The sequence below is a fragment of the Falco cherrug genome, chromosome 15 (assembly GCF_023634085.1).
Source record: "Falco cherrug isolate bFalChe1 chromosome 15, bFalChe1.pri, whole genome shotgun sequence".
NCBI lineage: Eukaryota > Metazoa > Chordata > Aves > Falconiformes > Falconidae > Falco > Falco cherrug.
Genome location: NC_073711.1, coordinates 2,099,704 through 2,352,793, shown reverse-complemented (window position 1 = coordinate 2,352,793; position 253,090 = coordinate 2,099,704). Strand labels below are relative to the sequence as shown.

At 45.1% G+C, this 253,090-nt stretch overlaps 4 protein-coding genes and 2 long non-coding RNA genes across 14 annotated transcripts; 2 read left to right on the top strand and 4 right to left on the bottom strand.

The window, feature by feature from the left end:
* Positions 1 to 23,316: 23,316 nt before the first annotated feature.
* On the bottom strand, positions 23,317 to 33,509 carry AMER1 (APC membrane recruitment protein 1). The gene is made up of 2 exons (XM_055727582.1): positions 33,411 to 33,509; positions 23,317 to 31,639 (listed from the first exon to the last, which is right to left on the bottom strand). Exon 2 carries the CDS (start codon positions 31,543 to 31,545, stop codon positions 28,219 to 28,221), a length of 3,327 nt encoding a protein of 1,108 aa, XP_055583557.1. The 5' UTR covers positions 31,546 to 31,639; positions 33,411 to 33,509; the 3' UTR covers positions 23,317 to 28,218.
* A 3,835-nt stretch (positions 33,510 to 37,344) lies between these two features.
* On the bottom strand, positions 37,345 to 39,584 carry ASB12 (ankyrin repeat and SOCS box containing 12). Its single transcript, XM_005441938.3, has 2 exons — positions 38,749 to 39,584; positions 37,345 to 37,569 (listed from the first exon to the last, which is right to left on the bottom strand). Exons 1-2 carry the CDS (start codon positions 39,557 to 39,559, stop codon positions 37,436 to 37,438), a joined length of 945 nt encoding a protein of 314 aa, XP_005441995.3. The 5' UTR covers positions 39,560 to 39,584; the 3' UTR covers positions 37,345 to 37,435.
* An 8,045-nt stretch (positions 39,585 to 47,629) lies between these two features.
* MTMR8 (myotubularin related protein 8) lies at positions 47,630 to 73,305 on the bottom strand. Of its 2 annotated transcripts, XM_055727328.1 has the most exons (14): positions 73,200 to 73,305; positions 71,656 to 71,778; positions 71,076 to 71,238; positions 68,871 to 69,028; positions 67,204 to 67,332; positions 66,111 to 66,245; positions 64,005 to 64,137; positions 62,181 to 62,290; positions 60,949 to 61,074; positions 59,350 to 59,399; positions 57,044 to 57,244; positions 56,494 to 56,622; positions 55,429 to 55,555; positions 47,630 to 53,363 (listed from the first exon to the last, which is right to left on the bottom strand). In XM_055727328.1, exons 1-14 carry the CDS (start codon positions 73,221 to 73,223, stop codon positions 53,079 to 53,081), a joined length of 1,893 nt encoding a protein of 630 aa, XP_055583303.1. In that variant the 5' UTR covers positions 73,224 to 73,305; the 3' UTR covers positions 47,630 to 53,078. The 2 variants fall into 2 exon arrangements, with proteins under 2 accessions (XP_055583303.1, XP_027665074.2); XM_027809273.2 differs by lacking the exons at positions 71,656 to 71,778; positions 73,200 to 73,305 and adding an exon at positions 69,446 to 69,691 and having other exon boundaries at positions 71,076 to 71,215.
* A 1,278-nt stretch (positions 73,306 to 74,583) lies between these two features.
* LOC114016611 (uncharacterized) lies at positions 74,584 to 131,193 on the bottom strand. 2 transcript variants are annotated; one of them, XR_003561155.2, is made up of 3 exons: positions 130,086 to 131,193; positions 126,661 to 126,738; positions 74,584 to 74,715 (listed from the first exon to the last, which is right to left on the bottom strand). It is a non-coding gene; the product is annotated as an uncharacterized LOC114016611 (long non-coding RNA). The 2 variants fall into 2 exon arrangements; XR_008735222.1 differs by lacking the exon at positions 74,584 to 74,715 and adding an exon at positions 97,728 to 98,034.
* A 2,712-nt stretch (positions 131,194 to 133,905) lies between these two features.
* C15H8orf48 (chromosome 15 C8orf48 homolog) lies at positions 133,906 to 248,214 on the top strand. 7 transcript variants are annotated; one of them, XM_055727118.1, is made up of 24 exons: positions 133,906 to 134,155; positions 136,368 to 136,490; positions 141,462 to 141,694; positions 144,156 to 144,308; positions 145,438 to 145,532; positions 157,123 to 157,197; positions 178,368 to 179,461; positions 180,320 to 180,429; positions 187,429 to 187,530; positions 191,735 to 191,884; positions 200,738 to 200,825; positions 201,039 to 201,179; positions 202,019 to 202,183; positions 209,823 to 209,911; positions 214,884 to 214,992; positions 218,918 to 220,137; positions 220,454 to 224,111; positions 226,377 to 226,473; positions 227,161 to 227,264; positions 227,605 to 230,632; positions 243,211 to 243,297; positions 245,963 to 246,103; positions 246,530 to 246,670; positions 247,183 to 248,214. In XM_055727118.1, the coding sequence occupies exons 1-7, from the start codon at positions 133,906 to 133,908 to the stop codon at positions 178,393 to 178,395; spliced, it is 957 nt and encodes a 318-aa protein (XP_055583093.1). In that variant the 3' UTR covers positions 178,396 to 179,461; positions 180,320 to 180,429; positions 187,429 to 187,530; positions 191,735 to 191,884; positions 200,738 to 200,825; positions 201,039 to 201,179; positions 202,019 to 202,183; positions 209,823 to 209,911; positions 214,884 to 214,992; positions 218,918 to 220,137; positions 220,454 to 224,111; positions 226,377 to 226,473; positions 227,161 to 227,264; positions 227,605 to 230,632; positions 243,211 to 243,297; positions 245,963 to 246,103; positions 246,530 to 246,670; positions 247,183 to 248,214. The 7 variants fall into 7 exon arrangements, with proteins under 7 accessions (XP_055583093.1, XP_055583098.1, XP_055583095.1 ...); XM_055727123.1 differs by lacking the exons at positions 157,123 to 157,197; positions 178,368 to 179,461 and adding an exon at positions 186,160 to 186,265; XM_055727120.1 differs by lacking the exons at positions 157,123 to 157,197; positions 178,368 to 179,461; positions 180,320 to 180,429.
* A 3,202-nt stretch (positions 248,215 to 251,416) lies between these two features.
* Positions 251,417 to 252,180, top strand: LOC129737399 (uncharacterized). Its single transcript, XR_008735181.1, has 2 exons — positions 251,417 to 251,641; positions 251,787 to 252,180. It is a non-coding gene; the product is annotated as an uncharacterized LOC129737399 (long non-coding RNA).
* Positions 252,181 to 253,090: the final 910 nt, after the last annotated feature.

Here is a 253,090-nt window from a genome sequence, read left to right as displayed (position 1 = left end):
AGTTCATTAAGCTACAGGGAAAGACAAGGAACAGTGGGCTCTCAGCCACCTGGGAAGATGCTGCAGTGAGTGTGGTAGCAAACATCTTGCAACAGTTGTCCCAGTACCCTTCAGCCCTGATCTGCAAAGTTGCACCAATGCTGCAACAAGGAGAAACAGCCTCGTGCAAAGCCATCACGCAGGCCATCCATCGCTGCATCACCTCCACCCCCCTGCCCTCAGCGTCGCCAGTGCTGATCCTGCCCACCCCAGAATCGGCCAGGCCTGGGGAGCGCAGGGTCCTTCCGTGCTGCGGTTCCCATTAGGAGCTTTAAGCCCACGTGGAAGCGCACAGGGTGCCCAGAGCCACAGCAGCCCGCGGTGCTTGGCTGCATTGCCAGCCGCGCAGCACCCACTTCCCAAGCACCGCCGCATCGGGCAAGGACCACAACACCTTTCTGCTCTGAGAAGGAGCCAGGCCGTCCCCGTCCCCGATGTTTAACAGAGCAAATGTCATCGCAGCACAGTGCTGTTTGAGGCTGTTTTCGTCTTGCTGGCAACCGATGCATCTCCCAAGGGAAAGCTCAGCCCTGCTGGTGCCACGCACAGGGGTCACATCCAGTGCCCTCCCCATTCCATAAACACCCAGCACAAAGGGGAGCCCCCGTGGGGAGCCCCAGCGCACACAGCACTGCCCGTCCTGGGGGGGTCAGGCACATGGGACCAGGGTGCGGGCTGGGGGGGCAAGGGCTCCTCTCAGGATTGCATTTCCTATTTGCACTCAGAATATTAAGACATAACATCTAACATCTCCTGTTCTCCTGCTTGTGGGAAGCAGCTAAAAGCTCACTTTTCCAAAAAAGAAAGGTGAAAGTCTGAGGAAGTCGTACAGCTTCATAAGCTGGGCTCAAGAGACCTTCAGATACATTAAAAAAAATAAATCACAATAACCACAAAATCCAGCAGCAGTAACACTGATGCCCTGTATGTGCATCTCCCAGGGACAAGGGTAACACCTCACAACCCTCAGACCTTTCCCCCCACCAAACCCCAGTTTTTCAAATGTACCAGGCCCTGGATCTCAACAAGCAGCCACCAGACAGCTTTTTCTTTATTCTGCTAAAGCAGCACCTGCCAACAGCCACCTTAGCTACCTGAGGAACAATGTACGAAGTAATTAGTTTCCCATCCCTCCCAACAATATTATTTCTGTTTCCTTCAGCTGAAGCTGATTATGGGCCAAAACTCCCTGACCACTGGAGCAGGCCCCGAGTTTGTGGCTGATCAGAAACATTTCACGCACTTACCTGCTGTACAGCAGGTGCTTCAGACCTCCTTGGCTACTTCTGCAGCAATGACCATGCTGCAAGAAAACCAGCAAACCATGAACTATGAAGTGACCGGTAGAGAACATGGGGCCATTTCTACTTTCTGGGATTATTATTTTTTCCCTATGGACTAGAGCAAAACCTAGACCAGGGCCACCCATCACCAGCTGACTGGCAGCGGTGACCAAGAGAGCACGGTTCTGTCTGTCTTCAGAACAGTATGTACTCTGACCCACTGACTTTTGAAACTGGGTTATGGTGTTTGACTGTCAGTGGTGTCATCACAGAGCCCTGAGCAGCAATGGTCCCAGGAGGTTGGTCACACACCCACAAAAGAAACGTATAGCTGTACAGACACAGCAGCTCTTTCACCACTCATGCTTCCAGAGATGTCCTCAGCATCCCCCTACCATGCCTGGGGGTGAGGAGGCCAAGCCACGCTGCCTCTCCAGCCCCCCAGGACCAGCACCCTAGCAGCTTTAGGCTCCCCTTTACAAAGCCCCTCCAAAAAAAAAACAACCCTTACCCATCACAGGAGCGCCACCGCTACTCATCCCCAACTCAGAGCTACCACTCCTCACCTTCCATCTGGGCATCATTAATATCCCTTCCGCTAATGAGGCACAGGAGCAACCCAGCAGAGATCTTTTCCAGCTCAGACACAGGAGACCCTCATCGCCCCTGTTAACGAAGGGGAACAGCACCAATTCCCACACCTGAGTGAGGTTTGCAGGATCGGACCTTACGAGCCCATGCTCTGTCTGTGCACTGTCACGGTGCTCCTTCTTTTCTTGCATGAACCACAGCCACTGAGCTCCGGGCAGCCCTTGGCCACGCTTCCCACTGGCTCCTGCTCCCGGGCTTTGCTCAGCGGCAGAAGGAGCAGAACCATAACTGGGTTCGTTTGAGTAGAAAACTAAAACCTGCAGGAAACACTGAGGATACAAAAATCGGAAGAAAGACCTTAAACCCTGCTTACACTGAGGAAATTCCCAGGTATTTACTTCCAGTGTTCTGCAGAGAACTCAAGGACCGAAACTGCAGGCAGGCTTGCAGTGAGCCGATGATCCTTGTCTCAGAGAGGAGCTGATGGAGCCCAGGTGAGAAATAAATTACAAAAGCAAATGGACTTCCCTTTGAATATTAACTTAGGCCCATCAACAGGGTTACAAACTTAAGGGACCATAAATACTGACAAAGGTGAAGGCAAGCTCAGAAAGTGCTGAGCTCGCTTATTGGTTTATTTTTCTCAGTCTAGCAAAAGTTGGCAGCTTAAGGCAGCTCAAGGCAGTTCAGCTGGGGCAATAGGCGATGTGGCAGCCTCCCTGGTTACCATCCCTTCCATCCCTGCTCACTTCTACCCTAGCAGAGCCTGCTTCAAACCCCATCAGGGATGTAACTGCCCTGGAGCTGCCTAAACACCACTCCTTCCATATCCCTGAAGTGAGAAAGAAAAACACAAACAAACAAACCCAAAAGCAATAAGGAATTAACAGCTTCTTGGAAATCCAAATAAAGTTTCTGTAGTGACACAGGCCTTAGAAATTGCGCTTCTATAATTGAGACAGCCCAAGTGCTTCCTGCTGGGATGTCTACCAGGAGCTCAGCCCCAGAGCAATGCAAAACTTGCAGCTGCCTTGCAAAGGAAACCTCAGGTGCCTGCAGGGGCTCAGGGTTACAGCTGGGTCTTACAGGCTGGGCTGGGTTGGGAGTGAGTTCCAAAGCCCCTGGTTGGAAAGAAATGGATCGTATCAGCAGACTCATCTAGTAGATGCCCAGTAGTGGGATGCTCAGTCACGGTGGTGTTATTCCATCCCATAACCTAAAATCCTTTCTGGGCTCTGTAGCCAACCCACTATCGGTCTCATCCCTCTTCATATGTAATGTGTGCACTGAAATCAATGAAAACACAAAATGATAGACCCTCACTTTTTAATTCAGACACCTTGGCCAGGCTCCTTCCCCCATCCCAGAAGGGTTGATTAAGTGCTTCCATATTACTAATTTGTTCCTTATTTTTTACCTTTATAAAGATTCAGCAGCATCTGGTTAGTTGTCTCCCTTCATTTTCTATTACATTTAGTTCAAATAGTTCCAGCTGAGACAGGACTGAGCCTGGGCCCATCATCCTTCCACCAAAGCTGGGCATCAGATTTAGGCTGCTCACAGGCAGGGGATGGGTTGCACCCATCTTACCTGACTAGCACCTGTTACCACGTACTCGCCCAGGACGGGGAATCCCAGGCACTGCCCAGCTACCCAGAACACCCCCGCCCCCCCGCCATGGCACACAGGGCTGCTCGGATGCCCCAGCTTCCCCTCCGCCCTCTTTTCCCGAATCCCCTGTGCTGCAGCTGGAAATACCCACCTGTCTGTTTGGGGGGACAAATACCCAGCCACCCCGCACCTGGGAGTCAAACCCAACACAGAGCCTTGGAAAACCAGGCAATTCCCCCACCCCGTGGTTCTGGGGCTCCCTCTGGCCTCCAGGTTACTCGCGTGATCTCGGTTTGCGGTCTCAAAGGAGACAGGCACTAGGTGGCTAAGTCCAACACTCAATTTTATAGCCTACCATTAATTAAGTGACCCATAGGCCAGTAGAGATGGCCCTGATAAGCTTTGGGGCATGGACGGGGACACAGCCGCCACCAGCATGATGCTGAGTTAAGGGCAGTGGGCTGGAAGACACAGCCCGGTGCCCACCAGCAGCATTTGTTCTACCTTTTACATAAAGCACAGCCCTGCAGCTTTGGCCATGCCAGTGCCGTGCAGCAGCAGTGGGTGACCCTGCTGCCTCCCTGAGAGTTCCCACCCCATCGCTGGAGGGTCTGGTTTTCTTTCAAGATAAGGCAGTCCACCTACAGCAGGAGACCAGAGATACTTTTTTCCCCCCATTTAAAGCTGAATGGATGAAGGATGGGGCAAAGAAATGTTCTGTTCTCAAGCACATCACCAAACCACAGTCATTAACTCCTGATTCGCACTATAACAAGGGTTCATTCATGCTCCTTTGTCCCCCTTTGACCAACCCAGGCAACTGGGTTGATTCACGGGTGACTCCTGTTCTTGCCCTGGGCCTTGCTTATTCCTCATCTGCAAGTGTAATTTTTTAAGGAGGGGAAAGAGAGCCTAGGAGTGTGTTCCTGGACCAGCACAGGAGCCGCAGAGCGTCGCCCTCACCCCAAGAGACCGGAGGTGGGAAATTGCAGTGGGAAACAAATTGAGGATGGGAAACCTGGAGGAAAGGACGAAATCCCCAAGGTGACAGCTGAGCCCAGGGCACATTGCTGGAGTGGCTCCACTTCCCCGGGAGTTCAGATGGTTTTTGCAAATTCTTCCCTGCCGCAATCCCCGGCTGATTCTCTGTAACTCAGCAGACGGTTTGCAAGACTTCTTTCTTGCTGTCTCCACTCCACTGGCTGGTCCTTTGTCGGGAAGTTCTTGCTGTCTTGCAACACCGCTGATGTGCTGCTCCATTTGTAGAAGTTGGTACAGACGGCACTTGCTCACGCATCTGCCGTGCGGGTCTCCTCGCACCCCCGTTGCTGCCCCCACTGCCCCCACCAGAGCACAGTGTAGGCTTCAGCTCCGTACCTACAGCTCTGCCCTGCAGCAGGCTCAGCTCCACCCAGGAACGTGTGAAGGAAGATCTTGTCTTAACAAGAAACTGGCAGAGGAGCAAACAACAAACACCACCACGAGTTAGCACGTATCCCAGCTGCCGCTGCTTGGCACCCCAAAGCTGCCCCGCAGAGACGGCGCCGTTTCTCTTGCCCCTTGCCAGGGCGGGTGGGCACGTCCCACCGCGGCCGCAGTGGGCACCCCTGGCAGGGACCGCCGCCTCAGTGGGCACCCCTGGCAGGGCTTGGGATCGGCAGAAGCTGCTCTTTGCTGAGCTGAAGCCTGGTGCTTGGGGTCAGAGCCGAGGCTCCTGCCCCAGCTCCCAGGAAAGCATCCCCACCGGCAGCCTCTCCCTGGCTAGCGGTGTTCAGGGGCCACCGGGAGAAGGGCAGGATTGCTCAGTAATAATGCAGAGGAGGTGGGAAAGGGAGGCGGGGGGCTTTCTGCAGCAGCACCCCAGGCTCCCGCAGGGCTGAAGGCAGCGGAGCAGGGCAGAGCCACGTGCTGCCTGCCCACAGTGGCAGGAAGGGACTTGCCGGCATCGCCGCGCCACGGGAAGCGTGGCCAGGCTGAGTCACGCCGTGTCGCCCCAGCCCCGCAGAGCCCATCCTCTGCGCACGAGCTGCTTTTCCAGTCCCCAGCTACCGCAGAGCTCTTGCAAGCTGACTGCAAGGACTGCAGGGACCAACACTGCCCCAAAATCCACAAGTAAAGGTGCCCTTTCTCCCCTTCACCCCCAAGGAACAGCTCCTAACCCCTCTCTAAGCAGCTCAGCCGAGCCTCAGCAGCCATTTGCTCTCTTGCAACCCCCAGAATTGCTGTTCTTCAACACTTTTGTCCCCGCTGGGCTCCCCCAGAGCTACCCCCAGCCCCTGAGCCCCAGCTGCAGCCTGGGCTGGGTGAGAAGGGCAGGGAGCAACAGGCAGGCTCCCAAGCACCAAGTCGGAAAACAAGGAAACATTTCCATGTATTAACTTCATTTCCTTCATTTCCTCCAGCCCAGCAGCCCCACTGATGGGTTATTAATAGCACGCTGCAGACAAGCGCTGTGGCTGGCCCGGGCTGCAGCTTCCCAGCTCCGATGGCCGCCGCTCCCAGCACCCCTCCGTGCCCAGGAGGGGATGATGCCGGGGGGATCCACTCGCTAAACAGGCAGAAAACCCCTGTCCCTTGCAGCTGCACTGTGAATACCTCACAAGAAAATAACATTGAGTAAAGATCTGGGAAACACCCATGTTTTTGCTGCTTCCCCAACTTGGGACACTGGAAACCACATTTTTCACATCAAGCCTCTTGCAGTCTCATTATTTTCTATCTGTGGAGAAGGAAACTGTGGTCTGTGATTCCAAAGCAAATGCAGCTGGGATCCAGTGCAGCAGGAGCAGAGGGGATCCAGTGCAGCAGGAGCAGAGGGGAAGGTATGCAGAGGCAAGGCTGCTGCCCAAGCCAGGAGCGTGTCCTGGCAGCACCCATAAAAGCAAAAAAATCCCGATAGCTCCATCGCCCACAGCAGACACGAGCATTTGCAGGTTTCTTAGAGCATGTTCTTTTAACTCGAGGCAGCCTTTTGATGGAGCAGTGGATGAACCAGAGCAAAGCTGGATGCTCGTGAGGCAGGCAGGGAGGTTTTGGGTCCTATCTGATGGGTGCTTTGCCCCGACAGCACCTTTGGGATTGATCCACTTTGATGTGCTGCCCACGATGCCTCAGCAAGGGGAGGGGGGACGCCTCAGTGACACGGCTGGAACCGAAAGCTCCATTTCCCCACCAGCTCCCAGCTGAAACGCCTTGCTGTCCGTCCTTTGCGGTTCCCATGTGGTGGCCTGCGAGGAAACAGTTCTTCAGCACATCCTCCATGGAGGACATTGTCCAGTGTCCCCGGGGAGAGGAGTGATGCTCTCGCCCCAGCCCAGCTCCCTGCATCACAGGGGTGCCAAGCCATTAACCCAGTTACAGCAGCTCTGCTTGAACCAGTCCAAACTTGCACACTGGAGATGGGCACGATCTCCAAAGGCAGGAGCCAGGAGCAGCCCTGGGGAGATTTCTGCAGCGTGAGTCATGCACGCCCAGCCCCGGAGCTGCTCAGGGACCCGGGCAAAGCCCCCCGCCGCCCAGAGGGGCTGGAGCCCAGCAGTGCTGCCAGCCAGCCCTTGCCTCCTGCTCGGCAGTGGTCACGCTGGTGGGCTCGGGCCAAGGGCATGGCCAAACTTCAGCAAAGCTGTTGAAGAAGTGGAAAACAGAGGAGTGCTGGCAGAGACCCTTTTCATCTGCATATCCTCCAGAAATAACCCCCAAGGACCCATCTCACTGGCAGGCTGTGCAGCATTGCTGCTTCAGCAGGGAAAAGTGAACCAGCACAAGTGGAGAAGAATGGAGGGCCCCAGCACCCAGGCAAAATACTGCAGTTGATTTTAAGCCTGGAAGAAATAATTTTCTTTTTCCAGCCTGCCCAGAGTCCCCTGGGCCATGGAGTTTCACCTGCTGATGGCTGCTGACCTGGAAATGCTGCTGGAGGGAAAACCCACACTGGAGAAAACATTCTCATTTGAAATGAAAGCCTTCAGAGCAATGGAGAGTTTACAATCTGCCTTGCAAAGCTTCCCCAGATGCCAAATACCCTCTGAAAATCCTGGACCTCGTGTTTTGTGGGAAGTTACACTGACCCACAGCTTCCAGCCCTGTCTCTCTGCAGACCATGCTTTTGAACATGGGAGAATCCTGAACTCAACTGTTCTGACCCCAGCACCGACTCCACCACCTCATCCACATCATGCGTGGTGGTGGCCTCCTCTGACACTGCATCCCCACTCATTTCTGCAAACCAGCGTTTAAGGGTTGAAAATAACCATGGTCTCAGACAGACCTTGGAAAGGTTTTCTGGAGACCCGCCAGCTCCTCCTGGGATGCAGAGACGGAGCCGATCTTCCTCAAGGAAGGCTTGTTAGGGAAGCAAACCGCTGAGCTGCCACCTGGGACCATCTGGGGTTGCTGGAGGAGGTGGGCAGGAGCAACTTCACCCAGTACCACCAGCTGAACGCCAATGCAGCATCATGGCAGGATGGTCTTTGCCATCCCATCCCTCCAGCTCCTCTCCCAAACCCCACAGAAACATCAGCTTTGTGATTCACTGGTTTGGCGTAGTGTAATTTCTAACAGTAAATAGGGAGGAGGAATGTGTGGGACAGATCAATACAGGGTTAAAATGACAGGCAGTGTAGAAGTATAGGGGCCTGCTGCCAGCATAGCTCAGTGGGTGAAAAAAAAAGTATTATTTTGGCTTACGTTCTGTTATTTATATATATTTGCCCAGTTAACCACATCTATAAATAAACTGCCAACCTGCATACCCTGAGGTGTGTTTTGAGCCAACTGAAAGCCCTTGTTCCTGACTGTCCGTAACGGAGCTTTCGATATCAAAGCTGTTCAGTCTTTTCAGACACCTTGCCCTGGTGCTCAGCCAGCCGTGCCTTACCCCAGCAGCCTTTCAAAGCCACCGCGGCTGTCCCTTGCTGTTCAGACCAACATTTGCTTCACCTTGGCTTCAGGCACCTGAGTAAAACCACCACCAATAATGTTAAAGCATATGTGCCTGAGCACGTTTTGCACCAGCAAAAGGGGAAAAAAATGTCTTTTTATCCTTGGCATCAGAGGCGCAGGCAGGATTGAGCCCAGTGGAACATTTGTACCCCTTGCAAGCAGCTCCCGTGGGCACTGTGCTCCTGGCTGGCATAGCACAGGCAGGGAGATGACATTATGACATTATGCATCATCAGTGGCACCGCTGCCCTCCTCATCACCCATTGGGACAAGATTTCAGAAGAGAAGGACTAGAGAAAGTCAAGGTGTGGAGATTCAGCTGGAGATCCAGCCTTTGCATGAGAGAAAGGCACGTGGAGTCAGCAGCTCTGCTGGCAGAGGCTGAGATGTGCCTTGGTCGGAGGCAAGCTTGAAGGCAAGTACTTATGCAGGGAGAGTAGCCAGCGAAGGATCCTGCGGGAAAAGTACTCCAGGGCTGTTAGCCCTTGTCCTGGAGAACCAGGACTTGAATGCATGGTCGCAGGAGGGTCAGTAAAATGGCGTTACAGCTCCCGGGGTGGGCTGGGGGCAAGAGCGCTGCCCCCCTCCCCGGTCAGCCAGGGACCATCACAGCCCAGAACCAGCCGGCTCTTCACTCTGAAAAGCTGCATACATAACCGGGCAAGTCATACGCAGCGATATCAGTCTCACTTCAAACAAGCGTTAATTCCAGGGCCAAAAGCTGATGATTTATGTGTCAGGCTGTGTTAATTTACCTGTCGCACTGCAGAAGCACTCAGCCAGCCCCATCTCCTACTGGCTCAACTGCAAATCCATGGCTCCTGATAAAATCGCTATTATTTGCTTTTGAAAAAAAATTTAAACAATCTTTTCCCACACCTGATTGCACCAGCAGTCAGGTCACTTTTTTCTGTCTTTCTGGGGGCGGTGGGGTGATGCCCAGAGCAGCTGTTGCAGCCCGGCATCCCTGTCCATCCTCACGGCACCAGCAAAGTCAGCTCAGCCCTGTGTGAGACGGCTCCGCCGACAGCTGTGGCACGGCCACAAGCAGCTTCCAGGGTTTGAACTGGAAAAAAATCCCTGCCCATTCCTCTGCGGGGAAAAAGCAACTGCTTTGCACAAGCCCCTCTGGCATGGGCTGCCAGGTGTGCGATGCTGTGCTTGTGGTGCAGATGCCAAGGTCACTTTACCAGGTTTAAAGCTGGTCTCTAAAAATGCCTGTTCATGGCCAGCTTTGCCTCCATTACATGGTGCCTTGGGCACTGCATCTCTCCTCCTCTGAGGAGCTGAGCGTCTCCTGGATCGAGATGCCATCATCTCTCCTAGAGACTAGAAAACTGTAGGACTGGTTTTGTTCTGTTTAATGGAAAAAAAGGTGAACATCCCCCAGGCAAGCCTGAGATAACAAACCTGCCAGATCCTCTCATTCTGGGGGTCTTGTTGCACCCCCCTTTCCTCCTTGGCACAGGTCTCTCATTGACCTCAAAACTCCCAAAACAAGGATGCTGTGCTGTAACCACTAATGTTCCAGGGGGGTCAATGTTACAAGAGGAAACAAGAAGAGGAAAAAAGGCCCCAGATAAGGGCTGATGGTTGTCGTGTCGCAATAAAACACTGAGTGCGGGGTGCTCAAACCCGCCCTGCTCCCTAATGCTGTGTTACTCACCACTCCTCACCAAAGGGCGATCACCTGCAGACCAGCAGCTTGCTCCAGTGTTAAGAAGCACCTGAGCTCATGCTGCTTTGGGTCAACATTGGGGGATTTTCTAAAGAGGGCACAGCAAAACGGAACAATTATGTCCCCGAAGGGGACTCCGAGCTGTGAGGGGTGGGAGCCTGGAGGAGCTGAGCCGAGCCGTGCCATCCTGCCCAAGGTGGTGGAGCAAGCAGCCACCAAGCAAAGCCAACATGCCACCAGGCCAGGAGAGACATTTCAGGTGTCAAACAGGAGCAGCAAGACCTGATTTTGCTCCAGGCACTGGAACCTCTATGCTTCCCTGCAGCAGCAGCCGGTCATGCTAATGAACAAGGCACACGCCAGGGAGTTTTCATTTTTTAGGCTGCTTCATGGGCTCTTTTGGAAGAAACAATAGCAGAAAACAGCACTCCTCCCTCCCTGGGTCTGGCAGAGTTCCAGATTTCACTTTTTTTCCCCCCACTAGTTTCACACCAAGAGGCACTTTATTATTGCAAACAAGTGATTTATCCAGAAAGAAATAGGAGCCCATAGAAGCTAACAGCACATCCTTGGCACGATGGTAATAGGCACATGAAATTGAACTTCCCCACATTGCAAAAAAAAAAGCACAGGGAAAAACGTAGCAGAGCTGTGGCAGGGAGGCGGGAGATCAGATCAAACAGATCAGATCAAACAGAGCAAACCTCGCGATCAAAGCCAACACGGCTGCGCGTCACCGTGCAACAGCCGCGACCCGGGGCGGAGAAGGAAGGTCCTCAGACATGCTGGAAACGCATGCGGGCAACGACACGCTCCCGCCTTCTCACACCAGGCCTCATGCGAGAAAGCGCAGTTTGTGCCCTCTGCACCAACAGGCCGGCAGGATTCACCCCGGGAGGAAGGCAAGGTGCAGCACGGGGAGCTGGGAAGGCACCGACCCCGGCTGGCGGGAGGAGAGGGTGTTGCAAAGCCCCGTGGTGCTGGGTGGGCATTCCCCAGGAAAAAGCATCAGGGTGGAGCCAAGCACGTGAACACTGAATGAAGGAGAAATCGCCCAGGGAACAGAAGCGAGCAGGCAAAGGGAAGCAGCAAATCCCCAACTCATGCATCACTGGAAGGGGATTGACCAAGGAGCAAGCAGAACAGCGGCGTCCCCAGCTGGAGCCTGCCCAGGCTGTGTGACATGGGAGACAGCACGCAGCTCGAGGGGGGCAAGGTGGAGCAGAGCTCACCACCTCCCCCCAGCAGCAGGGAAACCTTCTCTGCAGGTCCGGCCTCGCTCCCCCATCTGTGCCCACCCTTTGGAGATGCTAAGTAATGCCCTGGAAACCTTCCCGCACACTTCCGAAGCGTGGGGAAGAGAAGGGAGTCTTCCTCAGCCAGCTCTTGGCACGAGAACAAACATAGCCAGCCTCGTGTGGCTTTATGAAGGGTTGGTTTATTTATATGTTGGCGGGTCTCTGGCACCCTGCCCTTTTGACATCCCCGCTCCAAACACGGCAGCTCTTGCCTGGCCCCGGAGCACCCTTTAGGGGTCTCTAGGGACATTTGAGGTCAGCAGCGATGACACCAACTGCACTGGCCAAGGGCCAGGAGCGATAACCCAGCTGGCAGGGCAGGCTGGCCCCGTGGTACCTCAGCAAGGCGAGCAGGATGAGGCCAAGGCCAACCAAGGCACATCCATGGTGACGCAGCAGCTCCACGGTCAGGCTGGGAAGTCAACTCATGCACCAGGGTCTGGATCAATGGGATCCGTGGGGTGGGATGGGACTAAGCTAGAGCCCTGCAAGACAGCCCAAGGAGGACCAGGGAGCCAGGGCTGAGCTTAAATGGGCTCCTGGGCCCACAGCTCTGAGTGGGGGTCCCAGGTGAGGCTGCTCAGAGCCATTAAGGACTATTAGTGCCCTCCGGGCTCTGGCAGCCTGGCTCTAAAGCTGTCCTGCTGGAAGGCAAGAAGAGATGCCATGGCCAGAAAAGATGAGTTGATGCAACGGGAACTGGGGCTCAGAGAGAGCCCAGCCATAATGTTGGGACCCTCGTGGCTCTCAGCAGCCCCCAAGGGGATGGTGCTAGGGGAGCATGAGCCATCAGCACCTTTGCGCTGCCCTGTTGAGCTACATCTGTGTGCAGCATCCATGGAGCAACAAGCAAATGCCAGGCACAACGAGAGACAAAAGATCTGACCCAAAAGTTCCCATTGTGTCCCATGAGTGCAAATCATGGAGGAATCCTCCTCGCTGGTCCCTGGGCTGGGAGAAGCTGAGCTGCTGGGACTGGAGTATTTCAGTCCCCAGCTACACAGTTTTCAGCCAGCTCAGTTCAGTGAAACAAACAGAAAAAACACATATAAAGAACACACACAAAACCACCGCAAAATTCATAAACGACATCTGTGAGGTCTGGGCTGTGTCAGGTGGGCTGGGGCTCAGTGGCTTTCCTTTAGCTCAAGCCATGTCACCATGCTGAGCATGCAGTGAAATCCCTCTATTTATCTTACAGGATTTCTTCCCTCAAGTCCTGTTTTTCAGAGTCAGCCTTAATCACTTTTTAATCATATCTGAAGCTTCTTTGCCTTCGGCATTCCTTAATCTTGGAGATGCTTCCCATAAAACAGCTGTGCCTGTCATCCCTCCCAGAGCTCCCACATGGAGGCTACAGGTCTCATCCAAACGAACGTGTCCTTCACGTTAGCAGCTTCTCCAGCACTGGAAAGCAAGAGGGAAAGTCCATTGCTGCCCAGCCCTGGTACCATTACACACCAGAGCAGCCAGCTGAGGTGTCTTGCCTGGTGTGAAACATGGCTTGGCTTCCCTCCCACAGTGGTTGCAGTCCATGCAGTTTCTTGAGGAACTCAGACCCACGTTTATTGGACAGGGGTTCATTCGCAAACTTGTGCTTTAAACCCTCCCTCATTAACCATGGGCAATGCACGGGCATCTAATCATTATTCTTCAGTTATTCTTCCATCTATGAGAGCTGCCTTTGGCTAATAAAACCATAATAACCACATCAAGTAGCTGTGTCACACCAATTTCATGGTTCCTTGGATTTTGCTGTCGCACCCCTGCAGCAAGCTGAGCAGCTTTGTGCTGTTGTCCTGCCACGGAACCCCCCATGGGCGCAGGGTGACATTTAGCTGTCACAATCACATCTGTGCCCATTTATCTACCTGGGACCCGAGGACAGGAGCAGCCCCAACCCTGGCTGGCAGCGAAGGGGGGGGGGCAGCCAGGGCTGGACCCAGCGGCACCAGCCCTGCCCTTTGCAATCGCTGGCCATCGCTGTGAGGGAAAAGTGATGCATCTAGATGCACATCTCATTGGTTTTATAGAAGGTCTAACCTAGCTCTAGAGAGGCAACCAGTATCCCAGCTTGGAGAGGAAACCCTTAAAAAGCTCAAAAGAGTCTTAAAGTCAATGGGAGCCGGCAGCTCAGGTCATCTTTTGTCCTCTGAAAGTCTTTCCCTGTGGTTTTCGGAGGCAGATGGCAAAAATGAACTCCTGTTCACTTCACCTTCCCGTGTGCTCATGGCAAGGTCTGACTGCTGATGCCTGAGGTGCAGGAGCTCCTCATGACGTGTGCTAAGGGTGCCTACACGTTCACTCTGGGCATCCTTAGCTTGTTGGCATCGGTAGATGACCTTACACTTGTGTCCTTTGCTGAAGTGTTTCCACCAGCTGGAGAACTCGGCCGGCAGGGATCCCCCAGCCGTGCCAGCCAGCCTGTCCCAGCGTGACGCTGCGCAGTGCAGCACTGCCTGCGTTACTTGGCCCTGACGTGTGGCCACTCCTCAGCCCCATTCCTTTTGGCTGGGATTTACTGGGACAGTCCGTTTGCACCGAAGAACAGGAAGCAAGTGAGTGCCGTGAAGCCCACGAGCGACCCCTCGCTCCTGACACTTTCCAGAAAGCTGATGAGCAGAGCGATAACCGGTGGCAGCAGATGTGGCTGCTTACAAACCCTTGGGAGGGAGAAGTGAGCTTGGTCAGGGTGTGTAAGGGGGTGCAGAGCAGCGAGGTGTCCCCCCAAGAGGCATGTGCCTTGTCTAACTGACCCCCAAAACCCATGGGGGGCAAAGCTCTGCTGCCCTCAGCGGGGGCTTCCCTGCCTGTGACCTGGCAGTTTCCATCATGGTTTTGATGCTAGTGACAGGCAGATCCATGGCTTCCCAACCACAGCTCCTCTTCCCAGCCAGGCTTGGGTCAACCTGCCGCTGCCTTGGGCTCATCGGGACCTTCATGGGTGGCTTCGTCTGCCTCCCTCTCCTTTGAGCCGGGCTGGAGAGCAGAGCCACACTTTGGGCTCTTTACTCATAAGGGGGCAAGTCAGGGGCAGTTTGGTCTCCTCCATCTCCCTGAGGTGCCACCCAGGAGGGGCAGGGTGCCACCGCAGAGGATGGAGACATCCCTGCCTCGGCTGAGCCCGCCCCGCTGCAGACACGCTGCCTCCCAGCCCTCCCTGCTGTGGAAAATCTCTTTTTTTTTTTTTTTTTTTTTTTTTTTTGTCAACATGGAAACAGGAGGAAATACACGAAAACCTGGTGCCTGGGAGACGGCAACCTCTGTCCTCCTTCCGCTCCGCTTGCCAGCAGCATCTCCCCCAGCTCCCGCGGGAGAGGTGTCCCAGCAGCCAGCCGCACGGCATCTCGCTCCCCGGGCTGTCCAGGCGCAACGAGGGGAACCAAACATGCCTGGGTGAAAGCTGGTTTATTTCCACACACCCTCCCAGTTACAAGCTGCTGGGACTGGCAGGAGAGAAGTGGGGTTCAGCGAGGCCACAGCCGCACCCCCCGGCTGTTGCAGGGCTTGGGCTCACCAACCCCACAGCCACAGCCACCTCCTGGGATGCAGAAAGGATGTGGGGACGGAGGAAACGCGGCCGCTCAGCCGGGCAGCTCCTGGCAAGCAGAACAAGGTGTGACAGGGGTTTGTAACGTAACACAGCCCTTCAGGCCTCACCTTGCGGTCTCCAGGTCTCCTCATTCACCCCCACCCTCCGGCAGCGCGGCCGGGGGGCAGCTGGCAGGGCGGGGGGCTGTGGGCACCCGGAGCAGGGGGTCGGAGCAGAAGGGATGGCATCCGGCATCCCGCATCCCGCATCCCGCGTCCTGTTGCCCCAGGCTCCCACGGGCAGTGCGACAGGCCCCGCCAAGTGCAGCACATCGCAGGTGCTCTGCTTCTCACCTCTGCAAAAAGCAAAAGAGGAAAAAAAATTGTAAAACACCAACTGTTACACAGGACAGGTGATAGCTAAAATAAGTATAGCGTGTGCGTCTTACTGACGTGAAGCTGGCTTTTAAAAATGGGACACGTTTTCAGGCTCTCCAACCAAAGGGGATGACCAAAAGCCACCACCTGCCCAGTCCCTGAGCCAGAGCCCACTGGTCTCACTGGTGGCAGTGGGCTGAGCGGTCCCTGATGCCCTCTGGTGCCCGAGCACGCTGCTTCAGTGGCTCTGCGCACCAGGGTCCCTGTTGGCCACAAAGCCACAAAGACTTGGCCCCCCGGCCCCCCTCACGGTGTGCAGGAGCTGGGGGCGGTGCGACCCTGCAACCTCACTGCAGCTCCCAGCGCCTGCAGCCACCTCACCCGCCAATGTCTTGCAAATTCAGGTGGTGCTGAAGCCACCAAACCCCTCTGGGGTCCCTGGTCCACTCCCCAGCCCTCCTTCAAAGCTTCAGAGCAGCCAAGAAGCTCCCAAGGCCCTTGAGGGTTTTTTCTCCTCTTTTTTTTTTTTTTGTGTGTGGCTTTGATGAGGGACAGTGAAAACGCTGACCTGCGTGGCTTTCCACCATGAGCGTGCAGCACCGGCGCGTTCATCCCACGTGTGCGGCGCACACATCACGAGCAGTGACATGATCTAAACCTGACATCTCAACACCCCAAATCCCCCTGTCCAGTCTTGTCCAGTCACTCCGTGGAAAAAAATGGGAGGAACAAAAAAAAAAGGGGAAAAATGGAGAACCCCCTAAAGAAGCCCAGGTGGGGCGAAGTAGATGGAGGCAGAGGTGGGGACCCAGCTGGCGGTGCAGCAAAGCCGGCAGGTCTGTGTCCGGCCAGCGCCGTGGAGCCTGGCTGTAGGATTTTATGGGGTACGGGGTACCTCGCCAGGTGGGATTCGGACGGGGAGCTGGGGACGCTGAAGGCTCGGGGGGCCCGGGGAGCCCAGAGCCGCAGACGCGTGAAGCCCCGGCTCGTCTGCGCCTTCGCCCCCGCCGTGTGCCCAGGGAGCGCTCCAGGGTCCCGGGCTGCCCTGAGCCTTTCGGGAGGGTTTTGGGGGAGCCCCGGCCCAGCCCGGCTCCAGCCCAGCAGCTGCAATAGCGGGGCTCTCCCTTAGAGGTCAGCCCAGCACCAAAACTGCTCCAAAACTCCCCACCGACCGACGGGACTCCCGCACCGAGCGGGAAACGGGTTTTAACGGCTGCTCGGGGCGGGCAGGGCAGGGGTCCGACACCTGCAGCCCCTCGCCTTGCTGCTCCCAAAGAGGATTCCCAAAAGTTAAGCTCTTCCACCCACTCTCCCGCTCCTTCCCACGCGCTGGCGTCTCCAAACCCCGTGTCTATCCCAGGTCAGGGATGTCCCCCCACTAGGGCAAAGCCTGGCCAGCTCCAGTGGATGGCTTTTGGGGAGCAGGAGGACTGGAGGCTGGTCTTGCTGCTGCTGCTGCTGCTGCAATATTTTCCATGCCCAAAGCAGCTGGGACAGCTGCTCAGCAGCCTTTCCTTTTGGTTTAATTCCCTCTTCCCTTCTCCTCCTTTCTAACAACTCAACAAAAAATACCTGTCCCCCCAAAAAAAAATCCTTCACTGACAGTTCAATGCGTCAGAAATAAAATCGCTTTTTTTCTTTCTCCTCACCCCACCCCCACCCCCAAATCCCTCCAGCATAAAACAGATTTCAGCATCCTACTAAAAATACAGAGATTATAAATAAACCTCTGGCATGGAGCCACCGCTAGCAAGTTGCACCCAGGGCCAGCGGCCACCCTGGAAATGGCAGCAGGACCTCAGGGCTGAGCCATGGGGGGACCCAGGGCCCCGCGGTGACACCAGACATCCCCAAACCCGGCTGCTGCGGTGATGCCAGGGCATCGCTCTGTGCCCAGGACGGGGACCCCGGGACTGTCCCCATCTGTGCCAGCCCGGCCATGGGCACAGGGGTGAAATGAATCAGTTGTCCCAGGGGTGGTAGCAAACCACTTGCAGGACCTCAGATGGAGCAGAAGATGGAGACAGGTGCTGCCACCGAGCTGCAGGTGACACAAAGGCCACCCCACCGCTCCCGCTCCGACCAGAGGGATGCAGCGCAACCCTGTATGACTCGGGGGCTGCTGCAAAGAACTGCTTCAAGGTTTCTGGGGACACCCACAGCCCCTTGCCGGGGAAGGAGGTGGCAGCCCTGCACCATGGTCCTTCTGCCCATGGCCAACCAGTGCCACGTCCCCCCTTTTCCTTACTTACAGGAGCTCAAGTAAAGCCTGAAAATACAAAATGAGGGTAATCCAGAAGAGGCACCAATAGAAAGTAAATAAAACCAACCCCACTTTTTCCCTCATTTAAAAAAAAAAACAAACAACATGCACAGGACACCAGTGTGTTTGGTGGCCTATTTTTGGATCCCTTACTTAGCATCTCCTGTCTCCAGCATGGGCTGAATGTGACACAGAGAAGGGAAGGGGATTTAAAAAGAAAGCAAGCACACTGCTGCTGCCCACTGCTCAGCCCAGGAGGGAGCTAAGGACCAGGATTATCCTGGGATGGGTTTATCCTGGTGGGATGCTGGAGGAGCAGGCGGCAGGAAGTGGATGCTCATCCTGGCAGAGACTCGCACAGGAGAGGAACCGTGGATGTTGCTGAAGCTCGGCCTTACTTACCATCCCTGGAGGGAGCTGAGAGCCGGCCAGAGACTCGAGACTTTGGGGTCAGCAGCTCTGCCCGATCCTTTGCAAACAGGGGCAGCTTCAGGAAGAAAAGCCGGGTCAGCGGGAGCGATGCGCAGAGCAGCTCTGCACCGCACCGAGTGATGCTCAGGGGTGGATCTAGCCCTCTGCTATAAGACAGCAATTAACCAGCAGCCACTAGTTCCCTGCAACAAGCCTGAGCTGTCCCAAAGTGCCCACCCTGCTTCCCTTCAGCTGTGCCTGTTTCTGAGGCAGTATGTTATTTTCAATTATTTTTGCCCACCTCTGCAGACTCCGGGGGGGGGGCACAAAGGTTTTGCCTGCCTGAAATATTTCCTCCCATGATACTAATCACATTAAGTAGGTCCTGCCAAAGCCGAGGCTCCCTCCTCTGCCTGACCCCATCAGCTTTGCCTTTGAAAAGGGATTTACTTCAGCCAGTGCTTGTCTGTGCTTTCACACCCCTGAGAGCAGAGAGTTCTGCTTAAAGCAAGGATTTAGAGAGATAAAGATGAAATTAAATACACAGCAAGGCTTGCCAGACTGGGTTGCGCAGTAGAAGCAGAGTCAAGAGTGCTTCACAGCCACAAACCCCAGACAACTGCCTTGATTAATGGGCTGGCTGCTAATTATCACACCCAGCTTAAGAAACAGGCCAGGCTGTGCTTTGCCTGGCAGCCTGGTCCTAGTTGGGATATATCAGCAGGATCCAGGGATGCCAGACCCCGGGGAGATCCTCGGTGCTGTCATGTCCCCCCAGGTCCTCCCAGCACCCACGTTACTGCTGAGCTGCATCCACAAGCTCGAAGCCCTGGAGCCCCACAGCTGCCCCACCTATCCCACCCCCTCCCCTGCCAAGGCAAAGTTCACAGTCTTGTTCATTGGTTTCAATTAGTCTCCTCAGCTGAGACTACATCAGAGCCACATCCAGCCCCAGAATGACCCCTTTTGCCCCAGCTCCACATATTCCTTCATGGAGCGATGTCGTTGTGTCAGAGCCTTTTGAATTACTTTGGAGAAAAAAGAAAGAAAAAAAAAAAAAGAAACAAACTTCAAAGTGTGAAACACATTTGCATGATGACAAACAACTGACTTCCAGTGTGTTTTTCCAGTAGGGCCTTGTCTGTAGTGAACGAGCAGATTTGTATTTACTAGTAGGCAATTAAAGCTGAAGGTTTGAAGCAACCCCGGGTGTGGGTGTGATGGGCCATCCCAAGCACCGATCACATCATCCTCATCAGCAATGCTCCACTACCACAGTCAAACACTTCTCCTGCCACATGTGCAGCGGGAAAGAGGCAGGAGAAGGAGAAAATAGCGCAGGGAGAAGGTGAAATCCGTCTCCTGCAGCATCCCTCTGCCAATCTGCCCCTGTGGCTTCTAACATCCCGCTGGTACCCAGCCACCTGCATCCATCGCTCTGCCAGCGAGCTGGTACTCGCTGCAGGTGAAGCCAAGGGGAATACGCTCCAGGCACCACTGACAGGATGGTATGAAACACCCGCAGCCGTGAGCACTGCCAGCGGTCCCCCAGCTAATGCCGGTGCCTGCTGGGCACCCCAGCCAGCGCAGCAGGCTTTGCCATTGCCCGCCAGAGAAAATGCCGTTGCAGCTTTAGCAGTCTTAGACCTCAAAAACGGGATCTGGAAAGGCAACCCGAGTGCTTGGGGGAATGTATTTTAAGCCGAAAAGCGTGTAGGATGCGGGAAGAATGCTTGGAATAACAGCCTGGAGGGCTGCGAAGGGGTGGGACAGGATCACAAGTCCAGAGGGAGGGTATGAAGACTGCGATGAGATTTGAGCTCGTGACCTCCAGGAACCCTCCAGCAGCGCACAGCCCTCGCCCCTGCCCGTCCTTTTAACAGGTTTTTTTCCCTTTCTGGATGAGGTTTCCGTCCTCGGCAGGGGAGAGACCTTGGCAGCGCTGACCCAGCTCCACGTTTCATTTTTCCCAGCTGATTACCTTCCAGACCTCTGCCTGTGTTTAAAATGAAGGAAAATAATTACAGCTCATCCATCAGTGGCATTTGGCACCTGCCCTCTGCCCTTTCCCTGCCTGGGTACTTCTTTTTCCTCCCTAAATTCAATTAGGGATGATCAGGAGCTTCTCCCCCTGAAGAAGCGCTGGGCCAGTGGCCTCGTCCCTCTCTGCTTGTTGTCAGAGGTGGCCTCAGCTGCTGCCTTTGTCCCTTGCCATCACCACAATGGGGAGGTCACACGAGCGCATGGTCCCGTGGGATGGCTGTCAGGGACAGAGCAGGGAGGGAGCTGCCCAACCCCCTGGCTCAAACCCCCCTTTGCCTTCTCCCCGAGCTCTTGCTTTGCGCAAAACCTACCAGAGCTGTGACTAACATCAGCCTGGTGACACAGTCAAACCTCCTCCCTGGAGCAAGGCAACCCAAAGGCCCTTGTTTAAACCCAGAGGGAAAGTCACTGCCTCAACCCAGTGCACCGTGGCTTCGGGCGCTGCTGGAGGCTGCACCCAGCTCCATCCAGCCCTTCCCTGCTCCCCAGTATTCCCAGCTGAAATGCAGCAGCAAATAATCCAGGGGTGCAGGCTGTGGTCCCCCTCTGCCCGCTGATCTCTGTGGCAGCCCCCAGCATCTCCTCCAACTGCAGCAGCAAACAGCCCTCGAGCGCATATTTCCCTCTCTCCACCAGGCTTGGAGAAAAGAAGCTTCAAGACAAAACGTATTAATTCGGCTGAAACACCCTTGGCTGCGGCCTGGGTGCAGCACAGGGGCACTCACAGACCAGGGGGGACCCAGCCGTGGGGTGGCCCCGAACCATCTCTGCTGTGCCCAAAGGGAGAGGACATTTGCACTCACCTCTTGAGAAAGCTCTTCAGATACCTGCGCTCCAGCTACCTCCTCGCAAGCCTCTCCACCACCTTTTCTTTATTACAATAAAAAGTGGGGGTTATCACCTGCCATCATACCACTGGTTCCCAGCTGCATCCTTGGAGGCATGGAGCGTCAATGGGTGACCCGTGCAAAGTTGTGCAAGGTCTGCTGGTGAAGTGCTTTGAAGCTTTCCATCGGCTACAAGCATCTGCAGCCAGGCGAGACAGCTGATGGTGGCCCTGCTGAGCCTGGCACGGGGCGGTTTCCCTGACAGCTGATGCTCAGCCGCGTCCGGTGGTCCAGGAGCAAAATCAGCAGCCACCATACTGCCTGTTTGTACCTAAAAGTGAAACACTGAGGAATTAGGGCATGGAACAGGGAAGTCCTCTGAGGCGCAACATTGGGGAAGGCGTGGGCAGCAGAGGGGGAGCTTTGAGTGGAGCGCTCTAAGTCAGAGTTTTCAAGGAGGACGCTCCCAGCTAAGGATGCTTGGAGCAGCAACAGTGCAGCACAAGGAGCAGAAGAGGCGATACACAGCCCTGGCTGCTCGCAGACCCCGAGCCCCGTGGCAGAGGATGGCCCTTCCCTCCAGCGTGGTGGCTGGCCAGGAATCTCCAAGGGATGGAGTCAGGAGGGACAGAGCCCTCCCCAGGGCCCCCGCCTTGCAGCCAGGGCTCCTCTGTGGCCACTCCGGACTCAATGTAGCAGCTCATCAGGCACTACAGATAATTACAGCTTTTTATAAACTCATTTTTTTACCCGAGGAAGGGAGGGGGAGCAGGACTCTTCTCCTGGGCCTTTCCGTGCACTTTGAAGCCTTGGGAGGTACCCGAGGAGCACGTAAAGGAGCACCCAAGCTACTGCTGGGATCGAGAGGGAGCTCTGGTGGTGCTCAGGGCAGGCTGGGTGGGAACGATGGTCCTGGAACCTGCAGCACCAACCCTTTGGAGATACCCACCATCACCGCCACGGCAGCGCTGCAGCAGGACCCCATGGCAAACGCATGGCCAGTGGGGAAGGTGCCATCGCAAACACAAACGTCTGGCCGGGGCAAGAGCCCCTCTCCCCCAGCTGCCTCATTTAAGCTGCTCTGAAGGCAGCTGAGCCTCAAGCCAGCGTCTCGCACCACTGCCAGCCCCTCACCTGGCCTCTGGTCTGCACCTCGTCCTTCGCTGATTTTCAGAGAAGCCAGTTTGCGGTGCGCTGTGTCTGCCGTGAGCCCTCCGCCGCCCCGTTACCAGCGGGAGAGGTCCCGGACCCCCGCACAAAATGGGGTGACACGGGGTGACAGCCCCATCGCTCTCGGGTCATCATTCCTACCCGCTCAGAGCTATCACTGCGCTCGGGGAGTTTTAACACATCTTATTTCTGTTTTCCTTCTGAAATCCAGCAAGGAAACCACCCAGGCCAGACACTGAAGAGCAGGAGAAGCGGAGTAACACAGGAGCGTGAATTTCTTTCAAGCAGCTGCTGGAGTGCAGGGAAGAGCAGGTGCCTCGGCCACCTCCACGTCCTGCCCCATCCCTCACTGCCACGCGCTTCCTCGCCCCCGCTGCACACCCCCGAGCACCTCACCACCCAAAGCGATGCTGGAGAGGCTGTTAATTAAAACCGATCGGAGGGATCAGCTATTTATCAGTTATCAGCCAGGGCAGGCGCAGCTCCCAGCAGCGCCCGTGAGCATATGCCTCCCCCCAAGGCTGTGCCCAAAGCCTGGGGGCAGCGGGTCACAGGGCTGCAGCAGAGACAGCTCGGAGCAACTTAAAGACCAGGAAACTAGTGCTACTAAATAATAATGCTGACAAATTCCCTTAGAAATGCTTATTGCACAATAAAAAAACCCAAATTAAAACCATCCCTTCTGTTCCATACCAAGGGACCTACCTGTGAGGCCAGCTGGGTAGCATGGGGCAGGGCAGGGGGAGGCGAAGCTGCCGCTGGTTTTCCTGCTCCCATGGATGCCACTGGAATTTCTCCATCACAATAAATTTTGCTGGAAAGGAAGGAGCCCGTGTGCCAGCTCACCTGCAGCCACTGGCACCTTGCGAGGATGGACCCCACCAGTGACATTTCTCTAACCTGGAGCCAGGTGATCTCTGCTCCCTGTCACCCACGTCAGCCCTGGCTGCCACTGACTCCAGCAACAGCAGAGGATGAGGAACGATGATGGGAAATTTGACACTGGGGGCTGGTGCCTTAAATGATGGGTATTTTGCAGGGTTCATTTAATGGCACAGCGCTTGGCCGAGGAGCGTGTTACGGACCAGCGCTGTGCTGTGCTCTGTACAGCATCTCTTCTATTGCCTTCTCCCACTGAAAAAGCCGCTTCACTTGCAAATAATCAAGAGACAGGAGAGGAGGGAAAAGGAAAAGATTAAATCAAGCATAAAATAAGCAATGGAAAAAAACAAACCACAAGTGAAATCCAATGTTCTCTAAAAATCTGGTTTATTCCTTAGAGTTCAGTGAAAGGAACATTCATTTTAAAACACAATCAATACATTAAAAAGTTTAAAGGACTAATAGCAATGAGACCAGAAAGAAAACAAAAAAAAACCAACCCCAAAATTCAGATAAGTCAGTCACCTGGGAGGAGCCGCTTCTGCTCCCAGGGCGCCTGCAGACCAGCTCTGCAGCCACCCGCAGCACGAGGCAGCGGGGACGCACGGGCTGACCTGGGACAAGGGCTAATTTTTTTTTTCTTTAGAACCAAGAGGGTTTTTTTTAATTTACCACTTCACCCAAGCGTAGCTTCTAGGATGATTCAATACCAGCAAGAAGAGCAGGCAGCCCCAGCTGGAGAGGAGGGAGCTGCAAAATTAAGAGGTGGAGGGAATGTGAAATGCAGCGCGGGTCCGAGCACCCCAGGAATGTTTGCTGAGCCACCTGCCCCTCCAGTCCCCATGCTGGGAACGAGGCCAAACCCATCTGAGAAAAAAATTTAAAAATTGCCATTAGGTGAAAAGCTATTTAATTAAAAGACATAAAAATCTATGCACAGCCAAATGGCTCAGCAGCAATTGCCATCTCTGCTGGCACTGGCGGGTGGAGAGAGAAGGTGAAAAAGTTGGCTTTTGGCTGTAATCTTTTAGCTTTTCAGCATTTAATTTTCTTCTTGCATGTCACTGTTTGACATTGTTCTTGTCTGCCCAATTAATCACCCTGCCCTTCTGCAGAGAAGTTATTTCAGCCCTTACACCCCGCGCAGGGTTGCAAACTCTGCAGGGACACAACTCCTACAGAGTCACACAAACAAAGCAGCATATTCATTCAACTCAATAAAAAACAAAAGCAAGAAGAGCCACATTAACTAGTGTTGGGTCTTAGCTTACCAGAAGCTCTCCTTGCATTTTTGATCCCAAAATTCAAGGCAGTATTATTCCAGGAAGATGCTTGACCGATGCTGGCAATGCAGGCGGCACAGGGCTGGAGCTCCCCCGGCTCCAGCCTGGCGTGGCAGGAGAGGAGGAGAAGGTGGAACACCCCGTTAATCCCGTATGGACCCCAGGATTATTTAAAGAGCAATCCTCACACACGGAGAAGGCGATGCTGCCTGTGCCAGGGCAAAAACTGAGCTCCCAATCTGGCCAGGGAGCACCAAGGGGAGAGGAAACCTGTCACCAGATTCAAGAGCATCACCATGCACCAACCAACAGCATCTCCTGTCTGGGGATTAAAGAAAAGCCCCAGTTTTGGATAAAATAATTTAAGCAACCAGAAGGAAAAGCCGCAACTGAAATTTGCGGGTTTCTGGTTTAAAGATGGTCAGCAATACCTTCAGGGGGGGGAAAAAAATAAATCACAAAGTCCACAAATTCAGATTAGAAACAATGCTTAAAAAAAGAAAGAACAGTTGACTAGTGTGACAAAGCAGGATTAACACAAAGACATCTCAGCAGTGTGTGAAAGCGAGAGTGTGTGTATTGGTAACGGACCGGCTGCTGGGTTTGGGAGCTGGCCCTGGACACGCAGCAGAACAGCACGTTACAGGAGGATATGAGGAGCGAGGTGGTTTCCTTGCATTGCACGGGCAGTGGCAGCAGCAGCAGCAAGAATTGCCTTTTCTCCATCGGAACGGTAAACCACACCACTTTGAAAGACAACGCACACGAGTAAAATAAGAGTCCATAAAATTTCCCCATGAATATAAAATGCAAAACTATACAAAAATAGATAAAATCGACCATTTTCTTATGTGTATAAAAACAAACAAACAAACAAAAACCAACCCCAAAGTCCCCAAAATGCAATACAGAATTACTTGGTAGACTGACCCGAACGGCAGTGGTTTCCTCGCAAGTTAACAGCCGTAATTCATCACTTTCAAGGCAAGACCTTCCCTGGAAGGGACATACTCGGGCAAGTTCCTCAAGGGAAGGTTTTCCTTAATATCTTGGCAAGACAATCTGCTATTCCTGACTTCTATGACTTATTTCTGGTTTGGAAGCCCTTTTTTATAAAAAGCCTCAATTAGCACTCTCAAATTTGAGTTCCTTGGGTAAGGCAGTATTTGACTAACAGCTTGATCCAGATCAAGGCCAGAAGATCTGGTCCTATTTATCCCGGGACAGACAGGTACTTTAGGAAGAGCAGTACGTCAGGCAGTGAAATCCAATCTGCCTGTGGCAGCAACAATTGACGGGCTGAGTTAGCATACTGAAAAATCTTATTTCTTTGGGTTAATGGAGCAGAATACGCCAATAATCCAGCAAATTAGCTCCAAAAATGCTTTTAGAAAACTCATTTTAAATCAATAGATATTTGCTTCAATTAGTTCACATCGAGTTAAGAGGAGAAACCTTTGGTATAAAGTCAGATTATCAAGTCCTGGCTGTATTGCTTTCACTCATTTGAGTCTAGAACTAAGCCCTTCCCCTACGTACCTACAACCGAAAGAATTATTCCTAGAGACATGCATCTGCAACTGAACATTCATTTTAGCACCGAGACACTTTCATACCTCACCAAGACTTTGGCCAAGGCTGCACCATGCCTAAACAAAACGCTACGCAAAACCCCCTTAACCCTCAAGATGCCTTTGGTGACACGCTAAAATAAAATAGTAATTAAAAAAACAGCAAGGGGCTGCTGCTCAGGCCAAGCAATTACTGTGCGTGCCTGTCCGCGTGACGCCGCCAGCAGTATTTGCTCGTGGTTTTCATTCCGTGAGTGGCGGTGAGATGTGCAGTGCCAAGACCAGCCCTGTCCTTACTGCGAGCAAGAGGGGAGCCTGTTCCAATTAGACAATATTCATTAGCAGATGGTCACGTGCTGTGCTAACGAGACTGCACTCACAACCCTGAGGTGAGGGGACCTGCCACCGGCCGGCCGACCGCGTTCTCCTCTCCAGGTGAGGGATGCGGAGCGGGAGCGGCATCAAGACCCGGGTTTGTTCCACGAAAACCCCACAGAGAGACAGGAGAAAAGAAACGTGGCACAGCAGGTTCCTGCGGCAGCGCCCTGCAGCAGGACTGGTAGGAAAATACTGAAAACTTAAGGTTTAAGCCCATGGATACACAGATGGGTCTACTCCAGCCTCAGCAGGCTGGTCAGGAAAGATGACACATACGTGAGTCAAACCACAGGCAAGCAAAGCTTTGCCCTTCCCCGCTCCTTCACAGATATACAAGGACAGAGCAGTAAGGAATTTCACTGCAAAAAGAAATACCGGGACCTCATTTTGCTTGGGAGGCGGAAATAAAAAGACCCCAACCCATCTCCTTGTGCCTGTAAACACAGCGATGCCAGGGAGCTGCTGACATTTCCAACCAGAGCCATGTCCGTACGGGGCTGCGGGCAGAGAGAGCAGCAGGGGGTTACCGGCCGCGGGCAGGAGCCTGCGGGAAAAGTGAGTTGGGGTGGCTCTGCCCAGCCCTTCACCCTGCACTTTGCTCCGGAGAGGGGAGGGAACTCTGGTGACATTTCCAGTTCATGAATATTTTTTTTTTTAATGCTACAAACTCTGTTGCAAAGAAAAGCAGAAAACAGGCAACTGGGGCTGGGAACAAAAATAATCATCGGTAACTGAATTAAAATAAGAATACAGAGCCTGGACAGAAGGAGGGAGAAGCTTTGTAGGCCATGGACAGGGAGGTTTGGTTTAGGGACAAGCATGTCTGAGGTCACAGAGGACACGAGGACCAACAGCCTGGAGGAGATGTTTCCAAAAGCTTGCTCGTACAACCTCCTCAAAGTTTGCCCCCACAGCTCACAACCCTCCTCCACACTCCTTCAAAGAGGAAAAAGAAACACAAAACCTGCAGCAACCTCCAGCTTTTTTGTTCCCTCCAGTTAGGAGGAAGAAGTTGTGAAGCCCAATTTAGGCTGCGTTACATCCTGTATCCCATTGAACAGAATACTTTCCTCCTATGAATTTATGCAAAGAAAACAACTGTAAAATATTTCTTTAAAAAAAACAAACAACCCACTAAACTTCCTTTTGAAGAAAGCAACAGCATCTGCAACTTCACAGCTACAGGCACAACGCCAATTTAGCTTATTTCAAAGACCTTGTCCCTGTGGTCGTGGGCCGGGAGAGGCAAGGAGCGTGGGACAAAACACGGGAAAGGCTTTAACGGAGAATTACGCACTGTGAAGACAGACCATGACAAAGAAGGGACGGACACTTTGTTCTTAAAAGGGACACCATTGACAGCACATCTCTCCAAGCACAGTATCTTTGAGCAAATTAAAACTAGACCTGGAAAACATTACCAGCACACACACAAAAGCTCCTGCTTTCCTTTGGGGCAAGGGGAAATAAAAATAAAAATAAAAACATTACTGCAAAGCCCTCTTTCAGCTGACTCGCCTCCCATCCTCGCTCTGGAAATAACTGGTATCCTTCCTCTCAGCCTCCCCAAATCGAGACTGAGATGGAAGACATTCAAAGAGAGTCTGAACCAAAACATTTCACCAAGAAGAGGAAGAAGAAACCCAATTTCTCTCAAAAGTTTCCCCAAGACTTGCTCTATCAGCTCCAATCCTGCAGAAAACCCCCAAACCCGCCGTGCTAGCGATGGGTCCATTCCCAGCTCTTATTTTAGCAGCAACGTGAGTGCACGCTGGTGGCTGCTACTGCATTTGGCGTTCAGGAGCGTGGCGGCTCGCACCGGAAAACAAGAAAGTGCCTCAGTGTTAACGTACGAATCCCGGAGGCGGCTCCGAACCCCACCAGAGCATCACAGCAGCAAGACCACGTACCACGGCTGTGGGAGAGGAGTGCATCTGATCAGCCCAGGTCTAAATTATAAAGTCACTCTCACAAATAGCTCGCTAACATTTTCCTCCCTCCCTGCCCTTCACAACCCTTTTCACACCCTCCCCAGCGCAGCTATTCGGCTTCAGCAACATTCACGGCAGCGCTCCGGCAGCCGGCTGGCAGTGTGTGGCTGGGGGCAGCTCTGCCTTTCAGGGGCTCTCCGCAGTGCTCGGGGCTGCTTACGGCATCGGTGGCACTGCTGGGATGCTGAGGCATGCCCTGGGCGATGCCAACGGGTTTGCACTTGACGCGTTTCTCTGGGGAGCAAGAGAAACTAAAGCCTGGGGGCAGCTCAGGCTCTGTCTCCCCCAGGGGTAACAGGCAGGCCAGCTTTTTGGTGGTGACTTCTCCACGGTACCTGTAGGAACCAGCCACCTCCTGGGACCACCTGGTGTCGGTCTGCAGAGGTAAATTGGAAGGCCTGAGCGGGAGCCTGTTCAGCTCTGGCTCTTGAGGCCACCTGTCCATTGTCTCTCCAGTGATGCTCTGGGAAAGAGGCAGGAAAGGGGACACGGTGCCTGACTGCTCCGATGGCTCCCAGTTACTCTCCATGGCAGCGGCTGGAGTGAAACCCCAGTGCTTCATCCCCCCGGCAGCTGCGTCAGTGTCATGTTGGAGGTGCTGCAAGCCTGGCCAGCTCAAGCCACCATCAGCAGCTGCCAGCTCACCCTCCTCCTTGCTCCTGCTCCTCCTCGCTCCACCCGAGTCCTTTTTGCCACCCTCCCGCTTTGACCAGAGCCGGCTCAGCTGGGGGCCGCTCTTGGCAACCTGTGAGTCAGCAAGCTCAAACTCCAGGCTCTCCGTGTCAAGCGACCGGCTCCTCCGGTCGACAGAGAGCGGTGCTGGCATGGAGGGGCTCAGCCCGTGGAGGCGCAGGTGGCGGGGCAGGCTGGCGACACCCCAGTTGCAGCTCTGGAAGGAGCCCAGGGTGTACCCTGGGGACATTCTCTCGTCACATTCAGCCAACGACTCTTTCTGTCCATAGCCATCATCAAAGGCCTCGGCAATGTCCTCACCAGCGTTCATCTCGGGGTGCTGTTCACACTCCCCTTCTCCTTCCTGCTCCACATCGACAACGTCGAAGGTGACCATGGTGGGGAGAGCAGGGAGGTTCTGGGTGAAGGAAGAGCCGGAGGCAGAGCTCCCCAGACTTTCAGAGAGGCTGGAGAAGAGGGTCCCACTGCTGGCAAACTCCACTAGCGCTTGTGAGAAGCTCACAGTGTGCTCAGGCTCGTGTTCGCTGCCCACCTGGGGCTTGTCAGAGGTGGTCTCTGCTCCAGGGCCATGCTCCTGCTCTGGGAGTCTGTAGCTGGGGAACGTCCCTGCTTTGGCTGGGGCCACGCCACCGTGGATGGAGCCCCCAAACAACCCACATTCGGGGTCCGAATCAAACCCCAGGTTGTTCTTCGTGAGCTGAATAAGGCAACTTCCTTGGGCTTTTTGGCTGTTGTAACAGTTTTCTGGACACAGAGTCCCTGGAAAATCCCTCCACTCTGGATTTTCAGCTCTAGCCACCAAAACCCCACCATTCACACCCTTGTTTGGGGCGTGCGAGGCCACCTGCTCACTACCAAGGCCACTCTGATTGTTGCCAACTGAGCTGGCTGCTCTAGTTTTACATTCAACGCATTGCTTCTCCCGGGGACACTTCTCCTTGCTGGTAATATCAAGTCGTTTCAAGACAGGCTCCCCCTGCAGCTCCCAGTACAGCAGCTCCTTCTGAATGGCTGCTAGTCGCTCTTCTTCCGTTTCCATCACCCCTCTTTTCTGATCCATCATCTGGACCAGGCTCTTCTCAGCAGGGAGGCAGAAGTCCAAGAAGTAGCTGAAGATCCCCGGGCGTGAGACTTTGCTCTCGAACAGAGATTCCTCCCCGTGAGAGGGACTCATTAGTGTGTCAAACTCATAAAGTGCATCACCGCTGTAACTATCTCTGGGAAGACGGTCCTTCTTCATCTCACTAAGCCCATCTCCAGCTTCATCCTCTGGCCCCGGGGTGGTGGAGTCGTAATAACCCTCGTCACTATTAGGGGCAGACTCTTGCTGATCACTCTGCGGCGTCAGAAGGTCAACACCATCCATCGCATCCCCCACGTAGGGGTGGGCTTCCGCCTCGTGCGAGGCATGTGTCTCCAAACTGCTGCTCGACACCTGAGCTCCGTAGCTCCTGTCCCCTGCCACGTTGCTGTTCCACATCTGGTGGAGGTACTCCTCCGACTCCTCAGGTATAGCCATCTCCTCCCCACCACCCTGGTAGGTGACCAGGCAGGAGCTCCGTTTAACGGCATCTCTGCTGCGCTCCACAGAGATGGTGCTCTCAGCAATGTCAGGCTCAGCAATGTCATCACCACACCCCGTCAGGGAATCAAAGCTCTTCAGGGATGTGACGTCTCCCAAGATGAGATTTAGCAGGTCCCCAGAGTGTAGGCAGGGAGGGTCGTTGTCCATGAAGTCTGGATGAAAAGCCAGCAGCAGATTGCTGTGGTCAAACTCTGCACAGGCAACAGTGTCAGCCTCTGATTTCATACCCAGAACATCCCTCTTCCCCGACATCACCACCATGTCGCCCTCAGAGCTGCCTTCATCAGCTGCGAGACAGCTAGGCTCGGCAGCCTCACCACAGTTGGCAGCTGTGCCCACCAAGCGGTCATCCTCCGAGCTGCCCAAGCAGCCCGCGGCAAGAGGGACAGGTCCTAGTCCCCCTTCCTCCGCAGCCCCTTGGCTCTCCACTCCCACATCAGGAGCTTTGCTGGCTTCCTCTGTGTCCCTGGTCCACTCGGAGAGCTCCGCTTTCTCGCACTCAGCAACCTTGCTCTTCCGGTGACGCCGGATGCTGTTAAAAAACCCTTTCAGGCCTTTTTTGGGTCTGGGAAAGGAGGACTTATCTCCGTTGGGCTTTTTCTCACATCCCTCAATACTCCCAGGTGGAGAGCTGTCCTGCTGGCCAAAATCAAACTTGGTGCTGGCGTCTATGGCCAAGTGAGCACTTTGGGAACTTGGCAAAGGGCAAGGATGCAAGTCCCTGCTGCCCTCCAAAGGGCTCTCCAGCTGCGCCCCACTGCCCTTGTCATACGCAGCACCACTGAGCCCGTCGTGGGTCTTACACTTACTGAGGCCCTTTTTAGAGGCTACCTTCCCCTGGCCTTTGTTTCTGCCTCCAAAGAAACTGGGCAACGTACAGATGCTCCTCTTCCCTCCAAACAGTTTGAAAGCCGTTTTCTTCAGCTTGCCAGGGGGTGGCTGAGGCTGCTGCAGCTCCCCAGCTGCGACGGAGGCATTGCCCTGCTCAGGCAGCCCGTCCCCGTTCTCCGCCTGCTGCTGGTTGCTTCCCTCCCGCTGCCCGCAGACCACCGACTGTGATCTGGTCCAGGCAGGCTCCTCCGTGCAGCCCGTTTCCATGGCCACTGGTCACTTCAGGTGCATCCAGCTGGAAACAATGATTTTGGTAGCAAAGTTCTCTTCTGGGCGCAGAGATTGAAGCATCGCAGCTGATCTAAAGCAAAGAGAAAGGGGAGAGAAGTGAGGAGACAGCAGCAGACGGTGCAAAGCCAGAGGCAGAGGTGTCACGAGACGAAGAGCTTCGTCACCAGCTGGAACTGGAGCTGCAAGAGTCTCCAGCAGCTGCTCAGCTCCCTCCACTCAAAGCTGGGCACAAAAACATCACAATGTTGAAATTTGAAAGTTTGCAAGTACAGGAAAACCAGGTGTCTCCATTCAGCTGCCATCTCTGTTCTCCTGCCCAAACCCTGAGCCACCCTTCACTCCATCTCCTTCAGCTGCCCAGCCTTTTTTGCCACTGGGCCAGTCAGGTTCGGTCACCAGCCGTTTTTGAGCAGGGAGACACAGGCTGCTCCAGCGAGCAGGGACCGACACCTGCCAAACCCCACTTCCAGCTCTCCCAGACCTCAGGCCAAGATACAGGGAGCATTGTCACACAGAGCTGGACCAGGACGTGGCCCATACCCTGAGCATGTGTCCAGGAAGAAAGCTGTTTACTAGATTATTTATTTTTTTTAGAAGATTTCAATTGTTTTTGGAAATTACCTGTCCAGCGAGAAAGAATTGCATTAAAAATACCCACTATGAACCACCTTGAGCAGATTATCTCAAAAGCAGAAAGGTAGGTTTTAAATTTGATCTGGATTGATGTCAGCAACAGCAGAACTAAAATAATAATGTTTCTTTCACAGAGATGAGGTTGAGGAAAGCAAATGCAATAAAAATCATAATGCACTGCCAAGCCATAATGCCCAGGGCTTAGCTCTTGCTACGGCGAGGCTTTCCATAGCATTTAGCCAGGGATCCTAAATAAAAATACACCCAAACGATGGCCTCTGGCTCCTGCAGGCCGACAGCAAACCTAACATTTAAGATTTTATTTCTTTTTCTCCCCTCAAACCTGGGGAACATGGCAGCGCTGCTTTGCCTTTATAATTAACGGTAACCCCCAGCGTCCACCCGCCCCACTCAGGTCAGCAGCTGGCTGGCAGCCCCCGCCCTCGGCCACCAACATCCCCCTCAGAACACCCAGCCCCCCCCTCCCCGGGCACCCTGCCCCCCCCCCCCCCCCCGCCGGACTCCTCCCGGCCTGGCCGAGGCCCGCAGCCCCCCGCGGTGCTGGCTAGGTGACACGCGTGTCCCTGCGCGCAGGGCGCCCTGGAGGGGGAGGGGGCCGAACCGAGACAGAAGCGAGATTTAAAAAATTCAATTTGAAAATTATTTGGCCACGGCTCCGCTGGCACCAGCGGCCGCCGCCACGGCCAGGCAGTACCTATCTATGGGCGTGCGAAACGTAAAGGCACCGGGTGCGAACACCCTCAAAACGGATTTCGAAAAATAGGAGGGGGGGGGTAAAAACAAAAAGCCAGCACAGAGCGAGGAAAGCTGGCGGGTCCCCTCGCCCAGCGGGGCTGGGCCTGCCGGGGCAGCGGGGACGGGCGAGGGGCGAGAAGGGCTGCGGCCCGGCCCGGCCCGGCCCCTCCGTCCACCCCCGGCCCGGCCTGGCGGCAGCGCGGCCCGAGCCCCCGGCCCTGCCCCGGCTCCCCGGCCCCGCCCGGCCCCGGCGCTGCCGCTCAGCTCGCCGGGCCCGCGGGAGGCGGGAAGGCGCGGCCGCCCCGGGCGGCGGGGAGGGGAAGCCGGGCCGGCAGGGAGGCCCCGGCCCGCAGGAGGAGCCGCGGGGAAGCGCCCGGCGGGCACAGGGGTGGCCCGCGCCCACCCGCGGGGAAGCGGCGGCCCGGCTCGGCCGGGCCCCCCCCTGCACTTACCGGGCGCCCGGGGGCGGAGCGGGGCGGCGGGGCCAGCCCGGGCCGCCGGCGAGTGGCCCCGGGTCAGCGGGTCCGGCCGGCGCGGCCGCGAGGGGCGGGGCCTGCGTGACGCAGGGGGCGGGGCCGCGGGGCTGGAGGGGGTGGGGCCGCGGGGCGGGGCCGCCGGCGCGGGGCCACGGGTGACAGCGGGACACGCGGGTGGCAGCGCGTGCGGTGTGGGGGGGCGGGGCCGTGGCGCGGGGCCGCCTCGCCGCGGGTGGCCGTGACGGTGGGTGACGCGGGGGGCGGGGGGCGCTGCCGTGACGCGGGCGCCCCCGCGTGACAGCGCGTGTGTGCCGGGCGGGGAGCCGGGACAGGGCCCCGCGCGCGCCGCGGGGGTGGCACCGTCGCGGTGTGTTACCCTCACACGCACCCACCCACCGCCGCATCCCGCGCTCCTGCCACCCTGGCACTCCCAGTACTTTCCCCCCCCCGCCGCTGACACCCCACCACCCCCCAGGCTCACCCCCACCCACTGCTGCACCCCCAGCTCACACCCCCCCCAGCTCGCACCCCCCCCAGCTCACACCCCCCCCAGCTCACACCCCCCCCAGCTCACACACACCCCCCAGCTCACACACACCCCCCAGCTCACACCCCCCCCAGCTCACACACCCCCCAGCTCACACCCCCCCCAGCTCACACCCCCCCCAGCTCACACCCCCCCCAGCTCACACACACCCCCCAGCTCACACACACCCCCCAGCTCACACACCCCCCAGCTCACACACCCCCCAGCTCACACACCCCCCAGCTCACACCCCCAGCTCACACACCCCCCAGCTCACACCCCCAGCTCACACACACCCCCCAGCTCACACCCCCAGCTCACACACCCCCCAGCTCACACCCCCCAGCTCACACCCCCCCCAGCTCACACCCCCCAGCTCACACACACCCCCCAGCTCACACCCCCCAGCTCACACCCCCCCCAGCTCACACCCCCCAGCTCACACACACCCCCCAGCTCACACCCCCCAGCTCACACCCCCCCCAGCTCACACCCCCAACTCACACACCCCCCAGCTCACACCCCCCAGCTCACACACACCCCAGCTCACACCCCCCCAGCTCACACACACCCCAGCTCACACACACCCCCCAGCTCACACCCCCCCAGCTCACACACACCCCCCAGCTCACACCCCCAGCTCACACCCCCCCCAGCTCACACACACCCCCCAGCTCACACCCCCCAGCTCACACACCCCCCAGCTCACACCCCCCCAGCTCACACACCCCCCAGCTCACACACACCCCAGCTCACACACACCCCAGCTCACACACACCCCCCAGCTCACACCCCCAGCTCACACACCCCCCAGCTCACACCCCCCAGCTCACACCCCCCCAGCTCACACACACCCCAGCTCACACCCCCCCAGCTCACACCCCCCCCAGCTCACACCCCCCCCAGCTCACACCCCCCCAGCTCACACCCCCCAGCTCACACACCCCCAGCTCACACACCCCCCAGCTCACACCCCCCAGCTCACACCCCCCCAGCTCACACCCCCCCCAGCTCACACACACCCCCCAGCTCACACCCCCCCAGCTCACACACCCCCCAGCTCACACCCCCCAGCTCACACCCCCCCAGCTCACACCCCCCCAGCTCACACACACCCGCCAGCTCACACCCCCCAGCTCACACACACCCGCCAGCTCACACCCCCCAGCTCACACACCCCCCAGCTCACACCCCCCCAGCTCACACCCCCCAGCTCACACACCCCCCAGCTCACACCCCCCCCAGCTCACACACACCCCCCAGCTCACACCCCCAGCTCACACCCCCCCCAGCTCACACACACCCCCCAGCTCACACCCCCCAGCTCACACCCCCCCCCAGCTCACACCCCCCAGCTCACACACCCCCAGCTCACACCCCCAGCTCACACACCCCCCAGCTCACACACCCCCCCCAGCTCACCCCCCCCAGCTCACACCCCCCCCAGCTCACCCCCCCCAGCTCGCACCCCCCCCAGCTCACACACCCCCCAGCTCACACACCCCCCAGCTCACACACACCCCCCAGCTCACACCCCCCAGCTCACACACCCCCCAGCTCACACCCCCCCAGCTCACACCCCCCCCAGCTCACCCCCCCCATGCATGGCTGACACCCACCCACCACCACCACCCCCCTCACACCCACCCTAGCACAGCCCCAGCGCCCACCCACCCACTGCACTCCCAGTTCCCCCCCCCCCCAGCTGACACCCACCCATCCCCAGCTCACCCCCACGCACTCACCCCCGGCTCACCCCCACCCACTGCTACGCCCACAGCTCACACCCACCCACCCACTCACGGCTGACACCCACCCACCACCGCACCCCCAGTTCCTGCCACCCACTGCACACCCAGTGTCCCCCCCAGCTCACCCCCACCCACTGCCGCACCCCCAGCTCACACCCACCCACCCACCCCCAGCTTGCACCCACCCACTGATGCCCACCCTCCGGCTGACACCCACCCACGCACCCCCAGCTCCCACCCCCGACCCTGGAGGCCCCCCATCCCCATGCACCAGGCCGGGGGCTGCGGGTGCAGCAGGGACCCCAGCAGCAGCCCCCACCCCCTGGGAGCAGGGCGTGTGCGGCCCCCTGGAACGGAGCTTCCCCCATGCTGGAACCTTCCAGCTCCTGCTGGGGTCACCCACGCTCCCGCTGGTCCCTCAGGCCACTACCAGCCCCCCGGAGCAGTGGCCACTGCAGGGGCAGGGGGAGGGAAGACCCCCCAGCTCCCCACGGTCCATGCCCGGCGCTTTGCCCGGCCCGTTCGATGCCCTAACGCCCCCCCCGGGAGATGCCCCACCGCCTAATTAATAGACACTGATGAACAGGTTCCATAACGAGCCCGTAAATAACACGATGCACGCCTGTGCGTCGTGGGGTGCGACCTTGGAGCCCCCCTGCCCCCACGTGGCTTGCGGTGCCGCTGGGGCTGGGGGGCTGCATCCTGCCGCATCCCCACAGCAGTGCGGAGCCTGCAGCTCACACCGTGGCAGCTGCCAGCGCTGGGGGGGGGCGACCCCCAGCATCCGAGCCTCTGGGGTGGGTTGTCCCTGTCACCGTCCCCATCCCTGTCCCTGTCCCCGGGGTGCCCAGCACCAGGCCCAGCCCCCAACCCCACCGCCACCCCCCGGCCATGGCACTTCCCTGCAGCCCCTCAGCGGGCCAGTGCTGCCGGACCCCGAGGGCGTTCCACCAAACAGGCCACCAGAGTTTAATAAGAATATAGCAATGACACTTTTAATTAAAAAAATCCACCACAACCAAACAAAACCCAGGCAGAAAAGACCCTCGGCCATCACACAAAGCACTTTTGGGGCGAGGGGGCAGAGCTGGGGCAGGGGGTCAGGGTCGGGGACCCCCGGTGCTGCCCCGGGAACGCTGGCTTCGCGCCCTGGATGGTGACGCTGTGGTGGTGGCACACGGCCAGGTCCAGGCTCCTGCCACCAGCGCTGGGCTACCGGCCTGAGGGGGTCTGGTGGGAGCCCTCAGGGGAAGGGGGCTCAGCGCAGCCCAGGCCGCACTGGGGGGGCAGCAGCTGGCACGAGGCCTGGTGGCCCCCCTGCTCCTTCCCACCCCACCCCCCAGGCGGGCAGGGGGTAAAGCAGCCTCTGCTCCTCACCCTCTGCACCTTTTCCCAGCCCCTTCCCCAACAGCATCAACCCGCAGTGAAAATCCCTCGGCAAAGGGGGGTTCCAGCCAAAACCACCCATAGCAGACCCTGCCCCACCACCGGGCCACCAGGCAGGAGCTGAGGGGTCTCTCCTGTTTCCCCCTCCCCACACTTCCACACTGGCACTGCTGTTTTGGAGACACCGAGCGAGCGAGGAATACTTTCCGACCGCAAACTCATGGCAGTTCCACAACGCACGGGCGTCGGAGCAGCTTTGTGGGTGCTTGGCCCCGTGGGGGCAGGTGTCCCTCGGGGCCAGGCGTCCCTCGGGGGGCAGGTCCCTTGGGGGCCACGTGTCACGGCTGGTAGCGGAGGTAGTTGGCCAGCACCGTGGGGATGTCCAGCTCGCTGAGCGCATGCAGGCGGCCAGCCCGCTGCAGGAGGCGTCTCGTCACCAGCCTGGACTGAGACATCAAGGACTTGGGATGAGCTGCGTCAGGAGAAGGAGGAAAAACGCGGTGGTTACCCTCAAGGCAGGCAGCGCCGCTCCCCCTCCAGCCCGGGCATGGACAGACCAAAGCCAATGCCGTGCTGGGGCTGTTTCTGCTGCGTGCTCAGCCACGAGCTTTGCAGCATGCGTATCATGGGAGCTGGGTGTATGGAGGTGAAATCTTCCACCACCATGGAGAAAGAAGCTTTTCGGACATAGGGAGTACAGAAGAGCCGCAGCTGCGCAGCAGGAAGGAGAGGAATGGCAATGAGCAGCTTTTAACCCAACAGATCAAGTGAACAAACTTTTTTCTGCTCTATTAAGTAGAAAAAACAGGCTGCCGGAACCCCTGTGTGCTCCAAACCAGCACCGGCCGCAGTGAGAACCTGCATCAAAAGCAGCTTCTCTAGCAAACGTCTAGAAATACTCATGAAAAGTAGATGCCGCGGTGAGTGAGAGAGGGCCGATACCCACATCAGCGTATGTGGTGGCTGCACCGAGTCACAGCCCAAACCCCGAACAAGATCACCTGCCTCCAGCTGCAGCCGGCAGAGGAAACTGGGGGGTATTTGGTGGGTGTACCCTGAAAACGAGCCCTCCCATGACACCCTCCCCAAGATCCCAGCAAATTGTTTTAGGAGTTTCCTGCGGTGCCCACCAGATTTAACCACCAGTGGGGGACCTGTTCTCCACAAGCCTGCGATGTCCTCTGCTCTGTGTGGTGTCGGAGGTGGGTTTTCTGGCCTGGATGCAGCAATCACAGGAGGAGGGAAGACCCCCCAGCTCCCCACGGTCCATGCCCAGCGCTTTGCCTGGCCCATTCGAAGCCCTAATGCCCCTCCGGGGAGATGCCCCACCGCCTAATTAATAGACATTGATGAATAGATTCCATAAGGAGCCCATAAATAACGTGACATAAATAACGTAAGGGTGCAGAGTGAAGCAGTGCAGGGACGCAGCTCTAAGGGTGCAGAGTGAAGCAGTGCACTCAACTCCATAGTTTAAGGCTGGAGAGACCCACGCAGTCAGGTGATGCTGCAAAGGGAGCTGAGGCTCGCAGGAAAGCCAGAGTAAGGCTGTTGGGAAGCAGAGGGAAAGGGAAGAGGGATCTGAAACAGCTCACACCCAAACGAGCATAATCAGGATCGTTCCAGCCCCAGGGCCACGCGCACAGATTACCTCTTGCCTGCAGCAGCAGCTCCAGCCCCTTGCTGCGGGGTGCCGTCTCCTCTGCCCTGACGTTGGGCAAGTAGACGTTGGCTCCAAAGTCAATGAGCAGCTCGATGAACTCACTCCCGCAGCCGTGCCTCAGGCAGGTTTCCAGCAGAGTCTTGGGCTCCTTGATCTGGGCAATCACGCTCTCCTCAGTGCAGTTATAGTTGGGATCGGCACCGTAAAGCAACAGCATCTTAAAGCACTCAAGATGCCTGTACACGGCGGCAAGGTAGAGGGGACCGGAGCAAGTCACCGAGTTGGCAGCCCACACGGGCACCCTCGCGTGAACGTTGGCTTCTGCGCCATGGTCCAGGAGCTGCTGCAGGATGTCCACATTGCCGTCCCTCGCGGCAATGAGCAGCGGCGAGCAGTTGTTGTAGATGCTGCCGATGGGGCTGGCCCCTGCATCCAGGAGGACCTTCACGCATTCCCGGTGGCCGTTGCTGACTGCCATGAAGAGCGGGGTTTGAGCCTTGACGTCCAGGCTGTCCACCTCCGCCCCATGGGCCAAGAGGACCTTAATGCTCCTGACGCGGCCCCAGGTGGCAGCCAGGCGCAGCGGGGTGCTGGGCACCCCCCAGCCGCTCCGGCGGTTGATGACCCTCTTGTACCTGTCCTGGGACAAGAGCTTGTCTAGGGTTTGGTAATTGTCCTCGGACACTGCTCGGTTCAGCTCCTCGCTTTCTCCATTGTCATCTTCATCTTCTCTGGGCTGGAGCATGGAGAACATTTTAGTGATATCCATTAAGCTCATGTTTTCTGGCCTGTCTCCCATGTACCACTGTCATCATAAAAGGTAAAATGATCTACGGGACAACAAAAACAGCACCACCTTGGGTTAGAACCAGCCCCCCAGCACCGACACCATCTTTTTATATATTTTTTTATATATATATACACAACTTAAGGAAGATTCTCAAAAAGAAAAAAAAGAAAAAAGACAAATAACATTGGATTATGCTGCTGCTGACAGACCTCACCCAGCCACCCACAGGGAACCCACCTGTGAAGGGCTCAGCCGGGGCAGAGGCCATTGCTGTGGCAGGTACGTGGGCCACCTCCATTTAAACACTGCGTTCTAGAACACGTCGAGGTAACTGAATCTGGTGTTGGAGTTCGAATGCTGCACGAGGACCTCACCGGCTTTTACTCTCTGGTTTTAAATTATTTGATGCTGTACTGCCAGCCCCTGAGGCGGTGAGGGGGATGGGAGCGCTCATGGGGCACCTCGAGCTCAGGAAGGCTCCTGTAAGGATCCCGCCGGTGGGTGAAGCCATCTGTTTTGCCAAAACCCTCAGAAATCACCTCATCCAGCTGGCGTCCGTGGGAGCAGCGGAGTGAAGAGCACATTGGAAAACAGCAGGAATCAGCTCTGCTTCCCGTCGGCCGAGGCCTTGCTGGAAGCCTCGCTGGCACCTGCACTTCCCCGTAGTTTGGGACCCACGGAAAACTCAGAGTTTTGATTTAGAAGCCAGCAGCGCTGCAAAGTGTTTACACCCTGCCACTCTTTAAAGGGATTGGATTTCAAAATAGGAGACAAAGTGAGCATGAAGATGGACAGTTTGATTAAGGACTTTCAGCATTGCCCTTCCTGAAACGCCGCTGGCCCTGGCGTTCAGCAACCCCTCTCCCTGCCCATGCGAGCCCAGGGAGCACGGCAGCCAAGGCTGGAGCTTCTATAGCGGGGGGTACAGGGTGGTGGGAGGAAGGCGAGGGGATGCCGAGAGGATCAAAGCGGAGCCAGGACTGAGCCACAACATGTTTCCCAGGTGCTGGGTGCAGGATCTGGCCTCACTGCACCGTGCAGCAGCAAGGAAGAGGAATGCGATGCCCCGGCCGGCACCTGAGCAGCTGGGAAACGCCCGCCAGGAAGAGCAGAGGAATTTCTCGTCGTATCGCTGCCCTGTACATCTCGGATTTCCTCGGGGAGAGGTGGCAGTGGCAGAGCTGGGTCTCCCAGGTGGCTCATCTGATTGAGGATGATCCCAAGGGCCGAGGGAGCCTTGGAAGAGGCAAGGAGCTGCACTGAGTAATTAGCCTCCTTCTGCAAATGAGCCTGACAGTAACGAGGCAGTCACGGGAGGCTCGTCCCACATCTGCTGGCGGTGGCAAGGTGTGCGAGCCAGAGGAATCCCCCAGGCAAGGCCACCTTCGCGTCTTGGTTAAATAGAGCAAGTCTGATGGCAGCAGCAGCGGCACAGCTCTGCTGCCTTCCACCTCTTCCACCAACCCAGGCAACTTGTACAGAAACGAGTGAAATTATAACGCTACTGCTAGTCGTTAGACACGCTGATAATGGGTTCCAGAGCTTGGAAACCCACCACCACATGGCTAATGGGGTGGGGAGGGTTATTGCCGATTCAATTAAAAAAGAAGGGTCACTTGTTTTCCCAAGGGAAACAGTCTAGAAAAGTAAAACACTAGCTGGAACATTTCCTGAAGACACAAGGAAGCGTCTCCACAGGGGTGTTGCTGGGACAGTGTAAGCACTCACATGGAGAACTCACAGAGGTTCCTCAACCAGAAGAACCCAAACCAGAGCTGTCACCTCCTGAGCTGGCGGAAGCTGTCCACACATCCGCAGACCCCCAGAAAAAAAGGTTTTGGCTGGAGCTAAAGGTGACAGAGCATTCGCTCAGGCTTTTACAGCTGGTTACCAAGTTACCTTCAATTGCCCGATGCTGCCTTACCTTTGGGAGTCAGGTGATGCTCACAGCCAGGGCGGGCGAGGCAGAGGTGGTCCCATGGCAAGTTGTCCCTCGGTTTAAAAAAAGAAAAGAGAGAGAGAGAAGGAGAGAGGTTCTTGCTGTGTCGGGGATGGATGTCCGATCTGTGTGACCAGAACGACACAGGCTGTGAAGCTCACAGCTGAAATGCCACCGAGAGGAGATGGGCCAGGGCGCTGGGGCTAATTTTAGCCCCTCAGGGGTTTTATCTTACCACTTCCATTCTTGGAAAGTTCCCTCTGGGTAAATATAGAGAGGGCAGCGAGGTGGGGGGAGGCTGGGACAGGTGCTGGAGGCTGCTCGACCCATCCAAGCAGACACAAAGCATTTGCTTCACCGTTTCCTTGCAGAAATCGCACGACACCGGGCAGTTCGGAGCCCCCTGCCAGGGCAGAGCGCATTCCCCGCCACAGCACCAGCCTCTGCCTTATCCGGGTTGCTGCCAATCACCCCAATGGGATCCCTCTTAACCCCTCTCCCAACCGCCTTTTCCAATTTCAGAGCAACACGAGTGACCATTTGTAACATCCAGGATCGTTTATGAACACAGGAAGGGCAAAGGGCGCCGAGGAGGGTCCAGGTTTCTCGTCTGAGCTGCTCCGTAGGCTTCCCTCCCTGCTCACCTGCTACAACTGACGGCTGCTTCGGCTTCAAAACATGAAGCAGCACGTAGCAAGGCAGGAAAACTTTACAGGGGCAAAGAAAACAAGCGGAGAGCAGCGTTTGGGCTGTCTTATCACAAGCTGTCAGCTGCTAAGTGCAAGCGTATTTTATCCAGTTCCCTTTAAACCTTTTCCAAACCTTTCAGCGGTGGAGCAGGAGCGGTCTGACAGTTTGACACTGACAGGCATTATCAGTGGTACTAGATAATGAGAGGGGAACCAAATTATCCGGCAGAAAAATCTCCACTGCTACAAGAAGTAAGATCAGGGGGCTCTGCAAAACACTGATCTGTCCCCACCATCACCACCACACTCACAGCTTGTAGTCACGCTGTGGAAAGCATGGTGAGCAGGAAAATGCTTGATATTGATAAGCATATTGATATGACTTTTGGCTTCCTTTTGGCTCATAGTTTCACTCTCTCGAATTTCACTCAAAAATAGATTGTTACTTCACAAGGGTCGGTTTCCCAAAGTCAACACTATGAATAGAATTATTGAGTAGGAGAAATGGAAGAAACATGGGAGCAAAAGCCTGAGTTCAGGGTTTAAGCATCAAGAAGCTGCAACCGCAGCAGGGACGCTTCAGTCAGAAGAGCCAAGCCTCCTGGAAACCCCTTCAACAAAATGTAGAAATAATAGTAGCAATTAAAAAGACAGCGTGTTATAAAGGGAAAAAAGGGGATACAGACAACAAAATGAATACATGTTAGAAAATACGAAATGTAGGAAACTGTGAGGGAACTTAGAGATGAAAGGAAAATCCTTGAATGGAAAATGTGATGATAAACTGCATATTCTTTTGTTGTTGCAGCTGCTGTTTAGTTGTTAACCAAGAAATCTTAGAAACAAGACCGGGTAAGGAACAGAGATTATATCGAATACTAATGAAGCAACAGCTACAAAGTCCTCACTGTAAATCTGCCCTGAGCTGGAGGAACGCAAACTGACGCTGTGCTCCCATAACAGCCAAAGACAACCGTTGCATGGCATCCATCCTGCACGAACATCGAAATCAGCATTTTCAGATAAACCCTGACTGGGAGCCCAGGGAGAGGTGGCTGATAAATCTGACCCGTCTCGGATAAGCTTCCCAACGCTTCCAGCACCGGGGAAGGCTGAGGGGTCAGGAGGAGCCTTCACCTGCTGCCTGAGGCTGCCCTGAGCTGTGGGCTGCCCGGCACGTGCTTCAGGCAAAGCAGCTCCTTTATCAGCTCTCTATTAATTGGGGAAGAATTAAAGGGCAGAAGCATATTTAATGCCAGTCAAGGTTTTCTGGGAAGGCAAATCCTGTCCAACAAAGTTGTTTCCATTAAAAAGATTATAGCTATTAACACAGCTGAGAAGAGGTAATGAGCTTTCTGATTTAACGCTGCTAAGCATTCTGATTTAAAACTTTAGTGCTAAACAGTACCAAATAAATCATGTTGCAGGGATTAAGGATTTACTAACAGCCTTCAAGGTTGGAAACGCAGTTACGGCGCGGCGCTGCTCCTGACTCCTGCCTTGGAACTGTGGGTCACTGCCAAAGCGCGGCAAAGCCTTCCAGCTCGGCAGCTTCCTCATGCCCATCGGGACACCTGCTTGCAGCTTGCCGGCTCCTACACCTGCCCGTTCTGCTGGCCACCCACCGGCCACCCAGCCTGGGGACAGCTCCGGCAGCAGCATTGTTCAGGCATAAACCACGAGAGGACACTGACCCCGCAGACCCTGCGCGCACTGTGCACCCGCACAGCAACAGCTCCCAGGGCCCCTTCTTAGCCACTTCGCAATTCCATGGGCGCCTGAACACACAAAATACATAGATATGAAGGAGGAATCCAGCAACTGTTTCTTCTCCATGAGCTGTAATTCCTCGAGGAATTTCGGCAGCATCAGAGCCTCAGAAGCTGGGCAGCATTGCAAGGCGGCTCCTGCTGCCACTGCCTTCCAGGAGCCCCTGTCCTTTTAGGTCCAAGGATGCGCTGGAGCCAGCAGCTGCGAACCAATGTGAGAAGATGATCATTAAGGACCTGAGATACGACCCCAGACTCAGCACGTGCCCCTGCTCTTCATCACATGAGTTATCTGCGTGCCACTGATCATTCACGTAAATTTGCCTGTTTGCCCTGGTGTGCTTTTCTAAACGTGCTCCAGAGCTGGCAACACTTAGATTATTTTTGGAAGAACTAGGGGGTCTTCTCTGCTTTTATTCTACAATGCTAAAACACGCTGGCTCTCGTTCCAAAGCATTGGGCGTGGGGAATAAGGCTCTAACAGTCAGCTCTGAGCCATGCCACCCACAAAAGCATCTTTGCCCTGAGATCATAAACCATCTATTCGATACGTAAAGGGTTTTTTTATTATTATTCAAAATATCAGGCAATAAGAGCAGACATGGGAGAACTCTCTGCTCTTAAAGGATTCTCCAGCAGCAGTAGGACTGCAACCACCACCTTTTGGAACCAGAATTTCTGATCGTGTGAGTTGCCAGTTACCCCAAACACCTTCTCATGCCACAGACGCTGGATCACTGCAGAACAAAAATCGTTGCTTTCAAAGCATTACTGGTCACTTGAAAAATAAACCAACCAAAAAAAACAGGCAAAGGGAAGTACCGAGTTCTGAACGGCTGTATGAAGGGGCGTAGGAATAGGATAAAACACAAGAATTGGGCCAGGTTCCCTTGAAACAGCAAGCGGTCTCCTCGTATCTCTGTCCTTTCCCTGGTGTCCCCTTTGCCAGGTGGGATTTGTCAAAGTCTCTGTGACGTTGAAGTCCCTTTAAGCGCCTCACCAGGCAGGGGCCACCCTTCACTGCTGTACAAAACCTGGAGCACCTGCAGAACACTCAAATTCCAGGGTCCCGGCCACCCCAGCCCTCGGCCGCAGCTCTGCGTGGCTCCGGCGCTCAGCCTGCAGAGCATCGGCCAGGAGCAGCGCCCGCAGCTTCTGCAGGTCCCTGCACCGGGGGATGCAAGAGGGCTTGTGCGTATGTGTTTTATTGATTCTCACTCACGCAGGACTTCCTTGCTTCTCTCCCGCAGGTGAGCAGGCTCCAAGACCTGTTCTTTGTTAAGACAGAGAGGGAAAAACACAGATTCAGTAAGCAGCATTCACTTGTCCCAGAAGTACTGCAATGGAGCTGTGGGAAACTGCTCCGGGCGGACCTGCGGAGGGGGTTATTGCTCGAGGCTGCTGGGGTTTGCGTTGCTCCCCATCCCCTCTGCTCCCCGCAAGGAAAACACGGATCACAGGAGAGCACTTGAATCTACAAGCTGATCGCACACAGGAGAAATTACTATTAACACACCTTCTGCTTACCGTTACAGAAACGTTATTCAGGACAAAACGTCACCTTAATTTTTAAACTTTATTTTATCGAACGTTGGAGGATTGGCAGCAGCCCCACACACCCACTGGTGGGTGCAGCCCCATGCCAAGGACCGACTGCATGTTCCCGCTCAGCAGCACATGGCTACGGTAAAGGGTCAGCCCCATTCCCACACCACACCAGCTGCCACAAGTCCTTGCCCGTGTAAACAGATCAAAAAAATGCTCTTTCTGCTGCTGCTCTGGGTTGGCTTTTTTTTTTTTTTCCTTTTAAAAAGTCATCAATCCAAAAAATCTGCAGTCTACTTTCGGTACCAGAGGAGTTATATCCATTTTACATATACGGATGAAGCCTTAACACCAATATATCTCTAGCAAATCATCACTCCCATCGTTAACTGCTGGGTAACTAAACCAAATTAAACTTGAGTACAAAGTTACACTGTGCCAAAAAAAAAAAAAAAAAAAAAAAGAAGACAGACAATCTAGTATTTTTGCTCTGCTGCACAGAATGCACTGATGCAGAATGAAAATGAATCACCATTTCAAGGTATCCTTGGCCCAGATGAACCCCAAAGCTCAACAAGCAAGCAGAGGAACTTAACTGCTTTTTCCACCTGGGCTTACAACAGCAGACTTGACCTTAAAACAGTGATTTTTCAGTACATCCAATTAACTTTACTGATCAGTATTTTTACTCGGCATAAGGGATTTCCTGAGAGCTGTTAAAAACCTAACTCTTCAGCAAAGCTCCTATGAGACTCTAATTGGACCCTGCCCACTCAAAGCTAAAGTTAGCGGCAAGAGGGAAGTTTTAAATCTTCCTCAGCAAAGGTGCTGTCAAACAGACAACAAGTTTTCCCCAAACACAGATTACAGCTTTATTAATTCTAGTCAGCATTAACACTAATAATCTAATTAAACGCAAGGCAAGTTCTAATTTAGGTAAATGAAGGATTTCACTGGCAACATGAAGAACATTTAAAAATAGCAAGAAGGAAAATAAAGACTTGGAAACATCTCAGATGTGGGTTTTTTTTTTTGCTGTAACACATAGAGAAGAAATGCCCATTTGTAAGATGCACAGTGCAGTGGAAAATACCCATCAGTGCTGGGGAACGGGCACTGCGGCCTCAGGTCAGTCCCTGCCAACTGACCTCCGCGTGTTCTTCTGCGAGTCACAGCCCTGCCGCTCGGTGCCCCCATCTCCCACAAAGCATTAAAAACCTCCAAACACTTATTTTAAAACTGATCACTAAAATCTGCTACATTACTCTGCCAGGCAGAGGTTTAGACCTTCTACAAGAATTTACCATTCCAAATGGTGCCCTGAAGCATTTTGTAAAGCCTTGATAAACGTCAAATTAACTCGTATCACCTCATTTCTGCTTTGCAGATTTGTATGTAGTTGTTGTAGGGTTTGACTGATACTGCACAGCTAAGTTAATAAAGCACCGATTCCAATCTTGGTTATGAACAGGAGGCAAGTGGTGCACCTGGGATCTCCCTCTTCCTTGAGCATTCTCCCACCTCACTCCAGTTTGCCTGCACTTGACTCACCACTGAAGTTATGATTAAAAAGAAACGGATAAAGGAGTATTTTCAAATGATACCAGCAGCAGACTGATGGCAGATTCTTCACTCAAAGCCACCAGAAAAAAAACCTCTCTGCAGCTGGTACCATGCAACACCCACAAAGCTCGGGCTCAATTCCCTACAGCCAGGAGAAAGGTCTCGCTGCCTCCTGGAAAGCTCCTGCAGTCAGCCTGGAGCCACCTTAGACTGATCCAGCGAGGGACAGCCAGCCTGCCAGGAGGAAGAAAACAACGAAAAGGTATTTGGTTTTAATATATAAAGAAAAATATAATTAAGAAGAAATCAGAGTAATAAAGTGTACAGAAGATACTATGATTTAATACAGCTTCATTTGCATTACTACATTTGGGTGTTTTTTTAAAAGACACTAAGCAGTGCCACACTCCGCAGTACCTCCAAGAGCTGTGAGGTCACTCAGCTCCTATTCTGTACAAGGTGAAGCAGCATCACCCACTTTAAGATAAACTCACTCAAGTCTTTAATTGACTTCACATTTCAAAGTATGTGGCATTCTGCTCTGAGTTTCATTAACCAATAAACAGAACAGTCATTTACTTTAAAAAGGCAAGGTATTTATTTTTGTAGGGAATAAAAATAAACTGTAATACAAGTGAAACTTCATGGAACAAATACATTTAGAGAGGAAAAAAAGACACAGTGCTCCTCTAAACATGGTACAATTATTATTTTTTTTTTAAGCAGTGCATTAACTAAATGACTTACATTATAGAGCCATTGCAGCACATTCAAGAATATGGGTTTTCATCATCCACAATTTTATACAACTGTCCCTCAAACAGTTACACTGACAAAAATATCGACTTACAGAAACAGCAAAAACATTTACAATTTTCAGCCGAGTACTACACAATTTTAGGTACGTTCCTACAAAGATCAGTTTGTGGATGATACACGTGTGTGCTCAGTTACACCTGAATAGATCCAGTGCTACAGGTTATTCCAGTAGTATGCTGCTACATTAAATACAGACGCATATACATAGATAAATGATATGAGGAGATACACATGTCAACCATTTCAACCTACCCACTTTCTGCATTGCTTTTTGTAGTTCAGAGGTGCCAAAAGGACGCAGCGCTGTACATTAAAAATACTTACTTGTAAGTACACCCAACAAATGACACTGGCTGCAATTGGCACTGACCTGGCTGCTCCTAGTGCTAAAGATGCTTATGAAAACATGGGACTTCTAACAACACCTGGTCCGAGACATTCCTCATTAATTAAGCGCTGTGTATTAACGAAAACAGAACTAGTACATTCAGAACAGATTTGTCCCCCCGCTCTGCCCTGAGGCACGGGAAGTGCCTGTATGTGCAAGAGGGACAGCATGTAAACAAGGAGTAATGGCGTTAGGTCCATACAAAAAATGATCCCGGCACTCAAGGCAGAGCGGTGGGAAGGGGAGAAGAGCAGAACAGCAGACACAGTTTGAATCCTGGTCACTCACAAATACTCACTGCCATAGCGCCAAGCAGTGATCCCTCGGGGGGAGTGACCGTCGGGCACTGAACTACCCAACGGCCAGCTTTGCCAGAAAGGGAGCTGAAGCAGCGGCTGGCACAAGAGCTCTTTTAAATGCTTTCCCTGCAGGTGCTACCGCTTTGCCAGATGCAAGGGCACTTTCCAAGCTCACCATCTCCAAACCCAATGGAAACCACAGACACGGGGCACTTCAGCATGAACACTGCCACCTGCAACCCAGCAAGGTCTACCTCAAGGCAGAGATCCTGCCAGGTCCTGCGCTCCGTCTGCTCCCAGCAAGTCTCTCGCACCAGGACCGAGCTTACTGAAGCAAACTGAAGCTCACAGCGACCTACAGGCCAGTCTGCTCCTCCACCCCAGCCAGGGCAGCTCTATGTACCAGCGAGCACCCACACAGCACGGGGATTTTCCTTCCAAGTACTTCAATGAAAGGCATTCGCTACGAGCAGGAAGAGGCAGCTAGAAGTATATTATGCCTATAGGCTCTAACAAACTGCCTTTTCTCTCCCATGAAAAGAGGGCCAGCTGGGAACTACATCTACTGGCAAACCAATTATTCCCTTTTTTTTTCTATACAGCAAGCAGCACCCATTGGATTTTCTCCACCACAGGTTACAATTGCAAAACAATACACAATTTAAGAATCCAGCATTGTGAAATTCACATTAAAACATTTCAACCAGCAAATAAAGCTACTGTACAAGTCCCTCTTCTACTTCAAAGTAGTAGCTTCAACACAGAGTTTTAATTATAGGCACTTGCCCATTGAAATGCTATACCTGTTTGTAGCAAGAGAAACACTGTGTACAGGCATGAAACCATGACACCACGGAGATCCTGGTAAAGCAAGAAGTGCTCCAGAAAAAGAAGAGTTTTATACAGAGACCATCCATAGCAAGCAGGATCCCCTCCTCCTTCCCATTTCTCCCAGTCAGAGGAATCCCAATGGAAAGCAGCAAGTTACATTGTTCACTTAACAGCTCTAAATACAAACAACAGTATTCATGACTTCATAACGCATGGATGCACTGCTAGGAATAAGTTAGTTACAGTGAGTCTTCACCCACATAGTGCTTATGTAATAAGATTCCTACGTAACAGATTTTAGATCTCCTTTAACACTTTTAGGGAACATCTGATCAAGTTGCTCACCACTGTCAGCAGGGCACTCCGTGAGAAGCGAGCACAGGCTTTCTGCAATGCCCTGGGACGCCAGGCCCAGCTGACCAGAGAGACCTGAGGACACGCTGCAGTGCTCTGAACAGCTTTTCATTTTTGGTCTTGAAACACCCAAGAGTGAAAAGCTTCTAACTAATCAGTTTTCAAATAAATAATCTCATGGGAAGCCAGGAAACCCTGGGATCTTTTTCCAGCTCCATAAATTTACAGCACCAGCATGAATTATTTTAAATGTTGTAGACTTTGACAATGTCTGTACACATTAAACCCAAAAGGTTTAAAAAGACAGACCATTACCTTTTTTTTTTTGCTAGCTTTTGCATTTCAAAGTACAGTCATCCACTGTTTTGTTACTGAAGTCAAAAGCAGCAAGATTACTAAAAGCTTACTAATACTTTCAGTGTATGAAGTAATCTTTTCATGATTATATGCACCTGCAGTAGCATTGTACTCAAGATGGGTTTGTGGAGATGTCAGCATCACATTTTAAGATTAAGCAAAGACTATTATACCTTGAAAAAAGTAATCTGTGGTAATTCAAAAGACAAGGCAATGTGTAAACATTTATAGAAACCTTCTGCAAAATGTTTTTATGCAATGATTAACCATTAGCAGGTCTAAAACCTTCAGTAGTCAGTCAAAATTCTCTACAATTCTGCATCTTTAATTTTCATTAGAGAACACTTTAAAAGAAGTTATGACATCTAGAATAACTGCTCCTAAAAACAGCCTGTCTTGGTCTCCTTAACCATATGAGAGTCCTCTGTTTAAGAAGCTGTGCATACTATCTGCTACACTCTTCTACCACCTAGAAAGCAAAGACAGGGTTTCCTATCAGCCCGTAGGAAACAGGCTCCACACTGCAAAGTGCACACGTGAAACGAGCTTTTACACTATAAAGAGGCAAAGGGAAATATCTCCCCAGCACCCTCCAGTGGAAACCTACAGCAGATTCCAAAACCTGGGTACCTAGAGCAGCTGGATTAAGACTTGGGGTGCAGTCTCTTCACTTGAGGAGCACATGGATATGGCAAACTTAAAAGACTGGCAGACTATCTAATTTACATGTTAGAAGCTTAGCAGATCTTTTTTTAGGAGTAAAGAGACTCAACAGCAGATAGTCACCTTAAAATTAAGAAAAATTGGATTCAGAAATCTGTATCCTTCAATATAAAATATACAGCTGTTGCATGATGCAGTATTGTTGATACATACCCACACAACAAATTTCAAACATCACCTGCTTAAGCATATCTGGTTTAGTATTTTATGCGCTTAGTTTTTAAATCAATTGCACGCTGCAGTTCTCTAACTCCTGCGTTAAAAAAACCCCAACTGTATTACTTGCTTTAAGATTGAAAACCCTGCAACATTTTAAAAAGTTTTTTTGCCATGCTAGGCATTGAAGAAACTCTGTGTTCTCAGGTATTGCCCTTTTTCCTTGGGTCTTCTGATGTGCTTAATAAAATACATATTTTCTCACCCACAATGAGACACTTGGGAGGTTTTGGTGTTGTGGGTTTGGGTTTTTTCCTTTTCTACTTTATCTTGAACACTGAAACTAACCTAGTCATTTCATCATAGGCTATAAGCATATGAACAACAGCTACTGCATTCTACAATGCTATAATGGAATGGTTCTAATTTTCACTGTAGATTGGGAGGGCTAACTTAGAAAATATTTTCAGCTTGTTTCAAAATGTTATAGACGAGAAAAACTGACTTTAAGACTTAATGGCAGCATCCAATTTAAGCAACAGGATCGAAAAGGAAGCAGAAAAGCATCTTGACTTAAGCTGCACAAAGGGACTCTCCGTGCAATTAAGCACACGTACAGAAGCTTGTCCAGAACAAGTACTGTGGGACAGCTTTCCTGGGCCATCCATTTCCGTGGGGAGACAAGCCCTTATTTCTTCACAAGACTCTGCATAAATGGAACATATATCTTTGTTTTAAACCTGCAACTAGTATCTTCAGCTGAAATTACTATAGTTTGAAGAAACCAAGTAGTATTAACAACCACTGGAGTGAGTCCAAGCTGCAGCCACTGCCACGAGACAAGATGTCCACTTCTTGTTGCAGCAAAAGATCACATCCTAATTTATATTTCATCACCAGCTTCACAAAATTACAAAGTTCACTGCCACGAGAGGTATTGTTCATCTCACCATGCCTTGACAGTACAGGCAAAACATCTCTAAGGTTCATGTAATTTTAACATCCAAGATAACACTCACCACATAATGTGAAGTAATCATTTTAGGCTCCATTTCAATAATCAAACACACCTGATCTGTAATTACTGCCTCATCGAAGGATGTGAGAAAAGCATATTGATTCCAGCTCAGAACAAAGAGTTACTCTGCTGCTTCAATTTAACCAAGATCATAAAACAGGACAGAAAATTTCCACATAGTATTTTTCTTATCTTTTCTCATGTCTAATACTCCCTCTGTCAAAAAGTCAGGTGTTACAGACTAGCTTTGTGGCTTGCCGCACTCTCACAACCAGTAAATGAGGTCCATAAAAGCTTATTCTTTGAAAGATCTGCTTAGAAAGAAGCTGCTACACTCAGGGGATCGGCAAAGATCCTAGAGAAGCTGGGAGCAGATAAAAAACCTTGTTTAAAAATACTGACTACAAAGAAGATCAAATACTACTCTACACTACAATAATAGAAATAGTACATTGCATGGCTGGACGTTAAAACGGTTTCCATAAAAAGGCACAGGGGGATTTGTTTTTGTTTAACAATTATGCATAGGAAACAAAAAATTAATCAGTTTTGCCACAAGGTGAGGGTCCATGCAGAGATTCATTCACAGCTAAGAAAAGGGGGTTTTTATCTTTTTAAGATGAACTGGAATTTGTTATCATTTTAAGATGGCCTTGTACCACCACCAAGAACAAATGGATTGCATCTTTCCTACTCCAGTTTATAACTGTTATAAGTGTTTATAACACTGCACAACTCCTAAGCCCCACGTTAATTAGCCAAGATTTCTTTCAGCTTGAAATACCAGCACTGGCACGCAGTCATAAACCTTAGACAAACATCATTTTCCATTGAAAAATAAAGGTTTACACTAACTCCAGGCAGCCTTCTGGGCAGCTCGGTACACATCTTCCATCATTCGAGCTGCAAAAAAATGCAAACCAAACAAGTCTTCCCTACAGCGAGCACAGGTCCCTGCAAACATACGTACTCACGCTTAGCTGTAAATGGTTGGGTGGTCTACACCCCCCAGGGGCACAGCTCCCCTATGCCTCACCACCACAAACACCTGGTTCCAGAACACAGTTCTCAAAGCTGATCAGTGGTGCCAAGGCTTTCCGTCCTTAGCTACAGAGTCTAACACGTTAGTGGTGTCACTGAGATTGCGGAGGTCCTGGTCATGAGACAGGTTCTCTTTGTGCTTTTGGTCCACACCCGGTGTAACATCTGTCTCCCTTGCTGAGCTGCCGTTGCTCAACACAGGAGGTGGTTCCCCTTCGTAATCCTGAGGAGTGTTGAGCATCGGTGTTTTTGAAGCAGCACGTCCCACTTTAGATAAGGAGCAAGCTTCACTGGGCAAAGGACCATCAAGGAAAGGAAGTTTCTACACAAAGATAATAAAACAATTAATGAAAGCTATTAATCCCAGATGTCAGATGTCCATAAAACAACTGTCAACATAACAGTCCTGTGCCAGTGGCTCTCTTTCAGCTCTGTAGTCCACCATTAAAAGTACATAAGCATAGATCCTTACATGTTTATATTAAACATCGCTATGTAAACAACAAAACTAAAGTTTTCAGCATTCACATGAACCTAGCAAAGGATACTGACAGGTCTTCTCACTGGTATATTTTTGTGCATATATATATGCACTGTCCCACTACTGCATTTTTAGGTTTTTTTAGTTTGTTTGTGGGGTTTTTAATACACACAGAAAGAACATTGCAAGTAAAGCCTTGAGCATAAAGAAAAGCCACACTTCTTTCAGGCAGCTGTACGGGACCATGGTGGGCTGACCCTGGCTGGATGCCTGGTACCCACCAAGCTGCTCTGTCACCCCTCCTCAGCTGGGCAGGGGAGAGACAATATAACAAAAGGCTCCTGGGTTGAGATAAGGTCAGGGAGATCACCCAGCAACTACCGTCATGGGCAAAACAGACTCGACTTGGGGAAATCAAATTATTACCAGTCAAATCAGAGTACGATAATGAATTCCTCATGCCCCATGTCAGGTGCCAAAAAGGAGTGTGGTGGGTTGACCTTGGCTGGATGCCATGTGTTCACCAAGTCACTATCATTCCTCTCCTCAGCAAGATGTTGTGGGGAGAGAATAAGATGGGGAAAAAGCCCCTCGTGATCAAGATAAAGGAAGTTTGATAATGCACAAGCAAAAGCCATGGGCAAAGGAAAACTAAAGATTTATTCTCTACTTGCCATCAGCAGGTGATGTCCAGCCACTTCCCCAGGAAGAAGGGCTTCAATATGCACAGCGGTTGCTCCAGAAAACAAATGTCAATATCAAATGCCTCCCCGCCCTCCTCCTTTCTCTTAGCTTGTATTGCTGAGCAGACGTCATGCGGTATGGAATATCCCTTTGGTTAGTCTGGGTCAGCTGTCCTGGCTACGTCCCCTGCCAAAACTTTGCCCCCCCACAGCATACTGGCCTCTGGGTATGAGGGGGGAATGCTGGAGGACAGTGCTGTGCCAGCACTGCTCAGCAGCAGCCAAAACACTGGTGTGTTACCAACACCTCTGCAGCTACCAACACACAGCACAGCACGAGGAGGGCTGCTCTGGGGAAAATTAACTCCATCCCAGCCAGACCCAATACATACAGAAACACAAAACTACAGCACTTCAAAGCTAACAAACTATCTACTTTTTTTTTTTTTTTTCCCTGTCTTGCACTGCTGAAATAGATACCTACATCTTAATATAGCTATAGTTACCTGGGGAATCTGATCAGAACTGACCAAACCATGATGAATAAAGTAAACAGCCACATGCTTCATCATCATCAAAATTTGTTATTCAGGACGCAAGATCTCTGCCCCCCAGTACCACAGAATACAAAAGTGCAAGACTCCCTGTCTTGTTTTAGCACAGTACTTCAAACCTCAGGTAGCCACCTTCAGAGAATAATTCAGCCTGCGTGATCCAGCTACATTTTAGCCATTACGTGGAAAGCCACCTGAAGCAACTCAGTTAACTGTTTTAATCCCTGGTTGATCATCAGTTTTTCCAACAGGTCTAGTGCACGAGAAGGCGGGGAAGAAAAATGTGTGGGGGACAAGCAGAAAACAGTAATATTTTTGGACATTTGTAGTATTTATGGTGGGGGGTAGCAGGCTCATTCTTTTCTTCTCTCCCTACCCCCTGAAGTTTGCTGTGAGTGGAGTTGAAATCCAGATGTTAACATCTGCTTTGTTTAGAGAACTGGAACACCATGAGCCTGCAACAGAACTTGATTGAGCACAGCTTTTACCTAGCAGATTAAGAATTTTGGGTAAATCAAATCTGTTTATTACAGCAATGTCATTTAACCCCTCATTTTGTCCAGCTCTGCCCAGCTTGCTGAAACAATTCTTCAGTGCCAATGTTCAATTCCAGTTATATCTGCCAAAAGCATCATGTGATTTTAAGTATTATTAAGATTCAGGACTCACATTTTCCAATTCAGATGCATTGTCCTCCAGTTTCATCTTCTGGCTCATGGAGCTTAGCAGATGATCCAATACACACTGTTTTGGATGCATTCCTTTGTCAAAGCGATTATACATCCCACACCAAAACCTCAAGGGCAAGAAAAGAGAATTAGGCGGTTAATTGTATACTACAGGGCAACAAACTAGATGCTATTTAAGGAAAAAAAAAAATCAACAAGTTCAGATTAGCAATTTATTTTAAAAAACTGCCAGCCTTGGACTATAAAAATCAGTATAAACAGGCAAATTTTCATAAAGTTCAAAAAAACTTCAGAAGATCCAAATAATTCTGCCCTACAATCCACGTGCACTGGTAGTAGGTATTAGTGTAAGACAAAACTACAATTTTTTTCTGTAGCAGACCCACTGGGGGTTTGGGCAGTTCACCTGCAAGTCCTCATTTTGCCTACCTCCCTACTTTTAATAAAACTTTTTGCCCTCCAGTAACCACAGGCAGCACTTTAAAACACATTTGCGTCCCCCTCTCTCTCAGCAGGGAGGAGTGAGCCAGAAACAAAGCAAAACTAACCGCTTCAGCTGTAACACCCCGGGGCAAGCAAATAGACATGGCAACAAGAATCCCTTCTTGTGAAAACCACCCTGACTGCAGAAGCCTGGGTGTGACCAGGCACTGAACTTCCTGTTTGAAAGACTCCCTTAACAGATATTAAAAAGAAAGAAAGGAGAAGCTTTAACAACTGCCTACCCTATTACATAGATTTGACAGAGCAAGCAGTCAGGGTGTGTGCAGGAGGTCTATCTACACATCTGAAGTTCTTTTCCTTACCTTTCTCCACCCTTTCTCAACACCAAAGAAAAAAAAAATTATTTTGAATTACAGTACCCACACTCATTTAACGATTACCTGTGCGCTGCTACTATGTTTATGAATGAGGAATGAAGGGGAAAAGTAAAACAAACCATTGCTATTCCATGAAAATTTATTTTATGAATCCTGAATCACCGATCTATGTTACAATGAAAGCACTGCCCCCTCTTCTTCCCCTTCTTAAATAAGCAACTTACTGGAAACTAAAAGGTAGTGTATTTGGTTGAAGCTCTTTGTAAGCTGTAAATCCTCTGTACAAAGGATTTCTCAATTCCTGCTTCTTCTGTAAGAGGAAAGGCCACAGAGAATGGGTCTTCTCAAAGATTCTGTCAATTAAAAATAACATCTAATCACTAAAATAAAGAAGTTAAGTGGACTAACAACATTAGCTGTTTTGAGTAGAATTAGGTTAAGGGAGCTAAGAATTATTTTTACACAGTATCTGATTAATTCCATAAACACAAGATACATTACTGAGGAACATGTAATAATTGAAAATCGCCACTATCCAGTCTAAAAGGAGTATCTGCAAGTTATTACTGTAGTCCAAATTAAAACATCTGTCTTCTGGAATAGAACTACATCTCTAATTTTTTTTCCACACTGTAGAACATAAGCATCTATGAAGACAATGTTACCCTTAACCAATCTACAATTACATTAAAAACGCACAACAAACACAACCTGCCCTCCTTCTGACATTCAAAGTGATTTCCAGACTGTTGGCTCTAGAAACTTCCTACTCACTTCAGATCCTCACGTTCCTTATGACAGGTCCCAAGGAAGTTGCCAAACTGGCAGGAGTAGACGTGGTCATGGATTTCAAGAAGGAAACGCTCATTAAATTCAAATGTGCATGGGAACTGCTGCATGAGCTGCCAGACACATTCAATGAACTGAGTGAAGACAGGAGATACCTCCTTGGGGTCACCATCCAAATGGCCACACCTAGAGACATGCAAACAAAACAGGGTTAAATCCTCTGTCACCCAGAAAAAAAAAAAAAAAAAAAATCTCTTCACCATTAAACAACTGCAAGGTGTTCTTCACTCCTAAAGTAAGAAATTGTCCTGCAGAGTAAGGAAAAACCCTACGTGATTTACCATACAGCAAGTGTACATTAAGATGTGCCACCCTCAGCATGACTTGTTCTCCAAGGGTACCTGGCAGGAGTGACAAGACTTGTGCATGTCCCTTTCTCTGAAGTAAAATTAGCAGTGGAAGAGCCTACATAACTGATTTGCAAGCATCAGAATAATTTATCTGTGAAACAAGAATCCTTGAGCCTACACTACGATGTTAGCACAAGGGATAAAAGACAGTATTCTTCAAAGAAACACCTATCGCTCAAATACAGGAAACTAATGCTGGCCCTTAATTGGGGGAAAAAAGTTGACATTGGTGGGATTCTGTTTGTCTGCCAAGAAGAGTAAGAAATGGGGGCAGGGGGAAGTGTCCTCTATGATCTTCTATGGATATGGGAGTATTATATTGGGCAGGCATAGCCAGAATGGGCAGCAACAGTCAGGACAATCTGAGTTTGCTCCACATAGATATTAAAAATGAAATCCTGGTCAGTAATTACTTGGAAAGAAACCAAGGAAAAACTCAAACAAAGAAACAAAGAAAACCCCAAAACAACCACCAAAAAATATTTTTACAGCTTTAGATGAAGTTCAGAAAAATCCTACTAGTTCTGCAAAAATCGAGACAGGGATCTATTGGTGTTCATTACAACCCACCACAAAAGAAAAAAACACCACAAAAGGAATGATGGCATTTTTGGAAAGAAGTCAACACTTTGTTGTACTGTAATCACTGTCCTTCTTTAACAGAGAATACATGGGGCAGAATCGTCCTTTTCTAGGAAGGGATATAACCTGGAAGTCCACAGAAAGACATCCCCAAACTTCAGTGGAAGAATGAAGTAGGATTTCTTATGACAGAGATCTAGTCGATCAAATCCCAGTTCCTGATTCTGTGATTCAACCACAACACCCCGAGAAGCAGCATGAAGAAGGATTAATTTTCCTAAGAACTGTAAGGCACCAGCCACCACTACGACAGGAATGATTCTGTCTAGAGGGACAGACATTCATATTCACATTCAATGCTGAAATTCGTGTCTCAAGTACTTTTTGTATCCAATGCCAAGTTCTCATACTTGAAACAATCCTTCATACTAGAAGAATAGGAGGGGTTTTTTTGGTTTTTTTAATATTTTTTATTCTTAAAGCAAGAGAGGTGAAGACTCCCTTAAAGGAGCAGAAACAATGACCACAGAACATTTATTTGGCCGATAATGACCAAGGAGCCATTTATCTTTGACTGCTTCTTCTTCTATACCAGTATAAGAGCGTGCACGTTGCTTATTTTCCCCCAGACCTGTTTTAAGGAAACCAATTTATTTTATTATCAAAACCAGGAATCTGTTTCACAACAAGAAAAAAACTTCAATTTTTAACAACCTAATACCGCTGAATAGACTGTTCCCTTCCCTCCTCATATTCTTTTGGATCACCTCAGTTTCTAATTTCTGTATGGTAAATATAACAAGTAGTAAATTCAAGGTAATACCCCTACTAGATGCAGGCTACCAATTACAGGACTGACAGCATTTTTAATCTGCCTAGAGAACGCAGGTCAAATTGTTTTTAGCATGACACTGGGCTCAAGTTTATGCTTTGAACTTGGTAAAAGTGCTTAAAAACTTTACCCAAGACTCTCTTCCAGGAGATGACTGCAGAAGAATTAATGTCTTGCCAGAACATGAGCACCTCTCATGTAATATGAATGTGATTTTGCAGGCAGGAAAACACTCAGAATTCAAAAAATTTGCTCAAGACTGTATGATTTTGTAAAGTAATAAAAAAACACTGATGAATTAACAACCCTACCAGATACTAGCTTTTATTGTCACCAACTCCTGTATTTTCTAAATCTTCTCTCCTCTGTCCTGTATTTTCATTTAAATTTTTCATGGAAGTATATGAACCTGAAAACAGTGTATTAGTTTCACAGTCACTACACCCAAGATAACACGCTCTTCTTACCTGTGGGAGAACTTGTGGCCCATTGCAATCCACTCCTTTTCAATCAGAACCTGCAGTTTCAAAACAGATTTAAAAATGTGCATTACTTTGTTTAGAAAAAGCAAAATGAAGCCTTTTATGTTAAAGTCTAAAAAGCTTTCCACCAATGCTACCTGTTGACCCTACTGTTCCGAGTATATCCATAGAAGTCAACAAAAATAGTAATAATGATTTATAGATTAGTTATCTGCAGTTACCAGTAAAATGACACTGTGGGAATCAGAAGTTATTTCAAGCAAGACAAGTACTGTTTTGAGGGAGTCCTTATGTTGTTAAAAACATAAAATACAAACAAAGAGAGCTAGAAGAATGAACAGCTTAATATTACACTATGTACTATTTAATTCAGGAAAGAGTATCTTGATACTCAATATATCAGCAGCTGGAAATCAGCAAATGCTTAACACACAAATAGGAACATAAGAAGTACAGCTGTGCACTGAGGAGCTCAGGATGAAATCAGAAAAACTCCATGGCTGTTTCTCATTTAAATAGAATGCGTATGCTAGACGTAAGAAAATTACAAGAAAGCTGTATTTTCCTTAAACACATGTCTCACAGGGAACCAGATGACTTTGCTTGTCAAAATTTCTCCATTCTTTACACTTCTGTTGCATTCATTTAGGAATAACCACTGTCAAAGTATTTATGCATATAAACCATTTGCTCAGGGACAGATAAGCATTTGTCTGTTTTAGTTACTGCTCCTGTTCCCTCCTAATCAAAATCATGTTTCTTAGTTCATACAGAATTGTCCAGAGCACAGCCAAAGCCCAGACAGATGTTTCACACTAATGTAATTTTAACTGTTAGAAGATTACAGGATAATGTAGAAGCAAAAATAATAATAGCATGGAACACAAGGAAACAGTCCTAGCTAGCAGTGCAACACACTGGAGGTGGCAAAATTTGCATTGCTCTGATTTCAGGGTTTCTTTTAAGGAACTCTTCTGAGAAAGGGCAGCAGTCTGACTTCCACGTATTTAACAGAAGTTGATGAATGGAAAGGTAACATCACAGACTGCACTGTACTTACGCAGTGATGGCTTCAAACAAGAAAAAGCCTGAAGTAGAAGCAAACAGCCAAATTCATGGTAAAGGATTTAAAAAAAGGTTTTAAATGATGCACAGATTTTATGTGACATACAGGTTATATGCTGCCCTGCGCACAAGAATAAGTTCACCCGATTTTAAATCCTAGCAGATACGAGAGCATTCACTACGACAGTCTTAAATGACAAGCTGCTTCACCACTTTTTTGTGGATTGCTGCCAGTTTTGCATCCTTTGCTCACTCATCTCTTGCTGAAATGTCTCATTAGTGGCTCTCACGTGGACATTCAAGACAACAAAGATTTGGGAATTGTAAATCAACCACTGCTGTTTTGTGCCCATGCTGTTCAGAGCAATTAAAGCTTGTTTATAGAATCAAAGCTGTTTTTATATAGGTCACCTACTGTTTGTTCCAGGAAACGGCCTAAAACATTTAATTAGGGCCTGTTTACATTTCAAATCCAGGCAACACATTTTATTTTTGAAATTCCAACATTCATGTTCTTACCATGAAGCCTTTAAAAGTCCTATAAAATGGATCTAACAGGAGGCTAGCCAGGGAGCAGACCTGAGCTGTGCGATCCCACCCATCAGAGCAGTGGACTAGCACACTAGCTTTTTCATCTTTCACAGCCTGTGAAGGAGAGAACAGACAGAACAGTTTAGCAGCTTTCCAGGCTGGGTACTGTAATTAAACACTATCACTTCATCTGCATCTACCTGACTGGCCTAAAACCAAAGAGGAAAACTTGTCATTTCTCATCTGGACCACAGAAATGCACCATTTCTGAGCACAGAGCCATCAACCCCTACGAAACCCCAACTAGAATAAAATGTAGCATGCCTTGTCAGCAACACAGACTGCTGAGAAACAAAGACCTCTGATGTTCAACCTTCTGAAAGGCCAAGAATTCTCAGTTCCCTCCTCAGAGGAAAAATTTGGTGGATGAGTAAGGAATAACAACTGGACACACAAGGACTAGGAACTTCTCAAGAAATATTAGAAGAGCTCATGCCAACCTACTCCCATATGGATCACCTTCTTCCCCATGTACCAGTGGCAGAAAAGAAACACATAACAGCTTCATGCTTGCTACACGGGAAAATTTTAAGAGAAAAGGCAACATTTACAGAAAGTCACTACCCCTGCCACATGTTGCCTGCATGCCCTTTACTATTACTGAAGAGCCATGGGCCTTTGACTTTGCTCCTTTTGCATGACCTGCACAGCCACAAGCTTCACAGATGAGGACTGCATTGAATAATCAAAATTAGGAGTCCCTGCATTACACTGAACCAGGAGAAAATAAACTGGTCTAAACAATCCCTCCTTTAAAGCAAAGCAGTATAGTAAGTTACAAGCACGAGGTTACAAGCTGTTTGCACTACTAAATATGTTATATAGAGACATTTATAAATGTCATTTATTCACATTCTTGTGATTTCATTTGTTTCAAGTGAGTTCTAATAAAGCCTAGCAAACTGCTTGCTACAATCCAGTGCACAGGGCAATGTCCCAACCCCTATGGCATATCATTCAGCCACAGGATGTGGCTAGGAGAGAGCCAGCTGGGCAACCCACTTGATGTTCTCCAACCGCAGGCTGGTTTTTGAGAGCTGAGGCCAACCTGAACGGCAACGTTTTCCCACCTTTTCACCAGAGACAACTTCACAGCCTTGGAGCAGTCCCTAACAGACAAGTATTTTTTAATTCACCTGCAGGTTGGAGTACAGTTTTACCTTGGCAAGAAAGACACCTGCATCCATCACAGCCTTAATGTGCCGTAACCAACCTGAGTTCTCCAGCCCAGTGAGGAAATCGCTCATTGAGGGGGACTTCATTTCACACACTAAGAACACAAACAAAGGAATTAGCTGTCACTCTGTTAACGACATGTCTTTCTTTTTCCTACCTCCTCATTATCTCTTCACAGCACCAGAGCAGCTAGATGCTAAAAGCTAACATTTCCCCACTTTTACAGTGTCAGCAGCAATATCCCGTCTAAAGGACGCAGAAACTACCGGTTGCATACTTAAATACCCAAAACAGCAATTTTCAGCTATGAGAGAACCCAAGGATCTGAAAATATTCTCTTTTTTAAAATGGTAACTCATTATTGTTTTTAGCAAAGAAAGTGTTTAGTGATCTGTTACTTCGCTATAAAGCAACATCACACACACATCTAAACCACTAACATGCAGTCACTATCAAAAAGATATGAAGAAAGGCGAGTTCTAAATTAGAGAGAGAAACAACACGCCTAACCTTGAAGGCAACTCAGATGCTATATTGAAATCCAGCACAGAAAACACTTATAGCAATATAGTTCAATAGTCCATAAGCACCAGTGAGTGAGATCTTATCACTGTTGAAGAAGAATATGGGAGTAAGCAAGTATATATTGTGTCTCTTCCTCCACCACAAAATAAACCTGCCAGGTACAGGCAATTGAGGACTTATACTTGTGATGAGGCCAATCTCTTTGTCGTGGGAATAGCCTCATTTTTCTCCAAGGTCACCATGGATCCTGCAGTGCTACCTGGCTAGGCAATTGGTAGCATCAATTATCCAACTGTTTTGAAGCAAGATGACCATTATGCTGGTTTCTAAAATATTAAACTCTTATTTTGAATGACAGCACTCATATTACATTTTAATAAATAAAGCACAGGGACCAAGCAGAATAATTTGCATCATCTACTCTGCCCCGTTCCACATTCTTTGTCAGCACAATGATGGTAATAGTGCTGGAGACCAGCTGGCAAAGTATACTGGTCTGATCCAAGCTATGCCACCACCTTTAAAGGACCTTCTCCAAAATTACATCAGTGAAAATACAGGCCTGATTCACCTCTTGATCTCCAGTAGCTCAGGGAAGTATTTCCTCTGTGCTGCTTTGCATTTTCCCCTAAGATCACAATCTCACAGAGTAGCTTATTTACCTGAGCTACTCTGCATTTTAATATATTATATATTAAAACATTAATATAACACATTTTAATTTATTAAAAGCAAAATCAGTTGAAGAAATCAGAAATAAATGAGAATTTTGTATGTATGAGATTAAAGATCATACCAAAATTTTATTTCAAATCAGAAATACTGTTTAACATGGAAATACTCCAAACTAAACACAGCAAACCCCACAAAAGTATTTCCCCAACAACTGACGTTAGTTTTCTTTCAATAGGTCACAAAGGAACCACAAGATGATCTCAGGGGTAAAATACAGTATTTCCCTAGCCTCTTTCTTTTAATTTGGGGCATTTAAGAAATTCACATTTTATGTGACTAGCACAATTAAGGAATGTTGTTAGTATTAGTTGCTATTTTTGAACCAAGCACAATAATAAAACATCTAGCAGGAAAGCCTTTTAATAGCATTACTACTTTCAGCCACTTCAATACAGAAAACAAAGTAAGATATTGACTTTGTTTATCTGCTTCACAACACACAAGTCCACATGCACTTGTCCACACAGGATCTGTATATTCAGCAAAAGCTTCTGTCCAAAAGTAACCAAGGGTAGTGAAGACTGGCCACTTGCATGGACCGTACCTACCTTCCAAGAGCTTCTGCAAGCTGTTACGCATCACATGGATGTTTTCTATGCCAATAAATTTAAAGCGAATGTTATCATAGTTATCTTCATTCTCATAACCCTTCCCAGCAGCTCGGTTGGCCATGGCATTTAACTGTCAAATTCAAGGGAACAGAATAGGATAGAAAGGAAAGAGAGAAAATGACAACAAATAATACAAGAGATAAATGAGTCTGTTTTGTAAGTCCTTTTTTTTTTTTTTTTTTAGAATCTCCCAGAAAATATACTGAACAAAGCTGTTATTCAGACATACTTCCCCACCTCCCAGACATTACTTCCAGCTGTTCCAGTGTCTCCAGTCTATTAGTCATATGCAGAGACTCATTAAGACCCTGGATAGAATTTCTTAGGGTAGGTAGTATCAAAACCATGCCAAATTTCAGAATACCGCTGTCATCAAAACAGGTAAAGAGACATTGAGTCTGCCTTAACTGTGAAGCTACATAAAAAAATTCAGGCAGAAGCATACAAAAGTAAAACTAGGAAAGCCATTTTTACGAGTAACATACATACATGGTGGTATAGAAATAGTAAGAGAATTCCAAAGCTTTTCACAGACATACATGCACAGATGAAATAAAGCCACCTGAGGGAAACATAGAAATATTAAAGTTGAGCAGAAAGAATACAGCAACCAACCGGAACTGCAGAAAAGAAGTAGAAAAGAAGCCAGCTGCTCTACAATTATCCAAAACAGTTCAAAAGCTACCAGGAAATCTTTAGCAGTGACAAATAAAACCAAAAAACAAAAAACAAAAGTAACAAAAAAAGAGCGTCTCAACCCCCCATATATTAATTTGGGAAGAGAAGTAATTTGCCTCCATAGAGAAGACAGAAGAAAGAGTCAGATACAGTATATACATCTTTAGAACAATTAAATAACCCTAGTGCTTCACTTCTACCATTCAGAGTAAGACATTGTGTTAGAAGGAGAAATGTGACCAATAATAAATTCTCCTTCTTTCACCAAATACTTTAGAACAAAACTGCCATCAATGATGGATTTCAGTGGAACATCTATGATACTGGAAGCTGTCTGTAGCAAAAGAACAAGCAGTGATTGCTATAAACATACATATTATTACAGAATAGGTTTATCTGTAGGAAATGCCATACTACAAAAAGCCCAAAATGCACCTTGGAACAACAGGTGAAACATTCCATTTTCCTAAAAAGACTTTTTTTCCCTTCGTACCCCTGCCACAGTTTAACTAAATGTATAGCTTCTATAAAATAACTGCAATATTTGAACAGTGAAGCAGGTTCTCAGAAAGCTCAATTTTAAAATAAACAGAGCACTTTTAAACCTTCCTATTTAAATAATTGTGTACTAGGAAAATCTCTGTGTTCAAATTTGCTTATACCAACACTCCTAATCAATATGCTTACAAGACAGTAATTTGAATTGGCTTCTAAATTCAGATCCTCAAGCTGACAGAGATTTCATTTTGCAAATGTTTCTTCAATATCCTTACCTAAACACCTCAGCAACGAAGTTCTAGCCCCAAATAGTAGCTATAGACCAGAAGAGCTGAATTGTATTAAACTCCAAGCTGCACATCACGAGAACGTTAGTGCTGTTTTTACAAAGGCAAAAAAGTTGAGGAATTGCTTTTCTCAGTTGTTACCAGATTCCGTGCAGCCCCACCTCTTCCCAGGTCTGCTGATAAAAGCATTTCAGCCTCAGGGAACTGAATCCTAAGGCTCCTTTCCAACTAAAGGCATTAACGACCTAGCTCTCTGCAGGAAAATGCTTCACTGTCCCAGCCAGCTGCAAGACTGCCAGTTGCTTCAGGTTGTCCTTAACACAAACCTCAACCCAGAATACTCCAGGAGAGTGAGCATTCTTAACAGCACTTAACATTGCAGTTATATTATGCACAAGCATTTTGTCACATTAAGACACCAAACTAGGAGCCTGATACTGAATTCCTGATTCAGGACTGACACAATTTAAGCTAATGCAGTGTAAGAAAGCATTAGCAGAGTCGTGGAAGAATGAACTGGGAACAGCATTACCAATTCAGATGCAAGCTTTAAAAGTAGCGACAAACCCCATGAAGATACCTTTGGCCTTGTGTCTACAACATACATGAAGGGGCTCCCAGGGTTGGCTTCTCTGATCGCCTGCAGCATTTGTTCATCCTCCAGACAGCGTGCGCTGAACCCTGAGAGAGGCTGGCTACAGCGACATATGGCAGCCTGCAACACACAACAGCTCACTGTTTCCTGCTTTCAGATTGTCTCTATTGCATTGCCCCAAGGAGCACTGGTTTGTTGGTTTTAAGGGCCCTATTCTGTTTCACTGAAAAACTGCTACTTAAATGGACACACAGAAATACTAGTGGAGTGTTTCTCAAAGCTAGAAGTTTGGGAATTGTAAGAGAGTAGTGAGGCTAAGGAGCCCTGTTGCAAACTTCATTGCTATGTTCTCAAACCCACTATGCTCTGCCTGATGATCAGTATCCCAAATGATAACATTTCTCATGTTTTCTACTTGGTTTCTATTGTCCAAACCATTCTCTTCCACAACTTTGCTTATCAGTTTTTACTGTTCCACACTCAGAACTTCACCAAGTATGCTTTAGGGAAATTTCAATAGCTGCCAGCACAACTCCATGCAGTTGCCCAGGTCAAGACACGCTTCCTCAGGAAAACAACAATTTGACTGTGACAGCATTTTCCTAACATCTGCATCTAAGACACTGCTGAGACAGCAAAGTTAAACATTTACATTCTGGTCTTCAGTGGAAAAAAAAAAACCCTGAAACCTTCAATTATTCTGAGCCAGCAGGGATTCATTTCAGGGTGGTTCCTCCCCTTCAATACTAAGAAAATCTAGCTAACACGTACCCTGTTAAAACTTTATTCAATATAGCTAAACAGTAGATTGCAAAAGCCTACATAACAAGGCATTGCTGAAAGCTGATTAAAAAAAATTCAGACAGGAAGCTTAGAAAGTTTGTGCTTTTTGCACAGGTCTGGATGCATCCCAAGTGTTTAACTAGATTATTCTGTGGCTGTTAAGAGAAGCAGAGTTCTCAAACAAGAAGTTAATATGCTCTAATAATTATCTCATTCTTTCCTTTCACTAAAAGGGTACTGGACAAGAAGGGAAACCTTTAACGCCCACAAAACCAGCAGACAATGAACAACTAACATTGTTTTCTTTATATAAGTAAGAAAGCACCGGAATCCGCCCTCTGCTTCTGAACCTTGAACTTCCGATCACCACAGCCTTATTAGCAGCTCGAGGCACCACTATTTCTGGAGGATGTGTGTTGCAAACCTAAGTGAGAAGAAAGAAAGAAAGAAAATCCACATATTACTATTTAACAATGCCAAATTCATGAAAAATTTCTCTATATATGCTGGATTGTATGCTAAAAACAACAGAAACAGATTGTTTGCCATAGTGTATCTAACATAGTCCACATCTTAAGTTTCAAGCCATGAAGGTGCATTCAGAAAAAAACAACACAGGAATAGGTGCAAAATAAAACAATGTGGAGAACGAAATAAATCAATTTTGCAATTGAACCTCAAAAAAATGGACTGCTCAAAACACAATATATATTAAAAGTTATTTAAATCCATAAATCTTCTGAAAACTTCCAATTTGTCACAAAAAAAATAAACTAAGAACTACTATATTTTAAAAGTTCCCTCTAAATTTTACTCAACTTGAAATGAGCTTAACAGCAATCAGCTAGCATCCTCAGAGACAAGCTTTACCCTTTCTCCTCAGACCAGTCTTTTCAGCTTGTACTTCACAGATAAGCTATTCTACAAGTCTGGCTTTACTTTAGGCTTGACTATTCTGAAACATCTGGAAACCATGAGAAAATTATAAAGCACTGGCACTTGCAAGTTACACACTAGCAAGTAAAGCTTCAAAGCTATTAATGGTTTTAGGTGCCACATTCAGATGCCCTCATCAGCTAATGGAAAAAGCGCCTCTCGCATCATATCTGAATTCAGGCATCCAAAGGTACAGTCATTTAATATTACCAGTCATCTCTGACAGCACAGGCTTGTATTTCTTCAACCCAAAGTGTAACAGTAAAGAAAGCTACTGGGGAAAGGAAGTGGAGAGCCAAGAGAAGGGATTGAAGACTTAATATGTTGGTATGTTCCTCAGAGTAGTTTGCCTTTTAGACAGAGACGTCTGACTGTACACAACATCAGAAGAAATAAAAAGGGAAATAATATGAAGCAGGAGTTTTGAGTACGCCTGCTGAAAAAATGCTTTCATTTAATGTTGTTTAGATCCAGCCTGGCCTTACAGGGGAGAAAGAGGAGAAAACAACAGCAGCAGCCAGTTAGGACTAAAACGACCAAAAACCCGTATTTAGCAGAAGATTCAATCAAGCAAGAAAAAAAAAAGTTTGTTTTCCCTTAGTATTTTTTCCTTCCTTACCTAGCCACTTTCCACTCTGACACATTCCCCACTAAGCCAAACTGCTGCCATTTATTTCTCCTCTACCCATCTGTCACCAGCCTGGTGGGACAGGGTTTGGAAATACCAAGAGCAGCTAAGGGTACTTCAAGTTTCTTATAACAGATGGTTTGACATTTCTCCAGAAAAACAAGGATCTGGTACTTTGCCAGGGGGATCAAAACAAACCAAGGTGACTCTGCAGCTCTGTTCTCTTCTTCCACAGCATCACGATCTGCAACTTCACATCAAGATGCTGCTGCTTCGATTAAAACCAACTGAGCTCATTCCTTCCCAGAGGCATTACCTCTGCAGCTGTAGGACTGCTGTATGCCATTAATAACAAAGAAGAGATACTGCATTAAATGGCTACTTTGGGCAAGAATTACCTCATAGTCTTTATTAACATCCGTTATTTCCCAATAGTCATTTGGAATTCCCATACGCTGGTAATCGACTTTTAAATCAATCAGCTTCCACCCAATCTCCCGGTTCTCTTTAGACATTTTAGGATTATAAGAGAAAGCATAAAGTTCTTCGGATTTCACTGGGAAGACAGAAAAAAATAACTAGTGAGAGGGAGATACAAAGACATGGAGAAGTCAACACTCCTTCTGGAAACAAAACCTGAGTACTTCACAGGAGAGTATAGATATTTAAAATTTCTCAATCTCTCATTAACAGATTTTCATTTGGGGTGATAGCAAGTGCCAACAATTCATATTGAAAACCCCAGGAATTTCCAATATTCAGTTCCCACGTGCAGGGGGATACACTCAAACATTTTGTTAGAATTAATGAAAACTTCAAAGTAGTAAGTTTTCCTGAATAAATTATTTCTTACTGAATTCACTACAATAGGCATGTTAGATGAGATTTATATCTTAAGAACTAATCCATAAATGAAAACATATATTAGAAGATATATTTTCTGTGAAGAGTTCATAAAACAGCTCTTGCACACCTGTAAGTTCATCGTTCAACAGTGAGTTCTGAGCCGCATGGAAAACTTGATAGATGTCTTGAATATTACTGTCAGCCCAACAAAAGCTTCAGGCTGTGTCTGACAAATGGTAATTTCTTCCTCCCTCCATCTCTACCATCCCAATTTCCTTCCCTCTCTTCATAAAATGCAAATCCAACCAATAACTCATTCAGCTGATTCCCAAGGCAGCAAGCGCTCCAGAGACAGAGTGAAACCTGTCAGAGTCTGATAAAGTAGCCAGGTTACCAGACAGGTAACCCATAGCTGTCAATCATACATGCGCAAATAATAAATAATCATATGCTCTGCCAAAAAAACATGAAGGAAGCATACATACAGAAATTTCAAAACAACAAAAGAGAACTGTTAAAATCCATAAATAGAACAAAAGAAAGAGCTACAGCATATTACCAAATAACCACAAGACAAAAGAAACTGATGTAATCCCCTGCAGTGACAGCTCCCACGCTTTGAGACTCTACATAAGTCTCTAATTTTCAAAACTGAAAGAACAGTGACAGATTTTAAACATAACACCAGCAACTTGCCAGATACAGCATTAGAATTAGAACTTCAGGACTAAGAAAACTCCAAAGCTTGGAGCACAAGGGAGATGCTGGGAATAGACAGAAGCCCCTACTATCAATCAGAAAAACTCTGAACTCAGAAAGAAAAAAAAAAAAACATTTCTACTACAGTATTTCTATTCAAGTTCTATGTGATGGCCAGCATGAAGCAGACTGGTGCTATCAATTCCCTTCCCTTAGACTAGTGACATAATTACAATGTGCTATTACAAATGGCATCCTTGTAACAACGCTGAACTCCAAATACTGGTTCACTGAAGAAGCACCCCAAAAACAGAAGCTACCATAGACAGAAGCCAGGTAGGAAACTCGGTGGAATGCTGTCTTGCCAGAATAACAAGGGGCCTGAAGATTCATCCATGATGGACTAAAAAGCTGAAGCCAAAATAGACCACAAGCTTTTGAGGATGTTTTGCTCAGCCTCTTTAGGAGTGACTCCAAGTCAGGGCAGCCAGGGTGAAGCACAGGCTTTCACAACTGAAAAACAACAAACACTGAGGAGTAGCCTAAACATGCTATTGGGAAACAAATGAAAGATGCCAATGTTTAAAGTTTTATTTGTGGCATTCCAGAATTCTGTGAACATCTGGATAAACCAGAAAGGGCAGAACTACACATGGCCAACAACTAAGTCACAGAAATGACTGACAATGGGCAGATGTGGGATATGACACTCAGCACGAGTGCTACAAGAAAAGGAACCTGAGATGCCACATACAGCCTCAGCTGGGCAAATGAACTTTGCGCAGGTCTTCAGAAATTCCTCATGCAAGACCACCTCATCACCACTACCGCAAAAGATTTTGTTTAATTTGGAAGTACGTGCCCTGGTCTACTTATGGAGCCCACCCACACAGACTTTCTCTGGTGGTGGAAACTGATTTTGATTTCACATCCTCCCCCTCCTGTACTGACAGGGTGGAACCAACAGTCTGGCGGGCAAAGCTCTCTCTATTGCTCAGATGAGCCTTCCAGCTTAAAGCATTTCAACAATTTGCAAAACAGACTCCCGTCCTAAATACCTGGTTGTGAAAGTTTAAGCAATGAGGTATACACTTCGTGACAGTCACGTTCCTGCCCAATAACAAAGTGAGCCACATGGAAGGTCTTGCAGTGGATAAGGAGTGGATATCCAGCTGTGGTCAGGGGCAATTTTTCTACAGTTGCAATATGGTGATGCAGAATCTGAAAAACAGGAAATAAAGAACATTTTTCAGAATATCAACTGATAAGGCTGTGAGCAGTACAAGCAGATACTAAGTTTTTGCAGTACTATCAGCTCTTTACGCTTACTGTGTCTAGCTAGCAACAGCAAATAAGTTTATTCACGGTATTTATCAAATAAGACTGTGCACCCAAATGCTAGGTAACTAAGAGCAAGACAAAGTTCCTGGAACGAACACCAATTCAGTAAGTGAACTCTGTGAAGTCACATTACCATTGTGTTCATTTCCTTCCAAAACACCCGTTTCTGTTGAGCATTTGGTATCAAAATGCTATGAAAGACTACTAAAACTCTGGAATTCACAAACCCGCTCATTTTGGACACAAGATATAATTTTTATACTTGTGTTTAAACAGACTCCAGGTACCACGACATACCCATATTTCTTTCCTGACTTCAGCAGAAGCATCTACATAGATAAGGTGGGTAGCTGTCAGGTATAACGTCCCATTTGCTGCCTTTCTATTTGTATAGCGATCTAGTAGTTTCACATTTTCAACCTGCAACATAAAAAGAGTATAAAAATTAAATTTAACTTTGATAGAGGCAATATCTAAGCACCTGTTGAACTGCAATGATTTAACTTCTAATACAAGACTCGGGAAATAAGACAAAAAAATATAAGAATTAGTCTCCCCTGCAGCACTAACTCAGCTTTACACTATAAATCGAAATTATTTCTCCAGTAATTCAAGTCAAAAGGTTAAGCAAACTGCCAACGTTTAGCACCAGTGTAACAGGATTACTGGATTTGTAGCCAAGATGATCAGAGTTTGTACTGTGCAAGGCTGCAGAAATAATAACACAAAAAAATGTGAAAGAAAAGACCGTTCATATTCAGCATAATTAAAGTACTGCTCTGAAAGCCATCTCCTCCAGCCTGACTTCCAACTACTCAGCCACTATAAAAAAAGTAGTAGTAGTTGTTAGTTTTTGTAACACACTTCCCAGGCATGTAAGCGCATTTCATAGACCACACTAAGCTAATGAGCAAAACCAGTTTTAAAAAACAACAGCAGAGACATAATAAAATATTAAACTATTTAAATTGTTTGATTGATTTTCATCTGGCCTATTTGTTTCTTAATGAATGCAGATGGAACTTTTTCTTTCATCATTAAGCAAAAATAATGGGAATAACTGGAAGGGCAATGAAAACAAACAGTTTAACGGTATATGATAGATTAGTTCAGGGTGTTGACTATGTAAGCTTCCTCACAGGGTCATTGGTCTGAGATAAATCATGGAAAATGACAGGCAGGTTCACCAGCGCACCGTACGCGATGTGGGGACAGAGCACCCCCAAACCAACATCCTAGAGAATAAAACAAAACAAAATACAGCAACCTTCACGGTACTTAAAAAAATAATAATAATAAAAAAATATTCAAACTCTAGACAAACAGCTGCCTGAAGTAAACACAGTATTTTTTAGCTGTCATGAGCACAGCATTCCCAGAGCTCCCGTTTCACCTCACCCAACTGAAAAAGCACGCCGGGATTCACTTCGTCGGGCCGAGGGGGTCTCCGCACTTTGACACCCACGAAGTTTGCAGGACCCGCACCAGGGGCCCGCCTGACGAGCCCCCTGGCCAGCAGCCTCCGAGCCGCCACGGCGGCCGGTGGGAAGCGCCGCCGCACGGCGGCTCTGCGGGTCGGCCGGGCCCGCGGGAGCGGTGCGAGGACACGTACGCCTCGGGGGAAAGCACAGAGTGCTCCTTTCCTGACATTAACCACGACTTCGCACAAACAAAGCCCTTGGGAAGGCCCGGCCCTGACAGAAGCCGCGGCCGGGGCCCGCCGCCCCCGAGGGGCTTCGCCTCAGGTGCCTCGCGGGAAGGCCCCGGCCCGGCCGCCGCCACGCGCCGCAGGGGGCTGCCCACAGGCCGGCGGCCAGCTCCCGGGCGGCACAGCCTCTTACCTTCGGGGTGGTGATGTGCTCCATGGCGGCACCGCCCGCCTCCCCCGGCCTCACCTCAGCACGCCCGCGCGGGCCGGCCCCCGCGCCGCCATTTGCACGGGGCTGCGCCCGGGCCCGCCGCAAATCTCGCGAGAGGCCGGCGGGGCGGCACCGCCGCCATCTTGGGTGAGGGCAGGGCGCTGCCGGGGCAGCCGCGCGGGGTCTCGGCGCGCTCGGGCTTGCCGCGCTCGGGCTTGCCGGCGCGCCCCCAGCCCCGCTCTGCCCTGTTCCCCGGCGGCGGGTACGCGGAGCTCTCGGGGATCTCTCTGGAAAAAACCCACCTTTTTCCCCTCAGTGTGTGCGGCCATCAGCGCTGCCCTTGATGGGCAGCAGGCTAATCGCATTCCCCACTCACGAAAGGGGGTTGGGGATTTTGACCACGTTAATAGCTCGTACAGTCGCGCGACAGAACTAGATTACTAGTAATAGTTTTTCCGTATATTTTGATTTCAAAGCATAATGCCGTCCCTCGTGGACACCCGAGCTTGATCCCGAAGAGCTGCTGTCATTACTATTCACCTGCTGCCGCCTCTGCAATGCCTGTCGCGGGCCCTGCCCAGGCCCAGGCTCGGCGCCAGCCAGGCCCTGCGTGTGCTGAGGAACTCGCCTCAGGAGGGTGACCTTGTATCAAGCCCCAGAATGTACGGGTTTTAACTGTTACATGATGGACGACGATAGTGTAACGTGTCCGTCAAGTGTTTGTTACAGATGCCAGCGAGAAAAGGCACTCCAACACCTTATGGAGCCTATTAAAATAATGTTAGTTAGAGGCAAGGTGAGCAGGAAAAAGGGGACGGCAGGGATGCTCTTACAGTCCCTCAGCGGGTGGGAAGCCCAAGGTGTAGGGGGCCGGACAGCCCCCCCACAGACGCTGTGGAAATCCTGTCCGCCAGCACTGCGGTCCTTACACCTGTTGTAGGATGCTCCTGGACATAAGCGACTCCATGATTTTACTGCTTATATAAACCCACGCTGCTTCACTGCAAGGTGAAATGAGACACGCAGGTGGTGTAATTGCCGAAGCGGCACCTGCACACAGGCAGCTCCACCGCAATTATTGGGGGCAGCACTCATTAGGGATTTGCATTTGCGCTGCACATCAGTTCAAAGTCATTTTCTTGTCCCAGTAGCGTCTCCTGGGGTTTGCAGAGGGATGATGATAATTTAGAATGTTAATAATAAACTGGGTGGGGATCACTGAAGGAGACTACAGTGCTACGCAACATGCCTGTATAATAGCACCACTTCTTCCTCCTCTTCCCAAAGCTATGTTCACACACAGAAGGCAAGAAATAAAAACCGAGGGAAGAAATAAGCACGTTGACATGAGTGGACAACATGGAGTAATAGATATATTTCTCAGCCAGATGCCATCATCTTCCCAGCTTACTCCCAAAGTAATTATTACGCCACAGAGATCAGTTTCAAGCAGGAATCTCAAGGAATAAAGGGTGCCGACTTCTTCCAGTGAGCTTTCCTGTAGAGCAAAGCACAGAGCAGAACTGAGTTTCTGAGGCTGGCAAATGGTCACAGTGGAGAAACATTGATTCAGCTTAATCTGTGAGAAATTTGAAAGCAAACGCAATTCTAGCCCACCTTTATTGTAGGTACGTTATAATGGGGGGAGATGCTGTCCAACACTGAACTTGCTCCCTCTCATCTTCTACCAGAAATGTGCACTGACTGAATCTGAGGAGGTGAAGCAAAGGCAGGTGTCAAAAGAGAGCAACTAACAGAGAACTAGGCCACAGAGTTGAGCTTAGCAAATAAATTTTGAGTGTACTTGGGGAGCAGGGTGAAATCATAAAAAAGGATCTTAAAACCACACGGATCAATGATGAATAGGATTTAAAGACAGGCTATGTTGCCTGTCCACCAGCTTCTTTTGTTCTGTCTTGCTCTGCTTTCTTGTTTTCAAAGATGATATTTAGAAAAGTCAGTTTGATCAGACACTTTGCTAAGACAAGGTTGAGCTGTGTTTCATACAATTAATCAGCTGGAACCAGCTGGAATGCTTCAAAAAAATCAAACTCCACTGCGTTAGCTTTAAAAAAAATCCAAACTCCACTGCGCGAGCTCCATCAGAGCATTCCCTCCAGAATAAGAACTAGCATGGCTGCTGTGGTAAACTGTAGGCAGAGCAGTGAAAGAAACAGCTGGATTTTCCAGGTACCAGCAAAGTACTTTTAAAATATGAGGTGGACTCATCAGTAACCCCTGCGTCTTACAAGAGTTGCTGTGTTCGATTGGAACAAGGAGGACGTGTCACTACAATGCAGCATGTTCCCTTGAAGGGCTGCAGCATCTCAACTGAGCAAAATGAATTCCTGAAGGCCTCTCCTTTACAAAGTTTGTTGTAAGTATATCCATACAACTCACAGCAGCACCATTTGCTGCTGAAGTACCTCAGAATGTGTACTGAGCCAGGCAGAGCCCCACCAAGCATTAGTAGTACCCTGCTTCTGGCACTGGTGTGCTCTGCAGACACATCCGAAGAGATCAGCCCTGCACCCGTTAGAAGAGTGGCTTCAGTGAATATTTTTCTTGGACAGAGTCTTTTGACTGTCCTTCACTGGATCACAAGGGGCACCCAGTGTGTTAAAACCCCATCTGATGGATAAAGAAAACTGACACAGAGCAGTAAGTGGCTTGTACAAGGCCGCCAAGACAATGTCACAGCCTTGATTGAACTTCTAAGTACAGCTCACAGCATCTTCAGACTACAGATTTTTTTTTCTGTCATTTTAAATCACATTTGTTATAGAAATCCCCTTGTACTGCCAGAACTTGTAATTCTTTTGATCTTGCTCTGAGTTCCTTACATTGACATTGATTCTCCCATTCATATTAAGGCCACCATCGGACTTGATTTCAGTGGTGCTACCCTTAGACATCAAATCAGTCTGGTTACTGATAGGCTTTCTACTGATAGAGGAGTGGCTCTCTAAAATTATTTTGCAATCTGGAGACGAGTTTGAAGATCTGCAGTTTGCAGGGAAAGGTAAGCTAAAATGTAGGTATGGTGTGTCCCACACCAAGCAATTCCTGTACTCTCATTTTTATTAGTCACTCATTTAAGGAAGTGTCATTTTCATTAGACACTAATTAGTCACACCATTTTGGAAGTGTTTAACAGGCAGCTGAAGTCTACCACAATCATTTCCTATCAACAAAACAGTGAAATCTTGCATAATGCTGATGAAAATTACATTTTGTCTGAGAAACATTTGAGAAAAAAGCCATTTATTGTGCCATTTTTCCTGAGGGAAGGATGGGAAGGGGCATTACTAGATAACCACAGCGCTAAGCTCCTGGAGTAGGAGTGCCAAGGGAGGTTGAAAAGGAAGCCTCGTTTACAAGTGTTATAAAAGAGAATAGTGCCAAAAATACATGGAGATGGTGGGTTTAGATACAATTCAATAACCAGTTCCACTCACTATGCACGCAGTCATGCCCAGACGCTGGATTCTGTCACTTTGTAAGCAGAGAGCTTAATGTATGTACATGGCCAAGTCCATTGCTGATGCACTGGTACTAAGGTCAGTTGAATGACACCAGGCATGAATTTGGCCTTCAGAGTTTGTTTTTCTCACTTTAATGATACTCAGGAAATAGCTGTCTCAAGAAATAGCCTTAGGGAGCACAGATTTTTGCCTATATTTTCGAATTTTGACTGTCACAAATAGATTTTGAAGTATCTTCCCGGAGAAAAAAAATTTAAAAGTAGCTTAATTCAGGCAATATGAGGCTGCCGTGAAGCCTGAAAGTAGAACTAGGTATGGACTCCTGCAGATTTGACTTTAACCCTTGGAACTGTCCTTATTCTAAAGGGCCCTTCGGTGGAAATTTTTTAAAGTGAGTTTAGACATCATGCGGTGGTGTCTGGGTCCTTACGTGATGAGTTCCAGCGTCATTATAATTACAGCCTCTGCTAAGAGACTCAGTAGTATGCAACTAATGAGTTTCCCCTGAAGGTTTGGAAGATACCTCACAGAAAAAATCTATACCATTTCTTACACCTTCTGCTGACATCCCCTAGACAGGGATGATCTTAGTGCCATGCGTCTGGGTCAAGTCCAGTGGTTCTTAACACCCGGTTGCCGATGCCGTACTGCAGTTATGCTTTACACATCACAGAACATCAACAGATACACTTCACAAAACACAATTAGTTCATCCCTTGTACTACTGAAGGAGTTGCAGGACTAGCACAACATGTGCTGCCTCTGAGGTGATACTACTAAAGTAATTAAAAAATCCAGTCTAGCCCCTTCAAAAGGTTTTACACCGCAGAAAAGGTTGTGACTACAAGCAGGCACCAAGCAATCTGCATGCAGAGACCATCCCTCTCCTCTGCTAAATTCAGCACAATCAAGGGGAGCAACTCAGGTGTCCCTGGTATTTTTAGACTCCCCGGCTGTGTTGCTTTGCTTCAGACTAATAATCTGCTAGCCACACTGTGATGGGGCTGTGGGACAGCACCTCCAATCTGCTTAGAGTCAGAAGGGGTTTAGTGAGTTAAAGCATCACTTGCAGAGATGGAAAATCACTAGAGATGTAAGGTGAGGAAATGTTCAGTAGAGTGTTTTGGTTTGTTTTCCTTTGCAGTTGCTGTGGCTAGATGTTTTTAATGGAAAGCAAATAAAATGTCATCATAACAACTGATGAAATCACCTGACACTTATGTTCATTTCCAGCAGAGTTTAGGAAGCTAACTGATGAACACAGTTTCATCCGGTTTGTTGCTCTTGGAACCAAACTGAATACTTGCATAACAAATAGTTAATACAGTGAAGTTTCTTCTCTTTTCTAGTGGATCGCTAGGAGCAGGTTGTGATGTTTCTCAGATGCATTTTTTTTTTTTAAATTATTCTACAAGATTCTTCTTGTGTATTGCCTTGCAATTTGAGCTGCACTTGTTTTTTAATGGTCTTCCAATTAAGAGACATTTTTTCTGCCCTCTGAATAGAAACATTCTCCCTGAACATCATAAGGCATACACAAATAAAATTTACTTGCTGCCTGAACTTAGAGAAAACATCTATAAATCTGACTTTTACAAAAAGCCAGGTTACTGAGAACTCACTTGCGTGAACATTCATGGAATGGGACCGTGAGAGAAGGCTGAGCAAGGCCAAAGCAGATGTGTTTACAGTTTAAAACAAATCTCTGTAGATAATGTTTTGCAGTATGTGTCTATCTCTGTGAAGAATAAAGCCCCTCAGCCTTCAAACATCACAGATCCTGGGCTTCCCTAAGGACACAGTGCTACCCTCCCTTGCCCTGCGGGGAAGTGGGAAAGTTGTTTCCTGGAACTTCTTTTTTTAACAGCTTCCATTGCACACTAGGCTCCCAGTTGGATTAAAGCTCTGCAAGAATGAATCAGTGACTGAGATGGGAATTAGCTGTCTTCCCCTTGGCATCGCACTAGGTTATCCAAGGGCTGAATTTGGCTGTCTTGCTACATCTGGAAACAGTTAGGGACACCGAGACCACTTATACAATAAAAAAAAGAGATCCTCTTGAATTAGATCCAAAGCAGAGCAGGTACTTTGTCTCTAGTGTAAGACATGATCTAACAAAATCCAAGCGATATGTATGGCAGAGACACTGACTAGAATATTCTTTGCAATACTGACATGTTGCAGGGTCTTAAACTCTTTGTTCCAGCATACAAAGCTCTGACCCAGTCAAGCCTGTTAGCAGTGGCAAATTTATTCCTAACTATTTTTCTTTGATGAAATTGAGTTGTTCTTTTTTTGAGACAGGACTCAACCCATAGTGACAAAGGGTGGATTATCTGCCTCTCAGCAAGCTACTGAAACCTATCAGAGTGAATTTGGATGTGGGTTAGGAAAGCTATTGAAAACTTGCCAAGAACTGTATAATGCAGGGAAGGAGAGCAGGGATGGTACTTAAATGTAGGATGATATTAGGATGTTACAGCGTATGGAGAACTGAGATGGTGTTGGGCGAATGACAGAAAGGGATATAATTCAGGACTGGAGCCAAGCTCAAGCTTTACTTGGCTGCAGACAGAATCTCCTCTGGGGTTTTCGCCTGCCATACTTAGAAAATTGGGGGGTTTTGCCATTTGTAATGAAGCTCAAATTTTAGTATCTATGCATGCACTATGTATGCAGTATCTTTTTAGTGAGAAAATTAGCTAGATCTCTTCCTGAGGCCCAGTTTTTATTCAAGGGTAAAAAGAGGGGGTTTTGGAGACAGCTTTTGTTAGAGATCAAATGAAGGAGGGATGTCCCTAGGGCTTGCAGTAGAAAAAATACTTTAGGATTCTTCTTTGCTGTGTCTCCAAGAGCCTTCTCCTGTATGTTGTGCATATCTGTGGATTTGACTCTCTTGTTTAATTACAGTTCTAATCAACTTACTCACGCTTCATTTCTCACTGTAAATAAAAGGAATTTTAGGCTGCACTTTGCTCTTTTCTTCCAAATGGCTGCATAAATTTGCCCTTTTAAAAAAAGTGACTGATTATTTTATTGTGAAATCATGTGCTTATCTAGTCAACATTACTGAGTTGAGTCATCCCATTGTCAGGGAAAGCACCCTAGGGAACAAAGATGAACAATTGCAGGTTATTTGTCAGCAGCAATGTGTGGAGTGCTTAAACTCAATGAGTGATAGCAAATGACAGCAAGATGACTTTGTACTTACACATTTGAAATATAAGAGTCCAGTGAAATCTTTGGTGGTTTTATGTATAGGGACAATGGCAAACTTCAAGGGAAAGCAAACTGAATGTATGTTTCTCCTTCTGTCTCTAAGGACTGCCAGCTCATACCTTCTTCCATTGGGACTTCCTGATCTTTCTGAAGCCCATGAGCCTGTTCCAGTGTACACTCGTTCTAAGCTGCAATGTGCTTTGCTAGGTTACCTTTCCAAGAAATATCAGCCCAGAACATCCATGCTATCTCTGTTCACTGCTAGTACAGTCAAAATAGCTTCCAGAAGTAAGCTGGGAAAAATATTGAAGAAGGATGAAGGGAGGGAAAGGGAGACCTTAGGGAGGGAAATAATGACCTTAGCAACAGCAGTTTCCCCCGGGCATGACAATGGCTCCAATCCTCTCTCCGCTCTCTGCTGCCCTTTGCCTAGATCTGCCTGAGAATCTGCAGATACCAGTACCAGCCCATGTAGGGCAGTCCAGCACTGGAAGAATCCTCACATCCATCCATACTGGTTACCATCACTCTGGTTTCATGTGGCCTGGCCAGTCTTGCTCCAATAGTCCCAGCCTCATGTGAAAGGATCGGCTGGTTTTATTCTTGTGCACCCCACACCCATAGGAACCCTAAAGGCCAAGCACATTACTCTGTAATGTGCTGTGCTCAGGGCTGTCTTGTTGTTAAAGGAAGTGTCACAAGATTGCTTTAACTGAGGAACAATGGAAGAAGCGGTGAAGGATGGTGTAACCCATTCATCTTTTGATCAGCCTGTTGGACAATACTGTCCAATGATGAAGTCCTGCCTAGTGCCAACTGAACACCTCTTAAAGCTGGTATGTGGGTAGATTAATCATGAATGTTTCTCTACACTGAACTGGAAACATAATATGTGGTTGTCTTATAAAGTACTTCAAGGACAATCTAGAAGCAAACTTGACAGAGGGCCATTTGTCCAGCAACTCTTTTTGCTCTTAGCTACCAAGTAGTGACAAAGTCCATAGTGTGAAGAAGCACAGGCCTCTTTCCTGCCCTTGGACAAAAAACCCATGCAAGGTGAAGAAAACAGCAGCCACCTGGCTGGCACTTGTAGTGTCACCGATAACTGTAAAACAGAAAGTGTTTATGAGATACAGGTCTGTCCTATCATTTGCAAACCTGTCATGTTTACTCATCCATTGCTGGTCTGGCACTACTGTCCTCAATACAAGACAATAAATTGGTTTGAAAAGCCCGTTGCATCACCTACTCACAAGCAGAACCTTGTTGCCCCTGAATAATGGCATTCCAGTTCATAAGAACTGGTTTATACTTCTATGTCAGAAAAGAAACACTTACTAACAACTCCCATTTCTCACTTTTCCCACACTTTTTCTTAAGTATGAAATCTCAGGAGGGAAACACAATAAACACCCAGATAGTTCGGCTTAGGGAACTTTGGCACGTACATCCCACTATTTACCATGCTGTTACTCAGCCAATCTTTCTGGAACAGGCAGGAGTGCTCGTAACTGCCTATGGTAAAAGCTTCAGAAGAATTAGGTGGGTGCTCACATCAGTGATTGCTATGTTAGCAGTGGGATGAATGTGTAAGATACCAGCAGGCAAACAGAAAAAAATATGGAGAAAGACTCACGAAAGACAGTCCTTGGGTTTTGGGTTTTTTTAATCTTAATAAGATACATAACAGAAAATCTAGCACTGACACTTAAGTGCAGAATTATTCTTCTTTACACTTATCTGTGTCACTACTACTTTGTCATGCTAATGACACCATATGCCTTCTAGAAGAAGATGGAGGCTATAACATAGTCTATATCAACAAAATATGGCTGACTCAGAATTTAATTAGCATTGCCAGACCAGCAGCATGTATCTGACCCAACACTGCAAAGCAAATTCTTTCCAGTTTGTTTTTAGTATAAATCTTTCCTCTTTTCTCTCTTCTGCTAGCCCAAGCTAGATACTTCAAAGGCCACAGCAATTCAATTGCTCATCAGCAGAGCGAGCCTAAGTCTAGAGGTTGTATTTCATTTTCCTGGACCATCCTAGCTCAGTCAATTCTCTACAAGGTTTAAATGAAAAACAAAAAGATGCAGCAAAGCACAGAAAAATGACCTTTCAGTCCATGGATGAAGATTTTAACTAAGAACAAAACAAAGTTGAGGAAAAATCCAATAAAGTTTCTTCCCATATGGATGAAAAGCAGTTCTTTATTTTGTTCAGATTTCAGGGTCTGTATAATAAAGCTAGTCTGTAACATTTGTTTCACTTAACATTTCGAAAGCAAAGAGCTTCGCCTAAGCCAGTCCATGGATAAATTATTCCTAGCGTGCTACAGGGTACACTGTGCACCGTGAACTATGCCACACGCATCTTTAGTGAATGTAGCTTAGGAGCCTCAGAGGAAGGCAGTATGATCATTTTGAAACAAAACTGTACTGAGTGAAGTAAAAAAATATCATAAATCTTAAATCCTCTTACTAGGATGTTCAAAGTCATATGACACTGATGTTCCTTCTTTCTTCATCAACCTTCCTTTCACAAGATCATGCATGTACAAAACAGAGCACTTAACAGTTTGCACCTCAGCTGTGGATTTCTCATTTTCTATTTTTTGTTCACGAAACACCTAATTACCTCCCTCATAAATGCTTCAATGCTTAGTACATCTCAGATGCTAGAATCTACCCGGTTATGGCTTTGGGAACTATTTGGCAATTACCTGTCCCTAAGAAATCCCTTTGCAAGGAGAACTTAACGTTTCTCATTCCAGCAAAAAATTCAGTGCAGTGAGAATGCTTTGGTAACATTTATAATTTGCTACCGATGTGTTTTGTAAAATCAAACAAAATACTTTCCTGAACAAAAGTTTTAGACTGCCCAGGCTATTTGTATACAAGATTGCAAATAAGATCCAAATTATCTTCCTTTCTACAATTTCTCCAGGAGTGCTTGTGCAATCTGACGGAAACATCCCAGCATGGGAATAAATAAATCTGTGTAAGAACTTACAGTGAGCTCTCATTAAACTGTAGATAATTGCCCAGCTGACATCTTATTCAATTTTATTATTTGTTTTCTAAATGGAAGCCTAAAGTTTTTCTTTTGCCTACACAAATGCTGACCTAGTACAATTTTAAGAAAATAAATTATCTATGTATTTCAGATATCATTCTTCATTGAGAGTCCATGAATTAAACAGTCTTGATATAATTTAGACTTTTACTACTATTTCTCCTGTTGAGACTCTCGATCTGGGAAATTTTGAAGTCCTTTCTCCTTTCTTAGGTTTTTTTTAATTCACAGAAAGATTTCTGTAGTGGGCTGTATTGCTTTTCTTCTAGGCAGCTTTCTGAGCTATTTGTAACTCCTTAAGGAAATAAAAGTTTAGTGACCAAAGTAACCTGAGTTACCTTAGTTTATCCTATTTAACCTGTTAGTTATGCTCACATCTCCAGTTTGCCCATAATTAAGGTATTGCTTAACACTATGCAGGCAGACTTCTGTCTCCAGGTGACAGCCACAGACATCCACTCACATCCACGTGCTGGAAGCACTGCCCTGCCTTGATGGCACACATCCACTGTCCTCTGCTCCTTCTCACGTGTGTTTTAGGACACATGGATTCCCTGATAAGAAGCTTGGGGCTGAGCTGGACCCCACAGTGTGTCTGCAGCCACTCACCACAGATACAGCTTTCAGAAGTAGAGGTGCCACTGGGAGCACAGAAAAGAGCACGCTGGGCTTGGATGAACCTTAATTCCATTCACCAAGCTGGTGACACAGGCTCTGACTGATGGCAATTAACCTGTCTGTGGCATCTCCCAGAGGTGAAAACTTCACGACTTCCAGGATCTCTGCAGGCTCAAGCAGACCATCTTATATTATTTCCATCCTGATCACATTTTCAAGATCTTCAGCTTGACTTTTATGGTAGCAAACAAAAATGAAATTTCAGATGTTAATGTTCCTCACGTGCCTCCAGGATCTGGAGCACTAGGTGTGTAGTCTTTGTAAATTCAGGTGACCTTGGTGGCACTTAGTGCATGGTCTGGGTGCTGCCCCACAGCCAGAAAAAGGTGATCGTGTCATCCCAGTGGCCACAGCCACCTCCACCCACTTCTGCTTCCCTCCCCAGTTTGGGCAGGTGTGACACAGCCCCCTTGTTGCCACTCCTCGCTATGTTCCTCCCACGCAGAGGGACATCATGTCAGCATCTGATCTGAATTCTGTTCTGTGTTTCCTGTTAATTTACTATGAGTGTAAGGCTTTCAGTCTCTGTGTCAGTTATTCTGCTTATAAAATAGAAGAATAGAAAGAAAAAAAGGTTGGAAGGCACCTTTGGAGGTCATCTAGTCCAACCTCATGCTCAAGGGAAGACTAACTTCAATTAAGGTAAGTATATAATTACCTACATTAGAAAGTCTGCAGAGATGGAAAAGGAAGAAAAACTTACATAAGATTAGCCTTGCTGTTGAACCTCAGAATCCTAAAGTTGATACTCCCTTTAGTAATTCTATTATTTCCATTAGTGTGAATAATTTCTTACTCTCCTATTATATCTTTATTTTCTCATATGCACATTTGTGGATTTTATCTGTTGATTGCTTTTGGCTATAAGATCTCAAACCAAAGCAATTTAAAGACAGGGAAAAGAACATCAGTTCTTAAAAAAAGGGTACAGCAATACATCAATGTGTTACAGTGACAGTTTAATATGCATGATCAGTATGAAGCTGAGCTGCCATCCCTTCTATAAGGCCATTAGCTATGCTTCCACAGAGAGTATCACTTGGTTTACCAATAACTAAGATTATATTGCAATTTGGAAGTCAATAAACATAGCTGTTGTCTTGGCTGCTGATGTTCTGACAGCCAGCCATTTTTCTCAGTCACTGTGCACATCAAACTTCATCTATCATACTTAGGATTACTAGCAGAGCATTAGGCAACATGCCATAGGAAACAATCATGTGCTGGAAGATGTTCTACCAGATCTCTTTTGTTTAGTTAGTTGGATTTTATTATGGTTTTCTTTTCTTGAACCAGCTCTTTTCTGCTGTATCCAAGGAGGCATGAGCGTAGAGGGTTGGCTTCCTGAGCCTGGCTAGCCACATCTCCAGAAGTTGCTGGAGTTATTTCAGTTACCTGCAAGGGGTGCCAGCCCCCAGTGAAGTGCCAGCCACACACCAACAGCTGGAGGTAGAATCACAGCCCCTCTGTCAGCTCTAAAATGGATGGGATTTCTTTCTGCTTCTTGCTCCTCTGACTTCAGGGTCATATGGAGAGAATAAAGTGAATTATTGAGGTCCACCCTGAGTTTCTGTTGTGAGACAGATTATTAATTGTATGTTTCAATTAGTAAAAATAAAAGCCTCAAGTCTGGGGTTTTTTGAGCATGGGTTGGTTTACATGGCACCAGGCCTGGTCAGATGGGGTACACCTGTCTTGATGGGAAAAGAGGATCTTTGTCAGGAGTTAGCAGGGTTCATTGAAAGAGCTTTACACTAGATTTGAAGGGGGAAAGGGATAAAACCAGGCTCGCTAGAGATAAGCCTGAGGGCAGCACACCAGTGTTTGAAGGATGATGTGTTAGCAGGGTCCTTCGTTCTGCTGTCTCAGTTGAGGTAGGAGATGGAGATCCATGTGGTGGCAAACACACAAGGGTTACTGATGTGTTAGAAACCATGGAAGCACCTGAGAATGGTCATGTAGGAATTTGAGCTTCTCACCCAAAAAAGGTGATGGGCTCAACAGCCCAAATGAAGTGCATTTACACCAGTGCACGCAGCATGGGCAACAAACAGGAGGAGCTGGAAGCCTGGAAGCCACTGTGTAGCAGGAAAACTATGACATAGTTGCCATCATGGAAACATGGAGGGATGACTCGCATGACTGGAATGCTGCAATAGATGGCTATAAACTCTTCAGAAGGAAGGAGAGGTGGTGGGTAGCCCTGGATGTTAGGGAGTGTTTTGATTGTCCAGAGCTTAATGATGGTGATGATAGGGTAGAGTATTTAAGGGTAAGTATCATGGGGAGGGCCAGCAAGGCAGATATCATGGTAGGTGTCTGCTATAGACTGCCCAACCAGAATGAAGAGGCAGACAAAATATTCTGTAAGGAGCCAGGAGAAGTCCACAATCACTAGCTCTTGTTCTCATGAGGGACTTCAATGTACCAGATGTCCACTGGAAATACAACACAGCAGAGAGGAAACAGTCCAGGAGGTTCCTGGAGTGTGTGGAAGATCACCTCCTGATGCAGCTGATGAGCCATCCAACCAGGGGAGATGCCCCACTGGACCTCTTGTTTGTGAACAGAGAGGGACTGGTGGGTGACGCAATTGGAGGCTGTCTTGGTCACAGTGATCAAGGACAGAGCTTTTGATTCTTGGAGAAGTAAGGAGGGGGTCAGCAGAACTGACTTGGACTTCGGGAGGGCTGACTTTGGCGTCTTTAAAAGCCCAGCTGACAAAGTCCCTTGGGAGATAATTCCAAAGGGCCAAGGGGCCCAGGACGGCTGGACATTCTTCAAGAAGGAAATTTTAAAGGTGCAGGAGCAGGTGGTCCCCATGTGCTGAAAGATGAGCTGGCGGGGGAGAAGACTGGCCTGGCTGAACAGAGAGCTTTGGCTGGAACTCAGGAAAAAACAAGCACAGTTTATGACCTTTGGAAGAAGGGGCAGGCCACTCAGGACTACAAGGATGTTGTGAGGTTATGCAGGGAGAAAATTAGAAGGGCCAAAGCCCAACTACAACGTAATCTGGCTACTGCTGTAAAAGACAATAAAAAGTGTTTCTACAAATATATTAGCAACAAAAGGAGGGCTAAGGAGAATCTGTCCTTTATTGGATGCAGGGGGAAACATAGTGACAAAGGATGAGAAGAAGGCTGAGGTAGTTAATGCCTTCTGTGCCTCAGTCTTTAATAGTAAGGTTGGTTGTTCTCTAGGTACCCAGCCCCTGCGCTGGAAGACAGGGATGGGGAGCAGAATGAAGCTGCCATAATACGAGGGGAAATGGTCAGCGACACTGTGTTCAGTTTTGTGCCCCTTACTACATGAAAGACATTGAGGTGCTGGAGCATGGCCAGAGACAGGCAGTGAAGCTGGGGCAGGGGCTGGAGCACAAGTCTTATGAGAAGCGGCTGAGGGAACTAGGGTTGTTCAGCCTGGAGAAAAGGAGGCTGACCTCTACAACTACCTGAAAGAAGGTTGAAGCGAGGTGGGGGTCGGTCTCTTCTCCCAAGGAGCAAGCAATAGGACAAGAGCAAATGGCCTCAAGTTGCAGCAGGGGATGTTTAGACTGGGTATTAGGAAAAATCTCTTCACCAACAGGGTTGTCAGCACTGGGACAGGCTGCCCAGGGAAGTGGTGGAGTCACCATCCCTGGAAGGATATAAAAGCCATGTAGATGTGGTGCTTAGGGACATGGTTTAGTGGTGGCCTTGGCAGTGCTGGGTCAACTGTTGGACCTGATCTTAAAGGTCTTTTCCAACCTAAATGATTCTATGATTCTAAGTTCGGTTTAACTGCCCGAATCAAAAGAGAAACTGGCAAACTGGGGATTTTTTATATGTGCTGTTTGTGTCAGAAATTCCATCATTGTTTTTTAGTAACGCATTCAGAACATGCTCTGTGTCAGAGGCAGAGCACAAGCTGGCCACACACAGTTCTGCAAACTCAACTCTGACTTGCAACAGCCCTTATTTCAGTCTCAAGGCTCAATAGTGCACCACAGTTCTTACCTAACGTGCCATCAGCCCTTACTGGCAATATCCTCTTCTGGGGAGTGTGTCAAACACAACAAATCGTTCCATTTGGTGACACTTCTGCATTTGGGAAAATGTCACCCAGCTGAGATTAAAAAATTAATTCATATATAACATATGCCTTACTTGAGCAGATGAAGATTGGTTCTTTAGTCTTACAATTCTACTTGTCTCTGCCATGCCTTCCTGTTCCTGTCCCACCAGATTGTCTATGCAGCAGGTTATTTCTGCCTAACGTTACAGCAGATCTCATGAATTGTTACAATACCGAAGTGGAACTCTACTGTGAAAAGTGACTCTGTAAAATAAACAGACAAATAAAATCACATCCTAGAGTTCTATCTTCATTAAGTGTCAGTAAGTCCATATCACACTTGCCTAGGTAACAAGTCAAGGGATGGACTCACCCCATGGCTATTTCTGCACACTAAGCCCAGACATTAACGATTAATGAAGATATGCAAACCAAACAGTGCCCCTAATTTCAAATATGCGACCTTGTTGCTTTGAGTGGGACTCCAGGAACACGATCAGTGGCTTGATCTGAAAACAAGGGAACTGCACTGCTGGTTTTGCAATTGAAATTCATGTAACACATAGCGTTGATATCACACAAGACAAAACAGGCTCCAGCTTGGAGCTGCCTAGTTTTGCTCTTTGTAGGTGGCTAATGGGAGAAAAAGGTAGTAAAATCTGCCATTGCTGCCAATGGGAATGCCAGGTGACAAATAGGAAAAGAAAGGGCTCTTTTTATCTTCTTTTTCAAAGAAATAAAAGATTTTAAGCCAAATCTTCAGCTGATGATGAATCAAGTGGAACAGAAGACATTTTTCACTGCGGGGGTGGCAAGGCGCTGGCACAGGCAGCTGTGGGTGCCCCATCCCTGGCAGTGTCCAAGGCCAGGCTGGACGGGGCTGGGAGCAGCCTGGGCTGGGGGGAGGTGTCCCTGGCCATGGCAGGGGGCTGGAACTAGATGGGCTTCAAGATCCCTTCCAACCCAAACCAGTCTGTGACTGTATGACACTATTTCAGGTGAGGAACTGGCCCTTCAAATTTTCTCTTGGTTAGAATAGGGAATATTGAAAAAGGTCTTAGAAGACAATGCTAATGTTGGTTAAGAATACAAAGAGATGCTTTAGCATCACCAACATTGCAAGCAAGCTGTGCATTCTGAAAATACCCGGAGGGTGGACCACTTCCCTTCTCCCCATGTCACAGGATAGGTGCAGCCAATGACTGAAACAGAAAATGGGGCTGGATCTAGCTGTTTCTCTCAAATATCTCTGTGCCAGTGCTGGGGCTTTGTGGCCAGCTCTGTTGGACTGTGCCAACATGTGTTATCTCTCCTTCCAAGGAGGGAGCTAAAAGTAAGAGAAAATTTTATCAGCTATGTGTATTCGACTCTTTCATTAGGATACCTGGTAGTACAGAGGTCTCTGCCGTCTTGCAAGGGGCTGCCGAGGCTGGTGGTTTCTCAGCCACTGGCATGCTCTGGTGGAAGAGAACACAGGGAGGATTTTATTGCTGAGACACAAGATCAGAGTTGTATTCTTTGCAAGAAGAGACATATCTTTTCAAGCTTCTGCCATGTTGTTGCTGGTCTGTCCCCTGCAGTGCCAAGCCACTGCTTGGACCTGTCCTGTTTACCTTGTTGTGCTGGGTTGTGTCTTAGGAGAGATATGGATGTTTACTAGTTCTATAAACCAAACGAGGTCTAGTATCTCCTTAGAGTATGCAAAAGCCTTATTGGTTACGGTGGCAATTGATGCACACTCATTTAGAGTGAAAACAGATAACCTGCTTAAGAGAGGTCTTCTACAAGGCTTGATGTTCAAGAAAGCTGCACTGATCTCTAGCTTTGGCTGCTGGCTCCTGGAGAAGGAGATTTCCGTCGTGAAGGACTGCTCGCCATGCTCCTTCCTCCCAGCAGCAATTCATTCATCATCATCCCTAAGACTGAGAAGAGAGCTCTGCAGCGATCTTTGTGCAGGTCTCCATGTTTCCCATATTTCTCTGCTGCGTGGCGAAACCCCACCAAAGGTATTGTTTAAGAAGCATGTTGTGGGCAATCAGGAGGTGGGAGCAGGGACAGGGCATGGAAGTGGCCCCGGCCAAGTGCTGACATTACTGCACAAGCATCACGCGAGGCTCGATGATAAGGAGTTTTCAGAGCTGGGGGGGCAACTGGAAGATCATGGTAGAAGGCACTGAAGAGATACTCAGTCAAGCACGTCACCATCCCAAGCCAAAGTAACAGGTAAGGTAAGCTCTGGCTTGGTGAGCCCCACACTTGGGAGCACACACTGGTGCCTGGCACATTACAAACCTTTGATGGCATGGCTGCTATAACCAAGGCTGTGACTGCGGGGTGGTATGGGATTGGAACAGTTATGCCAGCAAAACTACGATGTGAGTGGACATACCCTGGTATTGAGTAGTTCCGTTAGGGCAGAAGGATCAGCAATGAGATGTCCTAGTGAAAGTGCAGTTTTGTAACCCACAGCCCATTCCTAGTGCATCCTAAGGGTAACCCCTGATGTAAATATATGAGCCATTGTAGATCTGGCCTAACGCCTGAGTTAACCCTTCAGGGTAGATGTCTCTCAGATGGCTGGAAAATGAAGGGCAACAGATCAGAACACGGGCTAAACTTCAAAGTCACACTTTAAATTGCCACCCTTTTTTTGCTCTAATTATTTTGTGTTACATCTGAGATCAGCTGGGAAGAAGAGAAAGACTTTGAGCAGGAGACTAAAGTAACACATGACAGAACTGTCCAATGTTTTAGTGTCTGGGGGATTTAGTCCCTTATCTCTGATGCCAGCTGGGGAGAATGAAAGACTTTTCTTGGTGTTAGATAAAAATTAAAACATCACTTATAAGAAGTAATGGTCAAGCTGAAAGAGGTTCAGAGGTTCACCTTGAGGTCTGGCTTTGATTTAAGTATCCAGAAATACCAATGCCTCTTCAAATGATCTGAACCTCTTGGTAATGAACAGGGCAAGGAGGGCACCCTATTTCTTCAGCATTTTCTGCTGTTCCCTGGGCATAGGAGGATAGCAAAATCCAGCCCCACTTCAATTCCTTTTCTACTCAGGAATAATTCAGAGCTGCTCTTATTTTAATGGCCATAGCGCAGAAATGAAAAATAGTAAAAATACTAAGTGAACTGAACTTTTCTAAATTTCTAGAAAGGCTTGGGTTCTGTGAGGGCAACAGACTGGTTTACTGTTTATCTTCTTTAATTTGCCTAAATTCCAAGTGATCAGTTTTACTATACATGCCAGTGCTTGCAGTTCAGTGTGCTTCCCAGCTGCCTTCCCTCCCCTGTCTATATGCGCCGTGCAGAACTTACTGGTTTGCGTTCACACTGGTGTTGTCAGGACATTTTAGACCTCCAAGGCCAAATTCAGCTCATGTGTAACTTGGAGGGAAATGGAGAGAATGGCATCAGAAAAAGATGATCCCTGCTGTATCACATGCTTTTGTACCCTGTTGAGTTCTGCTTTTATTACAGTCTGCATGGTGGAGCTATAATTTGAAGCAACAAACAATGTTCAGCTTCACAGGGTGTGCTCACACATTATTCTGCAAGAAATCTGGACATACAGCCTCAAGTAGTGGGGTCTGCAACCCACGGCCACAGGCAGTATCTCCAGGGTCTTGCCTTGTTCCTCAAGGCAGTTTCATGGTTTCCAATCTGAGACATCCCCACCGGTTATTGCAGACTTCCCCTGTGCTGCGGTGTGATGAATTATGCCAGTGCAATCATCAAAAAAAAGGATTAAAATGAGGGATTGTGACAAGTGGTCCCCAAACCCCAAGCCAGCAAAGATAAAGCCAATTCCACAGTGCATGTATGAGTGGCACACAGTCTGTCAGCAAATTCAAAGCAGCAGTAAGTGACTGATGGCATATAAGGTTTCTCTCAAGTGTCAGAGCAATTGCAGAACAGCCAAGCAGATCACAACTTGTGTCTGCAGAATGTAAGGAAGTGTCAAGAGAGACAATCACAAGAGACATCAAAGTAATTTCAAGAAAGAAACAAGCAGTAACCAGAAAGCACTATGAAAACTTGTAACAAGAAATAAAAGAATTAGTATTGCAATGGACATCTAAATTGCTGCTTAATTTAATCTCCAATACAGTCTAAGTACAGCACCAAGACTGACCCATTGTAGGTCAGTCATCGCATGCCTTAACTGTCTTCTGAAAACCCTTACGTGACATGGTGTTGTTGAAAGGATTGCCTCTTTGCCGGTTTGCATATTTTCTATGTGTCTGTCTTGTTTTCTGTGGGAGTGACTGAAATCTGGAATTTAACAGCTGTTGGATCCCAAACCTCCATTTATTACATCGCCTTGCTCCTACAGAAATTTAAAAAGGAAAGCAATTTAGAAAGGTGTCTACCTTATCCCATCTTCTTAATACAACTGCGAAGGATGTGTTCCTGCATTAAATTATCTAGTAATTTTCTTGTCTTTATTTTCAGTGTTTCAAGTGTTCTTAGGAGAAGTACTACCAGACTTCCAACATATTGTTATGGTTATCACCGTGATAAATATAACTCTATTCTGTCTGCTCACCCCTCTCTTTGAGTCTTCCCTGCTGACTCCTATTCTCTTTCCTGTCAAGCATGTTTCTTTTCTTTATTTTCAGCATCCTCACAGGCTTTTCCTTAACCAGTTTTCAAAATCTTTTTGACTAGTCTTCACCTTTTCTACCATCTCCCAATTGCTATGAAAATGTTCATTCCAATTCCCTGCTAGCCCATAGAAAGCCTCCAGCTTGTAAAACATCAGTGAAATGGGTTTTTTGCACTTTCCATTGTCCTGTTTGAGGGAGAAGGTCCTTGTAACTAAATACTCACAAAGCCAGCTCCTCCTCAAAGGCATGCTATTGTTGTATGTCTCCTCAGTCAGAATGCCTCACATGAAGACTATTAGCAACTTAGGGCAGAAACTACTTCCGTATTATTTTATGCAGCACCTTGCACAGTTTCCTTGACTGATAATCAGGTAATACACACACAAATACAAATGGAATTGCTATTCCACAGCATAACAGACACCCTGTCAGGACTTATTCCTGACCACGCTCTGATGAACCCAAATGCCTGCAAAGACCTTGAGTTAAGCTTATGAAGCATGATTCAAGCTGTCATGATACTTCTCAGTGACTTGACTTCAGTTCAGATAGAAACACTAAGCCTCTGATAGCAGTCTTTTATACTTTGCTAGAAAATGCTTACTGCAGAAAAGTTCAACAGAAAATAATAAGAGCCCAAGGGGTCAGATACTCATCCAATTCAGAGCTGGAGCTTTTAAAAGCAGGTTTTCCTGAGAGATTTCCAGCATTTCAGGTTTCTAATCCTTTAAACTCTGAAGCAGCTGCATCTCCAAAAAGAAAGAAAAACTTAGAACTAACTAAATTTAAAAGAATATCCAGACTTGTTTGAACTCTAAACACATTGTGATTTAAGTTGGCAATGAAAGTTTGGCTCAACTCTTAGCTGTGTTTGATTCTCAGGTTCCATCTGCAACAGCAGCATTGTTCAGCACCGCCTGCGCCTGATCTTTACAGACAGAGCTCACCTGGGTCTTCACAAAGCTGGGAGCTCTGGCAGCCCTGCTGACTCCCAGGGAAGCTACAGGACTCGTTCCCTCTTGAAAATCAGGCCTATTGTATATGAACAATCAAGAGCATTCAGGCTGAACAACCATTCAAAAAGAACACCTCAGTAAATCACCAGCTCAGTAAGTTCTGCCATTCTCTTTTCTAGTAACCCCCTGCAATAGGTGGATTGTCTTTTCAGGGTAGAAGGGCCATTGGACTGTCCAGCCTTTTGCTGACATCCAGAGGGGGCTCATTCCAGAGGGAAGAGCCCAGCAGGAAACACATGAACACCTAATTGCCTCCTCTAAAAGACTTGTGGTAGAAAAGCCCAGACATACGGCTGGCTCTTCAGGAAGGACAAAACAGACCTGCAGCTTGGAGAAAAAGGACAGTCACCAGGAGGGAAGGGGCTGTCAAAGTCTAACTGAAGGCAAATTCAAGAGCTGGATTTTTACTGAAGTCTGTTGGAAATTACTGGTTCAGTTAAAAAATAATGGCCCCCAAAAGGGCTAATGGTGTTAAACACACTAATGTGAGCCACCTCTGCTCTGTTCTCTTTGCTAAGGAGGATGAACAGTACTAACTGGTTTTAATATTTCTTGAGTTTGTTTTTAAAGATGTGGCACTAGAAAATGACAATGTAAAATATGAGCTCCACTCAGATTTTTGTGACTAGGCAAGTCATTACACATGGATCATGTGGGACTGTGAGTATTAAGTACACAGAACTATTGTAACTGTAGATGTACATCAAAGACAAAGGTGTCTTCTTTTTCATGCGCCTCTCAAAACAGAATGCTAACATGCTTGTTGTCTTTTTTTCTTTCTTTCTTTTTTGCTTGCGGAAGCTTTGCAAACATTTCTGAAATTAAAACTTTGTTAAATTTGCAGCTCATTTCAAAAAGAAAAAAGCTAGCCCGCCTAAAAAGAGTAAGAAGAAAGAAAAAAAAAATAGTAGTGAACTGGAGAGCTCCCCAGTCCTGAGGAGAGCTGGGCTACTCCAGCCAGCACCTTCCACGCCTAATGCTGCACAGTGCCTGCTCTGGGATCATTCTTGTCCGTACCTGTGTTGATAAAGTAAAGCCACACATCAGCAGGACACTGCTCACATAAGCTCACATAAGCACACAGCGCTAAAAGCAGCCAACAGGCTTCTAACAGGCAGTAAGTGTTTCTATGTAAAACGTGGAGATTGTGTCCCTTTTTAAACTAATAAGTTTACAGGTCTGCTAGGTTTCTTCTGCAGAGGCAGTGTAGGTTTTTACAGATAATAATGTTGATTCTCTAGTCTGTTTTCACCTAAAACCTGGCCAAAGCATGTGACGAACAGAGGAAGTCATGCAAGCCTACATTAGAGAGAGCTATTTTCTCAATAACAGGAGGACACCTTGGTACCACATGACAAAAGAAAACCTGACACCAGGTTTAAATCTGAAAATATTTGATACTGCAGCTTTCTCTTTTCATTGTATTAAACACTCAAGTAATTATTAGCTTCTCCTGTAGCTTCCTCATTACAACAGCAGTGTGGATTTTGCTGAGTAAGTATTGACAGTGTGGCTCCTGGCTCAGGGATGGCTCCCCCTCACTAACCAACCTCCAGTAATGATGTGCAGAGAAAGATGTGTGCTCACCCATCACCTTGGCACAAGGGCCTCCTGGCTCTATGCTGAATTACTCTTTTATTCTCCGGCATTCTTCACTTCCTTAATTATAACATAATAAAGGAGTACTAGCATAACTCCTAATAAAGGGACTCTTGTTAAAGAACAAATCTTGAGTTTGCAAGCAGTCGCTATAGGGAGCTACCTGTCTGGTTACAGAGAGCCAGAACTAGGAGACTGCTCTATGGGACTCCCCCTCGCTAGCACCAGCCCATCTGCCAGGAGTAGCTCCATGCAGCGCTGTTACACTGACGTGAGTAGAGAATCAGACCCTCAGCAGCTCAGTGAGAACAGACCTGCTCAGTGGTGTGAGGCAGCATTGGTTTTCAGTTCTGTGAGGCTCACGGTTTGGTCACTGAAATCCCCCAGCACAACTGGCTTAGCAAGTCTGTGTCTCCAGCCGGTGGGCTCCCTGAACCCCATCCTGGCTGCCTTGGGCAGCTGCTCCCTGCCTCCTACCTCTAAATCACGATCATCAATCTTTCCTGAGTCTCAGCTCCTACCATGATTCTTGTGCCTTGTCAGTCCCAGCCTCCCCCTTCCCCTAAACTCATTCCCTGGGGAACTACATCTGCGTGGACGGCACAGGGTGAGGCAGGCAGAAGTACAGAGTCCCTAAGCAGCTTTACAGCAGCCATCTCAGGTAGCAGTTGCTTTCTAGCATATGCTGAATTCCATGATGCTCCAGCCAGTTTTCTCTTCCTGACACCAAAGCAGCCCGCCGGCTCTCCGGAGCGGCACTCTCCTTCCTACGTGCCTTGCCTCAGTCTTCCTCACCAGGCCCCCCATCCACACCATGATCCAGTCTCGCAGGTCTGGTTCCCTGCCTACTCTCTCCCCCCAGCTGGCTCCTTGTTTCTTTGCTGACACAGGTCTGATTCTCTCTTTCTTCACCTTTCAGCCTCTCTCAGTGCGACATTCACACTCAGCTAGCTCCTTCCCCCTCCTGTTCTCTTTCAATGTGCATAAAGGCAGCGGGGAGATGGGGAGAAGGAGGCTGCTGTGTGTTCAGTGGTGTGGTTAAGCTTAAGCCTGCATTCTCCAGGGCTCCCTGCCCAGCACCACGGATCCACCCCCACCCTGGCATGCTGAAACATTCAGAGGAATAATGAGCTGCAGAGGGCCCCCCAGGCCTCATGGCTAACAGCTGGGGGCGGGTGGCATGGCTGGCACACATTGGGCATGGCAAAAATAAAGTATATGGAGTGCCTGGCTATCTATCATCGAATATTTGTGTGACTCCTCATAGCTAGCATAGAGCCACACTCATGAAATGCAAAGAACTAAGTTACTGTAGGGCATTCTCAGTGTGCCTCCTGTATTTCTCAGTATTTCACTTAGGGCCAGTCCTGGCCAGTGCCAGCACCCTGCACGGTGCTGACTGACCTGATGTCAGGGGAAACAGCACACACAGCATCAGGAGAGAACTGATCAGCACCTTACAGGGTCTGACCACTGGGCTGCAGGCTCCTGTTAGCAGAAAGCGATTAGTTCTTCCCTTGTTTTTTTGTTCTGTATTGGATGTTCACTTGTCATTAAGAAATGACAAGATTATAGCTGAAATCTGGTGGCAGAGTTCAATCTTCAACATTACAGAAGACTGCAAAATACTGGTGCTGAACAATGGTACTGCAGGGAAGGCAAAGCAGCTGCAAATCAGGAAGTTTCCAGTTTGTGCTTTCTGCTTAGAATAACAGGAATTCGTCATCATCTTGCTGTCTGTCTACATAAAATTCACGAGGGGGAACCTGCATTTCCCTAAATAGGAGAAACAAACCTCACACGGAAAGAGAGACTGCTCTCTAAGGGCTATTACCATGGTAACTTGTAAATTCAAAGCTCAAGCTGTTTTGGCTGCAGGGATACTCAGAAAAGGTAACAAGATTGTTTGTTGTTGTTAATAATGGGAAACTGTCATTACTGTCCTCTCATGCAAAACAGGCTGGATTGCTTTTGTTTAAAACTTCCCCAAAGCTCACAAAGAACAGGAATGAAAAATTTCACCCTGGCAGGTGAAAGACTAAGAAAGCGGAGAGTGACTGAACATAAGGAATCAGAATAAAAACTTACTCATGGTTTACCCCTGTAGTTCACAACCAGCATCCCAATGTATCGATGCAGCCCTTTTTATCTCGTCACAATTCAAAGTGGGTCACAAGTTATGTAAGCACATACAATTTTTATACACAATCACATTCATCTGCTTCTGCAGCAGTTAAGTGGACTTCACAGCACAGAACAGTCTATGACAAAATGATGAGAGATTCTGAATCAGGAAACAAATGCCCCCAGAACACACACAAATGCATGTGCAGACCCTGAATAGGAACTCTGCATTTAGTGTCCAAGAATTTATCTTTGCTAAGTGAGGCAGTGTGATCCTCTGCAGGAAAAAATAATACATGACCACGTTGTTGAAGCCAGTGTATATGCAGAGAGAGGAAATGATGTAAGGGCAGCCATCGTTCAAAGTGTTAATGCAATGAACAACCTCAGGAATTTCTTAGCATTTGAATACCTGACGTAGCAGGTGTCTTTATACTCTTTTAACATGGAAGATGGAAGGAAATAATTGCATCCTGTTATCTTTACTGTGGTACATTTTATTATGATGAACTCTGCAAAGCACTAAGCACATGCTTAAAGCCTGTCTGAGGCTGCTTTTTCCCCAGAACAACAAATAATAAAAGTTAGTATTTAGTCTGGCCTAATAGTGCCCAGGTTAATGTGTGAATAAAATAGAATTTACCTTAAGGCAAATATAGCTTTGGGCTTAAAGTATCGCTTGAGTGCTTGGAGAGTCTATTTGAAGATTGAACGTCACTCACCTCTGGATGTTTTTTAAAAGGTGTTGGGGTTGCTCAGTATTTTCTAGATCATGCCCATAGATTTATAGGATTAGGTCCTACGCAGTCAGCCAACCTTAACACCTGTAGAGCTAAAATGCAACAGGGCAAAATGCACACCTCAGTGTGCTGAGAAGCATTTGGAAAGGCCTGTAGTTTTAAACTGAGAGATCATTTAACATTTCCGAATCCAAGGATCGCTTTAACTACATCTAAAAAAAAAAAAAAAAAATTAAAAAATGATGCACAGAATGTGACTGACTGGCAATGGTAATGACTGCTGATGTCTTTGGCAGATTGAAATATAAGTCAACTGAACCTATGAAATAGTTAATGAAGCATAAATGTGCAAGCTGCTATCTAATATTGAAACAAAAAAAATCATCAGAAAGGAGATAATTCTGTGCAAATGTTTCTAAAAGTTTGCATCATTGGACAGCCTCCCTCTGCAATCAATGGCAACACTCCTAAAAATTCTGTGGCAACCCACTTTTGTGTACATTCAAGAACATGTGTTGGGAGTCTTCAAGCAAGCTGCAAATAGTGGTGCACATTACCAGAATAGTGGTTCAAAAGATGTTGCGCTAACTCCCTGCTTTTCACAGTGTTCAATTAGCAACAATTTTCTTCCTCCCTGCAGTTACGCACAAGCTAGCCATGCTTCAGGCACAGATCCTGTTCATGTGGAGGTAGTTTGACTTGTAAGAGGACTAAGAAACACCACAAATGGTCTCGTTTTGGTTATAGTTCAAAGACGAGCCACTCCTATGCTGCTACAGGGTCTTTGTAACACTAGGATTTTCCTGTGTAGCTGAAACTTCTAGAGATCTTAAAATAGATATCTTGTCCCATGAAACATGCTTTTTAATTCATGGATTGCACTGTGTGTAGGGAAAGCAGAAGTCCAAAAATTTATCGCCCTTTAAAATTTTCAGTCTTTAGGTTTTCAACCATGGAGACAAATTAGACCAACTTAGGGCTTTCAAAATCAATTTAACCTACGTTTTTCAGATTAAAATCTTCTTCTTTGTATTTATCTAATTGATTATCCATGTTAAACAAGGTAAAAATCACTTTGATACCAGTTTGTACCAATTACACTTCAGAACCCTCTGCAAGCTGGTTATCCCTGTATTTTCTTTCTGCTCCTGAAATTTTCTCTCTCACTTGTCATCCTCCATGTGTTGTGCCAGCTCAGTCCTCAGCCTCCCCTCTCTGACATTTCAGCTACAGACAAGCCCCTGAATGAATGAAGCTTTGGTGCCAGGACAGCCCTGGGCTTTCTGTACCCTGCACCCTTAGCCTTGCTGAGGGTCCCATGGGAGCAGAAACCCCCAACCACAGGGAGATGTGCCACCTCCAGCAGAAACCAGTGCTGCTCCCCGCAGGAATGAAGGAGAGAGATGAGGAAGGTGGAGCTGGAGTAGCTGCAAATGGTTTTCTATTAGTGGCTCCTTCTTTGTTGCTGTGAAGAGAGGGGATTAGAGGCAGGTCACAGGGCAAGAGATAAAACCTCCTGGGACAGGAGCTGAGGCAGTGCCTGGGTGGGCAGCTGGTGGGCTGGGAGTGCTGCAGCTGCCTGGGGTGCTGCGTGCCGTGCCTTGCCTTCGGCACAAACGGGCAGTGTGACCCAGTGGCTCTGGGTGAGAGACCCTGCAGGACCCGCCATGGCGAGGGGGGTTCCCTGCGCCCTGCTGCTGCTGCTGCAAATGCTTAAAAACCCAGAATGAGGGGCAGCAAAGTGGACTTGCACCTGGCCAGACTTGGCTACTGGAACCTGATCTTCCTTCTCGCCTCTCCAGTTCCAGTTTTGCCACCAGAAGCTCACTGAATAGTGGTCCTCAGATGAGCAACATCTGTGTGACTTTAGCTTCATCCCTTCCTATTATTGGGGTGGCTGAAGATGCTTGGTTCTTACGTCCTGCACCTACTGGTGGACAGCTCTTGCACCCTTCACGAGCTAACCACAGAATACCAACTAGTCATACCGTAGTAATGGCTCCAGCATCTTTCCTTAAAAGAACAATTTATGGACCGAGTGCTAACACATCCCCCCTTGGGGTAACGCAGGGTGACCAAATGATGTACGCAGGAGTTCATGTCTGAGAAGATGATACATCAGCCTACAGCCTGAACTGGGCGCTACTTCACTATTGTAAGGAGTTCTTTGAGACTGAAATGAGGACTTTCAAATGTTTGATACTATTAGGCAGTGCATGAATTTTGGCTTTTTACAGCTCTGAAGTTGATGTTTTAGAACTTCTTTTAGATTCTTGGTTTTTTAACTTGTATTATTTTAATGGTATTGAAAAAGACAAGAGTCTGAGGCCTGTATGCCTGTTCAAGGAATGATGGAAACTGTAGAAATGAGTTCCACTCTTCCCTGGTCCTTCCCAACTGCCATATCATGCTGTAGGGGACGTCAGAGGATTTGGCTTCAATTGCTGTAGCTGTGTCCCTTCTCGGCAACTTAGGACAGGGAGGTGCCTTAAGTGGAGTTACCACTCGTGGATGCTTGCCAGCCTGTAAAGCACAGGAAGACTGTACTTCTACACACTGCTGCCAGTGAACTGATGCACGATGGTAAAACACTGCCTGTGACCCACCTGCCCCTGATGAATTCTCAGTTAAGTGGTGCTGCTAAAGGAGCAACTTCTAGACCTAATTTCAGTAAAATGTACACATAGCACAGATACGGGGAAGATAATAAAACAATATATGTGTTGCTTCCTCTCTTCCAGTGGCTTAATGGTCTTTTTTTCTTTCTTTACATAACCGGACACTTCAAATGGATGAAGTATTACGGGGTGTAAGGTAAGAACAAAGTAAGACTCCAATCAGTTTTCTGAGAATATGCTGCAAAAGCTTGCCTGCTTTGGCTCCTTGTTAAGATACATACTGCCTGACTGCAGTCATCCCCTTCACAGCAGGACACTGATAGGAAGAAGTTGTCAAAATATACTACTCTCTGCTGGAGTGTTTTAACACCTCCTCACAGCACAGAAACCTGAGTGATTGTACTGTGAAGGCATGTTAAAAGGACTCCACAGGTGTTACCAGTAGGAGCAGCGGCCAAGGCCTAAAAATGTTGTGTACATAAGAAGTAAAGGCTAAAGCCTTTCCTGTGTTAGTACTGCCTTTCAAACAGAAAACCGGTATGACAAAAGATGCGTGGAGACTTCTCTTGTAAGTCAATGGGACTGATATACTTTGTAAACAAATGTATGACCTCACATTACTTTGTGAATATTTTACTTCAGAATGTTACATCTTAATTCTGGTGCGCAGGATGTCCTTCAGTAATTCTTATGCTAAGCACACATATATCCGAGTGCCCTGGTTTGTAGGGGTGAGGTGATATATTTGAATATCTTCCTGACTCTTTCATGGGTGTGAATCAGAAATTTCACAGAACCTAGCTGAGCCACAGCTATGACCTACGTTTGCTTGGCCAGTTCCTCTTAAAATTGGAATAAGAATATAAGCATGAAACTGGAATACCCTAAAAATAAAAGCTTCCCCAAAATACTGAGACTCACGTTGTATGCGCTGAGAAATAGTAATTTAAGGCTTCCTGAAATATGCTAGCTTGAACTTAAAAGTGTTGTCCTTGTTACAGTGAAAGCTCACTGACATTTATTGATAACTATGCCAACACACGGCATGGCAGCTGGAATGCTGGTTTTTAAAGTTAGGTTTTAAACTTGTATTGCTGAAAGCACTTAGAAAATGGCCTTCTTTTTGGAAAGTAACTGTTGCAGTTGTCTTAGGAAAAATCTGTAGCTGACTGGAGTAATTTATCTGGTTAAATGTCCAATTTTGATGGTACATCATGACAAAACCTCATGTCAGTTCAGAGACAAATGAACAAAATCCTTCCTGATGCTCTTTGTTCTGGGAAGTAGAAGAGCAGCTTACATCACATTTTTGCTGTCAGGAAGACACATTTTATGCTTAGTAGACTCAGGCATTAGAAATGGAGAACAGGTGGTTTTATCAGCTAGTCTTTCCTTTACTAAAACGTGATTATTCCCTACTGTAGATTTTCTGAACTAGAAAGTAAAGAAATATGTGACCTGACAGTCAGTACACCTAATCCTCAATCTGTTGTGTATATAGACCTCCTGTCAACTTCAACAGAAATTGAAAGCTCTCCGGGAGGCAGCTTCAGGTTAAGGTTTTAAATTAAATAAGAAACCAGAGAAATAGCCTTCCTGATACCATAAAACAGAAGAAGGTCAAGAGGTTCACATGTAACCCTACAGAATTAAAAGGAAAAAAGTTGATCAGAAGTGAAGAACAGAAAAGCTAAATGGTTTTGTGAATGCTGCCTTAACTGCTCTCTGGTGAGGATTAGCAGGCTGTCTGGAGTCTGCATACCTTCCTCCCCCCGATTTAAAGAGTCAGTCACCAATATTTGAGTGAGCGGAGGTTATCTTTATTCGGCAGCGCTGGGTGCATGGGGGATCCCTCCACCAAACTCAAGCACGCCGAGGGAACCTTTCAGCCCCCTCTTTATACAAGTCACTCATGCCTATTCATTAACTTTCTGGGAACTCATCAACATATCTCACACCTGGACAATTAGCACATTCCACTCAAGGACCTAGTATATCTTCAAGTTAACAATATTAACATATCGTGTGCCTGGACAATTAGCACACTCCCTATGTCACCCATTTAAGGATTTAGTACATCCTCGAGTCAACAATAAGGGTCTCCTCAGATAAACGTGAGCACACTGTTCTTTAAATAAATCATATACGGCCCGTTATTCACCCCCACCTTCCTCTGTGTATTCCACAACTGAAAAACTGATACCAAAAAAAGAGGCACAGGGGCTTAACCGAGCAGATGCTCACTGGCAAAGCTAGTACTGGGAACAACAGGATTTTCTGGATCCCCATCACAGTATTTTCTGTATAGTTTAAAACTAATGTTTGTGGCAACAAAGCCAGGTCAAATATTTCAAGGGTTCAATATTTATTTTCAAAACTGCAAGAGAAAACAAGAACTAATCAATCTGTTGCACTCCATGAGCAGGAGAGACGTTTTTTAAAGAACCACTTGCTTAACATCTTCCATCAAGCACCATTGTGAACTTGGATTACCTTGGTCTCCATTAGCAGCTGCATTAAAAGCAGGTCAGCACAAAATCAAGTGGGGACTAATGAAAAATGCACAGAGTATTTTTTATGTAAATTCTATCCCTTTACTAATTCGAGGGGCCTTGCTACTGAGTTTAGCACATCTTTAGGTAGATGGGATATGTTCATGCTAAATCCCTTTTTTCTCCCCTAAACTGCTTTTCCTGGTTCAAGCTAAAGCAGAGACTAATAGTCTACTTACCACCTATTGTACTAAGTGCTTTGCTTTGTTTGCCTAATGATGACCCCATCCCACCCCCCTCAACCCCAAATTAAGAAATTGTTTAGTCTTTGCTGCTTAATCCTCAGCAATGACACAACTGATCTGAATTGTTCTTGGTGTATTCTTTCTGGATTTAGGAAGAAAGAACATAAAAGCTAAGCATTGAAAAGGTGAAGATGACAGCTTTCGCCCTCAAAAGCTTGTTGTGAGGCTGCAGAATAGTGTCCATGTGGTTTCTTACAGGCTGTCTGCACGTAGAATTGCCTGGGTTTGAACAGTGGTTTTAATTTCCTTTATCTTCAGTCTGTTCCTAATTGATCTGAGATAACCCAAAATGTATTTTTGTCCAGAGGTTTTGGACAGATTTAACCAAACTAGTTTAAGGCATGGCAGGTTTCTATGTTGCATACAACTGCCTCCATCATATTTCTGTTTTACTCCTTTTTTTGCACTGAATCAATATACAGCGCTGATCGATCCACTCTGTGCTACTAGAAAATGAAAACAAAGCAGCTTAAAGAGCTTTTACTTCTCATGCTATAAAGCCACGATTTTTGAAGTACTGCATAAAAAGCAACCTCCTTTATGAACAAGTAATTATTTCCAGTTTTCCCTTGGGGAATACTAAGGTACAGAGAAGTTGTTCAAGGTCTTTCACCTCCTTCACTCTTTACCTCTTCCAAGGCCACACAGTGTATTGGCAGAACCGTGAAGAGATTCCAGCAATCCCGGCTCCATGACTTGCATGACTCCACTATTGGTATTAACAGTATAATGAACTTCTTTGGCTAAGAATAATTATTGGTATTTGCCTTGCATTAAGTGACAGATTTGGTTTTATTCAGTGTGATAAACGCAGTCATGATTCACGTCAAAAATAGAATGTACTGTGATAAGTGTAATGGTTGTACCCTATGTAAATCTGGGACCTGTATCGCAGTTGTGGTGAGTGGGTGCCTGTGGTTCTCCTTTGAGACAATGTGATGGCTTCCCCTTCCCCTGAGGCAATCGCTGCTTGGAAAAGCCCGCTGAAGCTGAAGGAGATAAGGAAAGCAAAACCAGGCAGGGAAGGCCCGCGGAAGGAGACAAAGGCCTTGAGATTTGAAAAAAGCGCGCCAAAGGAGAGCCAACAGGAGAACCCTAACGACCCAATGGGGAAAGAGCAGGATGGACATCCAGCGAGAGGAGATTGGTCAAGATCCGGGGATAAAAGATGCTGCTTTTAGGACTCAGGTGTGCATGTGGTGGAACTAATTGAGTTCTCCGCGCACCCAGCGCTGTTTTTGCTTATCGTTTCTCAACCTGAATTGATAGAACCCAAAATAAAATTGTTTTAATTGGTATCATTTATAACATTCAGCATAGCTGCAGTTTTTAAAATGTAAAACCAGAGTTGACTGTTATGGATGCTGTATGTTTTTTTTTGTGTTTACACCAAGGGTTTCACAAAGATCTGCAACAATTCATTCCAGTCAAGCCAATTCAGCTGTGGACTGAAACAAGACACACACACACACCTGCCAGCCTTCAAGCTGAGTGACACTGATTTCAGTACCAGGTATTCTGGCAAACGGATTACAAATTATCAGAATGCAAATGCCCGTCAAACTTAGAGATTTCTGTGGGATCTCCGTGCAAGGAGAAGCATTCCTCAGATGGATGTTAGTAATACTATTTCCTTGGGTTCTTCCTACAAGAAAATGGAGGTAGTTACAATGTAAGTTCAAAGTTGTAGTGGAAAATGGCATATATTTCTATAGCTTTGCAACTGTTTTGATTGTCTTTACACCACCAATTTATGTTGTATTAGATCTTAGTACAGTAGAAAGGACAGTGCCAAACAAAGCCCCACATACTGGGAAATGCCTGTCGGAATCCCAGTGTCTTGATCCCAGTGCATGAGGGTGAAGGAGGCTCACGGGGCACAATGAAGCTGGAGTTGGGGCATGATGGAACAGACAGTCCTGACCGGGTGCACGCGTCTGCACAGCCACTACCGCAGCACTACCATGAGAGTGAACGTGCTGCTGCACCGAACCAACCTCGGGCGCGTGGAGGAGGGGAGAAGGCTGCAATCAAAGTTTCCAGTAAATATATGCCTGCCTAGGAAAAAAATAGCTCCTGCGTGCTCCCCCTTCCCTCTAGGGCCTCTGAAAGACGCAATACGTATCTATAAATGAGCACTCTTGCCAGTACACTTTCTGTTTGTTTTTTAAATTAAATAAGCTCTCTTGAGCAGGAGCACTGTGGGAGGTTTCTACGTGCATGAAGTGCTGCCAGCTTGCTTCTTTCCCTTTGCTGCATGGTGGGCCGGCGTGGCAGCCCCGTTGCTGACTCCCAGAGCTCATCCCTGCCGCAGCCACTGCTTAGGCAGAAATGGAGGAGAAGGGCAGCCTGGCAGTCCAGGGCGCGGACACAGAATGAAACTGGCAATGCTTCTCCTTCCTTAGGAAACACGGCATGGAGCTGCGTGCCTATGTACCTGACACCTGCCTGCATGCTTTCATGTTACTCTGCACATAGATTTTTTCAGGATTTTTCTTTTTTTCTTAAGCACTTAATAATCACTATTTTAGTGACGGAAGATTTCCATGTAGTTCTTGTATAATGGGACTGCCATCTCCTGTTTATCAGAAACAGGAACAGATTGTGGGGGGCTCAGGAGAGTCTGCCATGCTACAAACTGGTATGTGTTCCCTGACACTGGTTTATGACAAGGCTCAAACCCAGCTCACTGGTGTTTGTGGTTATCTTGCTTCAACTGCTGATTATTTCAGTCCCTTCTTGTACAAAACATCAAGACCATTGCTTTTACAAATGAACGAATGGCATGTCTCAGTGTGAGACTTGTGCATGCATAAATTAAAATATGGTATGTTTTGTTACTCCTTTTTTTAATTTGCCAAGAAAAAATTGGGAAGAATAAGGTGACGAGTTTGGCAGGCACTCTGGATGCTGAAGTTCATTATCCTGTCTATCTCTACTGTTTATTCCTGTTTCCTCTCTCAGAGCCTGAAAATGTTGGTTCTGGATCCAGGACCTCACCACAGCTGGTGCTGTACAAGACCAGGTCCTGGCCCATGGGTGCTCAGGCAACATCAGTTCCAGCAACATTTTACAAAATACAGGCACATGGCTACTTTGAACTGACAAAGTGCTTCTAGTATAGAGGCAGTGGAACTGACAAACATACATTTTGTACCAATAAAATTACTTCTAAGAACGAATCAAACTCTAGAAGAGCTGCACAGGCTATTTTCTTGCTAAATCTCCGTAAGGGAATAGAATTGCTTGCTAGGACACTCAGAGAGCATCATGATTTTGAGTAATACAGAAATGCCAGAAGAAGTCTGGTGTAAAGCAGACAGGAAAAGAGATGTATGTCCCTTTATTCTTTCTTAATTTCTCTGGGCTTTTTAGTCAAAAGATGCATTTTAGTCAAAAATGCATTTTGAGGTTTGGAGAAATTGGGATTTGATTCTGCACTTAGCAGAATATGTAATGCAGACAACTTGCAGTGTAGCCTGCATACTTGGGATTTTTCTGCACCACATGTTTAATTTAACAGGACCCCTTTTGCAAAAGCCCATCTGGGTTCTGGTCATTTGCAAGGACCATTTACATTATCCTCCTTCTAACGGGGATCTCTAATTCTTTTTTTATTTTGCTTCTTCATGCAAGCCATTAAGGATGCAAGTCTATGGTCATGTGTATGTGTGAAAAACATCACCGTTCTTCTCTCAGTACAACAAAATCACTATAAGTAGTTCTGTCAGCAGCAGAAACTAATGAAGCTTGGCTTCCTCTGGAGTTGCCTCATGTTTGTGTGCTCTGATGCCTAATAAGGTGAAAAATGAGTGAAGCTTTCCTAAGGCTTGGCGATCATTGCAGCTCGCTGTCCCGTGGTGGGTCATACTGGGTGAGTCCTGTAAATCACCTCTCTATGGGAACAGTAACAGGATTTGTCTCTTCCACCCAGCTACTTGTTTTCATGAAGCATGCAGGAATTTGAAACCTTTGATGTTTCAGCTCCTGTATCATATATGCATGATTTGATTGATGGATTCAAAAGGTACTGGGGAAGATTAGGAATGGGGGCTTGAGGAGTAAACAATACATAAGTCTTGTTTCCTTGAGACACCAGATTATAAACTGCTGTGCTGGGTAGTGGAGCCCTTAAATGATCAGTTTTTTCCAGCAATCAGGCTTGCCATTGGAACTTGTAGGTTTTTCAGTTTCTGTTCCCTCATCTCCTGAATTTGAGTATCACATTTCAGTAAGGATCTTGAGCTGACTATTATATAAAAACTACATAGATATTTCCACTGGAAGAACATGAGGCTCTTCGCATAAGCTTTTGGCCTAATCATTAAGAAAACTATTCCAAAATCTTTCCATCTCCCAGTGCTGTGATCCTGTCGTATCAGAGGCTTGGAGACGAATGAAGATAGAAGGAAAGACTGATTTAGAAACCAACTCATGTTATTTCCAGTGAAATCTCCTTGCCTCACGGATGCAAAAATGAACCTGCTACATTTCTGTGCCTTTTCAAAAATAATCTGTAGATAAAAGCAAAAACATTTTCTGCTTTGGGGATGGTTTTAGGAACAATTTTCAATTAACTGTATTAAACAATGTTTTCTTAATTTCTCTGTGCATTTCATTTGAATTCTGTGACGATCAAATTCCTCTTTTACCTGAAGATACATCTTTCACGTCTGCCATGCAATTGCAATGATGAAAAGGAAGGAAGGTGGGAGAGCAAGAAGTGGTGTATGGAAGAATATGCATCAGAGTCCTCCAATAAATACAGCAGCTGCAAAGAATCTCTGTATAGCAAGGTGAGCAGAATTCTTTGAGAGTACCAATAAAGGCAATATTTATGATATGAAAGTGCTATAAAAGGAATCCAATGTTCTTAGGGCTTACACGACCAGATTTTCTCTGATGCCAGAGCATTCAGCTCACTTTAATGAGTCCAGTCAAGACCTGAATGGCTCCTCTCCAACGAAAAGATCTCTGTCTTCTCCCATGCTCAATGCCCACCTCGTGTACTTGGCGTAGAGAAACAGATCACAACACGGGGTAATTCTGCCTGTCAGAGAAGTTTAATGCAAACAGGTAGCCAGGTAGAAGAGACAAGTCATGTATTATATGTGGGGGAAAGGGCAGTAACTGCAGTTATAACTGTTAACTTGTCCACAGTATTTAAGGCATATATATTTATATATATGTATAGTATATATAGTACTGGTTTAGACTGGGAGATCAAAGCGGAGAGATTAAGGCCTAATTCTTCTAAAGTAGTCCACTAATATTTGAGGCTTTTGATTCTGGGGTGTCCAACTTGAAAAATTACCAACTACATTTCGGCTGCCCTGAAGACTCAGCGTTACAGCAGGAGCACATGGGACCAGCGGGTGCCCTGCGCCTGTGCGAGCCAGCCTGAGGCGCTCCACCGTGGGTGCTCAGAGCCCCCCAGATCAGATATTGCTTCTGAAACTTGGCCTCGAGTGGCCCTTAATCGTAATTCCTGGCAACATTCCCTTTATTCAGACGGTGTTACCCAGTCGTGGAGGCTGTGGTTCGATTTTAATGTCAGATACACAAAGTACTAGGTAATCTGGCACTATAAATTTGATTGAATTAGGCAGGACATTATGATCACATTTTTTATCAAACTAGCCAGAGCGTACACTTTGGAGTTTACGCAGCCTTTGTGGTTTATGTTAGCTTTCTGCCAGCTCTGCAAAGATAAACGATACCCGATATGTCATAAAATCTGCTGAGACAAAGTTATTACACAACTGTTTGGGTTTTTTTTGACAGACTCAAACCAAACAGGGAGTTTGTACTAGTTCAATGCTTTGTTCCATGTGTCATCGGAGCTTTTGATCTGGTATAAAGCACCAGAAAACAGACTCACCACTTTGTAGAATTACAGGCTTAAGTTATCAAATAAATATGTGCCCTACAAGTGAAACCTTGAACAATTCTTTACAAACTACATTGTCGATTTTCATAAGAATAAACCGGATCACCATGAGAATTTTTGCAAGTACTGTAATCAGAACCACTTTAATTTCCAATTTGGTATGCAGTGGCAACAGCCACAGCTGGAATTCATGAAACCTCAGAACTTCCACTCGCGCTTTTCCAATGGCAAAGTTTCTGCAGGAGATTAACTGAATAAATTGTGTAACAGACTCATACAGCGAGTAGGAGAATCTGAACTTGTGGGAATTTATTTTCTTTCCGTGCTCATTAAGGAGCGATGATCAGATTTCTGAAAGCAGAAATGCTATGGCTCAAACAGCATGGGTAACTTACAAACTAATATTGCCCTGGGCAGCACAAAATAAAGGCAAGAGTGCACACATGACCCTGCTTTGTAAGTGGGCTTTTAAACCACAAAACCTTCAGCAGAACACCTTGGGAAATTCTCTTGCCCAACTTAACACATTTATGCTTCACTTTCACTGAAAGAGCTATTTCTGCCAAGACTCTAATTTCTACCAGTTTCTTCAGACATTTTCACTCTAGATCATATGGCGCTTAGATAAGGTACCCACACCACCCATCGCGTCACAACCCACTGCTTATCTGTGGTGAAATCTGATGGAGCCCCACTAATATTATCTATTAGTGAGGTCAGACAGAGAGTGATGATCCTACCAGAGAACTTGGCTCCAACCAGAGCAGGATTTTTACATTAATAATAAAGTCTTTTGAGGACTGATGAGCGAATTCTTAACAGATATGCAGTTCAGAGGACAGGTATGGTAGTTCTGAGGGATGTAAGGAGAAAAGAATAGCGGGATCTCTAACATCAGCATGTGTGTTCAGGCCCTTCCGACTGTTTTTAAAGACACCTCACCTCCCGCGGCATCTATTGATCATGTGCTGGGAGGCACTGATTCAGCTTAGCAGTCAAGGGAGTCAGAGCATTAGTAACATACGGTAGAGCAACTCAGGTCTGTTGAACTCGGATGACAGAAGAGGAGAGCATCTTTATGGGGTTCACACATAAGGAGCGGCCACCTTGCAAACTCGTGTGTTGGTTTGGAGACGGGCTCTCTAATGAAATGCGAGTTGAAACTCTGCCAGCTGACGAAGATGGCAAGTGATTTATCCAGGACTATTCAGAAGTCACGCTTTTTAAAACAAGCTGTAACTCAGTGATTGAGGCACTTTACTTTTTTTATGAACCTTCTATTGATAAAATTAACAAATGTAATGAACTTGTGCCATCTTGCACACTATAATTTACATAGGAGAATTAGAAATAGGGTATCATTACTTGAAAAAAATGTATCTGTATATATTCAGGCACAGACAAGGCACTCTGGAGGCAGCTGTCAAGGGGAAAGGGAGGAGCAGGCTGTGCAGCATCTCTCCTGTCACACAACAGGCAGTATTTGCTATGCCAACCAGCAGTTTTTTACAGTGTACAGCATTCTCTTCTTGAATCTCCTCTTTCTCTATCGTTCAAATTAAGATATGGCTTTCAAGGTAACCAGATTAGTTTTGAAATGACAATATAGGTACATCCTGCTTAGTATAGCTCCTGAAATTCCAGGAGTGTTCAGATCTCATTCTCTGAACCACTTGGCTTACAAAAACAGGGCCTGATGTTCAATATAAAAGAGAACTCATATACACAGGCTAGAAACTATGACAATAAACAGATGGAAGCTTTTGATTCCCTCCAGAAGAGAGCAGATGTGGTTGCAAGCACAAACATATGCATTCACCCAAATTAACCATAATATTCATTTGAGGTTTATCTCACAGTTTATCTCAAATACATGAATTAAGTATTCTATTAATGCTTTATATGTCGTAGGTCAGTGTGCTTTGGCTTTCAGACTGACTTCTGCAATAATGGAGTTAACATAAAATTGCATCCCAGCTTTGAGACAGCACCTTCAAGTAGATACAATTAATTTGTAATGTTTTTTACAAAGCCAAGTCAGACCAAAATAACAAAATTAAGACCTGGGAAAAAAGCAGTTGCAAAGCAAACCATCATCAGCTATGTAACTTACAGCAGTACTTCGGAAGGGTGGTGGGTGGACAACATCCTCAGGATTTCTTTAACAATTACATCCATCAGGATAGGACTTCACGCGCAGGCAATTTTTTCCTTGTAGGGGAATTTTCCCTATAGGGAACTATAGCAAACACTCCTTTGTTAAAGAGAAGTTATGCATAAAACCAGATTAATTGGTGGAAATATTAATTCAGGGAAAAGTTGTATTTTTCGATGTCGGTATGAAGACAGCCTGATTCAGCCAGGGATTACACAATTCATTACCAATTAGTTTCCTGTATGCAACCGATATTATGAATTTTTTGTTGTTCCTGATACCTAAATGTTTTTCATTGAAGGTAACAGACTCATTTCTCAGTTCACAGACTAGCTCTTCAACTACCTCTTGCTAAGATGTTTCTAAAACCACAGGGTAGCATGATCTGCTGTATGCAGACACTGTTGCAAGAAGTTCTTGCAATTCTACATCTCTGCCATACCAGATAATACCAGGAATATTAAATAACTATGTTACTACACTGTGATACTTACCTCCTTTGGATTTCTTTACCCCCCCCAGGGGATTACCAGTCTCTGCTGGTGACATCTCTGGGGTTTTGCCTCCATTCATTGACATCTCTGGGGTTTTGCCTCCATTCATCTTGCTGCTTCAGCCTGGTTCCTCTCCCCCTGCGCCCCGCCCCCCCCCCCCCCCCCCCCCCCGCCTGGTGTCCCTGACACAGCAGCAAAGAGTAGCAGCCTTGCTCCCCCTCTGTTCTTTCCAGTTACTGGACCAGACAGGTGTCCCTTTACCCTTGTGGATATCCCACCAATTTCAAAAGAGTCAGTGGTCTACAATTCCAACTTTGTGCCCAAGGGAAAAGCCCTGTATTGCTTAAAAATGTACACACCCGCTTGTTTTGCAGAAAAAGACTTTAAAATAGAAGTATTTGAAAATTATCTTCTATTATTGAACCACAAAGCAGCCAGGTTCCACCCTGTAGCTCCTGGAGGGCAACAAGGGATATTCAGTGGCTTAATGACCCAACACAAAGACAAAATGCAAAACTAGATCCTAAAAATCTCCCTTTAAAGAGGTCACATCTTTCCAGATGAATCTGAATCTCAGTGTCACAGGCAACTGTCAACTAGAGAAAGTCTGCCTCTATATCCACTTGTTTGCTGTTCTGCATCCATCTCCTCCTTGCCCAAACACTACGTGGCATGTTTTTGTTTAAAATTCTTTCTTAATGTCACCCTAGTACAACCCTGGAAGGGGTTTAACTATGACGGAGAATGAAATGATTCATTTCTGCTCAGTCACACCGCTGAAGGATGTCATGGTAAAATTGGAGATAGATTATATAGAACTATCCTCTCATTTGCGAAATGATGGGGCTGTAGATAGCAGTAAGATCACATCAGTGTCTGCCTAATAATATGGACTGCTGGTTTTATGTGGCTCTATTTACAGTAGCTATCACAGAAGACTGTAGAGCACCTTCTGTAGACCTCATCTGGGGCTGATCACAGCTCGTGCGTGGAAATTCCCTACATGCTCAGTGATCATTTCTACAGGTGTTGCTGTAAATGATTTTATTTAACCATATATTACACTTTCCCTCCAAGCTTGTTCTGGAGAAAAATGTCAATGCACTGCTAAGCTAACCAGTGACAACAGCCTGTTGTGACGAGCAGTACCGAAAAGATTTTAAAGGAAAGGGAAAACTCCAGCAGTACCTGTCACAGGTACCCCACAGCTGGTGAAAGGCAGACTCACTGCTACAGGATGCATTAATCAATTAGATAATTTATTATTAGATACTGTTATTCAGAGATAAATCATACATGATTACTCAGTCTCAACCACAGAAGAATTCAGGAGCAAAGATACTCATCCAGCAACCCTGATATATGCAGACGTTTCCCTAGGTGGTAACAAAAGAGCTGGCTATTGTAAAGGAGTACGCATTTGTTTTAGTATCACAACACAAAAAATATAAGCAGAGGTCCTGTAAGTACAAAAAGTGTTTTGCCAGTGTCTCCTGGGTCATAAGTAATTTTTTGTCATCCGGTGCCCCTGCTTCTTTTGCTGAATAAATAACCCTAACTGATTTCCCTGCTTCAGATGATCTGTCCAAGCAAATAATCTTTTCATTTATTTTCCCCTTGCCTAGGAGGAAATTTTTCTTTTCTATTAAAAGATGGTTGCACGGGAATATTGGTCAATGGTCTATGAAATGAGAGAAAGAGTGAGAGAGAAACTCTGTGTTGATAATTTAGATAAAGATTTATCTAGAGCCATTCTTCTGGGTTTATCCTCTCGGTAGCTGTCATTTCCCAAAACACAGAGGGAACAATGTCATTCTCACTTGAGCCTGAATGTGCATTGTTTCTTTCTACTGGAAAGAACCAAAATTGTTCATCTTATGTGTCACGAATTCTGTAATGGCATAATCTAATGGAAATACATCCCCTGTTTATTGGCAAAGTATCACCATTTTAGGAAGAAGGAGGCTATTTTTTGCGTTATAAGGCTCTGACTAGCCTCGGTGGACAGACTGCTGACATCTGTGAAGTGTCCAGAAAGCTACAAATCTGTTTCAATGTAAGCTGCCACTTCGAAGAGGAAAACAGAACTGTGTGACACCAGGCATATTTGGGTAACATGCTAAAAAGAGACTGAGACATATTCCAGCATGGTCCCAAGAAGGAGCTGGGCTGGCACAGCTAAGAGGGAGAGCAGAGCTGGGAAGAAGCAGTTCGGCGTGAGAGAAGGGGAACCGTTTCAGCGGGCAGAGCCAACAAAGCCTGTGCATTGATGAGCTACGGCTTCAGCAAGATATTCAGTCTGCTTTGGTTCTCTCTAGAGTCGCTGCAAAGACAGAGAAACCTCTAGAAGGTGATCTAAGACATCCAAGTTACGCTTCTACCGTGAGCAGCCCTCAGAGATCAGCATACTCTTTGCTCACCTCAGACGAGTAGCCTGATATTTCGCTATGTCGGGCACTTAGGCTAAGCCTAAAGATAAACCTAAAGATGAAATTCTTCATCCAGATTTTGTGGCACGTGTAACACTTGTACAGTGCTAAGACTGAAGGGGTCCAGGTTCCCTTTCCCTCTGGTGCTAGGGAATAATTACTATCTATATTAGGCAGAAGTTGAAACGTAAGAGCAAGAACAATCTATTCTGAGCTCAGATCCGTCCCAGAGGATTAGCAATATACTTGTTTCGTAGGAAACAGGTATTCAAAAATGTTTAGCTATTTAAGGCATCATATCTTCACATAATAAAGGAATCTGGGTGTCACAAAGAGCAAAACAGCCACCTCCTGAAAGACAGTGTCTCTTTAAAATGTCTCTAGTTAGCAACCTAGACACACACCCAAAATCACTGCTCAAGAGATAGCGCTGCTCCTGCGAGATCTCCCTGATGGCAATGCTGATGGGATTTTTATCTTACTTGTATCCTGGTGATGAATGTATAAGCAAATGCAGGCAAATTGATAGCCCTTCTCTTTTTATCCTGCCTATTTTTATTCATATAATTGTCTAATCCTTATTTGAAACTCCCTAAGCTATTTGCCTCAATAATTTAAGTTTTATTCATACTCTGGGGTTTGAAGAAACAGAGCATGGTGTCTCCTGCAAGAAAAATCCAAATGATGTTTCTTTGTGGCTGGAATTTAATCTATTCTAAGTGGTGCCTCTGGTCCCTAGTGCTTTGCTTAGCAGAGGTTAGCTCTCTGGTGCTGAAAATAGAAGATATTTTAGCATTTATGTGTAAGTATCTGCATGCAGGAATGCAAATCTGTAAAAGCTCTGGAGTTCATCTAAAATGCTAACAGAATTATAGAGCTCCCAGTCTATAGAGCTTCCATCCTGAAGATACTCATCGCTCCTTCCCAGACATATGTCGCTATAGGTCTCTCTCTTTGTCCACTGGTCAGCAGGGAGTGGTCGTAACTTTCATGGTTGTTATGCAAAGAAAATGGCCTTGAATTTTATTGAGGGTGAGGGTGTTGCTTACATTCTTGCTCTCTAGAGGTGTTAATTCCAGATGTGAGAGCAGTCATTCTCTCGAGTGCTTTTTAGACTTTTATAATTCTGCTCAGGTGTAATCTGATTTAACAGTTAGAGCATCCTTCCTATATACCAAATGGAAAGAGACAAAACCAATCGGCTCTCTCAGCCATATTACAGTGAACAGAAATGAAAATGAGAGCAATCTACCGCTGCCTCCATGGAAAAAGACCATGGCCCAGCAGCAGCAAGCTTTGCTACAGGAATGACATGCCGAGTGGGGGCAGCTCTGGAGAGGAAGGGAATCAGGGAATACCACAGCTGTGGGCTCTTACACATTACCTACTAGTCTGAGTGTCACATCCTCGTGTGTGTACACACAGCATTTGTACACTAACTTTACCATCAAGTAATGAACTACTTCTGTTCAAAGAGTGTTCTAAATTAAATCACTTTTCAGGCAATCTGATTTCACAGATCTCCTTCCTCATCATACGTAAATGACATATTCTTTATTTGCATAGTGCAACAGGAGAAAATGCCAAAATGAAGTTTGACAATCTAGTTTCTACTTCTGTCTACTACTACCTAAGTGACTCTGGGCAAGCTATTTTTTTCTGCATGTACTTCCCATTCAGGCAGGTGGGCACATTGCAATCCATGAATACTGTCAGGCAGTTTCGTTTATTAACATCTCAAAGTAAAGTAATTCTAAATCCCTCAGTAAGAGCTCCTGAAAATCTTCCATAGCAAAGATTTTGAGCAGCTCTGCATTTCTTGGCTCTCTCCACAATAGGATACAAACTTGTTCAGACATCACAAGAACAACTGCTAGTATGTCACTTGCAAGTACAACAAGGCCAACAGATGCAGAGCCTGATCTTGCTGCCCCTGTACAACGGTAGTCCTGTTCCAAACATTGTGTCATGTGGGTGAGGAAAGGAGGAGGAAACAAGGAAGCTTGTCTAGAAAAATTTCATCCCAGAGATCAGATTATTCCTGAAACCTACACTGGTGAGCACGGCCCTCAGATCCCCCCTCACGTCTGCATAAATCATCAGCTCTCGTGGGGCCAGGAGAGCACTGGTAGGGCACCTGAGTTCCTTTCGAGAAGGATCGTGCAAGGCAAGTTAAGAACTGGAAAGCACGTTTGCTGAATAATTGCCTGAGGTGAATTTTAGATCTCTCAAGAGGCTCCAGCCACATAATTGCAAATACTTTTTATTTTATCTGAACTTCGTAATTCTAACTTGTAGTGATTAAATTAAAATTCCCATCCCAGATCTGTAGAAACACAAGTCCTAATAACAACCACTAAATATCAGTATCACATTCAGCCTTAGTAATCTGCTTAAAAAAGCAAACATCTGCAATCACATTATCAACCAGCCAAGGGGCTGAAGTCTCCCAAAGGGATATGCTGGGTTAGGGAGAAATTTTGCTTAGAAAGGAAGCTCAGATCATCAGCATGAAAAAATCCCAACCAAAGACAGCAACTATGTGCTGTAAAACCTAACCACCGTAATGAATAGCAACCTTTTTTGTCTCTCTTCCATGCCTGAACAATTAAAAAGCTTCCAATAGATTCTCCCCCTCCTAAATGCAGGTCCATCCACTGTTTAAAAAGATTGCTTCAGGTTTATCATGACTCTAGAATTCTTTGTTTCTGGCATGCACAACTAATGCAATAAACACCCTCACATTCTTATGTGGTATTGGTAAATAAATAAAAATAATCCCTAACACAATCCCCCACATGTCATCATGATAACAATGCTCTGGAGCATCTTATGCTTGCACACTGTCATCATCCAAACAGCATCAGCCATCTGAGCGAGCCCGGGTAGGTTTTCTTCTTTAATGAATCACAGAGAGAAACCAAATGTTGAAGCTGATCCTGCTGAACAGAACCCTCACAGCATTATGATACAACCGTAAAAAACAGAGGCAGACTCCGTTTCACATCGCTAACAGCATTGCCTGTGCTTCAATTTCTTCTGTCAAGACGCAGTTTCTTTGGAAGAACTACAGCAAGTATCATCCACGGCAATCAGTCTGTAGAGGCTAGTGTTGCCACTGGCAACTTCGGGCAGAAAAGGATAACTTAGTGGTTTAGGGAGAAGTTTGATTCAGAGTAGATGGCAAACACAAGGCCCCTGACATATGGAAAGGTGGCTGGGAAGGGAAAGGGGCTGTTTGGGCAGAAGACACGGGGGTACTGCTTTCCCCACTCCATGCCACCGAGCAGCGTCAATGCTGTGTTGCTGCTCCTGGCAGGACGCAATTAGGCATCGTAACGCATGAAACTCATCTGCTGTACAGTTCGCCTGTGCGGCTGGGTGTCAGCACTCTCTGCTGCACAGTCTGCCTGTGGTCACTGGCAGGGTCTCAACACTCAGATTGTTTCAAGCGAGGTCTCAACATCTATGGTGAGGGGCTTGGTCCAGATTACAGCAGGCTCAGCAACCGCACCAAGTTACAGTTTTAGCAAATTACCCCCTTTCAGCTGGGCTAGACACACTGTCTGGAGTACCTACCAAATGTGAGGTAATGTGGCTTGGACTAAACCTAAATGGTTTAATGTAAATTGCATTACTTCACCGAAGGCACCCGATATTTAACCTTTACCCCACCCACTTTTCTTTTGTTGTTGGCTGTTGTAACTGTAGTACACACAGGTCAATGGCCAGCTCCCTGCCTAAGGCTTTGTTATCTTTTTGATAAATCTCACTCATTACAATTTTTACTTCTGCAATTTGAAAGGATTACAAAGACTTGGACAATGAGAGAGTTAACTAGGACTGCAAAGCACATTTTCAAGATCTAAATTCTACATCTTCAGTTCTCTATTGTTTTTCAGTGACGCTGAAGTACAGAATGAGGGGGCTCTACCTAAAAGAAGCAAGTGAAGTCTTAAATGCATACTTGATTGAGTATGATTACCCACCAGCTCTTTTGAACACTCATCTACAGACAGGGAGAAATGAAGCATGGAAAGAAGGCACAATAGCTTTGTATGTAACAAACATTAATGTTCTTGGTTGGGAAGCAGTATGCTTAAGGCTTCGGAAGCACTCTGAAGTCCCTGGTCTCCTTCACACTACAAATGCATCAACAGTAGGAGGGATGTTTACAACTAAACAACTGTTAATATGTTGTAGTTAATAAATACACATGGATTTAAGTCTCAGCATTAAAATTTGGATATGACAAAATACAGCATTGTTTAGATCTTTGGTTTTACTTTAGTATGCTGAAAAAGGCAGATCAGAATAGATTCTGGCTTTCAAACATCCTGAAACACGGAATTTCTCATGTACACAGAGAGAAATTATAAACAATGGAGAGACGTCCTGTCAGCAGAGGACAGGATGAGAGCACAGTGGGCACTGACCCTCCTTGAACTGGGAAAATTCACTTCATCTCCCTAGCACAATCCATAGCTCTGTAAATCAGGTCACTGTGGATGTGCTGCTGTTGAAGCCCTGGCACTACTACATTAATCTGCTTATACTCCCACTGGCTCTAAGACTGAAGTAAGTTGCCTTTCTTAGCCCTAAGACTGGCCCATACGGTTGGGTATAGCCTGACACGACTTCTTTCCTCCTGCACCTATTTTGCAATCGGTATCCCAAGTAGTTAGTTCAAAGCTTTACTGGGTGTTCTTACACGAGGTGACACCTCTGACTGCGGCACGGGTGCACCCAAAGCCCCTGACCCTCTGCTCTCACTACAGATCAGAACGATGAGCACTTCACTGACGTAACGCTCTGCACAGTGTTCACGATCAACAGCCAGCCCAGACAATTCTACATACCAGCTGACACCAGCTCTGCTCCTGGCTGCGGTTAGGGGAGAGCAAAACAGAGTTCTAAATGAGAACACTGCTAGATTTCCTAGGCCCTCGGGCCATGCCTTCCACATCCAGCCATGCCTGCTACACAAGACTTACCATACTAAAAACCAGAAACGGTTATAAAAGGCACTTGTTAAAGAGCTGGCCATGGAATATTATGACGGCTTTTGTTAAAAACATCATACGTTATAGGTCAGCTACAGTACTGCATTGCCATTAGAACAGAAAAGCCAAGAGAGACAGCAGGTACTTTTAAAATTAGTTTTTTACCATTAGGCCAGTATATTACATCCTGGATGATAAATACTGATGGCCTTCAAGACACTTGTAATCCATATACGTTCTTTCTCTTCATAATTGATTGGCAATTTAGGCTTAACTGCATAAGCAAGTTAGCCTAAGCATCTAACAAGCATTAAAGCAAGTAAGCTGGGCATCTGTTAATGTGCAAAGAACAGGGAAACAAAGATCCTGAATGGCAGCAAAGAGGCAGATGAAAGCAGCACTCTGAGGTTATTTGTTCTCATTCACCTCTAGGGACTCAGTCAACAGACACACAAATTTTGGTGCACCAAAACCACGTTACCATCTTGTGAATGAGAAAACACCTTCTTCTTCGTAAAGGAATTGGCAGTTTGCTCATCCTTAGTAAAAATGTACAGGCTGGCTAATCACTGAATTTGTACTGTCAGTAAGAAGCAACTGCAGCAGTGTCTCTTTCTTGTCAATAAAAGGGAAAACTTGGCACTCCTGACACCTTCATGGTGACTAGCAACGGCCTCTGTCTCCGCAAGACTTGACATCCCTCTGGTCTGCAGCGGCGGGGAGATGAAAGAGGCAAAGGATACCCATGTACAACATGTGCATTTTCTTTGGGACAACTACTGAGCAAACTCTCTGATGGGATGCTGTAAAGACAGTTCTCATGGGGCTATTTCATGTCAGCAGCTGATTCCATCTGTTGACATTACTCTGGTCACTACGTCTTGAATACTTTATTTTTAATTCTTTTTTTTTGGTCCTAGATCAAAATTTTGCCCACAGACACTTAGGTACAAATTACCACTGATGTGGGAGTCTGCAAAAGTCAGGTATAAACAAGAGCCCTCAGACCATACCCTGTGCATGTTTGTTTGCGTGATATTTTTTTAAGCAAGGTATTTTCAGGTCCCCTATGAAAAATATTTAGGAAAGATGTATTCCCTTTTATTCCATTGAACCAAATGATTCTGTTCATTAAAGATACACTTTATTCCTTGCACACAGCAAGCTCCTGCTCAGCAGGCATTTCTGGCATGCAGAATCAGTTATATTCACCCTCCACAGACCCCGGTGTTTCAAAGTCTCCTTGTCCTCTAGCACCACAGGCCAAGTTTGGTTACAGGCCAGCTCCTTCAACTTTTTTTGTAATTCTGTGATTAAGTAATGTCTTCAACCTTTCACTTCACAGAAGCACAGTGTAATTGAGGTTGGAAAGGACCTCTGGGGACCGTGCAGTCCAACCCTCTGCTCACAGCAGTCAGCCAGAGCAGGCTGCTCAGTACTGGGCCCAAACTGAGGTTTGAATATTTCCAAGGACAGAGATGCCATGACTCCTCTGGGCAATCTGTTTGAATGCAGTTAAATTTGAAATTCACTATCCACACTTATCTCAACACCTTTTATCTTTATAATTAAAAGTGACTATTAGCAATGTCTGCATGTGGAGATCACACACAGATCCCCAGCCTCACCTGCCCTGGGGGGAGGATGGTGCCTTTCATACCCAAGTCAAACCTCTCCCGTCAGACAGAGGATTGTTGTTGCCAGTGTTTAAAGGAGTATCATCATAAATAATTTGTTTTAAAACAATATCCAGATTTCCAGAACACATGATAGGACTGAATCCACAGAAGTTATAATATTTACTTTGCCTTTTATCACTGATGTTTGGCATTTTCATTTCAATGCAAGCATTAAAACTATAATATCTCCCGACAGTTTTATTTTCCATTTTTTATCATACTTTTATTTTTGTTATAGGCCTGTCTCTGATACCCATTATTTTAAGGTCTAATTACTATCTGATCTTCAGTGCAGACCAGTATTAAAAGGAAAGGGCAAATTGCTTTAGGAGATTAACAATCCAATCAAAAATAACTACCCTACATGTTTTGGTACTGTAACTTCCCCACTTCCTTTTCTTCCCTACATAGCCTACCACTCCAAGGACAGACATTATCATATTCTGCTTCTAACAACAAATACATTATTGTTAAAAGACAAATATGCCCTGTCTATCAAACAACAGAGCAATAAATATGCAAACTGAATAATGCAGAGGCACCTGAAGCCATCGGAACGTCTGTCTGGAAGCAACACTTAAGTTTGTTATGTGCTGTGACTCTACCGGTGTCTTTTCCTTTATAAATAAAAAGATACTAAAATGTGTTTCTTTGTAGTAGTTAACACTGACCACATTATTGCAACAGTGGTAAGAGGCCTGGGAGAGACTGGGTCTGATAGGATCACACAGGTCAGGAATGAATCAGAGGGAGACTGTTTTAGAGGTGGCTGCAAAGATCATAATTGCCAGCAAGAGTAGCTGTGCCTGCAGAAACATCTACCCAAGCCTGCCAATCCGCAGGGGAAACCAGAAAAACACAGGGTATCTGACGGGGACACTGTGCTCAGCAGCAGTAGCTACAATTGCAACAAGAATGGTTTCCTAGTCTAACTTCCCAGGCCATTTTTGGAAAAAGATCCCAGTACTGAAAATAAATGAAGACCTTAAGCTCTTAAATTATTTCCATCTGTACACCAAGTAGGAAGCCTTCACAGTAAGTTGGCAAAAATACTGATTTTAAAACAAAAAGGTAAGGTTGAGTTATCGCTGGAAATTGTTAGCATTGCTCAAGAGAGCCAGCAAATTCTGCATTTGTCTTCAAAACCGGCACTGAGCGGGCAGCAGCTCTGCCAGCCCTCACTGCCTGCAGCCTCCTGCCAGGGGGCTTCACCCCACTGTTGTCCTTTGCCTTTAGGGAGCAAACCAGCCCTGTCACACCACGGCTCCTCTGCAGAAATTCCCTGTCAGGAGGCCAGGTAGTGGTTGCCTCTGTAGAGCAAGCCAGGTAGGATGCTTTGCTGTTCTTCACAGAAAATTCTGCAATGGCCTGCCTCTTGTAGCCATCGGGTCAGCAGTGACACTCCTTCCATCCAGTCACCACAATGGTTTCCCAATTCACGGCATAAATCAATCACATGCATCTGCCTAGTAGTAACTACGCTCGCACTTCCAACTTGTTTAACTGCTTTAACTGAACCTTTATTGCAGTACAATGATTTTAGATTAATACTATTATAAACAGGAGTTGAATGAGCAACCAAACCAGAAGGGGCCTATACCCTGCACTGGTGTTTCACTATCACACGCAGCTGTAGCAAGTGCTGCTATGGAAAGCCAGAAAACGGGACAGGTATGCTTCGGTTCTTGTGATTGTTAAATACATAGGGCAAGAAATGTTAAGAAGAAAAAAATTCAGGGCCAAGTTGTCTGGGCTGTATGAAAAGTTTATTTGTAAAAAGGTTGTGACGATTGTTAAAAACATAAGGTATGAAATGTTAAGAAGAAAAAAAAAAAAGGGGAGGAATTGTAGAGGAATGAAGGCAGGTTAATTAACATTGATAATATATAGCTGTGGGCCAGCTTCAGGGGCGGTGGGTTGGCTGATGGGGATAGTGTGCAGCTGTGGCTGGCTCCTGCTAAGTAGTTATATAGCTGTAAGGGAAGAGAATAAAGTTTAAGTAACAGCCTAGCTTTTTAAAGCTTCTGTAACTCCTGGGGTTATACCAGCCTAGGTCAGTGTCACCTTATCTAGCCATTTTTTTGGGTTTAGACACAAGCCTGCTCTTGTGCTTAATGTTCCCTGATGCTGGAAAGGACCAACAGGACAGTAAGACCCTAAGGACAAGCAATTTTATTCAGCCAGAGTACATTTAAAAACACGTAACAGCTTCTGTTACATGCTAACGGTGCCACAGTTTCACTGTCTCATCTTACTCTGTCAACTTGGTGGCTGAATTATGGTTTTAATATCTTAAGCCTCTACTCTGACTATGATTAGTTGTTGTTTTTTCTGATCTGCACTTTAGAGTAATACATTGTTAGATACTTTATCTGGTTATAACAGAGCATTGCGAAAAGAAAATCTGTTTGCTGTTGTGAGTTATGTATCTCTATGGCCATACATGATCTAAACATGTTCAGAATCTGTGAATTTTTCAGAACATGAGTACAAGTTCCTGATAAAAAAGAAATACATCTTTAAGCTTCATTTTTTTGATTAAAACCGGCAGCACATTTCAGCATTAACACTTTTCCCAGTTTACATATTTTCATCACAACCTCCATTCAAAATGCAGCTTCCATCCATTCTTTACAATCATTCTGCTTTAAATATTTAACGATAAACGTACAAAATACAATATTGGATCAATGTGGCCTTTATTTCACAAGCCATTCCCAAGGGACTACATGCATGCAAACACCTTAACCCATAAATAAGTATGCAGCTGATCAGTCTATGTAATTATCCATAGCTGAGAGAAGACTATAAATGTACTTTACTTTTCAAAATTCAGGAACAATCTAGCAGAGTTTTTTAAGTTGAGCTATCACAGGAGTCAGCAGGTGTTCTATGAATGAAGAATTTGAAAGCTCAGGGTTTCGGCTGTAAGTGTTCCTCAGTTTGAAGAATTTATAAAGGTAAATAGGTGCACGGAGTAATAATGGAAAATTCCATTTAATACAGGACAAAAGAAGGGCGGATGCAGATATATTCTTAATGAAGGGAACAAAGCTTGACAAGGAGCTGACAGACTAGCCAGTACCTTCAGGTTTTCGGGGTAGGTAACTTTCCCAAGCTGAATCAATCTATGGACTGTGCAAATCACAGGGGCACAAAAACCTGCCTTCCACCAAATCAAGTTAAACACTTCTCCCACCACACCTATTCAGACTTGATATGCCCCAGCTTCTTTCCTGTATGTCTAATTTGTTCCACAGAACTGCCAGGTAGCCCCAGTCTCTTCCTTCACGAGCATTTTGATAACAAACAGAGGGTTACACTGATTCAGGAGGCTCGTTTGCTAGCAGGATGGGATTTTCAAGCAAAGGTTTCCAGGCTCTGAAGTCCACAATTCAAAATGCACTGCTATGTGAAGATACCTAATCAAATTCTAATCTAGCTGGGGAGAGCTAAATTCTTAGAAGTTTTAAACTTCTAAGGAAAATAACTAAGCTACAAGTTTTTATAGCTCTCCAGCTTAAGTATAATTTTTGAAAGCATACAAAGTTGAGGTAACTGAAATAGAATGATACTTTAATGATGCTTTGCCCATTAGGTTATTAAAGAGATCAGTCAATTTGTTTCACTTGCTTTTAATTATCTTCTGTGGAGTCATTCTGGTTTTATACTGGTGTAAACACATCACATCCCATGCTGTTTAATTTCCTTAAAGATTTTGTTTGCCTGTTTCTAATTTTATGAGGACTTTAACTTCCAGGTGTTTAAATCAGCAATGAAAGAAAAAGATGATCATCTTACACTGCAATAGAATCAATCCAAACTATATTTTAACTTTATGAGTGTTCGTTTTCTTATATCAGCAATTCCCAGTCAGCAGTCTCAGGCAAGATAGCCTGACACTTTTAACCATATAAATACCATGATTTTGAAATAACTGTAGGCTTCTGCTTGTTATTGCTTAAGATTCAACAGAGGATGCATTGTAAATGGGCCTTCAAGGAAACCAATTCTATTATTGCTGCTAGCTGGGGCAATGACAACCATCCTGAAAGTAAAATTACTGCCATTAAATCAAGAAACTAATTAGAATCAGATCATCAAGTTCATTTTCTGCTGGAAACTTGGTCTACCGGCATGGGGTAGAATGATTTACTCAAGAGTACATATCAGAGCTGAGCCAATCCTATTGGGTTAGTGTATTTCTGATATTCAAGCTGACTGAAAGCAGCTCAGCAGTTCAAGAAGGTTCACAGGCACTTGTGGTAGCTAGATCTGGGCTAGCAACTCTCACGAAGAAGAAGGTTGGGAACATGCAGATTTGGAAATCTGGTTCATGCCTGTGCATGGAGTCAAAAGGAATCAGACTCTAATCTTCCTCCATAATCGCAAGTGTACATGGAGCCTTCAGATGACTGCATCAAAACCAAAGGCACTACTTTTGCTTTTCCCACCCTTTTTCATTATTGAGATCCCTCCATCCCTAAACTCTGACAGTAAAGATCAACATGGTATCATATGGAAAGGATTACAGTTTGACTATGCTCAAGCTTCTAAAATAAAGAGAAAATCTCTCTAGTTCACATAACAAGATATTAACTGCATTTGGCAATATTTGTGAGATACTTGCTGAAAATCCTCTTTCATACACAGGCACTGGAAATCCCCTGCACACGTCGTTTAACTTGTCTGCCAAACTCAATGTCAGCTTCCTGCTGTCTATCTTCTCCCTCTGTAGGTGGTTCAGCTACTCAGAAGGTGCATAATTATTTCATGAATATCCTTCAGTAAGCTTATTAAACTTGGGAAAAAAGCATAGGACTTTTAAAGTTCTGATCTCATACATACTTGAGAATGCTGTGATATGGTGATTCACTCAAAATGATAACCAATTAGACAACTTTTCATTATCAAAAGATAATAATGAAAAAGATAATGAATAAGAGGATGTATCTTGTCATAGAAAGAAGTGCTGCAGTTAGAATTCAGGAGTCTTGGTTGTCATTCTCTCTGACCTTAAAGGAGTCATGTACTCTTTAAGCCTTTGACTTCCCACCTATAACGTGGCAACACTAATACTAAGACATTTTGCATGTCTTTTGAGAGCAATTAAATGTTTTGAATGTTCTTCAAAATTATATGAGTCAGTGCAAAATGTGTTCCCACATGTATACTTAATTGGTTTTTAACAATATTTTAGGCATATGCGTGCCTATGTGTCTAATATGAACTCTCACTCAGCCTGTAGTAACTGGAGACCAAAGAAAAACCACCAAAATTTACATCTATGAGGTCCAATCTATTAATGGGACTTCAGAGTTATCAATTCTACAATTGTGATTTCTTTATAACCAACACACACTGAAGGGAATGATAAATTTACTTAATAGCTGCAGCATTATTGAACACACAGTCTAGTGGAACTTTCCACAAAGCACCGAGTGGTTTGCCTGATCGCTTCCAGCTACCTATCCCACAGGAGTTGGAAACATCAGCCATGTTTCAAGGAAGCTGCTGGTAAGAATATAATAGCTTAACCAATACAATGAAAATCACTATTTAAGATTATGGAGGCTGTATTTATTGAGAAGGTCTGTCTTAGACTAGGATACTAAAGTCCTCAAACATCTGCACACACATACATACACAGTTAAGTGGCAGAAACTGGTTGCTCAAGTTGAGATTTTCATCCAGTTTCTGAGTTCTCAAACAGTCCCAGAAAAGGAAGACAGAAGTTGTTTCTCCAAAAATACAATCACCTGAAACAACTCACCTTACCAATAAGGAAATGCTCCGAGCATCATTGATGTTCCTTCTTCCAGGCCACAACATTTCTCAGAAATAAGCCTGCCTTCAGAGGAGATTACAAAGATGTCAAAATGGTGTTCTCTGAACGAACTACAAAATCACTCCACCTTCTCCAGTAGAAATAATATTCCACCAATAAAAGAATTAGAAAAACAGAAAAAGCCTTGGCTAATATGACTTACAGCACATGTAGGACATTTCAATACAGCAACGACTAATATCACAAAAGCTGGTGAAAGAACAAATAAACACTGTGTTTTTACAATAGATGGATATATGATGGGTTAAACAGTGTGTCAATATGAAAAGCTGCAATTTCTAAATTAAGGCATTTTCTGAACTATCAAAACAATTTATCACTTTGAAGCAAATTCTGAAAGATTCCCAAGAGAGTCAACCTATTAGTGAAGAAAACTGATTAATATGTCTACTATCGATCTGTTGAAAGTGTATGATGACTTTGCCTTTTCCTTTGAAAGCTCTCCCCACAGCAACACACTGGGAATTCATCAGGATGGTCCACAAGGAAATCATTAAGCAAAAATTATAAAAGGAGAGAATAAAATGAAGAAAATCTCAAACATTTACTCTATGGGTTTCCCAGCTCTCTTCTTTCACAGGAATTCATGTCATGTTCAGGAAAAAAACCCCAACCCATCCATCTAAGGGAATGCTTTGTTCCTCCGAAGCACAATGATAAACCACTGGCCTCAAATACCCAACTATTTAAAGGATCTTCTTGAACGCACCTACAATAACTAACTCTGAATGGGGAAAAATTAAAATGAACTGATGCAAACATGTATACAAGGATGCAGACTGAGTTTAAAAAACACCACCTTTGTGCACCTCTGAAAGCAAGAGGATCTTGCATTGGAACTTTCTTATGCTCAAGTTGCTGTTGTAAGCAGCACTGAATCCATTCAGATACAAAAAGATCAAGACTATTGTGAAAGATGTGATTTAGAGATTCAGTCCCATCCCATCTTAGGTTTAGGATCAGCAGACAGACAATTCCAAGTGAAGTACTCTGAGAAATCAAGAGTGGATCTAATTCTTAACTCTCCTCCACTACAAGTTTTACTTCCTCTGAAAGAAATTACTTTCAAACGCCTGGTCAGTCTCCTCTGCTCTTCAGACAGCACTTCCCACAGCTGTGTCCCTTCTCCAACAGGTCTTTATGTCTCTGTTGAAGAGCTCAGATGCTTCCGCAGAAATGGAAATACATATGTACATACATATATGAATAGATATTTCATAATGCTGTCTAATGGAACTTTATTGCATTTTCAGATGTTTTCCCACAAGGTTATTGCAATTTCTTGCTACTGTAAGGAGAAAGGACTCACAAGGAAATCCGCAATCTATGCATGCAGTTTGCATTGAAATGCACCCAAAAATGGCAAGGTAAATGTTTGCTATTTACCACCACGTTAGGACACGCAGTGAGTAACAATATTTGTCCAGCTGAAAGCGCAAAGCAACATTAGGAAGACAGTTACGATACCCGGAATTTAGCCTATGCACTGAGGCTAATACCAAGCCTTGGAATGCAGCTTTGTGATCACAAGTGGTAATTTCTGTTTTGTGTCTCATCCTAAGGACAACCTTTCCTCACGTTACGCTGGGGAAGGCATAAAACACTCTCCAGCATCTCACAGAAGCAACACATTGTACAAAAGCTTGGCATAAAAAGACACTTGTCATGCTCTTCACAAAGGATCTTTACTAGATATTTCTCCCCCGGGTGGTTACCAAGTCTGGCCAAGACAAAAGCATACCTGCCTGCAGAGATGCTACTGTGACCAAGGACAAGATAGTAAGAGACAGTCTGCATCTTTTTTTCACAAAAGATTTTTAGTCTTCTTTTCCACACCATGAAGCCTAGTGAAAATGCAGCTAATTGTGGTTTCCTACTACCAACCATAGCATAATTAAGAACGGCTACCTATAAATATAGGTTTACAATTTTTTCTGTCTGAAACTTAGTGGACAGTTTTAACATTTAATTTGTATGCACACTTCTGATCTGCCATGGACACCAGCCAGTCTCCAGCAACTTTAAGCAAAGATCAATCCATTTCCTAATTAGAGATGTGAATTAATGGAAACTGAAATGACCATTTTAAATACAGCAGGCCCTAAATGATGACTTCCTGAGATGCTGCGTGCCCTAGAGCATTTTCTTTGTAATATTTTCAAACTATCCACTCTCATCAGTGATTTATGGTGTCTAGGTGCTGCCTGGCAGTACTTTGAATGTCTGTGCTGATAAAGAAAACCTTATTGTATCTTGAACTGTCAACAAATGCTTTGAAATTTCCTAAGAGTTCTTGCATTTGTCCTTCATATTTCCAGAGTTAAAAAAGCCAACCTCAAACTACCTGCCTTTCATATAGAATAATGCTTATGAGCATCTCATTAATGAGTCACATTAACTTTCTCCACCATCAGAATATGCGTAATTCCATTGGCCTCACACCATAATTCTCCAACTGGATACTGAATCTCGTTGTGACAGCCCAATTAGTTCTGCTGGCAACATTAATGAGATTATGATTATTTGAGAAACATACCTAGCAAGTATGAATTCTTATGCAGCCCTCTGGTTAAAAGGGATATTACAACTTTAATAGAAGGAGACATCAAAAAGCACTTACCCACACAAAGGAATTCAACAATTGTGTTTAAATTTAATTTAACATATGATAAAGAGACGAGCTGGAGTAAAAGCCTGTCACTGCTTCTCACATAATATTATTTATGGCTCTGTATAGGACCAACTCCATGACATTAGCAGATGGAAATCGTAATACCTTCTGACACAACTGGGTTGAGCCATCTATTATCACCCACAAATCCTTTAAAAACAAATCCTGGTTCAAATAATTATGCTGTTCAATATATTAACTTCCCAACAAGAGGAACCACAGTGATAAAATGACCTGGTTTAGGGAAGACCAGTGAAAAGAATGATCTGTATCCCAGGCTTCAAATCAAAAGCCTTTAATATTAGGATCACACTCTCCACTGAATAAATGTCAGAGAAATAAACTTGATAGAACAATATATTTTCCATGGTTTAAAATTATGAATTTTAAAAAGGATCAAGAACATGGAACTACAAAGTCTTTAACCTCTAGGGAATAAATTCAAATACCAACCAGGTCAGCAATAATCTAATGTCAGCTGTTACCACTAAAAAAAATGGACAATGATATATAATGAAGAATCAAGCTGCCAGGGAGGTATTTAGTGGGAACTGTGAGGATCTGCGTTACTCTTAGTTATTCTGTGCATCTTGATTAGAATTTTAAAGAAAAGGTAATGCTTCTCCCAACCCTATTTCACCACCATTTATAACCCAGAGCATGAAAACTGTCAGCTTACCTCTTAGATTCTTCCAGATACTGATCTTATTCAGCTTGGGTGCTTGCTAGCTTGTTTGCAACATTACTTTCCTGAGAAAGAAAATATAACAGTTGATGAAAGGTGAATCTTTGGGTTGGAGAGGTTTAGTACACAATGCAGATTTTGCTGATCTACCTAGCATATAGTTCCTTAATCACATTTTCCTCCCTCTGTAGTTTTGACAGCCTAAGTCTCATTGGTATTCAGCTGACTCCCACCTCCAGCAGTATGGATAACTGCCCCTTCCATTTGCAGTGGCACACCTGACCACTACTATAATCTGTATGGATGGCAAATGTAAAAGAAATGTTAGTCACATCTAAATTATTTTAATTTTTTTGAAGCAAGCTAGATGAAAAGGGCCAGCGCCAAGCACTCCACTGTCTGCAGAAAGCAGTGAACAACCGAATCCGAGAACATTTGAATATGTGCTCAGACCTGTTTACATCCTTTTGCTTTACACTCCACTGCACCAATGCATTTATTTACTCTTCTGCAACACTGCGGATCTATCTCATTATGCTGGCCAAAGTTTCTTTATATGATAGGTATAGCTGCAGCACAGAGTTGTCTCTTTCAAGGGAAACACCATCCACGTAAGCTGCTAACACCCCATGCTGCACTGCATCAAACAGGAGGGAAGCCAAGAGCTGTGTCCTAGAGCTCTCAGTGGAGGTGAGACCTTGGCCAGTTGGTCCAAACACCATGCGAGGTGCTTGTCAGGATACAGCCCCCCGTGACTTACACGTGGCAGACATGCACCACACTATGCACCCCAGAACCAAAGAATAAGCTTTTCTTGATAAAAATAACGACTTCACTGAAAGAAAAAGAGTGAAAACCTGAAATAGCAACATTAAAGATATGTGTGTATATATAAATATATACATGTGTACATATATGTATACAGCAGAACCGGTTTTATCCACAATGTAACCTGTTGAAACTAGACCTCAGGCTACAGGTGGATCTCACCCCCTAAAACACAGGCTGCTTGCACCTTACCCCCGTGGCAGGGTCCGCCCCAGGGCCGCAGCCCCCGCCATGGCGCCCCCCCGGGGCACCCCCCCCACGGCCCGCGCCACCCCGCCCGTGCCCGGCCCCCACGCCCGGCGGCAGCGGGGCCCGGCCCGCCAGAGCTTTAACCAAGGGCTCCCTCGGCCCCTGGCTGCATCTGAGGCCGATGGCGGCCGTTGCCGCTCAGGACCCCCCGCAGCGCCGCTAGGCCCCGGCAGAGCCCCATCGGCCCTCGGTGCCCGCAGCCCGGGCGGGGCGGAGCCGCAGCCGAGGGCAGCCGGGCCTCCCGCCCCCGTGCCTCAGGCGGAGCCGGCGAGAGGCCGCCGGGCCCGGGCTGCCGGCGCTGCTCCCCTCGGCCCAGCCAGGGTGAGCCGGGGCCGCCAGCGGGGTCGGCCCCGCGCCCCCCCGGCCCCTCCGTGCTGCGGTTGGCAGCGCAGCGCCCTGGGCGGCTGGCCGTGCCGAAGCGGGTCGGGGCCGGGGCCGGCTCTCGGTAAGGAGCCCCGCTGCGAGGAGAGGCGGGCGCCCCGGGGCCGGCGGGAGGGCGCAGCTCCGGGCGGGAGCGGAGCGCGGCGGGGCAGGGCTGCCCGCCACAGCCCGGACCGCGGCTGAGGGGACGGCGGCGCTGGCGGGCGCGGTCCTGCCACCAGGCCCCGGGGCTGGCGGGAGGGCCCGGGGCGGGCCGTGTGGTAAAAGGTAGCCTCAAGGCCAGGTTCGCGGTAGGGTTTTCTAAAAAGACATTTGTCAGTGGAAGCGTGTGTTAAATCGGTTTGAAAAATGCGGTTTTTAGCCTGGAGTGTGAAATGAAAGAAACCCAACACACCACAAACAACCCAGCCCCCCACCTGTGTTGCTTCTGGGTTTTAACTTGAAGGTGCACGGAGGAGAGTATCTTAATTGGCAGTAATTTGGAGGAAGTGACGGTTTTTCACGAGTGGGCTGTGTTACATCTGTGCCTCCTGAGAGGGGGGAGCCTCGTTCCCTCAGGTGCCTCCCGAGCCCAGTGACATGTCGCAAGCTCAGTGACATGTCGCGGCAGCCCCTTCTGCCGCGCCAAGGGTTTGTCACCGTGTCGGTAGGACAGAGCCATCCTTAGCAAAGCGATTGGAACTGTTTTGTGGCTTCTCTTTTTCAGAACCCTTACTGAAGCACTAAGCTCGCTTTCTGCCAGTCTGTGAAGGTGGGTATTACCTCAGCCTTGTGAGGAACAAAAGCTGTATGATAGCAGATGGGGCTTTAAAGTTGTCTGTAAAAATGTTTTATTTGCTCTTTATAAGTATACTTAATGCTTCCAAGTTATTTATCTGCTGGTGTTGTAACAAATACCTATTTTTCAATGTGAAAATGAGCTAGTATCGGTCATATCTGATATTATGAAGCCTTTCTAGTTCAGCCAGTCTTGTTACTTGCTGAAATTCATCTCGCTCCGCAACCATCCCCGTGCTGTTTATGCAGCTGTGACTCCTTAGGCAGGCTGGAACACTGACTCTCTTCTTGAATTTCCTGTTTTCTTCAGTAGACCTGATCCTAATAACCAATCTCCAGCCTGAATCAGTGGTGAATAATGAACAAAAGAGTTACTTAATGTTTATTAATCTTTAAAATTTAGGTCAGAACAGTTCTTTAATTTTTGGGACCGTGTTAAAACAAAAAGGAAACTTGGATCTAGAAATTTGGCGCAACAGATGAGTTTTGGAAGTCTAGCCTTGGGAATGATGTCCTGAATTTGTTGAAGGGGCACAGGGTCTTTACACAGCAGGCAGAAAGACTTTGGCAGCAATATGGCATGTAAAACAGGCAGCATAGCATATTCAGTAGGGAAGTGGCCAAACTCAGCACCTTTAAAACGAAGCTGCCCAAACCCCGGTAACAAACACCAGTGGCATATCTGAGTTTCAGGCATGACAAGAAGTGCCTTTGTCTACCTGCTGTTAGCACGCTGGGGTTCCCATGCTTCTCATGAAGCAGCCATGGCTGACTGCTGCAAGCATCTTTCCGGAGGGATGTTGCCCATACATTTACTGTCCTTAGTTTCTGAGGGTAGGGAAGACATTGAAGCAAAATTATTCAGGACAAAGTTATTTAGGTCCTTAAATTCAAAGGAAGAAGGGGTATCACATCATTCTAATTAAAAAAAAAAAAAGGATAAAATAAGTAAGAACAAAGATTTAAAATAAATCAGTTACATGATAGGGAATTACCTTAGGTCTGTTTTGTTCCTGGAGCTTGAATCTAGGGAACTTTATTTCTCTTTTTCACATTGAGAGTGTGATCCCTCATTCGAGAGCATCAGCTGGCTTATGTTTTCATCTTAATGAAAGGCTATGTTTTCGTCTTAATTATCTAGATAAAATCTAAACAGAACAAGGTTTGCATTTCTGAGTGGCAAAAGGCTTAATAATTAGGAAAAACTGGTGTTTTCAGGGTTTTTTTTTTTTGTTTTCATGAATGATTTTATCCAAGTGTTACTGTAATTCACTACAAATGTGAAAGGGACACTGCTCAGAATTCATTGCTAGTGGTCAATGGTAATTGTTATTGAAGGCTTACCCAGCAGATCTGCATGTGCACTACTTTGATCAGCAGTAGTGCTTTGAAGGGTGTTGCCTTGATGTAGGGTGCTGATTAGGTAGTTATTTCATTCACCTGTTGTGGAGGCTAAATTGGGTGTGAACTGAGCTGTAGTAGTCCTCCATATGTCCCCCATTGCTATAAGTAATCCAGTCATTCTTCCTGTATAAATGTATTTGTTACATGCTGTTGTTTTTATTTGCCGTGCTGCACCATGACAACTGCCTCGGCAGATAGCTCTGGTAGCTACACAAAGAGGCCAATGGAATTGAGCAGAAGTTACAGCAGCTCTGGTTTGGACTATGCAGAAGATATCTTTGAGTCCTTCAGCGAGGAGGAAGAAGCCTGCAGGCAGTGGGAAAGCAAACCATCTGAATCGTATTGTTCCACAGAAGATTTAGAGGGGTCTGCTGTGTCAGATACGTTGGACAGCGTGTCGAGGTTAGCAGGCCAAAATCATGCAGGTATGCGGAGCTTACCATGTGCGAGACCTACCTTTCACATCTTTAAATCAGTGCAGCAGAGACTTGAATCAGCAAAAATAAAACCGTAAGATTTGCGTACAGTGTTCTTGCTGTGCAAAGTATGCTGACTAGATCTGTGTTATGTGCTCTGTGGATCTGCTGATAACTACATGCAGAAGGGTATGATTTGGTCGTGGAAACCCTTCCTTAGTGATCTTGTGATGCTGAAATTCTGTTGGCACGGTAAAAAAAAAAAATAATCTGCAAGATATCTTGACTGAGTTACCATGTATAAAAAGTAGTCAGGCTGTAAAATAATTTTTCCAAGGGCACAGGGAAAGTTTCAGGACCTGAAATCTTAAAAGAGGGCTAGGTAGTATCTTAAGGCTGTATCAGATGAGTGATAAAGAAGCAGACAGCAGGACATAAGCTAACTCTCTTAATGTCATGTTAGGTTTTCTTTTGTCTTTGTGGGTTTCTCTGTCATTCTCATACATTCTCCTTTTCTCCAAGTTTAGTCTGGCAAGTATTGTGAGTACTTGAAGAGATGAATATTTCTGTAAAATCTTTTTAATTTGGGAGCTTGTCAGCATATACAAACGTTATAGCCTTAAAGATTACCTACGGTACTTTTAATATGTTTTTAAAACTAGTGTAGATTTAAAATATATTTTAATGTTTACTAGCTGTTACTCTTGTAATCTGATTCTACTCAGTTCAACTTGATCAGCTGGCATATACCAATATATAATTAGCCTTGTCTACACTTTAAAATTGGGAAGCTGTTTCTTTTCCTACTATAGACAAGTCCACTAGAGATGTACCTCCTGTCCCTCATCTATCTAACATGTTCATGTGGGTGGTTGTTGGTTGTTTTTTTTTCACTCTGCAGTAATATTGTTAAGAATCCTTTAAAAATACTGTTTAGGCATGAAATCCCAACAATACTGGACAAAATTTGCCATCAAATATACATGAAGTAAACCCTGTTTATTGTAGCACAGAATATAGCATTAGGTATCAGTGCTTCAGAAATCTGAATAAAGGATGATCATTGCCTTGGCGTCAATTTATGCTACATTGATACAATTGAACATCGTCTAATGGATTTAACAGTTTTGCTTTTCTACAGTTTATAGGTTTTAATAAACCATTTGCTTCTGGGGTATAACAGGGTTTTTTAAATTATTGCATGTCTAACCATTGAAATCATTATTTCTGGTGTCAAGGAGTGCATGCTAGGAGGAATCCTTGCTGTGTGCGTAGAGGTTTTTTTAATAAGTATTACCACTTTTTATCTTTACAAGGTTAATGTTTCATAAAATTATGGAGTCTTCTGAATACTACTAGGGAATATTTCATAGAAAAATATTTTGGGAAATTGATTGCTTTCTATGGTATATATCTTACAGAGAACAGCATATATATATAATAAAAGCTATAGAAAACCTGTCATGCTGGTGTCCCCGTAGGGACACACAATTTCCTTGTATAAACCCACTGAATTTGCTGTTGGTATCCTGAAAACAAAGTAGAGAGGTCAGGTGTTTCCTGAGTGTCCTCGGTATTTGGAAGTAGGACCATGCTGTATGCATCTTGCTGTCAGTGGCAGTGACTTTTCAGGCCTCTTAAGTCTTCTGTCTTTTTGCATTTATTTGCTTTCCTGTCTTTGGTGTTTCCTTAGCTTCTGCAGAACTGGACTTGTACTGGAACAAGCTGGAGAACAGGGAGCTGATACGGATGTTTTATTGCCCCTGTCCCACATGATTTTTCACTTGGATCAGTACCTTGCGACAGTTCAGCTGAGCTCCTGAGGGTATTTGTACTGCCACAGATGAAGACCCTGTGCAAGGCTGAAAATAAGTGATGGGGCTCCATGAGGGAGGACATAGATTGAGGTTAAGTTAGCATTACAGATAAAATTGAATGTGACAACAAGCTGTAAGCAGGAGTTTGTTTTTCTCAGTGCATCCTATATTGTTGTTCAGTAGCGTGATTAGAAATGAGCAAGATGAGAACTTTGTGGGACAGAAGCTTGCTCAGCGTTTCACCCCAAAGTCACTGATACCTGTGTAGTCCTGTGGTTTGGGGTTTCTTTTCCCTCGACAGGGAAAACTGTCACTTTTGAACGGATTATTTGCCTCCTGCTTTGTTTTTCTGCAGTCCTGCTTTCTTTACAATGTATGTTCAAAGCTACCTTTTTTCATTGCAGATGAACATTCTGAAGTAGCGGATTCTGCAGCTACGGAAGGAGGTGTCATGGGAAAATGGATTGATCTAAAAAACAAAGAAGCTGGCATTAAGCAAGACAAATTTATCATCAAAACTCATGCTGGTGAGTTCAGTAACTTCAGTAGAGGTAATAATTCTTGTTCCTTTTGAAAGGAGGTGTAAACTTTTAACTAGACTTAAATTTTATATACAAGCTGTTAAAGTTAAGCCAGGTAATTAGCCTGGCTTAATGAACCAGGTAATTAAGTATGCAGTTCCTCTCTTATGCTTTCTCAGAAGGCAGTTTGGCTCCCATAGCGCGCATGGCTCTGATGCTTCTGACATAGTGACATTATCCTAGTGATACATTATGACAAGATCTGGATAAATACATTAAAAAACTGTATCCATATTTTAAATTTAACTGTAATCATGAAAATTTTACTGGACTGTTTAGTTTTTCTCTTTTTCTCTTCAGCTGTACAGGTACTAGGTGTGTGATTGGTTGGGGTTTTTTTCCCCTCCAAAATAAACAGACTTCAGAATTTATTGTGTGAAATGTTTTCCCCCTCCCCTTGTTAATGCGTTGTGTTAATTATGGAATTACTTGTTTGCCATGTTTTAGTTCCTTTCCCAAGCTGAGGGAGGCAGCAGGACACCAATTTTGGCAAGAACAATGGAGCAGCTTTAACCAACACAATGATGTGTAGTGTATGGAGGAGGAGAGGGAAAGGGAGGAAGGAAGGTTGCTGTTTGCATATACTGGTTATGCAAGCAACGGTGAGAGCAGATGGTGGGATCCAAGTCCTGCTTAAGTCGTTCTAAAAAGTGGGTCAGAGATACTATTTTTAATTTTAAAAAAGAGCAAGAAAGCTGTAGTTGAGCAAAAAATAATTGAAGCAGAAGGGGAATCTTCCTGTCTGTGTGTACATGAAAAGTGAACTAACTCAGAAGTTTTGTAGGTCACCTGTAAGACATTAACCTGGGAGATCCTCCTGCCTAGTTACTTTATGGCATTGTATTTGCATACAAACATCCTCAAACCGTCCATAAAACATGGGAAAACATGACCTAGGATCATTTTTAGGCTATTCTTGGTTGTATAGCTCATTCACAACAGTGGTGAGTCAATGTTATGAGTTTCTGACTCATCTTCAGCATTTATCCTTCTATTACTGGCTTTCCAAGACTGCCGCGTAGTCAAGTGAGAAGACAGTTAATGTAGATCATCTCATCTGTAGTAGGGAGGCTTCTCCTGGCAAGCTCCTCTGAGATAATCTTCCTAAAATATATCAGAATCTTGTGACCACTTGATTCATAGAGAAATTGAAAAGGACCTGATGGAGTTCAGATTCATTGAATGAATGATAAACAACAGTATAACACTGAGGAAGTCTTCCATCTCTACAGAGCTTTCCCTTGAAAGTTACACTTGGGAAGATTTTATTCTCTTAATCTCAGACTTTTATAGTTCTGCACAAGGGAACATTCTGCCTTTGGTGTATGGACTTTGATGGGCGAGGAGAGTCAGCGTGGTCACTCGGTCTTGAGTAGCCAGTTCCATTTCATTAGCTTGTGCTGATATATAGGGTGATGCGTTGTGTTTTGCCTGCCTCTCCTGTTGCTTCTCATCTTAGCTGCTAAGTGCTTTTCAGGTACGCTGTTACAGTGCTTCCAACCACTATCAACATGAAGATCACAAAATAAAGTTCAGTTTGTTTATATCAGTTTTGTTTTACCTGCAGGAGTTCTTCAAACAATGTGTTTGTTGATCAGACTGTCAGCATGTTAATCTGAACTGCTGTGCTCAGCTGTACAAACAATTTAGATAATAATGAAAATGTTATCTTGAGATGCAGGGTTAAAATCTTTCTGAAAAGTAGTTATCAGTTACTGCCTCTTACAGTTCTCTCCTTTGACTGTTCTATATTTTTTCTTCTTAAAGTAGAGTATTAATAAGCGTAACAACAACAAAATGCCTGCCTATTTTCCTATTAAATCAAAGTTAGACATCAAAGGAAAAGGAAAGTCAATATAGGTTTTCTTCATTTTTCTTCCTTCATTCATATGGATTCAAAAGGTCATACTTTAAAGATGTAGTTGCATACAGAAAGCAAAATCTATGTAGGTCACTTGGTTATAAACCACACAGCAGGGTTTAGCATATAGACATGGAGATTAGCTTATCTCTGTTGGTACACAGAGGGCTTCTGTAATCAGAGCAGCTTCTTAGTCCAGTTTATTATGCTTTACTTTTCAAGTATTCTGTGGTTTGTGACCTTACTGCTGTATGATACGTGGCTCTGACTTGATGACTGTTTTGGTGTCTGGTTTTGCTGTTCTTGTCCCCTGTTCCTGCCTTATTCCTCTCCAATGAAGAGGATGTGGAATGCAGGATTCGGGGCAACAAGCATCAGCTAGATGTACTTCTGGAACAGTAATTGGCACTAGGAGGGATTCACTGTAGACAGACATGCAGTGGCATTTAAATCTGCCACCACAAGCACAAGATTGAGCATTCGAGCATGTCTAGTTCAAAGATGGAAGGGAGGGAATATGTGAAAATCACAAGAAATAAAACCAATCACCAAATTGGGTGCTTAGACCCTCTTGTATGCACCTCTCTCCTTTCAGCTGAAGGACAGGTGAACCACATGTACCTAGAAGAAAATCTGAAAGTGTAAATAGTCCTTGTGCAGTTAAAGGCTGAGTATTCAGAACTCAACTGTGTGCTGACTTTTGCCATAATTTTTTGCTCTTGTTTCAGTAAAATTATAGTCCTTGATAATTTTTTTCCTTCTGAGCTTATTTTGTTAAACATGGATTGATGTTAAACAATAACTTTTTGAAATTGGTCATGCTGTCAGGTTTAAAAATTGCTGTTCTCTTTGCTGGTGTTTCTTCTAATATCTGTAGGTGCAAATGAGCGGGTATATGGCACCACACAATTAGTGCAATATTAGAAACCGAATCTTAATTAAAATCCACTTCTATATATCAGGAGAAACTTAAGTGAATTAGACTGATATTAAATTGTTACAAAACGTTCAGCAAACCCCTTGTGTTTTACTTACAAAGTTGAGTACTCAACTTGGTATATGTCAATGCTTTGTTCTGTGGGTTTTTTCCTCCCTACAATAGTAACTTTTAAATCTTTTTATTCATTCTGTGTCCAGTATAAATGAATATGCCACTGTTTTTGTTAGTGTGATTAAACCCAGTAGTGGCACATGATTTTCACTGTTTTATAGGGATTCTACACTGCAATTGTAAGGAAAATGACCTGATGACTGAAATGGTGGTTTCAACTCAAATGTTTATAATCCTACCCAAGAAATTTTTTTGGTTAAATTGCATTTTAAATTAATGTTAATTCTTATTCATCTGTCTATAAACTATCACTATGTCTTTTTCTTTAGCCAATTTGATACATCATCTTTTAGGGGAGGAACAAATTGTTTTACAACACTTGATTCTGAACTGTGGTAGTTGCCCTTAAATCACATTGTTTCCTTGTTGTCCGTAAAGCAAAGCTCACGGATTCGTGCTTTGCTTAGTCTTAACTAGAGGTCCACTTACCCTTTATACACATCAACTGCATTTCTGAAGGGATAATCACTTTCCTTTCAAAATTCCACAGTTCTATCTTGTGTACGTGAGACTAAATTAACTGTAACAGATTTAGGCAGAGTTTTACATTCATGTTGTTCAGTGTTTTAAGGATTTGTGTTGTGGTTATGCCAAGATACCCCACAGGACTGGAATGCCAGTATACTAGTTTTCAGATAATGCACCCTGCAATATGTAGTACTTGTCTAAAAAAAGTAAAACTGAATCACTGAAAATGAGTGAAACTGACAATATGGATGGATTTTTTTTTCCCCAATTATATAATCGTACATTTGAGCTAAATGGGCAGTATAATTTGTTTCTGAATACATTGAGTTAAAACAAACTGACCATACCTTACCTCTGTAGTTATTACCAGTTGTCTGGCTAATTTTTAGCTGTCAGAGTGGAGTCCTGAGAAGGGAACACTGTGTTAGCATTAGCTATATGCAGAGGTATTCGCAAGACTTCTAGTAATGCTTTCTGTAATACTTTGTCTTCTCATTTTTTCTTCAATTACACACATTAAAGTGTTTATTTGAGGTTCAGTAGTTGCATAAAAGTAAAATCCATGTAATAAAGACAGAAAGGTACTCTACCCTGTGTAAGTAGTTGAAAACAGTGGTCTCTTAAGGCTGCATAGTACCACACAGCATCATTACATGTTGATGCTCATGAAATACTGTATTGATTGGCTGTGTTTAAGCCTGTGGAAAATCTCCCGCTAAGCAGTGAATGAAGTTGTAAATCCATCCTTACCTGCCCATCTGAAGTATAATCTCTCAGTTTTTATTTATTATTACATGCCATTGGGAAGGATAAGAGAAGATGAAAGGGTGAAAGATACTGTTTAAACAAGGTCATATAAAGAATTTAGGAAATTATTATTGATGCTTTAGAGATAAGTATTTTCTAATATAATTGTATTTCTAAAAAAAAAAAAAAAAAAAAAAGCCGAACCATAGGTTGTAGAATATATGTGAGGTGTTTTCCAAAGTTACTTTAATAGACACTGCTTGTAATTTTTCAGTGTCTTCTGAGTTGCTCCTTAGAGTTACTAGATAAGTAGCTCTTTTAAAATGTTAATTCATTGTAGTTTGGCAAGTTGCAGTTTCAGGTAGGAAGAAGCTAAGTCTGTATTAGGCAGTCATTGAAACTCAGTTTGTTTAATGTTATAGCATTTAAGTACTTGATTTAGTAATATATTTGTGCTGTATCATTAAGTAATCTAATTCTTTAGGGTTCTTAGCCCCTCCCCTCTTTGGAGATTATTAATATCAATGTTTATTGTGCAAGTTCCTACAATTATGATCCAGATTTTTATTTAAATTCTGCACTGTTTTATTACAGTCATTGCCTCTAGACTTGACATTGGGGTTTTTTTTTAATTAGATAATACAAGGTCACAGAGGTGGAAGACCACTAATTCTTCTCTTTGCCTGATACAGTAATTGACACTTTTGTTTTATTGATTTATGCCTGACAGAAATTACTGAATTATTAGATGGAGAACTGGATGCTTTCCGGGCTTTTTGCACCATTAAGATAAGTAAGATGCGACAGCAGCTGATCTCTAGGCAGGCAACTGGTGGCAAGTCAAGAAAGCTGCAGCACAGATTCACAGGAAAGAAACGGGAGACAAATGATTTGAACTGCATTGTTCCTGATGAGCTGATGAACAGAATCCGCCTGAAAAATATCAGAGAGACTGTTAAACAGGTACTGAAAGGGAGAAAAAAATTGTATGTTTTGCCTGTGCTGTTGGGAGAACCACTGAATAAAAAAGCTGTAATATGAGGCTCAAATCAGGCAGACCTTGCTGATGCCATGCTCAGGCCTCTGAAAGGGATTTTTGCTTGGTATTTCAAGATACACCTTTCTAATTTTTTGGTTTTTTATTAGACATTACTGCAGAACTGTTGCTATTAAATAATCTGATCATTATAAAGTATTGTCTGGTGATTTAAAAAAAAAAATGTTTTGTGTGATTGAGTGAGGCTGCGATGGTCAGTTATTGCAGACCACGGTAAGCCCTGAATCAACTGAAGAAGAAGTCTTGTTTTCTGGTTACATTTGCAACTGCTGTTTATAGAAATGTCCTGCATATTATTTGATCATGGGGTCTTTGTGACTCCAGTATTAAAAGTATTCCAAAGGCAAGACCTCCCCCCTGCTCCCAGATTTTTTAGACGTTTGGTAATATTAAGAATTAAAGCACATCCAACAGTATCTTGATGGCATCAGTTCCCTTACTAAGAAGCATCTGTATCGTCTTTTCACAATTCAAAGTGTTTTTCTTTTTCACCAGCTCAGTGTGTTTTTCCCCACAATAGGACAGGCATTCTGACACAGCCCTTGCCTTCAGCTCTGCATCTGAGAGTCTCAAGGCTGGGATTTTTTTGGCCAGTGATACTCGCATCCTTGCTTTGTGCTTGCATCTGGATTTGAATATGCGGTTACATGGATTTGAGTACTGACCATTACCTACAGATGCCTTCGCCCATAAATCTGGGCCTTGGCAAATGTCTATGCGTGGTTTGAAATTGGTACAGAATGTCTGCATCTCTGTATTTCTGATAAAAAATGAGCTTTGAATAGTCATTTATTTTGTTTTCTCTCTATCGCTTTTGCTGGCTTTCATTTATTGCCGTATAGCATAGTAAAAGTGATAGCATATTCATCTGCAAAGCCTGCGCCAGGTGAGCAGGGAGCAATACTTTTAAAGTCAGTTCTGGCATGATGATGATTTCAGGCTTCCAGTTCATTTAAATTGTTTTAAAATTTCAGCAGTCTGTATTCTGTCATCATGTTAATGTTAACCAACCCACCATCCAAATTTTGTAGAATTTTTACTGCGTCTTACAGTGTGGTAATAAGTTGTTTTTTTTTAAGAAAAGTAATTTTGACTGCTATGTGTATTTGCTTCTGTCTTTACCGCCACATAATAATGTTTTTATGCAGAGCAGAGGAAATCAAGGAAGAAGATGACAGAGACGTGACTTTCTGGGATTGATTCCACTGCTTTTGTAGCAATTTACTGTGTTTATGTAGCCAGATGGAATCTGTGTAAATTACATCAGATAAAATTATTGTGCATTTTTGAAATAGCAAATACTGGAATTTGTGTAATGCTATTAAATATGCTTAAAATTTCATGGTCGATAAAATAACATAGGAATTTATAAGTAGTACTGTTTATCATGGAAAGAAAACTGTAGAACTTTGTCTGTGTTCTGACTTGGAGCTGCATGTAGACATTTGAACGAATTGCTTCAGGGTTTATTTACCTCTTAAAATTTACAAAGTTAATTATAACCTCTATGGTTGGTATTTAAGCCCTTATGTATACTGTCAGCGTAGGAACGCTGCTGTTCCTATAGCTTCATTACAGACAAGCAGTTACATATGGTGGAATTATTGCTGATTAACAATGGCTGTTACTGAGTTGTGATGGTCAAGTATTCGAAATGTGGAGTAAAACATGTTAATTTAACATAATTGAGCCTTCAGGAATTACTGTATTTGCTATTGTGGAAGATTGATTAGCATGCACAGGCTGGCTTCCTGGAACATCAGGTACTCATTAAGCAAGAGTAACTAATGGCTGGTGGTGCTCTAAACATATTTAACGCTAGCAAAATATGTATAGATTTACATTGGCAAAATTGTACTGAGCATCTACCCAAGGTTAAATGGGTTATACTAATTAAAACAATTTTTTTGCCAGTATAACTGTATCCTCACAGTTGGTATTGGCTGGTCACTGATATGTTGCTTGGCAATCTCATGACTTCCTTTTTTGAAGGTTGTAGTTTCTGTGGAAGAGGTCAGTAATGTCCATGCAACCTCAACCATCAGGAAAACTTTGCCTGTTACAAAAAGTAGTATGGTACGGATCAGTGCTGTGGTTCTGAGATACAGATAACTTGGTTCCATTAAAATTATCTATCGGTGTTGGAAGGGGTAATGCCTGGGGAAAAGCCAAGTATGTTTAGTGTGAAAACATTCAGACAGGCTCATCAAGATGATAGTGACAAAGATTATGAAATAATTTACAGCTGCCTACAAAAGCAAATTTTTGTCTTGAGACAGTATCTATATCTTTATTTTTATTGATTGTTCTTAATAGAGTGGCCATATTGCTAGGACAGGCTCATTGCATCAAAGTCTCATCTTTCAGGTGACAGAAGCTCAAATTCACGAATCTTTGATGTGCCCTGACTGTCAGAAGAAGGAAGCAGAGCTAGCCGAGATTACCTTTCTCAGACAAAAGAAGATTCTAATGGAAAGTGCTTTAATCCAAGAGAAACTGGAAGAACAGATTTACTCCAGAGTAAGCAAACATTGTTTAAAAAAGTTGTGGTACATTTTTATACATGCTGTAACAGAAGAGTCTGTAAGCCAGACTTCGCTCTGATTTATGGCAATGAGATCAGATTGACCTGAATGCAGTGCAAATCAAAATAGAATTTGTCGCTCTGTATCATTAATGAAATGCTTGGGACTAACATACAGATCAAGTCATTTTAGCTTGCTGATTTGTATAAGCTGAAGGTCTTTCCCAGGATGTCCTGGAATTGTTTTGGGTACACCTTGGTTTATTTTCCAGTTTGTTTTCTGATGGGCTGTCCAAGTCAGAATGGTAAATAACAAAATGATGTGATAGTAGGTAACTACACTCGTACTGGTCTTCCTTATGCATCCTTTGGTATAGGAGTCTATGTAGGACACTGCAACATGTTATGGAGGCTAAGGCCTCTTGGATACACTGACATTTCTTCTTGGAAGAACTGTCGTCTTCTGTCTGCATCTGCTGTCAATAAAGCTTGGATCTTTGTGTTAGGAAATACCTCTGGAAAAGATGGTAGGCAGTGTAAGCTGAAACTTACAGAATTCCTTGGGTCTTCTCTGCTGTTTCTCAGGATGATCCTCTTCCTGAAGGAAAAACTCTCACTTCTTGAAAGGGAGTCAGACTGAAAGCAGGTCGTTTCTGAGCAATGAATAAGTAGTGCTTCCAAAAGCCCCGAGATCTGCCTTTCTGTGTTTGTAAGCAGGGCAGAAATTTGTGCGCTGTACCACACATTCTTTTTTACTTAATAATTACAGTCTTCTGATTTTTGACTCTCATTTGCTCCATACCTAAGATTTGAGAGCTTCAGTCTGAAGTGAGGCTTCACTTTTTTTTCTCTTGGTTTTCCCTCAGCTTCCCTGAAAAGGCTTGCCTTCTTTTTCGTTCCCCTCCTCAGGGAAGAAACTTACTTTGAGGCAGATCGCTGGCCACACTGTTCAGCAGAGTTTTTAAACAGGATGCTTTGAAAATCCGGCAAAATTATGCTGAGTGCTGCCTGCTCAGTTGCTTTTGAGGGACTCTTGTAGCTGGCAGTGGTAGTCCTGTGCTACAGGACATGAGAAATAGCAGGAATACAAAACCAAGTAATTTCCATATTTCCTTTTTATTTCAGGATGTGCTTACACTTATAGGAGAAGCACTCAGAAGCTTTCCCAAACCTTCAGAGGATCCCAGGAACTTATGGCAAAGGCTGAAAGGTCAGAAAATGTAAGGCCTGAAAGTAGTAAACATAACTCAAGGACATAAAGAACTGGGAGAGTTCTGTGGGCAGTCATGTACTGAATGCCAACGATTGTGGATATAACCTGTTTTGTCAGTGATGAATTGGGTGGTGGTTTAGTATTCTTGCAGGTGGAACCAGATATGCCCAGCACGCTGGCATCTGGGTTGTGATTCAAGTCTTCATTCTTCCTAAATGCAAATGTTGCAATATAGTAATCCAACTATATACATTTTTCAAATTACGGAAGCCCACACTTTGTATTATTAATCTGACAAGTAATAAGTATTGTTTTTTGTGGGATTGCTTGTGGGATTTCAGAGCAGCTCACAGCTGCTTCCATCCATAAGAAAAGTAAATTATTCTGTTTTTTGGGCCAGGGAGGTGTAATTACTGGGTTTCAGCTCAGTCTTTGCCCACTGTCTCATGTTAAATTGCAAGTGAGAGCCCCAGGTGGAGGAGAAATAGGGTTGCAAAGTAACTATAGAAAGGAGTAAAATGAAATGGACTATTTATAGAACTGAAATAATGAGACTGTAACAGAAATTAATCAGCAAGACTGCAGATGCCAACAGGACAAGAAATGATCCTAAATTAATCATAGAACTTACATAGGATAGGTGTCTAGCAACAGAAAAAAATAACATAGATTAAAATTGGGATAAGATGCCAAATAATATTTTGACTGTTTTTTGAATATACTCTGGAATTTGTTGGAATTATCTGTGATTTTTCAAGATGCCAAAAGTTACTAGACTAGAAAAGAATATATCTGGGTGAAGACTGGCATTCAGTACACATTCAAATAAAATGGATTTATGCCAGCTCTGTGAGTAAAACAATGAAATAATCTTCATTATAGCCTCAAAAATACATGTGTTATCTGTGGGCACAAATGCAGCCCACCTTTCTGACTGTTGCTGACAGCAAGAGCTCATTGCATCGCTCTTGCAGCGACCTTGTGGCCATTGGACTTGTGTGAGTCATAGAGTTACTGACTCTCCTCGGTCTCCAGTTCCCTGACTGCTGTGCATTCAGATCTCTGAAGTCTGTGGAAATCTTGGGGAAATGTCCTTATCTATGAACTCATACTGAGTTTTTGTTATAAAGCAAATAGGATTAAATCTTACTGTTGAGTTTTATTTGTCTGTTTTGGGATGAGGATGTGTATTGTTGAAGTTGGTTTGGTATTTTATACCCATGTAGTTATTTTCATTTGTATGCTATATATTGTTTATAGGAGTGCTTGAGGGCTGTTTAGCCTCTTGTTTTCGCTTCCCACAAATCAATGGAAAATCTGAAAAGAAGTGCTAGCGTACAGAGGTAGATAGGCCCACCTATCTTAGTGACTATTTGCCTTTTGTTGCTTAAAAACCTACCTTGGGTGACTTCACCTGGGAGTTGATCCTGAGTAGGTCAAGCCCCAAGAGAAAACAATGCAGCCCCGAGTCGTTCAAAGCTAGTTGTCCTCACTGCATCACTGGCAATTTATTCTTGTTTCTTGTGAACAGCAGGTTTAATAGTCCATGAAAAATACTCCCCTAGCTTGGCTTTAACTTCTGAATTGTCACTACAGAATACATAGCTACCTATATAATGAATAAACTGCTACTTGTTCCTTCCCATTACTCTACAATCCTTAGAAATGTTTAAGTCCCTTAAATCTCCTATCTTCCCATCTTACAAACCTTTTCTTTTTAGATACTCCATCTCTGTTCCTTGTTTGCTTTGGGCTACGCTTCCCTTTTCTGTTGAGTCTTTCGAAGTCTCTAGCAGCCTGCCCAATACGAGGCAAAGGGTGCCCATTATTCCATGTGAAGTCTCATAAGGGCTGTCAGATACAGAAGTGGTGATCAGAAATTGAATCCTTTGAAAATGTAATTTTGTTGTTATTGCAAATGAACACAGCTTTCAGACCTTACAGAAAACCACAGAAATTGAGTTCCAGGACTCTAACTGTAGGTTATTTTTATAAGTAAAGAAGAGTTGTTGATATTTTTGCTTACAGTATATAGGTGCTTTCTAGAAATACTGAAATACTTCTTTGCAACTCTTGTCAAGCCTTTATGTAAATATATTGAACTATGAGGTGTTTGAGTTAGGCATCTGACAATATTTGTCTGTAAAATAGTATTCATACTCACACAGCACAGTGCCTGTACAGTTCTTGTTTGTTTGCATAAATGTTACAAAGACAATTCAAATAGCTCCTCTGAAAAATCAAAGCACATTTTGCTTATGTCTGTTACGTTTTCCTACTGCTCACTACAGTTCTTTCATTTTTTTCATCAGGAATGACTCTGAGATATGAGTGTTTGTCTTCTGCTTTCTTGTAGCAGCGATTAGGGACGTATAATGGAATGAATGATCTGAGTCTCTAAATTTATTTTATAATCCTGCAGTGTTTGAGACTAGAGATTCAAAAGTTCTGACATGGAGGATGTAGGGGAAAAAAAAGAAGTAGATTGTGTCTCTTCCTTTTTCCCTCACAGGAGCTCCCCCCCCGCCCCCTTCCTCAGCAGTAGATTTTTCTTTTCATCTAAAGAAACACTCTAAAACCATGATCAAGAAATATTTATTCATCTGCTTCATTGTTTGTGCTTGCTGGGGCATAAAAGGAGCGAGGTGGATCAAGGGTGATTCATATGGTAAGCAGCTGAGCGCTGAAACAAATCAATCTGCGTATTAAAAGTACTTTGGGGCTTTTGCTTTCTAGCTTTCATGCTACACAGTTCCATTCTTTAATCGTTTGAATTATTTGAGATGTAGAGTTTATTGCTCTGAACTTTGTACAAATACAGAAGGGTTTATCCTATATACATTGTTTTATATTATGTGCATGGAGATAACCGGTTTCATGATGTCATACTTTATAACTGACCTTTTGGATAAAACTATGTTCCTCAAATTATCATTAAAATCAGTTTCCTGTGGACTGTAGCGATGTAATTTCCACTTTCATTTGCTGTGGCTTTCTCTGGGGAAAAAAAAATTAACCTGGCTTCCAGGCTCAGTCATTTCTTAGTCTTGTTTCTAAACAGCTGTTGGGCCATGGGACTTTGTATTTGTTTTTCCTCTATGATAAACTTCTGTGTCATTCACAATGGGTTACTAGTATGTGTTTGAATGGGAATGAAGTTCTAGTGCAATTAATTTGCCTGGATATGAACTGGGAACAAATATAAACACATTTCAATACTGGTTTCCAGCTACTGGTGAAATATGTAATCACAGAATGGTGAAGGTTGGAAGGGACCGCTGGATGTAGTTCAGCCTCCTGCTTGAGCAACAAGGTCACTGAAGCCAGGTGGGACCTGGTCCCACCAGTCCAGTAGTCCTTACATTAATCTTGAATGTTTTCTCTGAAGCTGTACTGGAGCCTGAAATGCTTCAGGCCCCCTTGGGACCACTGTCTCTTCATAGATCCATCTCCCAGTCATGGTTTTGTTGTGTGGCAGGAGCCAGTTTGTTGGGTTTTTTTACCATAGCCGGTTTGATCAGCTTCCAAGAAGAGAAGCTGAACCTATTTATTCGTATTGGGAGCTTGGCAAAAATTTTAACTGGTGTCACTGAGGATATGGTTTTGCTGCTGGATGCGTTCGTGTTCCCCTGTGAAATTGTTAGCTGACACAGCGCCCAGATTCTTCTTCAGTAAAAACCTGAATTGTAGCTTTCAGTGCAGTTATTCCAAATCATACATACTCCAGCAAGAGCTGGAATGCTTCCAGCTATGTATTTTTAAAGCATTTTGAAATATACTTGCATTCTTCAAATGGTAATTTTATTACCATTCAGTAAGATTTTCAGAGAATGACTTTTTATTGTCTCCACTCAATAAGAGCTAACATAGACACTATGTGCAAATTGTTACTGCCTGCAACAGAGTTGGTATTCTAAATGCCACTGTGTTTAAAAAATGTTTTTAAATTTTGTGAATACATATATTAATCTTATGAATACTACATTTGCACTGTTTTTATATAACTAGCTAACTCTTACTTTTTCCTCCACAACTGATTCTGAAAGTCTTTGCCTGCACTGACAGCAGCATCGTCCATATGGGGGGTAGCTGGGAAATGAGGGGGAGTGTGTACCTTCTGTCAGTAAGGTACTAGGTTCTTTCTTTCAAATTACCTGTAGAATTGATCAGGGTACCTTTTAAAAAACAAAACCCAAACCAAACATTTTCCAGCTTCTGGGCATGGATATTCATTGCTTATTTATTCATTTATTTTGTAATAAAATAGTACTGTTTGTTCTCACATTAACTAGTGTGTATGATCCATAAATACTTTTTTAAAATATATCTGTAGTGTGTAACAGAATCCTTTAGAATATTCTGTGAAAATTAATAATTTTAGTTGATAGCACTTTAAGAACATTTACATCTTTCATATTGACATTTTTAAATAGAACATATTTTTTCCTACAGAAGTAAGTTTACAGCATCATCACAGTAGTATAGCTTGTTTAAAAATACATACAGCATTAATGGTAATTGCAAGCAAGCTATATACTTGAGCAGGGTTTTTGTTTGTGATTTTACACGTTTTCTACTCTTTAAAACAGTTACGTATATTAATATTACATCCATCACTTTGTTAGAAAATATTACTTATATGCTACTCACAATAGATCTGTCATTTTTCTGTAACATAATATTACAGGCTATGAAAATAGAAACACACCATTGTATGGTTGGTTTAAAAATAATTACAAGCCGGATTAAAAAAGTGCGTTAGGCTTGCTCTTCCCTTGGTACCTTAGGTTCCGCTAATGTTGGATGTCCTTAATCCACTTAGGGTTGGAATGCCACTAGCACCTCTCGGCACTGAACCTTACGTGAAAGCAATGCTGACTTACCCCCTGCTAACAAACCTGGGGCTTGGTCCCCCATGCTCTCTGGGTGGAACTGTTGCTGAAAACCGTGACAAGTTCTTCAGCTACAGTCTTTCCAGGGCCATTCTGTTACTGCTGAGTATCTGTGAATCTGATTAAGACTCCAATTAGATTTCTTTCAAAATCTTCAACCAGATGATTAGATCGGTGCAAGGTAACACAACTCCACTGATTTTTATCAGCTGTGTTGGTTTGCATTAACAAAAGTCTGACCTCTTGCCTTGCATGGGCCAGTGGATTTTTGAAAGAGTGCGAGCAACAGAGTTAAATTTTTACTGTTTTAGTAACACGATAGGAGTAAAAATACATGATTGCGTTGGTTTGACTATGCACAAGTAAGACTAAATATATAAATATATATATGTGTAATAAAGCTGTAGGAAATCTCCAAACTGCTAACAACTCTTATAAATGAGATAAAACAAGGATATATTTGCTTGGAAATTTCATAGTTGCCATTCTTTTATTATTTTCATTTTCATGTAATGCAAGAGTATTTCATGGTGGATCTTTTTTTTTTTTTTATGAAACAAGTCCAGGTGTGCTTTGAAAAATGCTCTTTTCCTGGTCTTTCTGATACTCCTCTTGTGCTTTCTGCAGTTTTTTACTTCTCAGTTTCCACTTGTGAAAACAGTAGGTTACTAGGGATGTCATTATCAAAGAGAAGATAATAACCAGCACTATTATCAGTGCAATAGTGGATGAGAGGGACCCCTCAAGCTGCTTAGTTTCAGTGTTTCTTGTTGTGTTTAGTTTAGCAAAGTTTTCATAGTCTGTTGAGGCCAAAAGTGCCGGTACTGGAACTTCTTTAAACTTGGGCCTCATTGGGACTCAGTAGGTGTTCTCACTCAGTCAAAATTTCTGAAGCAGCAAGGACTAGGATTCCCTTGTCACCTGTGTCATTCGTAAGACTGTTTTCTCCTCAGGTTCTCCAGGCATAGATGAGGCTCAGAAGCTTTATTTGTTTGTGAAGCCAGCGAGCGTAGGAATAAGAGTGTGTGTCATAAAGTTTTTACAGCACAGGTCGTCTATATCCGAAGTTGTGTAAGTCAGAAATGTGTGTACGCTGTTGTCATCTTTATCAAGGGGCAGGGGAAAGCTGCTTAGCTGGCTGCCAGTTTGTGATTCTTTGTTTTCTTGAAGAGATAATTGAAGAAAATCGAATCAATTTTCCAGTAACATTGTGGTGGCAGGGCTTATCCTCAGGCTTTAAAGAAAAACAAGTACTGCAGCAAGCGTAGTTTATATCTTATGATTTTTTTCAGTGAGAGGGTTTTTTTTTTCTTCCCCTAAATATTCCCAAAAGAGAATGAAATCAAAGGCATATTTTTTTACTGAGGGGCAGGCTTGGTTTTGCGAACATCATAGGCATTAACAAAATCAGCTACAAAACAGCAGCTCTCATGTTAACGAAGGGTTTTTATTTTCCTCTCTTCTTTGATATTTGCTCTCAAACTTGGCTTGTCTGGAGAGGATTTTGATTTGGGGTTTTTGTCCTCGTTAACTGGAGTTTAGGAGATGTCCTCACTGATTGCAAATCTCGAATCTGGAAAAATGACCTGGGTGAGAAATGACACAGGATTATTTAAAAGGTGAGCTCCCCTAAAGGCAGTGAGCTGTAATCTAGAATTTAAAAACCTTACTTTTTCATAATTCTGATAGAATTGCAAATACGTTTAAGTCATTTGGCTTTGATACATGCTGTGTGTGACATCCTAAAAAATGTACTCATCTGAGCAGTTCTGAAGTTAAGAGCTGGTCTGGAGAAGGTGAAGAGCTGGTCTGCCCTCATACTTCTCTCCCCTATTCCAAATCTCATCTTGGAGTTCAATCTGATGAGGAACAAGTCTGGTCTGGTGTTACTGGTTTCTGCTTCCACTCAGGACAGTGGGATTTGGCCCCAGGATGTTTTACTTTGAGGATCTGTAAGCACTTTCAGAGCTATTTATTTCAAATAACAGATTGCTCCAAACCCCCTCCACCCTACTCCCAAATGCTTTGAGGCCATAATTAGGTTTCGGAGATCTTGCAGCATAACTTTGTTTGGAGATGCTCTGTTTGATAGGATGCAATTGCAATTCATCCTCTTTGTAGAAATCTATGGTTCATCCCACTCAACTTAGCAGAGAACTGAGGGTCTCTCTTACTAATTAACAGCACGTTCTTGTTTGTAATAAAGACTGTTTACTATAGATTAGCATTCTGTTGATGTTAAAAGATGTAAATGAGCAGTTCTTGCCAGTTTGGAACAATATGTTCACATAGTCAAAAATAAATGTTTATTTTAAAGAAAGTTTAAAAGCCAGATTTTACTGTAGTTTAGGACAAAAAAAAAATATGCGTGTTTGTAAAGCTGATTGAAAGTTCATTTCACATAAGGGAACAAGTGCAACATACCGCATCTTTGATGAATGTCTGCATGTTGTACTACTGGCAAGTCGTATATCAGGAGGTTATGACAATAGAATATTTTAGTGCCACTTGGCTATGTATTCAACATCTTTCTCAAGTAGCCTAAAGAAAGAAACTGCAATAAAAGGACTTAAACTGAGAAATGCCCTTTTGATTTATGGAGTAGCTAAGTGTCTACCACCCACGTGAAAGTCCAGGAGGGTAGAATGCCTCAGCACTAATGAAAATCAGATCTTGTCATACTTGCCTGAACCTGCATCTCATCTCATATGTATCCACAGCTATCAGATTCCTATGGGGAATATAAAATATATAAAATCATTAGGCATCTGGTATTGTACGGTACTGTTCCAGGGTGGTGAGTGGATGTTATTTGTAACTCTTATTTCACCATCAGTTCAGGTATGTGTATTTCCAAAAATACAAACAGGAATGCTTTTAAGATCTTATGTCTGCAAAGTACTGTTGTGCTTCAGCTGCATTTTGGGAGAAGGAGACTACTTTTATGGACAAATCCCAGCCCTTTAAAACAATGTCTGAGGATTCTGTTCTTTGCTCTGCTGGAGACTCCTGAGCGACTATAACCAAACCACCCAGTGTCTGTGGGTGATGTGGCAATGCTACCACCACTGTCTAGTCTGCCTTGCTTTGAAGATTCTTGAGGGCAAAGAATGCTTCTTCCTGTTGTTTGTGGATGAATTGGTGAACCAAGTTGGCAAGCAAAGGGTGCAGGGTGATGTAGATGAGAGAAACCTCAAAAACTGCAAAACACGGCTGAAGGGGGCCTGCCTCAAGTGTCTGCACAGAAATAAGTGCCAAGAAGGCAGCTTTATGGGAGAAGCTCTTGCTTTTTCCTAGGAATCAACATGACCAGGTGTCTGTCTGCAGTGCCTGTACACTAACATACGGAGTGTGGAGAAAAAACAGTAGGAGGGACTAGAGGGCTTCAGAAGTTGCAAGATGATGGGCTCACTGGGATCACAGACACCACCAGAGTGCTGCCATGGAAGCTCAGGAGAGCAGACCTTGGCCTCTTCCGGGACTTGCTTGGAAGATTCTAACACAGACACTCTTGGGGAGAAGAGCGGTCCAGGACATCTGGCTGATTTCTGAGGATTACCTACCAAAACCTCAGGAACGGTCCATCCCAATGTGCAGGAAATTTGGTGATGGTGGCCGGCAGTCTGCATGGGTGAACAGGGAGCTCCTGACAAAACTCAGACGTGAAAAGGAAGCATGTAGGAGGTAGAACCTGTCATCTGTGAGGAATAGAGTGACACTGTTGGAGCATGCAGGGATGGCGGTATGAAAGTTGAAGCCCATTGGGAGATGAGTCTTGCAAGGAACAAATGCAAGAGGAAGGGCTTCTCTAGGTATACCTGCAGCAAAGGAAAGGCTAGGGCAAATGTGGACCTGAATGGGGCAGGAAATGTGTTGACCAAGGACATGAAAAAGACCAAAGTGCTCGATACCTTTTTCACTTCAGTCTTTACTGGTCAGATGTGCTCTCAGCAATCCCAGCCCTCGTAAGACCAGTAGAAAAGTGTGGCACAGTGAGTACTTGCCCTTGATATGAGAGTATAGAGTTAGGGAATGCTTAAAGATACTACCGAACATTTACAAACCCATGGGAGCTGTTGGGTTACACCCAGGAAATGCTGAGGGGGCTGGACAGTGTCATTGCAAGGCCATTCTCAGTAAGTTTTTAAAGGTCATGGTGACCTGTGGGATGCTTCAGAGGACTGGAAGCAAGTAAATTTCAGTCCTGCCTTCAAGAAGGGCAAGGAGGAGGATCTGGGGAAGTACAGGCTGATCAGCATCACTTCAGTCCCTTGGGAAGGTAACAGCAAACCCTCCCAGAAACCATTTCCAAACATATTAAGGACAAGAAGGTAATTGGGTGTAGTCAGCATGGATATATGAGAGGGGAAAATAACCTTGACCAACCTGGTAGCCTTCTGCAATGAAGTGATTAGCCTGGTGGATGAAGGAGAGTGGGGGCTGTTGTCTATCTTGAATTTGGAGAGGCTTTTTGCACTGTCAGTAAGACTGTTTCATAGACAAACTGATGAAATATGGACCAGATAGATGGATAGTGAAGTGGGTTTAAAACTGGTGGAGCTGCTGATCTCAAAGGGTTGAGATCTGCACAAAGCCTACTTGGGGGCAAGTCAGTGGTGGCGTTACCCTGGGGGTTAATACTGGGGTCAGTGCTGTTCAATATTGTTACTGATGACTTAGATGATGAGATAGAGTGTGCGCACAGCGGGTGTGCAAATAATACAAAACTAGGAGTGGTGGCTGATTGTAGAGGAGTGAAGGCAGTGGGTTGGTTAACACTGATAACATGCAGCTGTGGCCTTGCCTCAGGCAGCGGGTTGATTGACGTGGATGATGTGCAGCTGTAGCTTGTTCCTGCTAAATGGTTAAATAGCCCTGAGGAGTGTGGGAGAGGGGGGTGGATGGAGGAGGAGCAGGGTGGTCTGGCCTCTGGAGGAAGGAGAAGCAGTATGGACAGTAGAATCTGACCGACAGTAAAAGCCTTGTTGCAGCTTGCTAGTGCTGTGACAGTTGGTGCCCCGTGTGAGGCTGCCTGATTTGGACTCCAACTCCAACAACTGAACTATGACAGCCGATAAACCAGGCAGTTGTGCTGCCATTCAGAGGAGCCTCAACAGGCTGGAGGAGTGGACAGAGAGGAACCTCATGAAGTTCAGTAAGGGGAAATACAAAGACCTGTCCCTGCAGAGGAACAGCCTGATGCACAAGTACATGCTGGGGGCCAACTGGCTGGAAAGCAGTTTTGCAGAAAAGGACATGGGAGCACTGGCGGACACCAAGCTGAATGTGAGCCAGCACTGGGCTCTTGTAAAGTCCAATGGCATCCTCGCCTGTGCTACAGCGTTGTCAGCAAGTTGAGGGAAGTGATTATTCACCTCTACTCAGCACTGATGAGACCACAGTAGTAATAGAGGTAAATGTCTTGGCATCAGCTCGTATTGCAACGTCCTACTGAGATTTCAGTTTTTGAGAAAGAGTTGGACCTCTAGGACTCTGCTTAGATTTCACTAAGACTGTTCAGGTCATCTGTAATCATTGTGTTGAGTACACGCATGTACTCAACACAAAAGCACTGGTTTAGAGTTGAGTCAGGTTTCACGTGCTGAAGTTTCAATGTCAACACACTCTCATGAGGAAACTTTCCATTAAAAAAACCCAAAACATTCTTCATTGTCCATACTCTAATTTAATTCAAACAGTAGAGAATAAATTATTCTTGCATTGTTTTGTTGGTTTTGTGTGAGTCATAAGTCTTCAGTGTATTTTTATCTGAGCATTATGAACATGTCAACTAGTATCTCAAGACTGTGCACATTTAATTCTCATTAACATTTAATAAAATATATTAGAAAGGTTTAGGTATTTAAAAAAATAGTTTGATTATTTTTTTTAATATATTTTCTTTCCCCCTGGAAATGCTGGTTTGTTGGAAGAAACTTTTCATGAAAGGATGTTAGAATATTTGTAAGCCAAACACATTTCTAAAACTTTTAATGAAATAGTAGTATTTTACTTTGATATTTACATAAGTATAGGCTATTGATGTAGTGCATGTGCTTGCCTAGGGATGGACTGTGCTGTCATGGCTCATGTTTTCATCTCTTACTGTTTTAGCAAGCTAATGTTTAAAGTAAAGTACAACTCTGTATGAGATGGGGGAGACAAAATCTGCTCCTTATTTTGTAATATACTTAAGATAGGTATTGTCTCTCCTTTTGTTGTTCAAGCTTGACCTCTGTCCCTCTACTTAGAGTACTCCAACAAAGTAGTGACAAGCATGTTTTTGAGCTTTAGTGTAGTTTTTGTGGGCAGAAAGTAAGAGCAGGTTGGATACAATTTATAGGAGAGGAACAAAAAATCAGTCTTTCAAATATTAATTCAGATTATTGGCATCTGTCAAATACTGAATTACTGAAAAGAAATAAGAATGTTGATCAACAGATTTCTGGGCTCATTGAGACTCCTGCCTCTTAGAGGCAAGTTTTACCCTTACAATTTGGTAGTGACTTGGTAATAACGACATTATCAGTGTTCAATTAGAAAAAGTAATGGCAATTTGCATTGAATCCTAAAAAAAAAAAAAAAAAAAAAGTCAAATTGCTAGGTGGGAGACAAGACTTTTATGAAGTTTTAATTGGCTCTGGTTTGTGGGATATTTATTTATTCATTTTTAGGATAACTCTGTTTCCTGATTCTGTGTTTTAGTCAAAGGAAGAAGCAAGTTTGGTGGATGTCTGAAATCTTCAGCTTTCTTGGAAGGATAAAGGCCAGACATTATATGTGAGCTACTGCAGTTTTATTGTTTTAATAGGAAACTGATTGTGTGTATCTGACCCTTAAGCTAACTGAAACTTCTTTGACTTTGACATTAAGAATGGTTGATAAGGACATATAAACAGCAGCAAGTGACAGAAATGTATAGTATTGTTCTTAAATGAACACAAAAACGTCTTTCCAAAGTAAAGACAACTGATCTGAAACTATAAACCTGCTCCTTGTGAATTAATATGAAGAATCTTTGTTTTCTATCTTAGTGCCTGTGTCTCGTGCACTCATTCATACGTACACTGTCCATTTTCAGATGTTGAATTACTTACAGTGTTTATATAATCTTAAATATATATTGGCTTTTTAATATAGTTTCAGGCTTTCTTTCTGCCTTCAGCTTGCCTGTACATTTCCCTGATGCCTTTCAAATTGTCTCTTCTATTTTTATTGCATTATGGAAGAATGTGGCTCCTTTCTCTAAATTTGCATCTTTTTGATGTAAAAACATTTGTATGAAATGTATCCGTAATGTTGTAAACCTGATATATGTAAATGAATCTTTTCTCCTCCTCCAGAGCTAGTGTAGCAAGACATCTGCTAATACACTTGTACACAAATTTGCAGATGAAAGCCACAGTGGGAGTGGGAGCAAATGAAAGCGGGGACAAGGAGGAGGGAGGGAAGGAAGGAAGGAAGGGGGGAAGGAGAGAAGGCAGAAAAGGCTTCAGAAAGCACGTAGTGAGATGTTCTAGCCTTGCTACTAGTTTTTTACTGCATCTTCTATAAACTCATGTGTAAGGGCAAAGGGCTAGATTTTAGGAGTATTTTAAATATGTATGTAAGACCACCCTTGCCATTTTCGAAACCTGTGTACATCTGTCTTTATTTTTGGATGCTTAAAATGCTTTTGGAAATCTTAAGGTTTCAAGTTTACAAAGTGATCAGCTTTCAGCTGAGAGCCAGCTAGGCTTCCTCTTCCCTGTAGGTTCTGTGTGCTTTAGGTTAGGCTTATGGCCTTAAGTGATAGACTTTGTCGTTACAGAATGACACGCTAGGTATGTTTAGTGTCACTGGGTTTGTAGGTGTTAAACACCATAGACTTATCTGGGAAGTCTTAAAATCAAATTATGCCTTTGTCATCCATATTGTTAATCTAAAAACAAAATAGAAAAAAAATATCTCTATTAGATTTTTTACATGTAGTCATCCTTAGGAACTTAATTTTCATAAAACCCTTCTGATTACATCCAGTGATATAACTGGCAACTTAGATAAAGATACAAGATAAAGTCAATTAATCTTTTAATTAAGTGCATAAAATTCTAGCCCTAGTCTCAGAATGCATTATGCTATTTTTATCTTAGTGAGCAAGAAAACTCTGCTTTTAAGCAGTTGTTTGGTCTATTCTGTCTTCATTATACCTAAGGTTTTCTTCCGCCTTATGCAAGAGGAAAAGACTGCAAGTTTTGGAAGCACTTGTAATAACTCCTTACAGCATTGGTTAGATCTGTAAGCCAACAGAAAGTTCAATCTTATTTCTATAAAAAGATCTAGTGGCATCCAGACTCTCCTTAGAGCTGCAAGAGGCTCGGATATATCTGAGGGGCAATTTGTGTATGACAAAAGCAAGTAATTATAGAGCAGAACCTGATCCCGTCTTACCTCTGCATTGAAAGATGCTGAGCAGAACAGCTTCCGTGGATTCAGATGGAAGTTGCAGGCTGTACGACTGCTCAGGACATCTGCTTTTATGTTCCGGAAGAACTCGTGTGGGCAGGTGTCTGTGCTTAGCATGGACCATAAATGTAATGTACTGTTTTCCTGGGCATTTAGTTTATAGAGAACCCATATGGAACTTAGGTTTTTAAGGTTTTAATTTTAATGAAGTAATCCCTGAAGTACAGAGCAACAATTGGAGCAACAGATCTGTATTGTTGTGGATTTACACTCTCTGAAATTTATATTAATCCCACTGATTCTATTGGTGACTTCTCATGATAGTATAACATATTAATTTAGTATAACTATGATTTGATAAACACCAGCAGCTTTTTAGGTGTGATTACAGCCTCCCTGTAACTGCATGTTTTGGCAGATAACTGTCTTTTGTCTGTGCAAAGTCCAAACCCTGATAGTAGTTGCTGGTGCCTGTTACCAGGAACAAACTACACATAAGTCATGTTACAGACTGAACGCTTGACAAATTCCCTCCTTAAGCCAGTGCTACTAAAATGTACCTGTGATACATATTTTAGCCTTCTTCTGCCTTGTCTTTCCAGTGGTATGGGGAAAGCCTATCGTCCTGATCAGTGAAATCCTTCTATGACATTTTTAGGGTAGCTTTGAAACTGTATATTAAATGCTCCCCATAGGTGTGCTGACTGAGGCTTAGGCATACGGTAATAAAACATGGTAGGAAGAGATACTGAGTCCTGTTCCTTTTACGTGCGCATATTTGGGGAAGGGTTTGGATTTTTTTCCCCTTTCCTTTTAAACTTGGAAAACAGTGCTGTATCAAAGTGCTGTTCTCTGAAGAGTTGAACAGATCTGTTCATTATGTTTACTTTGAAATAGGCTTCACTGCATTTTAAAAACCACGTTGAGATTGGTTTTCTCAAAACAGCACATACTATTCCTCTTTTTGGAAGATGGGTTTTCCTGATAAGCCATTCTTTCCTTTTCTTACTAAAGGAACAGTCTTATATCATCAGCTAAAATATATACCCCATAAAATATGGATTCTTTCTTCTCTTTGGAATTGGCTTTCATGGTTAACTTTTTTGCTTATTTAGTTCATATTCATTTCTTTTGCACAACATTCTATGCAGTTCTTCCCCCACCATTCAAAATCAGGGGCAATTACATCCTGCAATTACAGAGGGCAGCTTGTGGATTTTTTCATTAGTCCATATTTTAGATGTTATTCTCTGAAAACTCAAATCCCGGAGTGCAAACAATTCCCTAGCCACACTGATACATAAACTTGCTCAGCGATTTTTTTTTATTTTTTTTTTCCATTTGCCTGTTTCTAGAATCAGTTTGTCCTGATGCTCACGTTACGTGTTTTTTGGAGTCAGAACAAGTACTTACCAGTCCAGGTACAAGTGCATGTTTAATTGTTCCCTTGAGTTAAAGGATAAACAACTGAAAGCTGTTTAGAGCTGAATTCAAATTAACAAAACCAAAACCTATGAACCTTAATGAAATAAGATCTTAAGACAATCAGTGGCCTTTTCATTAAATTCTCATTTTCTTTGCAGGTGAAGGAGGGTTCTGATTCTGGCTAATTGGCTGTGAAAGGGAGATGAACAAATGAGATCTGCTTTTGTATCCCCCTCCCTTTTTTAATCTCTTCTCCTTTTTTTCACCTTTCCCCCTGCTAGCAAGAAAAGTAATTATGGATGGGACACTTTACAGCCCTTCTCTTGGATCTAAAATCTGCCAAGATTGAAACTCCTGCAGGGATAACATTTTTTTTTTTAAATGTGCCAAAGAGCAAAAGATGTTTGAACGTTCAAGTATTCATCCAACTCATTGAAAAAGAAAACTCTTCTCATTCTAGCCAGTGTGCCTGTTACAGTCTAGGACTACAGTATATTTAATACTCAGGGAATTTCACCTTTAAATTTGTGCAACAAAAAGAGTAAGTTAAAGGATGGGAGAGAGCAGGGGGCTGAGGGGGGAAGTGATGAATGTCGTTTTAGATGCAGCTACTTTGTGTCTGTATGTTTCTGAAATAAGGCTACGTTACTTTTCCCACAGCATGGGCTGGGGCCAGTCTCTGTGCAATTTGAGAGTTCCTAAGCAAGCAGAAAGCACCCTTCCTTCCTCCTCTCCCAGTCTTAAAGCCCAGGGAGCTTGTCTCTGGGGTGGGCTGAACTGGTGTGCAGTAAGCTGGTCCCAGTACTGAGGCTAAGAGAGTAGGCACGGGGAAAGAAGGGAATAAAGACTTTCTTTAGGCATTCAGTGCTTACTGGTCAGCGTTGATTTTTCCCTTCAGCTCCAAAACACATTCCAACAGGAAAAGTTATGTCAAATGCATTTGAGATGAGGGAACATGTTAGAGATCAGTGAGTGATGTGGCAGGTGCCTGTGCACTGCTTTAGCCATGGGTGGCAGGGGCTGCAGGGCACGTCACCGTCCCCTCTTTGTGGTTTGGGGGGTTTAGCCCTCGTGCAGAGGTAGCAATGCAGGGCTTATATGCATGTGGAGAAGCAGGTGCATGATGAGTGGGAAAGGGTGGGGGGTCCCTGGGCCCCAGTGAGGATGGAGGGAAAGATGCACGTTGTGTGAGAGGAGGAGGCTGTGTTTATAGGGGAGTTCAGTGCACCTTTGTGCTGTGAGGGAGGATGTTGGATACATCTTTTGTGCACGGTGGGTGCGTGGCAGGTGTATGCATGGAAAGCTGCTGGTACGCAGGGGAAGATGGTCAAGCCTCTGACTAGAGCTGGCTCACCCCGGGGGGGGCCACGAGTGGCCCTGGGCCGGGTCGGGGGGCAGCAGGGTGGGTGGTGCAGCCCTGGATGCTGCTGTGCTCCGTGCTGTGCCGTGCCAGTCCCGCATGCTGGTACCGCGCTGCCCGCTGTGGTGCCGTGCCATGCCAGCCTGCGTGCTGGTGCCGCGCTGTGCCAGCCTTGCCTGCCAGGTGCCAACTCTGCGCGCCGGCTATCGCCGTGCCGTGCCAGCCCTGCACGCCGGCTGCTGCGATGCCCGTGCCGTGCCAGCCCCGCGTGCTGGCCGCTCACCCTGCCCTGGTGCCCGGCCTGGGGGGCTGTGGGGGGCTGGGGCGGGACGCAGCGGGAGCTGCCCTCCGAGCTGTGCCCGCCGAGGCACCCGCCTGCCCGGCCGGCCGAGCGCACGTCTGCAGCAGGCAGTTCTGACGCCTGGGCTTACTGCTGCTGCGCTTTGCGCCCCGCGCCAGGAAAATGAGCTTTGTTGGGAAATCAGCTCATTAGGTAGATTCTCTCTGAAAGGGGCACACGTGCCCTTTGCATAATGGGGAAGGAGAGGAGGCTTTCGACTGTGTCCGTTTAAAAAACTGCAACCGCTGCCCCCTCCCTCCTCCACTTTGTAACGAGCCTCCGGTTCCGCACAAAGGATTCATCATAGCCATGCAGCACTCACCTTCTCCGGCCACATCTTCCTCGGCTCGCTGGGCTACTTTCAAAAGGGGAGAGTGATCGGGGGGTGGCGAGGCTGGGAGCTTGTGCTGAAGCCTGACCATGGAGGTAGCCCGAGACCTTGCTAACTGGCCAGTCTGGTCCCCCCTTGGTCTTTAAAACCGAGAGGCAGATAGTGCTGAACAGGCGGGTTATTTGTGCTGCAGATGCAGGGAGGGCGGAATAGCTCCACACACCCGCTACCTCAGCAGCACTCACTGATCCCAGCCAAATTTTTCAACTTTATTTAGGGGGAAGAATAGATCACATGGGGAGCTTCACCAAACTGGGAGGAGCGTGTTAGTGCAGAATCAGGTCACTAACATAAAAACCCAGGAGTTAGTCACAGACACCAAGATTAATAGTGTTAGCATAATCGAGGCATAAAAAGCAGCCTAAGACAAAGACAAGAGATGCTTATGGGAATTAGATGCTTCTGTTTTCTTCCCTTATCTGTGTCATTAAGCAGGGAAATTTCTTGCTTCTTTTATCAGGTGAGTTTTCCTAACTGAGTAAGAAATAGAGTAGATGTAAAAGAAATGTATTCAGCTTCTAAGTGCTTTTGAGCACATTCTTCTTGGCTGGCAATCTAGCATTTGCACAAGCTTTAATTTATTTTTTTTTTTTCATTTCTGAAATAATGTCTGTCTCTGTCCTGCTGCGTGGTATTGATTCAGTCCCAGAGAAATAGATGCTACAGACCCATTACAAAATACACATATGCCTGCATAAAACAGTCTGGGTTGGATAGTTGCCGCGCTCTTAGTCGCCTCTCTTGCTCAGACAAAGGCAAGCAGGCTGCTGGCTGATCCCTTATTGTCCCAGTGGTTGAGAAATCATTGTGGAATTAAGTTTCTACAGCACCTTCTCTGCCTGTCATTCATTAATAGATGGCAAGGCTCCCAATAGGACCATCAGTAATACAAAAGCTGTCCCTGAGTGCTGAAGAGCTGATTGCTGCTAGGACCGCAGCATGATTCTTATTTTAATCATCATTTTAATATCTTTATTCAATCAACTGCACATTCCAAAAAACCTGTGATGGATTTTGGTTATTTAGAGGCCAAAACTCAAATGTGGATGCCTAAATGTGGGTACCTAAATACATACATATCTTGCGAAGAAGTGGGTCTGACTTTTATAGGTGCTAAGCAACTGTTCTTCTGCATTTCCATCTGCTTTTAAGTCACATCCCACCCTCTGCCACCTTCCTCATGTCCACACTTTAAAAAAGAAATTAGCTTTGAAAAGTAGGCTATCTTGTTCCTTTGCTTACAGAAGCATCCTGCCCGAAAGAAGCTCTGTCCTAAAATTTGATACCAGATGAAGAGGAAATTAGTGACCAGGTGAATTGCCACAACAAAGCCGAGAGGCCTGGTGTATCCAGTTTGTGTAAAACTACAGGAGAGCTTTTCTGCTGCGCACCCAAAAATTACTCAAACAGTCATCAAACAAGTTGCACCTGCCTACAGAGTGACTATCCTTCCTTCAGTTTTCAGAAAAATTAACCAGCTTTGGCAGTTAAAGGCTATAACAGTCAAAATGTTGATTCTTGGCAACTTCTTAATGAAGTTGAATATCTAATGAATTAGATATTATATCAATCAGGATATCACATCAAGAAAAGCAATCTTCACGTTAGTGTAGATCAAAATATGTAACTGAATCCTTTGGTGTGCAGTGCCGTTCTCTGCCATGTTACCTGTGCAGTATAACTTTTTGCTTCTTGTTTTCATTTCCCCAGCCTGGGGTGCAGGGGGGTAACCTGTGCCTATTCCAGACTCCCTGCTTCCTGCGGGTCTCTTACAGGAATCCAGGGAGTGCAGCTGCTTACTCTGGAGGGGAGAAGAATTGCAATTGCAATTGGTTCTTTTATAGGGCAAATCAATGGAGTGGAGAAAAAGCACTTTACATCTTTACTACAATACAGGCATGCTGCAAACACAGTTAGAACCTGTCCTGTGCTTTAAACTTGGAAATTTCTCAGCTGGATTTTATTACCTAGAGACTGACCTTTATGTATAACTTCCATTTCAAATGTGCAGAGGCCCGATTTTGACAGAGATGCCATCCATTCCTCTGTTGATAGAGTTTGAGATATTTTCTTTGGTTTTATTTTTTTAATAATTTCCCTGTATTACCGGCATGCAATGGGAGATAACAAGCCTAACAAAGGCTTTTACCGGTCTGGTTAGCCCTTATTTGTATTTTCATCCCCAAGTTCTTCTTTTCTTACTGACTGAACTTTTCTGTCTTAGCGTTTCATAAAACTTCCTTTTATATTTCTTTTTATACACAGCTTCTTACTGAAGTGTCTTATGTCAACTGAAAAAGCTATATATAATATGCGTGTATACATACATATTTATATATATGCATACATATACATATGCAAAGACCTGGGGATACAAATTTCTACCAGTTTGTATTAGTGCAAGGGTAGTTTTTCCTCCATTTTTATTTATATTTAACTCTCCCCAACATTTTGCCTATGAACTCATAAGTAAAGCAGTAATGGATGTCTGAAAATGTTCTTATTTTTATGCTACATTGAATCTTTTTTTCAAATACTTGGTTCTTAATCCAGTATGACTAATACACTAAAATTTCTCTCGCTATCAGATTTGCCACTTCCTGAATCTTCTCTCTTTCAAGGCTCATAACTGGTCAAAAACTGTATCAGTCCGTTGGGGATTATGACTATGTCGGAGGACACAGTGTTGACCAGCTACAGGAGCAGTTGTGGTGTAGCCCTGCCTCTTCCAGGAAAACTGAGGCTTCTCAGAAAATCAGTTGATACCACGGTTAAGCCCACAGATCCAATGCTTATGTGCTTATGATCTCTTGACAATGCATGCTAATTGAAGTTCAGGGGAGCCGTTAGAAGGACCACAGTATGTTCTGACAGCAACTGAAGGGCTAGAAGAAAAATGAATGTTTGTAACTCCTGAAGTTCTTCAAGCTTTGAAAAATGACCTAAAGTTTCTCTCCCAGTCTGCAGTGAAATGTTCCTTATTCATTGTTGCAAAATTCTGTGATGTCCCAGTCAGATTACTGACATTGCTATTGCTGCTTCTATTTTAAATGTTATAATTAGTAGTTTTTCACGCTTCCAGCTTGTCCTTTCTCTCAGAAATTTAAACTACAAAGACTGATGAATTAAAGCACATCAGATACCACTGTAATGTACGTATGTGATACAAGGAGATTACTCCCAAGGTAATGTTTTCTCCTCTTCTGCCTTCAATGCCTACATTGTTGTCAAGGTGCTATTCTCATTATGTAGAGATTGAAACAAGTCCATTACGTGTAATGGGTCACCATTTCACCTTGGCACAGTGAGAAGGGAATATGGCTTTCCTTATTTAGAACGGAGCATGCATGCATTAAAAAAAGAATTATTAAAAGCAAAGTTTCTCATCAAAGCCAGGCCATCAAAATCCTCTTTGATAAAGTTATAAATATTGACTGCAGGGGAAGAGCAAAATTTATAGCCAAACTTAATGAAATGAAATCACATTATGCAAAAAGTTTCAGTACTTGTGTGTTGTTCTCCTCTTCAGTCCTAACCAGAAGGTTTGATTTTATTAGGAGAGACAAAATTTACTTAATAAAAAAAAATCAGTTTAACAGTCTATTCCTGGATGAGTACATAATGTAAAAATGGCTTACCCTAGTACTGCTGCTACATCTATCAGTATCACTAATTTTAATTGAATGCAGCCTGATCATAAAATGTGGAATGAGTTTTGAGATTTCAGAGGCATTGTTGGTGGGTATTATTGGACTGTTCCACTAGCATTGTACATGGGTAGCTATGAAATGGCTCCTGGAGAAGACTGACAGTTCCTGAATTCTTTATTCCAGAAAGAAGGCAGGCAGGAGGGGGTATGGTAGGAGTATATGAAATACATAAAACTGAGGAAGTAAGTCAGAAATTCCTAATTAATCTCTGCCATTTTTTGAGAAGAAGGAGAAATTCAGTGAAATTGAAAGGCATTACAGATAATGTTAATGAAGGAAATGCTTCTGTACATAGCACAGTATTCTCCTGTAGAATTCTCTTCTGCCAAGTGTGCACTGAGGCTGAAAGCCCTGAAGGATTTCTGTACAGGTGTCAGTGTTCATGTGGGAATGAGAGCATCCGTAATTATAAGCAGTGTGTTTTTATTGTGGCCTGTGGTTGTAAGACACACGCTGCTTAGCACATGTAAGAAGGAAATTCCCTTTTGGGCAGATTTCCTGTATTCATTTTTCTCTTTAAGTGTAAAAGCATTTTTAAAAGCATCTGGAACTGACCAGTGTCAGAATCCAGGGCTACATAGATAACATGTTTGATCTTATATAGTGACTTTTGTGTTCTTACCATGAAACAGTTCTGGTTTCAGATCTGCTAGGTGAGGAATAAACTCTGGTTCAGCAATAGCAATATTAATCTAGATTTTTCCACTGCAGTCAACTCCTCCTGTGTGTATCTCTGTACATTTTTAGTCCTAGCACTAGTGGCCCGAGAGGCAATGTGTTTCTTTTGCCAGATCAAAAATCTCCTCAAAACGGCTTAAATCAAATAATGAACATTCTGGAAACATGAAAAGATAGTAAAAGCATTCTAATGCGTGTAGGATAGGTATATCTTACTTTACACTGCTGTATTGGAAAGGTCGGAACTGTTAAAGACATGTTCTTTGGAATGACCCCGAGTAATCCCAGAACAGAACTCTTGTCATTTCTTGGATTTTCTTTTGTTGCCTCTCTTGCCTCATGTCGAACTAGTTAACTTTCAACACCAGTCGTGTCTCTGGACAGTTTCTCATTCATGAAACACATGCCTACTCCTGTAAGTGGACTTCCACGTGCTGTACATACCCTCCTGTGTTTTGTGTCTGAAGCTTTTTCTTCCAACCTCTGATTTTCTTTTAAAATGGAAATAAAGCAGCTTTTGGAGCTTAAGAAGGCCCTGTTCAACAGTTGGCAGACCTAAGGTTAACAGTCTTTCGTTTTCTTTCGATAGGGAAATAGCAGCAGCTGCCTCCCTTCCTGCAGAGATTCCCGGGAAGCCCAGCCTGGAGGCTTTGGAGCTGGACTCTTGCAGAGAGAGCTGCTTTCTGGGATGGGACTGCCAGAAAAGGGAATAAACTGGTTGCTATGAACTCCACTTTTCCATCCTTTTATCTTGCTTCTACCGTCACATCAATACATTAGGACACAGAACAGGGTTAACTTTTTGGCTTCTTTTAGGCAGGAGAAGCTTTTAAAATCACAGCCAGACTCCATGCAAGGTGCGACGTGCTGATGGGCACACGGTGCTTTAGTGGTTGTGCTGATTGCACTGGCCTGAGAGGAGCCCAGGTTGAAGAAGGTGCAAAGAGGGCTGAAAACACCTTAATTCTCATAGGTTTCTGAAGAGCAGCTGTGTGTTTTCTAGTCACTTGCATCAGTTCTTTTGAAGCCTGAACTAGCTGTTCCTGCTAGATGCTTCTGCTCGCAGTGATCTGTGCGCCACCTTCCCAGGCCATTCTCTCTTCTTGTGCTTCAGGGATAGTCTGCAGCCAGAAACCCTGTGTTTTCTGCTTTCCTGTGCATCCATCTCTGCTCTCTTTTTCCGTGCCAAAAGATTTGTATACCTCCTCTTCTCCCTTAACTCTCATTCCCAGTAACTCAGTGTCCCTTATTCTTCTGTGCCACACCATGGACTTCCATGTGCCCTGCGCTGTACCCTGCTGCTTTCCTGATTTCTGCCAGAGGTGATACGGTTCTGTGCATTGATGCCTGGATGCAGAAGTACAAACAGAAAACCATCATCCATTTGAGCGCAAGACCTTACATCACTTGACCAATTATCATCAGTTAGCTCTTCCGTTCCTGAGGTTTCCTTAAGCTTTTTTGCTTAAGCTCTGTTTCTCAGTTGCAGTTGTTTGGTGACAATGTGCTGAACGTGTAACACCATGTCAGCTGGGTATGTCTCAGGGGTTTTTAGTCTTTCCCTTTAAGGTATTAGTGCTTCTAGTCCTGAAGTGTGGAACTAAAACCTGCTGGTGTGATGAACTTTGTCACCATTAGTAGTTTTTTTCCCCCCTCTTTATTAAAATTTACCCAAGTTTGGCCAAGTTATAAGTGAGTTGTTCACAGAAGTTCACATTAGTCTTTGAGGATAAGCATGCAAGTCTCCTACAAATCATGGCAGAGTCTCCTTCAGAGGGCAGATGAAGGGAAAACCTGAATTTAGGAATTGAGGAATCTTACCTCTGGGCAGTTTCAGGAATCTCAGGAAACCAGTGAACCTGCTTTAGCAGGGGGGTTGGACTAGATGATCTCCAGAGGTCCCTTCCAACGCTCACCATTCTGTGATTCTGTAATTGTTTTAAACTAGCTTTTCCAGAGCGTTGCGGATAGCCAACCCTAAGCCCAAGCACCTGCAGATTTTGTCACCACCGACCATGCAGCAGCCTGGATCAAAAGAGGTCTTAGAGGACTTGTAACTCTGGACTTTGGCAGGCTGAGTTGTACTTGGAGGTGAGGTGAGGGTAGCCCAGAACAGAAACTGGGGATGAAGAGACAGTGCATTCGGTTAAGCACTTTATAAAGGGTGATTAGGGTGGGGAGCCAGTACATACAGGGAAAGTGGAAAAGATGTGCTTTTAGGGAATGTGCTTCTCTAGGATGGGGGAGGAACTGGTTGGGGACAATCTAGGAGGAAGGCAGCTGTGTCCAGGAGCTAATATGGGAGCAGCTGCAGAGACTGGAACAGGAATGTGGATACTGATAGTGTCTGGTGAGGAAAACGGGAAAATAGGATGAAGAATCAGATGTGAAGACAGGAGTGGAGCAGAGACAGTTTGGCAGTGATGGAAAAGAAGGGGACCCGAAGGAAACAGGCAGTGGGCTCTGAACACATGCCTCTCCACAGCCTGGCATGGAACCAGAGACCCCTTGCCGTTCCTCACCTTCCAGCTAAAACAAGTGAGGATCACTGACAAAGAGTCTCATCCCTTCTTGCACTGCTCCACATAAAGCTACCAGTTTAGTGATAAACTGGAAGCCTGGCAGGTTGTGTTACGAAAAAGTCTTGGACTTTCCTACACAGCTTCAATGGTTGCAGAAGTTTGGAAATACATACCAAACAACGATTTAAAGTGCAGGAAGAAAGGAAGTGGTCTCACCAGGGCAGTTGACATACAAGAGTATGTTTGACATTGATTTTGATGGAAGGAGAGTAGTGAGTCCCCTTATCCTGGTGCTTGTCCCTCTCTTCCCTTCGTCTTTCTGGTCTGGCACTTGAATCTTTTGGGTCTGTGGATCTGGGTGCATTTGCAGTGCTTGTTCTGTTGATAGCCACATTACTGGGTCTCATTGTTAACCCAGCTAAATGCAGCCTTGGAAAACTTTATTTAATTTCTGCCTTTACTACTGAGATTCTAGTGCCAAGTTACTGCAAATAAAACCTTTTCTGAAGTGTTCATTAACTGGATGTTCCTCATTTTCTGGATACTTAGTTTGAGGCAGTATCTGATCTGCAGCAGCACCATATACTTAAAGCTGCAGCTGGACCTGAGTTTTTAGCATTTAAAGCACCCTATAATGCTGAGCAGTCTAGAAAAAGCATTCTCTCATTTTCTAAATTGTATATCCCAAATTAACGAATACTTTTACCACACAGAAACTTTCTAATATTTTTTTACAGTCAGTCTAGTTAAAATGGAAGTGTTGGGACAATAAGTTCATCAAAAATGTATTAGCAATGTAAACCTTAGAAAAGCTATGAATAAATTAATCATGTGTGCTCAGAGTAGAGTCTGAGTTTGGTGAAGTGGGTTAAACTAAGCAGAGATGAAAAGGTCTTGTTCTGCAATCAGGGAATTGTTCAGCTGTTTCTGAGTAACCCCCTGTGGAGGCAAGCCATCAGAAACGGGCTGCACACTAAACAACAAGAAAACAAATATTGAATAGCTGCTTGCTAATTGAGAATCATCCACCCTCTGCTCTGAACAAGGCAAGGGTCCTGCAGAAAAAGTAATATGTGATCATGTAATTGAAGGTGGTAGCACACTGCATAACAACAGATTCAAATTAAGATTGCATAGGCGATCTTAATTCTGGAAGTTCTTAATTTTTGAATATTTGACTTAGCATTTTCAATAATGTTCTTTTAACTTGGAATATTGTGTGTAGTATATATAAACGTTGTTTTTAAATAAATCTGGTTTGTCTCCAAGTCATGTCATTTTCACACTGCCTGCTGTCACCGTTTCTGAAGGAGAAGCAGCTGGTGTGCTAAAAGAAGTTATGGACTTTGAAATCCTGCAAGGTTAGGAACTGAGTGGTTGGAGGCAGATATTTACACAAATGTCATCTTTTTTGGCCTGCTAGATTCCTCCCACTGTTTTCCTCACTGTATTTTATGGAGCAAAGTGTAAACATTTGCTTTGAGGTGTTTTGTGGCTCTAGTCTGTGGGTGATCCTAACAGTAGCTTGATGGGGTTCCATGGTTGTGGTTTCTCAGTGGCTTCTCAATCCGGTATTCTCACTTCATAAATAGAAAGTTGGGGTTCTTCATAATTGCCAGCTGCAAGCTCAGCGTGGGATCTAAGAGTCAAACCGGGCTCTGCTGGCTCAAACGTTACCAGCAGGAGAGAGGCTGTGATCAGAATTTGGTTAACTGCTCTGTTCATGTTTGGGCCAGAACAGAATCCAGCTCGCACTCTGATAACTGTGTAGGCTCTGCCATGCTAAATAAAGACAAAATTCCAAAAATGGGTGTCAATTAGGTGAGCAGGTGCACGTTTGACTATAGGGGACAAGTCTAGTAAATAGGAACTTGTGGGTTTTACTTACTTTCAAATGAATGAGATTTTAGAGCGTGTCTTTAGTTAAGGAAATTGTAATCTTTAATTCTGTTTCTTTTATTCATAGTTAACATAGAATGTAAATGAAAACTGATTAATTTCTCTTAATCTCATAATCTTGACACAAAAGAAAGAGCAATATGTTTAACTCTTTGAGAAAGACCATTAGATATAATACTGCAGTAAGACATACAAGGCAATGACTAGCGGCTTAGTTTTTTTAATGAATCTCCTATTTAATCATGGGTGATTGGTAGTCAAAGAGCTCGTCTAAGGTTGCTCCTGACAGTGGAATACAAGTTGATCAGGAGCGGGAAGAGCCAGGAGGAGTGTTTTGCCCAGTACACAGCTCTGTCTCTGTAGCTAAATTTGTTGGGTTGAAGGTTTATCTTCCGCTAGGATGACAACGTATCTTGGAAACATAACCAGCTTTAGACCAGTCAAGATTTTGGTGATACTGCTGAGACAATCTGAACTGGAATGGGATGAGAACTGAGTCATCGTTACACAACTTGGTCTATTATGTGTAACAAATACTACATACATACACTTTTTAAGGTGTTCTTTGAGCAGTGTGGGATGTTTCCTGCGGTTCTGCCAAAGTGAATCTCTTGCCTTTGGAACGGGGATTCTGGAAGTCAACACTTGATTGCTGCAGAAGACTCAGTGCTCAATTCATGCCCAGGGACAGGAATCATAGCTGGAGGAAAGAGAAATATGACCAGAGAGATGAGCTTTGGAAACTCACAGATTGGATGTGCTACCTTGTTATGATATATGTGCATATATATCAAAAAGAAAGTGACTTTCTTAGGAAGAGATGTTACCCTGTGCTGTGTCTCATTTCAGTAGGTATTTAAAAGAAACTGTTGTGCGTGTTTTAAGTTAGCAAGAAAGGCTCTGGTTCTGTCAGTAGCATTCCATCACGGTAGTTTTTAACAATATTTTCCCCGGTTTGCCTTATTTCTAGGCACAAAGTGGAGTTAGTGTTGAATTTGGGTACCATAGAAGAGGTATTGGCTTAGGGCTCCAAACAGGACTTTAGAAACAGACGTAAAGTACACGCTGAGATCATACTGCTCTTTTATCAGGTTCTGTTAGCAGTGCTGTGTTTGTACTCAAGGTCATTTAAGCCACAATATAACCTTACGCCACATTTCTGTGGATAATTTTTTAAGACAAGGGGTGCATTTTCATCCCCCACTCGTGTGAGTCATCAGGTGTATTGCAAATTCGCTCTCTTAATCAAAAACCTCTTTGCTATAAGAGGGTGCTATAAGGAGACTGTTATAGTTTCTTTGCTCTATCCAGCCTCTTTTTTTCATGAAATGTGATTTTCTCTGAGCCCTTCTGAAATTGGATTTCCATTGGCCAATGACTTCAGAAGTTACTATCAGTGGGACAGTTCTAGATGGACATGCATGGACGACCACCAACAGGACTGCAAATACAAAATGTTTGGACTAAGCCTGGGTATTTCTAAGAGCGTGATGGGAGGACATCTGAATCCTGCATTCCAGTTTGATTTCCACTCTGGATGTACATGCTTTTTCTGCTGTGTGATAAATGAACACAGTTAAAGTAGAATTTCTGGCCAGTTGCATTCAGGTCTGCTACACGGTGTGGAGTGTGCTGCAGCAGTAAATTTCCAGTTTTCCTTCCACAGCGGTACCTATCACCCTGGGAAACATAGCAAGTGCGACAAGTTTTTGATCCATTTCTGGTTTGGGTTTTGGTGGGTTTTTTTCCAACAGTTGGTCTAAAACTTTCTGTGTTGCTGTTTAGATATGGAGCTTTAATGGATTTTTGTTCTCAAATACTAGATATATGTATCCTATATTTGCATAAACCTTTGAGTTTATGTGTTTGCATGTGTCTCGGTCTGTGTATTCACAAGTCTGTTTCCTCATCCTTGGGGAAAAAAAAGTAACTTCACACCTGTACTAGTGGTGTTAACTTGTGAAAGGTTTTGTTGGCTCATGTGTGCATCTATCACTTGTTACATTTCACAGACCCTAGCATTTCTCCCCCTTTCAGTTTTATTCTGAAAAGCTTTGTTTCTGCTGATCCACACACCAGATGCTACTGTATTTTCTGGATGCCTGAACTTTCCACTCAAAACCTGTCAATGTCTTTTGTATAGCTATTACATGTAGCTAACTTGAAAGTGGTATTTGTGTACCGTGACACTCCGTGGTAGGATTTTTTTATTCTTTTACTTACGCCAGGAGAAACTCATGCAGTCACATTTGTGCTGGAAAAATAGTGTTTTTACTGGTGTGCCTCAAGTGAGGTGTGCACAGTAGATTTCTGGTGAGTGCATCATTCAAGAACAGGAAAAGATGTGCGATGCCAAAGCCCATGTGACAGTGAATCTCATCCTTTTGTGGTGCGTGTTTTCTTCGAGCAGATAGTTTTATTATATTTGTACAAAGTACAGCTATACCGGTGCAGTTTCATTCGCCTTGGAGCTCTTTGCCAGCACGGGATACTGTAACCCTGGCTCAGCAAAGTGGTGCTAGTATAGGGCTGACCTTATGAGCATTCCCTAGTGTTTGCGTTTTTAAACCTGAAAAATGGTTCTATACTTTAGAGTTTTGCTGAGTTTAATATCACCAAGCTGCACAGTTCTACTAAAGGTAGAATTAGTACTGGCAAAAGGAGCCTTTGGACAGTTGGGAAATTGGGTTAAGATTACCCCAAAAGGACATAATTGTCTGGTATGTGTCATCTCCCTGAAAGGGTGTGGGATATAACTAATAGGTAGCTGTTTATATAGTATATTACATTATTATTATTACTTCTACTGATAATAATAATTCAAAAGTATATACATAAAATAAGATATAGCTAAGTCTGCGGTAAATCTTTTCCAAAGGCTTTATCCATTAAATGCCAGGAGAACCTACCTACAGTAAACAAGTCTGGATACCTATCTTTTGAGAATATTTTTGAAATAATAAGTGGCGCTGAGATATTTTATATAAAACGGCAATGCATTGGGATGCAGATCCAGTACTTTGCAAGGAAAGCTCCAGCAAACAAAAGTTAATGCTTTAAAAAAATCCTGTCAAAATGCCACTTCTCAGAAGGCTGTTTTTCCAACCTTCTGTTGTAGTGGTTTGAAGTTTTGCTAGAAGCTAAGGCAGGCTTCATCATGACAGAGCCGCTTAAGCTGGTATTTCACATGCACAGTTCATGTCTCAGCATCTGCTGAGCACCCAGAATAAATGATCTACACCTGTTTGAACCTAAATCGTCAGGCTTTCTGAGCAGATCAGTTTCTCTTCGTATTTCTCAGCAGCAAGAGCTACAAGCCTTTAAGCAGTTTAAAACTGATGTTTGCTGCTTCCCCCCCTCCCCCAACCCCAATTAAATTACATGACACAGTAATTGGCATGTCCTTGTTGCCTGGAGCCTTAATACTTTTAATGATGTCCAAACAAATTAACTATTAAACAAGTTATGAAGCAGCTCAGTGGGAACTGACTTGTGGAAGCAGAGGATGAAAGCACAAAGCTGTAAAATGACTCCTGAAGTGCTAATAACTTCTAATAACTTTTAAAGGGAGAGAATTAAACTGTGGAAAGAGCAGCTCTGTCATATTCTGATTATTTAAAGGGAAGCTTGGTTGGGATGCATAGCTGTTTGTCATTTGAGTGGAGGAAACTAGTGAGAAAGCCTCAAACTAGCTTGGGTGGTTTAAGAAAGTTCCAGTCCCAAAACAAAAGAGAAGAACCAGATAGGATGGATCTGTCTGCTGGGCATGAGCTGTCTGCATAGCTCACTCGGACAGCAAAATGTGTTACTGCTTTCTTCCCTTCCCGCTTGCCCTCGACGCAGCTCACTCCAGGGGAGTGAGCTGGAATCCAGACTTTCTGGAAGAGCTGCTGAACATGGGAAAAGCTACCCCCAGTAACGGGCAGAGCCACCTCCAGTAAGGTGCTTACCCGGCTGCAAGTGATGACTGTGTGACCTAAGAACCTGAATCCATAATAATATGTGCATAATAAATGAGAATCCAGCTGGTTCCGTTCCGTTGTACACATTTAGAAAGGGCCGTTATTTTGTTCCTGTGCTCAGTCAATGTGATGCAATGCTGGAAGCACAAGAAACACAAACCCTTCCTTTCCCTTCCCCTCCTCGCTGCCTCAGAAGCTGGTGTGGCTTTTCCTTCCCTGCCTTCATTCCTCTTCATCTGCTTTCTTGTCTTTGCTCCCTCTAGTGTTCCCGTGTCCGTGCTGTCTTGCTCTCCAGCTCTAGGCAGAGAGATTGAGTATTAAACTATTCGATTTATTTTCCCTACATTTTGCATAATGTGGGAATGACAACAGCCTACCTGTCACACCCATCGAAGAGAGAACAGTACCGAGTCTCTGCGGCCGTACGTCACCTCCTTACAGCATCTCTAGCATGCTAGTAGCGTGCTAGCACCAGCCTTTGACAGTCCTTGAGGCCAACTTAAAATTCATTAGATTTTTAAAAATACCTGTATCGTTTTGATCATTTTCAAGTCTGTAACTCATTCTCAGTTCATGGTTTTGGAGTTTCTTTTACAACCATTAAAATTTCTTTCTAATGCAGGGAGCTGGGAATTTAGGAATAATGTAGGATATGACACTTGGGATTAGAGCCACAAGATTTTGGTAACGCTGCAACAACATCCATTGCACCCAGATATTATGCTAGTTCACTTTTGACTCTCGAATTTAATCTAGCTACAAAAGTTTTCTTAGCCGTGAGATGTACTGTCCTGCTTATTAGTTGAAAATCAGAAAATATGAAAGGGGACTGGAGATCTGCGTGTATCTCTGAATCACTGGATCACTGCTGCAGAGAGAATGTTTAATCAGAAACGGAGGCTCCTCTTTACATCATATAGGAAGCTGCTTTACAGAGTTTTTACTGAAGTGCAACTGTTTAATGTGCTCTGGAACTGTGGCTGACTTTCATATGTATGCCGTCTAGATGAGGGTATCCACGTACTTGTGCTGTGCACATAGGCATTTCAAAGATGAGAAAATACTTTGAGGCCTCCCCTTTTTAACTAGGAATCCAGATGCGGCCTGTAGAGACTAGTCTGTCAGGGTTGGGGATTACTTGTTGGTCTTAAGTAAGTTTTGAAGGTTTCAAACAGCCATCTTAAAAATCACGTAGAGTCTTCCATCATCGCTGGAGATGAAGTGACATTCCTTATGTTAGGAAAGAAGATTACAGCTAATGAAGAGCAAACACTGGGCTTTCTGCTTTAGTCTGAGGAATGATCCTTTTGTTATCTAAACTATATAAGACTAGCAAGCCAAAGAAGAGAGCCTAAATTACTGAAACTTCCGTGTGTTCTCTGAATAACTGGTAGAATAGAGATAAGTGAGTTATCTCTCTCACTAGTACTAAATCTAGTAAAAAAATAAAAGATATAGTCAAACTATAATGATTTGAAAATCAGTCCAGCCAAAAACGGTCAGATGACATGATATTAACTTTCTGTGGACTGCTCAGCACCCTGGTGTTGACATCTGGTGTGATCTTTGGTTGGGATTCAGATTGATAACTCTGAGGAGAAATCCGCCCCGACACCCAGCAGATGTGGAGCTGGTTGGCCAGGGACAAGGGGTCCTCTGCTTTTGGGAGCAGTGAGGTGGAAGGGTTCCCTCCACAGGTGCCCATTTGCACAGTATGTGGAGGGACACCATCTCCAAGAGACAGGAATGTCTTCCACAAATTCCCAGGAGCGCGTGAGTGGGTGAGTGACAGCTGAACACCGAGTCCATGGTGAGCTGCAGATCTGCTAATTACCACCTTCCTCCACTCACCCTCCCCACAAGCAACTTCCTGAAATCTGTTTCAGGGAGTTTTGTATTTTTGTCACTCCGCATTAGGCTGCAGCGCAGCGCGGCTTGTCACTTTGCCTTACGTGTGATCGTGCTGTCTGGAATTGGACCCAACGTAATGGAAAATACATGGTTATAGTGGGATTTAACTCATCAGGTTTCTTCCAGCACATCTTTCACGTTGGATCATCAGTCTGTTGCAGAGCTGGGTGTTGGAAGCCTTTTGCGTCACAGGGGAATAGAACAAGAGATATAATACCCTATCTAGACCATAATGTTTACTCTTCAGGAATGCTTGGGCCTGTTGCTTCCAGCTCAATGGAGCAATGTTAACTTGGTGGCAGACACTTCCTCACACACACGTTAAAAAAGTAGAAAACCAACGCTTTTTTGAAAAGCCCAAAATATTACCGTATAGCATATGGCACCCAAGATATGAGTAAACTTGCAACATCCACTTACGTCTGGCTTCCCGTGGTATGTTGAAGGTGTTGCTTTGGGATTTTTAGTGTGGAAATGGAGTTGCTGCGGGGCAAGGGAAGTGTTTTATACCCTGTCATCTGTGAAGAAGAAGAAGAAAGCTGATATTCTGTTAACTCCTTAGAGACTATATTGCATGAGTACCCTGTGAGTAAGAGGAGTAGGCATGGTGATCCATATGGAGACTTGATTCCTAATTACCTGTGTCAGATAATGCAGCCCACTCCCGGTGACCCTGATGTTTTGGGGTGTTTCCAGGGTAAGCTGCAGGTTTGGCAGCAGTGTGTTTGCTGCAGGCCAGAAGGTGCTAGAAACCTTCTCCCATCACACCACCACTGGTCCACAGCTCTTTCTACCTCCAGGCCTGGGGAGCTCAGGAAAGCTGCTATGAATTCCTTCGATGTCAGCAAACGTGTAAAGAAAAATTACAGGGCTTCATTCTCCTTTCACAAGGTTTTTACAACAGTCCATATCCAAGAGAGTTTGTCCTAATTTACACAGCTAAAATGAGAGGAAACCCAAACTTTTCAGGTCTTTTTGGTGAAATTACCTAACTACTTATGCAGATGCATAACTACCCCAGATTATTTGAGACCATTAATTGCACTGAGATTCTGTAGCATGTATAAATTGCATGACATTGCTGAAGACACCATTTGCCTTTTCAGTGAAAGTCTTTTACCAATAGATTGGATGTATGATATTTTGGGCAATTGGGAGCCTGTTCTGGAAAAGAAGTCAGTCCAGATTGTGCTGAGGGCGATGTCTATTACAGGCCTGATTGTGCAGCATGCGTAGGTTTGTGCTTGAAGTGAAACAACCAGCATTTTGCTGATAATAGCTGGTGACCTCTCTTTGCTTCCCAACAGCTGGCTTACAGAAAGAAGCACATGGTGAAATGGCACCTGCTGAAGCCTGAAGCATGGAATGACAGTCATGATCCAGGAATGTCTCATTATTTGATCAGCAGTAATACATATTTTCCTCTCATTGCTGCACCCTTGAAGAACACGGCTAAATACAAGGCGCTTTAAGAGTTCGGGGGGGGGCATTTTCAACAACGTTAATGCTGCCAGCAAATTGACATTATTGAGATATGATTGCGGAATTGTGGCAACAGAAATGAAAGGCAGTAGAAGTGCTGCTCCTTTTGTTCCACCCAAATGATAGCAATCACTGGACACATTAATGATACCTTCATTAAAACGTGCCGGTAGAAAATCACTGTCTTTTTTTGGCATGTGCATTCCTAGATCACTTTTTTTCAATGTGACCGTAGGGGTTTGACACAAATTACTGTGCTGCCAGCACAGCTGTCCTACATTATTTGTTGTTGCGTAAAGTTAGAATTAATGATTTTAACCAAGTATCAAGACAGGGATTTTAGGAGTGTGCACTGCAGAGCTTCTGGCTCTCTAATAAGACCCATCTGTTATAAACCATATACAGTGTGGCATGAGTGCTGAACAATGAGCAGCTTAACCACTTGTGTAAAGAAGATCTTAATGGGATCAAACCTGCTTCAACAACTGGCTGAGGGCTTTGTGGCTTCGGCATGGCACTAGCTATATCAGGGCATGCTCCTCCATCTCAGAAGAGGATGGTATTGGGCAAGGAGTTGAAGTTAGCGTTGTGATGCATCCGTCGTGGGGCAGAACAGTACTCACTGTCTTTGCGATGCTGCCTGCGAGGAAAGGTGTATCCTGGATCCCTCATTGGGATGCTAGGAGCATGTGGAAAGAATATGACTGAACCAGTATAACTGGCACTCTTTAACTGGAAGCTGTGAGTGAATCGGTATGATGGCAGCCAGTGGATCCATGAACCTATCAGTCCGATCTAGAAAACAGAACATTTACTGTGTCACTTTACTCACTGATTCCTTGAAAAGTATTTTCCTTGCTCACTGAAAAGAATATTCTTGAGCTATGGGAAAGTTTGGGATCACATCCGGAATAAGCAGGTCAGCTCTACTGATGCACAGCTTGCACTCTAGAAAACCTATAGGAAGTTGCAGGGAAGTGTAGAAACATTAGCTAAACCAGTATTTACATTTTCCAGTTGCTCCTGTTTAATGGTAATAACACCAAAAAAAAAAGAGGATGGGAAGCCATATGAGGTTAATTCTTTTGTTCACTTGTTGCTTCCTCATATTATAGGTCCTGCCAAGTACCAGCTCTTCACAGAGAAAGTGATATCAGACATGCTTAAAACAGTTTTTTTCTTGAACAGAAGAAAATAACAGTTCTAGGAATTTGACTTTATTTTGCTGCATGTGAACTTGAATAGACCACAGAGAAATAGTAGAAGAAGCTTTATTGATTTATTTGATTGGCCAAAGCTCAATGAGTCATGACTCAGAAGATCTAAGCGAAAGGGAAAAGCCAGTGAGTGCACAGGAACAGGTTACTTATATTCAAGGTCTGGTCATGAAATCTGCAGAACTTGTGTCTTCCATCCCCAAGATGGCAGAGTACAATATTCTCATTTTTGTAAAGAGTTTTGTTGTTGCTGTTGCCAGTCAATCATGGAGTCTGATCTCAAGGGGTGCCTAGTGCTCTTGCTATAGCTGGTAGAAATTCTGCATGCTGATAGTTCACAGGATCGATACTTTTACTCTCCAGGGCCTTTAAGTCTGATCCCATATGAAAAGCATTTTGCTTTAGTCATGTATTAGCAAGTTATTGCTCAGTGGGAAGAGGAGAGGAGCTAGAAGTTTAAGCTTATGAAAGGTGTTCCAAAGGTCCTTAGAAAAGTAAATAATTCCGGTGAGTCTCATTGCAAACTGGCCATTAGCAGGTTTACGTCTTTATATCCACAGAGCAAATAAGCAGAACTGAAAGCAACAGTTTCAAAGGAAGGAGAATCACTCCCTGAACTGCTTTAGATGTTAGCAACAGCAAGACCTGAACAATGCAGACACATTGAGAGGTAAGTTAAAAGTCTTTTAGTTCATCTTCAAGCACTTTGTTGTAAGGGAAACCAGCGTGGTATCAAAATGGGCCTTTTATACAGAGCCTGTTTACTCAAGCAGCGCAAACCAGGAACTTAGCTTGGTAGCATGAAATGTGCAGAACATTGTCATTTTTGATCTGTTCACTTTTATTGGAGACAGTAAATGTAGTAGTCTCTGGTTCTCCCAATCTCTGCAAAGCGATTTTCCAGTAACTGTATTAAAGAGGGCTTTCTGCTGGTGCACGCAGCCTGTGGCTTAGGCGCACTGCTGCACCGATGGGTGCAGATCCCTGGTTGTCCTGTAGTCCCAGACCTTGTCTCCTTACAGTCAACAGATAAAGGCAGAAAGCACACCCGAGGAAGGCAGATAAACAACCTGACAAGATCTCCTACCACTGTCCTTTGTTAAATAGTCTGAAGCACATTTGTTCTCTTTAATGTAGATGCCACTTAAGTCTGCAGATAGGTGGTTTGAATTCAGCTTAATGGAAGTAAAATTTTTAGCAGAGACTGAGCCATTTCCAGGAGATATGATCCTCAGCAGGCCAGATATGAGAGGGTGCCCTGGTGTGTTTAGGGCAGAAGAGAGGGAAATTAATGGAAGTGCCCAAGGCAACAGGTGGTTTCCTATGCAGCTGCAGGAACAGTAGAGGAAGAGCCCTTGGCCTGATGAGAAATGCTTCTGGAAATTTTGCCAGTGGTGGTACACCCCAGCCTCCCAGTGGGAGATCTGCTGATTATATTTCTTTGGTGGCCGGAGGACCACTCACCATATCCTCTGGGCCTTACAAACAGCAGCTATCTGCCCTCTACAGAGAGAATGTTAAATGGTAGCAGATGCTGAAAGGTCAGATTTGATTGTTGGTCGCTATTACTGACACCTTCCAAACTTAGAGACACACTGTAGCATCGGACTGTTAACTGATGCTCCTTAAGATTGTCTGGGTTCCTCTTCCTCTTAACTTTGCTATTTCCTGGTTCATGGGAAAGGCTCCTAATATCAGCACCAATATCCTGCTTGTTCACAGATGGTTGCCGAGAGGAGACACCTGGCACTCTCTGGGTCTCTTTGCATTGCTCAGATAATATTAATTACAGCTCAAAGGGAAACAGCCGCCTGCCAACCTTTGACTTGACGCTGTTTGTATTATGAATGCCACAGAACACCATTCTTTCTCCATAGACCTGCAGTTTAGCCTGCTGAGAGAAATTCATTGCCACTTTCCAGGTTTCCGGATACTCCATTAGTGTTCCTGAGGCTGGGAAAAGGGCACTCTTGCTGATTACAGCACAGGGTGAATGTCAGGGCTTGTGACTACTGTCTGCTGCTTTGTTCCTAGCTTGACTTGCCTACATTTACAGAGGTGCCATGAGGCTGAAAGTATTGATGTGTATATAAAAAGTCATTTGAGATCACTGGATGAAAGGTAGCCAAACAGATAGTTTATTCAGAGCTGGTTTTTTTCTGGGCTTTGGAAGGTCTTTGTTAGCTTTATCCAGAGCCAGGGAGCTAAATATTTTCCCAGGTTCTTCTTCTGTCTGCTTGATAACAACCTTTTCCTATTGCAGCCGAAACTTCCACAGTGATGACCACAGGGCAGGGGGATAGGAGGGAAAATATGGAGGTTTAAGAGATTTAGCATGCTGAGCAAAGAGAATGAGCACAGTTCTATAAAAAGACTGGGTTCATTATGATTTTCCAAACACCCTTTCCCTTTCTCCACACCCTTGCTTCAGTTTTCTCCATATATTTTCTCAAATGATTTCTTGTATTTGCTATACAGCTGCAGTTCTCTCCTATTAGTACCTCATAGCCATTTTGTATTTATTCTCAGAGAGGAGGTTCTTTTCATCTTATTTCGGAAGGGTTTAATTTATCTGACCTACCTGATGTGTTTGTGTGAATGTATTTCTCTTTGCTGCCTGGAACCAGGAACCTTTCCCCTTCCCCAGCAGTGACATTGGATCACCCAAAGGCTTGTTCCTCTGAGTGCAAATCATATAAGTGCTTAACCTGGGTCATTTTCTACTGAGCATCTACGTGCAAGATCAGAAGTTGTTTTGCCTTTCTCATTCCTGCATAGTCAAATTGCTTCTTGGGCAGAAGGAAAATACAGAGTGACTCACTGATGTGCAAGACACAGCCAGAGACTTCCAAATCACAATTATGGGTTTGAGGGAAAGCTGTGTGCTTCAGAATTGTATTAATAGACTTGAAATGATGTGGAAATTTGTTGCATGCTCAGTTTTCCTGCATGCTGCTGGAAATCAGAAGCTGTTGATGTCTCCAGGCCAATGGTATCCTCTAGGAAGTCAGTTGCTGATCTCTATTCAGCTCCTAGAAGATGTGTGGATTCAGCACAGCTGTTCTCTTTACATCCAAGAAAGGGACATCATCTTAAAGAAATGTACCTCCCTGCTCATTTTTCAATTCCATTTCAGGACTGACTGTATAAGGTTTTAGATGTCACTTCATATGACCAGTTTAGGGGAGTGACATGGCCAGCACTTTGGACTCTGAAGGACAAGCCAGCACATTTGAAAAGTGGATGGTGGGAAATGTACTGTATATATAGGCTGAGGAGGGTAGCAGCATTCAGTGAAATCCCCTAGCTAGTTATAAGGTCATAAATAGAGTGTAATGAAAGATTAGAGCCAATTATCCTGTATGCATCCCTTGGATTTAGGCATGCTGGGACGCCCTGAATTTTGGGTCAGATTCTCCCTTCTCCCTAGCGGGGGAGGAGCAGACAGGTCCGTTCATTCCCAAGCGTGGCACTGCCCTGCAGCGTCTGTTTGGCCTTTCTGCTTCAGGCCCTCCTCTGACAGCAAAGCCAGGGAATTTCTGCCCCTCTGATATAGTGAAGGGGGCCATGAAATGCCACCCCCTCCCTGCTCTGCATCTGGCGTCCCTTCGGTGCTGCAGCGATGCGCTGCTCAGAGCGGCCAGGCCTCCCAGCTCTTGCACACAGAGGGGTTCTGGGGGCTTAGTACCCTCATGGAACTGCCTTCGCCAGCTCATAGGCCACACGCCAGGCCCTCACTTTCTCCAAAAGGAAGTTGCTTTGGTTATGACTTTTCTTCAAATACTGGGAAAAAAAACCCCAGAGCTCTCCTGGCTCCCTTGGCCTCTCTCGAGGGGTACTTGCTCTGGAGTAATTTTTTCTCTTTCATTTTTTACCCTAATGAAAACCACTATGCTGTGTCCGGTATTTTCTATTTGATCCTACCCGCCTTGTCTTCCATGATCTTAGTGCTGGATTTGGTTGAGAGATTTCTTGCAAAGCTGTTTTCTGTTAGAAGCTATTTAGCCACACCAAACCACTTCACAGGAACATCTACTTATACAAAACTTTCAACAAACATTCAGACATTCAAGACCTCCTTGTGCTGTGGGTGTGAGTGTTTCACACTGGCAATGTTAAGACTTTTTTCACTACTTTGTGCCAGAATGTAAATTTTTTTCGGAATGATAAAGCTGGAAAAACATGCTTCCACCTAGGAAAGTAAGGCAGTTCAGTGAGGCTGTTCCAGATCATCCTTCTTGCATGTATTTATTTCATGTGGAATTTCAAAACTTCAGTTTTCTGTTCCAGTTTGGGACAGCAGAAAGTTTGTGGAGCAAAAAATCTGAAGTTCAGTCAGTTCCTAGTCCTTGATTTAAAATATATCACATTTAAATGAAGAGAACCAAAAAAGATATCCAGGAAAGAATATCTAAAGCTCTTCATGATCTTTCACTGTTGTATCCCTGTCCTCCCATACACTCTTATCCATCATCTTCCCTTGCTGTACTCTAATTATAGATTCCCTGAGGCAGAGACCTGCCAATGTTTCCATCAGTAAAGTGCCAAGCACATCTATGATGCTTTACAATTAATCATAGAGAATGAATATTTTGTAAAGTGTTTAAGCTTTTCCTGTTAAAAAAAAATATCTATCTGCCATATCAGGCATGATTAAATTTCAGTGCCATATCCTTCCTTTGCTAAGATGCTAAATTAAACTTTTCCCTCTGTTGTTCTTGCTTCTTGCAAATGAGAGGCAAGGGCCGCACTCCCCTCTTCTTCCCACATTTAAGAATTTTTTTTCAAACCCCAGCAGCTTAGATACCAGCCCCAATCCCATCAAAATAATTTGAATGTCTAAGGTGTGTAAGAATAAGGGACAGTCATCTCAAATCTCCTTTAGCTGCCCATGGAGTCTTTGTGTTTACTGAACTTTAACTTTTTATTACCTAAAATGACACAAAATACCTAGAGTACAAGAGGCACCATGTTGAAGGCTGCATCATTCTCTCTGTCTTCCTTAGAAATGCCCAGGACCTGAGCACGTGCCATGGTTTAGCCCCAGCCAGCCCTATGCAGCCCCCCACTCACTGCCCCCCGTGGGATGGGGGAAAGAATTGGAAGGGTTGAAGTGAGAAAACTCACGGGGTGAGATGAAGGCCATTTAATAGGTAAACCAAGAGCCGGGCATGCAAGTAAAGCAGAACAGGGAATTCATTCACCGCGTCCCATGGGCAGGTCTCAGCCCCCCCAGGAGAGCAGGGCTGCATCTGCGCAACCGGGAATTGGGAAGACAAACACCATCGCTCCGAACGTCCCCCCCTCCTCCTTCTTCCCCATACGGCGTCATGCTCAGCAATAAAAAGCTGTGGTGGGCTGTGTCTTTGGCCAGTTGGGGTCAGCTGTCCCAGCTGTGCCCCCTGCCAGCTCCTTGTGCCCCCCCAGCCTATTTCTTGGCAGGGTGGTGTGAGAGACAGAAAAGGCCTTGGCTCCCTGTGAGCACTGCTCTGCAATAACGAAAACATCACTGTGTTATCAACACTCTTCTCAACAGGAATCCAAACCATTGTCCCATACCAGCTACTGTGTAAAAAGTTAACTCTATCCCAGTCAAAACCAGTACAGCACGTCAAACATCTTGCAAAGCAATAACTGTGTGACAGATCACCTTCTGTGCTGGTAGAAGCCTGGTTTCCAAAAGAAGGCATTTCACAGGTTAGCAAGTGCTGCAGAAAGCTCCTGCAAAATGAAGCTTCTCAACTTTCTCTTTATTCCCTGAACAAATTATTCATCATTAAAAGCAAACAGGCACGTAGCACTCAGGAGGGACGGGGCCTCTCATCACCAGCCGTGTCATGATGAATCTGCCGGCAGGGCTCTCCGGAGCTGGGTGGCCTGCAGCACGGAGCCCGCCTCGGCAATCAGCTGAGCATAACGCCGCAACCGCCCGATCAGCCACTTAGTAATTTGCTGAATTTACGGTGGGGGATGGAAAACCATTTCTTTGTGCCTTAATATAGAAGCAACGGAGACAAACACCCAAGATTCAGTGTCTGAAGAGCTGGCAAAGCCTTTCTTAAGTGTCTGTGTGAAACGATGACTTGTAAGTGTTTGCAGAGGTCCCCAGCGCTTTTGCCTGCTTCTGCTTTCCAGCCGGCTGGGCAAGCCTTTGTTCTGTCCGCCGAAATGTGCGCTGCCCCCACGCACCCCCGTGGGGTGACACTGGCTTGGCACAGCAGCAGCTGGGGTGGTTGCTGCCTGCTGTGCTGCTAAGTATGCATCATGCGGGCTGAGCAGTCAAGATTTAAATTGCTTCATGTCACTGTTCACTTAAATCTGAATGCAGATGTTGCTGTTAACCGTAATGAGGTTTATATTTTCCCTTCCATCTCGTACCTCGCACGGCTTTCCTTGACAGAGAGGACACGCTTTCACAGTGAAACGACAATCCTTAGGGAAACAAATGGAAGACTGCATGATCTCAAGCGAAGTGAGAAGCCCACCAGTGATAAAAGCTTCCTACGGTATCAGAACAGAGGCATTTGTGTGTACATGTGTGTGGGTGTATAAGAAAGGAAAAATCTTCAGGTTTGAGGTCTTGGAACCTTTGTAACAAGATAATGATTTCAGGCTGAAAGCAGCATTCGGCTGATCTTTTAATAGAATTCTTGATCAGAAAAGATCTATTCAGAGAGGCAGAGATCAGAGACAATCAATAACAACACTGACCCTGTATTACATTAGACCTAAGGTATGGCTTCATAGACACAGTTCTTTTTCAGAAAATAGAATGTTGTTTTCTGGTTACGAATCTAAATATAGTTGCTCTAAATTTTCTTCATCAAAAGGGAAGATGCGTTATTGGCTTTTTCAAAATTTTCTGAAGTCCACTTTTCATGATTTTTCCTTTCTTCATCTGTCAGGAGTCTTTCTTGAAATGAGATGTTTTTTCCTCTCTGCACAGTAAGGATTTGAGAATAAGTGGTTTTTCTTTAAGATCCTTAGGGATTCCATAATTTTGTATTATTATCGCTGTCTTACAAACTGAATTTTACCCAAACATGCTGAAGGAACTTTAAACAGACAGTGATTCCCTTTGCGTTATCACAAATGGTTCTGTGGATATTTCCAAATCTGTTCAATTTGACTCTCCAGCTCAGAGTGATTCAGGAAGTGCCATTAGGAATATCAAAGTAAGAAAAAAAATCCATCTAGAAATTAATTTTATTGCTTGCCTTTATAAAAATAATCTATTCATTCTGTGATGTATTACCAATGAGTCCTTGCCTCATTAACTGTTAGTTACTTAGCTATTAGCCACCCATAAATCAACCTATTAACAATTTCTGCTCCTGATCTACAGTCATGGTTTGACTGTCAATATCCAAAGAGGCTGGTCTGAATTCAGGGACATGTAGTCATGATTTTTCTCCTCTGTATCCGTAAGTTAAAAAAAAATTTAATGGCCTGAGCATTGCTCCATGGGGAGATAAAGAGTCAGAACTGTCAAACCAGGCAGCAAAATCAAAAGATGTGGTGAAGGATGATGATGATCACAGAAGGAGACATCCAGCAGAACAGCCTCCTCCTGAGGGTAACGCATGGTGATTAGTGCTGGTTAGGGCTTAGATATTATTTGTCTTAATAAGCAGATTATTCAGTTGTTCATATATTTTTTTTCCTGAAGCATTTGTCACTGCTGCATTGCTAGCTGGCTGCAGGATGGTTGAAGCAAGCATCTGGACAAGACACTGGAGAAGAGCTGAGGTCATAGCGTGAATCATTTCCTGTAAGTCTTTCTTCTGTTAGACACTCGCTTTCCCCAAGGTGCAGGCAATGTTTTCCAGGTAGAAGCCTTTCATTAGCAAAGGGGTTTGACCCACGGGATCTAAGTCTGTGGAAGATTAATGTGATGGCATGAGCTCCTAAAAGTGAGCAAAGAAGGGAGAAAAGGGTTGGACAAAGCACCTCTAAAAGCCTGCTTTGTCATCTGTCTTACCAATGTTTTAACCGCCAGTCACCCTGAAGAACCTAGGTCCTGCTGGGCTACAACACTGGCAGAATTGTCAGATTAGTTGAATAATGTTGTCAGAGTTGTGCTTTTTATGATGTATGTCATGACCATCCTCAGAATGTTGTAGTTTGCCAGAAGGCCGTTTAAGCCAGAAGAAATCCACTAATGGGAAGAGTGCCACAGAATCCTAAATTCGGGGAAGTTTTCCCCTAACTGACCTGAACAGATGGAAAGACAAGGGAGATTAACAAATAAATGGGTGGTAATGCCATTTTGAACAAGGGAAGAGATGAAAAATTGAGCAGGTTGCTATTGTGTGTAGGCGTGGTGTGTAGAGGTATCCAGGTGCACCACCTTTAAGGTGTTAGTCTAAGTGACAGTACTCAAGATGTATTTTCCATTTGTAAATAGTGCCTTGAGTTTGTATGGCTAATGGGTGCTTCAAGGATTCATGGTAACAGCGGGGAAAGAAATTTGATGCTAAAATTATATTTTTGGTTATTTTCCTCTTTTTGTAATCTTCTTTCTTGCTTAATAATTAAGAGCCTAACTTTTTTGTGTGCTACAATTAAATTATATGCTTTCACCTTTAATCTGCTTGATGTTGAGTGAATTCAGCTGAAGCTAGCAAACACAAACCAGATTACTGCTCCAGAGGAGACAAATCCATTTATAACAGTAAGTGTAGGAAACCTCTTGATGTGTGTCTGCCATTTGAGGTGCACCCTACAATGGAATATGTCTCCTGCTCTTCAAAAATGAGCTTGAGGACTGGTATCACCAGCTGCAGGGTGCTAGGAACAAGTGTCTGTGTCAGTAGAGATCAATTTATATGTAGGTATTCCCCAGTCATCTCAGTGAGCTGTATAATTTCAAAGATAATTGATCAGAATGTGAGAATGATTAAAATGAATCATGTATTTCAACAAAATAAGTTGATTCTGTATGAATAACAGTGCGGCCAGCAAGGTCTCAGTTTCTCACGTGGTTTCCATAACTTATACAACATCTCATCATTGTATTTTTTCATTAAAACCTTAATAATTAGATCCCACCTCACTGGGACTGTACGCTCTGCTTGTCTTCAAACAAGCTAGCAATAAACAAGACGTTCCTGCTGATCACAGTGTGGCTCTGAGCTAATATGTTAATAAAACCATCCAGGCAGGATAAAGGCTAGTAAAAGGATTTGACAGAGGTGTAAGGTCTGTGTGGGGTCGGTCCGCAGGCTTATTACAGGACTGGTGACCGGAGGGAGAAATTATCCCCCTTCTCATGCCAGGTCTCCCTAAATTTGAAAAATCCTCAAGCAAAGGTGTGTCTCGAAGAAAAGAAACGTGTAAATGTTGTAATTTCAGTGGGATAAAAAGTTAGTTCTCTCTGTGCGTGTGTGTGTGTTAGAAAAGAACAAATCTTTACTGTGGAATGTAAGCAGTTTCAAAGGCAGTTGAAGCTAGAAGATGCAAGTTAAGACCTTGAGCTATAAAAATAGTTGTAGAAGCGAATGCATAATGTGACATTACACAAAAGGATTAGTGGGAGTGAGAATAGTGTTAAACTTTGCTCTTTAATAGGCAGTGTGGGACACAGTCACATTCAAAAGAACCAGACTCAAATATAATCACTGCATCTTCGTCTAAATGATGGACCTCATGCTTGTAGTTGAACAGAATAGCTCACCTTTGAGTAAAGGAAAATTATACTCATCAGGTTGGTAGTGAGAGCACAGGTAGCTTTGAAAAATGCCCTTGAAGCTTGAAGACATCCAGAAAAGCTGCTGTGACCTACTGATAATACTAGCTTAGACAAACTGCCAGCAATTTGTTTCCTCCTGTAAAAAGGACAACACAGGTATGTGAAGGATGAGATCCAGAGGTGAGAGAGGAAGAACTTTCAGGCTGTAGAGAGGCAAGCCAAACAAGAAATCGGCTGTAACCCCTGAAGGCAGGGCATGGTGGTGCGATGCTGAACTGCCTTGGCAGACAGAAGTTTATCTCACCACCTATTCGGAATTTTTTTCATTCAGCTGCAGACCTCCTGGCTGCATTTGATGAAATAAAGGTTGTCCCATAGACAGAGCAGTGCCCTCCTGATAACAGTTTCAGGGAAATTACCTTCAACAGATCAATGGGCAGATGGGACTTCATGATGTAATGGGTCTCTCTCACCCAGGCTGGTGGAGGACCTGTGTTACAGCTGCAACTTGGTAGGTAAATTCAGACGCCATCCAGATGGGTCACGGTAACTTGGGCATACTGGCTGTCATATTGCAACAGTTTACAAAGGACAGGGAAGCAGGAACATAATCATATTCCTCCTAACCTCTTAGCTGTCCTTTTTGGCCAGAAGGAAGGGATTTGCCCCCTCTGGATGATCCCTCTTGCTCCTTTCTTGTCCGGTGTGAATCTCCAGCTGTGGCTTGCTTGGGGAGCAGAAGCTACAGACCGAACATTCAGACCTGTGTCCCCCGAAGCAGCTATATCTGTACGAACACAGCAAGTTTCAGCAAGTTAGATCTGTTTCTAATCCTGTATTTGAAAATGAGCTTAAATGCCAGTGGTGACGTAATTATCATTTACATTTAGATTCTGTTTATTTTTATTCCTATTAACTGAATCTGGATTCTAACAGTTTGATTTTTTTTTTTTTATTCATCCAGGCTCTCTTTGATATGAACAGCTCATTTCTTACTTAAAGCCTGCCAAATTTCATGCCTTATTGATTCAATAAACGAAGAAGAATGACAGGTAGAAGGGGAAATGGATGTTTCCTCCCCAAGGGAAGTCTTATAAATTTGATATGAACTGTTTCTCTAGGAAATGTTTCCTCTGATTGCCACTTAAATGGGTCTGGAAGGAAGTTAGAGAGTATCATTCACCTCAGGTTTGTCCTGGATATGCATAGCTGGAGAGATGCTTTGCTTTTAAGATATCTCATGCACCATATTCCATAAACATGAACTGCCTATATGTGAGAGATGGCTTAAAAATAACTGCGCGTCTCTATCTGCAGCCTGTCTTTCTGTGGTTCTTTGCTCTCAGTGCTGCTGTGTGCTCTGACACTCCTGAGGACTTTCCTGGAGGTAGGAGCTACCAAAGCACGCTGTCATTAGGTGTGTCCTTGTTCACAAATAGGCACACTTCAAATGCAGGAGCTCAAGTGGTTTCTCAGCCCCTTCATATCCATAGAGCGTGAGGCAAAGACAAAAGAGCCAGGGCATCGACCAGCGTATGGCAGCTGGAAATCCAGACTGAGAAGAGCAGGCCAGGGGATTAAGGCAGGGACCTAAGTGCTTCTGAGCAATGGGTTTGTTTATTCTCCCAGAAAGATCAAGGAGATTTATCTTTAGAAGAAACAGAAGTAATAACAGCTAGGGTCATCAGCAAGATTTCTCCAAGTACTTACTCCCATAAATATCCACTGGGGTGACAGAGTTCCCTAATGGGATGGTGTTGAAAGAATTGCCAGAATAATTAGTTTTCTATTAGGATACACACGACATTTGATATCTCTCAAAACTATTGTTTCAGGCTCTCCACAGACACAAACACACCAGTTATGCTGGATTCACCTGCTCGCACTTTCCTTCAGAACAGAGAGGTTTACGAGAGTCCTATTTTTTAATTTAAGATCCTGAGATAATTACATGACTTCAGGAGGCAAGAGACTCATTGGGCTGTGACTCAATCCAGGCAGGCATGCAAGTGAGAGAATAGACAAGTCACAGCTAATAAGAAAGCTCTTTATTGTACGCAAAAAGTTACATTAAACTAGTATTATAAAGGCTGCAAACTGACGAACTCCACAATCAGAAAACAGCAGAATAGAGGTTGACTTTATGAATTTAATTAGCCCCTTTGCCCATTTACATTATGATATACTCCTTAATTACATGATCACATCCTTTTCCAGAGGACTGCTGTCTTGAGGTTAGATATTGTTGCCAGCTTTATGTATTGTTAATTTACTTTTTTAACAGAGCATGCAAACCGAATGTGGCAATTGCTTTCCACTCATTTTTTCTATTATGGCGAACTGCTCTTACAGAAGAAGGCTGCAGGGAATATCAGAGCACATAACACATAAAGTGCAACCTATCCTACGGATTTCCACAAGTCTAGCAGGAGAGGTAAGACTTTCATTTCCTTATGAGCAAGGTTGCATCATGCAGGTGAGCTCAGAGATACTGGTCTCCTCAGGTAACCAGCTTTGCTGACAGTAGGGAAATCTGCTGTGCAATTTACTTCTGTGCTGGGCATTTCCAATCTTTCAGACACAATGGACCAGATTTACAAATAATGTAAGCTGAAGTAGCTTCTACAAACTTTGGAAATCCAGAGACAGGATGAATTTTGATCCTTTAAATAGATTGAAGCAGATTCACAGGCAGGAATACATCAAACCCTGAAAGATAAAATTTTTTTTGGTCATGGCTTTTATTTCCTCACAGTTACTTGCTTGCAATTTTAGTATTTCTCAAGTTGGCTGCCTCTTTGTTTTCCACTTTCCTCTCTTGCTCCCCTCCTTATCAGGCTTTTAAAAATACCCTCTGTAAAAATCCTTCTTGTTAGAAATCACCCTGTACCCACTGCACATGATGCTCTGGTGAGTGTGTGAACAGGGCAGTCCTGAACATTGACCCACACAGTCCGAGATGTGGTTGGGAATGTTGTTCACTGCATGCTGGTCTGAGCCGGGTCACATCCTTGCTTTTGTCAGTGAGTAGGTCCGATAAGTCCTTCAGAATAGCTGCAATTCTGTGGTACTTCTTGTGTAATGTGTACTAGCCCCAAATTGAGGCAGAAGGCAGCCACTGTTCAAGACAGCAGAGCTCCCAGCGATGGAAGCCTGCTCTCACCCATCGGTGCTGGTGTTGGCCGACACCACGCCCTGCTGCAGGGCAGAAATAGAAGTCAAAGCAACTTTGCTTCCAAGGATTGTCTTTTTCTTTGCTTCAACAACAGCTTGAGAAAACCAACCATCTCCCTCTGATCCTTACAGATGCTCCATCAGAAGCAACTTTGCCTTTTATTTGACAATCACCTCTGCAGACAAAAAAGAGAAATGGACTGTGTCCTTGCTGTGCAAAGAGCCCAACGCAAACAGAGCAACATGTGTACATGCAAGGAAGAGGCTGTGTGTGGAGTAACAAAGCAGGTGGCAAGCAAGGACATCTGATTTATGGAAGAGTCGTCGGGACTCATCCTCTTCCCAGCTCTGCACTTTGTAGAAATGGGCCCTTCATTTTAGCCTAATAATGAGTCCAGAATATGGTATAATGAGTGCTACCACTGTCAGACAACAGACCTTAAAGTTTTTTCAGCCTTTTAACAGACATGGACAGACTTCCAGCCTTTTTGTCTGCAGCTTTGATTAAACTCTTGCTGAAGTTTCCCTTTGTTGATACATTCCCTTTCAGGCAAAGGTGAAGAGTAGGAGAAAAAACCCAGCCGATGTCTGAGAGCATGTAGGCTCCCATCTCCATCCCTAATAGCGCTATACAGATCTAAGCCACTTGTTGCCTTTCCCTGCTCAGTGTCTTGACTGGTTGGGTCATGTGGCTTATGAAATGCCTTGCCTAGTGAGGGCACTGGCTGAGATGATTGACAGCTTTTCCATGTCAGAAGACCAGGCTGGCTCAATCCACGGCAGGGAGCTTTAAAGCCTTAAAACGAGCAGTATCTTCACTGCTCACAGGAGCCCATTAGTGATTTTCTGCTTTTGAATCTAAGTTTAGGATGTACCATTAGGATCCCAGCTAACCTTATCAGAGATGTCAAAAGGAGTTAGCAAGAAACTCTCACTGTTTGATTCCCGTCTGACCACAGAAACGAAAAAAAGGAAGAAAAGAAGATGAAGATAGAGGGGGAAATAATGCTGTGGGGAGGGTTCTTCTAGCCTCTAACGGAGTGCTATCGACTGTTAATAGATACTACATGGCACTATGTTAATAACAGAGTATCAGTGTTTATCAGGCACTACATGACAGGTGAAATTTCTGATCACTGTGTTGATAATGAGTCCGTCCAAGAGAAGTGTTTCGAATTGGCTGCAGATTGTAATTAGCTTTTCCCCAGCCTTTGTTTTTCCCTCATTTCTCCTCCCATCCTGATATACCACTCTCACTACTTACACAATTTTTTCTGTCAGGATTCAGGAAAAAAATGAAGCCATTCATGATCTTTCACCATGATAAGTCGTTCCTGAATCTCATTAATATTGTCAGATCTTATCAGAAAAGTGACAGAGACACTTGCATCAGCCCTCTGCCTGACGGTGTCTGCTGCCACATGGAGACACGGGAAGAGAAGGATGTGGCATCTCTGTCTATTATCTTTAACTAGCACAAGTCATGACACAAAAGCTGTGGTAAACCTTTCCCATACATACTTCTTGCAGAACTTGCATGGTGCTCTAAAACAGCAGAAAGAAGAGAGGAAACTTCTGATTTCATTTGGCATTAAAGGTTCTTCCTTCAGGCAGCCATTGATGCAAAATGCACCTGCTGCTCCATTGCAGTCTGCCATGGCCTGACATGGACTGAGCACTGCTTGGCTGTAGTCACAACACACAGGAGAATGCCGTTAGCATTTAATCTGAATTGCAGGGTGAGTATTACTACCTAATCCTACCCTCACTTCATCATACAGCCATACTTGTAACCCAGATTTCAACCTAGCCAGTGTCTGCTGATTCTCTTCTTGCTGCGCTGCAAGAGGTACTTCCATTAAGCTCAGCAGAAGGATCAGGCTGTCCAGGTGAGGCAAGTAATGGGCTCTCACCCGAAGCCTCTGTTTACGTGCCTTTTTTTAAAATCTGCTTCTCTTCAAACTTATCCAAGACCACTGATTTTGACATGTATAAGAGCTTTCAGCATTAGGATCTGGGTGTGAAAGTCTGATTACCCATCACTTTGCCTACAAGATGAGCTATCTCTTGCTTCTTGCCTCCATCCATGTGTTTGGTAGTTTTCCTGATGGGTGGAAACAGAAGAATGTAGCAGGATGATGAGGGAAGATAAATATGTAAGAAAGGTTAGGAATCTGTAGGCAAGGGCATCTCAGGTTGCTTACGTTATGGGAGACTTCCACACTCCCGGGCTGCCTCAGGCTCCTCTTTAAAAATCTTCAAAGAACGTTTCCCTCTGACCGCATTAGGGCAACCTCTTAGACCTGAGATACGTTCCCAGAAATTTGCAGGGGAATCTGGTAATTGATGATAGTCATGAATATCTGAAAGATAAAGTTTAATCAGAAGGCAGATAAAAATAGTGAAGTCAGAATTCATGCAGGGTGGGACTTCTAAAGCATGTCACGAGTTGCTGGTGCTTTCTTTGGAAGCAAGCAGCCTGGTTCAAACTCTGCTTATAGTTGGAAAAACAACTGATTTTCATGCCGTTCCCTGCTATGGATAATTCTAGGGGGAAAAAACAGAGAAAATCAATGTTTTTTCACTTTGTGCTGAAATGCACAATGAAAGCGTTGAAGATGAACAGTCATAGAGGTTCTAAAAAACCCTGATTCTTCTACCTCTGAGAACAGAAGTAACATAACTATACCTCCATGTATTATCCAGATCTAAGGCAGCAGACACAGCTATTGAAATGGCTGCACACATTGCAAGTGTCTCTCCACTGTCATCCTGCCAGAGGTACAGCTGAGACCTCAGGAGAGAAAGAAGTCCAAAGCGGTGCCTCGTGTTTGCCCCCTCCTTGTTGAGAATCACAACTGCAGCCTTCCAGGCCCTTGAGGTACTTGTTTGTTTATAGCCAGTGAACCCTGACAAAGCATTAGGACAGGTTCTTACAATGAGGCGCTTCATCCTCAACAGTCATCGGGCTGGCGTTCGCTCATCTGCCCAGCCAAGACTGCCCGGTGACATGATACAGTACATTCATTTGATTTCATGAAGGAACACTGTGGCGTGATGAGCACAATGCTTGTACCCTGGAACAGAAAGGGTAACATTGCACAAAGCTGTAGTGGGTCTGAAGCCAGCCTGTTCGGCAGCCCAACTCTGGCTGTGCTCCGATGGAAGGCTCTGGGCAACCCCTGCTTTTCAGAGGTTTGCCCCCACGCCTTCAAAAGCCAGACCCATGCCCAGACAACTCTCAGGTATCATTATTTCTCAAGACAGTACAGTCTAGAAAAACAGCAAAGAGCAAAGCCAGGCTGAGAGATTTTATATTCTGAGGAATATAAGCATATATTGATGTCCTGGGTGAGCAGCCTTGGGGTGGTGTGCTTGGGAAAGGGGAATTACTGGTTTTAGCTATGATCTGTATTGTAAGGGACAAGGTAACTCAGAAAGGGAAGAGCTGTAAAATGGTGGGGATGCCATCTCTTAACAAAGCATATGAAACAACTGATTTCCACTTGAGCAAGACCCTTTGCAGGGATTGTCTTCCTCCATTTTCCCCTTGATGCCTCCGTTCTTGTTATTTTGTCACTTCATCACTGGAAGGAATGTGCTGAGGTGCAGGAGCATGCTCTGTCTACCCATGGTGCAAGCAGCTGTTAGCTGACAAACGAGATGCTCAGAGAGGCATTTTAAAATATGGTGTGATTCTGATGAACATTAAATTTCTTTTAGAGGACAGCATGCTTCCAGACAGAGAAACAAGATCTCTTCCCTGTGAATAGACAGCAAAGTATCAATCCTTCCTTTAAAAAAAACACAGGGTTTTAATTGTGAGACAAATGAACATGAATGCCTCCCTTTCTTTCACTTTGCAAAAAGAGGCTGACTAGGAAACTAATTAAGTGGTTGGTTAACTTTACGCATATAAGTAGCTTCATTTAATTTTAAGTCAGGTTACTGCAGCTTCCTATTGAAAGCATCAGCAGAAAGGCGGGCAACTAAATCTCCATAAAAATGCTGTTAATCTTGAGGAGACCTTGAAAGGCTCCTGCATTCCCTAATGGAGCCTTGCATGCGCTTTTCTTTTCACAGTCTCATTTCTATGCGGTGCACTTTCACTTGTGTGCCAGAAAAAATACAGTAACTCAGGAAGAACCATGAACCTTCCTTGAAATAATAATCTGTAACTCCCATGGAAGAGGAATAGAAATAGGAGTAGGATGCATGTTATGAACATGCCGTTGGCTCAGCAGTGCAGCAGGTGTACAGGACAGTGCCAGCGGTAACTCAAATGAGACGTCCGTCAGGGTTCTTCAATGCGTGCTACGTAAATTTTAGAACTGATTCATCATGCAAAATGTCTGTAGTTCTACAGTAAAGTTATATGGTGGTTTTCGTGATTATATGTCCATGATGTGATTTTTGGCACAGGAAGACACAATTTATGCATATTCATGATAACAGAGAAAGAAGATTTTCATGTATTTAGGCTTGAGTTCGCATCTGAGGCAACTGGTAAATCTGTATGATGTTTTGGGTGTGAGCTTGCATCAGTGCTTGAGTCCAAAGTCCCCTTGTATCACACTGTTTCCACTCAAACGTACACCCCGGCACGGCTTTTGGGAGCTTTGGGGCGTGCTGAGGGAGAGCCTTCGGGTGCCTGCTGTTGACTGAAGGGTTTAAAGCAAGGACCTCCTCTCAGTGAGGATGGGCCAGGCTGAGCCCGTGGGTGAGGATGAGGATCGCATCAGTTTCATGGTGCTTTCACAAGAGCCCAGGCCGGGCCCAAGGCGTTAGGTCTTCCAGGAAGGGCACAACAGTGGATCAAGGAGAAAATGAGATCCTTAGGCTTCAGCCTGCCTTCTAACTGTGCAGGCGGCCATATCTGCTGGACCTACCAGCTGAGCAGCTTGTGGGTAAGTAAGTGTGGGGGCCGTGACAGGTTTTAGCGTTTTTGAACAAACAAAATCCAAACACTTTAGATTTACATGGTTTTTTCCATGCTCTGTCTTACACAAATCAAACCCTCCAAGGACAGATACCCTGAAAGTTTTGCCTCCCTCTTGCACTTTGCCCATCTTGTAGGACTTGTCACACCACGCCACACGTTCCTCACTTGCAGCCGTGTGGGTGGCTGCTGGTGCAGACCAGCCGGAGAGATGGTGGAGCCACAGGTGCAGATAGGAAGGCTGTGTAATCACCAGGGTAGAAATGTTAGCAGAAGGCAGATGCTAAGCCAGAAGCAGCAACAATGCAGAAATATATTCAGAAAGAGCGAAGGCAAAGGGTAAGGCAGGGGGAAGGTGGGGCATCACCTCAAACAGCGAAGGCAGCAGCAGGTGTCTCTCCTCCTAGTGTGCTGTGCCAGATCAGCCACGGGACACGCTTCTACCTGCCTGTACCAGTCACCAAGAATGCGTGACACCTTTCTGCTGCCATGGGTAGCGTTAGTAATTTATTGAGCTTTCAGGAGTATTTAGAATGGAAAAGAGCACTCATCCCTCATTCCCACATGCCCCCTCCAATATCGGCTGTCACTGGCAATGGGCATGCTGTTAGTCATTTGCTTGGTTCATCTGTTTTGCCTGCTGCTTGGGTTTAACGGAGGCTTTCTGGCTTTAAAAAAGCTCCAGCTATTGGTTTGATGTCAGTGCAGAGGTGGGATCCCAGTGCACAGCACATGAAAATGCCACCTACCTTTTTTTTTTTTAATTCTGTGGTGTGCCATAATGTGGGGTGGCTAAGGTTGGGGAAAAGGGTCATATATGTATGACCTTTATGTATGGCTATATCATTACCTTCAGCCCTTCATTATTCCTGAGCACTGTATATACCTCTGTGCGTTTAATTTCTGCTATTTCTTGGAGTACAATTTGTATTTTTGGTGTGACTGCATCTGTATCTGTTTGTGGACTAGACTTCAGAAATCAGTCAGCCTTCTCCTCCCTGTTCCATCTTTGTTGTAGTTCTGTTACAGTCAACTGCCATGAGGTGCAGCAGCTGGGCGATTGGAGAGCTGTTTGTCCCCAGAGAAAAAAGCCCTTTACTGTCACGCTCGGGTTTTGTTCTAGCAGGAGACATGCTCACACACTACACTCAAGTTGCAAGATCCAAGGCTGTCAACTGTCAACTGGCATTTTACCCAGGAGCTGAATTGAAGATATAAAAGTTCAGCCGTGGGTTTGGTTGGGTTTTTTGAGTAATCCAACAGATGAGAACAGAACTGTATAGGACAGTGGCCAGAGAAAGAGAGGGTCGCTGCCACACCGTTACAGCTCGTACCTTATTTATGATATGTTTAGAAAAACCGACTGGGTTGTACCAGTTCATACCAGACCATTGAGTCTGGACTTCATGGAGCAGCGTTGGTAACAGACTCGGTAGCAAGCTTTGTTCCATGCAACAGCTGTCTGTACTGGGAGAAACTGATGTCACTCAGATAATTCTGGCAATCAAGACAGCAATCACTTGCACTTTTTACAAGGGTACATCTTGCAAGGGTATTTTAAGTCCAAGGCCTTGGCCGTATTCCAGAGTGTGTTATTACATGGCACCGTTCTAGGACTCAGATTCATCTGGAGTGTACGATTCTCCTTTCGTTGTCTCTTTCAGGCTGCTATATGCACCGTTGAACAGCTGGCCTGTTCTACCCCGGCGGTGAGACTTTTGTAAGTTGTAAGGCTTGCGCAGCCTTCATTCCTCAGGTCAGAAGGGAGATGGGCGAGTTCAGGCTCTCTGAAGGCAGTTTGGGCTGGAGCAGGTCGATGGTGTCACCACGTCCCCTCGCAGGAGCTCCTGCCCATGAAGCAGCGCTGTGCCGGGGAGGGCTGAGGAGCTGGCGGCGGGTCCTGTCCTGCACTGGGTGGCTGGCATGTGTGGGCAGGAGGCAGAGGCACATGATGGGATCGCTCTGTGCTGCTGTGCTGGTAAGAATCACTAGAGTGATCCTGGGGCTTGGGACGGGCAGGAGGAGCCAACGGGAGTGGCTTTTGATGGGAGTCAAAGCCAAAGCCAAGCTAGGACAGCCTGAGACTACAGCAGGAGCTGCGAGCACGTCACTGCAGTGCCTGCTGTGGCCGGGGGTCTGGGAATACTGTGTCTTCACCTTAAGGGTCTGGGAACTGGAGGGGAGGGAGGAATCTTCTGAGTGACCTGCTGTGTTAGCAGAGAGGTAACCCTGGGGTGTGAAGCTGCCGTTGCGTGGCTGAGCCCTGGGGCTGCGGGGTGATGGAGAGGGGACCTGTGTGACCGAGGGGTGTCAGACCCAGGTCTGCTTTCCAGGGTGGAAGGAGGTGTGAGCTGAGCCCCTCATGAAGTCTCTGGATTAATTTCTGCCTTTTCCAAGGTTGTGGAAAGACGTAGCGGATTTGGGCCTGGGAATACAGAAGCGTTTATCTCAGATACATTTTTTAACATTTAAAATCCCTGTAAAAACTCCAAATGCGGTGGTGAGGTGATGAATGGGGTAGATGTGCAAATCACCGAACCCCATGAAGTTCTGATGCACCGCTGCTGTGTGACTGCCTTTAAATGCCGTTCATACGGGCGTGCATGCACGTGACAGCGAGCAAGGGGAGATGCTGAACTGTAACAGTTCTGTGGACCTGCAGTTTCCCACTGGTTTAAGCATACTTCATCCCCAGTATTTGCTAGCACAGAAATTTCAGTAAACATAACTGCTTGTTCAGCATATCCTAATTGTTTTGGGGACGTGTGTCAGTATGGCATTGATATTAATTACATGTCATTGTTCCTGAATTAAAATGTTCCTATTTACTAACCTCCTTCCTCATTACAGTCCTGAGCCTCTGGAGAGTTTGAAGTTCATCTATTTGTCAAATATGTTCTGTGAGTTAATTCTTCTGTCACCATTATTGGGTCTTTGTAGCCACTGGTAACAGCCCAGGAATTGCCATTTCACTCAGAAATGGGTTGTCTGACCTGACTGTCAAGGATTATGCAAGTAAATAAATGAGCAACTGGAGACATTATATGTCTGTGCTAGGAATACCAAGTCCAATGTCACTGTTATGTTAATAAGTTAATGGACTTTAATAATTTATAATGGTTATAGATAGATGCTCATTATGAAATCAGTTGCTTTGTTTTCTTTTGTTTTTAGTTAACAGCTGCTCAAATACTGAAGAGCCTGACTGTTTTCAAGCTGACAACTACTTAGGACCCAGAACAATTTATTTTCTTAAATAAAGGTAAGCAAGAAGTTATTTTGCCTGAAAAATGTGTCAGATTTTTTAATGTGTCCCATGTTGAAGTGGGATGAAAGGTCAAAACTCATTACAACTTCAGCAAAGCAGAAATCGACATGAAAAGATTCATTTGGTGTTTAATTTGTATAGGCCTTGATTTATCAGAGTGCCTAAATGCACGTTTAATTTTCTGTATCTATAATTTCAACCACTTAGGGTTTTATTGAGTCAAAAAATTGATGAGGTTTCTGGGAGTCTGGTCCTGGAGTGCCTGGGGAATAAACGTGACAAACAACGTGTTTTCCAAGAGTGCCGTGAAGCCGTGGACCTCTACCGCTGGCTGCTCTGCACCACGCAGTAAGTGCCAGGAAGAACCCGTTCCTGAAGGGTTAAGCTGCGCTTTAAATGGCACATGCAAGACTCATTCCAGGCTGCTTGTCTGGAGTGCTTGCAGGGGTGGGTGGCAGCAACATCTGAAAACAGATCTGTTGTCTAAAGCTGTCTAAAGCTGTGTAAAGCTGGTGCTGTCCACAGTCACTTATCTTCTGGATAAAGGAAGGAATCAAACTTTTTTACTCTCGTGTTTAATGTTTTCCTTTATGGAACCTCTGCAGGCCCTTTTCTGTAGTCTTGGGGTTCCCTTTCTCTGCCCTGCTAAATAACATCTGGGTAATGGAGCAACCAACTCGGCTGAAGATTTTTAGATGCTTTCGAATTGTCTTGGTCAATGTTAACCAGGATTTCATTCCCATAATCCCATGGCTGTGCTTGGCAGCTTGTAAATCAGAGATGTACGTCAGTGGGAAGGAGTGGATTCCTTCTGTCTTAATCTGCAGCCTCCTACTTTTATGACCGCTTTGTATCATCAGTCTTTATTTCCATCACAAGGAAAAAATGTCTTCCCCCAGTGGTTGCACCCAGATGAATGTGTTTTATTCTCGGCAAGATCCGAGGAAGGCGATTTACAAGGGTTCTGGGCACTCAGGACGCAGGAGCGCTGGTGCTTTTGAAACATGCGTTGTATATGATGGATGGGGCATATTATCTAAATGCTAATAAATACCGAGCCACAAATTGGCTCAATTTTTCTTCATTCCTCTGCTGCCTGTGGTTGTTGAATGATGCTAAATCTAGCCTCAGACACATCACAGTACGAATTAGTTCTGATTTCTTTCTTTGTTCTTTCTTTCTGGCAGGGCAACATGGATGTGCTGCCTCTGGGCATATTTACATGACAGCCCCGTTGGCTTGCTTCCACCATGAGTGCGTGGTGTGGTTTGGTGTGAGACAGACGAGGTACAAAGCTGGTGTAAATCTCATCTGGCCCAGGACTCCTGAGCATCATTTAAAATGGCCAGTAGGTTTGTGTCTCTGACTAAACTCTGCAGAACTTTCCCATAGGGATGATGTCCCTTCAATGTACGTTTGATCACATACATACGCATCATATAATTTACTCTGTTGGATGAATACTTGCAACAGCATCTTCTGCATCAACTGAAGAACAAATCAATTGTTCTTTTTAGCATTCCAGATTTTAGATTCTTAAAGATAAGCTGATGGATATTGACTTCTTCAATTTTCACTTTGGGCCAAAATTTTAAAAGCAAGTGCAAGACTTCTGCTTAAACAACTTTAAATATACTCCTGCTGCTGGCAGTGCCTGAGCAAAACTGCTGCTGGCAGTACATACCTGGACCTGCAGAACCCCTTATGTCAAGAGTTACAGCAGTTCGCAGGTGGATATGTTGGAAGTGCTGGTGATGTTCACAAGTATGCCTACACATAATTTGCAAATATATCGGAGCTGCTTTTTGAAAATCTGTCCCCAAACTCTGTAAGGCAGAGTTCGTTTGCAATTCTTTGTATTCAAGACATTCTCAGTAATAGCACCTGTTGCTTTTTGGCCAGAAAACAAATAAACAAGCCAGTTTGCACTGATGCTACACATGCGTCCTGCAAGTCTGACATGTTATTCCAAATTAAATAAAAAGAATAAATAAAATTCATGGCTCATAGGCAGCCTCTAGGAAGGCTCTCTGGTACCTTCTGTGAGCTTTTGGGACCGATGCTGACTTTGTAGCGGATGAAAACTTTGAATAACTCAGCACTTCAGTACTCAGAAATAATATGTCCTTTCTTAAAGTCCTGGTTATTAAAGATTCAGAGTCTTTTCAGTCTACTGTGAGATCACTAACAATTTTCCGTCTCAGAGAATTCAGATGTTTGCTAGGTACTTGTGGAAAAAATCCTTGCAATTTAGTGCAGTGGGAATGGCCTGTCTGAAGCAAAGGCAAAATGAACAAATACATATTTAAGATACCCACCACTTTCATATGTTTATTCTGTGAAATACAGCAGCAAATTTTTCCATCAATTGGTTTTTGGTCTTCTACCAACAGACTCCAGAAACTGAATGTACTGAATTTAGCAAGCAGAGGTTATGAGTGACTTCATGACAGTCTGTGCATGGGGGGAACAAGACCTGTTTTTCTCTTCTGGGTGGCAGACAAATGCATAACCTAATCTGAGTTAAAGCAAGACTGAAGGTAGGGTTCTCATTTTTAATGATGCCAGTGATGCATTGCAGGAAACCCTGTCCAGGCATTGCAATTATTTCTTATAACCAGGGTTTCTGGTTGGGCTTACCTTCTAGACTCTGTTCTGTAGCTCAGACAAGTGGTTCTATCAAGGATACAGTTTATACTCTTTGTTACAGATCAGATGGAATGGTTCAATTGGTTCTTTCTGGTTTGAAAACAGAGTCAGTGGTTCTTGTAAATAGTAACAGGCTGCTGTGTGCCATCCTTGCTTAGAGAGTTCTCCCGGGCTTCCTTAGGAAGCTGAGTTATGGTCGGAGATGTACATAAGCTGTGTCAAGAAATTTAGCTATGAGATTGCTGCATTTGTGGTTACCCTGTGGTACAAGTGAGGCGTATCAGGTGGGTGTGTAGACAGAGGATCTACTGGGACATTCCCATAGCCCTTACAAGAGGCTGACTGTTGTGTGCATTTACCCTGGGGAGCGTATGATGGACATTCTGTAAGTGAAACATAAAATACTGGAGGTGGGAGAGATCAATGTCTCCTACTGACTCCTATGGCACTTGTCTGAAAGACATTTTTTAACTTGATAATTCTCTAGCTTATGATATGGATAAGGGAAGACATTTCACATTCTTCACAATTTAGAATCATACGGCCTGGCTCTGGTCCCTAGCAAAACTATCCTCGACTCCAGATGCAGGCTTGCATGGCCTGCGTTTGCTACCTGTGTTTCTGTGTTATTACTGTCATCTGTGTTTGTTTGCTTGTTTAGAGCCAAGTCGGGACTCACCTGACATTGTGGATTTCTTTAGGATCAAGCTCAGCTCTGAGCATCTGGCTTTGGGTTTTTTTTCCATGTTCATCTTTTCTAGAGGAGGCTGATAAAAAGCAATTCAAAGGTGCCCAGTGGGTGCAGAGATACAATATGCCAGCGCTGTCTGTAAACGGTGATGAGACGACCTCAGCAGTCCTGAGGTTTGATCATACTCATCCAAATACATAGACGAGACAATCTTGTTAAATAATTGAAGTGGTATTAAGTTCAGGCCTCTCACATTTAGTGCTTTTCAACTCTCCTGCCACTTATTTCATTGCTCTTTGCAGAGAAATTACACTTTTCTAGTTTTAGCATTTGTTCTGCTCTGTGCCACTGGCTCCCAGCAGCTTCTGCAGACCTCTCGACCTCCCTGTTGCAGCTGGTAATATCATGACTTGTTTCCATGGAGACCAGAATAAAGTGATAAATAAATGTGGCTGGGAATAGCAAGCTTTCACCTTCTGTCACTGGGATAAAAAGAGGGGGAACCATGGCCTAACTGTGTAGTTACACCAAGAAGAGGGGAGAGCCCCCAGTGCCCTCCTCTTCTCCCTCCTTCACCCAGAGCCACAGCAATGTGCGCGGTGCTGGCGCTGCTGGCTTTGCATCCCCTCAGCATCCCCAGGGGGATGGGTGAGCGAGCCCCAGCCCACGGGTGGTCCTTCACCGCAGCTACTACTGAGAAACCAGCGTATTGGGTGCATCTTCCATCCCTGCTGTGGTGCCTTGACACGGTAGGGGCAGCGTTTATTTCAGGGTATGCTTCGTTTCACTGACTGACACTGAAGACCATGAGCTGGGCAATGTACATTTAGATGACACGAGTGAAAATATCCATGCTGCTTTCCTTTGATGTGGCTGATGGAATTGTAGACTGGGAGCCAGAAAAACTCAGCTTTTGATCCCAATCATGTTGCTGAGCTGCTGTGTGATCTTGAAAGATCATTTCTTGTTCGTCTCTTATGCTTTACTGATGAGGTTGTAACGCTTTTGGAGCAGGAAACTTCTTCCTGAGGATAGTTTATATGCTGTCTGTCCCAGGGATGGCTTTGTCATGATTACAGTTTCTAGGTGAATCATAATAATAAAAAAATAAAGTTCAGGAGTGCTCCTCGAGGCCGGTATTGTGTTTCATTCTCCCACATACATCCGGTTACAGGTCCTGCAGGGCGTAGTGAGGACTGCCAATGAACATGGGTCTTCCAAAACTGCCCTGACAATGAAAATGGAAAACTGCTCTCAGGCTACTCCTTGTTTGTTTTTTTTTTTTTTCTGCTTAGAGGGAAGTTGTTCTCAGAATAAATGGCTTTTCTTATCGGAGGATTCAGTCTAACCTCACCCCTGATGAGTATTTTCTCCCATGGTAGAGTAGGTGAATTTTGTCAGGCTGAATGCCATTGTTTAAAGATGTGGTAGGGTCAGTCCAAAAATTCTAACCCCAGATCCTCCTCACCTCTAGTGAAATGAAAAGCTGAAACCAGATCTGAGTGCTGGGGTGGTTCAGCTTCAAAATAAATTAAAGAATAAAATTCAGAATGTCCAAATTGGGAGTGGAAACTTCAAACTGTGTCAGATCTGAATTGTAACCTGTTCATGCTTACTTTACTATCAGCTCCTTTCTGTCTTGTCACATTTATTAATTACTGCAACTATCATGTTCGTCTGTAAGCAGTCAGTCTTTTCCAGGCCTTGTTATTACTCATTACTTGAATCACTCTCTCTTTATCTTGTTTGATTCTGCTGGGAGACCCAGGCAATTTTCCAAGGCTGTGAGCACAGGATTGTGTAGAAATCATTGCCTGGCATTGATGCTTCAGCTGAAGATGCTCTCTCTTGTGATTTACCAATAAACCAGCGAGACATTTTGCTGCTAGCAGCCTTATACTGCTGAAAATTGTTTTTCGGGTGAGATGGTAAATTATGGTCTTTCACTTTCTGTAGACATAGCTGTTTGATAGCTGTAGTTTTGGTGTCTTATGTAGTCAAACGGAAAGTCCCCTGTACTTTCCCTCCCTCATGTTAAAAACCCAGTTGTTTGGTGTTCTGTGTTTCACAGAAGTGGCTGCATTTCATTAGGACATGTATGTGCAGTGTAGATGGGGGGGGAAAGCTTGGCACAGCAGAAAATACCATCTTTCTTCTCTTCTCATTACACAGGCAAGAAGAATATGTGCGCCACCGATGTGCTGAGTATTACATTGCGAGGCATTGCTATGACCTGTGTACGTGCCTGGTTTTATATACTCCAGTCTAGTTCTTCCGAGATTTACATTGCTACTGGGATACAAGTCTTATGGCTGAAGGGACGCTGAAGGGAACGGTCCCTTCCATAAGCCTTTGGTCCTCTGACGTTTGTCCTGTGGCGCTGCCTTATGCACTATGGGTCCCCCATTTTTGGTTGTCTGAACAGTTCTGTGTTAGCGCTTTACTGCGAGTGAACACTTATTTCTCTCTCGTACCCCTGTGGTTCCTTCCTTTAGTATTTGCTGGCTTTATCTTTAGGATCCCTCTTAACTGTAAGTTCTGAAATGGGCTTCTGATTGACCATCACCAATGAATGCCATTTAAAAAATACCAGAATTATGCTTGAACTCTCATCTGTCCTTCTTTTTGCTCCGATGGGACTGAATACCTAATTGTAAAGAAGTAAGAAAAATGAAAGGAACTGTTCTGTCCTTTCTAGAATCCTGTTTGACAGTCCAGTTATCCTCAAGAAGAAAGGACTGTCCTAGTGCAGTCCCAGAGGATAAGGATTAACAACCCTGGAAGCAGTGAAAGAAGATTCACACTGATGTGAAGAAGACAGATGCATGTGTAGTTCAAGTTCATCTTGGCAGAGTCATGCTGAAAATGCCAATTCAACAATTTTAATGCTGGCAGGAAAAGAAATGTATGAGGGGGCTGGGTAAGTGATGGCTCATTGCAGCTCAGCAGGAGCTACGGCAGGGAGGCTGCGCTCCCCCACAGCCCCACACGCCCAGGGTGGCTCTTTTGTGCGAGTACAATCAAGGTGACAAAGGACACCAACCCAGAGATGATCGTTCAGCTTGGGCTCTTGCAGCTGGGTGGTGAGAGAGATGTGAGCTGAGATGTTTTTGCCTCAAGCAACACGGTGTATCGATGGCGCAGGCGAAGGTGCAGCCATACCTGCATTCCCTTGGAGCTCGGTGCTGATGGCCAGGCAGCGGCAGCAGCACTGAGCCGTGCGGGCTGCACCGTGCGCTTCAGAAGGGAGGTGGACACGGCAGGAGAAAGCTAGTGCTGGAAAACACTTCAGTCTCAGTGGTTCATTGGAACCCGTCTCCTGTGAACATTCATCTCTCAGGAGTTTGGTCCTAGATTTGATCTTTGTGGTCACAAATGTAGTGTAAATGTTGGTCCTTCTTCGCTCTTCAATCACACCCATCAGAGCTCTGTCCCCGACTTAGCACCAGGCAGGGGTCTTGTATACAATTGCCTGGTACCCGTTTGTCACATCGTTGTAGTATTCACAGGCTTTTCTAGTGTTGTAACATTTGGATGTAGCCTCTGTGGAAATTCCTCAAAGGCTTAATGTCTGTGAGTCTAGAATCCTTAGCAGGATTTCAAGAGGGATTATGTCCTATGGGAAAGTGTCAGCATTTCATCTTACAAGCAGCTTAGGAAAGGAAAGCATCGCGCTGCTTTCTGTCTGGTTCAGATTTTTTCGGCTTTCTGCATTGGGAATATGGACAGCAGTAGTCTTTGCTTGTAAAGTAAAGGAGGATATGGCCATGTTAGAAATTCTCCATGGTTTTGATACGCTGCCAGCAGTTTCTCGGAGGTGCCCAGGTGAAACAGTGGAAATGGTGCTTTTTAACAGAGGATCTTGGAATGCACTGAGTGAAGCAAATAAAAGACATTTCTGGAATGATTCTTCCTGTTGAAAATCAATGGAAGACACGCTGAAAATAGTGAAATGAGGAGGGTCTTGCAAAGTAGAAAAAGCTGTAGGAGCCCTTTCTTGGAGCAAATGTGTCAGTGAAGTACCCTCACTGCCGTCACCCACCACTCCCTCTGCCTCCTGGAGAGACAGGCTGGGGTGCCGGCCCCGCAGCACGGCCACCTCACCCACCAGCCAAAGGACTGGCTGTGGAGCCAGGACACACCTGAGTGCGCAGAGCAGCGAAGGAGCAGAGAAGAGAAAATGAACCTCATCACACTGAGTCCCTGGGTGGTGACAGGGCAGTGAACAGCATTGGTTTTTACCACGTAACTTAGATCTTGCCCAGCTGCTCAGTGAATGCTATTGCAAGGCTGACGGTAAAGAGCAAGCTGGAAGCGTATAATTAATTCCCTTCTGGAGAAGAAACATTGCTGGTTATTAGGATTTTTATTTTTTTTTTAGTAACTGGCACACCCTAACCATCTTACAGAGTGGAAGGGGATGAAAATCTAAGCCAAAGGTGGGACAGCTTAGTTCTGGGGTGTTGGACACCTGCTGGATGCAGCAGAGCAGGAAACCCAAGTGCTTTTATAAAGCAAGTTTCTATACTGATGGTAAAAGAGAGGAAGGTTCAGGTGAGGCTTTCAGCAGTTCTGCATTGGTGACTTCAATCTGGGTTATTTTTTATGCAGAAAGGATCCATCAAGGCACTCAGAAGCAAAAACATTTTGACTGAATATAATTAGGAAAATGGCTGGTGTTGGAAAAGACTGAAAACGCATTATGTGTGTATGTATTCAGGGGAAGCTTTGTCACTCAGTATGTTTGAAATCGCAGTTAGTCTCCTGAGTCTAATGGAAAAGCAGTTTGCATCTGGGAGAAAGCAAGAAGGCTATCCCAAAGAAGGAGCCTTGTAAGAGGCAGTAGCCAGTCTTTGTATCTGTTGCAGGGTCTAATTTTCATCAGTGGCCGATTGCAGTTCATTTGTGAAACAGCTAGCACACTTCGCTCCAGAGGCGCGGGGCTCCTGCAAGTGGGCATGCAGGATAATGGGATTCTGTCTCCACAAGGAACATCATGCCTTGATTTTGAAATTTAAAACAGGATTTTAGCAGTTGAGTAAAACCAGGGGGTTTTGTTGTTGTTTTGATTAACAGTGGTCCCTTTACAATGTAACTTTCTGGAGCTGGAAAATGTTTCCTTCCCCTTTTGTTTTGCCATGAACACATAAACATTCATAAAGTCATTCTCTCTCTGCTTTGCACAACATTCCATGAGCCTGAAGGGTTGCCCAGGCAGCAAAAATTCCTTGCATATGTTATCATAATCTCCAGTTTGGTTGTTGTTTAACACATCTTGCTTTTACAGGTTTTGCATCTTAATCCGAGATGATTTTCTTGCCCTATCACGGACTGTTAACAATTTTTTTTCTTCTGCTTTACACAAGTTACATGCATTTACTTTTGCAAAACTAACTTTCCAATCTAACTCTGTCGAAGAGTTTATCATTGCAGCTACTTGATGTTTCATAGATAACAGACATGGTGGGGAAATCTGTGGAAGCACAACACCTCTGCTAGGCAAGCTCTGCCCCAAAAGACAGCATGAAGCATAATAAATACAGTTCCTTCTCCTGTTTCTCAAAAGAGTCTCTTCATTAAGGTACTGATCTTCACTAATCTCTCATGTGGCTATTTAACACAGGTTTGTCTGCATTGATTTTCTTCTGCAGATCACTTCAGCTCTTGCACACTTTGAACCCATCTTGTGTGCTTGACATGGTTTGTTGCCTCTGGATATATTGCAGGACACAGCAAGCTGGTGAGTCTCTGAAGCCAATTTTTTTACATTTGAACTTGCTAGGTCACCTCTTATTATAAGACTGACAGGCAAGGGCAGCTTCTAGCTGAGATAATTTGTAAACTTCTTGCTGATTTCTTCCCAAGTGTCATAATGAAGCATCTGTGAACAGATCATTTCTGGGATCTGCAGCTGGACTGGCTTGTAGGTGACAGCCAAAAAAATCTGTCCCTACAGAAACAGAATTTGAATTGTCTGCTGTAGGTCAGCTCTGTTCTCAAGTATAACTTAAAATAAAGCTGGTATGGAACAGAGCAGGCAGAATGCATTCCTGTGTCTGTGGCAAGCTTTGCTGATGTATTGAGATGAATTAATTTTTAATACCATCAACAGAGCTGCTGGAAATCATGCTAATCTCCATGACTGTCTTATACTTAATATGGGAGATTTTGGCTTTGATTCAGGATGACTTGTTACTGCAACAGAGGTCTCAGTGCACAGGAGCACAAAACTAGGCAGAAACAAGTAATTGGTGATGTTGACAGGTTGGGAGCGGTGTGGGGGCAGACGAGCCCATCGCCTGCCCGAGGGAGCATGTGGGGAGCAGCCTGCTCCTGCCCCAGGGGCTGTCTGCATCACAGGCTGGAGAAGCGCTAGGATGCCTCCAAGTCTCCATCACTCCAAACTGCAGAAAACTTCGAGTCAGTATTTACATTCAGTTGGGTTGCCTCAGTGCCAAATTGATGTCAGAGAGAAAACAAAAATGGTTAAGGAATTTGAAGGATTGACTTGGAGAGGTGGTTAAAATTGTTCAACATGCATCGTTTGCCTTAAGGGCAAACTGGGAGGATATGGCTAGGAAGTAAAGAATTAGGAGGCTAAGAAGACAAAGGAGAGACAGGCTGTTAGTGGGAGTTGTGGAGGAGCCACTGGGGTCAGTGAATAAATTAAACAGCAGGAAAATAGACAAAGTGTGTTCTGTTCCCAGCACTGAAACTGATTTCTGGAATGATCTTGAACAAGTTACTTAAGTTATTTGGCTGTCACTTTTCTTGCACAGTGCTGGAAACTTGATTTCTTGTTGCCTACTAAACAGTTTTTAGGTGGAGCCCTGAAGCCACATTGTTCTCCAAGAATGTACAGTTGGATTGTTGTTGCTGAGTCGTCTCCTCCAATTCTAACACAAGAATTTAATTAAGAGTCTTTTCTCTGTACTGTAAATATTTGCCCTCTCTGCTGAAAAAATTAGTTACGGTGATAATACATGAGATGCTTTGAATTCTGTGGATGAAGAAGTATTGATATATGCTAGTATCATGTTTTAAAGTGACCAAATGTTTAAAATTTGTCAAGATTGTCATACACAGCAAACACAAGGTGTTGTACTAAAGTGTGTCTAGACACACTGCTGCTAAATGTAAGAATACAGCTCTTGTTGCAATTACATAGCCAGGGGTTTTAGCAAGGAGTATGTCAATAAAATATTGAAAGTTAAATACCAGGTGAAAATGCAGGCTCATGAGATCCATTAGGTGGAGATCACGTCCCTGACAAGGTGCTGATGCTGGGAATCAGTGGTTGGTGCACTTGAGATTACAATGGTAGAGAGTAATCTTGAGAGATGCAACAGCAATCCTTTCCTGTTTGCTCGCTGAGATTCTTGGTAAGGTCAAGAAGGTGGAAGGACAGCAAATGCAGGACATTTGTTTCCCCTTGTGTTTCAGTGCACAAGGTGCACGATTGCTGAGCTCTGTCTAGCTGGCATCCCCCTGCTTATGAGAAATAAGCATTTAGAAAACAAGACAGAGAAGGAATGCAAGCATATGTGCATTGTACAAGCCATAACAGTTACCAACGAGTGTTCAGAAAAAAGCCTGAAGAGTATCCCAGAGCACTGCGGAGGTTAACGCACTGCCTGAAGCTGTTGCTGCAGACTTTCCAGGAGAGAATGATTTTTATGGGCTAAAATCAGCAGCTGTATGTCACCCGTCTGTGTGACTGTCAAATGAGCACTGCTGTCTCTTGAAGCTGAATTTTCTGAGGTGACCAAGCTGGTACAGAACTGGTGAAGGTCCATGTTTACAGCAAGCCTCTGTGGGACTGACATGTTGTTTAAGGTGTCTTAAATAGGGACAGCAAGGTGCTAGGAGAGACTCTGTGCCAGGCTGAGCAGCAGTGAGTGGTTTTTTTTGCAGCAGGCAGATTCAAAATCTTTCCAGTCACTGTAGACAGAGTAGTCATGGGTAGTCATGGATATGTCAAAATGTTAAGCTCATTATTTCATATTTAGGTAGGGTTCAAAAATGTAGTTCATAAAACCAATGCAAAATAATATTATTCTCTAACTGGAGTGTCAGCACTGGAGAGCCAGCTGACTTCTACCCCAGGGTCTGATGCACCAGCATGTTTTGCACCATGTGTACCACTGTATCAGACATCTAGGGGTACATCTGTGATAATCATCACCTCTGAGTCTCATAGCAGGAGGATGAGGTCCCTTAGGTATAAGTGGAAGCAATCAAGGGATCTGAAAATACCAGACTGAATCTTTTCAGTGATTCATTAGCTTCTGTATGGTTTGCACATTCCAAGAATGATCTCCAGGGTCCCTGCTCTATAAGTCAGTATCTTGGGCTTAACATTCTATATGAACAGCTAGACTCCCATCTGAACGGTATGTACACCTGAGGGTTTCATTAAAAAGTTAGCTTTTGCAGCCTCACCATGTCAAGCAGTTCAGTGTTCTCCAGCAGGCTGATAGATGTGTGCATGTGCCTGTGTATAAACAGGGACTGTAGGTGAGGTTATCCACATTTCCATCTCAAAACCTAGGACTGGTTTTGAGCTGCAGGGTTTTCTTTGTTCCTAGTTCTTCAGATGACCACATTAATCCTGTTCACTGCAGTCTCAATACAAACTGGTTTGTGGGAGAGGAGGAGACTTGCCAGTTCCAGGACAAATGTACTTCAGAGTGTATTCACACCATTGAAAAGTAGGTGAGTATGTAAAGTTTTCAGTAGGGCTTACTTTTTCTGCATCTGTAAGGTTGTTCTGTATGCTCCAGACACCTTAGCGCTGTCTATGCAAATGGTGAGTCAAGTCTTGAGATGCTCAAGAGATATTTGTATTCAGAAGCTGGGATCTTTCCCGTATTTGAAACTTACCCTGTAGTCTCCTGGATCATCAGCAGGGCTGAGCCCCGAGGCTTTCAGCACCATGCCACGGTGCTGATGTAAATCCCAGGGCTGGTGGTGTTACTGTACTGGGGACAAATGTGTTCTGAAGAATATCTAAATCTGTCAGTGCGATGCCTCAATGCCTTTTTGTTAGCAATAACACGCAGCAGAAGAAAGCTTGTCAAAATTATTTGCATGCCTCTCAATGTTTTGTTCCACTGAAAATGTTACAAAATATAACCCAGTGAAGCTAGACTTCTCATCACTAGTTGTCTACTTTTAAAGATGTTTAAGACATGAATTATGTGATCAATGTAGTTTGCTACAAAGGGAATAAATGCACCCACTGAGGCTGATGTGCTGCTCAGCAGTACTGTAGCTAGAGCTCAGGAAACAGGATGGGGCTCACTCAAGGAAGCAGAAAGGAAAGGAGAGCAACGGGAGAGAAGAAGAAAATGGAAGCAATTCCAACCTTTCCTAAGGACTGGAACAGGGAGGAATATGTTTAAGAATCTCCATTATCATTTAGTCTAGACATGATTTCTTTTTTGCTTATTGCTTCCAGGATCAGGATGAATAGTTTAAGTAATTAGTTTAAAGAGTCTGGATCAATAACTAGTTAAACAAACAATTGTATTCTTGTTTCAAAGCACAGATTTAGTTTTAACTACTTCTGGAAGGTCTTTAGCAATTTGGCTGGGCTTAGTGGTGCTGATAGTGTGCTTTTATATGTTTTTGGTGGCTTTCTTTTTTTACCCCTGTTCTTTTTTTTAATAATATGTCAGAGGAGGGAAATGGCAACCACAGAAGAAAGTCTACTCTTGAGCATGCTGGTGAAGGATACCGATCAGGAAGACAATGGACTGCAGGGGGTTTAGAGTAGATATTGAAGTTTCTGTAATACTTTAAACTCAACCAATCCTTCAGTGCTTGTTAACTATTTGATCCACATGAAATGGCAACTTACAATGCACATATAAAAGCCTCTGTACTGCTGCTCTTTGCTCCTTCCTCCTCCTTTACTGTCAGACTCAGTGAAGTGCTGAAGTAGCTTGCCTAAGGCTATGGATACAATCGATTAGGAGGTTGTAATTAGGAGTCTTAGCCTGCTGGTCATTCTTTTGGTCTGTCTTATCGTGATTTTTCAGAGGAAGAGCCCATCTGAGGTGCTCTTCAGAAAATCCAGGTCAAGATTTTCAGCTCCTAGAAATCTAGGAAACTTAATGTCTAGTCTTAGATTTGGTATTTCAATCCATGTCTTATCAAACCAACATGAAGATGCACCACACTGTGATCATACTGAAACGCAGTAGAGGATCTGATAAAGGAGCAATCCTATAATCTTGAAGAGATAGCCTTTTAGATTCTCCATTGCATATTTTACATTGGTATTTGGTATGTCATGAAGCCCAAAGCATACCCTGCCAGTGAGATCCATAACCAGTCCTTTGGGTTAGCATTCTCAGGCCTTTCACTTCTTAGATATTCATGGAAAGTAGATTTTTCTATTGCATGTCAAGAAAAGACCATGTTTCTTATTAAGGGTGGAATGGTAATATGTCATTTATAAGAATCTTCCATAAGCTTCTAGCAAGGCAAAAAGGTATCTTCAATTTTTGTGATTTTTTTTTTCCTTTTTTTTTTTTTTTTCCCTTCCTTTTTGGAAGATTGGAAATTTGTTACTTTACTTTCCAACTTCAAGCAATATTCCCTGCACACACGTTTTGTGGATCATTATATTCTGTGGACTGTTTTAAGGGGACGCGGTGTGCTTGAAGGCTTGACTTCCCTACACTCTGTCTTCTTTCCTTTTTAAGGTACCTGCAACTGAAAACGTTTCTGGTTGGTGCATGCTGACACATGCAACGCGGCGCGTCTGCCTGTTTACGCGGAGGAGGCGAGCAGAGAGTGGGGCAGGAAGAACAGGTAACAGATGTACAACATTTCTTACACGCTTCTCTACTATTAATATAGGCTGCAAGAGAAGATACTGTGAAAAGGAAGATCCAGGTCTAGGGGTGGGAAAGGGAAAACACATTTTAAACCAACTCCAGCTGCTTTGACCTACTGCATATTTACTTACTGTTCAACACAGGGAGAGTGAAAATAGAAGCCTGAATTGCCGCAAAGGGTTTTCCCTCTGTAGGAAGGCTATTTTCTGCCTCTTCAGCGTGCCAAGATACAGGGCTGTCAGACCAAGCAGAGGGGCTTACACGGCCAGGCAGACCAACGCTGGGCTAGACTTTCAGACCCAGACGTGCAGCCACTTGTTTGTGTCTGGTAGGCACAGAAGTCTTGCTCTCTGCGCAGGCTTTGTGGCAGAGTTTTGTGTTGTGTAAGGCTGGAGAGAGACATCTGAAAACAAAGTGCACCCCAGGGGAGCTCGTGCTGCCGAACCGTCGGAGATGAGTTGGCAGCACACCAGCCCCCAGAATAACGAGACTGAAAATGAGCTCTGACAGGTTAGATGTAATGCTGCAGGGCCCACTGTGCTAGATACCAGCTTCGGTGCTGGCGTGCGGAGGGATTTCAGCTGCGATAGCTTGCACAGGGAGAAGTACTCGTCCCACTGTAGGATGGGAGCAGCAACCTCCTTGAGTGCCGGGACCTCTCCGAAGGCTGGATACAGGAGGCCGTGTTCTCCGAAGCAGGGGTTGGTAGTGAATGCCTCCGCCAAGGGCAGCAACAGGAACAGGTACAGGGCAGCCCACGGGCAGCATGCTAGAGCCCTGGCTTTTCCACGGTGGGACTGAGAGCTTAAGGTTTAGGTTGTTCGGGAAATCCCATTCTAGCTCCAACCCCCATCAGTCCCTGAATCCTGCATCCCATTCTAGCTCCAGCCTACATCAGTCCCTGATTCCTGCCAAATGGATACACCTGGCTTTCTGTGTGTACGACCTTTAGTCCTGAAATAAATTGACATGGGCAAACAGGGACTAAAATGAAACTGCTGAGCTCTGGGACAGCTCTAGAGGTGACTATGCAAACCCAGGAGAGGGTGTGGGTGGAAGTGCACTGCCCAGTGGGTGTTTGGACAGAGGATTACAGCACAGCTAATGTTGTAAATTTGGATAAAGCGTGTTGGCAGAGCTGTGTTTTGACAGGAGCTCACCATGTCCAAGATGATAAAGCAGAGTTGGAAGGAAATGGTTCTGAAATGGTGAACTACTGCCAGACCTGTGTAATGAGAAATATCTGTCAGCTTTTCCATGCACACTGTATTTATGCACTTAAACACTGACTTCACTAGTAAATTTGTAAAAAGCCTACTCCAGTGGAAAACTGAGCCCTGATTACTGTGCCAGTGTATTCCTCGCTCAGAACTTAAGAAAAGAATTCCAAACCCTCCAAGTCTCTTCCAGAATTGAGAAGAATTTAAATACGTGACCCAAATACAGCTCGGTTCCAAGCAAAGCAGCGGTTTAGCTTGCCAGGTGGGGTGGCTGTGTTAGATACTCTCCAGAACAGGGTCCCAACTGCACGAAGAAAAGCTGGGATGTGGGTGATCCAGACTGGGATGATCCAGTATGGCTGTGTTCTCACAGACTGGCTTTTCTGCAGAGAGGAGGCAGAGGGAGAGCAGGGCTTGAGAAATCCTTTTGTTCCCTTTGCTGAAGAGTTCTGCCTGCATGCAAGCTAGAGAAAAAAAGTAAAGGTTGGAGTTGGTGTCCTGAAGGAGTGTTGACTGCAGCGTGGACTGCATGGGACTGAGGGAGGGTGAGGGACAACAGGAGACTGTTGTGTTCTCTTGGTGGGAAAATAAAGGATGTGAGAATGGTACTGCTATGCTTCCACAGCACCAATGCAGCTTGTAGCACAAGTCTGGATATTTCAAGACTTAGCTAAAGGATTAGGAACCTTATTTTTAATGACTTCTACCCCACTCAGCCTTCTGACAATCATCTTGAACTTGAGCTTCATGAAGTTGTTGTGACTCTTCCCAGGAGAAATTTAATTTACAGCGAGCCCTTAGTGTTTTGTGATGGTGGCTGTAAGTACATCTTGTACTTCTCTCTTTTTTAAAGTACTGTGAAGACAGATTTGGTTCATCTTCACCATTCCTAGAATTGCCTGATTATTCACACCAGCTTCTCGCCTCAAAATAATTTATAAGTTCTTACGTCACCTTCTCTCAAGAGCCTCTACATTGATTAATCAACTTTTCTAAGGTGATTAATAGTTTGACAGAGACCAGGTAAAATAACTGCATGAAAACCATCTCTTAGTCCTGTATCAAAATTCCTAACGGAGGAAAGTGACCTTGAGTTCCTCCCCTTCCTATAAAACATGCAAAATCGGTACTGCTGTCCCTATGGAAATAACAGGTCCAAAGGAACTCTTGTTTCCCTTGCTACTGGATTCAAACCACTCACGAGATAGGGATACACTGAAGTATTTTTCCTCTCTTAAGTTTTGAATAAGTTTTTAACAAAAACAGCCCTGCAGATAATCTTGACATTAGTCTTTGAGCCTTTCTTTGTGTTATTCATGATGCAAGTAAAGTCAGGGCCTTGTAATTAGCTAATCCCTGTCGGATTTGCTAGCAGAACATCTGAAGTCCCAACCATCTTTCAAGACCAGATAACGGCAGCAACAAAACATTAATATGGGCTTTGTCTTTAAAAGCAAAATCTTTGAAAATTAGTACTAGAGTCTGAAACGCTCGTTTGTTCAGGACTTTTGCAGATCTAAGCACATGTTGCAGCCTGTTCTAAAGTCTAGTTAGGTTTTCAGCTAAAGGAAACTTTGTTTTTCATGTGGTCTTAAAGAGAGATTTTTCTGGCTTTTAAAGCTGTTTTTCTCTAAGAAAATATATTCAATTGTCTGGCCGCCTTCCCTCAGAAGGTGTCATTGCATTTTTTGTTAAAAAAACCCAAACCTTGCAGTGCCCTGTGAAAAAGAGCTGATGTTTTTCTCACACATGGAGAATGGGATGTACAAGGAGTAAAAGTGATTTACCAAAACTAATGAAGAAAATCCGTGATGGAATTGAGATTAGAATCTTAACCTGTTTCCTTCTCTACACCTTACTCTAGATTTAGGTCAGCTCTTGCTGGGCTGAAGCTAGGATCACTGAAAGCAGTGGCAAGCCTTCCACTAACTTCAAATGCGACAAAAAATTTTGCTAAATATGTCTGAAATAATAGTAATATAGAAGTTCATAATGGTCCTTTTGCTATATCCAGAGCAGGCCACCACTAGCTCACAGGCTGGTTTAGGATTTCTCCATGGCATTCTTCATAATGTAATTTTCATTACATGGCTTGTATTATGTTGAATTCAGAAGACACGTCACACGGACTAACAGCACATCTCAGAAGCAGGAGGGAAAAAAAGCGGGTATCTTCGCTGGCTGTAGGCCAAAGCTTTTTGTCTCTGTGATGATACAAATGTTGGGTGTTAAACTTTACTGGTCATGCAAGATTGCTGTAGTAGAGGTAAAGGGCAAGAGTACCCTGTATTCCCTGATGTGATCGCCGAGTTCAGCACTGATGTAGCATCGGTGGGGGTTCAAAATACGGCTGCCACAGATTATCTGGCTGGATCAGAGAAACGGAGTTTCTGCTTGCAGGATGGGAGAGTTTGCTTTGGGCAGCAGTGGTTCGGAGATTGGTTTAAATACCATCACAAAGAGCAACTTTACTATACGTTCTTGGTGCACAGTTACAAGAAAAGTTTTTAGGATAATATATATGATAATGGCATTAAAAGGAATATGAGCACAGAGAGGAAGGTGAAGCTGCAGTCTCGATTCCAGGAGGTTAGCCTGTGTTAATTCCTTTGTTAATACTGTCAGTAATCAAACCAAGTGTTTTCCAACGTGTATGGATGTAAACTGTTTTTCCTGCAGTGGCTGTTCAGAGAGGAGGAGTGTGTGGAACTGTCTTCTGGATCCGCAGAGTTAATGGCACGTTTTCTGTCCCTTTGGAGAAGGCTGGATTTTATGTTGGTGTGCCCCGGTCCCTGGCCAGGCAGCACCGTGGACAAGTAAGAAAGCAAAACGGGAAAAATCGGAGAGGAACTCCCTCTAACTGTGACACCGCATAGAAAAGTCTGCAGGCTGTCTATTTCACAACAGGTTTGCTTTAAAACTTGATATTTCATCCATCTTATCCATATAGTTCCTGCAGGTAACAGTCAGGAGTTACGCATTCGTATGTCATGAAAACCACTTGATAGTTCTGTGGCATACATTTTTTTATTGCTAGGTGTGGGGGACTATTTGTGGCTCTGAGGTTTGGCACTGTCAACAGGGAAACTAAGGCACAACAGATTATGGGTGTACAAGACAGACAGAGTGTGTAAGGCTTCCCTAGGTGGATTTGGGCAAAACATGATGCTGCGTGAAGGGAGAACAGAAGGAAGGTGGCAGAGCATGGAGGTGGGAAAAACTGCAGAACAGCAGGAACAGAGACTGGGAGGGACTAGTAGATTTGTAGAGGCAATAGAAGAGAGGGAGAGGAAGAGCAGAAGCCAAGTGCCTATGGAAGCAAATGAAATACTGGGTATGATAAAAGCCAGAAGAGCCTGGCAGGGCTAGATCAGCACTAGGAGGAAGGAGTTAACAGCACCTGCTGCAGCACTTACTCTGCTGTTGGCCTCTCATACACCACTGGTACCACTGCTTTGTCCATGTCAGTCTTCAAAATATGCAGAGAAAATTCCAGTTCAGCCTCCAGTGATTTACTGTGTTTCTGTGTCTTTTCTTCTGGCTCTGAATTCTCCAGGGGGCCCAAAGGGCAGCAAAGGGCTTAAACAACAACTTTTTTTTCTTTTTTAAACTTTCTCCATCGAAATACATGGTCTTTTCCAGCATTAGTCTGAAGCCTCATTTAGTAGAGGAAACTTTGCATTTAATCCACAGACCTATTAGGGAAACAGCACAGCAGGAAACTAGTTAGACTGGTGAGTAGAAAATAGACTTGCTAATAAACCTCTTGTTCTCATTACAGTCCCAAGATGCTGAACATTTTTTGTTTTAATAAACAGAAGCTGGTGAATTTGGATGACACTTTTTTCTTTTCCCTTAGATTAATACCTTGCCGTCTGGTTCAAAGGCAAGAAAACGAGGTATTTCAGACAGAATTGTACATTTCTTGTATACAACTCATCCCTTTGCTTGACACTATAATCACAAAGAAAACAAAAACTTGGCTTTTTTGTATCAGTGTAACTTTGTTGTCTGGTACGTCTTGGTATGGCATAAATAAAAGGAGGACAAGGCCCTGGAGATTCTGTTTCACTCATCGTTTTGTCCTTTCATCTCACCAGTCCTTGTTTTAGGATATGTCTGTCTAGAGCCAAATTTCAGTTTGTTCTTTATGCCTGTTGTTTTTTGGAGACCTATTTCTATGAGCATGTCCGTGACTATTTGTGCTTTCCTTAGAAGCTGAGAAATACCAGCTTGGCGATATCTCTCTCAGAGCTGCCACAAAAGGGCTGAAGTGCAAAGAGTGATACACCTAAGAAAATTGCATGGAGCTTTTTCTTAGATGCAATATCAAGGCAAAGAGGTAAAAAAAAATATTTTTAAATGTTTATTTCATCTGGGCACTGGCGTGAACTGGTATCTGTGGGAGCAAGAGGAGCTTGGGGGTAGGAGCAGTTAGTGTTATTAAAGCCCTGACAAGCATCTATTTGTGAAGGTTTGGAATTCCTCCAGATGTTTCTCCCCCCCTCCCCACCACGGACGTGGTAAAGTCTGTGTCCAATTTGGGTTTGGAACTTGGATATCCTGATCCCCAGATCTCAGCTTACGCCATTTCTTTTCATTCTTCTTCCCCAGCATATCTTGGATGTAGCTACAATAAGTGAAAAAACCCTTCACACAGGTTCAAAGGGCAGTGCTTATATGAGGCTACTGAATGTGTAAGTCGTCTGTCAGACCTGTGTCGGGGCTCTGAGGGCACTAGTACCCCTAAGGGCCCTAAGCAGTCTTGCCTGGGACCCCCATGGTGAGGAGTCCTGGTCCTGCTCAGCCTGGGGCACTGAGCCCTTGCCCGAGCCACGCTGCCGTGTGCAGGTCCCAGCCCTGTTCCTGAATTCCTGTCTGCATTTCCTGGATTGACCTTGGACCTGGCTGGTTTTTCTACCTACCTACCAAAATGCTAAACACGGATAGTTTATTGGACTAAGTTAAACAGTGGTTTTGCAAAAGAAAGGTGTTTCTCTGCTCAGTGCACACCTTGGCAGGGTCCTTTGGGCAGTAGGGGTGCTAACATCGAGAATAATGCTTGGCTGGAAAGATCTTCTGGATCGGGTGAGCTGCCGTTAGGGAAATCAATAGCTTTGGAGCCTTCGTGACTATATATGTCAGTGTTGGTAAGTGTCTCAAGATTGTTTCTTATTGTTCCGTATTTTTTGTTTTAACATGCAAACCCATCTCTGCGTTGTAGCTAGGTTTCGGGATCACATCAAAGAACATAAGTGGGTTAAGTTTCATTTTCACCAGAAAGAAGGAACTCATAAGCTTGTATCTGTGTAAAAAAAGAAATTAATCTATTTTGGAAGTGGCAGGATAGTTTCAGACACAGAACAATAACATAAACGCTGCCAGTCCGCTGGCATGTGGGACAGCAGTACCTACCATCAGACCCAGGGGGGTGTAGAAGGCACACGTGGATGTTGCCTATATTCCCTGAAACAGGGTCTTAGGAAAACTCATTGGTTTCTTTTGATTCTAATCAGTATTTGTCTATTAGTCTTAGTCATAATATTACTGATTTTAATAGCAATCACAGTCTGTCAGTTCTCACATAAACCATCGCAGATTTTTATTAATCTCATGTTATAACCTGGATACTTCATAAACACCCTACCAAAGGATGTCTTGCTTTCTTAATGAGAGACCTTACATTAGATAACTGAAAATCAGATCCAGTGTAAGGACAAAGACCTTGCAAGCTTTTTAAGCACTTCTAAGGGTAAATCTTGTTTCTTCTGGAATTGATGGGTGTAATTTTCTTTTGATTTCAGAGTTCTAAAAAGGAATTTCGTATTTTCCTGTTCCATTCACAGAATTAAAAGAGGGACTAGCACTGGCGAAAATGTAGCCCTGCTGCCGGCTCGATGAATTTGCTGGCCAGTTTTGCATGTTCATGTAAACAGTGGGACTGGCAGGCAGCACCAGAAGCTACGTGCAGGGTGTGAGATCCTACGGTTCTGTTTACTTCAGAGAGTTTTGGCTGTAGGAAGATGGAAATTGCCGCAGGGGGTTGTAGCAAGAGCCACATCTCATCCTTCCTCCAGTCTCAAAGAGCAGCCACCTACCTTTTAAATACTCTTGAGGAGAGCGGTTACAGAGGTACCTGTCTAAAGAGAGAGCTCACAGTTGTGGGTGAATGTCTGACACGGACCACATTTACGCCTATCTTTTATCCTGTTCGTATAACTATAGTGTTCTCTCTGAGGCAAACTGTCAGTCACTTGTCATCGCTCCAGTGGCTTCAGTGGAGCTGTGACAATTAATCCCTCTGAGAGGCTGCTCTGCTCTTTCTGCACCAGGCTGTTTCTGAAACCCGCTCACCTTTCTAGCTCTTGTTCCGTTTGCAGTCCGTGAAGGCACAGGGCTATCATCCCCTGACCTCATGTGCCAAGATTCAGACAGCTTGATTGAGGCACTTGATTTAGGCATCAAGAACTGTCTTATGAAGGGATTTCCTCTCCAGTCTGCGGACAGAATTGGTTACAGCCACTGAGGGATCCAGGGCATCGAAGGGAGGCACCGTCCTCTCCCCGCTGGCTGCAGAGGGGCCCTAAGCGGCCTCAGAAGGTAATTCTGGAGTTGTTGCTTTAGTTTTGTTCACCAGCTTGAGACGGGCTGTGTAGCCCATCAGCAGTGTGTCAGCACGTCCTTGTGTGCCTCACGCAGGGCTGCACACCAGGGGTCTGCCCCTGCACAGGACAAGGGGTGACCTTGGCTGTAAAGTCCTTTCCAATACAGGGCTGCACAGAGCATCAGTTTTCTGAGCCCTCTGTGGGACTTAACTGCATCAAATACAAACCTGAGGGGTATTTAGGTGGCCTTAATCACATCCTAAAACCTAAAAAAAAAAAAAAAAGGAGGAGTTTTTCAACTTCTTGAAACCCTGATAAGGTAGACCTTGCCCTGTCTGTAACAGACAGTTTTGTCAATATGTTCAAATTAGGTGGCTAATTTTGCCTTAGGGTAAAATGATGTATGAAATTCCCCCATCATCTGATACCAGCAAGGAGTCTGTAACTTCTTTCTTGTTCATTTTCATCCAGTTCATGTGCCTGAGTTGCAACTTGATTTATTTTCTTCAGGGTTAGGGCTTCCTTAAGGCCACCTTCTTCTTGCTATCTTTCCACTAAAACCAGTTGGTTTGCTGGAGAACAGCAATGAGATCACCCAATTTGTAACTCTTTTCAGAAGCCTTATACATTCTGTGAGGTTGGTTACTCTGCGTTTATTTTCATTGCCAATTTGATTATCTTGGTCTTTCATACTTCTCTTTCCTTACTGGAAGTTACAGCTCTGAAGTTCGTATCTCCACAATATGAGCTCTGAGACAAATAAATCAGTTGGCTTCTTTGCAGTGTCTCTGCTTGGATTAGTTGCTCTCTGTCCTTCACACAAGGACTTGTAGCATCAGGCCCAGATTAGCTTTTCTTGATTGCATCATCTGTCTTGTAAAAGACATCCGCTTCTTTTTCTTGCTGCTCTCAGCATGCTACATATAAACTGGTGTTCATGAAGATGGCTGTGAGAGTCAATCCTTAGGAGAATTTTCTCTTGAACAGTGTAAGCAGCCCAGAATTCCTTTTGAAGCCCAAGGATGCGACTGTTTAGGTTAGAGAATGTGAAACTCTCGAGAGAAAATTAGCACTCTTTTATACTATTCAAAGTAACTTAATCACTGGTGATTAATAATAAGCCGTGCTATTTGTTGGACAGGTTCTGTCTTTGAGGGCATGGGAATGAAGACTTTGGCAACAGAAAGACAAGAGACAACTACATTTATATAATTCAGGGAAGAGGTTTCTCTGAGGAGACATAACCAGAGGCTCTAACTGTCTTCAAGGTAACCTAGTATATATCCCTTACTTTGTTAATTCCTTTCCTGTGGGGTAGTGTAATCTATTTCATATGGTGATAGGACAGAGAATGATGACCTAAAACTAAAGCAGCAAAAACTTAAGCTAAATATCAGTACAATTATTCCGGAGCGCTGAAAGTTAGCACCAAGCAAACGCACAAATGGTGGAGGGATTAACTACCGTTTCTTAAGGGAATCAAAACTAGCAAAAGTTAAGGCTGACATACTAACCCACCAATGTTAGCTAGAACAGATTTAGTGTATGAGAGAAAGCGTCAGTGTTTTAGAGAGGCAAAGCACTCTGCACAGATGTTGGAGTGAAAAAGCATCCCCTTCCTTGGCAGTGCTGGTGGGGCGGTACATTTGTATCACTGCAGCAACCACTGCCAGGATTGGCGTTACTTTTTTGTCATTAGGTGGCCAGGGAACATGTTGGATGGGAGCAAAACTCCCAAAAGCATAAGGGAGCACAGGTTTGATTTTGTTTGTGGAAACAAATAAAACCAGATACAGACCAGATTTTATTTTCTGAAGGGAGTAAACCTAAAAATGAGTTTAGCTGATTGCCATCCAGCAAAGTAACTTAGCAGAGTAAAGTTATTTAGAGGTCAATAGCAAGAAGTTTAAAAGAAACGGTAATATTTCAAGGCCAAGGACTCAGAAGTTAGGAGGCAGTAGAATTACTGTTTCTCAGAAATGGGAATTTGTTGAATATGTATGCTGGAGTACAAGACTGCCAGCTCAAGCCGGCAGTAGATTTTGGTCTGTTTCAGTCTTGGTCAATCACATTTAGGATCAGGGGTAACTGACATGGCTAAAACCCCTAGCCTAAAAGTAAAGATGGCCAAAACAATTCCGTCTGTACAGGTTTTCTTCTGTGGCATACTGGCTGAGCTGAGCAGAAGCATCTACCTAACATTTTAAAGGTCATATTTGTGCATATCCTATGTATCTCCATCTCTGGGATTGAAAGGTGAAATGCTGTTGTTTATTTTCCTTGCTGCTTTTAGATGCTTCAGGTTTTGGGTTTGATTTTGCTAATTCAACCTTCTGGAGTCCCCTTAATTCTGGTGAGTGCTTATGTTTTCAAAAGGTTTCAGAAACCACTCTCTGCGGCATCTTCTGAAGCACTTCTTTAGTGTTAAGTTTATTTTCCAAAGACCTGAATATTCCAGTATCACTATTATAAACCATACGTAATTATATGTATCACTGACAGCAGGAATTAAATCAGAAGAATTCAGGCTGGTCTGTCTTCATAGTGAAAGAGTGATGAAAGGACACTGGAGGAACTGGGAGGATTGTTTCTCTGGGTATAGTCCTTTGGAAGTGTAACCCATTTTTAGCTCTCTTGGTGCTGTTGCTCAGCAGAACTGCAAACAAATTGGTCTCTAACACCTTATTTACGGGTCTGTTTACCACTGAGAATTCTGCTGGTGTCAAGATGCAAAGCTGCAAAGGGGCTTGGTCCGGCGTGGTCTGTCTTGAAGCTGCTTTGCGCTCAAGAAATCCTGTATCTTACAATATATCAAACTGAAAACAACCCGATAAATCAAACCTGAGGGAAGGACTTCAGTTCCTTCTTCGCTTAGGTGGAAGGTTGAAGTTGTCCAGGTAAATCTCGCTCTTCTGAAGCCACGAAAATGTGCCGTGAAATAACCTTAAATACTAAGTTTTATGCTGAAGGTTGTACTTAACCATACCTGTCAGGTATAACGCAGGACACATTTCAGCTCCCTGATTAAAGATGGTGCTAGGAGTGGGCCAGGCTTAGGTCTGTTTGGGTGGGCAAAAATGGGTTGTAAGGAAAGGAAAGGTTAAAATATCCCCTTATTTATGTGGAAAAACATGAACTGAACAATGTCATACTGGACCTGAAAAGCCAGTCCGTGGGGCAGACTATAACCACAAAGGTATAAATTAGTATGTGATCAAAATTACTATGTGATCAAAAGAAATGAAGTGGCTTAGCAAATTATTTCCTGTCAACTGAGCTGCAGTAACAGTTCACGTGCCCATTTTCGATCTGCACCGGTGGTGAGCTACCATCCACTTCACACACGGAGGGCTCAGGGTGAGTGCGCACTCCATTATACAAGTCAGCAGCCAGGTGGAAGTGTGCAGTGACATACTCATTCTCAGCTGTGAGCCTGTACTTTAGGATGACGAATGACTATAAAATGCAGATTAACCACTATTAGTGATAGGGAGAAGAATCAGGTTACTGATTTATTTTTTTCCCCCACTTAGGTTTTATGCAGGTCAGCTGAATTTGATAGGAACTCATGTTTTACTGTTTAGCAACAAAGGCAGAGAAGAAGCAGAGATACCCCTCAGTCCATGGCGGGTACGTACCGTTACGAAAGCCATCAGTGATACCTGGCGATCTGTCCTTGTCAGGGTCCCCCAGCATGGCTGTTCCTTTGGAGAGCTTGCCCAGCCCTGGGGTGCAGAGCAGCTGCCGGGGGAAGCAGCGCTGCCCGGCCGGGCACCAGGCTCTTTGCTGCCCTTTGCTGACTGGGCGGATCCATTTAACATCCAGCTCAACTGGGCTGTTTTCCACTGGAACACTGGTAGCAAGGGAAGTCCCAGTGTGTGCTTAGGCGCTCCTGTGCACCCCCATCCTGCACAGTTATTAATTTATTGGCTATGTTAGAGAAGGTGGCAGCTGCTGGTTTTAATTTGAATACGGTGCTGGTTTCTCTCAAGGAGGCTTTGTCCCCATATTAGGGAGGATCAGAAAGAATTCTGTACTGGAACCATCTCATGATACTTTTACTACATCCTACTCATCTTTTTGGTTTTTTTCTGGCAGAGGGTTACATACGTTAACTATCTTTTGGCAAATCATTATTTTTTCCAGTTTATCGTTTCATATGTTTGAAACTCAAGCTATTGACAGCCTTCCCTTTTATTCGTTTTGTCTAAATATGTTTTAGAGTTGCTTGCAAGTGTTAAGAACACACGCAGACATCCCCTGTTAGGAAACATGGGGGAATACATCACGGTCTCCTCTTTTTTTCTTTCCTCTCAGACACAGTCACACACACTTTACCATTATTATCTGGTCATGGTGGAGAAACAGAATGAAAATAAGTGGAAAGAGATAAAATAAATATGCTCCAAACCCATTTTTTGGTAAGTTACTTAATATGGCCGTATGGAGACGGCAGTTGTCTGAGGGTGAGGTGTGAGATATACGGGGCGTAATTGTTTAACAGAAGCAAGCATGTATTCCAGCATGCTCAGAACGCTGGCCTGGGAACCTGCTTCCCATTACGCTTCAAGCAGTTCTCTGGACAATTAAATCTGCAGTTACGTTACATTCCTCAATTCCTCATTTGTGTCTCATTTTCAGTGATGGTTTTCATCGCTCTGCGAAAGAATTTGAGGTTTTGGTTTCCTGGCAAAGAAAGCCAACAGACTATATAAATTTTTCACAGTTTGTACATGTTCAACAAGTGACTCTCCATTTCAGGAGAATTTCACCAGAACTGCTAGATTTGAGATCCCAGCGCAAGGTGGCTGTGGGGCAAATTACAGCCTGGTCACTCTTAGGTGAGTAAAGCACTGAGGTAGGAGAGGTCTGTTCTCACCCCGTTAAGGTTTAACTCTGTGTTCCCTTCTTGCAGTGCCATGGAAACAGCAAAATTGCAGTAATTCCTTTTGGCTGGGTCTTTTGAGTCCCGCCAGTGATTGTAAACCTTCAGAGTTCACGCCTGTTGATAAAGAGTTTCAGAAGAATGCAGGAGACTGGTAAATCCGTTAGTGCACGATGTTAGGGAGCAGGAGAGACCTTCATGTCACAGTACAAGTTAAAGGTCACGTACTTGGAGGGGCAGCATCCCCACCGCACCACGGCCGCGGTGGCTGGGGGCACTGCTTTCTGCGCCCCTTCCTCTCCGACTGCCTCTTCCTTTCAAACCCAGCACCTTCCCAGGGAGGGCTAAAAGGAGGCAGGTGCGTGCATTTTGTTACTGCTGGTGGTTTGAGAACACACCTTTGGTCATTGCTAGCCAGCTTTCAGGCTGTTAAAGAGAAAACTCTGAAGTACCGGCCATCGGGTCAGTACTGTCCTACTAGTAAAGAAGAAAAAGCTGTGCAGTTTCTAGAAATGACACAGCCAGTTTATTTTGTATGTTTTTCAGACATTTTGTGAGCCACATAGCAAGGGTTGGGCAAGTCCCACTGAATCTCAGTATTAAGGATAAGAGAATAATGTAAACACAAATTCCTTGACAAAGGCTAGCAGCCAGATTCTGCTGTCTGCTTCACTGGAGTAAAACGTAGGGACTTCAGTGAAATCAGCAGACTTACTCTACTTTTACACTCAGTTAACAGAATTTGGCCCGAAGAGACTGAAAGAACTGATGTATCACTTTTATTTAGTTGAATATAACTGTTAGGCTCTGTTCAGGAGAATATTTTAATCGGGCCCCATATAATGTTGCCTGTACTTTATGACTAATTTCTACAGCAATACTAATTTGATTCTGTAGCAATATATTGACTAAGAAGGAATTAAATTGCTTGCCAGGATAATGGGGTGAAGAGAGAACTTAGTAGGAGGGGTAAGTATGGCAGATTTCATTGATCACAAGAATACTAACTATAATACAATATAACAAAGTTCCTATAAGAACAGTAAGTAAGGAGTTTAATATATCACTAGCAGGTATGAGCTACTTAATCTGCTGCAAGACATTGTGCTTTTGTCTGCTTGGAAGTCAGGCTCCATCTCGCCCGACATAAAAATTGTTTGAGAGCCTCGAGCCATTAGCTCATAAAGAACACAGGAAATAATGTTGTTATTGTAGTACTTCTGCTAATTTCATCTCCATATCATTGCCATGCTAAATCAGAAAAAAAACCAACGTTAAAAGATGTAAATTGTTCTTAAAATCAAGGGGGAGAGTGTTTGTGCAGTTTTATTGTTGGGTTTTTTATAACATTATGGATGATGTTGGTAAACTCATATTAAGTGGAAAGTGGTTTTACTTCTTCCCCTGCAGGTTTTACAATTATTAAAATACAGAGGTTATAATGTAATTTATTTAAATCTGTTCTGAGGAGTGTAGAATAAAATATTAAAAATTACTCAGACCTGCTGAGTTTTTGAGGATCCTTTCAAAAAGATTTCTAAGTGTCTGAATGAATCCAGGAAGATTAAGTATCAGAAATACACTGCTTAAATAATGAGCTTGTAATTGCAGCTTTTATGTACTAGGAACAGGCATTTTTGTCATTTGCTCTTCTTAGCCGAGATGGAAGCTGCCTCCCCTTAATTCACATTTACTCTACCATGGAAGATAGTTTATACAGAGCACTGAGGCTCCGCTTGCTTAAACGGTGAGGCTGTAACAGCAAACTGGATCAACAAACATTTGTTTGCAATTCATTAGTGTAATTCTTATTTCAGATGCCTAATATGTCAGATAGGAGACCAAGATCAAAATTTATTGCTGGTGTAAGCAGATGTAAATCCACTGGTCTGAAAAGGTTAAAAGATCACTGGAAACCATCCCAGTACAATCTTGGAATAACAGAACTCCTTTTGCATCGCACATTTCTTTGAAACCCAGCCCTCCTTCTCACCCCCCCCCCAAAAAAGCAGATGTCGTGCAAGCCTTCCAAAGAGCCACGTTCTTGGACCTGGGTCAGGAAAGGATTTGAGGATGATGAAGAAAAAATAATGGAGCTTCCCTTTGTCCGTCCAGCTGCTCCCTTTGTGGAGCAGAGCCAGCACAGCTCATCCTCCCTGGGGTGCTGGGGGCTCGTGCGGCACCTTTCACCCCCTGGTTGCAAAGCGTTTAAGCTGCAGTGACAGCACAAAGCGTGCCTGTAAGATGGTGGCACCTCTGCACAATCTTTTCCCGTACAGGGTGTTGTAGTTTAACTCCCACCAGCAACTCGCCCCCCGCCAGCCGCTCGCTCACTGCCCCCAGTGGGATGGGGGAGGGAATCGGAAGGGTAAAAGTGAGAAAGTGTCTCATCCTGGGGTGAGATAAAGGCAGTTTAACAGGTAAAGCAAAAGCAAAGCAGAACAGGGAATTCATTCACCGCGTCCCATGGGCAGGTCTCAGCCCCCCCAGGAGAGCAGGGCTGCATCTGCGCAACCGGGAATTGGGAAGACAAACGCCATCGCTCCGAACGTCCCCCCTCCTCCTTCTTCCCCCAGCTTTTTATTGCTGAGCATGACGTTCTGTGGCATGGCCAGCTCGGGCCAGCTGTCCCGGCTGTGTCCCCTCCCGTTCCCTGTGCCCCCAGCCCTCTCACTGGCAGGGCCTGTGAAACTGCAAAGCCCTTGGCTCTTATAAACATTACCAACAACAGCTAAACCCATCAGTTATCAGCATTATTCTCACAGGGAATCCAGAACACAGCACCGCAGCAGCTACTAAGACAAAAATCAACTATCGCAGCCAAAACCCGGACAGAGGGGAAAGAGCAGAGAGGACCGAAAGATGAGATTTCTGCACGATCGCGTGTATTTGGTGCTGCACGGGGTAGGTAGGTTAATGCACACCCTTTGGTGTGCATGTGGTGATTGCAGGTGCATCTTTTGTGCGCAGTTTTCTATATAAAAATTAAAAATTTTATGTCTTGGGTCTCCTGTTGAAAGCAGCAGGACTCATGGCTTTGCTGATGACAGTGTGAGCCCTGCCCCAAACAGCAATACAGCTGACTTGAATCCCCTCTGCTTTTTGAATCTGTACCCGACCTGTGGTGGTTCTCATGTAACTTTTTTATCTTTTTTTTAATTATTTTTTTAAATCTCTTTTTCCTCTGTCTGCTCCACCGCCTGTGAATAGGCTGGATCTGTTGCAATGGGGGGAGCCCCACCACCCTGCGCAGGTCACCTCTGTGGTACCCCGCTGCTTGTCCTGGCAGGGTGGAACCCTGCACCTCATCCGTAGGTCAGAAATTATTCAGAAGTAGAGTGGTGAGACGTGTATTAGTGTGATCCTTTCCAAACCCAAAGACTTGAATCCAGTTTCGATTAGAAGATGTTGAGCTAATTTCTTGGAAAGATAAATCTGGTTCCGGTTGTCCCTCCCACCACCCTTCTGTACTGGTGGCCCAGAGCGGTTCCCTAAGTCACACATCTGGCTGGACATGACCCAGCGCCTTGCCCTCTCCCTCAGAAGCTGAAAAGTGTTTCAGTGTAGATGAAAATAGAGTTTCTGCTTCGTCTGCGGGCTCCAGTCTGGCATGCCTGTGACTGGAATCGAGAAGAAGGTTTCTCAGCCACGAGCACTTGCCTGGCTGAGAGGACAAACAGCTATCAGCTCATTACCTGGCCATAAAAATACATTTCCTATAGAGAACGTGTCAAATCCTTTTCCTAGGGTGACAGTAACTGCTAAGAGGATTGTCAGTCAGGGATAGTAGACAAACTTGAAATGGTGCTGCAGTGGTGTTCAGCTTGGTTTTTTCCTTTTTTTTTTTTTTTTTTTTTTTTTTTAAAGGGGGAAATTTAAGGTCGTAAAACTGAACCAGCTTTCAGTTTGGGATATTGCAACTCCATTAATCAACGGGGCAGGTTCACCAATAGCTTCAGGAAATCCAACTTTCTCCTGTGATCTCTTCCTAGTGTACCTCAGCCCTGAGCTGGAGAGAAATCTGATGGTGCAAAAGAACAGCAAGTGACTTTAAGCTGTTCAGCTCCCTTGGTCCCCAAAGTTAATACCAAGAGCCTTACAGGGCTCTCTCACGCTGGCATGTGAGCGCTGCTGTAAGAAATACCTGCTCATTTCCTACTGCCCAAGGAAACGTTTGGTTCTCCTGAAGCACTGTAGGAGCCGACAGGAACGGCTTTGCTTTTATTTCTCTTTTTTAAACATAACTATCAGTATCCTCAGCCTTATCTGTCTTTGTCTCCCTTCAGTCCTGGAATGCATAGATCATGTTTATTGTTTTCAGCTCTGGGCAGCACCAGCACTTGTCTAAAGCAGCTCCCTCTCCTTAACTAACCTGCAGTCAAACACGGAAGAAAATGTGTGCAGGGGTCCACATGCTGGCAGCTCCCCAACATCTCCCACTCACTGGGGACCACGGACAGGACGGGAGATAGCAGCAGGCTTCTGCCAGCGAGGGGGCACTTGGGCAGCGCGAGCAGTGCCCCGCTGAGGGCTGGGGTGAGGTCGTCTCCATCCCGTGTTCTGCCAGCAGCTGGGATGCTGCCAGGAGGGAAGCGAAGGCTGCAGCCGTAGGATGGGCTGGTCTTTCAGAGCCGCTGCATGTAACGGCCCGTGCAGAGGGCTCCCTGTAGGATTTCGTTGTTCTGCGCTTCTAGCAGGAGTAACTGCGGTCTGAGCGTGGGAGGGAGGGCTGAGGGTGCGGGGGGGCGATGCCGGATTGCTGCTGGACCCACTGACAGCTCACTGCTCCCTGTCTGCCCCATCTCGGTAACAAGGGGATGTTACTTTAACTAAACATCTTGTTTAAGGCTTTACTGGTTTTGAAGCATCGGTGGATAGCGGTAGCAGAGAGAAAAGGGCTCCATCTTTCAGTCACGGCATAATTAGGAGGTTTTCCTCTCCATCTGCTCAGGAGCGAGCTCGTGGCTCAGGCAGGCAGTCGGACTGCAGAAGGTCAGACTGTGGTTGTCTCCTTGGCTCCTGGTCAAGCGAGATGGTTCACACACAGCCCAGTTAAACTGCCTGCAACAGTCCTTGGGGGCGTGGGGGGCTCTGCTGGGACCCCTCTTCAACAGGGTCCGAGGTGTTTGAAAAACAATTAATAAATGAAAGTAGCTGTCTCTTCCCATCCTGGAAATTCTTTCTTCCCTCAGATTCTCCTGGGTCGTATATGGGATGTGCTGTTCTAAGCCCAGATTCACATTTCAGTGTAATTAGATTGTCATCCCTATCTCTGTTGTAATTAAATAACAAGCCAAACATGGGCAGATAGGAGACTTAATGCTGCTCAGCTGCCAGCTTTGGAGAGGAGATCGAGGTAATTTGTTTTAGCGGGACAGTTTATTCTCAGCTTTTCTTCTCCTTAGACAGCTGACCACTGATTTTCTCCTGCCAGTTAATGACAACAACAACAACAAAAAATACTGTGAATTAAAAACGGTTTCCTGCAACTTGTTTAAAAAATACACTTTTGAGCACAGCTAATGTAGGCAGCAGCTGTCTCACTGGCCAGGCCCCGGGTGGCGTCCCGCGGCGCAGGGGCCATGCTGCTGGGAAGGAGCCTGGGCGCTGGGCTCCTGCTTCTGTTCAGCAGCTGAGTAAGCTGCTCCCTCTTGCTGGGTTCAGTTTCTGCCGTCTCTTTGCCCTCTTCTTCCCTCCACTCCATGCCCTCAAATCTCTAGGTGAGTCCTGCTTCCCCCCTGCCAGCTGTGAGGCTGTGACTGCCACTGGATCCAGGTGTGCTCTGGAGCTCCCCAACCTCTCCCGCTCCCCCACGACCACGCGGGTGGGTAGCTGCGCCAGCCCCGAGGCAGAACCGGGGGGCTCTGCGTCTCGCCTGGCCTGGGCTATAGGGTGCGTCGGTAACGCTGCATGGCGAGAGCTCAGACCCACGGGGCTCAGAGGGGGCCGCAGCCCCCGGTGCTCGGGGGTCTCACAGGCACCGAGCAGCTTGTGGTGGGTGCCTGGGATGTGGTAGTGGGGGGATGGATGAATCCAGAGCGCAGGAGCGGTGTGGGTCAGCCCCCGGGTGCTGTGGGTGGCAGAGCTGGGGGTCTGGAGGCAAGGGCATTGGCAGAGAGCGCTGCAGTACTGTTCCAGCACGAGGACAAAAGAAGGGGCTTTGACAGCAGAGAAGTGTCTTGCCTTTAGAGATGGGGGATGGTTAGACAGGGAGAAATGGGGGGAGAAGGAGGGGGAGAAAGTACAAAAAAGCCAAAACGGTCTAGAACAGGGAGAGGAGGCAGAGTCTTTAAATAGACATTTGGAGCTAAGAACATCGTTACATACCTGTTCACTCTGCACCCAGGCAGATCCCAATGTGTCAGCCACTACAGGGCTGTTCGGTGCTAGACATTTCAGGGCTGGGAAGTGCTCTAGACCACGTTTACACTCCGAACACTTTGGATGTGAGACAGTTTAAGACTCAAAGGAAGGGTTCTGGCCCAACTTGAACAACAGCACAAATGTAGCTGTGACTTGACTGGTGGCAGTGTAAGTTCTGAAGGTGCTGAAAGGCTCGTGCCATACATTAAAATACATAACAGAGCTGTTGATGTTGAAATACTTTCTTTTTTTCCTTAGACCATACTTTCCTACAACCGATGAAATATTGATGCGTATTTCAGCACATGAAGAGACTATTAACTTTTGGCTTTAGCCGACTTAGCTAACAATTTGAAGGCTACAGCAGCTCCATAGAGAATTCTCTGCCATCAGTTCACTCCTCCTCACATGAACAACACCCCAAACTCATTCCTCTCTCTGGTCTCAGCTGCTGCATTTTGGCACTGGGCTATGGCACCCACCGCTGCTGAAGAACTCGGTGCTTGACAGATGAAAACCAAACATCTTGAATTCCACCCAGAGCCTGCTGGCAGCGAATGCAGGGCTCAGAGCGGCTATGTGGTGCTTTCTCACAGTGACACGTGGCTGGGTGAGCAGGATCCACATTACCTTTTGCTCCCCAGTAGTTCTGAGGTTCAGTCCCACAAAGAATGCACGGTGGAAATCCAATCCTGTGGTGACAAAAATAGATAGTTGCAGCAAGATCCCTGCATAGGCAGGGTGTCCCGATGCATGTGTGCGGGATACTTGCAGCTTGTGAAGCCTTCTGTGGTTGTTCCAGAAGGAGATTTCAGGCATGTGTTATATTGCCTTGCGGGTGGGTTTTGCTGTGTGGCTTCTGTCCTGCTGTCCACCCAAGCTGCCTTTCTTCAACAGAAGTCTGGGCTAGTGCCCTGCACTTAGGACGGTGTGTATATTTAGTAATTGCAATTAATAATTCAGTAAAAACGTACCTGCTTTTCCCAGCTTTCAAATGGCTCAGCATGCTTGTACTTATCTCATAATGAGCTGTCTACAAATGCTGTTACCTTAAATTTTGTTCCAGACCTTTAACAACCTGAGCCTAGTAAGAGAAACAAACTGCCAGAAGAAGCAATTAGCTTAAATTTACCTGAAAGCAAAGTCTTACCCAGTGACATGAATGAATCCCAAGTGGTTCATGGCTGTGAAGGAGTTTCAGCAAGTAGAGATCAAGTTGCTTTTCATGTTCTCGGGCTTTATGTCCCTTGTCAGATGCCAGCTGTCGCCCTGTTTTCCCCGAGAAAGGCTCCACCAGCCTGAACTTGGCCCATGGTCCTCCCTGCATTAAGAACAGGGTATGTGGATATAGAATATTGTGGGCTTGTCCAACAGAACAGCCAGTGTGGATGACCCTTTGGATTATCCATGGGTAACTTCATGATGCTGAAAGCGTGACTTGTTTACGGGCCTGGGCCAGATGATCAGTGGTGGGTCGGAGAGGTCCCAGGGATCCTGCCCAGCAAATTAATAAGATCGGCTTTGCACCAGACAAGAGCGAGTCAGCCTGCATGACCTGATAAGTGTCTGTGCGTCAGGATTTGGGTTAGCTGACGGGCCTGGTAGCAAGCCGCAAGCCCTGAGCCACTGGGGCTTTCCTGCGGCGTCTATTTAACCACGTGTTTGTGTGGAGGCAGCGATTACATAAATGAGTGGGAGATGGGGTAGTGTTATTTATGTTACAGGCTCATCCTGTATGTGTGAAGTGCTGGATGCAAATAGTGCCATTTAGAACCCAGGTGCTGTTGGTGTATGTGCTGCAGCATGCTGCAGGCTGGGCGAGTCGTCACCGGTCCTGAACACCACACAACCCTCCAGCCCCAGACAGCAGGCTGTGGCCAGCCGGGATTCACCAAGGGCACAATAAGAAAGACAATAGTGCTAGGAAAGCCAATATTTAAAATCCAAATCTGCTTCTGGAAAATATTTCCCACCTTTACGATGAGCCCGGGATTTGAAGCGTGCGGATTGCAGAGCTGAACGGATGGCGTGTGCTGCCACGGCGTGCGGAGGAACAGTGATGCCGTCTGTCCTTCCTGCTCGTTTTAATGCTGCCACCCTATAAACCCGTTTACAATCAAATAATCCATGCAGAAATTGCTTGGGTTTGGTTAATCATGCTTGGCAAACAGCGTGGCCTGGGTATCAGCATCATGGTCTGATCTCTAGGCAACAGCTTCTCTGCCTCATACCGTTGCTCCTTCTGAAATGGGAGGGATGGGGAGTATTAATGAGAACCCCAGCAGGCTGTAAAGACAGCACACCGCTTGGGAAGAGGGTGCTGCTGTATCTTCACTAATAAATCAGGATCTTTATCACACCAGGGGAGAGAAAGAGAACCCAGAGCAAGGGCATTTGGTGTGAGTTATGTCTGTGAGCCTGCTGGAGCTCTCTGTCTTCCTAAGGCACTTGCCTCAGCTAAGCCGTACCGCCTGCCAGCAGCCATTAATCCCTTCCACTCCTGCCGGAAAGCTGATACTGGGCCGAGGCAAATATTTCTTGTGTCTGACAGTTTGGGGTTGTTTTGTTTTGGTTTTTTTTTTTTTCTTCTTTTTAATACTTGCTGTAATGAGTAAAAGCCCAGAAACGCTCGGAGTGCTTTCTGCAGAGTGCACGGATGTGTGTGTCAGCACAGGAAAATACAAAAGCCAGAGCAGCTTTCTCTTTGTGCAAGTGCAGTCGCCCCTTTTGGCTCCAAATACTTGTGCATATATAAAGAGAGGAGCGACAGCTGCTGAGCATGGGGATTTAACTACAGCACTGTGTCTCTATAGAATCCATTTGCTATACAGTACTTTTCCTGCAAGGGAATTGGGGGTGGGGGGGGAGAGCTGGGGGGAATGCCAGTAGCAAAATTCCCAAATTCATTAGTTTCTGATTTCACTCAGGCTTGTTAAGACACAAATGCCCTGAATGTGATTTTCTAAGAGTAACCCTGACTTATGCAACCAATCCTATTTGGTTTTGGTGGGGTTTTTTTGGTTGGTTGTTTTTTGGTTGGTTTGTTGTTTGGTTTTTTTTATGGGAAGGAAAACACCAAAGGGGCTTTTTAGCTTGAAAGCTTTCTTGGCCAAGGCTGTCTCCACACACTGGTAATGTGATGCTACAACTGCGGCCTGAAGACCTGTTTCAGGTGATGCATGCTAACATAACACAGCATGTCAGAATATTTTACAGACGTCTGCTCAGTGTTGATGTCAGATTTTCCCAGGGTTTACCATGGTACAGCACTAGCACTTATATCAATAAGAGCTTGTGTCTTTCAGTCAGTACAACCTTATGGATTTGTCTGACAGTCTCTTGTTCCTCAGCAAAGGTGAACCCGAACCCTCGATAACCAAGTCTGTATTTTGTAGAAATAAATGTGAGTCACAAGAATAGATTTGACCTACTTTTTCTATAAAATGACACAGCTGATGCCAGCAAGCCCATGCTGTGGGGGTTTGTGTCAGTGACACCTAAGGATGTCGCTAAGGAGCCGCATTGTATGGGCGAGCGTGGTGCTGCTGCCTCTGACAGAACCTACTGTTCTGTCCGGCACATTTTCAGCATCCTCACTCTTACACCAATTCCCTCTGCTGCTACTCAGGAATGAAAATATGGGATTCCTGGCAGCCATCACCAGGCTATTACTAAGGGGCTCAGTCTCCTCCAGTTGCCTGTTTGGAGGGAGCCCGACAACTTGGGATAGCAATGCGGAACAGGGCAGATCTCGGCATTGCTTTTCTCTGTCTCAGCACTGCTTTTCTCAGCTGTGGAGAGCGATTTAGTCTGATTGTTTCCAAATGAACATACCCAGCAGCTGGGCAGCTTCTGCAGCTCTGGCTCTCAAGCTGCTTTGCCTTGCATGAAGCATGTTTTAATGACTGGGGATGGGCTAAATGAATGAAATTCTTATCCCCAAAATGTTGGATCTGCAGTGCCTCCATGCCAGTGCTCTGAGATGCTAGGAAAGAGCTGTGCACTGGATGTTTACCAAGTGCTGAATAATGCATAGTAGTGAATCACACACAGATTTCCCTTTCTTCCTATTAAAATTATTGTTAGCAATAATATGATTGACCCAGAACAAAAATAACTCCAACAGACGACGCTATAGTGAGGTATTAGGGGACTCCCTATCCAATAACCAAAGCTTAAACACTGAATTTACTGTTTCCAAAAAGTTTTAACTGCAGTCTATTGGAGCAAGTGGTGTACTAAGACCTTTCCTTTAAGGAAAAAAAAAATAAAAAGAGGGTGATAAAAACTGATGCTTAAATGTTATAGTAACTTCTTTAAATTAAATGCAAAGTTTATCTGTTTGCTACAGAGATGGAACCAATGATAACAAATAGTGACAAGTAACATGAGAGAGGATGGGTGAACGGTTTTTCTGAATATTACCTAATGAACTGGATAAAATAATGGAGCAGAAATGCAGTTGAGGGACCCTTGATATCACCAGAAACTCCTCCAGAAGGAGGCGTCCCAGCCTGAGTGACAGTCCTGAGTTACCTCGATGAGAATCGTGTCTTATTTCTCGTTCCTTAGGCTAGCACAGAGGAATAAATAAGCCATTCCAACCATGTGGATATTGCTGACTGTTCCTGGCTTAGCTTTGTTTTCACTCTTTCTGTTATCAGATGGCATGTGTGAAAAGGAAAAAGACAGTATGTGTAAGTTCAAGACAAGACAAAAAGGTAAACTGACTGAAGTAGTAAAATCAAGTGGAACCAGCTTACAGCTGCCCCTGTCTCTCCAAACAAGAGAAACCCTGTTTGTTTCTTGTGCTGAGGAGGGGTGGTGTTCACGCTGCTAGTAACAGTGATCAGGGTGACAAATCACCAATGCTCCTTTTCCTGGAGCACCTTTCTCCCCTGCTGTTCTGGTCCCTCCAAACCGTTGCTGCCTCCAGTATTAATAGTAATAGGCTGTAAGTGGTTCCAGAGGTTTCCTTGAAGTCAGCAAGTTCCAGTATGATTTGTGCTCTCGGGGCAAAGGAGTGTCACAACTGATGCGTCATGTGGTTGTTACGCTCTGGATTTTGCTCTCATGAGTTACTGCCTATCCAGCTGCACAGATAGCTGTGCGATAGCAGAGACTTGGGCTTATGCATACACCAGTGACAGTGCGGTAGCACACAGTAATGCCACAGTCTGCGGTGCTCCTAGCACAGTAACTGGACTAAAACAGGCCTACAACACCCAATGCGTTACGGAGCGGTGGTTGTTTTCATTAAAAGTCACTAAATACTGCTTTTGATATGCTGCTGTTATGCACCCAAGTCCCGTTCTGACCAGCTGTGCAGAACAGCAAACTTCTTTCTGTGGAGCAGGGTTTTCAAGTTCGAAGTATGTTCCTTCCTGTGAAGCTGCTGCCTCTGCTTTTTCCTGACTTAGAAAAATGCCTCTCAGATCAACCCACTTCCTCGCAAGAGACAGGAACACCATAGTTGCACATTTTTGCCATTTACTCGTCATCGTCTAAGTAACAAATACCTCTTTGTCATCAACTTGATGTGTGAGTAGGTATCATGTACGTACCGCATTCTGCAATGCCTGTAATTGAGGGACCTCTGGCTTCCACTGAGTGTAATTTGCTGCTCTTCCAAGGCAGGTGCTGTCCTCGCTGTCCCCTGGCTGAAAACCTACACCTAAGGGGATACAGCCTGCTCAAGCACAGCGTGGTGGGAAGTGTTTGTAGAATTAAGTGATTTGCCTGAGCTCAAAAATAATATATTTTGTAGGTACATAAATTTATTTCTCTATATATGTCTAATTTTCTGTTACATAGAGAGATGCCGGTGATGTTAACTACCAAGACAGTAGGAAGAGGAAGGACATTTATCCTTAGTGAGAGAAACAGGATTTCTCTTGTTTGAAGGTGGAAGCAGCTTTGAGTTAGATCCATGTCTTGCTGTTTCTCCCTTTTGTTCATTTACAACTTGCTGTTTAATTCCAGCCACAGTAGTTCACCTTCAAAGGCGAATTATACACACGCTTACCCTACAGTTCTCTCAATCTTTCACTACCTAGAAGAGGGACAGCCCTTCTTCTTCCCTCTGCTCGAAGAGACACCTCTCCGGTGCTTTCTGTACTCAGACACTTGCCTCAAAGAAAACAACTACAGCGAACCCAGCTGTACCGCCAGGGCAGGCAGCTTCTCTCGGAGGGTTACCCTGCAGAACCAGCCAGGAGTGCTGGGGCCGGTCACCCTGTCGGGAGAGCACCTTTCCAAACCTTAACTGCGATGGATGGAGCTGCTTCACCCTACTCGGAGCCGCATCGCTCCCTTACTGAAGCTCGCTTTCCTTTACCTGCATTCTCAGTGCTTTTTGTTGTTCAGGTTTTTGTGGGTATGCTTTACATATGCTCCATAGTTTGCTGTGCTATAGACACCTCTAGTCCCTTCTGCTTTGACATCAGTTTTGGTAATTAAAGGTGGTAATTAAAAGCAGCTCTCCTACAGGCTGCAGTAACACCCTTCTCTGTGCCTGAGGCCGTGACTAGAAGCCAGGTTGCTCCTTACGGCCGGGCCGGGGCTCCCCGCAGCATCCCCTTTGGCTTTTCTTGATGCTTTTCTTTTTCAGGCTATTCCCTGCCTGGAACTCGACCTTGGTCCCTGTTTCAGCATTGCCCAGGTCCTGCCACGGTAACAGCAGGTAACCCCCTGCGGCCGGGATGCCATCGCTGCCTGCCCCCCTGCCTCATCAGGAGATGCTGGAAAATGCCCGGTGCTGTTGCAGAGGGGGACGAATCTCCTCACGGATTTCTTCAGAACCTTTTAGCACCAGGGTCTGCGGGCGCTCAGCACCGCTCAGCACCGCAGGGGTGCAGCCTGTGGCGGTGGCTAGGGCGGCTGGAGGGGGCCTGGGGGGCCGGGCCGGGAACTGAGGTGGGGGATTGGGGGGCCTTCGGGCGGTTTGGGGAGGCTGGGAGGGGTCTGCAGGTATCTAGGGCGACCTGGGGAGGCGGGAGGGAGGCTGAAGGGGACCTGGGAGGGCAGGACGTGGGGCTGAGAGGGGTCTGGGGAAGCTGGGGGGATTTGGCGAGGCGGGGTGGTGGTGTCTGGGGGTCCCTAGGGCGGCCTGGGGAGGCGGAAGGGGGAGGCTGGGTGGGCCAGAATGTCCCTGGGGCCTGGGGGTCCCTGGGGGTCCCTGGGGGCTGGGAGCGGGGCCCGCGGTGGGGGCAGCGCCCGAGGAAGGGTCCGACCCCGGCGGGGCGCGGGGTGGCCGGCAGGGGGCGGTGGGGAGCCGCGCGGCTCACGCATGCGCCGGTCCTGCTCCGTCCTGGCGGCCGCGCCGCGGTGCCCCCGGGCCTCCCACAGGGCCCCGGCCGCAACGAGCGCTCACGGAGCCACCCCGGGGCTGCCCGGCCCGCAGGCGACTCGGCCTGGGGGCGGCGCGGCGCGGCCCGGCCTGGGGGCACCGCTGGGGGGCGGCAGTGCGCATGTGCGCGGCGAAGGTGGCCAATCGCAGCGCAGCGCTGCCAAGCGCGAGGGGTCGGGCATGCGCCCTGCGGCCGGCGGCGCTGTGACGTTGCCGGAAGCGCTGCGCGCCACTTCCGGCTGTGCCGCTGCGGCGGGGCGGCTGAGGGAGCGCCCGGGCCGGCGGGGGCCCCGGGGCCGCCGGAGGCTGCGGGGAGCTCCGGCGCCAAGCAGCGGCCCTCGGGGACGGCTCAGTGCCGGCCGCGCTGCCGCTGCGGCCTGGCGGGCGGCTGGAGCTGCACCGCGGCCTGCGGCAGCTGCGGGCGGGGCCGCGGCTTTGGTGCGGGTAGGTGGGGCGGTGCGGCGCGGGGGGTGCCCGCCTCCCGGGGCGGGCCGCGTGGCGCCCTGGGGTCCCACCGGAATAGCAGGCGTGTTGGAATCCCGCCCGCTGTTCCAGCATTCGCTCGGCTGGCCGGTGCAGGGCTCAAACGCCCGCAAATAACTATCTTTTTTCCCCCTATAAAGAATAGCATGGATTACTGTTTTACTTTCAGAGCACCTGTCCTTCCTTACTGTAAAGTATAGTAGGAAGTTCTTGAGTGGTTTCTGAGATGCAGGGCGATGCTAACTCATTTTGTTTGAAGGAAAACGATGTTTCTACCTAAAGATCAGGTTTTTGCAAAGCTTGGCCAGTTACGGGTGGGTTCTTGCAGAAACCCACACTTTTAAGGACCAGTTGGGTGAACATCTGTCAGTGCTGAGTCAGTGACTAGTGCCAGAGTTCAGAAGCAAAGCCTGACTTGACTTGTTGCTTTAAAACAGGCAGCAGTGCTCACCCAGAGTTCTTTGTGTGAACTCCCTAAGTGCAGAGTCAAGCAGGAGGATGGATATTCTCCTGACACATCCGAGTTCTGCGCCCAGCTCATCCCAACAACTACGTGTCTTCCTGTCACTGTGGATTCCTGCTGTGCCTTGCCACCAGAAGGGTTCAAATAATGTCATCTCAGGCTCCCAGTGCAGCTTTTTATGGTTGATTTTATCCTGGGAACAGTAGCCAGTTCTCTGGGATCAACATGTTCAGGTTAAGAAGCTGCAGTCACTTCCCTGTCTCTGTATTTCACGTTTTGTTCTTTTTGCAGAAATACTTTGTATATTTACTCTTGTCCTTTTTCCCCCGGCCCCCAATTTTGTATAATTTTGCAACCTCTAATTGCAACAAATAGCTGAATAAAACAGCAATTAAAGTCAAACAGAGTATCTCGTCATGCCGTCGTGACCGCTTAGAGGAGATACAAACACCTTAGGGTGGTTTGTAATTTTTCTGGGATGACTGTAGGGAAATCCTAATGGAATCTTGCATTTTTTACATAGTTCCTACAAATTAATTACTTTGAAAACTGGGCCTCAAGCTCAGAAAAAAGTTCTCATTTCTAACTAGAGCAGGCTGAGAGTGAGTTCAGTGGAAGATTTATGGGCAGTTTTTAATTTTGTTAGTTTTTCTTGCAGTTGTTGTAATCCTTCAGTCATATTTCATATAAAAAGACATATTTACAGCAATGTGCAGTACACATGTGAGCAATGATTTGGTAAACAAGCAGGATTCTTAGTATTTGTAAAGTAATTTTTTTGTTGGGTTTTTTTTTGTTTTTTTCTGATTCTGTTACTGTTTCTAGCTAAAATTTCTGCATCAGGTTATAGAACAACTGAAGAAAAGGGCAGTGTGGTCACAGCTGCTGCCAAAACATGAAACAGAATTCATGGTAAGTGGATTTTTGGGAGGCTGGAGATGTGGGGGACATTACATCTCAAGAAAGAAGTTAGAATGTGGACAAAATTTGTTGCTTAGACAGTCAGAGTTAATGTGGTTTTGTGTGGTTTTTGAGAGGGTTCCCTGCCTAGTGAATTACTCTTGTAAAGATTTCAGTGCTAGAAAATCTACAGGTATTTCTGTAGTTGTTCCTGTACATTTTGTAGTTGAATCCTGCTGACATCACAGTCATGACACTTGTCCTTGTATTGCCTGTATTCCTCCAGGAGCCTGGTACTGCAGCATTTCTTCAGCCCACATTCCGCCCCCACCCCACCCCCCCCACCCCCCCCCCCCCCCCAAGTAGTTTCAAGATGTTTAGGACAGAATAGCACAATTTCTGATTTCAGGTGCATCTCCACCTTGTTTTGTGTAATGTTTAATGTACTTTTTTTCTCCTTTCCTGTGGATTTTGTTGCAGAGTGGGATAGAGTATACGATGATAGGCTTGGGGTGTAATACAGAATAATGGGGGGTGTCTGGTAAGCGCAGCAAGTTCTGGCATTGCATTTTGTTAGGTCCCTTGCTCACAGCACAGCTTTTATTTTTTGGAGCATGGGGCTGGTGTGTTGTCTTGCTTCACTGAAGAGGTTTCTTTACAGGCTGCAGCTATCTTAGCCTTGCAGGCTGTGTGAAAGCCAGTTCTAACAGCAAAGTGAAGCTGTAAGCAACAGTGAGTGGAAATGGGGAGTGGCGAGTTCCACCAGTCACAGTAATGGCTTTGTGAAATCCCTTGGAGGAGCGATCCTGGAGGGCCATGAAGCAAAAGGCTCTGCCGCATGAATTCCTGCTAAAGAATAAAAATATTAAGTTAATCTTTTGGAAGGTGTAAATGCTTAAAGATGTTCGGTGTCCCAGGGTGAAAGAGGTTGTTACAGGACATGATGTCTTCTTTTTCACTTGGAAGTGCTAAAATAATCCAGACGGAATTTGTCTTCGCTGGTTTCGCTCGCAGGGATGTCCGAGGGAGAGTTACATGATAGCTTTCTTGGCCTTTTGCAGGGGTACATGAAAGCATCACCAATTCTGAGTTAAAAATCTCAGCTGAGGGAAAGCACGTAAAAGAGGCTGAAGTTGCGCTGATGCCAGTTGTGGCTTTACCAGCGCAGATCTAGTTGAGGAATGTGGGAGAGGCAGCTGCTTGGGTGTTTTGGACTACAATTCAGTTTGTGTTCCAGAGCTCAGAGGCAGCAGCAGGAGAAGGGGGTTAACTTGGGAGGCTGTGGTGAAACCCTGTCCAAAATCGCCTTTAATGTGCAGAGGTTTGAGGTGGTCTAACCTACGGGATCATGATAATCCTGGGAAAAACCCACTTCCTGGAGAAACCTCCCTGCTTAGCTGGGTAAATGAAAAGAGATGCTTCAAGTTGTGATTTATCCACGGGGGTGCACATCAGATGAGCTTCCCTAAATCGCTGCCATTAGTGCTTGTACTATTTTTTACCTGCTGTCTGGCACGTGCTTTTAGACTTAGCAGATTACCCAGGACAGTTACATTGTGAGAGGAGGAATAGTTCCTGTTCTTGCCCATGAGTTAAGAGCGTGAGTGTTGTGTTGATGTAAAGCTGAGTGCGCATCTGTGTGCCAAAGCAGAGACACTGCATCCCAGTTTGCATTCAGAGCCCTACAAGCTCATTAACAGTTTGACCACTTGCTCTGTGTAATCCTGACAGGTTTTAGAGAGGATTTTGTAATCGTTGCCTTCAAAGCAGAAGGTAAGGAAGGAATGTTGCAGAGAACAGAAGTGTGATTACGGCTGAGAATTTCAGCAGAGCAAATCCTTGGTACGGGAGACAGACCATGTAACTTAAAAAGCAAAGGCAATATCTGGCTTTCAAAATAAAGCTAAGAATAGAAGGGGAAATCTCAGCGTGAAGCTGGAGGATACATCTTACAAGACTCTCCTGTGCGAACATGTCTAATCATTCATTGATTTTTCTCTCTTTTTTTTTTTTTTTTTTTTTTTTTTCCCTGCTCCACATACTGTCTGATCATTTTAGGTGATTACAGACAAGACATGAAACAAAGCTGAAAAGTGGATCACACAGGGGCTACAAAGCAGTTTGATGTGAAAAGCAAGAGAGGAGCTCTCAAGAAAGAGCCTTCCTTTTCTGTCAACTTGAGTTTTATGCGCAGTCATATGACACCCAGATATTCTTGGAAAATACTGAACTAAGCAGTTTGGCAGGGCATTAACTTTGCCCTCCAGGCTGACAGGTGATCAGCCTCAGCGTGCAGATATAAGTTGACCCTCATGGAGTGGATTTCAGTAACCAGCTGAAAGCAGTCTTGCACTCAGTGCAGGGGACAGAAGTAAGGTGTAGATGAGCTATGTTAACATGCTGTTGCTGAAAGCTTTCAGGACCTTCCGAAAGTATTTTGCTGCTTCTTTTTGATTTGTCGTGTCCATGTGGCAAATCCCTTTGAGACTGTGAAACTTGTATGTTACGATTTCATTCTAGTTTAACGAGCACCATCTGTTACCAGCATTTCAAGACAGCCTGTGGTCACAGAACTACAAGTGTTTAGAGATGTGCACTTCAAAAAGTGGTGGGGAGGTTTATGAAACTCTGTGAGACTCTCAATTTTGCATTTTTTGCTTTATTTGCTTTCTCATAGGGTGTCCGTCACCCACCCAATAAAGAAGATGGAACAGCCTATCCACAGCAAACCTGGCAAGTACGCTAGATCTCCGCTCCATCACAAGCGTTTGATTGAAGATGTGCATTCAGGTGTCTCCTCCCGTGTGCGAAACACAGGGTACCCAGGTCCTTTGTTTTGTAGTGAAGCCATTGTACAGCTGCTGATCTCTGCAGCGGGTTGTGAGCAAGAATTCCATCTCGCCTCACAACTGCAAAACAGGCTGCTTTATGTCCATGTCCAGAATTATGAGCTGCTTTATCACGCTGCTCGGATGCTTTAATGTTAGCTCTGAGCAGGCCTCCAGCACCATAGCCACTGGTTGAACACCAGTAATTCACAGGCCGAGGCAGGTGTGCGGTACTTTCCGTTGATATGTGTTGCAGCCAAGCATCAGGTTTCTGGGGAAATAAATGCACAGAATTCTGTATCTGTGCACTTCATGGGCAGTAAATCGAGAAGAATGGCCGAGTGCCTGAATTCCAAATGGCTTCTATTCGTATTTGTCTTCTGTGTATTTTTTTTTACTTCTCTCTCTTACTCCAGACTGGCCCCCTGGAGAAAAGTAATATTGCAGTGTACTGTATTTCACAAGCGGTGATATATTCAATAAGAACATAAGAATTCACGCTGTGGAAATGGGCCTTGCAATCAGCGTGCCCGTGAGCCACCTCCTGGACGTGCCAGGTCAGTTCATGCCTTTGTGCAGGATATTTTTTCTAGTTACATCCTCTGTGTGATCCTCTTTTAAATTGCGCTCTCAAGGTATTGGAAACGCTTCTGGTAATACTGTAGTTCACTGAAATTTTTCACTGTCTCTTGACTGACACTGGCTGCCACTGGGGCAAGGAGAGGCAGCCTGCTTACCTGCAGGCAGCGCTGGCACAGAGAAATTGCCTCTTCAGCCCACCTCACCTGCTTGGGAGAATTTGCTGTTAGCCAGGACAGGACAGGAGGAGAAGGGAGGGCTGGCTGTTGATGTCTCTTGCTTTAAAATTTTGTATAGCTCCAAAGATAATTAAGTATCTTGCTTCCTTGGGCACAGATAGTTATTAATACTTAAATACCTTTGTGCCTGCATGAAAAGGTCTGTGGTTTCTGTGCAGATCTGTTCTGCTTAGAGCAGTTCATCTTAATCTTGGCACTCAAGGTGGTACCAAACTTCGGCCTTTTAAATCTCACCTATAATGTACTGGCAGGCGATGCTGGGAAGGCCCTTCTGGGAGAACGTGAAGACGGCACCTTTGACTATGGCCACTGAAGTCCCTGCAGCCCAAGGACGAGCGCAAATACCTGCTTGCCTGCGTGTCACCTAGTGACACTCGCATAGTCTACAAACAACCAGACTTGAGTGCAAGTGTGCAAGAAGCCTGCATTACTGATGTAAGCCCATAGTGCCAGGGCAGCATGTAAAGACTAAATCTTGTATTACCTCATTTTGCTGTCTCTGTCTTAACATAAAAGCATTTAAAGCAGGTGAAAACATTCAGTGTACTAAGAAAAACCTGCAGTGAGGGCAGTATGGTAGGCAGACCCCTGGGAAGAGAGCACCTTGTCATTTGCTTGTGTGCTTAGTACAAGTTTTATCAGAGAAGTGAATCACAGGCTGCTTTTTTACCCTGTGGAGCAGGAAGTTCTCACTTTTAGATGAAACATTTTGTCTTAAAAGTTTTGGCAGCTCGGTTTGAAGAAGGTGGGTACTGATGAACAGCGACACTTCTGTGGAGTCACTGTGTGATCTGTTTAAGTGCAATAGCTGCAGTAATCAAGCCAACTAAACAATACATAGATGATTAAGCTATTTTAGTCTTTTTCTAATGATAACGGCACTTGGGCTGTGATCACAATTAGAAAAGTCCAGATACCTTTGGAACTGAGCAAGTCTTCCTAGCTTGTTTCCTGTATTGCTGCAAAAGATGATCACAGTACTGGTATCTGTGGTTTCGTCTCTGTGCAAACGCCCCTTACTGCTTAACAGGGCAGTCTGTCAAAGAAATAGTGTAGCTCGATCTCTTTTGGTGATTTACTGTGTAAATTGTTTTACAGTCGTAAAAGCAAGAGGTTGAATGTCCAAAGAAGTATGATTTCTTGTTCTGTGGTTGCAAATTGTCTCGTGAAGTAGTGTTGTTACTGCTGTACAGTCCCTGAGCTACAATTTTTATAGCTTTAGAGCCTTTTGGAATGTTCAAGTGAAAATTTTGCCAATAAAGCTTCTAGCATTAACAACTTGAGTATACAATGTACAGAATCTGTGTAGCAGAAGGCACTTTATAAATAACAATAACACAGATTAGGTGCTGGCAGTAAGTGAATGCTGGATTGTGCAGTTAAATTATAAACTTAGTCAGTTCCAGAATTTGAGAAAAGTTTATCTCCTGTAAGAGTCCCAGGGAATTAGAAGGATTTTATCAGAATAATCAGACTTTGTACTTTTTTCTTTGAACATGTGCTTTAAAAATAGGGGAGGTGCACATAAGGAAGGGGGGTAGGGGAGAAAAAGCATATTTGACTCGAAAACGAACAGAGAAGAGCTATCTAGTAGCAGCAGCTTGTAATAGTGGTTATGTAAAATAAGGTCTTACGACCTTCCACCAACTGCTAAACAGGATAGTGCTTTTCAAAACATGGATTTGGCAAAGAGGCTTGCTTGTATGCTGTTTCACAGCTCATCACAGCACACCTTTAATTTTTTCTGCTTAATTGGGACGTCTGAGAGTTCAGCAAGAAAAATGAAGAAGTGAATTGGCTCTGAATTCCATGGCAAAGGTGGACCTTGGCATTGTTACAGAGCACAAAGTCATCAGAGCCACTACTGAAAAATACTTTGCATGAATGTGAGATGAATGTACCACAGAGTCATGCAAAACTGTAGGATTCTACAATTTCAGGTTCAAGGTCTGACAAGGATGTTGTACTAGGTGTTTGAAATGAGCCAATATAAAAAGGAAGTGGGGCGGAATGTTTTCTTGACATCTTTCCCAGTCTTAAAAGGAGACCTATAAAACCATTCTTCATGTCTGTGTTGGCTCTTAAAAGCCTTGAGTAACAGGGGAGGAAAAAAAGGCTTAAAGCTTAAAAGCCTGAAATCCTCTGGGGCATTCACTTCCATTCCAACACCACTAAATAGTTAAGGGTCATTTTTTCAGAGGGAAAAATATTGAAGTATTTTGACTGTGCAACGTCTGCTTTTTAAATAAAATTAATAGTAATTCAGCTTACTTGCCTAAGGAGCAGGAGGAGGACTCTACTAGCAGTTAACCAGCTGATTACTGACTATCATTCCGGTTTGTAAATTAAAATGACCCCCATGCACCAGTACGTGCTGCAGCTGACCAGCTGGAAGGCAGTTTTGCAGAGGACCTGGGGGTCCTGGCAAACACCAGCCTGGACTGGGAATGTGCCCCTGCAGCAAAGGCAGCGGACAGGCTGCGTGAGGGAGCGCTGCCAGCGTGTCCAGGGGGGTGATCGGCGCTGGTGTGCTGTGTCCAGGTCTGGGCTCCCCAGTGCAAGGACAGGGTCAGACCAGTAAATGACCAGCAAAGGGCCACTGAGATCAAGTGGCTGCAGCATCTGTCATAGTAGCAGAGTCTTGAGAGCCGGGACTGTTTATCCTGGAGAAGAGAAAGCTCAAGGAGTAACCTCAACATGTATAAATACCTGCTGTTCAGACTGAAGGTAGATCCAGGCTCTTCTTAGTGGTGCCTAGTGAAAGGAAAAGTGGACACAAACTCAAATACAGGAACTGCCACTTAAACAAAAAACACGGTGTGATCAAGCACTGCAACAGGATGCCCAGAAAGGTTGTGGAATGTCCTATCCTTGGAGATACTCAAAGCCCAGCTGGACACAGTCCTGGACAACTTGCTCTCGCTGACCTTGCTGTGAGCAGGGTGGTTGGACCAGACATCCTCAAAGTCCCTTCCAGCCTCAACAATTCTGCAGTGGGCGCTGTGCGGGTGTTGTTTGTCTTAGAAACAGGTCTTTTCAGCTGTTGCTACTCTATTGGAAAACATTTTTATCTGCTGTGTGGGCACTTTTTATCCAACATCCAAGAAACAGGGCTGTTCATGGGCTAAACTTCCATTCTATTGCGTGCACCATGTGTGTGGAAATCCTCCTTGGTTATACAGGGATTGTTTTCTGCCTCAGCTGCCCTGGCTGCTACATGCACTGGTTTAGCAGCAGCGTGCTTTTCTTCCCAGTAATGTATCTGCGAATGCCTTCCCCGGGGAGTTCCTTCAGCTGAAACTGGCTGCAGCAACTGCTCTGTGCATTGTAGCTTTTAAAACTGTAAGGACATACGCCTTTAGCCTACCAGTGCAGATGGTCTTTCAGACACATCAGCCCTGTCTTTCCGCTCCCTTACAGCTTTTGTACCTGCATATTCTGTTCTCTGGTTTTCGAGAACAGTTTTCTTTACTTACATATCTGTTCCCACCGACCCTGTTGGAGTAGTGGCTGTGTAAGCAATGTAGGTAACTGTCTGTGGCTGGTGGGTGCTCCCAAGAGCCTTGTGTCTCTTGAGAAAGGTGTTTCTCAGCAGAAGGCAGTCTGTTCTTCAGGAAAAGGACTGCTCACATTCCTTCAGCTGCTGTTACAGGGAATGTGCAGTTACCCCGTTCTTCATGTCTAGAAAGAACATTCCTATTGCGTGTGACGATGTGAAGCTCCCGCTCACAGGAATCCTTGCCAGGAACCACTTTTATTTAAAAAAGAAAGGAAACACCTTCCCAAGTCAATACAGAGCAGCTCTGTGAATGTATGTCTGCAGCTGATGTACTGTCACAAGAAGGCACGTGAGAGCAGTAAATAGCCAAAGTGTTCCAGATATGTCGGGCAGGAGGGGGAGGACTAGTGCTGACCTTCCCTAGAGAGCACAAAGAGACTCGTGGGAGACCGTACACGTGGTACTGCGTGTGTCTTGGCAGGCTGAAATACTTTCTTAAGAGACCTCACACGGTCACCCCTTTGAGATGTTACCTCTACTGTTCTGTGATCTTAATTGTCTTGATTCTGGGGTTGAGTTGTTCCTTTTGCACTTGAACCATCCTTCTCAGCAGTCCTTTCTTACACAGGGGGGCTGCTTCAGCCTGCCTGCAGGCTTCTGGTGCAAAAGGAACAGTAGAGCTACGGCGCAGCATTGGTGGAGGGCTTTGTGTGCACCTGCCTGGGTTGAGAAAATTTACATTGCAGTACCTAGAGAGAAAAAACAACCCATTTTATGCACCCCTTTTCTAATATCCTCAAATATTCAGAGGTCCATTTCTGCTTAAATTTTAAAGACAGAAGTCAATTCTTGGCAAAGATCACCAATTCTATTTTTTATGTCAGACAACTTTTTTTCCCTTCCTTTTTTTTTCTTTTTCATTCTCTTTTTAGGACATCAAGCCTTCATCGAAAAGCTTCAGCTCATGAGGAATAAGCTAGGTAATTTTTATCAATTATTTTCAAAAAAAGCACCTTATTTAAATATATAAGAAGAACTGTCTACTGTAGGCTTTGAAACAGTTATTTAATCTAGCAGGCATTCTTCCCTCTTGGAACTTCAGCTTCTCTGCTGGCTGCCTCCTCTGGTCTGTTTGTAGTTCACTCTGTCCTGTTTGATGTACAGACACTGAACGAGGCATCTGTTACAGGTGCCGTCCCGAGTTACTCGAGGTAATTCCGAGCATCTCCATGGTGAGAGGACAACCCCCGCAGTGCTGACGCTCTGGCCAGGCTGGGTTCCTCACTTCCAGACCCTTTCAGTGTGGCAGCGTGCTGTGCCCCCTCTCCTGCTGTGTGACCCACTCTCTGCCCCTAGGTATGCTGTAGCACCGTAGGATGCAGATCTCCAAGTTGTGTGCGGCTCACGCTACCCAGGCAGCCAGCCTGACTGACCCGAGCATCTCTCCCGTCCCTGGAGTTGGCTTCCCTCTTCAGCTGAAAACCTGACAGCTCTCGCTTTAGATCTCCTTTAAGTCACTTCCAAAGGCACTATTTTGGACCTGAGAGCAGATCCTGTTACTGGTTACCTTCAGGACAGCAATTCTGTTGCTTCGCTTGAGAAGTTACTAACTAATTGATTTTAATCCAGTTCTTACAGAGCATCAGCATGGCACACGTTGCTGTTGGAATAGCACACGGGAGCGAGACAAATGCATTACAGATGCTGCAAACTTGATGAGGAAACTCAAATATTGACGATGATGATGGGAGCATTGTGGGTTTGTAACAGTTAGGCTCTCTGTCAGCCTTCGTGGGGCACGGAGGGGTTTGCACCTGGTTCGTGATCGGGTTGATCAACCTGTGTGGACTGAAATCAGAATGGATGTGGAGCTGATCTTCAGTCTCACTCATCCCGAGCCTACGGAGTTACCATGTTTGTACTTACTCGATAGCTAGGGTTGATCGTTCTTAACGCAGGCTGCAGGCTGACTGGTGGCAATGCGGTTCCGTCTTTGCCAGCAAGAGAAACACTGTGAATATTCCCTGTTTGTAGATGGAGGTGCACAACGCAGTGGTGCGTAACATGACAAAATGTATTTGGTAGTGCCTGAAGCCTTCAGCTCTTCATCATTTGGACATTCAGCTGCTATTTTGAGTGTTGCTTCCTGCTTATTGTTGGAGACAGAGAGCTCCGTCATGTATCTTAACCCTGTGTAGCAACAAAAGACGACAGGAGGAACTTGCCGTGTTCAGGGACGTTCCCGGGGCAGCACCTACCATCACCCCCCCACATTCTCCGTGGTCCTCAGGAGGGGGCACAGAGACCCACCCTACGGGGCTTCAGGCGGGCGGTGCTGGGCCACCAGCCCACGGGGGGACAGCTCTGTCTGCACAGCACCTGCCGCCCCTCGGTGGCACAGCCCGTGCCCCACAGCCTGCCCTGGCCGGGACCCCCACAGAGGATGGCGGGGGGCTGCGGGGCACCGTGCCCCTGCTCCTGCCAGGCGGGGGGTGCCGGGGCTCGGGGGGTCACCTGGTTCTGGGTGCGGGGAGGAGGCCCTGCCCTCGCTGGGTGACCCCGGCCATGCGAGGCCTCGTGCCGCCGCGCTGCCCAGCCCCTGCGCCGCCTGCCCCAGCGCTTTAGTGAGAAAGGTTGCACAAACCTGGCGGTGTGAAGGA

Bases quoted from the DNA above. Each gene is read 5' to 3' on its own strand.
- AMER1 (XM_055727582.1), bottom strand. From the start codon at position 31,545: ATGGAAACGGGCTGCACGGAGGAGCCTGCCTGGACCAGATCACAGTCG.
- ASB12 (XM_005441938.3), bottom strand. From the start codon at position 39,559: ATGGGAGACAGGCCAGAAAACATGAGCTTAATGGATATCACTAAAATG. The intron at 37,570-38,748 runs GTAATCTGTGCG...CTCCTGACGCAG, and splicing joins GCTGCTGCTGCAGGCAAGAG to CTCATCCCAAGTCCTTGATG.
- MTMR8 (XM_055727328.1), bottom strand. From the start codon at position 73,223: ATGGAGCACATCACCACCCCGAAG. The intron at 66,246-67,203 runs GTTAGTTGTTCA...TGTGTGTTGCAG, and splicing joins ACTTATATAAAGAAAACAAT to GCTGCCATATGTCGCTGTAG. The intron at 57,245-59,349 runs GTAAGAAGAGCG...GCATGTCTCTAG, and splicing joins GGCCACAAGTTCTCCCACAG to GTGTGGCCATTTGGATGGTG.
- C15H8orf48 (XM_055727118.1), top strand. From the start codon at position 133,906: ATGACAACTGCCTCGGCAGATAGCTCTGGTAGCTACACAAAGAGGCCA. The intron at 136,491-141,461 runs GTGAGTTCAGTA...TATGCCTGACAG, and splicing joins TATCATCAAAACTCATGCTG to AAATTACTGAATTATTAGAT. The intron at 144,309-145,437 runs GTAAGCAAACAT...TTTTTATTTCAG, and splicing joins AAGAACAGATTTACTCCAGA to GATGTGCTTACACTTATAGG.